General features: G+C 43.1%; 3 protein-coding genes across 11 annotated transcripts; all 3 read left to right on the top strand.

Annotated features, from left to right (window-relative positions):
- The first annotated feature begins 1,785 nt into the window (after nt 1-1,785).
- On the top strand, nt 1,786-9,346 carry tcp11l2 (t-complex 11, testis-specific-like 2). Of its 2 annotated transcripts, none has more exons than XM_034526445.1 (10): nt 1,786-1,921; nt 4,427-4,613; nt 4,894-5,026; nt 5,746-5,866; nt 6,044-6,267; nt 6,408-6,544; nt 6,699-6,883; nt 7,110-7,291; nt 7,786-7,958; nt 8,070-9,346. In XM_034526445.1, the coding sequence occupies exons 2-10, from the start codon at nt 4,445-4,447 to the stop codon at nt 8,330-8,332; spliced, it is 1,587 nt and encodes a 528-aa protein (XP_034382336.1). In that variant the 5' UTR covers nt 1,786-1,921; nt 4,427-4,444; the 3' UTR covers nt 8,333-9,346. The 2 variants fall into 2 exon arrangements, with proteins under 2 accessions (XP_034382336.1, XP_034382335.1); XM_034526444.1 differs by having other exon boundaries at nt 1,811-1,921; nt 4,362-4,613.
- A 16,297-nt stretch (nt 9,347-25,643) lies between these two features.
- Nucleotides 25,644-69,922, top strand: ppp1r12a (protein phosphatase 1, regulatory subunit 12A). 8 transcript variants are annotated; one of them, XM_034525811.1, is made up of 26 exons: nt 25,644-26,031; nt 43,357-43,487; nt 46,095-46,213; nt 49,691-49,850; nt 50,567-50,711; nt 50,796-50,870; nt 51,068-51,159; nt 51,335-51,492; nt 51,727-51,818; nt 54,171-54,395; nt 54,620-54,711; nt 54,973-55,086; nt 55,765-55,917; nt 56,710-56,889; nt 57,208-57,378; nt 58,675-58,765; nt 59,131-59,313; nt 59,414-59,585; nt 60,617-60,738; nt 60,875-60,940; nt 62,863-62,879; nt 63,016-63,133; nt 63,364-63,468; nt 63,559-63,606; nt 64,778-64,828; nt 66,289-68,036. In XM_034525811.1, the coding sequence occupies exons 1-26, from the start codon at nt 25,795-25,797 to the stop codon at nt 66,424-66,426; spliced, it is 3,255 nt and encodes a 1,084-aa protein (XP_034381702.1). In that variant the 5' UTR covers nt 25,644-25,794; the 3' UTR covers nt 66,427-68,036. The 8 variants fall into 8 exon arrangements, with proteins under 8 accessions (XP_034381702.1, XP_034381701.1, XP_034381700.1 ...); XM_034525810.1 differs by having other exon boundaries at nt 51,727-51,839; nt 66,289-68,035; XM_034525809.1 differs by having other exon boundaries at nt 51,727-51,848; nt 66,289-68,035.
- A 4,233-nt stretch (nt 69,923-74,155) lies between these two features.
- pawr (PRKC, apoptosis, WT1, regulator) lies at nt 74,156-125,114 on the top strand. The gene is given in 8 exon segments (XM_034526750.1): nt 74,156-74,217; nt 74,489-74,854; nt 74,857-75,171; nt 111,064-111,189; nt 116,402-116,436; nt 119,425-119,530; nt 122,373-122,477; nt 124,333-125,114. Coding segments are annotated over 7 exon segments (1,020 nt in total). The 5' UTR covers nt 74,156-74,217; nt 74,489-74,608; the 3' UTR covers nt 124,420-125,114.
- The last annotated feature ends 106,022 nt before the right edge of the window (nt 125,115-231,136 follow it).

The following is a 231,136-nucleotide window of genomic DNA, read 5'->3' as shown; positions in this document are numbered from 1 at the left end:
CTGAGGCAACGTGTTTGTATTCTATTCTTGTCAGGACCAATGAATGTCAGTTTTTTAACTGATGACCCCTCCTAGTGAAGGGGAGGGGTCATTCTGGGTTGATTCTGTGTATTTCAGGATGTTGTTTGTCAGTTGATGAGTTACACCTGAGCCTGGGGTTGTGGTCGAAAAGTAATTTTTTTAAAGCATGACCCTGGGAAAGCTGTTGTTCTGATGCATGCAGGCTATCAAACAGCTTCTTTTCACTCGTGCATTATCAATGAAACTGTTCACTACCAATATCTTCCTTTGTGCAATAATGTAGAATCAACGGTTTGATTGTATTTAGCTTTTTTAACAGTTTAATTATGTATGAAAGGCCTTGATTGTTTAGTTTTTAGTGATGTTTCTTGTTATGGAGAATGAGGCTTTGTTCTGTGACAATTTGCAATATTGACTGTTTATCTTGTTTTTTTCAACTTATTATTTACGTGTTCAAAGTAAATCAATACATATCAAATGTAACGAAAGGGTTGTCACTGTCTATTCATATTGATTAAAATTAATCCCAGTAGTTTATGACTGTATGATTATAATTGTTGTTCATTGGCAATTTGCAATATTTACTATTTATCTTATTTTTTTCAACTTATTTTTTTCAACTTATTATTTACGTGTTCGAAGTAAATCAATACATATCAAATGTAACAAAAGGGGTTGTCACTGTCTATTTATATTGATCAAAATGAATCCCAGTAGTTTATGACTGTATGATTATAATTCTTGTTCATTGGCAATTTTCAATATTTACTGTGATCTAACTGGAAAAATGCAATGCTGAGGTCAATGACCACTCAAGGTCACCAGAGTTCAGACACAAGTGTCTCCATGTCTGAAATAAAACCTTGGGTTTATGTAGATTAAATGTTCAAACTTTCATGCTTTAGTCTTTGAATGTACAATTGGGTGAGATTGTTTCTGTATTGCAATAGCAGGCCTCTTATGATGGAATATTTGCTTGTTTTGTTATATCTTACTATCTCCCACAAGTTGTTGTTTCTTGTTCTTAGCAAAATAATCCAAGCCAATGTTCCCACGGACCTTGCTGTGCCAGGGGTTGGACCTCACATTAGGGAAGTAACCACGTGGGAGAACGACGTTCGCCCAAAGGCAGAGACATAAGCCCACAATTACAACCGCCAAGGAAAAGAGGAGAGATGTATCTGTTGATCATGTTTCTACACGTAATAATAACAGTGCACACCACTCAATCCAACCATTAGCTCTGTATTAAGCATTGGCAAAATATGGCATACCGACTGTATCTATACTGGTACCTGTTCGTACTGTATGATCAAGGCAACTGTGCTGTATTATATGAAGCATGCCAAAGATTAAAGAAGTATGTCTACTTGATGAGTTGTGTTGTCTATAAAATAATCATGTTCATATTATTATTAAAAACAAGTCTTAACCCTAAATGGTAATGATATGCCTTCAAATGCGGGGTAATGTATGTCAGTCGTACACACACCGCAGTAAACAGACTGAGGTCACATCCGTAAACAGAGTCGTCCCACGTGAAACAGAGTGGAGCGTACCATTTTCCCCAAGGGCGATACAATGTAGAATATTAATATCAAGTGTATCTCCCCAAGCTCGACGTGTGCATTTAGTTAAACACGTGACAGTTTAAAACTTGTCTTTTAATTTTAAAAAAACACGTGAATCTTAAATCAAAAAACATTCCCTTCGCTTTTGACTGGCCGTCGATCGACCCTATGTTTTAAAATGGTTTCGCCCATATGTGCTCAGCGTCAGTTGGGGTAACCAAAGACCTTTAAACAGGGAGACGAGCCTCACAAAACAACGACAACGGATCTTCACTCTAGAGTTGAGCTATTTTGGTGTATCGGTCTCCTTTTCCGGAGACTTGAATGAGGTAAAGGTCGGATCAGTTTCCAATTAAAATGGTCACTCACTCGGCTTGTTTTTGTTCTGCAACTTTTTACGTTCATTTTGGCGTTGCGTTTGGCTTCGACGGTGGAGCGGAATCTTGGGTACAGTCGTCGAAGGTTGAAGCTAAGTTCCGCCTGACGTTACTTTAACAAATGACCATTATCCTGCTTTACGTTACACGCGGCTGTTGTGTTCGTGTCGTGTTACAAAGACCGTCGTGTAAAGCGTGATGTAATGTAGCCTCGACAGAGCTGACGAGCTTATCTTCGTATGTCGTAACGCATTTCGCCTGACTGCAGTTGTTGTTTGGCTTCTGACGTCGGTATGGAAATGTGATGAACTAACTTATATTAAATGTTGTTGTTGTTGTTTGCTGTTCAGATGACGTGTACCCACTTCTTACGCGTGTGTGGATATTATTATTACGTTTTTCCACTTGCAACCAAAGATTTTCCATGTCGGGGTGAGCGACAGGGAGCTGCAGCCAATAGCGAGACACCCCGTGTAGTTAGCCCCGCCTTCATGAGCCATTGCTTTTGTTTACAATATACTGCAAACAAATCTGGGCCCCAGAAGACTGTCTTGGTTTCTGCATAAAACATAATGTAGATTATTTTGATTTCGTTTTGCATTTATTCAAAACACATATTGACAGATGTATTACCAGCACATTGCATTCCAGTGCTGTATCTTACAGTCTACAATGAACCGACTACTTAAAACCAGTCAAACATTTAAATTGTTCATTTAAAAAGAATGTTAACTCGCATGTCCATACATGTGGCAAATGTTTAGGTTTTATCTTTATGTTATTGCGTACTGCATTTTAATGTACCTTCTGCTTAAAGAGGATTTATTATAATGAAGCAGCAGATGACCTAATCCGTAATCAGTTTTCTGGACTGCACTGCTCCCATCACTCTAGATAATCTCTGAAAATTGGCCTGCTGCGTTGCGGTGGCCTAGCTGTCAAGTCTTGCAGATGATGTAATGAATGAGCTGCGGACACAGCAGGGGTACATGGAAGTCGCACACCCACCCTCACCCCCTTTGAGCTATCTTTAAACCAAATGAGCAGCGAGGGAGTGTGCATTCATTTTTAGCAGCAGATAACTGAGGCCGGAGACAGGAAGGAACACCCAAGGGTCACCCTGCCAGCACAGATAATATTAGAAAAGGCAGAGGCCTTTCTAAATTAAAGGTGTTACAGTAATCCAAATGCATTTTATTGTTTCTTTTTTTTTTGTTGCCAAGTATGTGTGATAACACAACTTCCTCAGTAGTTAAAGTTTGATCTTCTGAATTTCCTCAGTTTGGATTTAGCTTGTGTGTGTTTTTATATTTCTTTGGATGACATGTCATTTGATTAGGGAAAGCTGTAACAGGATCTTGTTGGCAATTGACAAGCCAGGAGTCAGGACACACACACAAACACACACACACAGAATAACCTAGTTCCACAATTAGATTAAAACAAATAGGCCGGTTTAGATAAGAAACATATGTGTATCCATAACTAGGTTTAAACGCTCAATCCGCTTTTGTTCAAACCCCGTAATGGATAGGCCCTCTGTTGTCCCATGTTTCCTTGGAGACCCAAGGCCTGTTTGTTTAAACCTAGTTATGGAAAATAGGTTGTTCCATTTGTGTCTTGACTTTGGATAATCTTATCCAGTAAACACACACTGAAATGTTTTTCCAAATAATTACTTTATGCACCGTTAGTTGAGTTTAATAGGATGTTGATAATGACGTAATTAGTTTTCTTCTCAGTAAACTCATTTTGTAAAAAAAAATGTTGGAACGTTCTCAAGAATATAGCATCTGAGTTTCCTAATTGTCAGTGAATCCCACGAAAAAGACCCAAACCAACCAACAACCAACAATGCATTAGTTTTAGGTCGTCTCTCAGTACTTTCTAACATATTCCGCCTTTCGCTCTCAACCTCAAGCCATTTTTATCCCACTGAAGATGTCCATCTTGAAAATGACCAGATTGTAAATATGTAGTTTCAGTTTTTAAAGGCAAAGTAATGTTGGCGACCATTTACACCACCTGGACGGCGAATGTTTGATCAACTCGCTTCACTTCAGTGTCTGTGGTCACGAAAAAGGTCACTAAGTGCAACAGTGAGGCACATTTATTTGTTTTAATAGTTTTTATCAATATCTATGGCACTGGAAAAAAAAACACACAACACGGACGATACTTGTTTGTAGGATTAATTAATTGTTGTGGTTTTAGTTCTTTTCATGGGATTTGTTGCGAACCATACAAATACACAATATCACCAGACGTCAGATGTACTGTTCCTCCGTGTAGGAACTACTATATATATATAGATAGAACATCCAAATATAGAAGGAATGGTAAACTTTCCACTTCAATTCTAAACTCGTGCCCGGTGTTTCTGTTCAAGAAGAAATCCAATGTTCCTTCCTGCTGGAGCCATAGCCGACAAGCTAAGGGTTGTAACCGACTTCTCAGGTGCAGCTACAACCCGAGATGCCTCTAAATGACGAGCGACCGGCCTCCACGTCCAGCGGCGAGGAACAAGGCAGCGACGTGGAGTCGTCCTCGGAGCGCTGTGACAGCATGACGTCGACCAGCGACGCGGACTGTTCCCGTGAAAGCTTCACGAGCGACGGCTCCAGCAAACATTGCACGCCCTCCTGTGAGTTTTTCCACCTCCTCGTGTCATTTTTTTGTTGTTGTTTTGCGTCCATGATTTTCTCAGTCGGTGTGGTCAAAAAAAAGAAAAGAAAATTGCCCCTGCACAAGCCAGAGAAAGGGAAAGCCAAATGTATATATATATTTTTAATTAGGCCTGTATTTTACCAATTCTGTCATCATGCAATTTCAACGGTTGATTTTACGCTCCCACTTTTTTTTTTTTTTTTCCAGCTCTTTCATTCATCTTTTTTCAAAGCTTGTTCAATTTTTGGTTCCCACAGCAAGCCCACCCAAAACCTTAACCCTGGAGGAAGTCATGGAGTCCACCAGAGACCTGTCTAATCTCAGCATTGCCCACGAGATCATTGTGAACCGCGACTTCCATCTGGAACCGGACAGCCTCCCTCAGGACAGGTATACTACGAAAAAAACATCCTTCACACCCCCATCATGTTTTGTGGATTATCAGTCAATTTAAACATCAGTTGGTCAGGTACGTGCTGTACAAAAACATATTAAAGTAGGTGCACGAGTTGGATAACACAAGCTACATTACATCTACTTTACATCTCAAATCATTTAAACTCGCCGCTGCATCGCAGCATTCAGACTCCATTATTAGCTCCACTCCCAGAGATTTATCCTGAAATCAGGAATAAATTGGTGTTTAGCCAGAACTGCTTATTGTATCTATGCTTCCGATGGAATATAAAGTTTTACAGTATTGGCAACGGTATGTGTACACCTCCATGGAAGAAAGCTTTCAGCACCAAACTCAAATAGATGTAATGGATGTGAATCTGGATTACATTTTACAGTAAAGAGAACAGATATCTGCCTCTGTTTATCTTTTAGCATAACGCCGAACTGAAGAAGAGAGTGGCGAGGACAGATGAGGGGAAGCGTAAAGAAAGTTCTGACTTTAGTGAAGACAGGGACAGTAGCGGATAAGATACTGGCTGCAATACAACAAAAGTATGGATTAAAAATGTATTAATTTCTCTTTAGATGCTGTCAGTTGTGTGCACAATCGCTACCAAAGCCCAATTCATAAATGGTCAATTTTCCTGACGGATAAACAAACTCAGCTAAATTAAATCTTTCATTTCTTTTTTTTTCTTCTTTTTTTTTAGTTTATGGAAGCTAGTTAGAGATAATATCCACAAGGCCTTCTGGGACATCCTGGAGTCCGAGCTGAACGACGACCCGCCCGAGTATGGGGAAGCCATCAGATTATTGGAGGAGATCAGAGAGGTCAGCACGCACTCGGTGATCACACGGCTTCACTCGAATGACTTCCTCGCTCCCATTCTCAGGGTCCATCTCCATCACCTCCTTTGTGACTGCTGGGAAATCAGTAACAAATTAGGCAACATCACGGATTAATTGAGTTCTAACTAATGCTAGCTGTTACTCGTCTTATTTGGACAGGTTCTACTGTCATTCCTTAATCCGGGCGCCAATCGGATGCGGACTCAGATCACGGAGGTGCTGAACATGGACCTGATTCGTCAGCAGGCTGCCAACGATGCCGTCGACATCCAGGGGCTCGCCGCGTACATTATCGGCACCATGGGCAAGATGTGTGCACCGGTTAGGGATGAGGATATCAAGAAGCTCCGCGAAAGCCCAGAGAACATAGTGACGCTGTTTAGGTACGTACACCGATGGGATTTAAAGCCTTTTAAAAACATTTCTTTTGATTTGATTGTCCGTCTGAGAGAATCATCTTTGAGTTCAATTTTAAGTCCCGGTGGCTCTTTTTTAAATGTTGTATTCATTTTTGACACCCCAGGGAGATCTTCCGCGTGCTGGACCTGATGAAAGCTGACATAGTCAACTTTAAAATCTATAATCTGAGGCCTGTGCTGCAGAGGCAGGGTGTAGAATATGAGAGGGCAACGTTTCAGAGCATCCTGGACAAAACCCCCAGTGAGTGAACAAGGACAGAGTTTTCCCTTCAGCTTTTAATAACGTATACGTTTTATCGTTTCTGACGCCAGGTAGTACCAAAATGTGTATTCTTGTCAAAAAAAACAACATAGTATCGAGAACAAACTCCTCAATCGGTATTAAACTTCTTCAGGCGCTTTGGAGCACACCACCTCGTGGATCAAGTCAACACTTGAGGAGCTGTCGACCTCCATCACCAAACAACCGACTGGCGGTCAGGGAAAAGGACAGCGGCTGATGCCCGGACCCTTTCAGGTCCTGAACGTGGCCTTCCTCCGCATCCTTACATGGGACTACGATAAGAGCCCACTGCCCGAGGTGAGTGGGTCTTGAATTTGTGTATGTAACTGAGAGAAAGAGACTTTTTCTATTTCTATTTTTTCTATATCTTATTGTAATATACATATTGAAATATTATTCTTTAACTATTTCTTGTTGGAAGCGGTGAGTCTTAACATAAGTTAGTGAGCTTCAGAAGTGCTCCAGAAGACCAAGATTTCCCAAAAATGTGAAAACTATCCCCCCCGAATCTCTTCTTGTGCAGACGTGGATGACTGATGAGACACGTCTGCGGGAGATCCAATGGCGGCTCCAGCAGGACCAGGCGGTGAACGAGGTGCTGCTCATTATCTACAGCACCGTCGGAGGGCCCATCCAGGGTCTGCCCTTCTTGTCTGACCGCCTGAAGAGGATGATCAGTGTGTTGCTGGATGGGATGCACAGCCCGTCAGTTCACTTTAAAAACTATCTTTTTAAATCCATCTTTAAGAGATAGTCCCGGTGTTTTGAATGAGGTGCTTATCCATAGTCGGTGTATTAACTAAAAGATGGCGGTCAGCACACCCACAGCTTGGAGACCGGCATGGGACCAAAGTAATGGTGCCTACTGGGGTGGACGGGGGCTGCGTCCTGTGTTTTTAGACCCCTAAAAAAATGTTTTTAAAAAGCTCACCAACAAAATACATTTAACGTCATCCAGCTGGTAACTGAAAGTGAAACTTATCTATACTGCTGTCTGGGGGCTTGAAGAGAACATAGATAAATGTCAGTTCATTACCCCGTCAGAAAAGGGCTCAATGTATATTCTGTCGGCACCACATACAACCTCACTTCAAAGCACCAGAACTATCCCTTTACATCCACAGTCTGTATTCAAACAAGCGTCCGATCGTCACAGGTTCAGCTCTTAAACCGGGACTCTCCTCTCCTTCCATCTGCAGGGACTTCAACCTAGAAGAGGCACTCGAGAGCGTGAGTGCTCAGATCTGCTGTGAGCTCAACAAGTCTTTAACGGAGAGGAGCTACCCCGCCCTGAGCCCGGCACTGCAGGCCACCCTCACGGGCCAGATCCGCAGCATCACCCAGAAGGACAATCCCATCCGCACTCTCGTTGGTAAGATGGCGTGAGCTGGAGGGACGGTTTCCTTCCTCCACACGTGAGGATTTGTTTGGCATTTTCTAACCTTTTTCTCTTACTCCGTTTTTTGTTGTTGTTTCCGTGCAGAGGATCGGGTGCAGCAGTTCTTCATGGCACTCATCTCTGCTCCTAAACCCCAGGTCAAACTTGAACAAGTGCCAGCCGGCTTGACGGCCATCAAGCCGGAGCTAGCATCGGTGGGAGCAAAGTTCATCTCCCTGGTTAACTACAACAAGGTTGTGTATGGACCTTTCTACGCGGATATCATCAAGAAGCTGATGTTCACGAGCAGTCCACCAGCAGCAAACCCTCCGCAAGACTCCACTCGGGACTCGGTCCCCTCCAATTAAAACCAAAGGTTGTCTTGTGTAGTCTAAGGAGTCTTTTTGCTACTAAACACAGCTAAAGCTAAGGAGGCCCTACAATAGCGAGCCAGTGCGCTCCAATAGTTGGAGTTACCTTCATTGTATTGCGAATGTAGTTTTTTTCTCACTACATTGAGCAGTGAAGGCACTGCAGTGTAGGCGCCACGCAGTCGACATTTAATGTGACCTGCACCCTTTGTCATAAATGCTCTAAAATATGCTTTCGCTGTGAGTATTTTCCAGCTTCAAACCCGGAACCCCAGTGTTACAGCGATCCATTTCTGAACCTCGTGGTGACCCCTACACGGGGATGTGTCTAGTCAGACTTGTGTTGTGTTGAGGGAGTCCAGAGGGGGAACAGATCAATGTCCAAGACGGTAAGCTTTATAAAGTAGAGAGGAAAACACTGTTGTATTTAGAGAAGTAGCACATGAGATTCCTTATGGAGAACAAATTATTTATCACTGCTAAATTCTAAGGTAATTATGTATATATTATAGCGTTGAAAAACATAAGATGGCCCTTTTCCCACTGAATTCATTTTTTTGCTTCTTTATCATCCAGATAGTTTAACTTTCTGCATTCTTTTTTTTTTTTTAATCTACTTTTTTTTAATCCACTATTACTTTACAGCTTCAAAAAACAACTGGGATTTTAAAGTTGCAAAAAAAAAGAAAGAAAGAAAGAAATGTCTGCACGAGGAGCTTTGTGTTTGAGTTATATCGTAATGTTAGTATATGCTTTATACTTTTACTTATTGCCAGTGGAATACTTGTTATATTGATTTAGTGGCCATGTTTGTTCCATGTTGATGTATATTATTATTATATTACTGTTGTTACAGTATTGCTGTGTTGGCTGTTAGAACCTGTGGGAAAATGAAAGGTGCTGAACTCAAAAGTGAACGTGTGTCCAAAGATTTCCATTAGTCCCAATAATGCACAATGGAAAATGAGTGATATGTATTTTTGAAAAGGTTTACATAAAATGTGGTTGGTTTGTTGTTGTTGTTTTCTTCTGTACCACAGTAAATATAATACAACTTTTAAAAAGAAAATGGTCTTACTTTGTATCTAAAGTGCTGTAAATCTGCAGACTTGAGCTGGGTAATATCCCCTGAAATCAATAACACAATTGATTGTCTTCTTCTTCTTCTCCTTACGTAATTAAGGAAACAATATTGATTATCTGTCCTCACACTCGATCTGCATATATTAAGTTGAGACCATCCCTCGTAGAAATGTAAATAAAAATACGGTAATATACGGGTTAGTTTCTCGAAGGCCGAACTGGCATTTTAAAATAGCTTTTTTTTTATGATCAGCATCCAAAACATCACACAAATTATTAAGAATTAAGAATGAGACAAAGAAAAGCAGAACATCTTTACAAGATTTAGTTCATGTGTTGAACATTTTCGATTAGTTGACTGATCAACAGTGAAACTTTTTGCTGTTTCAAACTCACTAAATGAATAACTAAGTTATCTGACGTCAGTTGTCTTTAAAAAAAAAAATAAAAGGTAGAATGTTTGGCCTCATTAGAGAGGGCAGATTGAGAAAGAGATTGTGGAAAAGGGGACAACAGGGTCACGGGTGGGATTTGAACCTGGGCCTTGGATGCTTGCATCCACCAGGTGAGCTGGTGAAGCTCATGTTTCTGTATTATCTCAACTCAGAGCCAGCATGTGTTGCTGTCACACAGAAAGGAGCTGCTCATCTCTGCTTGAATCTCTGGGTTGCGAAAGATGAACGTCTGCCGCCCCCTGCTGATCAACATCTGGGTCTGCAGTAGGCCTGTGGAGGAGGGCTTCAGAGAGAAATCAGAGAGAGAGGAGTGGGAGGGATGCCGAAGAACATCTGTCCTCCTCTTGTCTTCTTTTGGTTTCTCGTAAAAGAATCAATGTTTTAGTCGGATTAGATAATTGATGATCAGTAAAACCAGTTCCTCTGTGCCTCTGGTCCAGGACCCGGCCTGTTGTGTGTGTGTGTGTGTGTGTGTGTGGGGAGCAGGTGGAGGGCTGTTGGAGTATCGATCAGCCCTGCTGGAGTCTCACATTTAGGCTTCTCTGGCGCTGGAATATTTCACCTCCGGTGCAGAATGCATGCTTTTATTTTTGGTGCTTTTAAGTCAATTCTGTTTAAATACTTAATATATTAATATTTTCTATTCATCACTTTTACGAAAAGGATTACTTTAAGACTAATTCTAGTTTTACTTTAGTAAAGCATCTAAGGCCACATACACATACAGATTTACATGAAACCGCCGATCACTTGACAAATTTGCCTCAACCTTATTGGAGCAAATTACTTTAATGAAATACATCTTTTAATAAAACATATTTTTTCACATCACAGTTATTTTTGGTCTTTGAGCTATGACTTCAGTAGGAATCTTAGTTTATTTACATGGATGCTTCTAGAAATTATGATGCACACAGCTCATGAACTATTTTGATAGGGACGGTAATATAATAACTCGTTTACTCAACAGGATCTGGTGGAGCCAAATATTAATTTTAGCTAGCTATATAAATGTAGATTTTTATTTCCAAGGATGTTTTTTTTTTTTTTAAATAATTCAATCCAGCCATTTTAGAAATCATATCAAATCATATAAACTGTGACGTTTGGTCCCAGTGGTTAATACGAGTCTCCTCCTCATCCACTTTTTTAGAATCTCTGCACAACACCGCCCTCTGGTGGGCACAATTACCGACACACTTTGAAGCGTGACATCATTGCCATCTCAGCTGGTGGCCCAGTTGTATAATCAACCAGATGGTGTCTGGCAGAAATCAGAGCATGGTCGTTAATTTCTCCTGCATTACAGGCCGACCACACAAACTCAATGCAACTTGGTGTTTAGAAAACTCCTTTTTTCTAGCCTGTGGCGAGCCAAACAGCAGAGGTCATGTTGTTCAGCGCCGCGTGGAGCTGAGGGGCTCCGGGTCGGGGTATGGGAATGGGACATGAGCATGGGAAAGAGGAAGTGGGGAGCTTTTTAAATATCAAACCGCAGTCATACACAAAGAGACCGCCTTTGATCCGACCACAATGTTGGACAATGTGGATCCGACCAAATTAAACCCTGCAGTTTGTGGGCGGTAAACCGGCGGCGAACAGTCCGCTCTGTGCTTTTCTCGAGATGCACCGTGGATGTGCAGTTGACAAACAAAACAAACAGTCTTTTGAGGCCAGATTGATTAACCAGATTGATAGGAGGGCGAAAGCCTTGAGAGGAACTCTCGTCGAGGATCTCGCGCACGCACACCCACACACACACACACACACACACACACACACACAGACACACACACCGACACCGGAGACGAGAGAAAAGTGTTGGCTTCGAGGCCTCCCCGTCTTACCCTTAAAGGAGGGAAGCAGCGAGTCAGAGAAGAACTCACAATAGATAGCATCTTGAGAACCTGTATACAGTGGCGTGAGTCATGTGTGCAGTGCCTCCTACCTATGCCTGACATTTACTACAACGGGACTGGTGTTTACAGTGTTGGCCACGGCTGAAATGGCACCTGGCTTCTTTTATTGTCAGAGGGAAAGTGAACGCGCTGAGCCGCTTGCCTGGACTCCCAAAACTCAAACCACATGCTGTGGGGTTGCACAGAGCATAACTTATATAACTTAATGTCGGACGTTCAAGACATTTTACAGCACGGGCCTGTAACTATTTTGAAAATAAAGCAAGTCAATTCATATTTTTGGGTCACTTGGGGGCAGTGGACCAAGCTAGAGACACAAGATTGATATACACTGTATATATAGAGCTAGTTAGCATTAGCATTCAGTCGTAGTCTTGTTTCCGGCCACCCGATGATTAGTCCAATATTCCCTCCGTCCACCAACAGCTGACTGCCGCAGTGGCAAACGAGGTCGAAGCGAGAACGAACCAAAACTCTACAACTCTAAGTGAGTCATTCGATCCGTCTTAAATATGAAAATATTGTGTCGCGCGGCATTAAAACCTCTGAACCCACAAAGGCTGCTTCCAGCAGAACGATGAGAAGAAGGTCTTGTGTGGAAGTGCAGTCGGTGTTTGGACCTTTTTCCCCCTCACGCTATCGTAGTGACACAATGGACGAGTCATGATGCGAAGGAGCCATTCCAACGCCCAATCAGCCCTTTTCTAGACAACACGCTCTCTTTTCCTTCGCTCTTCCCCTTTCAGTTCATGCGTGACAAAGTCTGAGGAGTTCATTAGCCAACAGATAAACGCAAAGGGAAGTAGCTGTGGACCAACCGGGGCCGATATCTCCACCAGGAGGAAGCGCAGTGTGTGGGACCCCGGGCCGGATGATAAGCTCTCAGATAAACCCGTGTTTGTGTTATGGGTCACCGTCTGCATAGGAAACATGTGAAGGACGCTGAATCGTCCCTGATTCCGTCGCTCTGTTTTTTCGGCAGCCCTCGAAAGCACACGATCCTTTGGTGTTCGCTAACTGTCAAGTTCATCTGACAACGTCCAGACGGCGCAAAACATTTCAAGTTAAAACGCTCTCAGGTTACAGATTTGGATAGTTTTCACCGCTGCTTCCGCGTGAAGGGCCGAAAGACCTTACGTAATCACAGCCGTGACTCTTATTCTAATGTTCTTAAAAGATCTGAGACGCTTAAATCCCACATTCTCTCAAAGTGGCGGACGCGGCGAGCCTCGGGTGCTTTAGAAGAGGTGCAGAGCTTACAGGAGGAGGAGAGTCTGCACTCATCCAGTGCGAGGAGCTGGCAATAAATAAAGACCACACCATATATGTGCATTTCCTCTCCGCGGCCTTATGGAAACACATCACCTGGAGGCGCGACCCCTCGACCTTGTCGAGTCACAGCACCGTGAGCAGGAGACAAACGCTCTCAGATTTACAGGGGAGGAGATGCCGTTGCAGGCCCGGCCACGGCGTCTTCAGGTTGACCATAATAGGCCTGGCGGCGCTTGAAAAAAAAAGTGTTGCCGGTTAATTGAAGTTTCCCTGAGCAGAAGGAGAATATCTGCTAAACCCGGGAGGCGGCCGAGTCGAGGGGGGGGGGGGTGCGAAAAAAAAAAGAAGGTTTTGTGAGGTATACAGAAGGGTGGTCGCCACGGCAACGGCAGGCGGAAAAGTGTCTTGTCCGAGGAAGAGAACGGCGATGGGCCGTGAATCTGCAAAGTCAAGAGAAATATGATTCAAGGCAACGGGCCTTACCTTTTATATCCATGTGCGAGGATCCATAAATAGCTCTCGCTACCCATTTCAAACATTCTCCATTTTATTCAATTCAGGCCACTTCAGGCCACAACAAGTGTGAAATAATATTTTCACCTTATACTTTTCTACTGTACATAATAGATTCAAAGTGAATACTGGAAGCACAATACCTTCATTGTTTTTTTGTCTAATACTATTTTTTTTACATACTTATATATGTATATATATATATATATATATATATTATATATATATATATATATATATATATATATATATATATACATGGCCGACTTTCCACAATCTGGTGACCATCACTCCCAGTATATCTGTCATCTTGCAAGCTCTTTCTAAGAACCATCAGTCCCAAGGTGGCGGACCGATGTGCCACTAAGCGGGTTGGGAGATTTCCCCAACCTGTCTGGCCATCATCCCTCTTGGAAATGAGAGGAACCAAAATGGCTGCCACCCCCTCTTTTTTCGTGCCTGTCGCTGTGCAGCAGTAAATATTGATGTCTGGCTGAGTGGGTGACAGCTCATACCACTAAAATGTAGCCCGGTTTTGAACCCCGGTTTGGACTTGAGCCCCTTCCATTAATTTGGCTATTTCAGCACACATTTACCACATAGCAATGGGCCTTGCAGCTGCCCCACGCTCTGTCAACACCCATCTAGCCTTGGAGCTGGGGCCACGGGATAAAGCCGAAGTGAGCGGGCTTAGGGGTGCAGTGGACACGTTGTCGCTACTCCCAGAATGCATTGCTCTGCTCAGATAGTTGAGCTGCGTCTAAATAGATTTTTGGACTAATATCATAGGAAGTCATAGGAAGATTCTCACTGATTTACAGCAATTATGCAAAATAACTTTCGATAATAGCTATAATTTCTTGGGGTACGATACACATTCAACATCTAGTCAAAGTAGTTAATTGAATGAAGGCAAATATTCTGTAAAAAAAAAAAATGTTACGTCCATGTCAGCCACCAGTGTGACGGGCAGTTGTTTTCATTTATTCAACTTCTGTGGGCTTTTTTTTTTTGTCCCCCATCGTTTTTGGTTTCAAGAAAACGAAACTATTCCGCCCACTTCCCTCATAAAGGCCTCATTCTGTACCTCGGCGACGCTCATTTGTTTGCGGGGCAGGTTGAGCGGCTCGAAGCTGCACTTGAAACGCTGAATTCACAAAGCTGATCTGGCAGCAGGAGCGCCGCCAAACTCGTCCAACACAACAGCCTTTTTCATTCGCCATTCGTCTGCGCTGTCACACATGCACCGGTACTTCCCCTCCATCAGGCTCACTCACTCGCACACTCGGCTCGCCCACACAATCTGCTTCATCACCCTCCTCGTTCTCTTGTTCCATCTCGCTCTTGATCCCCCCCCCCCCCCCACCCCCACTCCCCCCAACCCTCGTACTTTATTTTCCTCCTTCGTCCCACCCGTTCTGTGTGACCGTGTGCGGGGGTCGTACGGGGTTCATGCATGAGGCAGTGGCACTGGGTTGAGGACGGGGCCGTGTGGGGTCTGACTGACATCAGTGGGGGTAAAGCCAGAGAGGGTCACCATTTCACCAAAGCCTTCTTTAGCCCCCCCCCCCCCCCCCCCCCCCCCTCTGCTCCCTCCTATCTGATGGGCTCTAGAACACTGAGCCCTTGACAACATCTGGGAATACAAAGATGGATATGATGACCGCCAGGACCTAGCATCCCCTCATTTCTCTCCCTGTATTTGCTTGTGCCTGCACTCATATTAAAATGTCCAAAAGATGATGAAGTGTGACCTTGACAACAGGATAAGTATATGTTACAACTTGTGGTCCAGTTCTCCCAACAAGTGCACGCGAGAAACGATCGCACCCACTGACGCCGCTGTCTTTGTGTTTTTGTTTGTCCGTCTTCATCATCTTAGAGTGTTGTCAGTCCGTGTTGTTAAGAGTATCTGTGGTATGTTTTTAAAGTGTATTATATCCATATTGTGTGTTGTATGTGTGTGTGTGTCTGTCTGTAAGTCTGTGCTCACTCTGTGTTCCAGGATCCCAGAGGGAGAGGAGACAGGGCTGGGAAGCTCTGATGGGAAAGTGGGCCAGCTCTCTCTCAGCCCTTCACTGGAGAGCTCCTTAAAAGGCCTGGAGAGATGATGTCGTGGGCTCTCTCTCTCTCTCTCTCTCTCTCTCTCCCCCTCCTCTTATGTTCTTTTTCCTCCCTCATACAGCAGCGGAGAAGCCCAGTAGCTGAAGCAGAGCTTTGGCCGGACTCATCATGCGCATCAAAGAAACACACGACACTGATGACTTCATTGAGCTGAAATAAGGCTCCCATCCATCACAACCTGGAAAGGCTTGTTACAAATTCGGGAATTAGTCGGCCTCGATGCCCTATGGTGTTTTTTGTGTTGCTTTCATTTGCGGAACTGCAGCAAAGTTCCCTTTATTTGCAGGACAAAAAGCAGAAATGAGGAGGAAACGCAATATCACGACAGCAACAAGAGATGCAGAAGTAGTCTTTTGCAAGTTGTGTTTGGCTGAGAGTGAAACCCTTTTTTATTTAGCCACTTTTCGCACACATCCTGGCACTCTGACCAATCAGAAATATCCCAAACACATTAGATAGCGGATGTTTTCATACGCAGCTGCGGGCCTCTCCGTTTTAGCAAGCACGACTCATTTTTTCCATCACAGCCTCTTCGAAAGGGGTCAACAACCACTTCATGTACACAACGTGTGAGTCCAAAACAGATGCCCCCTTTAACCTCACACCCAATCATTTCAGAGCCTTTGCGTGGGCTTTTCCCAGGTGAGCTTCCACCAGGCGTGTGTGTGGGCGAGCTCCCCGACCTGTCCTCACGAGGCTCCAATCTGTGAGCCATCTGCAGTTATCGCGGGGAATGTTTTCCGTACACTTCATGGACATATATGTACCAGAGCTTTGACATCTTTGCTATTTTTAGCACCGGCCCGCCAATGGAGGTTGTTACGATGATGTCACGCAGGCTCTCAAAATACATCTGATTGTTTATCTTGGGTTACACTTACTGCCTGCTTTTCATGTTGTCTTTCAAGTAGTTGTGTGTATTTTTCTGGGAGGAGCTGGGCTGGTGTTGTATTCTCAAAATATCATCAGGGCCTCAAAAATTTGAATTACGTCTTCTTTACGAAAATCTGTCTAGACCTTCAACGTGATGATATTTAAAAGAATAGTTCGACACTCTGGGACATACACCTTTTAGCTTTCTTGGAGAGAGTTAGGCGAGATGACTGATAGCTTGAGCTAGCAGCGTGTTAGCTTAAATGTGAAGTTGGAGTTAGCGGCCGGTTTGATTAGCCGACTTTAAAAGTTAGTGTAGCCTATTACTCTCGTTAAAACCACAATCTGATCTTTTGTTTTTGTACAGATTATACAAAGCATATGCAACTTGTTAACTGTGGAGCTTTAAAAGGGTTTAAAAGTCTTACCCCCTTTTCCAGTCTGTGTACTAGGCTAGGCTAACCAGCTGCTGGCTCCAGCTATATACAGAATTTACTCTACAGATGTAAGGGTATCAATCCTCTTAATTAACACCAAAGACAATAAGCATACTTTACAAAACTTCAAACTATTTCCTTCAATGTTGTCAGTTTAGCGTTGGCCTGTGCTTAAGGTTGGGAGGAAGGTTACTTACGGAGCTAGGACATGAGGCTTCCTTTGGGGCACCAAAAGCCTTGAACTCTGAACATTTTGGTATGTTTCCAGTACAGCGGAGACCAAACCGGATTGCGCTGGCGTATGCTGATCCCATGTGACAGGTGAGTTGTGCTCTGTTCTCTCTGTGTTTGTGAAGCTCAGACATGGGAAAGGGGAAGTCACCCTTGAGGTGTTTTGAGACGGTAAAAGTAGACTCCAACAAACCCTCCTGCTTTCCTCCGCCATCCCCATCACTCTCAGCTCCCATATCATCCTCCTCTCCGGCTCAGGTAAGAGCTGTTGACAGGTTCCACATGTGATGAACAGCGTCAGTTGTCACCTTATCAGCTGCGACGCAGCCACACCTTGCTGTGGAGGCCCATGACAGTTTTTTTTACCTGAACACTAGACTCGGTGTGTCACGACAGGCGGCCGACGAGTTCGAAATGCACTTAAATGACATTCCTCCGGATGCAATTTGGACACCATGATTTTAATATTGCCACTAAAACTGACTTGACCCAGTGCACTCTAAATTGAATCTACACCACAGATGGCTGTTCACTAATTAGGCTCCCATCTCTGTAACAACATTTAAATAGTGACATTATTTACCCTCAGTATCTAAGGATCGTTCAGTCACTTCTGCACTTCATCAATTGTACAGAGTAGTGCAAGTATTTTAGGTATTGTGCGTGTTGGTTTTGAGTGAATAAAAAGATAGACGGTTATTTAAAACCAAAAAAATGGTAGCAGGTTTTGTGCAGGATGTCCTGTGATGCACACGATTCTCTTTCAACAATCACCGGTCAGCAATGTTTTAACTCCACCTTCTAGTATCTGCTCAGCTTGCATGGAACCTCGACCGAGGTGACACTAAAAAACAGACCGGGTACTGCCAAGAACCTTTGCTAATGGAAAAACCAGTTGAATAGATTGATATTGAAACAAGCTGTGGCGTACCATTCCATTCCATTATCCGAACCGCTTCTCCTTTTTAGAGGTCGCGAAGCGCTGGAGCCGATCCCAGGCAGGGTTCACCTTGAACAGGTCGCCAGTCCATCTCAGGGCAGAGACAGACAACCATTCACACCTATGGGCAATTTAGAGGCCAATTAACCTGCATGTCTTTGGACTGTATAATTGATTTTCTTCTTCTCTGTTTTCCTGCGATTCCACATCCAGCAAAACAAACAGTGCTGCTCTAAAGCTGCATTACCTGGTGATTTGCCTCATCCTTACAGTAATTGATTTGTTCCAATATGTGAGGTGGAGCAAATAATATTCTTGATATCTTTATGCCAGCAGGCTTTATTCTAGCTCATACAGTGTGCTGCAGAAGTTAGTGCTGATAGTACTGTCAGATGGCTGCATAAAGGGTGCTGATCATATGTGGGTGGCTTCACTGCAAGAGGGAGAGTAGCACAAGTAACACTTATCTATTTTTAAGCCGCAGCTTGAGGGCCTCCTTTGTGAAGTGTGTGGATGGAGCTTTCTGTGTGATAGGGGAGTTAAAAGCTGGATTTTCAATACTGGTCACAATTCTTGTTTAATTCCGGTCTGATATTGACTTGAATTGCTCGCTTTAAAGACAATTATTGCCAAACAGCCTTTCATGGGTTTTCTTGTACCCCTCAGAAAGGCAATCCATTGTATAACGAAGATATCCCTGGATCGCTGGCTGAAACAAAACTAAATATGTGAAACACTGTATCCATTGTAACTTGCAGTAGATTTTGGGATCACCAAGGTCGTGGGAGATGAGCACAGTTAGGAAATAAGATATTTGACACCTGTTAATTGAAACATGAACCTGTCCACATATGAAGCGCCCTGAAGTACTGCCCATGACAAATGAGATGGTCTGTGACCTCTGACCTCGGAGAATGCGCCCCCCTTGGGCTTGCACCCCCTGATCATCCACAGGGTTGAGTGCAGTTCACAATGTGTTAGTGGTATTTAAACCCGATAGGGCCGAAGGCTTTAAAGACTGAATGCGGCTCTGTTTTTCCGCTCATGCTTCTTTTCATCAAGGTGAATGGAAATAATGAGGGCAGAGGGTTTCAATGGCTAAATCAAGAACTCTAAAACAAGAGAACCAGAGCTTTACAATGATCTAAGAGATAAATAGTACTAATGGATGTATGAGAGTGTCCTTTTCAGTTTACGTGGAAATAATGTCGCTGAACCTCAGAAACTGCATCATAGTTTAATTGAATCCATCCCTCAGTATAACCAACTGTGATTTCTCAACCTCATGGCCATAATTTAATACAATTATCTTTTAAGAAAGCCCCCAAGGTCTCATCTGCTCTACGAAGCGTTTTAATATCTTTTAAGTCAATGTTTTGGTTCAGTCTCGAGGCTCTCATCAACCTCGTTTAGTAGGCACCTGTTTTCAGCTGATGAAGCTATTGTACGCTACCTGAAGCAACACGTTCAACACATCAGCTTCATCCGGTGATATTGGCTGTAAAGTGACCCAAACAAATAAATGAATGCAGGTTTAAAGGATAGGTTCACATTCATTAAAGCCTGTCTTAAAGGGCCAGCGTCGAGGATTTGGCGGTATTGCAGATTGCAATCACCTGAAACTTCTCCTGTGTGCAAAGCATGTGGTATGGTGGCCGAAGCTAAAAACGTGTAGTACTGTAGAAACATGGAGGTGCAACATGGCGGACTCCGTGAGCACTCAGTTACTGCTTTGTAGATTAAAACACCTCTTTCTAAGGTGACAAATGACAATGATTCTTATTTTCAGGTGATTTTACACGAAAGAAAACATATTTATTCATAATATTTTACATTTTTACCAATAGATACACCCTGAATGCTACACACTGGCCGTTTAATGTGTGATTATAATTAATAAAAATGTATGTTTTGTTTTGTTTGTCATGTGTTTTCTTGTGAATTTCGTTGTGCATGACTGCATTGAATAATGACAATAAATGATCCTTGAATCCTTGAATATACACAACAAATACTTATACAAGTCTTAATAAGACTTAACACTACCTTTACTGGAACGTACTAAATTTGACTAGCTTCACCTGATTAATCCTCATAGTTGCATTTGAGGGTTTTGACCTGTCTTCATGGCCAGTGCAGACAGGAGGAATGTCAGTGACCAATAACTCTCCTTCAGTGTAGATATGTACATATGTACTGTTTTATGTGAACATATCCTAACTTACGGTTCCTCTCTGGTAGTTTGTAATCTTGTAATCTGTTTCCTTACAGGCTCCTCCACAATTTTGGTCATCGTTTTAAAGACATAAATCATGCTAATCTTCATCCGACTGGAACAAATTGATGATTTCTTTTTTTTCTTTCTTTCCATAGCTTGTGCGGCTGGAATGATTCATCGTAGCGTTTAGCACTAACCTATAACAGCCTCCACCGCAGCTCCAGATTTTGTCCTATTATTAGCCTCTTTTCTCTAGGAAACAAGGTCACTCGAATAGCCTCGTCTTATTAGGCTGTCACGATTCATCCGGCCTTAAAGAAACACACATCCCTAGAATTAAATATGCGCGCATCACGCACTGACGCCAACGCATTTGAATTAAGTTTGCACAATCAAGCGTGCATCGTTGTCACGCCAACATATCAGACCTGAGATTGAACGAGCAGAATCAAGTGATGCTCCAGCTGCACAGCCCCTGCTAAGTGAAAGCGGCTGCCCTATTTCTGTCCGGGGGTTAGAGCTCAGCTGTTCGTCTGGTGGGGGGTAGGGTGGGGGGGGGGGCAGATCACCTCATGAACACTCCTCAACCCTGCCGTGCTTACTGAGACCTTGTGTTTTCTCACACAGGCCGTGGAGAGGCTGCAACAGCTCCCAAAAAATGCAACGTCGAGGTGCTGCCGCCACGCTTAACCTATTTGGTCTAAACGATGCAGGGACCGAGGGTGGATTTACAGCGCACAAGCACACAAAGAGGAACCCAAACACTAGTACAGCAAAAGCAGCATCCACAGCTGAGGAGAAAGAAAAAAACCAACACTTCATTCATCGAGTAAAGACAAATAATAATACCGTACCCCGCCTGTCTTTCAAGCCTCTTCGTTTTCTCTGTTTTCCCACTTCAATGCCGGACACCTGATTGGCCTCGGATGCGGCTCGTTCCACCTTCCCTCTGAACACGGTGACATTGGGCGATGAAATCTACACACAGTACACATGCGGACGCCCGCTCATCGGTGATGGACTTAACCCAGTGCAGCACGAGATGTCACCTTCGAGTCAATATAAATATTCCATGCAGTTAGTTCTGTAGACCCGCTAACTCTCGCCTGATACCACAAGCCATGGGAAGCTCCTCAATCCCCCGGCGACTAATTGAAAGTGTCTGAAGGGCTGAGCCGGCACTATCAGGGTATTTCTTCAACATCACTTTTTAGACGTCCTTTTAAAAACATCAAAGCGTGACTATTTCTATCCGCTCGATAGCGCTGGCGTCTGGACCCGTACATTGGGGGAAGGGGATGAGGCACTGGGTGACACGGGAGCATGGGAGCCGGGCGTCTGGCTTCTCTCAGATGGGCCCCGAGTTGTCCACACGTCACCAGTCACCTCTCTGCGAGTGCTGCTTGTCTGGGTCACCTGCACTGACACGCTGGTGGGTATGACGGGATTCAGTTACTGTACGGCAATTAATCATTAGGGTAGTTTCCCTGTCTGACCCCACTGTTGTGGCTTCTGCAGGGCGTCCTACTGACACCATTGATAGCTGTTCTGAAATGCAATATCTTCTTAAAACAGAACAACACAAGTACAAACCAAGAGACAACATTTTCCCTGGAATTTGTATTATTATTTAGTGCCTAAGCAGGACTCGCCTTTCTGTATGTAGTGAAAATACCATGGAGTTGATTCCTTCACAAACCACCTCTATTATTACACAACAATACATTCTGCTGAGAACTGCACTAATCATTTGTTTATAGCTCATACATACATATAAACAATTGCAAGGAAAGATGCTTTAGAGCATGTTTCAAAATAAAAAGTTAGAAAAGGCTTCGCAATTCAAGCAATTAGGCACAAAATACCCAACAGCAAAATCTGCAGAGACGTAAAGTTCAGCTATGAGAGCGGAATAGATTTTTCATCTCACTCTTGGTGTAAGCAAGTAAGCATATTTCCCAAAAACGTCAAACCAGTGCTATAAATACGTCAACCATTCACTGACAAAAAAAAACCCCTCAAACTCTGAAGTGGACTTGATAACACGACACAGACGGATACTTGAAGTCAGACAGTCACCTCCAAAATGCTGTGCCTTTGTGCCTTTCCAGAACACTTGGCATGAACACCTCATCTGGTTTCATAAACCACACCAGAGACCGGTCCCCTTCGGAAACACTCAATTAAAGCAGTAAACAAGAGCCTCCTCCGGGGGGACCATCATATAGGTGCCGAGGGATCTGACGGTGATGTCAGTGACACGACTTGCAGATCCGTCGGTGTTTTTTTTTTAATCACCTCTCAGCGACTGGAGAAGACAAACAGTCAGAGAGCGCCGGTGTGATTTTGTGGTACACAAGCACTCGAGTCACTCCCAGACACTTTTATCCTCTCAAGGAGCAGGAACAACGGCAAACAGTCATCTGGGATCAAAGCGAAGCGTAATGAAAGACAGGAGTTTGTCCTGAAGTCTCATGACTCGTGCACTGCAGGAGAGTCACGAAGGTTTGGTTAGAGGTGATGCTGATCAATTATTTTTCTCCCACGTTATAACAACAACAAAAAAATTCCTCCTGCATCTTCTGGCATCACGTCAATAACTGCAATTGTTGGGTGGGGTGGAGGACGCGTAAACAGGACGCTCTACTGCACATCCAAGATATTTGTTACGCTGTTAAGTGGAGTAAATGCGGATATACAGTACGTTGAAGAGTTTCCATGCAACAAGAGGCCCCTCTTATGTAACCGTGTTGACATTGTAGATTTTAAACAAACTGTAGGGGAGATTTGCATCGTTCAAAATGCACAACACCTATTGGAAATGTGCACTTTTTCTCATTTTACATGCTCGCATGTTAAATGTCTTCAAATTCAGACAACACAATATCATGGGACGGTGGTGGTGGTGTTTAAATTCAGCTTTAAAGGTCACTCATTTGTTTGGATATTTGCATACATGTATGACTTCCTGAAAGGTACATATGTCGTTACCGCACATGGTATTAGATTATTATATAGAACTAAACCAGAACTAAAGTCTAAGAGCACAATGTATCAGTTTTCTCTTTGCTTCAATATTGAAAATGTCAATGCTATCCCATATTCAGAGCATGCTATTTAAAGGTTATTCAAATTGAGAGTTATTTATTGAAAACAACCTTTTGAAAACACTCAACCTGAAAGATAAGCACAGGTTGTTCTCTTTTGGGCCTGCGAGTAATATAGTTCCACCATCTCTATGACTCAGCAGAACCATCGTAATCTCCCCTGAAATGTGTGTAACATCAGGGATCCGCATCAGCTGTGCCTCTCCGCGTATTTTTAAAAAATTTTTTTTTATCTGTCCGACTTCAGTGTCGGTGGTTGTGAAATGGGAGAATTGGTGGCGGTGTGGCTTCACACAATGGCTCATGGTCATGGACACAGTTGTATAAATGTTTTGGGTCAGCTTGTCATTCAGGATGTTAATTCCAAGTTTATTGGGCGGGTGGCATTTAATCACGCACAAGCAGCAGCATTTTCACTTTCTCAAATGTCTTTAAACCCCAAAATAACATCATTAGCATTTGTAATGACACTATGTATAAAAAAAAGAGCTGCATGCCTCATACCCGCAACTTGTGTATGAGGGGACTAACCCCCCCCCCCCCTGCAGTACACATGGGTGTCTGCCAACAATAACACATGGTGGGGCCAAAATGAAAAACACTTTATGCCTGGCCACCTTGTTTTTAGTCCAGCTCAACTGTGAGCTGGACCACCCCGGTGCTCGAGTCCACTAGACATTCCTAGCACTTCAAGTGTTACCCATCAAACCATTACAGGTACTTTGTGGTCAGGAGGCTTTTTTTTTCTCTTTTCTTTTTCCAACGAGCGAGCAATGTGTTTTTATTAGATGTTAACTAAACATGATACATATGACATCTTTGGAATGGCGATGTTCATGTGTGGACGAAGTTTTGTTAGCGCGCCCATTCCTGCAATGAAAAGAAAAAAAAGGACAAGTCACGTCTGTTTGAAAAAATAACAAGTATAAACTAAGAATAACAGTTATATTATGACCAGGAGGGACAGAAGTTCAACTGAAATACAACTAATGACGATAGTGACCTCATCTCTGTATACTTTAATAAGAAACAGACAGAATGGAAAAACAAAACTATGACACATCAGTAATACAACTATTTCTAATTGAGAGACACTGTCTTTGTCAATATATTCATAATGTTTGGTTTTCATTACCCACCTGTGGAAAATGCATACAGTATGATGAATGAATATGGTGCAATTCAGTCCATTAAAAAAAGTGCAGAAGCTTGGCCATGGCTGGATGCCATAGAGTTCTATTTTTCTATAGATTGTCATTGTCTTAAAACCCAGTATGCTTAACATTGTCACCTTTGGTGCTTTCAGTTAGTTATACCTGATTTTCTATTCTAGTTGTTTTGTCAACTGATGCACAACTAAGAACAAACTCACAAGACACTGCATGCACGTGAACATGACTTATTAGGTGCATCAAACATTATCATATTGATTTGTATTACGTAAAATGAATGACTGATTTTGATAGGATGAATGCTTGATCATCGAGGTTTAAAATAAACTCCATGATGATCACACAAAAAGAATAAACAAACAACAACAAAAACATCCACGGCTTTCAGCTCTTTAGTTTATCTAATTACATGAAATGTACAAAAACAGTATCAATAAATGGCACATTATTTGTGTATTGAGGTGAAAAAAATCTCCAAACATGGTCCAGCATCTCCTTATAACAACCGAACCATCTCCATGACAACTGAGAGCCTCCTCCGCTGAGAAATATGGTTAAAGGCTCAATTTGACCTTGTGTTTGTGAAGCTATTCATATATTTCAATAACGGTATTGTTTCATGATGCGTCACACATTTGAACTAAGGGTGACCTTTGACTGGTCCCCAGTAACATCACAATAAACTCACAATTGTCTTTATGTATTATAAAATGCAGCAGAGATGTTACACATATGTTCCACTCTATGTTAAAGTGCCTCTTTCTCTCTAAAATTGCTGGAAATATATCTGAATGTTATGTAATATTTTCAAGTATTTTGCGTTACAGTCTATAAGGAATTACCCAGCTCACTCTCCCCTCATAATCTGCTCATGATGACGTTATACTGCAGCTCCTGAGCTCCAGATCTCGCGAGATTATGAAAAACAATCCAGACGCCCCCTCTCTCTCGCTCTCTCTCTTCTCTCTCTCGCTCTTTCTCTCTCGCTCGCTCTCTCTCGGTTCCCCCCTCCTCCCCCAGCCCTCCCTTCCCACGCCCCAGTGCGCTGTGGGATAGTGGCACTATAAAGTATATCCTCTCTCGGAGAAAGATAAGAAGCCCGAGACAGGAGGGGGATGAAGATGGCGGACGCCAAGCAGAAGAGGAATGAGCAGTTAAAGCGGTGGCTGGGCTCGGAAACGGACCAGGAGCCTCCTGTTCTGAAAAAGAAGAAGACGAAGGTGAAGTTCGACGATGGCGCCGTGTTTCTGGCCGCCTGCTCAAGCGGCGATACCGAGGAGGTGCTCCGAATGCTTGACCGGGGCGCTGACATCAACTACGCCAATGTGGACGGTCTCACCGCCCTCCACCAGGTTCGTGTCCGCCCGCTTGTAACGCCAGTTCTTAATGTCAGCCCACCGGGAGCATCAACAGACACGAGTAGCGCTTTGCCCTGGAACACCTGTCAAATGGAAGCCATTCCCATCCCGTTGTTTACCTACCGAGCACAAGCTCCGATCCTTTTCAGACGTAACGATAGAGATCAACACACTGGCGTCTCTCTGTACTTGGTTATAAAGTACTTGCATTCAAAACTGTCCTGGCTGTGCGTGCAGTTTTCAGAGCGCAATCCGCAATACGCGAGAAAGTTAAACGCGTCGCTTTTGAGGACTACTTTTTGCAGCCAGTAACCTAGTCTATCATCAGTCAGTGGGCGCAGTCTAATTGCTGTACTGCTGCACTTCAAACTGTATCGTCGGGTCGTTTATATGTTGTCAGTCGCCTTCACGCACAGCTACCACTGCTGTTTGTATGGTTCATTCATGAAAAACTAATTCCGGGTGTTGTGCCAGGAGCGTAACTCCTATGTTGTAATTGATTTGAGACACGCATTCAGGCGAAACTAACTCCACAGCTATGGCTACGACCTGGCTGACAGTCAAAGTGGTTTTGTTGATAAAACCCTCCTCCTTCGTCTGCGGCTACTCTCTGGGGGGAAAAAGCAGAAGCTAGCTAGCTAACGTCATTCGATTATAGGCTGATATTACCCTCGCGAGGCCTTAACTGTACACGACATTTACGTAATACACGCGTTGTTGACAACACTGTTTTGTGTATTAGCTTAAATGTGACAAAGAGGTGAATTAGTTCACTGAACTATCAGCCAAGCGGAATGCATGCTAACAGTGCGTTAGCAGGATAAGCTAGCTGTCGTTAGCTGTTATTGGGGGTTTAAGATGACGTTAATTCATTCGTCAGCGAGCTGGAGATTTGACCAAATGTGACGTTTGGTGGCTGTTAATATGAACCAGGAACATGTGTGACACATACGTTGCTGTCTGGCTGGAATGCCAGCAGTGCTATGCTAAGTGTTTGCCCGCTAACCAGGGTAGCTACGTTGACTAGCTTATGTGCTTTCGTAGACAAATAATGAAAATGGCAGCTCGTTCTGATTGTTAGTCGGTAACGTCAGGTGCGACCCGTATACGAGGCTTTTTTTTTTTTTAACATACTCAGCTGGCAAAATGACAGATTGTAAGGTTGTTGAAACACCAGCACAGTGATCGTGGTGTTGTGGTAGCTAGTAGGTGCATTCAAAAGAAAGGGGAGTGCTGATGTGTACTGTACTGGACGTTACAGTAGATTAGCTGAACATGAAATTGATGCAACTACTTCAGTGTTATTTGTGAATACGTCAGGCTAGTTAGGGGTTCATTTGAATTGTCTACTACTTTGTTCCTTATCTGCCAAGTCCCAGATGTAACATCTCTCTACCCTTGACTATATACTACTTGGAACATACAAATAGTATTCTATATCAGCTATAAACTGTCATTGGATCTGGGGACATTTATTACAAATGGAAAACGATTATTGTATATTAACAATGTCAGCTGCTGTGCATTAACAACAGTTCATTTCAGAAAACGTACCTGGATGGATTTGTTACTAGGACATTGCGCTTGTGTCCTAATTAGACCTGTCGGGCAACAGGAAACCTTGTGTTCTTAATTATCAACTTCACAAATCAATGTTCCAGTTATTATTGTGGAAACAACCTATGCCTCAGTTTATTTCATTGCATCAGCATTTGTTTTGATGGCAAGTGCTTAAATTATGTAGTAATTAATGAAATTATTCGTACATTAAATGTTTAATCCTTGCATCAAGCTCCAGTGATGTCATGCCCACATGTGCCGTGTTTGTAAGCCCGAGTACTGCTTGTTGCACTACCATTCTACATTAACTTAGTTACACCTATTCAAAGTTATAAAAGTATGTTTTCTGAGATGGGACATTAGCTTTATCTTAAAATGATGATGAATTGATTTTATTTGTGTAAATATTTTCTCTGTGTATGTATATTAATGCAGTTGTTAAATCAGCCATTCGTTGTGCTTAAAATCTGCTGTCATGATTTCTGAAGTTAGCTTGGCCCCCTGTGAAAACTCATTCGGTGCAAGCGTTGCCTTTCTTTGGGCCGATGTCCAGGGATGAGCCAAAGTGAGAAAAAAATTTGCAGTGCCGCTCTTCAGACCTAACCATCTCTGGAGACGAGAAGCTGACATGTTGGTGTGTGTGATTGCTTCTGCGCACACTGTAGTCCAGCATGTGATCTGGGGTCATTGGGGGTCTTTTATAAAGAGTTTGGTGTTGTAGGGATTTCTGTTTAGAGTGCTAATCCGAAAATTGCACCACGGTCAAGATGATGATGATGATGAAGTGGAGAGGGACAATCCTATGATGTCAGAGAATAAATAACAGGATTTTGTATTTCACTAAACATTTTGATAATTTAATTTTGTGCTTAAAGTGCTGTGGAATTAATTCAGTAGAATGACTGACCTCTGGCTTTGTTGTGAAGTGTGTTATGGTGCATCGGGTGCAGTGATATCTCTCCCAATGCTGGTCACCAGTGCAAGGTTATAAATACCGCCACAAGTTCTCCTAACTGGGTTTCAGCAGATGATACTAAGTTTGGGTATGACTCAGAGTCTGTAGCTTTGCTTTGTAGTGCAGCCCTGGCATGATCTCACATCTATGTTCGAGGTTGTGTCGTTATGGGAGTCATCGGCCTTCTGTCTCTTAACAACAATTTGTTGCAGAAGGACACGTGAACATGGTGATCTGTTGTCTCTATAATTTGATTAATTATATCAGGCCCCCTTGTGCGTATGGATGTTGTTAGTGATTAGGTTTAGAGAATTAACAATACTCTGACGCCTTCAGTTGTTGATGTTCGCCAGGTTTAAGATTTCAGCTATTTAAAAAAAAAAAACCCTGACTGGTTCAGTTTTTCTGAATGGATTCTTTAGGTAGTATAAAGGATGCACAAGCGAACGAGGAGCTAAATTCGTCTCAGAGGGTAGCATTCCAAGTCCTGTCGTCCAAGCCCGTACATTCCTCACATGACAGTCGCTTGAAACCATGGCAAAGAGAGAGCAGAGCAGACATTCCTCAGCTGTCACCTAAACCCCTCCCCTCTAGTCATTCTCTCTCTGGCTCGCTACTCCCAATACAACGCCAAGGCCCAGCTGACTGTTGCCCACTGAGGTCCATCGAGGCAATTGGTGTGGAGGTAACCGGGGCTTGTCGCCTCACACAAGAAAATCTTCACACTGACCCACACCTGAACCTTTTGTCTTAAGTCTTCATAGCCTGTGTTGATCCAGAGTACCGAGGTGACAAGACTCGGGGCCAGCTTACCATGTCAGAGTAGGGTAGTTCAATGCTTCTGCTCTGTTGACATTACACACCCTCATTATGGGCCTGAAGTCTATGAACATTATCTTTCACTGTCTCCATGACAACGACTCAGGGAAGGTTGCGAGTCACTTGTTTTAGTGGATTTGCATGTACAGAGTGGGAGTTGCATAACAGGCTGAGCAGAGAAAGAGTCTCTGGCAGTGCTCGGCACTTTGAAATAACAATCAATTTTTTTTTTTTAATGGAACAATTTATGTGGTGGAACATGGTGAGGTGGCTGTGTCTTTTCATCCGGACCAGCATCGGCCATATTAACGTGTTACATAATTGCTGTGGATCTCTCACTACAGACCAGACCGGCCTTGAGATCCTCAGCTGTGCCTGAGGCTCGCGGTTGGCCCGCGAGAGGAGCAACAAAGCAATGCCTTTGACATGTCCCTGTCCTTCTGATAAAGGGATCAATCAAGGCATCCTCTTATGGACCCCAAGCCTCCTGTCTTTCTGCCTGAAGGAGAACATCCTTCTATCTCATGTGGAGAGGCCCTCTGGCTAAGTCAAGCAAAGCAGCACATTGCAATGCAGATCTCCCCTGGTATTCTCACCTGTTTTGCTTGCCTTTTACAACAGGTCCTTCACCCACAAACATCTGTCATGGCTCTAGCTGCTTGCAGAATAACTCCCAAGATGCATCATTTGAGGATGAAATGTAAAGCGCAGTGCTGTCGTCATCTTTTCAGCCACTTGTGGGGTTTTGAGGGGGTGTATAGCATGTGGCCTAAAGTGAGCCCAGATGACAATGCTCTTTTGCATTCAGGTTTAATTAGGAAGCCGACTGATATTTGGTGCTTTCCAATAAAGCATTTTAAATCGACTGCCTTTTTATGTGCATGATATAAATCAACATCCCTGGGGTCTTTTTGAATGGTAGGGACATTTCCTACTTTTTGTTTTGTTGTACAGACTTGCACAATGGAGTTCTTTTAAACAAAATTAACTTATTGTTGATCCGCACGGTCCAGGTAGTTCAGAAATCATTCAGCTCGACCACAGTGCAGCCTTTCAGTCGATCTTTTGTTCATCGTTAAAGTGCCATTGAGCCTTTTTGAGGCAGATTTTTGAATTGTAAAATTGGGCTATATAAATACGATTGACTCGATCACATGGCGGGGACAAGCTGCTATGTGTAGTGCCAGCATGCCCTTTTTCTTTTGTTGGATTCGTGCAGAGAACTTGTCTCTTAGCTGCTGCCTCCATGACATAACCAGCTGAAGAGTTATTGTCTGTTAATACGCTTTAAAGTCGACGTGATGGAAGTTAAACTACATTTAAAATGTTGGCTCAATAAAATGAAAAAGGTATCATTGGGTTTTTATTGTAAACTATTCCGGTATTTATACTGTAACAGGATCCCTGTGCCCAACGATTACTGCCCATGCCTCAGGCACTGTCTATTCAGAATAGGTCTTCTTTCAGCTTTTTGCTTCCATGTTCTTTGTTATGGTTTAAGGCCATCTTACAGTAGCAGCTAGTCACTCATGCATTTCTAACATATTGCAGAATACATTAAGATGCAACTTAATAATTCATGGTCTGGAATCTAGACAGTCTAGATGTTGTTGTTCTTTGTCTAGCACGAATGGTTAACAGCCAGTCCTCCTTGACTGGGATTAGCTATTATCCTGTTTTGGTGTACAGTTGTGGCTAATATATATATATATATATATATATATATATATATATATATATATATATATATTACTGCTTGCCGTATACGTTCTTATTGTGTATCATTGCGATTTGAGATCTCAATTATGGTTTCAAATCGGAAGCCAACATGGACTGGTGTATTTTGGTCCGGTTCAATGTATGCAAGAGAATAATCTTCATTTAATTTAATTATCCTTTAGCCTGTTGGTGCAAGTGCTTCATTCTGATGAATCATCAGCTTTTCAAACAACATCTCAGTCTTGATGGTACAGTAGAGAAAATGTTATTGCATCATGAATCTATTAACAGCATGCAACAAAACGCGTGCTTGATGATGTGAGAGCGATATTTTTCAGAATCCCAGTCCCGGATCATGTGTATATATTACCTGCGTATAATTGGCAGGTCTCTCCTTGTCAAGCTGGCCTCGCTCACGGTTTTCATTCAACCTTTTTACCAACCCCATAATCAACAGCAGGAAGTCATTGTGCTGTTTGTGCGCCAATGCTGTATAGCGTGCCAGATCATCGGCTGATTGTGACACGTCGGTTGTTGTTGTCTTACGCTCTTTGTTAACACGTCAACTTTGAAAATAGACAGCCACTGTGCAAGCGAAATGGGTTGGAAGGATTGTAAAATGTCTTGCCATGTAGTTGCTTTGTCGAGGTTGTTTTTTTCCTATTGAAATCAAATTCACATCGCTAGCTCGGAATGTGATGGAACCGTAACGCTGACAAGTAAAGAGTCCAAAACCGCTCTTTTTAAAAGTAGCTGAACACATCATGTCGGGGTAAATGGATGCATGTAAGGTTGTCTTCAGTGAGAGATATTGTGTGTTTTCTATTTCGTTGAGTTTGCGGAGAAGCCGTGAAGCCTTTTCTACAAAGGAAAGTATAGAAGAAAGATTTCCTCTGGAACAAAAGTCATGCACGGCTCAGCGGTGACCGCGTTGGACTTTCTGACGGTGTTGCAAAAATTCCGCCATAATCTATTTTTATTCTATTAAGACAAGAGGCTGAAAGTGTATTTAACGGTGGAGTCTGATTCTAATCCAGGAGTTTTCCCGTTCCTACAAGCACTCTCTTCAACAAGAGGAGGGGGCGGTGATCAATGATAGAGAATATTGACCCCGACCTATGGCTCAAGTTGATTCTGGTCTGCGTCAATCCTATGCATCCCAACTCTATGACACTGCTGTTTATAATAATGCATCGCGGATATTCCAGAGGATTTGAAATGGTGAGGGTTCTGTGAAGTATGTCAGGTGAGCTTTGCTGCAGGTTGAAACTAGTTTACCTGGGGTCGTAAGGAGAATTCCTCAGGAGAGTAAACCGGCTGCCACGTATATAATCTGCGCTGACTCGACAGCAAAGCTATGGAAACGGCACACTTGACCTCGCACATTTGATGTGGTCCAGGAGGTGGAATAACATTTTTTTTATTTTTTATTTCACACTTAACCTTTTTGCTAGATGTAATTATTAAATTAAAATTAATTGTTTTCAAACCAAAGGCTGTGATGTTTTGTTGCTTCCTTTCTGCTTGTGTGGGTTTGATGATGTCAGCGTGTGTCACTATTAGTCACCCATATACATGAAGTTGTAGCGCGGTGGTTCGAGAGGTGGATGAGAAAATAACATGCGCGCATAATTGCCTGTTGAGACTTTTGTGTAAAGGAACCTGCCAGGTGCTTCAACAGATTATCCCCCTCCCACTTACCCCCCACACACACACGCACACACACACACACACACACACACACACACACACACACACACACACACACACACTTTTCCAGGCCGTGCATAGTATCGAGCTGCTGTGAAATGTTTGTGGGATGACTTCAGCTTGTTTTTTTTCCCCCTCCCCGTGGCACATGGTGTCTGTCTTCTACTAAAGCCAGGTCTTCTTGAAGCCATCCTGCTGTTGTTTGCTTGGCGGCATTCACATGTCTCATGCTGAGTGTTTTTTATGAGCGATTTCTGAACTGAAAACACCTGGACCCAGAGACTGTGAATTCTTACAGAGCAGCGAGCACAATTAAGGCAAAGGGCGCATGTCCATTTATTGTCTGTGGAAGGATGAGGTTACATTCTTTCCATTTATTATCAAAATGGCTGCATCTTCAGCGTACGAAATGAGGGATAGAGGTGAACTTGCATTTGGCCATCCGCAATCTAGACTTTGTCTTGTTGGAGATACAGAACATGATACCTGTATGTTCTCGATTTATTAGACGTTATTCATTCGTTGTTGCTTCCTCCTCTTTTTAGTAGTTTTGAAAACGCATCTTGATCTGTTGCTAAATTGATTGTACAAATAAAGCAAAAACAATTGGGCTTATTCCCCAATCTTGCATAAATCACCAGTAAAATGTATATTGCACCGCTACAACATTGTCTAATATCAGCTGGTAGGCCATGCTAATATATTGCTGTATAGTCCAAGGCTCTTCCTTTTTATTTAATTGAGATCAATCTTTGCTAGCGCTAATCCATGAGTGGCCATCAGATGGAATGAACCTGCTCTTTGCTGTGACGCTACCCCCATTAGTGCGTTTGTGAATAAGTGCATTCGAGTGGTGCTCTTCCTGCAGATAAACAGCAGTGTCAGTAAATGGGCCTGGACCGTGACAGTCTGAGCACTTTGGCTTGTGATTCAAATGGACTTGCGTAAGCAGCATGGCCTCTGTGTTAGCTTGAAGGCAATGTTTTAGTTTTTCTTCTATTAGTAGATCTGTTTTTCATATTTTGAATAATCCCAAATGCTTTTAAACCTTGTTGCACGCTGTCCCTCACTGGACAATATAAAGATTCAATTGACGAGCTGGTGAAGAGTAGGCTTTTACTGACATAAGTGTTTCCTGCTGTCGCATATATATATTATTTATTATTTATTTAAAAAAAATCTCTTTTAATTAGAGTGGAATTGGTGATAGAAAATATTCATTAAAAAATTAATCAGTTCACAAATCATTTAATTTTAGCATCAGGATTTATTGCAAAAAAGGGATGCTAAAATTCATTAGTCGTCATGTTATATAGAGCATAAATGTCAGGTCACTGAGTCATATCAAGCTGAGATGTTAATTGACTGTTAAATGAATAATTAATGAACCACAACCACTCCTGCTTAGACACGGTTACGATCCTCGACGTCTAGGCCCCTGACTGTTTTATAGATCGCGTTGAGTAAAATCCTAGTCCACTGTGCAGGAATCTCATTCTGTGATCAATTGATGACAGGTTAATCATAGTTGTACGTTTACCATTAATCTGTGGCTTATCATCTGACAATGTGCACAGTTGGTGGACATTATTTGTTATCTCTGGGGCATCAGCTGCATGTTTTAAGCAGCTGACATTGATTATTAATGTGGCTTACCATCAAATAAGGAACTGGCTTTAAATTAGCATCATACCCCTTTGTCTTATTTAGGTTGTTGGAAGGACAGTAGTGTGTGTGTGTGTGTGTGTGTGTGTGTGTGTGGTCTTTCCATACTGATGGGGGGGTGGGGGGGGGATCAGGGTGTTGGAGATTTCAGGCCAGAGAGGAACAGGAAGTGGCTGTTTATTTTTCTCATTTCCTCTTTGAGGCTCCACTAGTGAGCCTGCTTCTTACACTCCCTCTGCTTTTATTTCCGACACCAGCCGAACTTGGACTCATGTTGTCACACACATGCAGGCATGCAGCTTTCTGTACGGCCTTGTCAAATGATTTACCCAAAACCAGCCAAACCAATATGTATTCTCACTTCTTTTTTTCTTTCTTCCATCTTGTGTTAGATTAAAAAAATGGATGGATATATAAAAATAAATACAAATTGTCGACCCCTTTCTCATATGGAGATGACTTAAGGTCTGCAATATATCAATACAGCATTTCATCTATACACAATGGTTGGAAGTCTTACAGTGGACTGCAGTTTTATATTTTCGTAGGGCTGCACAAGTTTGAATCTGTCTTGTCAAGATACATTTTCCCAATCTAATGATCGTGTACAGGTTGTATTGTTCCATTTGTGTAGGGTATTATTCTTAAAGTGTAGATTGCACTGTATTTATCTTATTTTAGTCTACTCAAAACAGTGGGGAATGATCTTGGGCTTTGAGTGGCAGCGGACTAGCAGTTGATCCTGCGTAGTAGTGATGTAGTGCCACTCTGGTGACAATCCATATTTTAGGTGGTAATGGCTAAAAAATGGCAGAATGTCTGCAGGGCTGACCCTGGCGCCCACACTCTCCATTTAACCTCTTGGGGTCAGCTTGTGGTGATGCTGCCAGTGGGGGGGGGAGGAGGAGGAGAAGAGGGGGGGTGCACTGTGGACCGTTCTCAATGCCTCTTTAGTAGACTGACTGTCAGTGAGCTATCTACTGTCCTCCGTATAGTAGCCTCCACATAACGGTTCTATTATATGGAAATATCAACGAAGGTTGTAATCAGCCATCTTTCCGTGGCTATCCGACCTCTCTCTCGCCTTTTGGACCCCTCACATGGAAACTAATTTGGCTCTCAAGTGGGGCTATTGTTTTGGCTGCTGAGCGAAAGCCCAAGTGAAACATACAGTGACAATCTCGCTGGCATTTTTTTTTTTTTCCAGTAGTAGTAGTAGTAGTAGTAGTAGTAGTAGTAGTAGTAGCACTGAAGGCTCAGGCCGTGTGTGTGCATGCAGTCTAGTTAAGGCTCCCAACAGGGCTCATCTAGTGGAGGGACCCAGCTGGTCGCCCTGCAGCACTCTAACCCTCCCCCTCGTACCCTCTGGCCCCATGAACCCTGCCAATAGCACAGGAGCTGTGAGCTCTTTGTCTCAGACACACACACACAGAGATGTACACTTTTCAGAATGAACATTCACAACAAAGTCTCTCACAATTATTGATTCACTGATCCTCGTTTAGTCCCCCCCCAGCCCCCTTTTTTATTTGATTTATTCTCCCTGTGGTTGTTCTGTTTCCAATACCATGTTCACGTTCTCTCCACATCTTTCATTGTCTGGGCTGATTTGTGTAACGCAGACACCTAACGCACTCATACTTACATGCAGGCGGTAAGAAGGAATTCCTTTTGTGGAAGTGGCTGCGCGCCTCTGAGCCGATGACGTCGTCCACGAGGAGTGGCCAAAGCGCTGATGCCTGAAGCCCCCAAGGCTAGGAGTATTACTTATCTGGGAATTTCTCCACTGGTATGCTTGTCCACGACCCTGCTGCTCGCTGGTTTAGGTGGTTGCAGATAGAAGTTTTACCTTTTATAGAGAGACGGAGTAAAGTAGGAGAGAGGCCAGAGGAAGCTGCTTTTTTTTTTTTTGTCAACACTGTTGCTTTATGCGAGAAAACTGGTCTTTCTTTTTTCTTTTTCTTTTTTTTAAATGTCCCCAAGCATAAGATCTGAAAGCCAACATTTTGTACATGCAATGTTTGAGTAACCTTATACCACGATACCCAGATAATCTTTAGGCTTGACTGACGGATACTCGAGGATTTCAGCCTTCATCCATCTCACTACAGACATTTTATGCAGACGTTTTACACCCCCTTCCTCCCCCCCCCCCAATGCAAAGAAGAAAACTGGCTTACTGAAAGCACCAGGTGATTGCAAGAGATGGCAAAAAAAATGTGCGTGTTTTAATATGTTTTCTTACAGAGAATGGTAGTGATATCAACCTTCTTTATTCATGCGCCATGTTTTTTAATTTATTTTAATTTATTTTTTTTAAAAGGTGCTTTGATCCCGGGCCTGATCGCAGTCAAAGTGAGTGGCTCAAGCCTTCTGCGGTTCGGACAGCTGTTCCCCCATCGCCGCGATAATCTCTTGGTTTGTTGCTGTTGTACTTTTACCTTTTTTTTTTTTAGTGAATGTCACGTAATCCACAGACATCTCTGTGGGGAGTTTTCATTGGGACTATTTATTCAGTAGAAGGTTCAGTTGACATTGAGGTCTGTGGATTACTCTGAGGAATCTGGACATTGTTTCTGAAAAGACACGTCTCTATTGAGTTGAGTGACGGCATTCAATGATTGAGCACCACGAACGAAATTCCATTCACCGCCATTGGCAAATAAAGGCTGGAACATCGGGTAAAACGGTGTGTTTTTTAAAAAGGTAATCTCAGGGCAAAACTCATGCGTGTATATTTCACATGTTCAATTGATGTGGTTGCTGAGGGGTTATTTTACATCTCCGTACCCTGCTTTCCTATAAGCAGAGACTTGTAGTTGTTCTCTGCTGAATTTGCCCATCTGTCAGACAATGAACCGTACTTAAAACAAATATCTAACATAATAAAGTAAAGAGCATAATTAATGCAGTGATAAATCTGACCAAAAGCTTCACATGAAATACTTTGGCCACTCAGAATAGGAGATGTTGACACGTTTGTAATGGTGCTGCCTCTTTTAGTTGTGTTCGTGTGCATTTCTTTGATGCAAATTTAGTTTGTGGGATTTTTTCTAACACTAAATTAGGTTTATTGGTGGTACCCAGGAGGGTTCTCATGACATTCCTTACCACACGGGCACATGGTTGTCCGTCAAGAGTGATATAGTGGTCATGCACCATCGTCATTAAATGTGGAATATCTGCCAGCACAATGGGTGTAGCTGGCTGCCTGTGCCACACTCGGCAGTAAAACATGCAGGAGCCACAACGGGAGCTTTCTGCAGCTCGAGTTGGCCATCTGAGGGTGCTACTAAAGGAAGTCAAGGAGGGGAGGGGTCTTCAAGTGTCTCCTTGATGTGGAGTGCTGCTAAATTAAGCTCGGAGCTCTCTGCACGATGGCCCAGAAGATAAAAAATCTACCCTTTTTATACACACCCAGTAGCTTTACCCCTTTTACTATACCGTGAAGAAGACTGCATCTTTTGGAAATGTTTTGTCTGTGGTGTCAGACCTGTCTATCTGAAGTCAGCCACTTCAGTTCCTGTTAACATAGAATGAAGCTCATGACCTTCGTTTGTGTGACGGAAGTTGAAGTAAATGTAAAGCACACCGGCAAAAAACGGACAGCATTATGGTGTGATGCGCTTGTTACAGTATATTTTGGTAAGCTGGCGTGGCTTCATCATTATGTCCTGGAGGCAAAGTAACTTTTTCTAGCCGTTATTGAAATAAAGATGGTCCATCCAAAAGTAGTTTTAAAGGGGTCATATAGTCTCTGCCTTTCTATGGCAAAAATGTGAATTCTGATGTGCCATCACAACTGCAGAAACGGAGTAAATAAACAAACTGTGGATTCACAAGACATTAGATACCGTTTTGGTTGAATGGTATCACCACTTTGGTTCTTGTATTTATGTCAACTATGCTGTGTTTTTATTGATTTATTTTTATTTTTAGATTAAAAGTAGCCGTGGGACTCGCATAATCGCTCAAGAGATCGTTCTTCTTTTGCCAGAAAAGGTCATGAGAATCGCGCCAATCACGGCTAAAAGTCATGCCTGCAAGAGTAAAGAAAAAAGAAAGATGGCACCTCGAGATGGTCCTTTCAACAGTATTGTTTTGTAATTTTTTTTTTTTTTTAATGTTTCACAGTAGTTTGCTTTTAGTGCTGCCTTCAGGGGCCATCCGAGCAACCCCTGTGTGCTTTAAAATGAAGCCCTTTCTCTATTTATTTATGTTTCTTACAAAAGCCTGACAAGGTCTGAACCCATGTTCTCTTTTTGGCTTTGTTGCCAAGACAACAGACTGGCCTCCTTACATTTTTTTTTTTTTTAGTTGGCCCGCTGCGAAAATGGCTTAGCCCATCTTCTTTGCGGCGCTAGCAGGGAGCAGGGATGGAATTCCTCCATATTATTTCAGGATTAGACGAGCGCATATGATGGACACTGTATTGGGTTCTGTCCTAATCTTCTCCATATTTATCCCCACTGGCTTCGAAATGGTTAATCTCATGATGGTGTCTATATTCATCCCCATGCGGCGGGTGCAGTTAATTGATGTCTGAAGCCGTATTTATAGTTTTGGCAGCGCTACTCTTTTGAAACTTTGTTTCAATACAAGTCAACATGACTGTTGAGGTATTTGCATTCATCCTGCATTCATGACTTCTGTTGAACTAAAGAGGTGAGGCCTGGTTGCATGTTGACCTTCTTCTTCTTCATCTTCATCATATCGTGCTCCTCCCAATCAGCTCATAAACACAGAAGACACATTTCGTGATTTTTAGAGTTCAAGTTTTTGAGAAGGTTCAAAAGGAACATGGTCGGAGCAGTTCTGTATTGTGAAATCCGATGCTAAGCAGCCCGTCAAAATCTCAAGGATCAAATGGGCTCCGTGGAAGCTTTGCAGTAGATCCCGCGACACTGTGAATTCCTGCAATATAAACTTTAGATGGCCTGTGGTGTTGTGTTTCCGCTTTACAGCACTGAAATAAAGTGAATCCAACAGGGGGAGAAAAAAAAACTATGAAGTCTGTTGAATGTGACATTTCTCTTTCAAGCCTCCAGGAAAATGTTTTAATGATGCCTACTTTATGTGGATTATGGATTTTCATCAGATTGGACCCTTTGACTCCATTGACCACAGTTCAGATTTTTCAACTTCAATTAATCTCGAATTGGAGGCGCTCCACAAAATCCTAATGGATAAACGGCTGTTTTCAGAAGCTCGACCACACAATGTACAATAAACTTTTGATGTGTCCATTGATTAGGTTAAAAGTTGTTCTTCCTGTTATGTACACTTCCCAGAAGCCCCAGTTTCCACTAGGGAGCTTCTTTTATCAGTCAATGCCTGGCAAATTGACGGCATGCATCAAGTGATATCGAACACGCTGCAGCCACAAGGTCTTTAGCAAGTCAGTATTACTGTCTCTTTCTCAATGCAGCAACCATGCATTTCTCAGGTTTACTACATGTGTAACTTTGTGACAAAGTATTAATTAAAATCCTCCGTGGACATTGGAAGCAGACATTGGTATCGTTAAGAATCAACCCAAATGTTTTTTCAAAAAGCCACCATTTTGTCTACGGTCCTCCATTCGTTGTAGCACCTGTTGAAGCTGTATGACGTGGTATTCAGGTTGTTCAGGCATTAAGGGTATTGTGTAGTTGTGCTCTTCTCTTTATTCCTCCGCGTTGCCAGAGAGTCGTTTTTAAGATGGTCCGTTCTCGTTATCTCAGGACCGCCTGGAGGGCCTTCAACATCCTCCTGGACTCGAGGATGAACTGATTTTAAAATTTGATGGTCAAGGTCAAAACGTTTTGGAGTCAAGTACTCGTTTGCCGAACATGGCAACGTTGCACAAATATCTACTAGGATAAAAATGATGACGTGGATGAGAACTGCAGCTTGACTGGTTGGTTGGCGAAGGCACGCAACCACAAGGCGGTAATTCTAGTTCATGCCGCGTAGTGCCGTCCATATTTTTGCCTTCGAGCTTTACGCGGCCTCCTCTCTTCTCCCCCTCTCGCGCACACTGGCCAAACGGGTTTAAATGGCAACATGTTTGCTTGAGCAGTGAGTCATAACATGTCTGAATGTTTCCCTCCGAGCACAGCTCCTACATGATTAAGTCCACAAATGTTGCATACTTAACATCACTTCAATTAATGGTCGGATCCCCCTCAGTCTGTGTAGATTTATATGAACCATGAATGTGGGGTTTGCAAAAGCCGTTGCAGCCTCCTTTTACATTACTGCTCTTTTGTTTGTAAAGCCGCACATGCAGAGAACGCCGCCGTGCTCCAGCAACACAAGCTAGAGGATGCGTGATACTTTCTCCTGACTCGTCTTTATCCTCTTCTTCTGGCCACTACGCTACACTATGCATGTTCCTAACGCCGGCTGTCACTCTGGCACCTGTCAGCCACACACAATTACAGCCATTAAGGGATTACCTTTGTTGGGCTCCGATAGCTGCTGGGAGGAGCCAGCGGAGGAAGGCCGGTGACGCACTGGAGAGGGAGGTCACATCCACCACGGTGTTTGCCTTAAGGGGCTTGTTTCCATTCTTGGAGAAGGAGAAGACTTTGAAGAGATAATAATAAGTGTGTGTGTGTGTGGGGGGGGGGGAGGGGGTGACCGAGGGGGAGGATTTAGATGAGGACACGGAGGACAGTTTTCAGATGAGAGGCAGAAATCTGCAAGAATCCATTTCTTTTTCCAGTCCGGTGTCGGCAGACAACAAGAAAGGAAAGTCGGTTTAAACGTAAAAGGCACCCGATGCCCTAACATATCGCCTGATGTCTTTTGTTAAAAGTTATACTGAACTTATCGTTACGATTAAAGCTGAGCAGAATTTCAAAGCAAAAAATGTCGAGCTTGTCAAAGGAGAAAACAAAAGGCAACGGTAAAAAAAAAAAATGAAGAGACCTTACTAAAAAAAAAAAAAAAAAAAGTATTGATGATTGACTTTGCTGGTCAGACGGCTCACTTGCACTTACTGATGTTCTAATTCAACACCCACCGGCAGACACGCGTCTTTATTTCAAATCCCTAAAGGAAGTATAATTAGTATCTGGAAGACAGACTTGGCAACACATGAACAAGACCAAAGCGTGGGAAATACGCCGTGGCGCTTTTCATGACACGATGGTGTTGAATGGATACGATGTAGCGGCCGGTCCTGTTTAGAAGTCTTGGGTGTCGCGTGACCCACAAGTCTGTGTTTGTTGACGTTTCCAAATTGCATCTTGGATGGGGGGGACCACTGGCTGCCATGTGTTGGCGCAGCATAGCTGCACCATTTGCACCTGATGGTGCCAACGAGCGGCAGACTGCAGCACTTTAAAAGTCACTGTCTCCTTCGCATTGAAGTCAGTTTGTTAACAAGTTCATCTGCACCTGGAGGAACTCTGTGCCTGAGCACACACACACACACACACCCTCACACACACACACGCGTTAGATAAGCTCAGTGAGGCCTTTGCAGGCGCTCCTCAGCTCTGGCCATGTACGGCGTTGTAAACGGCCCAAATTTGGACAAGGATTCCAGTCAGAAAGTCGTGTGCCCCGAACGTGAGGCCGCTGTGTGTTCATGTGTATCTGTTTCTCTTGTCAACGCGTTTGTTGTCATAGCAACCCTGGGGCCAGAGAGCGAGACAGTCCAGGCATGGTGTTCTAGTCATGATGGGGGGGGGGCAAAGTTCGGTTTTAATATAATAATGATAATAGTAATAATGACTTCTTCCTAAATTTAAAAGTGCTCTCCATTGCTGCTTTTTCTCTGTCTCGTTGTTCTGGATTTTGAGAATATATGTGACCTCCGTTTGCTCCCTCTCCCTCACTTGTAAAGCAAAGCTGCAATAGTCCTGGCTGCGTATGAATAACAATATATGCATTTTCAAAATAAATATTGTAGGTCAAATACAAATACGATCTTACAAAAATGTAGATTAGTCTACACTTAAACAGTCAAGTGCACAACAGAAACACAGTCCGCCCACCCCGGTGCAAATTCTGTTTCATAATGTTGGTAAAATCACAACATCGCCCACTTAATTCGTCAGCAAATCTTAAAATAGATCCCTCCCACTTGCATCTGCTATTTATTTCACTAGCTGCACAGAGGAAGTTTCAGAAAATGGTTAAACGACCTCGATGGTGTGAAGAAAATTCGACACTTTGTTGTCTGTGTGCTTCTGATCCACTTCGGTGACACTTTTACAAGTTTGTGGGCGGTCTTCAGTGTGTGACGTGAAATTACATTGAGGGAAATCTGGCAAAACAAATGTGGCGATCTTTTTCCACAGGCTGTTAGCCGCTGATCGTACCACCTTCTCCAGCAATCAATCTTAATGCGAACTGAGTCTTAATAGTTTTAGTGTTTCCTGTTATGGACATCCTCCTGTCGCTTGTCCCCAGCACCAGCGAATGGCACAGCTCCTCGTGATTTCAAATGTATTAAATAAAGAGGATGAACTCTGGGCCCAAAATGTGCCGTCAAATAAAGCCGTTTTTGTGGATTGAGTTAAGCGATTCGTCAGCTGCTCGTTGTGAGAAGAAAAGCGTGGCGTGTTTTCAAATGGAATTCGGTTAGTTTTCGCATAAATGCACAGCACCTCAGCGGCTCCATTGGCGGTGCTACGTGATGTGGTATTTCAAGCGCCCCTGCTATGTGCAGGCGTTTTGGGAGGCGCCGGCTGCCAAAATTCCCCAACAATTCTGGACGCAGTGGGCAATCTATCAGACTGTGCGATGCTCTTTCCATGCAAGCTGCTAACTATAGCACGGGCCAACACACTGACATAAGCTCATATGCATGTGTGCACAGGGCAGGTCACACTCCTTGCATCTGACTTACTCCTCTTCTATCTATTTCTCTCTCTCTCTCTCTCTCTCCTTCTCAGGCATGCATAGACGACAATGTTGACATGGTGACTTTCCTGGTGGAGCATGGAGCCGGCATCAACCAGCCGGACAATGAGGGCTGGATCCCCCTACACGCTGCAGCCTCCTGCGGATACCTAGACATAGCAGAGTGAGTATTCAGAGGCCTGTCAACAAGCCAGTTTAATCGGTTTCTAAGAAGCGGCAGTATCTGTTTCATCAGGTTAGATTTCTGCACACTCATCCCTGCATCCTGTTGTGTTTCTTCTCAGAAACGTGTAGCTGCAGCACTCACTCTGTTAACCCTTTCAGTTCAGATTGAGTGCTAAGTTCAGTAAGGTTCCTGTGTAAAGGTCCATCTGGTGACATGAGGTCTGCACTGTCTTGTCACCTCTCTGACGCCCCCCCCCCCCCCCCAATTAGTGACCGCTGTCTTTTATATTGGTGCTAGCAAGAGTGCATGTCTACACGGTACGGCTTCGCGCGATGCTAGAATCCAGTTTAGCGCAATAAAGTTAGAGTTTTGTCTAAGTCTACCGTTGCACAGCAGCACTCCGAACTGGTTTCGCTATTTTCCGTAATGAAATGAACATTGTTTTGACTAATTAAATTTTTGAAGTCCTCGCCATGCTCAACGACTGCCAATTGGCGCACGCTTACCATTTTTAAATTGCCCACGGTCGTTTCAGCTAGCGGCACGTCAAAATTCATCATTTTTAGTCACGCGCAGTTCTCGCCACATTTTGACGGGAGCAGGAGCTCATTTGGAGGCTCAGGCGCACCTTTTTGTTAGGGTTATGTAATCGAACACGGAGATATCGGACCACTACATCGGGAATCAAGCTCTAGAGTTGCACTGTAGTATTTTCTTGCCCCTGGTCCTTTTCAGGTAAGCCGACTGCTCACAGGGCACGAGCACCACACAGAGATGTTATCTGAGGTTTTTTTTTTTAAACTGGCTAAAAGGGGCTGAAGGAGCTCAGTTGTACTCATTGTTCAGCATATTGGGAGTGTGCTGTGACCTGCTTTACTTCTGTGTTACATTACAGGAACCGGGCTACAGATTTTTTGCCACTATTATTATCTTTTTGTTGTTTGTGCAACAGGATGTAAGGAGGTAAACATTGTAGTAGTAAAGCAATGAGTTGCAAGGCTGATTTCTGCATGGTATTTATGTTGTAATTAAATTATTTATTGGCCTTTTTCGTTAACTTTTAAAACCCAGCAATGTTGTGTCCAGTAGGCCTCTTGAACACAGCACAACACTGGGCTAGTATTGCGGGAAACAAGACGTTTTTTGTCTCCTAATGAATGAAAAGGTCAAGTGGTCGGCCCGATGTGGGTGACTAATGGAGAAATCGTGTCACAGAGAGAAAACCCGGCAAGCTGATGTGGGTGGTGAGCTCCCAGTTGACCATTTTTAATCCCAGCATCCTCAATCACAGTAACGGGAACTCCAGAGCAGGATTGTATCCCGAAGCCCACGGTGTCACTGCAGCCATCTAATGCTAGGGTTGGTTAAGGATCCCACAGTGGGACGACATGCCACAAAGCCACCAATCCAAGTGGAGTTGACCCGAAATAGGCCGAGTAGAAAGTCCAATCAAGGAGATGTAAACCGTTGAAACGTAGCTGCAGTCGGTCAGTTGCCGTTTGGGGCGGCGGGGGGGGGGGAGAGAGTCATAAGCAGTGAGCCCGTTTCAAGTGGTGTTGGTTTAATGAGAAGGGCCCGAGTCTCACCGCAGCTTTAACTAGAAGCAGCTGAAGTCAAGATGTTGAATGGGTATAAGGAAAAAAAAAAAAAAAGTCTTGAATCTCTGCTGGGGGCAGACGGTGATTTAACCCTTTTTATAGCTTTAAGTGTTAAATGTGTATTTTGGTGGTCTGCTGTAAGTTATAGAGGATATTATGGTTTAACTCCTGGTCTCTAAATGGTCATGCAGATGCATATGAAATTAAAAATTTCCGCCAACGTATCCCTTCATTCAATTTTGTTTGGAGACGACCTATTTGATGCTCAAAACATACTCCCCAATATTATTATTATTTTTTTTTTGACAGCAGATTTTAAGCGGCAACGATTTTGCAACGGATAATATTCCATTTTATATATTCTACTTAATCTGATTTACATCATCTGTGTTATTGGTGTGTTATCTGTGTCCTTCAACTGTTTCCTCATCTGCCTCCTTTCCTTTTCACCCAGTCAGAGGAGAGAATAACCTTTCAGTACAAAAAAACAACCTGACTGGGGAAGAATGATGTTCATATAAATACCTCCTCAGTTCAAACTTAAAACGTGTGTGTGTGTGTGTGTGTGTGTGTGTGTGTGTGTGTGTGTGTGTGTGTGTGTGTGTGTGTGTGTGTGTGTGTGTGTGTGTGTGTGTGTGTGTGTGTGTGTGTGTGTGTGTGTGTGTGTGTGTGTGTGTGTGTGTGTGTGTGTGTGTGTGTGTGTGTGTGTGTGTGTGTGTGTGTGTGTGTGTGTGTGTGTGTGTGTGTGTGTGTGTGTGTGTGTGTGTGTGTGTGTGTGTGTGTGTGTGTGTGTGTGTGTGTGTGTGTGTGTGTGTGTGTGTGTGTGTGTGTGTGTGTGTGTGTGTGTGTGTGTGTGTGTGTGTGTGTGTGTGTGTGTGTGTGTGTGTGTGTGTGTGTGTGTGTGTGTGTGTGTGTGTGTGTGTGTGTGTGTGTGTGTGTGTGTGTGTGTGTGTGTGTGTGTGTGTGTGTGTGTGTGTGTGTGTGTGTGTGTGTGTGTGTGTTGCAGGTATCTCATCGCCCAGGGTGCCAGTGTTGGAGTTGTGAACAGTGAAGGTGAGACGCCTCTGGACATCGCTGAAGAGGAGGCGATGGAGGAGCTCCTTCAGAATGAGATCAACAGACAAGGTACCGTATTAAAGACGTCATGAACTCCACCGTCCAGTTCGTAATAGACTTCTGGGTCGTCCTTCTCTCCCAACGCAAACATGCTTCCATTAAAAAGTGTCTCAAGTGATTTTAACATAATATATACGATCGCTAATGTGGTCAAACTGTATGCGTTTGTGCACAATGCTTTCTTTTAGTGAGTTATATAACGGAGACAGTGGTCATAAATGAACTTGGCTGTAGCTGCACCAGAGAGATGACCAGCCAATAGTAAAAATAGACTGTCATCATTTTATGCAGAAGCATCAAGTGTTACCCTGTGATCGAGCTTAAAAAATATCAATAAACGGTCGTGATGTGTTTAGCATGTAAACTGGTAGCCGTTTGGGGCCCGATGTGTATTTCATGCACGTATGAGCATGTTGTCAAATAGAATCTGATTTCTCGTTTTTTTTTTTCTTCTCCACTTGCTTGAATACAACTTACATAATATAGAAAAAGTCACCCAGCCAGGTTGTGAGCACTCATGTGATGATTCGAAACCGAGACGTCGAGTCTTTCTATTTTGGGCCAAGGCATTCTTAAAATGATGAAAGGCCCTCCCCTACGGTGAGAGGCCTCGCTCAGACGTGCAAACTGGCCCCGGGCCAGAGGGGTGCTCCTCAGCTCACTAATAAAGGTGGGCTGGCTTGCCCTTCTCCGTGGCACCAAGCTTTACATTCGCTCTCTTTTTACCACGCCGTGAAATGCTACATTTTATAACCACGGGCCGTTGATGGTTTACAGTAAGGTGTAAAATGCAATATCTAAACCAGTCCTGTAAGCCCCATTTAGTAGTAAATAACAGGCTCCAGGTAATATACAGGATAAGGCCTTCACTATATCCACACAGTTTTTAAGTGCATTGTGCTTTCGTGTTTGCAGACCAGTATCTAGAAAAACGCTTTCTGTGAGCTGTCGGCCACGTCACAGTTGTTTTCAAACCAAGTGTTTCTAAAAAGCGCATGACATCAGTGTTGCGCTCCGCTTCCCCATTACACAACGACGGCTAGACACACGCCCAGCCGAACCTCAAACATCTCGGCCAGAGGCGACTCTCGGCTTTCATTTGCCGGGGACAGAGGCGCGCTGCCTGGTCCGGAGCATCCGCACGCTTCCCCCCCCTCTTCAGATCCACCACTAACGAAGGCATAATAAACCCCACAAATATGCATCTTTTATTCACCATGCTGATATAATTATAATGTGTACTTTTTGCCTATTAAACTGCTTTCGAGATAAATACACTGAAGAGTGTGTTTGCGCTGCTCCTCTCGGGCCTCGGGGCAGCTGCAGACAATCCGCAGCTCAGTTCTCTGTGCGAGAGGCAACATTATGCAACGAGCTGTTGTGTAACGCTTCTGTATGATTGTAATGTGATTTTCTCCTCTCAAAGAGATACCAGTCATGAGGTTAAACTTGTTAGCAAGTGGCCATGGTTTCCCCTTGGCAGAGACAACCTCTAGATCCTCTCCTTGACCCTGATTAGGTAAAGTAGCTCCGACAGTAGTTTCCTCTTAGCGCAGAATAAAACTATTTGTTATGCATTTTTTTAAATTATCTTTTAAAGCCAGTATCCCTTACGTCTGAGGATCCTGGTGCTTTCTAGATGTATGTAGATATTCTATTGTGTCTTTACCAAACATTACTGTAGGTATATTGTCAGTCAGGGTAAAAGAAGAGGAGAGTTCTTTTCTCTTGGATTTTCTAATGTGGAAGATGTTCTCTTGTAAAAACTCGACAAGAGACTGCTGCCAACGCTTCCACTCGGCTCCTCTTCTGTAGTTCTACTTAGAGGCCATTAGGCTGGCTGCTTTTTATAGACCCAGTGTAGGCTACTTCCCAAGAGATCACGGGGACGTTGGCCTACCTGGCCAGCTCCCATTGCCGTCTTTAACTCCACTGCCTTCCAAGGAAGTCTGGGTTCATTTTCCTCCAGTTGCAGCATTTCTGTCTATCATACATACCAGGCACCGTATGCCCTTTTCAATATCTAAAAGTTAAGCATTTAATCATCAATCGAGGCTCTGTCACGTATGAGCATTTCTTGTCAAAAAGCTGTGAAGTCTTTTTAATTTACATCACATTTCTCACTCGTAGTTATTAGTACATTAATGTCAACAAGTATTGTAATTATTCAGTTGGATTTCTGTAACCTTTTTAAAATGAAACCATCTGACAATTTATTGGTGGCCATTACCAAGTTCCTGCTGCGTTGACCAGCCAACCATAGTGAGACACTGGTATGGTCACAGTCACTTGGTTTGAAATGTTTGAAAATGAAACTTTGAATCCAGTCAACCATAAACTCAGTCACCTTCTTCCCATTTGTTTTTGTTTATTTTAGACTTCAGCCCACTAATGAGCATGTCCAGTTTCAAACCAGCCAGACTACTACGATTACAGAGCTGGTTAAGTTAAAGTTAAGTCTGTGTTGCAAAGGGGATTTCTATTGATCTTTAAGAGCAAAAGAGTTCATAGCCGGTGTCTTAGTGACTTTGTTGGGGAACCGAGCGGCCTCTTCTTGCTTAACAGATCCCTGCTCCTCTCTAGATAGCAATGTCTGGACCTCCTGTGTAAAGATTCCCTCTGCCTGCACTTCTTCTTCTTCAGCCAAACGTGCAGCAGACGCAGATGTCCTCTTTCATTGGTTTCAAAGCTCGAGGCAACCTAAGAGCTTTCTCGAGTGTCAGGAAATAAGCGATGATGCATCCTTGGGGGTAGAACAAAAAACCTTTAAGATCAGCTGGAGTTTTGGCTCCGGCCCCAGAGCAATCCTTGGACCGCTGTTTATGTAGTTCAACACAGTTAACACTCAGCTGACGAGTCAGCGGCTCATGCAGCGGTGCTTTTCAGCCCCGTCTCATGTTCCAACCGGGTGTCAACAAGACGATACAGGCCTGTTGTCACTGCATGCAGCGCGAAGCGTCGACGTATTGACCCACTTAACGGGACGTGGCGTGCGTTTGGTTTTTATTTGCAGACATTATTTTATAGAAAAATTGACAGAAGGTTGACCAGACTTTTTTTTTTTTTTTTTTTTTTTTTTTGGTGAGGCAGAACAACGCCCTCTAGTGTTTTATAGAGGTTTTTAAAATGTCATTAAAGCACAAAGGTGCATGGGTTGAATCTTGTTTGAAAGAGACTTCGTAGCTAATATTATTGTCTCTATTATCAGCAGGGTGTAAATGGGCAAAGATCCATCTCATGGCTGTGTATTGAAATATAATAATCCATATTCACTCCTTTTTATATACCACATATTACAAACACTCCCATACCTATTTTTTTTTATTTTTTTTATCTGGATGAAAGTCATTATAAATAGCTCGATGTGATTCTGCCTCGCGCCGCCGTTCTCTGGGTTCAGTGTTACAGCTGGCAGCTTGTTCCTAAGTAGCGGGTAATCCTTTCAATGCCACTTTGACGGTGTCTGCCTCCGCCGTCTCTCACCAGGGGTGGACATCGAGGCGGCCCGGAAGGAGGAGGAGCGGATCATGCTGCGGGACGCCCGGCAGTGGCTCAACAGCGGCGAGATCCAGGACAGCCGGCACACCAAGTCCGGCGGGACGGCGCTCCACGTCGCTGCCGCGAAAGGATACGTCGAGGTTTTAAAGTAAGCAGCGGTCTTGAGTTCTCAAAACCCCGGTGTTTTTTCTCTGTTGGGACAACAAACTAATATTTAACAACCAACTCATTGTTTGCTTGCTGTTGCACAAAGCTTTTTCAGTTTGTTGTGTTATCTAAATACTATTTACCGACAGCGGTGAGGCCTAGCTGCGGGTGTTTTCTTTGCTAAAGCCAAACATATCTCGGTCTCTGCGTCTTGTCAACGCGTTCTTCCGACGTTGTCTCTGTTGATACAGATACGCTGCTCGAGGAAAGTAACCGCAGCCACCTGTTGATCTGGTCTGGGAAGGCGGCCAGCAAACTCCACTGCCATAGATAGCGCTAAGATTTCTGATGTTTAGCACCACGACAGTATACAAGACGGGGATCTAAATCTTCCCCCCACCTCCCCCCATCGTGGCAGGTTTATGTGCTGAAATATTAGTTTTCAAATTTTGCCAGAAATCCTCCTGCGCTCGCTCCGCAATGACTACGATTCTCAGATTATGCGTCCTAATGTTTAGCGGGGGGGGGGGAATGGACTCTGCATCTCATAAATCTGATCTGGGGTCACAGCGCTGACGCACTTCTTAAAGCCTGGACACTGTCGGCACCTTAAAAGATTAGTTTACAGAATCAAATCCATGAAGTCACGATTTGCATACTCTAACAAACTTTGTTCCCTCTCTCTCTCTCAAACTCCCCACTCCGTCGTTCTTGCAGGCTTTTAATCCAAACAGGGTATGATGTAAATATTAAGGACTTCGATGGCTGGACTCCTCTACATGCAGCCTCACACTGGGGCAAAGAGGAGGCCTGTAAGATACTGGTGGAGAGTCTATGCGACATGGACCTCATCAACAAAATGGTGAGGAACTGTCATGAGTCCCGTCACTAATTGCTGCGCAATCTCTATATTTTAGATAACTTTTGTTTTATTTCTTTCCCTCAGGGCCAGACAGCTTTTGATGTAGCAGACGAAGATGTTCTTGGAAACTTGGAAGAACTACAAAAGAAACAAAATCTGGTTAGTAGATGTATAAGAACTTATATCTGTACACAACAATGTATTGTTTTAATAGTGGAAGAAGTTGTTTTTGAAAGGCCCTGATTGGTAAAGAAGAATAAGATTCACGCGTTTTCACTCCGATTAATTATGTTTTAAGATTGTATGCCTTGCTGTGTTTTCCTCTGTTAGTATTGCTTTTTTTTTCTTTATTCCAGCTGATCGGTGACAAGAAAGAAGTTAAGAAATCTCCTTTGATTGAAACGACAACCACCGGGGACAACAACCAATCTCTGAAACCAGTCAAGAGGTAAATGGCTTGATGGTGAAAAATAATCAACGGAAATGGCCCCACTAAATTAGTTTTATGATTAGTAAAAGTTTGAATATTTTATATTGTATCTGGGACTTTGACTTGGTCCGAAAATACTGCGCTACACTGATGCTGTAGTCGTGTACTGATGGTGTTAAAATGTGTGTTGCAGCAAAGAAACTCTGCTTCTCGAGCCGGAGAAGATCGCCCCACGCATCGAGACCTTGGAGCCGGAGAAGGTGGATGAAGGCGAGGAGGGCAAGAAGGACGAATCGAGCTGCTCCAGTGAGGACGAGGACGACGAAGATTCAGAGTCGGAGACTGAAGCAGGTACTGTGTGTGTGTGTGTGTGTGTGTGTGTGTGTGTGTGTGTTTTTGATATTTATTTTAGACTGCAGGAAATCCGGTATAAAGACGAAGCATTTGCTGGTTGTCAGTTGTATTAATTGCATAATTCTCACAGAGCATGTTTTAACTCAACACGTTTCCTACTTGTTTTTCATTAATTGTCGTTTGACAACTCCTTTTTTTTTTTTCTTTCTCCTTTTTTCCTGATCCCTCCAGACAAGAGCAAGCCTTCAGCATCGGTGAGCAACAGCACGACGCCCGCCCCGAACAGCAACACCGCGTCACCTCCAACTAGCCCAACCAACCAGGTGACAACCCCCACTTCACCGGTAAAGAAGGTGCGACCTGGTGGACAAGTTTTCATCTTCCCACCCTGCGCAAACAGCTGTAGCAGAACTGGCCTAAAAAATAAAAAAAAAACTGGGTCTCACTCAAATTAGCAGCTGATTGTAAAAAGGAAATGAAATGCTGCAGCGAATCCGTGATGCAACCATGCCACCACTTCAAGTAGTAACTCGGCTGTGCTCTCCGGAGACATGTCAGTGCCTCATTCTGTACACAAATCGGTGAAATTCACCATCTATTTAGTTTATCCTACCTTTAAACACAAACCTAATTTCACAGTCGGCTGAAGTTGCGTAAATGAGTTTGCAGTTCATACTCCAGGCCATCGCAGAGATAGTTGTCCCTGCTTGTGATTTGCTCTCCGTGTCGCAGTACAATGAGCACACGCAGCTAACAAATGTCACGGAGGCCCTGGGAACGACATTTTACGACTAATCGTCGGTGGTGTTTAACAAACACGGCGACGGGCTGCACAGTTCATTGGTGGCGGAATGATGTTAACAGTTTAACCTGAAGGCTAGAGTGAAGTGAGAATGTTTTTGTTTTTGGGAAGAAAACGAGGGCTTGCATGGTAGTGAGTGAGTCTGCTGCCCTCTGCTGGCAAAATGAGGCCAAGCAGTGAACCCGGTGACCTTAGTCTGCTTCATAAGTCCACAGGTTTAAACAATACTAAATGGGACATAATGGGTATTAATAATAATAATAATACGCTTTACTTGTGTAGCACCTCATGGCATTAAATGCAGCTCAAAGAACTTCACAAGAGAAACAAATCAATAAAAATGGATTCAAAAAATGAGACACAAGTAGCAAAAGCAACTGGGGAAAGAAAAGAGCTAAGAAATAGGATAATACTAAGTTTGGGGCTTTTTCTTAAAACTATCAACAGAAGTTGTTTGCCATGTCTAGTTTGTTCCAAACCAAACAGAAGGCTGCTAAAAAAAAAAGCCAGTTTAACTGTTTGGAAAAATAGTTTCAAGTGTTTTGTGTGGCCAAAGTTGACATTTAGAACTAGAGGCTAAATCCCTGAATAAAAGCCCCGAGGCTCATTCCATTAAGTCTCACATATCAGGCAATTCAGACCGCATCATCATTTCACACTCTTGATTGCAGCCGACAGAGGAGCTTTCCTTTTTAAGAGCGTTCTGTCGCTCTGAATTTGCACCGTTTAGTCGACGTCCTGCAATCAGTGGGTCCACCAATCCAAGACTCTCTAGACGTAGTTTCTCTTTTTCTTTCTGCTTCTTTACTCGATCTCCTTGTCCCGATCCTGCTTTGAAGCCTCGTGCTCACGCGTCACAATGTCTTCTGTCTAACGAGTGAGAACAACATTAACAACATCCAGGTTTTGACACTACCAAATGTGTGTTGGATCTGTCACTTATTCCAACTGGTTTGACAGTAAGCATTGTGTGGTGTGACTACGCTTTAAAAAAAAAAAATAGAAGTAAAAAAAGAAAACTGTCCTTGGCGTAAAGTGTGTTTCTTTTGCTGCTGCTTCTGTCTTATTCTGGCTTTTTCTCTGTGTCAACCTCCTCCCTGCCCTCCCTTCTCTCTGCGTCTTTCCTCATCCTGGGCTCTTGTCTCGGTTGGCTTTAGTTTGATTGTATTACTCCCCTCATGCCTGTGGCGGAGCCAGGCTGTCCTGCATTGTGGCGTCAAGGCTTGCGCAAAACTGGCATTTCTCTAGTGCCCAAAAAACCTATGGTGAGGCATTGGTGTGCACCGGAGTTGTTCTCTCATCCTACATGCACCTGTGCACTGACAAAGTACTCACCACCCCCCTCTAACCGCCCCGGCCGCGATCCAAGGCGATGCTGACTTTCACTCATCCAACCCCACATGGTGTTGTTGCCACTTGTAATCAACAAAAAAAAAAAAAAAAAGGACTGTCCTGGTTGTGCTTTTCACAGTGTGTCTGTGTGTTGTCTACTCGCTCACGGGTATGTTTGCATCGATTCTTAAACATTTATAATTTGTTGCCAGACCTGAAAACTATCAATCAAACCTTTTTTTTTAAAAATGTATTTATTTTTTAACCCCAAGGGTTTTGATTGTGCTACATAATGATCATATTTTGAGAATTGCATTGACTCTGAAATAACTTTTAGTCCGGTAGTTGTGGCATTGGATGTGCTCTCATAACTGGCATGCCCCGACAGAAAAACGCCCTCCTAATGGTCTCATCTTTGCAGCCAGTTTTTGACCCGATTGACGTGTTACTCACCAATACGACTAATATAACATCTTCACGCTACTTTTAATGGTTACTTTGCACACTAAGCCTCTGTCCCTTCTCCCCCTTCCCCTCTCAGCCCACTCAGCCTGCTGGAAAGGTCTCGACTAAAGTGGAGGAGGAGAGGAAGGACGAGTCTCCAGCGTCGTGGCGGCTGGGTTTGAGGAAGACGGGCAGCTACGGGGCGCTCGCAGAGATCACCGCCACCAAGGAGGCTCAGCGGGAGAAGGACACGACCGGGGTGATGCGCTCGGCCTCGAGCCCTCGCCTCTCCTCCTCTCTGGACAACAAAGACAAAGAGAAGGTCAACTATTGTATAGACATTTTAATTGTAGTCACTGTTTTCTCCTTTTCTTTGCCATTTTATGAGCTTCTTTTGTTGTATTCCCCACATACCAGCTTGATACAGCCTGTATGCATTTAAAAAGGAGTAAATCATTCATTGTAGATACTTTTTAATAGTCAATAAATTGATGCAACAAATCGTCCATAACATAGGTCCTTTTGTTTATGTCCCGCTGTCTACAGGAGAAGGATAAAGGAACTCGCCTCGCCTACGTGGCTCCCACCATCCCCAGGAGACTCGCCAGCACTTCAGACATTGACGAGAAGGAAAACAGGTGAAAACCGGGAGCCGAGTGGCTCTGTGTAAACATGCGTTGCCACGAGCTTCCCCTGCTGCCCACTGCTATGTGTTGCAGGCAATAGGCCTCTGCATGTTGTGTGTGTGTGTGGCCGTTGGGCAGCGATGGTTTGGGTAGATGTCACAGTGGGTAGACTCGAGTTAAATGGGCGAAATAATTATTTCACACGGATCTAGTATCTGCGTCAGTATCTGTTTGGGGAAGCCTGAGGTACTATTGAAGCTTGTGGTTCCCCAGGGACTCTACTGCTCTGATACGTAGCGGCTCGTACACCCGGCGGCGCTGGGACGACGACCTGAAGAACAGCGAAGGAAGCGCCTCCACCAACCGAACCCCCAGCTACCAGCGCAGGTTAGCCTCTGCTGCGATACGAACCCTCCATCCCTCATCAGATCTCTGCTCCCTCCTAGTTTCCATCCACTGTGAGGTTGTCTCGCAATGCTGTGGAACTAAATCCACTGCGTAGACGGCATCGATAGCCGTTTTTCAATCATCTGCTTGCTGTACATTTCGCTTGACTGATGTCATTAGAGATGTGTACGCACATGCTTCCATGCACAGCAGCGGCTACTGAGGAAGCTTGTCTCTTTCACTGCCACAGAGTCTGTTGCATGACTGTACCTGTCCTGTCAGGTTGCTGTGCCACTGAGTTTGCGACGCATTACTCATTGCATTTTAACGAGCCTATATACCTGTCTGCCTTCCAGATAAATCAAATTCACAGTTGTTGTTTGTGGCACAAAACCTAGACATGGACTTATGCTGCATGCATGTCATATGGGGAAAAAACGCATCATCCGTAATAATTCTCTCTTTTAAATTACCGGAGAACTAAACAAAGATCTACAAACAACCTCTGTTGCTTTGATCCCCATATGACATGAATTCAGCAATAGTTTGTCAAAGCTTAATAGTCTTAAAATATCTATGTTTCTTGTACTATATATGTGTGTGTGTGTGTGTGTGTGTGTGTGCCTCCACCGTTAACATGCCTCTCTTCGCCCACCCACCCGCCTGCCAACACGCCAGCACGTCCCACACGCTAGCACTAGGGCGGAGCGGCAGCACGCGGGACGTGCCAGCCAAGTCTTCGTCCACCTCCAGCTTGGACCCTAACACCTGTAATACTAAACCCTGGCAGCCACCCTCCTCCCACTACCAGTCTTACAGCATTTACCGCAGGTACTCCAGCCTCGCCCGGGGCACCGCCGTCTCCACACCCATCTGTCCTCTCTGACCGTGTGTCCCTGCTCTGCTGAAGGCCCCCCCACAGCCCCCCCATGTGTACCGTGTTGCATTCAATGTCCAAATGAGTTGGTTGTTTTGACGTTAAGAACTAGTCTGGTGTACGGTTATTTTTGATTTGAAGTAAACTTGTTGATCTTGAATGAAACATTTCAGATTTGCAGTCAAAGTTTTGAATACTGATGTCATTGAGTAAAAACGTTGACATCTTCAGAGACGGCAAGATTTAAAATGTCCTTTTTCACAAAACTAACGGAACCTTTAGCCCCTCTTAGAATAATCAGAATAAAAATGCTTGAATTCATTCACAAAGACGGTTGGAGTTACAACCGTTTCCTGTAGAGGGTTTCACTATAAAGTGTGATGGTGAGTTAGGGCCACTGTAAATTAATACAATATATATATTTAACAAATTCGAGCCTGGGGGTGGGGAGTAATATTCCAAGAAAAAAAAGTGTGAATTTATTATACCTTCCCTCCCTCGGCTCTAACGTATTGTTTTGACAGACGATGGGTATATGTGGTATAGATTTTATACATATGGTTTTTTCCTAATCTCATGCAGGGACAGTGTAGTAAGCAATAAGGGGGATAATGTCTAATTCATCACCCAATTATCTCGAGCCTCTTAATGTTTTTTGCGATCGACGTTGGCTGTATTTGTGTCCAGCGCTGGCTTCCTGCTGACTCTGCATGTGTTTTTGTGTGTCTTGACGTTTTGTCCTCCAGCGGCTCTTTTGGCAGAAGACCCGAGGACCTGAGTTCCTCGACCACCTCCTCCTCTACGCCCACCACCACCACCACCACCACCACCACCTCATCTGTTACCTCGCCCACAGGCCACCGCGGCCTGCTCTCCAGCCTGGGCTCCTCCTCCGCTCGCACTGGCTCCACCAGTCTCACCAGCAGGTACACAGACATCAGCCGGACTTGAGCAAAGGGATGTACACCTTTTCATGCAGCGTGTAGATATTCCACTAGTTTTATAACTTTTCCTGAAAAGTTAAAAACACATCTCTGGGATATTTTGTCCATATTTGGAGCTAAAGGGGATAGACGCATAGCATATACCGTTGCATTTTTATATGGGTATAGGAATGCTACAATATCTGACCTTCAAAGAGGCTGCCAGCGGACATGTGGCTTCGCTTAAAAGTGATTGAAATGGAATAATCTGTCAGGCTGAGCATGTTTCTTTCTAAAATGCTTGTGTGTGTGTGTAAACAGGTACTGGTCAGAGGAGAGTGCAGAGAGGGAAAAGGAGAAGGAGAAGGAGTCTGCTGCAGTCATCCCCACTTTAAACACTGGCTCTACTACGACCAGCACGTCGACCACTACCACCTGCGCCATATCTACCACTACCACCACTGGCATTGTCACTGGCTCTGAAAGACGCAGGTAACGCAAGCACACTCCTGCTGTCAATACCATAATTATGACTTTATCTCGATACTGAAACGATACCAATCGACAACATTGAGAGGAGTACTGTAATAACGAAAGTGAATTGTTTTACCATAGTGTGTTCATACGTTTAAATATCCGACGGTGCCTCTTGTTGTTTTATTACCTTCAGGTTAATGTTATCTGGATTAGTGTTAAATTATTGTTTTTATGATGCTGGATAAGAAATCATTTTCTTATTGGCCTTAGATGAGACGGATTTGATGCATTTTGTTTTGTGTACAAGCTGTAGTTTTTGTTTATTTGCTATTTGGACTTTCATCCCATGGCATCATGTTTTTTTCTCTTTGAATGAGCACTTTAACATGTTGTTATTTGATAACTGTATTTATTTACTATATTCGCTTACTATGACTTTTTTTTTTTTAATTGGGTACCTTGGAGTTTGGAACATTTACTGTAAGCGGCTTCAAGAAATATTGGCATGAACTTTAGAAAGCTCCTGTCACTCAAACTGTAATCCGGATGCATTTCCTCTGTTTCAGAACAGGGTGTTGTGTGTGTGTTGTGTGTGTGTGTGTGTGTGTGTGTGTGAGAGAGAGAGAGAGCGAGAGATGTTCAACTCTGTACACACAGCAGGGAGGGGAGGGGAGGAGAGGAGAGAGTCTGCCTGTCTGCATGTAAGACAGAGAGAGTGTCACAGAAAGCATGTGTGTGCACGAGTGGGGTCAAGTGCATGTCTTCCTGTTGCAGTGCTAAAATAAGCCAGCTGTCATGGTGGGAGTGGGGCAGGGTGGGTTCAAAGCACAGACCGCTCCAGCGACGCTTCCTTTTAAGGAAAGTGTGCAGAAGCTGCACTTTTTTTTTCACCCTCAAGGCCGACGCTGCACTGAAGCTTCAGAGGCACACAGAGAAAGTTCTGGCATGTGTGCTGCCTGTTAGACCCGATGCTGAACTCTGTTTCCACCAGCATTTCATTACGTACACAAAACGCACGCCTAAAAGAAACGACCACTTAAAAATGTAAAAAAAAATCAACATCCATATTTATAGTGCAGATAGACACGGTCCTCTGACGGGGGAACTGAAGCCGTTATCGCTGCTCTTTTCAAAGACGAGACTCCATTGACAACAAATACACATTTCATCTGCAGAACAAAAGTATGCTGGTCTCCCGCTGCCTCCCTGTGTTAGTTTATTTGGGTTATTTCTCTCACCATTTTCAAAACACCAAAGTCACACAACAACACAAACTAACCGATCAAAGCAACTCCTGTGTGTGTGTTTTAGGTCATACCTGACGCCAGTGCGAGACGAGGAGTCAGAGTCCCAAAGGAAAGCTCGCTCCAGACAGGCTCGACAGTCAAGGAGGTCCACCCAGGTTAGTTGACCGATATTATCACCGCTGATGTGGAAATGTATTGCTCCATTACGCCTAAAACAAGTAAAATGGCCGCGTTCCACATCCCAGTGACTCGTCGGTGTCCCTGGTTTGCATTATGGTTTCATAGCCACAGACTGTTTAGAAGTAGATGTTCTCCTCCTGCTTGTTTACACGGGTAGCACTTAAAATCACGGCCTGAACAAAGAGCTGCTCGTTTTACGAGCTACATTTCTGACAATAAAAAATGTCACATTGTAAAGCACAAATCAGACTTTCTTTTTGGGGACTTACTCTCTTTCTAAAAAATCATCCCAAGTAGATAATTCAAACTCTAAAGATGACGCATTGCTCTCTCCTTGCAGGGTGTGACTCTGACTGACCTGCAAGAGGCCGAGAAAACATTCGACAAGAGTCGTACCCCAAAGACCCGAGAGGAGGAGAAGGAGGAGAAAGAGAAGCAGGACAAGGAGAAGCAGCAGGAGGAGAAGAAGGAGATGGAGGTCAAGGAAGACGATTACCGATCGAAGTACCGCAGCTTCGAAGAGGTACGTTTCTGCTCCGAGCTTTTGTAACAACCAATTACTGTATTGACACCTTGAATATCTGAATACCCCCCCACTCTCTCTCTCTCTCTCTCCTTACCAGCGCTACCGGCCTTCGTCTTCCTCCTCTACCTCCGCCATTTCCTCAGTCAGCACTGCCTCCACCCCGTACACTAGCACCGCTTTGTCCTCCAGTTCCAGCTCCCTCAACAGGCCAAACAGCCTGACGGGGATCACCTCCTCTTATAGCCGCTCCTCCAGAGACACGGAAAAAGGTCGGTGCCTTTCCCGTCCAAATGCATCTCCACAGTAGCTACATGGCCAATCAAGTTCCCCTTTTTTTTATTTAATCCATAATAACCTTTCAGCATATTGTAATTGCAGTGGTCTTGACAGGAGACTTTGACCAATCGCTGGTCATTTCAGAGAGGGGGGCGCTCCTATCGGCCGTTCTGCAAATGCAGATGTGCGTGCGCCTCCCTTCACATAGCGAAAGCACAATTTTAACAGTGGAATATCCTGCACAAAAAAGAGAGCGAATAAACCCAATAAAACACACATCGGTATCAGTGACGCATTTCAGAGATGGAGAGAAAACCGCGAGGTCCACATTCTCACGGGCAAACTGCCACACGCTGATTAAGGGCATCCAGACAGAAGGGGATTGGGTTGCGTTTAAAATTAAGTCACTCCTCTCTGAACAAATAAATCCATGAAGCATCTCTGGGAAAATAGAAGGCAGTTTTAGTCTTTTCAGCGGAAGGAAACACTGAGCTCTTTGTCCTCCAACGAACATAATAGCCTCCTTTTTTTGTTTTGTTTCCTTCTTCTCTGAACTCGAGCCAAGTCAAGTTGTTGTCCCCATCGTGTCTTTTTGAAGTCAAATCATTGGCTTGTTTAACCTGGACTTTTCTGTTTTTCACTTTGAATTCTTGTTCGTGTGCAAATGTCCATACAGTAATCCTGTTGATGTCAAAATAGTGAGCGTTAAATTGTGCTCTCGTGAAATACTCTCATGAATACAGAGGTCAAAAGCGGCTGGTTTAGAGATTTACAAAAGGTGCATTTATTTCCTGCTTTTTATACGCAAACTCTGTTAAATGCACAAGACTCCCGATCGTCTCCTTTTACTGAAGAGTTGACGAAAGATCGAATAATGTAGTACGTGCTGTTAACTGTAAGTTTACACAGGCTTTCATCATCACAAGCCTTCTTCTCTTTATTTTTTTATTTATTTTTTTGTCATTTTGGTATCGTGGCAGCAACATAAAACGTTAACCCGCTGTCGCTCTTCTCGATTTGACAGAAATGGACAAAAAGGAGGAGGAGAAGGAGGGCGAGGACAAGTCTCAGCCTCGCTCCATACGGGATCGCAGGCGGCCCCGCGAGAAGAGGCGCTCCACTGGCGTCTCCTTCTGGACCCAAGATGTAAGAGATTTTTACAGACCAACTTTTTTTTATTTTAAAGCGCCCTTGATGAGGCGGAGCAACAGTTCATAACGCATTTCTGCTCCTTCCATATCATTTGGATGGTCATCCTTTTTATCTGCCTCTTTAATTCCAGGGGGACGAAAATGACCCTGACCAGCTGTCGGACTCGGAGGAGGGTAGCGTCAAGGGAGAGCCACAGGTAACTTGTCACACACACACACACACACACACACACACACACACACACACACCGGGTAGATCAAACTGAGCCTTTCAGCCAAATCTATAAAGTCCTATTTCTTTTCTTGTGTGGCCCCGACCGTCTGATTCTTGCCCTTCTTCATTTATTCTTCAATTCTGGTCGTGTCTCGTGAAGTTTAGTAGTCTTTGATATTCAGTTCTCTTCCCTGTGCAGCTATGATTTCCTCCCCTCCCACTAATCTTTCCTATGCACCGTCTGCAGCCTTTGAATTTTGTATTGTTCCCCCGCTGCTTCCATCTTCTGGAGATTGTCTGGTTGCCGTGGTGACCTTGCAAAAGTGGCCTCAGCCATAGATCAGTGGGTTTTAAAAACATGCAGACATATAAAGGCAAGGAAGTCTGGGTCACTGGGGTCAGACCACACACACACACACACACACACACAAATGAGATGTCAGTTTTTCCATTTCTACCGTTTCTACCCTCTGTTTGTGCTCTTTATTTCTTCATATGTCGTCACCAAAAAAGAATAGGAACCGGCGATAGGCAAAATGAACTTTGTAAGACATGGACTAATCCAGTCCCAGAAAATATACAATAATAACTATCCATGAGGTTTTGCAACCAATTTTAAATGTGTTCATACTATCGCACGGAAGAGCAGAAAGCGGCAGTGTTGTGATATATTGCTGGCTGGATCAACATCCTGTCTGTGTTATTGCTGCAAAAGACATTCAGAGAGCAGACGTAGTTTACTTGAGTACAGTCAGCAGTGACACACACACACACACACGGCTTTCAGTAGGACAGAAGAAAGGGTGGAGCAGCAAACACGGAGCACTAAATGGGAAACGAGGAATTGGACGGCGTTCCTGCCTGGCACTCGCAATCAACATGTACGAATAAAGAGTTTGAGCAATAGGTGTGAGAAAGTTCACGTTGCAAAGTATCGAAACCGCATTTGGATGAAATCGAGAGGCGATTTATAAAACTCTGAACACAAAACCAGACTTTTTGTTATTCGCCCGTCCTGATCCGCCTGCGTGTCACATCTCTAGTCTCGGAGCGGAGCCACGCCGGCTGTTCATCTGATCAGACTCGTCCGTCGTTCATTTTCCCTCGGAGGCTTCGGGACTTCTTGACTCGGGTGGTAGTGTCGTTGTGTCACCGCCCTCCGTCTGCCTCGGGAAGCTGACGGCAATTTAAAAATAGCCGGCAGCCCGACCCTCCCCTTTCTGATGCCGGGCCCCCTTTTTCTCACGGCAGGCCTCGGGCACTTTGCTGGCCGGGCGCTGGTTCATCCAGAGACTCTACAGAATCTGAAAGTGGAGGTTTAGTTTAAAATGTTCCCCTTTCATCCTTCTGTTTTTGTACTTACACGCTTATTACAAAAGTATAAGCAGTCCTCTAGTTCATCCACCAGATGAAGACTTGTCTGTTTTCAGTTTTGTGAAAAGATGCACAGATTGTAGTTTTATTGGTAGATTATTTTTAAATGAGACCTGCCGCGTACATTTCCAATTTTCTTTCTTTCTAAGAACTGTTTTTGACAAAATAAAAAATAAAAAAACTGCACCAAGTATCAAGATCTTCTCGGACTGTCACTCAAACGAATTCCAAAATAAAAGCGCTCCAGGTTTTACTGGACGACTGAAATCCTACTGAAGATAAATCGCCATGTGTTCCACTTTATCCATCATGAACCAGAAGAAAACGGTCTAACATACCTAATATAAAAACACTCGCTTTATGTCTTCTTCTCTGAAGAACCGCCACACCGATAACATTGTGTGTGTGTGTGTGTGTGTGTGTGTTGGGGGGGGGCTGACAACCGGCTTCAATCAGTGCGTCGCTACTTTCATGAAGTCACTTTTATCTTTATCAACATTAACATCCGCTTTGATTTTTGCTTTCTTACAGAGCGACAGATTGTCCAGGTATGTTTCAACCCCCGTCATCTTATTTTGCTCTTTCTGATTATCATCATCCCTTGTGTGTGTGTGTGTGTGTGTGTTTGTGTGATATATATATATATCTGTATGTGTCAACGATCGCCTGTTATTTCTGTCGAAGGAACGATAGCACTTCATCCTTAGATCGCAACGACATCCTCTTCACCCGCGGCTACGGGGAGAGTCGGAGGACGTACTCGAGCCGCCTGGACCGAGACGACACCACAGACTATAAGAAGGTATGTGGCTCAGTTAAATCCTGCTGTTAAGCCCAGTGCTGGCAAATGATTAGAGCACATCAATCACGATAAGCTCTCTCTGACATATGCAACTATAATGCGCATATGAAAGATGTTCATGCTATAATCTATACAACAATATTTCATGCAGTGGCCTCTTTGTGCTTTGCCTGGGTGGTTTGCTTGTTCCACTTTATGACTGCGTGATTGGTCCGTCTCCCTCCCTGCAGCTCTACGAGCAGATCTTAGCTGAGAACGAGAAGTTGAAGGCCCAGTTACGCGACACAGACCTGGAGCTGGCAGACTTGAAGCTACAACTAGAGAAGGCCACACAGGTACCCGGAGCTCTCTCTGCTTCAGCTGATCAGTATTAATAAGACGATTAGGACATCCTGACAACTCTTTATCTCCCCCCCCCATTGCAGAGGCAGGAACGCTATGCTGACCGATCACAGCTTGAGATGGAGAAAAGGGTAACAACATATTATTAAGCTCTATAACAAATGTCCTTTTGTTTAGTAACACTATGAACGTAACAGACAATATGTGTAACTTCTGTCTCAAGTTTATCTCAAAGTAAATCTAGAACTCAGAAGTCCTCCTGTTGTTGTTGTTGTTTTTGATAAATCCGCCCTGCTTCAAACATGCTGGTAACACTACCGATGGGTTTATGTCTGAAGGTAACAAGCAGGCCCCAATATCATCTGGGTAGTGGTATGATCCTAACCTGACTCTCCCTATCAGTCTACTCTCTGCTGCTGGCTGTCGTGTCACACATGTAGTCGGGGGTCAAAGGGACTTCCTCCCTCCTCGCCACCCAGAACACCGCCCACTTCTCTCTCTCACCTGTTTTTTTTTTTTAAAACCTCAGAGGCAGCGTGTGGTCACCTCTTCTCAAGACTGCTTATTTTGTTGTTTTTTTAATGTGTGCGTGTGTGTGCGCGCGTGTGTTTATCTCAATGTATGCAGGAAGTAGAGCAATTGTAGACTGTTGAATTGCTTTTGAAGGAACCTTTGCATGTGTGTGTGTGTGTGTCCATGTTGTTTTTTTTTTGTCTCAATCCTTCAGTAATAATGCCGACGTCTTCAGCTGCAGAGCTGTGTAGCCATGAAACCATAACCTCTTAGATTTGTAAAATCCATCCATTATTTTTAGGCCACATTTTAAAGCTACTACAAGGAACGATACTCTGTCTTGATTTTTAAAAACCCGGTCTTATCGTCTCATATGTGGGTCGTACTGTTGCAACCAGTTAAAGGTTCCTTGCAGTAACTTTAAGACCATCCTCCATTTGTCATCACACCTTTTGTATAATACAAGAATGACATGAATGTCCATGAATCATTGGATTAAATTACCATTAACAACCTGTAAGCATCTACATCTCCCTGTCTTAAAATCTAAATGATGTTTTCACTGAATATGTAAGTCTGTTACTGAGTGTTGCTTGCAGACGCCTCACAAGACATGCGTGTGTTCAAGTGTGTGCCACCGCTACACCCTCGCCGTCTGCCCCACCTTATTTGATGCAGTGTGTAGAGCCTGCACTACAGTGTGCTTTCTGCTAATCGTCTCTCATTATGAAGTATGCCGAGTCCCGAGTTAATCCGCTCTCCTGTCACCCTTCTCCCCCCCCCCCGCAGGAAAGAAGAGCTCTAGAAAGGAAGATTTCTGAGATGGAGGAGGAACTTAAGGTACCAGCGCACACAGTCACACGTTGTATGCTCTCTTCATGTGCAGTGGGGTTCAGAAGATTCCCATTAATGGAGTCCAGATCGCAGCGAGTGTGTAGGTGGTACGTGTGAGTTCCAACATGGTGCTAACAGCTGCCCTCTTTCTTTTTTTTTAACATTTATTTTGAAAGGAGTTGTGCGTTGCTCGAGATATAATATTGATTTATTACAACTTGGGTCTTATTTTCACGGTTTAGCCGTCACTTCTGTGGGTTAGGATCATTGTCCTCGAGATGATTTCTAGAATCTAAGAAACACGAGCAGGGGAGTGCAATCATACTGCCGGCAGGAAGGATCAACTACAGAAAACGTTTGTGTGTACACGTGGTCTGTTTATTAAGGAGCTATTTAATGCTGGACAAATATGATATGGCTGATGAAGAAAACACAAATGCCACAGTCATCAAATACGTTGTTCTTCGGTTGAGTTTTGAACCCAAAATACCGTATTGGCCCAAAATATAAAACGGACTAATCCTCTTGGGGGAAAAGTAACCCAGAGAAACGAAGCTCGTAGAGCTCGTCAATCACACGTCAGGTTAAACAAGACTTTTTATTGCTACCTGATACAAATGCATATACGTAAAAAGAAATCTGCAGCGTCGTCAAAATATCCCTGCAGTCATAATCACAAATGTATTTTTACAAGTTACACAAACTCAGAAAACTCCTAAGCTAAACACTACTTTGATGGCCACAAAAAAAACAAGCAGAAAGCGTATCTATTTAATGTTGTAAATATGTAAATGTGTAGACCTTTTACATAATGCATATAATCCAGAATATAATACAAATGTGGATTTAAACCGGTTTACGTTCTGCCCGATCCGGTCCCCCCCCCTCCGCCCCCATGATGGCCTCCTGGTTCACCTCCTAAATGGGCATCTCAGCTCAGCTGTCGTAATTTATGTTGACGTAACATTTAAGCTCTTCTACCGAGGCGGCCGACTAAATGCTCCTTTTCTTGAATACTGATGTTGTTTCATTTTAGGAGGACCGATTAAATTCTAGTAAGCAAGTGTTGTTCCCACCGCTGTGATAACCAAGTGTTTATTTCCCGGCAGCTGGCTGATCTTATCAGTGTCACTTTTCCATTCTATCCACAAGCGTCAGGCTGAACCGGGAAATCTCTTAATCGTTCCGTCGGTTTCCAAAATCTGTCCCCATTTTCTAACAATCTTCCTCTTCTGTTTCCCCCCCTTCTCCTCCTCCTCGGCTCCCCTTCTCTATTAATTTATATTGTCCTGTCTTTCATTAAAACCTTTTTTCTCTCTCTATTTATGTTTAAACACGTTCCTCCTTTTTCCCTTTTCTGCCATTCTTCCTCTCCTCTCTGCCTCCTCCCCTCTCTCTCTCTCTCTCTCTCTTGTTTTCTTGTGTTGTGGTTGTTGTCTCCCCCCCCCCACCCCTCCTCCCTGCAGAACCTCCCCCAGGTAAAGCAGGTTCAGGCCCTGCGGCAGGTTAAGGAGCGGCTGCAGGCTGAGAACCGGGCCCTGTCCCGAGTGCTGGCAAAGCTCTCGCAGTCCGCCTGCAGCCAGCTGCCCACCGTCGATCTCTAAGCCACGTCCGTCTGTCCACCACCACCACCATCTCCTCCTCCTCCTTTTCCTCTTCCTCTTCCTTCCTCACCTTCTCCCCCCCCGCCCCCCCCCCCCCCAAACACCATTCTTCTCATGCTCCATCCGTGCTCTGCATAGACAGGCAGGTGCCCAGCCGCTCAACCATCACTGGTTTTGTAACCTTTCCGCCCCCCCTCTGCCTCCCCAGAGCTTTTGGTTTTCAGATTGGGGATGGTGTTTCTTTTGTTTAGTTCTTACAACAGGACACTCTCCTTCTACAGAACTCATCTGGCAGGTGATTTTTTTCCTACACATTTCAGTACATTAAAAAAAATAATTTAAAAAGCAAACTCAAAACGTCAATAAACCGCAAATGCTCAGGTGAGTATGATTTTATTTTAGAGCCGGAGTTGAATCAAAGTTAGCTGTAAAGGAAAGTGTCCTCTTTGTAGTTTGGAGTTGTGACGCTTCCATCCGAGGGAGCTCAGTGGTTCAGTTTGGCTTCTTCCGGCTTCTTTGCATGAACCGGCTTCCTTTTTTTTTTTTGGCCCAAAAATCTTCAGAGACTGAAACTCCTTTTCTTGACATAAACAAATATAAAAGTCAGCCTGCATGCACCGACGGCAGTGTCTGATCAACATCAAGTATAATAGAACTCGCTACACGTAGGAACATGAATATTTGAGCTTGTCATTTGTATTCAATAAATGTTTTTTTTGTTTCTAAGGGCACTGAAATCTCTTGAGTGTCAGTGTTGAACATGGTTGTCTACTTAAAGTTGTCATCATCAAAGCATCTGTACGTTTATCCTTTGAAGAAGAGTACAAACACCAGATTACTCAGTAATTAATATCTGTAATCCCCGAGTAGAATATAAAGACACACCGCTGCCCAAACATGGGAGGTTTTCCAGGAGCCATTCTGTTCAATATTTTCAGTGTACAGTTATTCAGTATCGTATAACTACAACTTAAATTAAAGTTGACCCAAATCTGATGTTTTGTGTCTGATCGGCTGCAGACCAAATATTTATTTTGCACCAAAGTGTAAACATGTTGGTTTCTGCTGTAGAGTTGTGGCTCTCTGGGGGTCGGCTCTGTTTTGGAGCCTCCGAAGCGGATACATATGCACAATAGCGTGTTGAAGGTCTGTAATAGAAGACGCCTGTAACTTAAACTAACGTGTGGCGGTGTTTCTGACCGCATTAGTTCCTTTTTTATTTGTACAAACGAATCAAAACCCGCTGTGCTCTGAGATCCTAAACGATGATCCAATAGGGACTCCTCTTTCAGATTCTGCATGGCTTCCTCCAGATCTTTGGCCTGTGGTGTGCCCGCTTTTACTCTGCTCTCTTTTTTTTTTTGACTTGGAACAAGGAAGTGTGTGTGTGTGTGTGTGTGTGTGTGTGTGTTATTCTTTAATTTATTTATTTTTAAAGAAGAAAAACAATATGAGAGATGCTGTGTGACTCCCACGATTGCAAGGCTGCAATTTAACAGTTTGTGAAACTGGTCTGACTGGTGTAACGACTCCATGTATCTGTGCAGACTTGTCTAAGCTCTCTCTCTCTCTCTCTCTCTCTCTCTCTCTCTCTCTCTCTCTCCTCCCTTTCCTCGTTTCCTTTTTATTTCCCTTTCAGATGCTCCCAGACTTGAAAGCAGACAACCAGAGACTAAAGGACGAGAACGGAGCACTCATCCGAGTCATTAGCAAGCTTTCCAAGTAGAACCACCTCCCCACCCCGCCACCCCGCCTTCTGCACCCCCCCTACCCCCCTTGTCCCCCATGGCAGTGACTAATGGAATTGCACATTTAGATATTAATTGCAACAGACATCAGAGACAAGACTTTTTTTTCTTCTTTTATCTCCTCTCAGCTCTTTACCTCCCTTTTGCTCCTCCACCACCACCAACACCACCACCACAGCATCATCCATCCATCCACCCACCCCTGCGCCACCTCTGACCATCACCCACTAGATTGTGTGGCTGCTGTCCCGATAGAACCACTGAGTTTACAGAGCAAAAGGAGAAAGGGTTGTGTGATCAGCATGTAAAAGCATTGTGGGCGGGGAAGCCTGAAAACTATTTAACCAATAAGCCTTAGTTGTACATAAAGAGAAAACGAAAAAAAACACTTGCAGCGATCTCTTCTCGTCTCTCTCGGCTATCACTGAAGAACAGATATTATCCAACACCTGATTTTATTTGTGCCACAATCTCTTTTTTTCCTTCTTTTTGTGTGTTTCGCCTCCCTGTGTTAGTGTTGTGTGCTGTGCAGTTTCCTCCCTCCCGCTAAACCCCTCAAAGTGCCACTTCTACCCTGATATCAAATCCTTGTGGCCCCTAATTTCTCCATTTATCTCCCCCCGCCCCCCCACCACTCCCTCCCACACATACACACACACACACCCACACACACACACCCTCTGTGTCTTCCTCCAAGAGGGAATGTTTTTTTTGTTTTGAAATCTCGCTTTAGCGAAACGAGGCGGACCTGGTGGAATTTAAGCTTTCACTGTATGTGCAATATGCATTTCTTTTCTTTCTTTTTTTTTTTTAAATGCTTTAATGAGTCCATCACATGTAGGATTTTTCACTCTTCCACCGCTTTCATCGCTCACCTTCCTCTTCTTTTTTTTTTAAGTTTGTAGTGTAGTCAGTTTATACTCTGTATTTCTCACTTTGTTTTAGCAGGTACTGAGTGATGCTGTATATACCTGTATGTATTTGTTTGAGACCAGCACATGGCATGCGTTTATGGTTCCCGTCTGTTACTATTAAAAGTATACAAATTCCAGAGGACAAAAAGGTGTGTTTTTAATTATTTTTTTCTGTTATAGTCTAAAGACATTGAATTCAGTACAGTTGGAGCCTCTCTCTCCGATACGGGACTGGCATTCAGTGCTACCTTCTTCTTTATTTTTTTTTCATTTATTTTTTTTTCAGTTTAAAATAAGTGTTCACATAATTGTGAGATAAAGAAAATAATGGCTTCACTACATTTCACTTTCGTTGTGTTCAGTAACTTGGAACAGTGCTGTTAAATTTGTTTCTCTTTTTTTATTTTATTTTTTTTAAAGCTGTAGTATTATAGCCAAGGTGTTAAAAAAAAAATAATAATATCTTAGGTATCGCTAACCCAGTCCTTTTTACAAACGTCTACATGCACTGTCAATGCCATGTGAGGAGTCTTTATGTCAGGTTGAAGCAAATCACCAACGTCAAATATTCCATGCATCTGAAAACATGTTATGCATTTCAGTGGCCTTTTTAAGGATATTTTAGTAAAAGAAGTTACAAAAACAAAAGAAAAGTCACTGTAGATGGCCTGATGACGATCTACTCTGGTTTAGACCTTTTTTTTGTTTTGTTTTTTCTTTATTTTATTTCCCGTCATCTTGTAAAATAGGTGTGTGGCTTAATACATGCAAGCTGTGCTGTGACTACCAACCACTGAAGAGTTCATTAAAAATAAACTTGTACATTGTAAAGTTCCCTCGTCTGATTATTCACGTGTGTTTTTACTATTATAGGCTCCTCTGCAATAATTTGATTCATATGAATGGATTTAGAGGGTAATGTCTCTGTATTGTTTTGGATTGGTCTTGGATGACATCTTTTACACGGTATCAGACTGTTTATTCAGGTGTTTAAAATAAGAACTTCAGAGCTTTTTCCATATGACCCAATACAACGCAGCTTTCCCATTGGGGAAGGAAATGCTTCTACATTAATTACCGACAAAATATCTTCATAAAACGATAGTATTATCATTATTGATGGAAAGTAGTTGTGTTTTAAAGTTATGTCTTTGGATTATTAAGAGTTAAAGGGGTGTAAAATAGTCTTTTTTTTTTATTTGGGTGAACTGACCTCTTTAATGTCATTATAATCAGTCATGAATGCCTTTTTGAAATTCTTTTAAAAGGTATGTTTACACTTATACAATGTATTATAATCACGGTTTTAATGTGATTATAAATTACTCTATCGAAATAATATGATCCTTGGAGCGGGGTTCTAACCAGAAATAGAAGTAGCATGCTTGACCTTACAATAAAATGCTTTATAATGATTATTGTATTTATGAGTGCCTGTAAATATAATTATACAGCGCAAAAAGCCGTCTTAATTGCATTTAAAGTCAAGAGGAGTTGACTGCTTTATACCAATCCTCATGTCTCGATATTGACAACACGATAATATCACAATATGAATAATAACTGGTGATAGTTTGCTCAAAGTGTGGGGCGGGAGGGGGGGTCAATATTGAGCCTCTCCCCCATCATACCAGTAGATGCACCATCACACCAGTAGATGGTGCACACTTTGCAGACTCAGTCAGATGGACTCTACATTGTTTTAATAAAGTGGAGGAACTTCTCTTATTAGACACCGAGTCTCAAACCCTTCACACTCATCAATCTGCTCCGTTGGGATCCCAGGGAGCAGCCGGTGTGAGAGCGACTCCCCCTTCATGTGCATTGCATGGCGGCGATAATGACTTTCTCTTCATGTCCGGGATGAAGGCCGCCGATCCTGCAGATGAGGCTCTGCAGAATCGGCTCCGGGATCTGCTCTGATTGCTCCGAGTCGTGCTTAAGGGTCTGGCCTCTCTATTTTTCCACTGCCTCAGCACGTTGTCGGGGAGTCTGCTTTGTGTCTGGACGCGCTTCCTCAACCACCGCGGGCGGAACAACTAAATAAGAACAACACTTAGAGAGATTTGTGGCTTTAAAAATCATGTTGTATGTCAACAATTGGTTTGATTGAATGCCTTTTTGTGACGTTTGGTTGGCTCAAGGGCCAAGAGGACATCATCAGGCCTCCTATTGGCTAAGAGAATATTAGAGGTCTGTGGAAGGTTTAGTTAAAACTGTAACTCCATAATTAGATTTATTATGTATGAAATGTAGAATTCCCCTTTGAGTAGACAACGCTAAATGTAATTAAAACCCACATTTTCTTAATAAATGTGTGAAAACAACACAGGATGGACAAATAGAAGTTGAGGCCATTTTGGAGAAGGAGTTTAAGTTAATTAAAAATGACTTTCTGGATAAAGGATGAAATAAAATGTCCTTGGAATTCCCGAGGAATTGATTGTGATTGATTTATAATTGTTCTAGGTTGTTAAAGAAGTACGTGGTTGTGAATTGAATGTGAGCCGTTTTGTTTTTGTGGCTAAGATGTGTGTGAGTTTGTTTGACTGCGTGTGTGTGTGTGTGGACCCCGGGGACAATAGCGAATGGGATTTTATGCGAATAAAGAAAAATAATATATATATATATTTTTTTTTTTGTCCAGCTACACCGTCAGCTGTGACAGTCGGCAGGTCCTTCCTTGTGTCCTCCTCATCAGCATGTGCGTATGAAACCTGTAGCAAACACCCCTGTGGCCCTTTAAGTGTCATAAGAAATGTGAGCATTAATATGTGTCAACAGGAGCGGCAGAGACCTGTAAAAAAAAAACAACAATAAAAACCGCTCCACCGTGAGACGGCGTGCTGTGCTTTTCTAGGTTGGAAATAATCCACAAAGAAGGAATTAAATCTTGGCAACTGCCATCACTCCTCCTCCTCCTCCTCCTCCTCCTCCTCCACTCAGTCTCTCCCGTCCAATGCAGCGGCCAACAAACAAACCTCGTCCTCAAGACTTAGACACACTGGATGAGCAAAACCCTCTTTCCATGCTGAGGGACTAACTCTCTCTCTCTCCCCCTCCCTCCCTCTCTCCCTTGACCTTCACTGGCTGATTGGCCAACGTGGCTAAAAACTTGACTCCCATCTCTCGCTCTCTCTCTCTCTCTGACCATTACACGCTGTTGTATTTAATAATATGAATTTCAGATTACTTGCCCACTGCTCATTTTACAGCAAGCAATGCATTTTTCTTCCTCTTTGCCTCTTTGAAAGTGTTGCACGATATGCCCAATTAGTTCATTCTTAAAGGGCCAGCAGAGGTCGTGGAGCGGCTTGAATACATCTTGGATGAAACCCTTAACGTGGAGTCGTTGGGAACACGTCACTGGGATGGGATGCAGTTTTAAGTCTGTGATGGCACGAGAGGAAAACGAGTCGACGGCAAAACCCTCGCTCTCCTTTTTCCTCCTCGAGAGCAGACGGAAATATGCTAAACATGCAGCACTGTGACCCGAGTCCACAGATCAGGGTTTATTCTGAGGGAGGAGGCGCCTCGCTCCCTCCCTTTGCTCCGCCCGAGTTTGTCCTCATTATCTGCACGACGGGGTCGGCACCGGCACAGATAACGGCCGAATGCCTCGTCTCCCACTCACCAGCGTGGGGAATGTGTGCCTCTTCTATCTCTTTGTATTATGCATGTTTCAAAATATAATAACAAAGTGTTGCACACACAAAAACACATTTAAAAAGTTTGGTAGAGTTCAAATACAAATTTGGGGTACTTTACTTGAGTATTTTTGCATTTCATGCTACTTGCTGTTGTTACAGTTAAAATATTTACATACAAATTGTATGATGAGCTTATAAACTACAACGTTAAAACGATGCTTCCACATTGGTGCCTCGGGAATAATAATCCAATAATATAAAGTATAATTGTACTGCAATCAAGGGGCACATTTTTTCTGAATGTGTACTTTTAATTTTGATACTTTAAGTACATTTTAGATCATACATCTTAGTAGAGTAGTATTGTGTTGCAGTAGAGCTGCATACTTCTTCCATAGAAACCAACATTTACTGAACAGAGAACAAATAAAAGACATTAGAATGGAAATAAATACATAATAATGATAATAAAGGCGCCACATTGTTGTCTTTGTGCCCTCTAAACATACAGAAAAGTATTGAGGTGTGGAGGAGATGTCTACCTTCTTCACTTTCTCTATTCACACATGCACCTCATCGCCTATCGAGCTTCACAAGAGCAAGCAACACACCTGTCAATCTTATTTTCAACCTTCCCTTCAGCCGTAAGGAAGCGTGTATGCATCGACGTGAGATGAACAAGGAGGTTCTCCTCGGATCAGAGCTGGTTGGACGAGTCGGCCGGAGCCTCAGGGAGTCGTTGTGTGAGATCTGAGTGGGAGACGATCTGCTCGTTGCACTCTAACTGTGCGACTGTCAAAGGCACGAGGACAGAGAGAGGAGAACATTCCTGACAACTACTATTATACTTTATAATAAATCACCTCTGGCCAGATCCTCCTTCAATTGAACAACATCGATAAACCTTGCACCGCTTTCACTTTATATACTTTATATGCACTTAGATACACTGTATACACTTTCATTTGTATTTTATTAAAACAAATATAATTTAAATTAAAATTATCTTTATTATTTAAATTCTTAAATGTATTATGTCCTGCCCTGCTATTTTATTTTATTGTATTGTATATATTGTAAACATGCTTGCTGCTGCTTCAAATCTATCTATCTATCTATCTATCTATCTATCTATCTATCTATCTATCTATCTATCTATCTATCTATCTATCTATCTATCTATATATCACTCTATAAAATACCGTCAACGCCTTTAACAAGTAAAGCACAAGCCCCTGTGGGAATATTAAAAAAAACACATTAAATGGTGACTTTATTTTCGGGCTGAGCTTTCTAGACGCTTCGGCTTCAGTCGGAAGCGTTCGGGTGTCGTCGGACTCGCCCGGTGCGCCAGAGGGCAGAGCGCCGAGCGCAGCGGTTTCACAGCGCTCGAGACAAGCGCCATTCATCAGAGAGCACCGCGGGCACACCTGGTCGGACCGAGGAGAGCAGTTCAGTGCCTGAAACGGCTCCACGCAGGTGAGTTTTGAGACTTCTGGGCAACTTTTGAGACACTTTTGTACTTTTTAGTCGAGAAAAAGAGCACCGGAGTTGCAACTTTCTTTTTTTTTCCCATTTTAAGCTCGCGGCGAACTTTTATGAAGATGTTGCCTGTTGACTTTAAACGTTTAACGACGTGTAATTTAAACGTCTCGTAGTTTTGACAAAGCACCATTAAAAAAAATAAAAAATAAAACGCGCACAGTTTTAAAGTGTTTCGTGACTTTTTATTTCCCTTCCTACCTGTCAGCAGCACTCGGTGTAATCACGTGAGGAATGCGGGGCCATTAATTAAGGACGAAACTTCACATCAACTTCAACTTTTACTTTCACCCAACTTATAAAACGAAAAAAAGGTGGGGGGTGGATAATGGCAACGGGCGGATTTAAGCCAAACGCCACGACGGACTTCTTGGAGGAGTGGAAGGCGAAACGGGAGAAAATGCGTATCAAAATGTTGGGGGACATAGCCGCGGCGACCGGCGCGCCTATGGGTGCCAGCAACCCAAACAACCACAACAGTAACCGCCACGCCGAGCTCACCAATAACGGCAGCCCGGACCGGAGCGCCTCCGCTGGGAACTGCCTCCCTCCCTCCTACTTGGTGGCTCGGTCCCTCCTCCGGGCACGGCTTTAAAGAGACCCGAGGAGGAGACGCACCACCCTGCCCGCCCTGCTTCCCCCACAGCCGTCACACCGCCGGGGAGCAACCCGAAGAAGGCCACGCCTCAGACGGAGCCGGCTCAGTGTGACTCCCCGGACTCCGGCCCCATGGCTTGCAACGACAGCGACAAGGGGAGCCCGTCGCCCAGTAAGGTCAAGGAGAAGAACAGCACTGGTCCCAGCGCGAAGAAGGGGAAAGGGCAGATCGAGAAGAGGAAGCTGAGAGAAAAGAGGAGATCAACAGGTGTTGTCAGCATACCATCCAATGAGGTGAGTCAGGCCTTTTTAAAAAAATAAAAAAATATCCCCCACCCTGCGGGGAAAGGCACTTTTTCTCCACAGGGAAGTTGAGTCTCCATCAGCCTGCTGTGGGATGAGGTGTGGGTCCTTGTTGGGATCAGGTGTGTTTTCTGTCTTTGCTGCACCTCGTGTTGCATCGAGATGGCTGATAATGAGTTTTACTGGAGCAATATCAATATTTGAGAACATAAAAACAACCTTAACTTAACCTACAATTATATGTTTTGATACAATCCCTTAAATGTAGTCCAAGAGTTTATGAAGTGTGTACCGAGTAGAACATTTATGCAGTTAGACAAAACAAACTATTTTCATCTTTTGATTAATACGTAGGTTGTTTAGTCAACCTATTGTCACAAACACACATTTCAAGAGCCTCTGGAAAATCTAAGCAACACAACTGAGCTATGAAAAACATTATAAGAAGTAAAGCTAAAACACAGTGATTAATGTGTCTTTATTCATTGATTTATCCTTAATTTACCAGCTCTCCCTTTGCATGTCTGACCTGTCATTTTATCCGGTGACGTAGATGCCGATACGTTTGTGTCGGCTGATCAAATCGGCCCACTTTTCTTTATTGATCAGGCCAACAAAAGATAATCATAGTCCATTTACTTGTCAACATCAAGGCAAATTCATATAAATCAAAGTCAATAAAATAGCGAGAAGCCAAACAGTGAACCAGCATTTTGTAAAATATAAAGTTGACTCCATACAGAGGGACTTCTCGGGATTAGGTCGGGGGTTATTGTTGCATTGTTGTCCTATATCTGATATGAATGTCAATACCAGGATTAGTTTGTCCTGCTTTACTAATTTGGATTGTGTTTTCTTTCTACTTCACGTCTTGGGACCAGGTTGGAAAAATGTTGTCACTGAACACGTTAGTTATTCCTCGGCTCATGCACGTGCGTGTCGGACGCCCATCAATAATTCAAACCAAAGAAAAGGTTTCCAAAAGTCTCAGAATTCCTCCCATGCACGTGTCTGTTTTAATCGAACTTTTGTGGCGAGAGAAATGTAAGCTGCTCTCAGATGTTGGGGGGGGGGGGGGTGAAACTGAGGGAGGGATTGTGGAGGTGTGTGTGTGTGTGTGTTTGTGTGTTGGAAGGAGGTGCTGCGGCGTTCTTGCATAGTAATTCAGAAACATGCAGGAACTCTGATATGAAGCCTTGGCCACCAACAAGGACTCCCGGTGGCCTGTTCTGTGATTATGTACACTCACTTTAAAAAATAGTTTGAATAAATGTTTTTTTCATTAAGGCGATGGTGGTGTTGCTCCATAACCACCCGGCTTCCCGTATCGCCTTCTCTTACAACTTGGAGTTTGACCAGCTTTTGCAGTTGGCGCTCCACATCCTGTTATTAGGTGCTCAGCAGTGCCGAGCGGAGCCGTTTGAGGACTGGTCCCAAGCCAGGCCTTAATGCTGGGCTTCAGCGCTCTGGGCTGTGCCAGATATGTTAGATCGAGCCCATGGGCAGCTGATTATGTAGTAAAGTGGGCGAGCAGACTGTTATTTCGGGGTGTAATATGATGAAGTGGTTGGCTGATTTGTGTGAGTGAGGTAGAGAAGAAGAACTGGAAGTCTCTGATCCCAACCGGAGGCCTGTGGTTTCAGTCTGAGTTTGCAAAAATGTCCCAGAGTCGGCTCCTTATCTGCGCGATACAGCGTGTACTTTAACATGGCCACTAGTATCCTGGCTGCGATTGGGCTTTTGGACTCTCATGTGACGCATTCCTATTGTTATGATGGGAAACTCAAATAAGCTAGTTGTTGGCATACTCTAATCATTAATGAACTTAAGTCAGTAAAACAAAGAATATGAGGAACAGAAAGAGTAAGACGGATCCGTTGTCATTTGTTTTTTAATTTTTCGTGAGCCAAGCAAGCAATAATTGTGAGTTGCAGTGCTAAAATATTCACGTGATTTACAAATAAATCTCTTGTTTTCTGCCTGATGAATGTCTTAATTGATGTTTTAGTAATAATGTTTATTGCCGTAGGGCTGCCCCCCTTTTAGTGGAGCAGTCGACTAGTCGGACGCTTTGGTTTCAGTTGACTAAGATTTCTTTAGTCAACTAATTGTTCTTTATGCTTTGTTCAAGCACATATTTGGTAAATATAACATTTAAAGCATAACTCTTTGTGGAGAAACTACATTTTCAAGCTCTGTCGCTCAACTAATCATCAAACTAGTCACCAAAGAGTGTTTGTCAGCTAAAAATGTCTTCCATTAAATTAATCTACTGCGTATTGTTTGGCAGCACAACTTTCTGCAAGCGTTGGAAATCAGAGACAAACATTAAATAAATGGAGAGAGAAAAAAAAAGAAGCTAAAACTGGCGGGACGGGAGATATGTATTCCTTTTTATCTGACGTTTCCCTTTCTGCTTCTGTCGCATATGAAGAGGACCAAACTATGCAAATGAGGCCTCCCTTCACACAGGCCCTCTTTGTGATGTGAACATGAGAGGACAGGTGTGAAAAGAGATGCCTGGGATTATCTCTCCGTTCGCTCTGTGCAGCATAATGGCTGTTGAGCGCGGTTTCAGAGCATCAGGGGAACCCAATCGTCTGCCTGTTGAGGCCGTTAATGGGCCTGATAAAAGCTCCCTGCCTTCCTGGAGAAAGGACAGTTCTGCACGGCATCAATCAATACCACCTCCCAGCGCTCCAGGAAGGTGTCTCCTTTCTCTCGCCTTTTGCCCGTCGCCTCAAACCAGAGGGCATTGTTGTTAGCACTGACCTTTGACCTTGCTCGCGACATGCTTACGCAACAGAGGAATGTGGAAACGACTTAGTGTGTGTGTGTGTGTTGGAGAGGTTAAGCATCGCCGCAACACTCGTCTGACAATGTTTTGGGTTGTGATGTCAGCATGTTTTTCCTGCCGCATGCGGTCCGATGGCTCATTGTGCCGCTTTCTTTTCTTCTTTTTTTTTTTACGAGCTCGTTGAGTTATGAGGCCGCGGGCGATCACACAATGGGGAGCGTGAACCTGTGTTTCATGTGGACGGCTGGATGTGCTGCTGCTGCTGATGCTGGGGAGCGTGGAGCACCCCGTCCCCCCCCCCCCCCCCTCAGCTATCTGTCTGCTGCGTCACCGAAGAGGTCAATAGGTTTAACATGCGATACTGCGCCGAGCGCTCGGGCAGCTAACGCTCTTGTGATAGGCGAACACGGCAGACAAGAGCGGTCCTTGTCCAACCTGATCCTTTGTTAATAAGTTTAATGTTATACAAATGTATCTCGACCTCTCAAACGCCGCTGACCCACTGCCAAACTCTGCTCAAACCCACTGACCTTTCATTTTAGGTTCTAGCTGAGAGCCCCACGTTTCTAGAGAAGCCAGATAACTCAACCTTTTTGGGGAAAGGTTTTTAAAATGATATGAATAGAATGTGAATGAGTACATTTTATGATGCAGCCATTAAAAACAAGCCGATATACGATGTGTTACTGTCAGGAAGCGTGAAAGATGATGACTTTAACAACCATAAAGCTGCTTCAGGGAGTCATAAAAAGGGGGGAGAAAAAAATAGAGTTGTTTTGCCAAGTTTATACTTCCTTTTAACTCGATTCAAGTGACTTTTAGAGCCACCATTTACATTTAAAAAGAATCAAAACGGGGATTTTTGTAAGATCATTCCTTGTAAAATTCTGATTCAAATGCTAAATTAAAGTACAATGTTCCCCTACTTCAGGGTATGCAAACGTATGTGTGTGTGTGTGTGTGTGTGTGTGTGTGTGTGTGTGTGTGTGTGTGTGTGTGTGTGTACAGGGCAACGTGTCTCCTATCAAATGAGGCTGGATGCATTCTGGCGTCAACTCTTTCATCTGCTCTCTTGGCTGCGCTGACATAAATCGCCAAATGCGCCTTGTTTGTACATAAATGTGGTTCTGCTCCATTTTATTCCTCGGTGGATATCAGTGGAGGGTGAAGTTGTGCGTTTGTAGGGAGGAGGCATGCTGGGAGCAGAGAGGGAAACATTAGATTCGGTGCAGTTGCAGAGACAGTGTGTTTTGACACTGGTTTAATAAAATGAGCACTGATGTGTGTGTTTTTGTTGCCTCCCACGGCGCTGTGCGATTTTATATGTCGGTGTCGTTGGCGGCCTCCACTGACTGCTGCTGATGCGTTTGAAGCTCCCACAAAATACTGCCTGAATATACAATAGATCAGCAACACATTTGCTCTTTTGTCCATATGTTAAAGTAGATTTCCTTCCTCTTCGAACGGCTTCCTGAACTGACGGTGGAAAACTAAAGGTGCATTCTTAATACTCCTTAACATTTTTTTTGTCACATCCCGAATAATGAATCCTGTGACTCGCTGCACTCCTAAAATCCTCACGGTTGTTTGTTTGTTTATTGAATAAAAAAAAAATAAAAAAAGCTCTCAATTCACAGCTGTGCAAAAGAATGCAATCATGTTAATTTGCGTGTGCTGGAGCTTGTTTCACTTGCTGTAAAAAGCCTCTCCAAACAAGGTCACATCATCACAGTAAATACCACAGCGGTTTTATCATGGACTTAGGTAAGCAAGGAGCTATTTAGGCAGGGTCTTGTGTTTCCCTTTTTTTCACTAGCCAAACTCTTTTTAATTAAAGCACATGTTTCTCAAACTGTTTCCCCAAAGCCAAGAAGAACAATTTAGTTTGGTCAACTTCCTGGAGTGAACTCTGGGTTGTTTATGAGGGCCACGTTTCAAAGCGGGGGGGGGGGGGGGAGTGTTGTCTGCTTCCGCGATGAAGTCGTTACCAGCTCGGGGCCCTTTTCCCAGAGAGGTACCTCGGGGGTCTCTCAGCATCTCGTCACGCAGCACCCTTGCAATGGGCCGTGGCACGTGGTTTTGTTCAGTTTGTCAGAATGTTCTGTAAACTTCAGCTCCCATTAAAGTGAACCCTGACTAGGTGAAGGGTCCATTATGCTGTCAGATGGCATTAGATCACTGGAATAGACCGGAAGGAGGCTGTGAGAAGGAAATATCACATATGATATATATATATATATATATACACACACACACACAAAAGGCTGCTCTGAATGTTACTTGTCTGGCTATCGCAATATTATTTGCTATTGTATTTGCAAACAAAGTTTAAAAGTCCCTTTTTAAAAAATAAAAAAAAAAGAATCCAGGTCACTGCTCTGAAATTATGGCTGTTCAAGAGCTTTGAGGAACAGACTGTAGATTATTTCTGAAGAAACAATGTACCCCCTGCACGGCATGCGCAAGAATGCACAGTCATGCCAAAACCTGCACTGCCTCCGAGCAGTGACGTTGCATTGCACACACACACACATCCAGTGAAGGAGGGAGAGATTAAAACAAGTCAACGTCAGCGCGGACGAGCACTGAGCCCTTGTTTTCCCAACCGAGCGGCGTCAGGACTCCTGTTTGTGTGAGACGTGACTCGCCTCGCTGCTCCTGCCCGAGTGACACGATCGCTGCCTTTTGTGGCTAATCTTTAACTGCCGAGTGTGTGTCCAAATCCCGCGCGCATGAGTTTGGTATCCATTAACTATTGTTGTGCAGGGATGTCAACTTGAAACTCTAAAGTAAACCCCATTGAGCAGACATGATTGATCCTCTGGAATTTACATCATGGAAAAAAAAAAAAGAGTCTGCGTTGAATAAACTGGTTGAACCCAGTGTGTGCTTCTTAACCCCACCCCCCCGTGTAAATATTTAACCCAATCCAACCCCAAACTGTCAGAGGGAATAGCCCCGTCGTTGGCTGACCCCCGGAGTCGGCCTGTTGTTTTTTGTCTAAGTTAATTTCCACATTTCGTTTCCCCTGTTATTCCCTTTCTCGTATGTTCCCACCTCATTACCGGCGTTCACGCTGAGAACATTAGAGATCCTGGGGGGGGGGGGGGGGGGGGGGGGGGGGGGTGTAGTGGTGACTGACAGGCAGTTTATAGAAATGTACTGTTTGGGATTTTAATCCTGGTAGTTTATTGGGAGGCATGCCGAGACGAGCGATAATCGCTTCCACGCGTCCAGTTTTCAGAAATAAGTGTGTGTGTGTGTTGTTGTTGTTGTTGGGGAACTTTCTCTACGTGGCTGCCGGCCGTCTTGCTAGTTTGACAGCGTGCAGACACACAAACAGCGGGGGTTTGTTAAGCAAGCGAGTTGCGGGTGAGTGTCTGTTGGGATTTTGTGCGTCTGTGATGTGGAACCTATTTGTCGGACATTCCTGTGTGTGTGTGTGTGTGTGTGTGTCCGTCTGTGGGGAATTCGTGAGTCGGTCCTAATCAGGCCACTCTGCATGATAAGGCATTTGGGAGCCCGTCTGTTTGTGTTCATTAAAGTACAATTGCTTTTCCCACTATTGTTCTATTTTAAATTCTTGGACTCGTTCGCCTGTTTTCACTCTTCTGAAAGCTGTGATCTGCAAGTCGGGGAGGAATTCAGATTTATAACGAGGATCGTTCAAAGCCAGATGTTGTAAAAAAGAAAGATGAATGAATCGTATTCTTGCAAATGACGTGAGAGACAAATGAGAGAGTAGCAGCCTGTTTTATAGTCATGATTTTTAAATGGAGCCGGGCGATATGTCCAAAGTCTTCCATCACGGTATATAGGTCATTTCATATCACGCTAATAACACACTGATATTATATATGTACGTGTCAAGATGTAGCATTTTTTTCTTGCTAGTTCAATAAATATATATTCTATATGAAATAACCACATGGTAAAATCTTTTGGAATCCTCGTGTGTGAGAATAATTTAAATAAAAAACATTCAAAGTATTTGAATTATGAACGTTCATGCAAAAAGTGAAAATTACAGAGATAAAATAAGATCAATATTTCCATCTGACTGTTTACATGCATGCACACAAATGCAGAGTAAGAGAATAAATAGTTTAATTTGGTTGGTATGCTTTTGTTATTATCAGTTCAGACGATATATGATTATATTTCAATGGAAAGAGGATAAATTACTTTAATTTTCAGTACACAAGTGGAGTTCCTGTTTGCAATGTTGAACCTCCACCAGGTCAGTCGTAAAAATGTAGCCTTGAGATGTGTCGCCCCACAGTTTCAGTCAAAACCTGACCAATTACGGGTCAACGGTCACTTTACGTGTAACACGTGTTGAGGTATATTGTGTGTGTATATAATTCAAAACCAAGTGGCGCCTGGGATTTCACATCTGAAGCAGGTCCTCTGCTCACTCTGCCGTTTTATCGCACAGGGGACAATAAGCCTCAGTTATATTTGTATGAGTGAATGCACACCAACAGACTGATTCTGTCTGCGGTTAACAGGTTTCACGCACCGCCTCGGTGTTATGTCACCATGGATCCTGCTCAAACGCTTTGCTCCTGGTGAGCATCGCTGTGATCCGACGGGGCTGATATTTATACACGTGTAACCATACCTGCTCCTGAGGAAGGATGAACACAGCGCGTCTGTCTTCTCCTGTGGGTTAAAGAGGGAAAGTGAAGGACTCTGAGGGAGTAATGATGGCTGGTTAGGATGAGGCTTTTTGAGTCTCGCCGGTTGTTTTGCGTCTTACTACTTATACCCTGCAGGGGACAAGCAAATTAATATTTTGACAAACTGAACTGCAAGAAAAAATGTCACTACTAAACTGCAATAGTGCTCTTAGCGCTTGTGTTGCCCTTGCATGAAAACTAAGAGGATTTATTAGAGCAAGACGTATGAAGATTTATCTGGCAACAAGAATTGATTTTGATTTTCCTCTTCGGGCAGACTTGAATATTAGATACATGGAGAGGATTTTTTTTTTTACCACAGAAAGTCCCCCTTCGAAAGAACACCGTATTGAAAGCACCGCTCGGTGAAAAGCAGCCCAGGAATTCAGCTGGAATGAATACGTGGACCTGAACCGCCAAGCGCACGGCGCCTTGATCTCTAAGCCGGTCTTCCCAACAAAGGAGCCTGCTTCGGTCGGGAGAAGGGCCTACCTATTACCAAGCTCATGCCTCGAAGCTCCTCTGTCTTTGTGCCGGTGCATGTACGTGTGCACGTGTCGTGTTTACCGAGGCTGTGTGCCACTTGACACACAACACTGCAGCGAGGGATCTTGTACCGACCAACAGAAGGCCTCGTTTGATCATCCCGGCACTCTTCTCTGTTGCCGGCAAATTACTCGTGGCACTTTTTGTTTCGAGGCTCTGTTGTATAACACAAGCGTGTAGCACGTGCACGCTCATTTCCTTCTGTTTCACTGCAGCTTTATTGACCCACATGCAAAGGGGCGAGGCGGCTCGCAGTTCTGTGAACCAGGAAACCAAAGCAAAAAGGCATTTTTAAAAGCTGTATTTGATGTTCCAGTGAGTAATGAAAAGATACGTTCAAGGTTTTTGTTATTTGTAATCAAATGTAAAGATTGCTTCCGCTGCCGTCAGTAATACACTTAATGAGGTAAAGGGAGACTTAGCAACCCGTTTAATGAATGAGGCTCCGGTTTAGACCGTCATCTCGTTAGCTAAATTGATCATTAAATGAGGAGACATCGGTAATTGATTGCTCACGGCGTACCTGTTTTGCTTTGTGGCATTTAATTAAAGAAGCACGTCATAATGTCGAGGAGAAAAGAAAAAAAAACACAGGTGTGTTTTTACTTGCATCAAACTCGCTAAACTATTTAATTTATACAATGTATAGGTTTTAAAGCATATAAAACATAACAAAAACCATAAAAGCATTGGACATTGAATTTACGTTTAAATGTACTTTTACATTGTTGGATTAAGTACCAGCAGCAAGTTCTAGAGACACCGCCTGCACTTTACAGTGTTACATCATTTATATGGAGAAAACCTGACAACCATTAAATGCACCTGTTACCTTCAGTTCTTATCAAGAGTTTGACCAACATGTCTCTTCTGTTGCGTTTAGAAAAGCCAAATTAAATGACCCAACTCCGTAGGAAGCATGTGACGTGATTTCTAATGTAGTACAATCCACCAATAGTTGTCAGACTATGCTAGAAGGAGTTTCCGTCCAAAATAATTTCATATGACAACAATATATGAACAATGTAGTTGGAACAAAAATGTAAAAAGCACACGACTCCTCACCATCTGCTCCTAAGAGCTCAAAGCCTCCTTTTTGAGCAATGACGCAAGCTGATGGTTTATAGGTGTCTGAATTCTTAACTTAATTAAGCGTTCACTAATCGAGTGGGTGAAAGATCACGAAGGCGTGAGTTCAGTCCCGGCTTATCGGCGACTTATTGTGTTCCCCGCTGACGCTGCGAGACCCGCAGTTCCTTTTGAGGTATGAAGATGCAGAGCAAACATGGTGCACCAGCAACGTGGCGACGTATACAACCTAAACCATCCGGTTGGCACGCCCTCTCTGTGGATACAGTCCAGTGCAAACAGAGGGTCCATTCCAGTCTCCGGGGATGTTCGTGGGGCGGCAAATACTACATACAATACTACATTTATTTATTTATTTAATTGTGTGTTAACTAAAGTAGTGCTGTAAGAAAAAAAAAAGGTCTGTAAGGAGAAAAAGAAGAAGAAATAAATCAACATTAACACCAATGTTGATGTTTTGTGATGAGTATCGCAATGTTGATTCTCAAAAACACTGTGTTGGTTTTTGATTAAAAGATGTGCCCTCTTAACGTAGTGCTATAATTAATGTCAATACTCTGCTGTAAACACCCTTCATTTAATGCTGAATGTCAGCACCTCCTCTCCAGCCCTTGTTTTTATTTACAATGTGTGAACACAAACAAAAACGTGTGCGGCTGTCCGGTAGCTTCAATGCGCCACACAGCGAGGATCTATGTGTTCTGACTCTTTGTCCGACAATAAACAGATCGGCATCACTTCCCGTCTTTCTCACTAGATGACGTCATCGTGGATCATCGGACCTTCACCGTGTTTTGGATTCTCTTTGACTCGTATTAATTGTTGCAGTGTTTTTTTCCTCTCTGATTGCTGCTGATGTGTTCGTGATGGCTTTGTGGGCGTTAACCTCACCGCTAATCAAGTCATCGGTGGTTATTGTGGTTGGCAACTCATTTTCAAACACACTGTACGGGTTAGACGTGCGCACGGAGCTGCAGACAGACTGATACTAAAGAATGCGTCTTGTTTGTTTTTCTTTTTCAAAGAGTAGTGCCACTGTCACGTAGCTCGGCCTCTCGGCCCTCAACACTGATAGCGTCGGACTGCAATAAATTCATTGAGGATGCCCGTCACGATCAGGATGGAAGGTCAAGGCAAAAGAGCAGGTACCTCGACACTTTAATGTGTGTTGACTCTGATCTCTGACCTTTTTTTTTTTTTATATCATGCTGATTATCATCTGGGACGATTTGAAGACTGGGGAATAGTCAAAGTTTGTAAAAACAACAAAGATATCCAGCGTTTACCTTTTATTTTTAGGGTGCTGTATTTAAACCACCTCAGTAATTGAGAGGTGACGCACACATGAGCAGCTCGTCAGATCTGCAATGTATCCTCATGTCATCTCCATGTGTTCCTCGGGGGGTCTAGTGACAATGGGTAGAACATATTTTTTTAAGGCCAATATCGATTATTAGCATGTATGTTTAATTAAATGTTGCAAAGGAGATTTGAATGAGAGAGAGAGAGACTTTCTTTGATCTTGAAGCTGAGTGTAGAAGTGTACAAGTGTATGAACTACGTGTCCTACGTGGGTTGAATATCATAAGGTCCATGTTATACACGTCTGGTGTGTGCAATCTTTGTGTCCCCACTGTGCAGCATTCTTATAAACCAGCAGAAACACTGGGTGCTTCTGTAACTTCAGCATAGAACGCCGCTTTACTCGCTCACCGGAGCAGCTCTGGCACAGACCACTACAACTGGTGACGTGTTATCAGTGTCAGGTAATGCTGTGGGCGGGACCTTGAGTGCTGACTCCTATCAAAGCAGAACAGCACATGTATTTGATGAATTGCACGTCTTCCACGCCAGATGCTGTAAACCGCCGACTGAGCAACGATCACAGCAGCTGTTTTTTTTCCTGCTCCCTCCCCTCACTTGATAGCAAACTGTTGCATGATTGATGCTGCTTCTAATTGTTTTTTTTGTTTGTTTTTAATCTGTTGCTCTCGCCCTGAAGTGAACGTTGAACGGACAGATGTAGAGACGTTTCTGTCATGCCTCTGTGGAAGAGAAGTCGAGCGGCCTCTCTCTCTGTGGCATTAACCTTTCGCCTGCGGCGCTGACGGCCTCCTAAAAGATTCATAGCCAATGAAACTCCTCAATTCAGCGTGACAGATTGGATTTTCGTCACAAGACGCCCTCGTCGTTTGTATGCTTTTTCTTTTTCGTTTGCATTTCTGTCTGGTCCCTTTCTCCATATTTCATCCGTCTTCTGGTATTTGGCCTGTGGATGCTTATGGTTTATTTTCCCTTTTCCCTTTTTTGTTCTCTCCTTTTTTTGATTCTCATCAAAAATAGCTCCTCAAACCGCTCGTCAGTAAATCAAACCTCAAGCCTGCATACGTCCATAGTCATTTGTTTGCGCTCAGTATAAGTAGACATGAGGTATAGCTGTGTGCGTGGCCTCTGTGCCCTCTCCTCTCTCTTTCTCCTCACCTCCTATCGGTATTCAAATGTGAGGCTGTCCAGGGCAGGATGAGCGGCCCGGTGCGACCGGCTCTGTCTGTCCCACGGAGCTGGATTTATCTTCCTCGTGTCAGCCCGAGAGGCCAGACGATCGAGTGCAAACAGACGTCGACCCGCCATCGCGTAGTGTTCTGCGTGTACTCCTGGGAGTGAGATGTCACTGAATGTAGACGGGGTGCTTCTGGAGGAAAGAAATGCACGACGGCTCTATAATATCTGACTTTCACGTCTCACTAGCCAGGCAGGAAGTTTACATCCACACACACACACCTGTAGTTGAGGCTTTGCAGATTGGGCCTATTCCAGTCTCTTTGGTGAGTTCTTGTTGTGCCTCAAAATAACTGAATTTGCAGCAGCAAGAAAAACCACAACTACGCTACAGATTGCTGTCTTTGTGCGAAAGAAAAGGGGATGGCCTATTTGTGGCCACACAATTGATTCATGATTATTTTCATGTGGAAAACTGCATCTTTAAGGGCCACCCAACCCCAAAAACTCTGAAATAAAGACAACCAAGTCAGTAGTTTGATGGCTGCCGGCATCAGGAAACATGACTCAACAAGTCATTCATATTTGGCTCGCCTCCATGTTTCTCATGCAGGCTCATTAGAATATATAGCCCGTCATCTCAGAAATTGAGTGAACAAATACTTTCCAAACATTAACCTACATATTTTGCTTCTAGTGCCTCATGTACACTATTATTCATCATGAGAGTAGTGTGTGCGTCTCCAGCTGCTTTCATATGTTGATTGCTTGTTGTCAAAGTAGATTGTGAAATAACCAATTGCTGGTTTTCTTTTATGGTATAACTTGTTCCTCCAGACAGTTCCACCGTCAGAAAGAAACCAACATGACAATCAGATGAATCGATTTCTCCCGTTTACAGGAGCGCAACCGTGGGATCCCGGAGTGACGAGGGAAATTTAATTTCCTGTTTGCCGCGCTCGTTCTCTTGCAGTTCCGCGGTCTTTGCAGGAGACAGTATTTACATACTGCCTGCTCTTCCACTGCAGACCGTTTTTTAAAATGATTTCCTTGCTCGTGTACTATCTTGTGCTTGTCACGATCAACCGGCCACCTTCCAAAAGTAGAACCGGGCCTGAATTTGAGACCCTGCGAGGTGAACAGGCGGTAACCTTTCCCAGCCCATGTTGTTAGCTGCTGGTGGGGGAGTTCAGGCTGTGCTTAGCATGACTCATGGTCTGGTTTGCTGTCTGCCAGCGGACCAACACAATGGCCTCTGTACACAATAGTCCAGCCTCTCTCCCGCTGGAATGCAAAACGTTCTTCAACAGTTTCCGATACTGAGTATCAGAGTATCGTGTTACTGGGCAAGCAGGCAAGGTGCCCTCCACAACGCACCCACCCGACCTACAAATGCACACAGTATCTTTTAAAAAAAATATACATATTAAATATGAGCCTAGCACAGAATAAATGAAAAAAGATTGTATCTGGAATCTTTTGTATCAGTTAGTTGACGTTAAAGAACTCCTATAATTAAGTGGGAATGTTTTTCTAAAACCAGTCATGGTTAATAAATAATTCACTAATGCTTTATAAAATAGTAGACTGTATATCACACGTTAGTTTGTAGACTGCTGGTTTGAAGTGTCGACTTTAGAAATATGTCCGTAGCCATCTTTGGGTTCTTTTTTAACCATTAGTGACACGAGAGGGCGGGGCTAAGAACAACCCAACGCTGAATAAGACATTTTCAGGCGACCCAAACAAACCATTAAAACTCCCAAGACCGGAAAACACAGTGGAAGCGGCCGAGGGGAAACGCAGTCAAAGAACAGTCAAAAGAACTAATGAAACAAACAACTAGAAATGTCACTTCTTTAAAAAAAAAAAAAATGTTGTTATACTTTTGGGAAGGAAACGGGAAGTGTTTCAAAGTGCAGTGCTTCTGAGCTCCTCCGGGACCTGCGGCACATTCATGAACATTCTTGATTTTAAAAAAACTGTGGGGGGGGTGTGGCCTAAAGACGCAGACAATCGCATGCCGAACGTCAGGCTTGTCCTCATGTGCTCCGGCCTTCCTGTTCTCAACATCTCTCTCGGGGAGCAAGAGGAAAACGTCTCGGTGTTCAAGTAACAAGCCGAGAAAACAAGCTGCTCTGAAATACCACGAGCCCTAATAACTCCCCTTTTTTGCGTTGTCGCACAGCACACTCGTTTACCAGCCGTCTTCATCGCCAGCCCACCCTCCTCCCACTCGCTCAGGGTTAATGGGAGGCCTGTCGCTTCTTGAGGAAAGTGTCCACCCTCCACTTTGAGTCCTTTTTGAGTGGAGGATTTAGCATGTCCTCCTGCACAGGAGGGAGGACGATGAAACTCTGAAGTGCCGTAACGCAGCGGTAGGCGTCCCTGTTGTTTGTCTATGATGCCGCCGTCATTAGGGATCGATTCGGTTACATAACGTTCCAGCGCATGTGCTGTTATGCAAGTGAATGTTGATACTACTCCTCAGAAGGAGGGTTTGGGATTCCGCAGACGAGTTATTTATGGTCTGGATTATCATTTCCAGTAGGGATGATATGACGTGTCTCACTGTGACACGTGTTGGTTCAGGACCTGCTGTGAGCGACGTGATTTCCAGTCGGCTTCCTCATATGCATGTAAAGCTCTGCACCCTCTCACTCTCTCTCACTTTAGGCTTAGAACTGCCCTTCTTTTTCCCAAGTGATCCTTCAGAGACCAGATGAAGAGCTTTTCGTCTTGAAGGAGATTGCAATCAGCCGTGTGTGGTTATGTATTTCTGTTCAGGCTGGTCTCATACAGCATTCGTAGCAAAACCTACCAAAGATAATGTGCTGTAATTTGTCGATGTCCCACAGATTGCTTCCTTATGTTATCCGAGTAATGATGAACGAGTGCATGTGTCCAACAAGCAGCGATCTTTCAGCCGCAGGTCGATCCCCGTGTGAAACGGGAGGTCAATCGTAAGCTTATTTTAACCCAAACAATCTATTACTAAACCTAACCAAGTGGTTTTGTTGCCTCAACATGACTGAGTTTCCTGTGAAGACAGAAGTTTATTTCAAATGTATGCACGTAACAAGAGTAGGAGTAAGGAGGAACTACCTTTTTAACTTCTCAGACGGAAGGTTCTGTGCAGAGTATCAAGGGCTCAGAGTAGATGGAAGAAATGAATAAATATCAATCATATTTAGGACATGCCTGAATGCACATTCTTTTGCTTTGCACTCTTTGTCTCCGTCCCTTTTCTCTTCCTCCCTACATAGTTTCCCTCCCCCCCTCATGCCCTGATAAGCGGTTGGGATGCTTCCAAGGATATCCATTAGCGAAATACTGAACTAATTCCCCCACTCAATCTCTTGCGTTCCCTCAGTCTCTCCCTCCTCCTCTCTCAGACTCACCAAATCCAACCCATTTGTTTGCTCTTCTCTTTCCTCTGCTGAGCAAGATAAGCCACAGCAGGGCGCAGGGTCGTGGTACACTGCGGCTTGACGGCAGCCATTCCTGCCCAGCGCCGAAGAAAAGCAGTTCATTCGTCCAGACCCACGGTCGAATGTTCTCACGAGGAGAGCCAGCGGTCTCATGAATAACAAACAGAGCTTTGCTCAGGGGAGTGAGTTCACACCGACTCTCTGCCTCGCCGCTTTCTCACCTTCGATCTTCAGGCTGAGTTTATTGCAAATGTCTGGGGGCGATCCTCTCTGCGGGCCAGACTTAAGGAAAGGGAGTAAACCCGCCTGCTGCAACAGAACAGCAAACGCAACAGCAAACGCAACAGCGACGCAGGCGAGTTCATGCAGCTCGCAGGAGGAAGCTGATAAGCCGATGAGGACATGCACAATCCCTCATTTAAAAGGCTGTCATCTCGCACCTTTATGTTTCGAGGCAGGCTGATATCTGTCCTCAGTCATATTTGTCACATCCTTTCTGTGTCTATCCCCATCTCCTGCTGTCTGCATGTCAAAGTGCCCTTGAGATGGACACTTAAGAGCACCCCACTGCTCCTTTATAGTTAGGATGTGTTATACACAGGGGTCAAAGTGTGTGTCTCGTGGGGGGGGGGGGGTGATATAACTATCCACATTCTCTCTTATTTGTATGTAAATACAGGGGTTGCAGCGATGTGTTGAATTAGCCCTGTAGAGAGAGCTAGAAGGGAGATGTTATTGTTGCGCTGTGTGTGTGTGTGTGTGTGTGTGTGTGTGTGTTGCATCGGGTGGGGTAGAGTGGTGAGGAATGCACTAATCACGCTACTGTGCTGCCCTGCCCTTGCCAGCCACATTGCCTTTTGTCTGCACTTGGCAACCGTTTCTCTCTCTCCATACAAGACATACAGATACAAAGCAGCGAGACATGTTTATGGTCTTTGGTCTTCCAGGAAGAGATGAAGCCCCCCCCCATTAAGATCCCAATCCTGCCTTCTTCTCTCGCTATGACGGGAATGTTGTGACACAATCAGTAATCCAGGCCGAACTGGACCAGAGACTACAATAGCTGGTATTCACTGTGTCTTCTCTCTACTCTCTCTCAGCCTCCACGACTCCCCACCTGTCTTACATGTTGTCGAACATCCTCAGATATCTGTAGCGATCAGCATTTATCACGTGTCATTTCACCCCGCAGTGCGCGACAGAAGCAGTGTGTCCTGTAAGTCCTTCATGTTGACTTAAAGATATTTAATGAGATATTAAACCCCAGTTAAACACAGCCAAAAACTGCCTGCACAGGAGCTGCATGCTTTGCATAGCAGAGCGATTTCCTCTGAGCTGAAGCATCAGACGTATTGTTTCCTACAAACATGCTGCGCTCTACTTCTCCTGCAGTCCAACTATATTACAGCTCTGCTCTATTTGATGGTAACCAGTTGCATTCCTACCAGTAAATAAAGCTTGGACTGCGGCACGCGGTTTGATCGTTTTGCCTGCAGCGCAGTGCATTTTTCATTCGGCTTATTTTAAACTTCCCCTCGAGTATCCTTCAGATTATTTTCCCTCTGGAAATGCATGGTCTTCAGCAGAAAATACAGATTTGAGATGCAGTGAAGTTTATGAATGTGTTGCTGATTGCACAGCCATCAAATGGACCTTTTGCAACCAATAATTAATTGTACATATTAAGTAAACAACTATTGTGACAAATGTGTCGGTATTTACCTCCTTTTCTGATTTTCCAACGCTGTGAAGGTATCAGAGTTTTGTTGCTCATGGAGAATAAAATTAGATAGAAAGGCACTATTTATTTTACTTATGAATGCACTCACTAACAATAGGACACAACTAAATCTAAGAATGTATTACTCATTTCTGATTCAAATGACGATCTGTGAACATCAGTATTGTGTGAAAACACAAACGCATGCTCTCACTCATCAGTATCTGATTGTGACACTGGTTGGGCTGTGGGTCTCTTCCCAACTTAACAACTCAGAAGGTTTTCTTTTCCCCCGGCGGTGTGACACGCTGCTCTGGTTAGTTACTCTGAAGCGAATGCACGAGGAGGTCGATCCATCAGTCCTGATGCATTTCATCTCATTATCGATGGAGTTAAATAGCGGTTAAAACACTCGTCCCTCGCTGTGTGACGTAAAACTGCTGCTCGTTTTCACTGAAGCGTAGTTCGCTTAATATTCTATTTCAAAAGAAGCGTTATTATTTCTGCTGACGTAAGCAAAGGATGGGCTCTTTATTTCAGGGGACGCAAGTTCCTCGACTGTTAAAAACACTGTAGGAACCGATCTTATTGTTGTGAACATTTATTATAATTGATTTATGATATGGATCGGCACTTTTTAGTTTCTCTCTCACACACTCTTTAACCAAGAGTCCCAATTGATTGAAATGCTTCCCTAACAGCTATTTTAATAATAATAATAATACTCCATTTAATTTATATAGCGCTTTTCAATGTTCTCAAAGACACTTTACATAACATGTTTAAAACATCCTAAAAGCTATACAATAAAAATAACTAAAATTACAATAAAAACAATAAATAAAATCAACGACTCATTTTGGTCAAACAACCGATTACTGCCGTCATAAAAGCACCAGCTCCTCTCTCTCCTCCTTCTGGCTTTGCCCCCTTTTAATGGTTTGTATCTAACTTTGAAATAAGCCAGTCGGTGTGTTGACTGGATACGGAGGAAACGCACAACACCCCAGATTGTTCCACATGTCAAAGCAAACTGACAGACGCTGAAAGCCCCGCGTGCATCGGGTCCACTTGGCGTTCCCCCCCCCCCCCCCCCGTCAGCAGATTGTTACCGAGGTGACAGTCGTCCTGATTGATGCACTGGGGGGGATTAAAGTACTTAAGCAGTACAGTTTTTAAAAGATTACTCAAGACTCTTTAAAGGGAGACTGCATGAAGCCATCTGTACCTTCACCATTTTATTGGAAAAGAAGTGATTGGCAGTATCGTCTACTTAAGGCCAGCGCTGCAAACGTAACTAACTAACTCCGTGTTAAAGCACACGGAGCTCCTCTGATTTTAAGCCGCTCGCCTCCACTATCGCTCTTAAATTGCCCACCAGTAGATTTAACCAGCATCTTCATTGCAAGCTCCAAATTGAAGTACTTATTTTAATTTTGGGTTAATGTTAAGTGGTTGGTGGTGCTTGAGCACAGCAAACAACAAGACGATGATCATGGTATTTAATTAAAAATAATAGCCATCTAAACACATTGAGAGGTAGATGGTCAGTACCCTTTTAGCTCCGATAACGATTGTTAAAAGTTAGAGTAACTGGGATATTGTGTATGGATTTGAATTTTTAAAATATTTTTCCATTTTAAAATGTCAATATTCAAAGCTTTGAGCAGCACAAACGCACGTCTGGGGACAACCTTGACAAAGTGACTAAATAAGTGACTTGTGATTTGTTTTATTAAGCACTTTTTCAAATAGAAGTGCTTTTAAAATGCAATGTGTAAGTGCGACATATGAAAACAGGCAGGATGTAGAAATGGATACGAGATAAAAATGAGTTTAATACAGTAATCCGGTCCAGTATCAGCAGCAGGTATTGACTCACATCTGCCACACCAAACCGTTCCTTGTCTCTTCAACACCACAAATGCAATGAAAGAAAGCCTCCAAAGACGACTGCAGTCGACTAAGTATTGTAAAAAGTTTTGCGCTGCCCGAATCCGAATGGGACCTGCAGTAAATGGATTTTAAATATAAGATATAAAAATAAATGCAGCATCCTCGTGGATGATTTCAGCGTGAATATTTTTGGGATTGTTTAAACGCCCAGTCCTAGTTTTCCATAACACCGGTTGTGACTGTTCTAATAGAAGCTTCTACCTTTCCTCTATTGTCATCTCAAAGTACATTATAGTCAGTTTTAAACTGACCAATCACTGGCTAAACGTCCGACAGGTAAAAGATCTGTGCCATCGAAGCCTACGGTTCTAATTATTAAAACCACAGCGACATTGAGACCAACCACCTATTTTCTGCACCAAGTTTGTGTACTTGCAGAGCAGCGAGTGACGCCGATGTAATTCTGGAAAGGTTGCGTCGTTGTTGACTTTGATTACGTGCGTTGCCGCGTGTGGACACACATTATCAGGTCGCTTTCTACGCCGCATGCGGAGGAATTTCATTTGAAGTTCCTGTAATCTGTTATTCTCTCCACATTTACTGCTCCGTTTGATTGTTGTTTTTTGCACCGAGCATGTCGGGATATGTAGTCGACTTAAACCATAACTCCAGGCTCGTTTGCGGCTTCTGCAGTGTCGATGGCTCCAGAGAGTTCGCCTTGAGGAGAGCAGATGGTGGCGTGAAGTTTTCAGGGAGGAGGGCTGCAACAGACCCCCAAGAAGATAACGGCCCCCCTTTGGCTGCATTAATGCCGAGGAGGGAGAGAGACTGCACACACACACACACTACACTACATATTGAAGGCTTCCCCCATCCAGCTTCTTCTGCCCTCATCAAATGCCCACTTGTTGTTGAAGAGCTTCCAGTGATGCTGTGCCACTTGTTTGTTTTGAGAAACTTCATCTGAATTCTGAGCACGTTTTGAGTTAATTAAATGTAATTCGCTCAAATATGTCGGTGTGCATACTAAAGTCACGATATTTTTATTGAAGAGGTGTAGCTGCTGCTGCTGGACAAGACTTCAAAAACTAGTTGTGGGCAGTTAGTTGTGAGACGTGTTCCAACTTTTATGTTTAATTGGAACCGGCTGTCCAAAGTTATTGCATAAAAATGAATAATAAAAAGAAGAAATGTATCCATGTGCTTATACGGCAATACATAGATCAGTGTGATAAACTAATAATAGCAATGACTGAAGCATAGCCACACAAACGAAATGTGATTATTGAATCCACATTTATTTATTACAGTTTTGAGTAAGAGCGTAATAAATGTTTAGGAACTAAAACTTAAAGATTCATCTAACTGAAAGATTTGATACTAAATCTAATTAAATGCATCACTTTTGTCTTATAACGAAATGAGAGTTTAATAATTCGGACTAGTTTATTAGTCGAGTATTACGTCAAGTTTATTGATGAATAAGAAAATTCCGAATGTGCTTTGCAGAGCTTTATCGGTTCCAACATACGACACCAACTTTCTTTAGACCATCTATTGGATCAAAGGAAAATCCTCACAAATTGAAACCGAGTAGACGGACATTTAAGTAATGAAGTCACAGTATTGAGAAAAATAATGACTATTAGTTAAGTAAAGTAGAAGATGAAGTTGTTATGAAACATCCTTTTTGGAACGTGATCCTGAAATCTCCATTAAACCAAAGAAGAAGAAAAAACGGCATTCCATGAAGATAACTATATAATGCATTTTGGATTTGTGCCACATATTTCTTTATGGAGTTGTGCCACAGATGTTTTTGGACTCCACACCACGGGACCTGCCGCAGGGCCACTTTATCGCCCCTTTTCTCATCCTTAACGAAGCATTAGCACTCAGAGCATGAGCGACACAAGCATGTTGTGTGTGTGTGTGTCCTCCGCCTGAGGCACAGCGAGCCCTCTAGCGCACGACGAAAGGAACTCACTTTCGTCTCTGCGGTATCTTTATTGTCTCGTGTTTTGATACGTGCCTGCCGAAGCAAGATAAGACTGTACCTGCCAGTGAAATGACACTGCCGTCTGAGTCAGTTTATTGTGAGGCCACAGATAATATCGCTTCACTTATTGAACACCGGCTCAGTTCACCGGCGGCCTGTCTTGTCGCATTGTTCTCGCTCCACAGCGTCGTCTATGTTTAAACCTCTTGTTTTTTATTCTACTCACACGGAACATCTGCAAGGGGGGGGGGGGGGGTGTAGGTAGCCAGTCCGGTTTGGCCCGAATGGCCAGTGGCCACACAGGTTTGATGGTTCCACCAGATGCCATTTTCATGTTCGGCAGCTGCACCTTGGTTGGGGGGGGGGGGGGGGGGGTATTTTCCTAAGTGTCTGCTACTCATCTCTGCTGGCGAGGAGAGACGACTCTGGAGAGAATGCGGCGCAACCTGCCAAAGCAAACCCGCGGAAAGTTGATGAGCGTCCCACTGCCGAGGCTCTGGGGATCAACTCGCAGTTCATTGAAATTCCTCTGATATTGGAACTTGGCTCGCCTGCTCGCTGATTATCCGCTCCTCCAGAAATAGAGACTCACACGCACCACCGCTACCGTGGCTCTTATTCATTTTCTTATTCATTTTCGTGGATAAAAAGCAAACTTCGGCCCGTCTCTTTGTTTCCCATTGTCTCCGGTGGGGAGGTCATCGTTGTATTGCTCCACTTAGTAATGCACTCAAGTAATCTGGTTATTGTCGGCTTTCTGCAAGAAACCCGGTTTCTTTAATCGGGGATGGGATTAAGATTAAAAACAGTTAAAATAGATTATTGTAGAGTCATGCAGAGGAACAACTGCTTATAAAAACTGCTCATGAAAGCTCATAAGTATTATAAAGACAAAGAAAAACAGTGGTGAAATAAGTAGGTCGGGCAAACTGTATAAGTTCTCTGTATGAAAAATGGCCCCTATTGAATGTGAATATTATGAGACGTGTGTATATATAATATTTATATTCTTAGCTCATTTAATCTGTAACAGTACCAGCTAAGGTTTTGTATATAAAATCTTAATCTGCAGTTACTTGTAAAAAGTACAATATTCCCATCTCAAAAGTATACAATGAAATAAGAAAGTACCTCAAATGTTTTAATTCTAAGTTGAATACTTGAGTGCCACAGGACACATCGTGACTCGTAGAGATCGAAGGCCTTACTTACCAATAATGTATTGAGACAGTTTATATAGAGATTATACTCTCAGTCTACACCTTCATTAAAGGCTTTTTTGTTGGTTCTTTTTTGTTGTTGTTTAGAGGCCATTAACGTCTCTTCTCGTTGCAGCTCATCTGCTGAACAGTCGAGTCATGTGTCACATTCCTGATCGGCTCAAATCAGACTTTATCCACCTGCCACCTGCCTCATGTTGACATATCCCTTTTACAACCCCGGTCTATTAGTCAAGTCCCCGTGAACACCCTGTAATGGTCTTGGTTTACAAAGGGAACACACTGTAAACGGTGCATACTTCTCATCTAAATGGTACCAAATGGTTTGAGAATGTGTTGTTGCAGTGACGTTATCGTGCTGCTTGCGGGCTCACAACATGGGTACAGCTGTCAAACATGGACGCTGAAGGTCGCATTCCTGTTTTTCCATCTCATTTCAACGCTCTTACCCATAACGATGAAGGAACTCTGTGGGTGTAACTACCTTTTTTACTTATGATTGTAAATGCTTCTTCGCTGTATCCAGCTTCCCTCCCTTTTCATGTGAAATAGCCTTTCCTCTCGACGGGAGCCATCATGAATAGAAATGAAAATGGGGGAATGGGATTGCATGGATAGCAGGCTGGCAGACGTGGGCTTTAAATAGGAGTGTTCCCTGTGCTTTCCACTTCCTTTTTGTTTTTCTTCCGAAGCCGTGTCAATCATAGCTACAGTAGCCTCCAGAGGCCTCTCTCCTGCTGCGGTGTGCGGTAGGTAGACGGTACTCAGTCCTCTGTTTGTTTGGAAGAGCTACCCCTTCGGGCCTTAACAGGGCTTAACTGTGGATTCCACATGTGGGTTCAGCCACGCAGGTTGTCGTGCAATATGAGGCACAAATGGGAGCTGATATTTAGAGGCACTTAAAATGTGGCTTTGTTTTTCATTCCACATTTTTATGCGATTATGTTATTGGGCAAATTTGGGGTTTGGCATGGGTTTGATGCACACATGCACGATTTGCTGTGTGCACGTGGGCTCATGGCTCTCGGGTACGGCGATTCCAAAGGCACCAGACATACAAGTGAGGTGTATTCGGCTCTTTTACACAGAAATAGTTCAGAGTGTCTATATTTTCTTGAGATTAAACTACAAATGTACAGAAAATAAACAGTGATGTACAGTGTGTTTCTCTGTGCCAGTACCAGCTGGCGGTTGCTAGGTAACTTTATCTCTCAAATAGCCCACTGTAGTCTTTAGATGTCAACATACTCATAGTAAACAAACTTGTTGAAAAAGTAGAAGTTTCACGGCCCAAAAACTAAAGCCGTCCGTCTTGTTTGGCCTGTCACATGCACTGCGTGTGCGCTGCATGTGTAGCCTTTCAAAAGGCCCATTCTGCTGCACGCATGTTTTGCAAACAAGTCCTCCAATGTAGCCAAAGTGCACTTTCTTTTAAACCCTGAATGTGAGCGTTTCAGCCAAAGTATTCAACCTTACTGTACCGCTATCGTGGCAAATACCTCCAAGGATCCAAGGAAATGTCATGTCCTGTGAATAATTGGGCTAACTTGATCCTCCAATAATAAAAGGTGTTTGAACAAATAACAGAGGGTACGATATGAAGTAGAACAGGTGGATTCATCACTTTTGTAGTGGAAGGGGCCTCACTTTAACAGTCAGAGTGGTCTGCCAGATGGTATGCATTATAAGGAAATTGTAAATTCCCAGACCAGTTTCTTCAGCATGTGTCTACAAACAGCCCTTTATGCTCGTCGCATTCTTCTGTTATAGTTATTACAGCAATGACAATTTCCATTCTTTGACATCAAGGGAAAATCTTTAAAAAAAAGACAAAAGAGCCAACACGACCAAGAAGACAATTTATTTCCTATAAAGCAGTTTAATCCCAGAGACGGCCCTTGCCGAGCGAGATGTATCGCCCAAAAACAATTGAATTGTGACCTGTTCCTAAGCTGCTTGCCAGAGGTATTTGTTATGTATCTACGAGACACAGTATCTTTAATTAGGCTGCGAATCCGGCTTAAAAATTGCTCCACAACAGGCGGGACCCTTTTTTTTTTTTTATATGACAAAAAGGAAACAATCTCAGGAGGAAATCGTTGCTTTTCAAGCCACTCTCCACTAATGACTGGATCAAGGCTCTGAGCAAACTGCAATACCCAAGCGCTGTGGCATCTTGAGCAGAACACATTGTTTTTATTTACCGGAAAATTTGTTTTTAAATTGGTGCCAGACGTTTCCTCGATCTGAAAGTTTGCTTTTAATACGAAGCTCGGACATGAAAACATCACAAACATGCTCGGGAAGTATCAGTTGACTGGACGTAACAATAAAAGCAGAGCGTTACAGACACTAATCCCTGGCACAGCTCAATCTTATTGTCTGTTAAACGGACTAATAAGTTAAATTATGGAGGTTATTTCTGGTTTGATCCGGTTTGGCAGTGCCGCAGAAAGTACCAGAAGCGTGAGCTCTCCGAAGGTCGCAGAGGTGAGTCGATTTTTACGGTGATGCAACAAACCTTCTGGCAATTTTACTGATTGTCTAAGCGGACTCTTTCCAAACTCTTTGCAAACAGATCTTCAAAGAGACGTCAGCCAAAGGCGGTTTGCGTCACATTGACTAAAGATCAAAGCAGGTCACATGACCGTACCACCTGTGGGACGGGACAACAACTGTTAACGAATGAAAGGGCAATAGATATAGATGGAAAAATAGATTTTGGCACAAAAAGAAATCTAACTTTAAAATGTTGCAGACCGGCACATGCCGAGAGGACCATTCGGCCACGCCCGGTGTTTTTCCAGGACAGTTATTGATCTTTCTCCGGTGAGACTCTGTGACTGCAGCACCTGTGTTTACCAGGAGATGTGAAACAAACCAGAAACCTTTTTATTGCCAGGTGTGTTGTTCAGGTGCCGGATGGTTAAGCACTGCCATCAGGTGCCCTCAGGCTGCTACTGCTCTCCAGCTGCATGCGCGCACACACACACATGCGCGCACACACACACGCTGAGGGCGAGGCTGACTTACCACTTCTGTTCTCACAGCAGCTGTCTTCATAATCCGTCACTCAGCAGGTAGAGGTCATCTCGGTTCTGGCCGTGTGTGCTGTGCAGAAGAGTCTATTATTCCACACAGGCATGTTGTAGGCGTCGTAGGGCTTTGCGTTTCCTTTTGGTATCGACAGAAGAGGATTATACCACATGGCACTTTGATTGTTTGTTGCTTTACACTCTTGACTTGGCGTTCGCTCATCCTGGTGCATAATGTGATAGTTGGGGGCATCAAAAGCAACGCATTCTGAAAGCAGCTGCAAGAAATTCTCGATAGCTCGAGGAGTTCTGCCACATGCGATATTTTTAGTGCAGTTTAATTGACGTGACAAAAATTTAAAATGTCAAACCACACATGACTTCAACACAAGTTAAATATTACGCAAAGTTCAGCATTCATTTCCATTAGAGTCTACGATGTTGAGAAGGCAACGATGCAAGAGACTGGGTGTTAATACCAATATAATTATAAATATAATGGTTCCAAAAAACCCTACAAGAAATTCTGGAGTGCATACTAAACCTTCTACATATGTAGACATAAGATCAGTGTTCAAATCTCAGTGTCAGGAATTATTAAGATGAAATGAAGAAAACCCTGAACAGTTCTGTTCATTTCTGGATAATTGGAAACAGACTCCCAACTGAGAACCTGACACAATATCCCCCAACACGGCGAGACGGCCGACATATCTAGATAATGAAATGTCCTGGTTTCCCAGGACGGCCACATTTGAAGTGTGTCCTTGTTGGTGCTCCTTACTCTGCATATCAAGTCAGAGTTAATAAATGATTAACTTTAAGATGAAAATGGAAGACTGAAATAGTGAACATCACTACAAACACTGGATCAAATCAGGTATTTAGCTTCTTTCTCCACTGTGGAGGATGTACGGCAGTTTTATCGTGGAGCAATCCAACAACGTGTTTGCACTGCGGTTCCCTAGCTTCCTAAATGCTGCAGACCTGGCGCTGCTCCTGCCCAGCATGTCTGCGGTTCTTTTTTTGAGGGGCTCTATGAAACCTGAATAGTCCCAGAGTTGTTGGAGCTCTGAATGAGCGCGAGCCCCTCGGCCAAGAAAACCCAGCGCCGGCAGCCAAAACACAGGATGACCGAGCAGCGAGGCGGCGTGCACTGAATGGCACTTAGCCCTCGTTCTCGTTAGATAAACCCAATCGACACAGAATTCTGCTGCTCAAGTGTCAGAGCGCCACAATGGCCACAAGACGTCTCTTCTCTTTGTGAGGCGTCCATGGCGAGGAGGGCCTGCGTACACAATGCCTCTCTGTCCAGGCGCTGGGCTTGTTTCTCCTCTTGCCAGTTCAGTCCATGCCAGGTTGCAAGGTAGACCAGTGCCCACACGGTCTTCTGGTTAAATAGAAGAATGCTCTGGGATACCAGATGCTAAACAACCCATTTGGCATCGCGCCGTAGGGGGGCAAGGATTCGGCTGTCCACGTGATGGGATACCAGACATTCCAAAGGGAGGGGGGGGGCGATTGTGGAGAATTGGAGGCCGCCGACCACAGCTCGGGGTCAGAGGTCACATTGTAGTCTGCTGATAACATATCCGCGAGATAAGAAGTTATTAACTCTGAGGTATAAGATTTCCTTCTTGTCCATGTCTTTCACAAGTGCAAACATGCATGCAGCCAGATGCACACGGAACATTTTAAAGAGATGCCCGAGGCTCACAGTTATCAGGTCCGAGATATCCGAACACCAGATCACAGGTCAGTTTAAATCGATTATAATACCAGTTTTTCTCTGCCCGTGTTCTCAAAAGGTGTTATGCTTCCTGCTGCAAGAAGACATCTCATTATACAGTACACGGTGTCCTCTAGCGATGAGAACAACTCCTCAAATGAGATGCTGGTTTATGCACCAGTCATTAGTCATCAGTTATTTGAGCATGATTGGCAAAAAACATCTTCATCAGCGGATGAAGTTTGCTCATCAAAATGCAGACTGCCGACATAAACCCTAAAATGCAGTTAAATTCTGGACATTGAACGAATACCTCTATTCCAACGTTTCAGAATTGGATGAACTTTCCTCGATCCCCACGCAGAGGAATACAATTATTCTCCTTTTATTAGACTTCAAGCAGTAGACGGATGCCAGGAGATGAGTGTAGAAGTGATTTAACACATAGGTCACCAGGATGTGACATTGGGATATTTCTTCTAAGATAAAAACCTAAATAGCCGGAATGCGGAGGAGCAGAAGACGATGGAGGCTGAAGTGTGACACGTGAACCCAGCGGGATGTCTAAACGCTGCTTCAGTGCCCTTTTACTTCCTGGCTTTTCATCCTCCCTTCTTTGTATTACTAGTTTTTATGAATCCTAGCTGTATTTGGACGATAAGCTGTAAGATAGAAAACGACCGGGTAAGTCAGCAGTGATCTAGAAACATTTATTTATTTATATATATATATAGTATTTAAAAACTGTCAAAATAAGCTAGAAATAAAATTTACATTACATGTCATTTAGTTGATGCTTTTATCCAAAGCGACTTACAATAAGTGAAGTGGCCGGGACACACAGATGGTAGAATAAAAGTTAAGAAATAAAATGCACTAGTGAGATGCACAAATAACATGCAATAAACGTGTTGCAAGACCACCATTGTGCAGCAGCTTGGTAGGAATGAAAACATCGGGACAGGAAGGAAGACGTGCGCATGCCAGCGCCGGGGCGAAAACGAGATTAGGGGGTTAGACAAAACACAGGACCGCTTCCCCCCTACGGCCTCCGTGCGACACGCAGCAGGCGCCCCGTCATTACTGCCGGTTTGCAGGAACAGGATTCATTACCGGGACGCGGGGCTCTGGAGGGGCTGCTGGGATAAACACTCCTGCAGCAGTCACCACCAGGCTGCCCCCGCTGTCTCGATCCGGCTTGAGTTACTGCCGCCCCGTTCTGTGGCCGGGACACACAGATGGTAGAACCATCCTGCTTCGCTCCGAGCAGCCCGAAGCCGGTGTCCGAACTGAGGGAGAGAGAGCGGTTATTACTCAGTGTCAAGTATTAGGAGGATGAGTGTCAGGACGGCTCTGCGGAAAGCAACCGTAGTCATCATATTTCACATATGTGCTGTATTCACGAACAGTTATATTTATTTAAACATCGTACGCTATTGAGTTTCCTCCTCAATACACCTTCATTTCATATTAAATCGAAAGTATTAATACCGTTTTAATGGACCTGGTTTAAATTTTTTTTTTAAAAGATCATATTATTCTAGGCTACCATTGATTTACATCCATTACTGTCAGAGTAGTTGCATAATCCTTCACAGTGAACATCAAGTCTGTATTCGCTTTCGGTCCGTGTCACATTATTGTCCCACGGTAATGCGGTTAAAGTGCAGATCATAAAAAATAAATAAAAAGAAGAATTCTGCACTGGGTCAACTCGTAATGATGTAGTTTTGACACGTTCACTGTGATGAATTGCGCAACTCAAGTTTCGGCTGTCGGCTGAAAGACTTTCATTCTGCACTCGCGGTAAGAAATCAAAGCCTTCGTATAGCTGGAGGAGCAGAGTGATGCATCCAGATTTCACTTAATTTAATCTACACGATTCCCTCTGAGGAAACATTACAGAACGGCTCGATGTCTCCTGCAACAGTTTGATGAACTGGAGCCACCATTCGAGTCTCAGTTTTAAGAGGCGAATAAAAATATATTTGTGCCTAGCATAAAAAGCTGAGCCTCTACCTGCTGCTCGGTGAACTTCTAAAAGACTCACTCAATGTAACGCCTTCATCTCCTCCACTGGGAAGCCAGTCAGCGGTGTTCATGAGGAGGAGGTTTGAGCAAATACACACAACAACAACAACAAAAGATGAAGACTTCCAGCACAACAGGAGAGAAGAGTTAAGCCTGCACTCAATTTCCAAGGATGGCAATGTTTATACCTGAAGGGGAACCGAATACAAAACAGAAACAGACTCTTCAGGTTTTATGAACCTCAGTTAGATGTCATGGATGCGTAACTAAGATTTAGCTACAGGTACGTTTTTAAATCCCTCTTTCCTTCTGGAATGGAGGTGATGTGTGTTTTTGTTTTTCATTTTTTGGTTTTTAATTCTTGAGAGGCCAAATATGGCATTTTAAGTCATTCAAACTGATTTGGCATTTTCCGTGATGCATAAACTCAACCTTTTTCGCTCAATATTTAACGGTGATCCAAGTCAAAACCACGTAATTACGCAATTTCTCCTTGATCCTGAATAATTTCTTGGCATTAAACATAATCAGGTAATGTCATCCACCGGCGGTGTTTTGCCGTTTCACACGTGCAGCTTCGAATTTCACCTGCCTTTTGATTTGGGAGCCCTCGATAAGCCCTCGAGAGCTCATCCACAGCTGGATCCTGGTTTGAATTGATAATCATTGTTTTGCACCCGAGGTCGGCACGCCGCTGTTTTTCCGATTGGTGATTCATTGGATTAACATTCAGCTCGGTGGAGCTCACACAGTGCCGGTGATGTCGGTAAGCGCTTAGTAAACTATACTCTTCTTAAAGCCCGTCAGTTTGTGCCTGCAGAGGTGCCACAGTCACGAGACTATTATGTTCTGCGGAGGGTCAGAGGCACAGCATGGGGCTGCAAGTAAGCCACTTTAAAGCAGCGAAGGGATTTATTTACGGTCTTCTATTGGCCCCTTTTACACTTCGCGGTGTTGCAGTCCATGTTGAAAAGGTCTCTCGGCCAGACAGCCTTCTGTTCCGTTTCAAGGCATTGGAAGGATGATTGACGGTTAGTTACTCTGGTATTTTGAGACGAGAACAAGTCCTACAAATGCTGCCGATAAAACCGCCGTTCGCTTCTTTTCTGCGACATGCTGGCGAACACCGATAGATAGCTCTGTGATATCGGCCTGCTGACGCATCGGGCAGCTCGAGTTGCCGACTTCTTGCCAAGCCAGACGTCTCTGAGTGGAGGACAGAGCAGGGGCTATGTGGTTGTTCTGTGGAGGTCTGCGGTGTTGTCTCATTTGAACAAGTTACCCCCTCCAGCAGCCAGACTCGAGCCCGGTCGAAAAACCGCTACTTTGTTCCAAACCTACTTTGGAGGTTTTTTAGAGCAGAGAACAAATTTGGCAAACTTAAAGTGTGCAAAGGGCCGTTTCCCCACAAACATATTAAACAGTTAAAGATCTCAGCCCAGCCCTGCTGAGTCTGACCGGCCTGCCCTCAGGGCCTCAGCTCCATCTGACGCATCCAGAGGAATGCTGATGCTGCTATCTCTGGGTCAACAAGCCGGACCCCTGTTGTTGTTTGTTTGCCGAAAGCTCCCCCCCCCCCCCCCCCCCACCCACACACACACACACCATGTAAAGCCAGCTCATGTTGAGGTCTGGCTGAGTGCTGATTAAAATATTAAAGTCTGACTTGGAGTGAATATGGGGGAATATAGGGTCAAGCAAACTTTAAGTTGAAAGCTTAAAAAAAAGTGGAAGGCAAACACTCAATTTTAAAGAAAGCGACCCGGGGCTTTGCGGCCATTACAAACTTTGATTCTTGAGAATGTTTTGACTTGTACGCCGTTTGACTCGACTCTGTCCCCAAACGACCTGATTTTGCATTAGATATTGGAAAGAGTGCATGAAAGCAGGCTGACTGTTGATGCATTTGTGGGGTGAGTGGGGTGGTGGTAAACCATGACAATTTGCAGCTTTACTTTTTGCTGACGAATTGTGTTTTTAATCTGCTTTAATGCCTTTTTATATTGTCCTTCCTTTCAGAACTCTTCTTCCTCGGTTCTGTGTCGGTCAGTGTGACATAATTACGCTGCCATTTTGACCTCAACTTTGACATTGTGATCCCTTCTGGTTAAATACAAGCTGAGAACAATTAGTTTGACAAAAGCAGAGCTTTTTTCTGAGTGCTCTAATATAATTGGGGTGCAGGCATGGGCCCCTCCAAACTTAATATATCTTGATTGAAGATTACGCAATTATTTGGGATAAAGGTCACAGCAGGTTTTCCATTACAGGATTAAAGGTAATATCTTTTCCGCTCATCAGCGCAGGTTCAGTCGCACCTTTTTGAGGCTGTCGGGTGATGTCTCACTCCGGCTCAGAGTTGGCGTACCCCTCCTTGACCTATCGCATGGCCCTGGCAGTCTGCGGTGTCGCAATAATCAGCCAGCAGCTCCGGGGTGGATGTCCTCTCTTTGATCTCTGCCATACCTGAGCGCAACGCTGTGCTGATGCCTGAGCTGACTGGCAGCCCGGACTAAAAGGACAGTGGGCGTCGGTGTGCCAGCCTCCCCTCTTCTCCAATACATCATCTTAATGAAGTCACCGTGCTGTGGCGAGTGGCAGGTGATTAATACACACAAGTCATTAAGCCTGCCGTATAAGAGTGCACCTCCAGCGGCGCCCTTTGCTTGTTTAGAGATGCATCTGAGGACCGGGGTCTGGCAGGCTGACGAAGATTTGTTCATACTGGAGCTCAAAGCGCTTCTCTGGGAAGAGGATTTGGGTTCGAGCTGGACCATAAACAAAATTCACCAAACTACCGACATTGAGTACATTTACGGCTGGTAAGAGATTCACATCCTCATGAAATACATCGTCTGAATTATTAAATACCGACAACCAGTGATGTTTACCTTCAACCAACCAGTCGGCCTAAAGTTCAGTCTTTTTTTTTAACTTGTCAAGCTATAATGAATCCAGAAAAAACACCAATGTAAGATAGTACAAGTAGAATATACTGGTATTAAAATATACTTATCATTATGCACATTTTAGATCATATTGCCTAGGTACGGTGTGTATTAATGTACTATAGGTAAAGCTTTTCCAATACAATATGTGGTAATTTTTGCACATTATTAATGACCAAAGTGCTAAATTGTCCCGCTGTCAATAACCTTTTGGTTAATTTCTAAACAAATGAAATTCTAAATGGACTGAAACTTGTCATTTCATGATGAACCCAGGATATAAATGTTATAAACAGACTTGTGCATTGCTGCGTTAGTGGTTGCCATGGATGCCTCTGTAGCTATAACTGCCTCTATTATTTGAGGTTGTTTTGAAACGTTGCCGTGTCTTTGTTCAGTATGAATGCTATAAGTGGGTGAAAGCATAGTTTTACTCTTGAGATTTTATTTTTGGGCTTACACAGGTTATAGACCCTGGCTTGTAAAATGTTTTGGAAGATTATTGCAAAATGAACCCCTTCACTGCTATTATGAACTCTATGTATTATATTTACCTTGAAATGGTATGGACCCCTCGCCTCTTACGTCAAGCACCTGTTTGTTGGATTTATGGGGGATTTATAATAATATATATTCATTATTATGTTTTCACAAGTTGATGATCACCTGAAACTAAAAGGTTTTCCTTACCTTTAGAATGAGGCCTTCACATCTGCTTAGGCAGCAGTTCTTCTTCAAGGAGTCCGCCGTGTTGCACCGCCATGTTTCTATAGTAGCCCAGAACAGACAAACCAATTATTTTTGAAAAGGACGGGTGGGTGGAGGGGTATCCAGCTGGTTGCAATCTGCAACTTCTCCACGAGATGCCACTTAATCCCTCACACTGTCCCTTTTTTTAATGCTTAATTTAGAGTTCCATCTTTATTTCAAACGTCCGCTGTGAAATGGATTTGTTCGCCTAAATTGCAAAAAGTTTACATTCGGGTGACGATTTCTTACTTTTTCACATCGCTTTGTCACAATGTTGCACCGAAGGCAAATGTCAGAGGAGCAGAGCTTAAAGAACGCTGCCTTTTTGTTGTGCAGACAAAGAATCAAACTGCATTCGGCTTTGGAATAGGTGGCTAAATATGTTCCTCTCCAGAGAAATAGTTTCCAACTACAACAGACGTTCCAGTAGACAGAGGAGCGCCACTCAAGCGTCTTTAATTCTTCCCGTGCGGAGTGACGGACAGGGGTCACCAGGCTGGAGCGGACCAGGATACGTGTTTTACTTGTTTGGAGTAAACACTCTCGCGAGGCCCCGACTCGTCATTCCTGCTGTAAACAGGAAGCAGAGAGGATTCTGGAGAATTTGGCTGCTGCTTTTCAGACTCGCGCTCGTCTTTCTAATCTCTTTGATTTTTGCCGCGTATCATCATCATCATAGGAATCCGTGTGCATCGACTTGGGGCTGCATTTTACAGTATTAACCTGAATTATGGTTCATTCGAGGTCAGTTCATCAGAGATGAATGTATATTGACTCTATTTACAGGAGTAATAATCATGTAATTTAGCAGTTTTGGTGATTTTTGAATTATTCATCAATCTGAACGTCACCAAAAGTGTTATTGAGATTGACAGTAGCCGACTTTACAATGACCCTTTTTGGAGAGAAGGAAACTGGTGCAAAAATGTTCCCATAAATATGGGATACACAAAAAATGTGTTCTTTCAGAAAAATGCAGGACCCAAAAAGGCTTTTCAAAAAAAGTTGATTTCTCTTTTACTTTCTTCAAGGCAACACTCTCTGCTGTACACTTGGTCGCTTTTCAGAATCGGCCATATCAGTACAAAGTGTGCGTTCATGCACAAACTAAAGCAGAGCGATCCGTTATAAGAGACAAGTCTGCAACCACGAACGCCGTGCTCCGTAGCTTTGTCACCGCTTGTGTTCAAAATGACCCCATTTTGAGTAACTCTTCGTTTCGGACACGTTGCGGCCATTAAATGTGAACACGTTCCTCAAAGCATTCAAAGTCAAAGCACGGCTCATTCATCCCTCCACACCTTCGCCGCTTCTTTCCACGGTCCAAGGTAAGAAATTGGCCAGAAAATTACACTGAATTCAGGGGCAAAAACATCCCTTATATGGTTGCACACAGATCCCCCTTTCCCCTTCTTTCTTTTCTTTTAAATAGAAGAAAAGGCACATCAATTTGGAATACTAGAGGGCAGAACGGGCTGCATCTCTATCCAAAGTAAACTTTGAGATTCCAAATTCCACATTTCAAGCAAGTTTGTGCATAGCGGGGTGGTGAGTCAGTGCACAATTCCCTTTTGTGTTGACACAGACAAACTGCTGTTTACTTTGAGCTTTTAATCTCCAGAACCTCTGCCCTCTATTTCCCACATGGAGTCGACTCCTAAGCTTTAAATGGTGCCCTGTCGAGTTGGCAACCAGTAAACTGCTGCAAGAAAAAGTTTCACGTTTCAGTGCAAACCGGTGCGTTCCAATGCAAGAACAGCACAAAATCTCTCTTGACACAAGATTGGCTTGTGCACATGCATGCTAGAGATGGAGAGAAGGCTGGTTGGCACCGAGTTACGGGAGGATGAGGAGATGGAGAGGTTGCACCCACAGTTGGAGTCAAAAAGAAAGGCGCTGCCCCTCCCACCACCCCCCTCTCTCCAAGGACAACTGATAAACCGTTTGACAGGAAAGGCCTTGCAAATGACTGCATTCCTTGTTGACCTTGTAAGGCTATTTTTACTGCTAAAAGGCCCTTTTGAGCGGGCACCTTTTGTTCTCCCCTGCAGCTCGAAACGGGAAAGACTGGTGTGCATTGTGACCCTCTGGGAGTTTGGCCCCGGCCTCGTCGCCATCCAACCATCCATCCTAGCGTCGAGGCCCCGTTTACGCAATGAATCGTCGCCGCTCCCGACAGATGAACTCTGCCGCACGGTCGACCGCAGAGTAACGCAAATAGGAAGCCGAAGGCTGTGCACATATTTCATGATGAAGCTCGGATTACTAAGGAGCGAGAGTTGGAGGTTTCTGCCAGGCAATGTGCAAAGATATCTGCCTCGATAATAAAAGCTAACCCCCACACTCGTCTGTTAGAGGGATGTTTGCTCTCTGTGTGTTTGTACATGTCTCTTGTTGGGTTTTCAAGGACATTCCAACGGTCCAAAATCCCCTCTGACTGTCCCCAGGAGGTGAAAGGCCGTCTGGCGAGCCGCCTTCCTGTTGCCTGACTGGTCCATCTAGCGTTCGGTGGTGTTTGAGCTGCAGCTCCTCTGGGAATTCCTGGAAGTGAATGTGATTGTGTCTTAAGAGGATTAAGAGGAGACCCCGGCTGTGTTGAGCCAGAGGTCAACGTTGCTGTTATGGTGGGAATGACCTCGCCTGTCGGTGTGTCAACGTGCACTGAAGCGGACGAGTTACCGTTGTCTCTGCAGGGGCCTGAACTTCATGAACGCGGAGCGTTGGGGATTAGAGAAACCTGATTGTCTGTTGCAGAAAGCTGATTTCTATGTGGTGCGAGCACGTTTCTAACACGTGTCTGTCTTCTTACAAGAGACCGTGTGCTTCAAACACATAGCTGAGGCAGGATTTGTCGTGGGATTAAAGAGGCCTTCAACACACACACAGCTCTTCGTCTTTGTATCCAAAATGATAAACTCCAATATTGGAGGGCAAATTCACAAATGGATTTCACAGCATTTGCGACCCCAAAATCTGCACAAATGGGAACAGGCAGATAGCATCTCAGTGCATCTGCGCTATTTGCACACATTTAAATGACTTAATATGCATATATTAAGTGCTATTGGAACCTTTTTGGTCGTTTTTTTTGCGCAGTTGTATCTTTATTAGCATTTGTTAATCAGGAGTGGTACGCAATTCATGACGGTATCAGTGGCCGTAATCCATCCTTTTTCAATTTCTTTTGAAAAATAACAGTTTGCAATACGAGGCGAGGAAAGAAAGCAATCTTAAATCCATTATGCACTAGTTCGTAGGGAAATTAGATTACTGACAAGCCGTACCTATGTGCGTGTTTCATACGAGGGATTTTCCTGCACAACAAATATTGGCTTTGTCCCATTTCACAAACGATTGCCGACGATTGTTTTGATCATTGAATTGTGTCAAAGAGTCTCCCCGTAACCCGATTTCTTGTTCACGTAATCGCATCCTTTGCGGCGGCTCTCGCTCCACCCCCCGAGGCCGATCCGAGCTGATCTGATCTATCGTTGTCTTCCTCTTCTCGCAGAGCCTGGATGAGCTGGACGACGACGACGCGGTGGAGAAGGACCGGAAGGAGGAGGAGGAGCTGGTGCAGGCCAACACTTTCCAGAACGAGGCCATGACAGCTGACCCCGCCATCGGCCACTTCGTGGTAAGACACAACATGACGGGAGGAGGAAGGAGGCGCACATTTCCTTACTACATATTGGTTGTTTCTCTTGATATTTCAGCCTCCACTTCAATTCAGTGAAGATTCAATATACACATACGTGTTATAAGAGGTCATTCATAGCCCCAAAAAGAAACAGGCTGCCAGCATCCAAAAAAGACTGGATGTGTCTGTGTCCCATCCACTCGTGTGATGCTCTGCTTTTCGAGCAGAATATGATTCAGATTGATACATCGGTGCTGCCAAACAGAGGCACTGTTGCTCAGGGAGACACCCAGAGAGCTCAGGAGCCGAGTTTGCTTTAAAAAAAAAAAAGAAAAAAAAAAGCTGCAGTGACTCAAAACCCAAAAGGTGTTTCGGCATTTCGTCATCACTGCGAAATCGGTTATAAGGAGTAAGAATCGCTCTGAAATCCTGTGAAAGCTACTTGGAGACACGGTTTCTCACAGGTCTTTTTTAAAAACTTTTTTCTTTGGCGGTGTAATTTTCTTCTACGTCAAGCTGGTTGAACGTACAAATGTTCCTGTGACTTTACAGATATGTATTTTGTTTGTATCAAGATGAGCGTTATATCAATTAAAGTATAGATTCTGTGCAGCACGAGGTTCAAAGCCACGTTCATCAAACTTCGTTTGAAAGCCGGGGCTTTGGATCTGCTTTGTGTACAAGGTGTGAGTCAGGTACTGTTAACTTCAAAATAAGTCTTTTAATCTTAACGCGCAACATTGTGCTCATTTGATAAAAGTTAATCTGTGCACAGGCAGTCTGCTCTTCCTCCAGGTAACTGACATAAATCATAAAACGGGAAATCAAATCAGAAATGACAAGCTCGTAATTTGAGTCTTTTTATTATGTCTAGTCGTTCACATTCAGTAGTGCAGCAGTGTTTACATCAAATACACAGAGGGATTTTCAATGAGAAATGAAGCACACGCAGGATATGAAAAACATCCATCTGTGTAATGACGGAAAGCGCTCCGATTGTATTTCTGTAAAACATCATCTGATTTACATGAAAATTGCTATTTGAAAGAAATAATAAATAAATACAAATCTCACATGGCTGCCCCACAGAGTGACAACCCTTGTGGATGTGGCTGAGAGCTGCGTTCCAGATGGGTCGGCTGTAATGCATCAGCAGGCTTATTTGTTTTTTGGGCTGGACCCGTCTGAGGCTGTTTACACGAAAGGAGTTGTGTATGAGATATGTACACAAACACCACACTAACAAGAAGATTGAGACAGCACCTGCTGAAACGTAGCCCCCGTGGTAATGAAAAGCAGGAGTATTTTCCCTATTTACATGAGGTAGACTACACGTAAACAACAAGCCTTTCAAGACAATCCGTGTGCTGCAGCTTCTACCGGTTCATCTATAACGAGCGATTCCCATCCTTTAAAACCGACCGTGTCTTCATGCCTGCTGAATCTATTCTTGCTAAAGTTCACAGCACGAGGCCTAACGGGGACCAGATGTGTTGATGCAGAAACTAACCATTAGATGTCTCTCTGTTACTCGTACGAAACTGACATTCATATATTCCGCTGTGCCAGCCTGCTCAGGAAGAGGCGTACTGGGGGAAATAAAGAGTCGGAGGACTCCAGTGTGGTCAGTGGATTTACTGCGGAGCTGTCAGTAAGACATCTGTAAAGATGGAGCATCCCCAAAAAAATGTGCCGCTCCCCTCGGGCCTCATTTATCAACGGGAGACAAGCAATTGCCACGTCAGGCCCGTTATGATATATAGCGTCCAGCCAGGTTGAGCTGGTATCAAGATATCTGGACTAAAAGCTTATTTTTAATTTTAAAAAACTTTGTGAACAGCCTCCCGCTGGTCTCGGAGGATGTTAACAGGACTTGATGGAAACTCCTGGAAGGATCTTGGATTATTTTCCTTTTTCCATATTTCTTTTTTTTCTGGGGACCTGTGCTCCATTTAGATCTGCTTCTAGATAGAGTGTGTGTGTGTGTGTGTGTGTGTGTGTGTGTGCTCTCTGTCTCCGATATGTGCCGGTGTGAGAGGCCCTCTGCAGGCATGTGGTCCTTGTTACCAGCCCTCTTAAGTCCTACAAGAAAACCTGTTCCAGTGATCCAGCCGTCAGAACCATCTGGAACATTCCTCGGGATCATCTGCATTTAAAATATGACGCCAGGTCCACAACAGAGCACATGTTCTGCCTCTCTCTCTCAAATGGGAAACACTTACGGCATCCAGCGCTATTTGAGGAGCCTAATTTGCACCTTTCAGACCAGAGCGTCATGCGCGAGCGGGGCGGAAGCTGTTCGCTCCCCATCGCATGGCGTTTCCAACCTGGAGCCTCTGTGCAAAAAGCGCATTTCATCTCGTTGCCTGAAACAATATTTGATCACACTCACACTTCTGTTGATTCAAGATTTTAAAGGATTGCTGTCGTATAAGCCAACTGAACCGCACCAATATTTATCCTCGACGGGACTTCTAGCTGCAAAAATAGTTTAGGTAGTTGGTGAGGAACCGAAAAACATTTTCACAGCGAACCAGATCTAATCAAACTTTATTCAGATACTATTTGAAACAGTCTGTTGCACATTAGGCAGCCTGTTTTTTTATTTTTTATATTACAGGCATGACAACAGCTGTAGCAGTCAAAACAGGGCGAGTGTTTCTGCAGCTGTTTACAGCGTTCGCAGGTTAGGGCTGTTTTTCATCTTCAGCCCTGGATGGATGTTGATATTTTGACATCTATTTCTCTAGCCGACATCAAAGACTGAGACAGGTGGGGTTAGCATCTAAATTTAAAAAAAAAACTGCAATAGAGTGACACGTCAAATAGTCTCCCTCTCCTTGCCAGTGATCTCTCCCAGGGTAGGTACTTTCCAGTAGCCTAGTTTTCCTGGTCTGCTTATTATAAATTATCATTACGTCAATCATGTGTGCTTATTTAAAGAGCATCTCTCTCACCCTTACTGGACGCCTCCTGTAAAATCGGGATCTTCATCGGCTTTGTACAGAGAAATGCTCTGAGCGCTGCATGCGCTGTCAAGGCAAATATCATATTCAATGGCTTTCCTCTACCGAGTTCTGCATAAAATCATAGTTCACGTCGAGCCATAAATGTCCGCGAGACATTCGAATGCGTTCGATCCCCTCGTACACAAAGAAATGCACATTAGGTCGCATTCTTCTCGGGTTCAAGTGATGAAGTACTTGTTTTATTGTTGATATTTGTCTGTGTTCTTAGTAGCGCTGCAGTCGGGCTTATGGGAGCTGTCGGCGCAGCTCAAGCGTGATAAAGAAAGTTGCTCGTGCGGAGTGACGAAGCCGCACATGAATTACGCTGACCTTGTCTCGCAGATTCACGTTCCAGACAGAGAGATGCCGGTGTTGAGCCTTTAGTAGTTCCTCACTGATGGAAGGAATGATGGCCCGCAAGCTGCCGCATACAATTACAATGAGTTTGACACTGCGAGCTTAAACCTTCAGTTTCACTCGATAAGTTCTCATGCTCAGGTGCAGCGGGTGAAAGCCTTCTGCTTTCGCTGTAAAGTATAATTTAAAGAACTCCTCAGAAGACAAACGGACTCTGAATATGGAACTTGCTCATTCTGGATCTTATAAAACGGATGTATTAACGTTTTTTTGGGAAATGTGAAACCAAACGGTAGTTTCCTACGTAGTCAGGAAGCGGACCGTGTTCTTGACCAGCAGACTGGCTTTCCAGGTCAATTGTATATTCAAGTTACACTTGACTGTCGAGGCCAGAGCGTAAACACACATTTACATATAGACAGCATTTTCTGTTACTACACTGGGATCTGTATTGACTGGACGCTCTGAGGTTTACAGCTGCTGTATCCATCACATATCGACCAATATATAGTCTTTCTTCCTCCTTTTCTGTCTCGTCTTTAGACGACTGATTTGGTATCCCGTTAATTCATCATTTACTCTGGGACGGGGGATGTGGGAGTACTGAAACGCAGACTGGATCAACAGAATTATCAATCAACGTGAAATCAGGATCTTCTCAAATCAGACAAAACAAGCAATCTTAATAAAACGACGGGAAATTTAAACGGACGTTTAATAAACTAAGTATTTCCAAATCCATCCATCTTTGATCCCAGTGTGCACAGTCTGGTTCTTCTTCTCCAACAACACCAACTCGGCACACATGACGAGTAGCACCATCTGTCCGCCTTCGACTGAATTCCTGATTAAAAAAAACCATTTTGTCAAATATATTTTAACGTCTACACAACTGGCTTTTCAAGTCCGGCTGTGGCAGCTGTTGGATTACACCAAATCCTCAAATGTCAGTCTCGAGAACAAATTTCATCAAAGCGCTCCTAAAACCAGGTGTTTCTTGAACCGGGTCTTGTGCGCAGATGATGTATTATTTAGTGTCTTGACCTGCTGCTGCAGCAGACTGCCCTCTCACTGTCCTCCATCTTACTAAATCCATCCCGGCTTGAGCCTGAGAGGTTTGACGGTTGGGATTTCATCCCCGGGTAATGGATGACATGTCACCCGAGACGGAGAGAGGCCAGTGCGGGCTGAGAGTCGGGCACGCCGTGTCCCCACCCCTCACCATACTAAAGCCACGTTGTGCCTGACGGATTGCAGCAGAGCCACGGCTCCTCAATGAAACCCGGGAGCCTTCACTGCACAAGACCTTAGGAAGGAGGTGATGCACATTCATCTGACACGCCTCATTTTTCCAGGGGAAACGCTTTCTTTACCGAAGGCGGTTTTATTGGAGCATCACTGCTGTATAGATCTAAACAACCTTCAGATCATACAATAATGGGGAAAAAAAGAAGATGAACATGCACCTCCACATGTTGCAAAACAAGATTGCCTTCTTCGTTCTTCGTCTTGGGGCTACCGAGCTCCTGCTGAACTATTAAATGGAACAGAGCTCATCTATACATCAGCTCACAAACGTTCACACACAACCTAAAGGCTTTTTATAAATGTTGCTCCTGATGAATTTCTCTTGTCCTGTAGATGGTTTTGTGTTGTTTTTTTCCTTCTCCTTTTTATGGTGAACCAACACCACCCAGGGCAGCTGAACACAACAAAGGATACCTCAAAATTAATTCCGATATCTACTGCTTTTTCTGAAATTGAACGGCACTTTTCCATTAAAAACATTCTGTTATTGTTTGTGGACTGAAGATGATCTCTTCCTTTTTTTTGGTTTGTTTCAGGAAACCCCCAGATCTGGGAGCGGCCGCCACAAGAGGTGAGAATCGTTTTATTATCCTGACCCCGAGAGGGGAGTTCACCTGCAAAGTGTCGAGAGAAGGGCCAGCGGCCGGGATTGAGAAACGGCACTTTGAGTCATTAACTACGAGAGCAGGTTCCCTCTGAGATGATCCTCACTGCTGCTCTTTTCCTGCTTTTTGACGGCTCAAGAAAGATGACTGTTGATGACACTGCTGTGTTGAAAGTAAATAGTTTGCTTTGAAACGTTTATAAAATGCGTGGTTCACTTCGGTCGAGATTGCTCTGCGAGATTGCGTTTGATGAGGGGTTTTCAAACTTTTCTTCTTCTTCTCAAACAACCTCCAAAAGAGATTGATGTTTGTGCCGACACCTCCCGGGCACAAGGTTTTTCTTTTCATTTCATTAAATTTATGGTCGATAGTTTTTTTCTTCTTCTTTTTTTTTTTGGCGGAGATCAATAACATTTTGGTAAAAATAACTCTTCTTTCATCTGCTTCCATCGCATTACAATATTTATAAAATAATAGTCAATTGTGTAGCTCTTGAAGAAAACTGTACTTATTGACCAGATTCAGCATCACGAGTGCAGCCTGGAACACAGTCAACATCTGTGTGTGGGGTCCACTGTGTGTTTTTTATTTTTGCTTTTTTATTTGCAACCAAATTGCGACGTTGTTGCCAATCCCAACCGCCAAGTTCACCAGCTGACATTCAATCTGGCCATGTAATCATGGCTGCTGCTCTCATCAGCTGGCTCGGCCACACAGTTCTGCAACCCGCCAGGTGGGCTGGGCAGCAACTTTATAGATGCACGTCTCCCTATAAATTACTCTCTCTCTCTCTCTCTCTCTCTCTGTCAGCCATTCATCTCCTGCTCAGTTCGGTGGCGCTCTCCACAAATACTCATTGCGTAACGTTGAAAAGTTTGCTTTTACGCAGCCCAGACGCACGATGTTTCACGTTTTATATAACGAGTCTCACATTCAAAGACGAGTATCGAGCGTCGCTAGAAGTCATGAGTTTATGAAAAGGTATTTAATTGGGATTATTTTTGACTAATATTGCAATTGCGGAGTGAGATCATTATTATGTAAATGATCTTCGCGTCATTATTTTCTTTGTCAATGAAAAACACTTTTTAAATGATTATGGCTGTTAGCTCTATCGCCACAGTTGCCGTAGTTTGCACTGTGAGCGAGGTTAGCTACGAGGCATCGCCATGTTGAGAGCCGTTAGGAGGCAATCACAATGCTCCCTAGCTTGTTTTAAACTTCGAGCTCAAAAGGACTCTGAATGTCTTGACGTTTTCGTGCTATTTCGGGGAATTGCGGCGCTTTAATCAGATGGTTGATTACAGTGTGTTGTGGTTTCCAGTGTAGTTTATTTTTTTGACAGACGTGGTTATACTTGTTTGAGGCTCTCCTGCCTGTGCTCCCGCCTTCCCCCCCTGCCGAGGCCTCCCGAGAGCGCGTGATTGGCTCAGCCTCTCTCCCCCAGACCTCGAGCTGCAGGGTGCTAATGGGCCACGGTGTGATATTTAGTATCGAGGCCATGGATGTTTAGGCTTAGCGTCAACACCCGCTGTGTGTGTGTGTGTGTGTGTGTGTGTGTGTGTGTGTGTGTGTGTGTGTGTGTGTGTGTGTGTGTGTGTGTGTGTGTGTGTGTGTGTGTGTGTGTGTGTGTGTGTGTGTGTGTGTGTGTGTGTGTGTGTGTGTGTGTGTGTGTGTGTGTGTGTGTGTGTGTGTGTGTGTGTGTGTGTGTGTGTGTGTGTGTGTGTGTGTGTGTGTGTGTGTGTGTGTGTGTGTGTGTGAGATCTCTTTCTTCGGCCACGTGTTCGTTGTCACGCTTTGTAATGACGACAATGAGAGAGACAAACGAAATGCACTTTATTTTGCCGTACACGGGTAACGAGGACTCCCGATTGATCAAAGGCAATGGTTTGCTTTCTGGAATAATTAACTTTAAATGAATAATAAAGCTATGCAGCACTTGCCAAAGACACAATTTCTTATTTGGAAATATTTCCATAGCACATAAATTGTTGTTTTTTTTTTTTCTTTCTATATAGGACATTCAGAGCATTCATATAGTAGCCAACAAATGTTTGACTCGTGAGATAAAAGTACTTTTGTAAAGTGCTGGAAACATTACATTTGGCAGACCCTAAACACAGTGCAGATGGTACAAACAGTTCTATTTGTCTTTTGTCTTGCCAGCAGCTTTCCTGTCTGTTTCAGCTGTAGAAATATGCAGACAGCCCATTTCAGACAGTTCAGTGAAGCCTGCAGTCGTACGCAGAATAATTTGATTCCCAGGGAGATTTTGTACAAACCTGGCACAATCTGTTCCTGCCGGGGATACGTTGTAGTCGGGTTGGGGTGGGGGGTGCAGAGCCAGCAACTCGTTCCAAGTTTCCTCGTCGATAATTATCGAAACGAGGTCAGTAAGAAAATAAAGTGCACGTGAATATTGTTCCCCGGATTTCCCGGAATCTGTCTCTAAGCAACAAGAAGATGAAGAGGAGATGAGGTTAATGTTTTGCTGGAGCTGCATGCAAACCCATTTCTTTTTTCCCTCATCAGCTTAAGGACAGTGACGCACATGTTCCCACTGCCATTCTTGAGCCTATAATATGTAAATGTTATCTTAATCGGAATCCTTTTTGCACCAAAGTTGCAAAACCTCGACGGCCTTTTCTCCATTAATGGAATAAAAGGCGGAGGGGTTGTTAATAATGCACGGCTAATTGAAAGGGCAAACGCAGAAGATATTCTCACCTGTCCTTTTGATGATGGATGTTTCATCCCATTGAAGTTTAATACTGTGTGTGTGTGTGTGTGTGTGTGAGTGTGATTCATACCTTCAAGCAGCCCCAGTGTGAACACACTGTTGGACACTTTGAACAGTGGAAATTTGCGCAAAATCCTTCTTTTTTATGTGTAGAAAACTTGAGTGTTAGAGTTGTATTCTGTATTGTATTCATGTTTTTGTGTGTTTGTTACAGCTCCGCAGGATCTGAGGAAGAGGTGGGTGGCAACAGCAGACAGCGACACAACCGTCACGGCAGAGATGAAGGGAGTTTGGAGAAAAGGATGGAGGAGCTGGAGAGGGTACGTCTTCCGACCCGGTCGTTCGTATTACCGTTGGTTACAGTCACTGCTAATATGAATCAATACTCCGCCAGTGGAAACACAAGCCAGTTAAATAGTGCTTTAAAGGAATAGTTCGACATTTTCTTGCTAAGAGTTGGATCAATACCATTTGTCACTACGGAGCTGATGCCAAGAAGAGATTAGATTATCTTATCATGAAGCCTGGAAGCGGTGAGAAACAGCTTACTTCATAATTAATTCTTACCAGGACCTCTTAAATCTCAACTTTAAACGGCGAAAATGTATTGGGTAAATAATACATGCTATAACCATCTCTTGCTGATCGGCAGCAAAGTAGTAAAACGTGCGTGTGTGTGTGTGTGTGTGTGTGAATCTAAATCAACCCCAACCGCCATGATAAATGTAACGTCCTCTCAACGTTCTCAGTGCTCTCCGAGTTGTGGAAGCTTCCATCTACAACTCTTTAGCTGCACTCTGGTCAGATGCGTTTGCACTTGGAGTCCTTTTTGGGCGGCCGCCCGTGTTCTGACATTCTGGCTGGAAACTTCGGCTCGGCGCCGGCATAAATCCTCCTCGGTGCAGCGATGACCTTTTACAGTGCAGATCCGTCTTTTCCTCCCACACCGTCCCTATCAGACACTCAACACTTCCACGCCGCCACTGTGGAAACTCAACTCGGAATCAAATGTCACTCGGGCAGCTTTTTGGATTAAAAGGTTTTTAAAGTAAGTACTGCTTTGACCTCTCGGTTGAATGACTAGTAGCACTTACACAATCCCATTTCACACACTTATTTGTGTGCACCGTCTCTAAAGGAGGAGGCGTGTATGTCAAAAGTCTGTTCACATGACATTTCTGGCAGGTAAAACTCTGAGTCTGCAACAAATATCACTTGAAAGCCTCACAAATACAGAGATGTATATGTTGGATCTCAATAAATATATATCCATTTATATATCTCACAGAAATACATGTTCTCCAAAGCCAAGTAGTGTCTAAACAATGACACCTTTCTCCACTTATGGGGGCTTGGCCTGCATTACAATATCTGTGAAAAAAAGAGTACGAGACATCGGTGAGTTAATGCTTCTTCTACTGTACCTGCCTGATTGGTTTCTATGGAAACCATTTCCATGCTTTTCTGGGAAGTGGAAATTCTGGTGTGATCTTCATTTCGGTCATAAGGACAAACAGCAGTTTCAACTTGTGAGCTTGTTAAAACCTACAAAGACTCTGTGTGTCTGTGTCTGTGTGTGTGTGTGTGTGTGTGTGTGTGTGTGTGTGTGTGTGTGTGTGTGTGTGTGTGTGTGTGTGTGTGTGTGTGTGTGTGTGTGTGTGTGTGTGTGTGTGTGTGTGTGTGTGTGTGTGTGTGTGTGTGTGTGTGTGTGTGTGTGTGTGTGTGTGTGTGTGTGTGTGTGTGTGTGTGTGTGAAACAATATCTGTATTTAACTGTAGTTGTTGCAACTGGCCGGTAACCAAGTAACGTATGAAAGAAACACAAAAGCCCAAGTTAAAAAAAAAGGAACTATTGATGTATTGTTCACCGACAATCTGTTATGTTGATTATGACAGAAGAATATGTTGAAATCGGAAAAATTATATATTTGATTCAAACTGTCATGCCACAAATGTTTTAACGCCTTATAAAACTTCATGCTTTTGGAAGTAAAAGGTTTAATGGAAGCTTAACGTGCCAACAGATTAATACGCAGGCCTGAATATTGTCAAATCTTGGATACAGCTTGCAGTTGTAGCGTTGGCACAGTAGTATGGTTACTTTTATTGTCTCCCTTAGGATACAATTATCTTTGATTTAGGGATAAATCCCATTCAATAAAACAACCAAACAGTAAAGTTGTTTCTACTTTCTGTTGTTCCTCCAGGCTTTCTCTGGCCAGATGGGATACACAGTTTAATCCATACAGGATATTTCATAACGCCACAGTCAAGCGTTGAAGAGGTCATCCGAATCAAATGGCCAAACCACCTCTACTGGGTCTTCTTGATGCGAAGGAGCAGCAATTACACTCTTTTAAAGCAGTTGTATAGATCAAACTTGAGAATTTAGACTTTTAATTTAACTTCAGAGCTGTGTCTGCCAATAATGTGTTACTTTCAGATACTGACACCATTGAGTGTGGCCATTTGGAAAATATATTCACAAGATATTCTCTTGCCTTTAGGCGTGCACAATCGACACTTTCGAACCACGAAAAAAACCCCAGCTTTCATCTGCAATCATATCTTTTCAATGATCACCCGAAGCTCGTGGGTGATGGTTAGAACCATAGACTGTATGTAAGGGGGAGATGGCCGTCGTGACGTCACTCATTGGTTTTTATACTGAAGTCTTAAGGCCTTGAAGTTTGGCATTTTGGTCGTCAACCATCTTGGATTTTGACTGTCGCCATCGATTTCTTTGCAACCAGTGAACATATGTTACCATAGTTGGTCTGCGGAGGAGTGATTACATATTAGAGAGGCTGTCTACGACTCTGGTAGGCCCGCCCTAAAGCATGGCCATCGTCTATTTGACTCTTCATGAACTTCATGCTGTATTGAAGAAGACTTGAAACTAGCGTTTGAGACCATACAATGATGTTTTCAATGTTTACTTGGGGAATAAAACAATTAAGAAGTAGAGTGATTTTCCCATAGACTTGTATACAATAAGTCAGTCACCCCGATAGAAGATACAATGCAAATGTAAGAAACTTCCGCATTGGCTTTACTTTTCAGAACGGGAGGTTGCTGCTGGGTGAGAACAAAGATCATCAGATAAATTGTGAGCTTTGCCTTCATGTGGCTAATGTGTGTGTGTGTGTGTGTGTGTTTTCAGGAGCTGGCCAGAGAGCGTCAAGAGAACGACCGGTTGCTGAAATCCAACGAGGACAAAGACGACCTCATCGGGAAGCTGAGGGAGGAAATTGACTTGCTGAACAGAGTGAGTCCAGCCTACGTGATTTTCTACTCTGATGTCTGATATTTTGAGCGTTCCTTTGTGTTTTCATGTGTGGGTGGCTTGTGTGGGTTGTAAATCATCATGGTTTTTTTAAAACTATTTTCTTGCAGCCCATTAGGATTTTACTTATTTATGGATGCATCCACAGATGACAAATATTGTATTCAGAAGTGTTGCATGTGAGATTTTCATTTAAAAAAAAAAAAAAACTCCCCAGTGGTTCGATGACATTTAAACCTCAAAGCTGGTGTTGCATGTGACAATAATGTCTTATTGATTTATCCATTATTGATCTTCTCTCGGGCGACGGGTAACAGTGGAGTTCACTTATTGTGTCATTTCCCATTCAGTAGGGTGGAGCCACAAGCCAAACTAAAAGATCACCACATTACAACATCGCCACCTTCAACCAATCAGCGTGGATTTGTCAATCTGCCTCTGATGTAAAAACATAGATTACGATCAGACAAATTAATGTTGTAAACACATGTTGTATTGAGGCATCACATGTTACGCAATTGCTGCCTGCGCAGAGAGGGTCTGAACTGCGGGCCTTGCAGGACAGCGTTGCAGTGATTGGCTCAGAGCAGCCGTCAATCACAGCTGTCTATCAGATTTTGACTACAGAAGAGAGGAGGTCCATTCTTGGACGACCAGACGTTAGCAGGGACCGTCGGGCGATACTCATGTAAGCTGAAGTCTCTTTATATTCAGCCGCCGGAGTGAAACCTCCCCGAACCCTTTGAACCCTCTGAACCCTCATCGCCCTCCCAGCCCAGACTGTCAATAATTCCTCCTCGACTCGCAGTTTTTTGCCGTGTTTCTGGGTCACAGATTAATCAAATTAATCTAGTTTTTTTTTGCTGTCTCTGAAGTGTTACATAGCGGGAGGGGATAGACCTCAAAGACTTTCACGTCTCAAATGCTCAGAGGACAGAGATCTTAGCTCTGCCCTTGCGGAGCCAATCAAATGAAAACAAGCGATCAAGCTCTACACGCATGCGTACATATTCAGCCACTAGCGGAACGAATGTTGCTTAGTTATTATCCTGATCCTCAAATCGTCACGATGCATACCACGCAACCCATCTGCAACCACTGAGGGGACAATCCTCAAAAGGATTGCGTGGCTTACATCTGGTGCTCGGCAGCGAAAACTGTATGTGCATGTTTAAGCCGTAATGTCATGAGCGCAATTCGGACCAAGAGACGGTGCAGATCGTGGTTGCAAGCGATGTGCGGTTCACGGTGCCGTCCATTCTTTTGTGAATTCTCCCCTCGGAGTGCAATATTGCAGGAGGCTTCAGGCCGATAGCAACAGGAAGCTGGTCATAAGAGAAGGCCCCTTATTGTCACGACGGTCGTCGTGGCGATAGCCATCAGAAATGTCCCCGAGAGAGGCTCCCGCAAGGCCTGATGGGAAAGCAGCAGATAACAGCTGAACCAGTCTGCCGTCACTGCGCAGAGGAAGACTGAACCCTCGATGACTAGAAGTTTATTTAGGAGAGAAAGAAAAGCTTGAGATCAGCCGCTGAACTTTTGATCTCCCTCTTAATATACGCTTTGAAGAGAGAACCCCTGTCCGAGAGCTCACGGCCCTGTAAGCACATGCAGCTTTATTATTCATTTGAAGCGGTGTTTCTGGCCACCTGATGAATGTAAGTCCACTCTCTTTCAGGAAAATGTCTGGCAAGCGACGCTTTAACTCTCCGTCTTTCAGACACTCCAACCTGACTGGGTACTCAAAGGCATCGCAGCAGTCTTAATGCGTCCAGACGGTTCTAACCCCGGAGCGGTTCTGTTCTGCCCTCTTTTTTTTTTTTGTTTCTCGCCCCAGGACCTGGACGACATCGAAGATGAGAACGAGCAACTCAAACAGGAGAACAAGACCCTGCTGAAGGTGGTGGGTCAGCTGACGAGGTAGAACAACGTGACGCTTCTGCCGACATCCTGCCCCGGGTCACGTCCAGCATCTCGGCCTTTAATCTGTTTGATCGTGTCTCTTTCCGTGTTAGAGGTAAAAACCGTAAACTAGTCGTTCAGAGCCTCTCTGCCTTTAATACATTCCACCGAGGAGGATTTATTCCATTTGTTGGGGAAAGCTGAGCGAACTAGGCACCCGACAGTCTCTCGGGGGACTGTCCGTCGTCGTACATATTTAATGTAAATTTATTGTATATAGGCCATTTAGATTTTTGGGTGGGATTTTTGATAAGGTTTTAAAAAGCAAAAAAAAGTGAAATGAATGTATGTGCTGCACAAAATGAATTTAAAAAAACTTGTTTAGAGGTTTAAAAAAACACCCAGGTAAAATCTATAAAGCGATCTCCAGTGTTTGAAGTGTGTCCGAGTGCAGTTTCATCGGAGAACTTGAAGCTTCTGTCGACAAACTCTTGGACCAGATCCAACGTGAACATGCAACAGCACCATCAGCCAAAGTGGGCCGAAGTGCCTTGCAAAACATGCAAGGCACTCTTCTTGATAAGAAGTAGTGAGAGCCTGGTGCTTTGTTGATGATTATTAGTGCCAGATTTACTTCCCTCAAATTTAAAAGAGACTTTATATGAATTATATGCTTTGTGCATTTCAATGTTAACATCTGAGTATTATACTTGTCTTAGGGTGAAACAATTGCATATATATATATATATATATATATATATATATATATATATATATATATATATATATATATATATATATATATATTGGATGTGGATTATTTTGTATCCCTGTAATTCGTTTACAAGTTAATGTCTTTGCAATATTTGATAGATGTTCAGCTGCTCTGTTTATGGCATCTAGGATGTGTGGAGTGAGCTACAGTGCATTTTATTTTCTATATGATGACCAAATGAACTTGAGGAACATACTGTTTTGAAATGCATCTCTTTGGTTTACTCGAGGGAGGAACAGGCTTGGCTGGTAGTGGCGTTCTAATTTCTGTATTTAGATCATTTTATTGCACACGAAATGCGGCAAAATCATCTGTAGGTGGTTGTCGGCCGATGGATAACTCTGCTGCCACATACATCCACACGTTCCGGGGGGAGGGGGGCAGATCATCCCCGTCGCAGGCAGACATCTCACACACACACACACACACACACACACACACACACCCATCTCTCTCTTTCCATGACATTATGCATGTACAGAAGATGAAGTCATTTAATAAAAGTTTGATTATCTCTCTACTCAGTCGACTCGCTTGTGTTCATTAAGACTAATTTGATGTGATGATACCGTGCCACTGAGTCGGTAATGCGATGTGACGGTGGCGGGGGGTTCAGTTCCTCCGCCTAGCTCCCAACACACACACACACACACACACACACACACACTCATGATGATTCAACATGCCAATCACCAACCTGACTGCATAAAAGTCTCCATCCTGGGACAAGAAACGCTACTGAAGCGCATTAAATCGCTCACCGTATCAGGACTAAATCTCCACATAATGGCCTCTTTCAGCTGCAGTTCTCTCCCCATAATCCCTATTAGCATTTTTATGAAAAGTTGTGGGTTCCGTCATTTGGAAACGTAGGGCAAAGACGATTCATACCTGCCTCTCGCTCGTCACCACGGGTTCATTTTTCTGGGGTTGTCACGGCATCGGATCAAATTGTGAATTATAGGTTTCACTGCGCGTGAACGTCGGTTGTCCTCAAACATCTTTGTTGATCTTGGTCTTTTATGTTTTGATGGTTTGCAATAAAATGCCATCACGTCGACGACCTTTCGAGATAAGTGGCGGTCCGTGTTGTTATCTTGTATAGTGTGTGTGTGTGTGTGTGGGGGGGGGCAGGGGAACACCAAGGTCATAGTTGTTTATGTTCTATTCAATTTGACTACTTTGAGGTCATTAAAAATAAATGAATTTGTAGCTTTGAAAGAGCATTTTATACCTTCAAGCTGGGAAATTAGTTAAATAGAAAATATAGACAGTTATAATTATTTTAATTTAATATAGGCTGTATTTTTTTTTTTTTTTAATTACCTAGACTTTATTTGCTCCATTGAAATCAGACAAACTTTAATTGCAGATAAATTTAATTAGATTAATCTAAATTGGACCTTTTTAAAAGAACACGGCACCCACAAAATGGCCTTTTTGTTTATCACCTACTCTCTCCGCGTTGCCTTGAATTCACATGCTTCCACGGTTGTTTTTTTTTAATTCTCCATTCGCTGTTTTCACAAGTTGTTTTTTTTGTAAGGAGGAAACGTAACATTGGGTGAAGTATTCCTAAAATCCTGCCTTTGGGCCCTGAATGTTGGATGTGTTTTCAGTGTCCGAGGACCACATCTGCTACGACCCTCCTGTCCAACACCACGTGGCAAAACAAACCTCCTGGCTGCAACAACATGCAAAATCATCTTATTTGACATTGAATCGTTTCCCCGACACATTTATATACCTTTTTTTTTTTTTTTTTTTATTAGACCAGGTTTACTCTCCATAGACACATAAAACAGTTTAAAGGTCAAAAGATGTTACTGCCAGATGTAACATACCTGAGAAGAAACAGCATATCAACATTTCAACACCATACTGACATTTCTTTTCTGCCAAATTGCCTTGAAATATTTGCTTATTTTACCTTCAGCCCAGTGCAAACGTATGCGCCTGTGTTCCTCCTAAACCTCTCCGTGCTGTAGGTTGAACAGCAGCTCCTTTCTCTCCCCCCCCATCAGCCCCATTTAAATTCATCTGTTGCTAAAACATCCATGGTTTGTTTGTGCGTACGCCTTTCTCCACAAAGTGCGTTAGATCCTGAGAGGCCGATAGCCGGGACAGAGATGAGAGGCAGGCCTTATCTTGTTCTTGAAGAAACCCAGCCATATTTCATTATCGTGCTCCTGGTTCTCCAGCCAAATCTCCTCAATCTCCCGGGTCCCTTGTGCAGGGAAGCACTCATCCGCACAGAGGATGGCAGGGGTCAGGATGCCAGAAAGAGTGAGAGCGGATGGGTGGAAAAAAGATACTTGACATATTTGTGCAATTTCCTCTGCCTACTCCTTCTGGTCCACTTTATAACAGCAGCTCATTTTCTCAACCACTAGCCTGAAAATGACTGGCTCATTATCTCAACAAAAAAACAAAAAAAACTCAGTGACATCTGAGGTGACATTTTAAAGCCCGGTATTCAAATTCAAGTGTCCTCGCTGATGGGAAATGACTGCGTTCAGAAACCGCTTTTCCCAACTTAATGTCACACTGTACTTCCAACAGAAGGCAAACACAATCCTCTCGCTGTCGGAGCAGAAAACCGCAAGAACAACAAGACTTCCGACTCTTCCCTCAACACCTGGACCGCATGTGGAGCTGCCCTTTGTCGAAGTGCCCCGCGAAAGTCAACGGGGTACTAAACCCAGCTCACGAACGGAGAGGACTCTACTAATGCCATTCCAAATGCGTGACATTTACCGAATGGCATAGTTTAGCTCGCCAGGAGGAAATATTGAAGACCATCGAGGAGTCGCCACACAAGATGCAGGGAGGGGGAGGGGCCTCGGAGGTGAGATTTCAACTGGATGATGCAACAGCTTGTCCAAAATGTGGTAACATACACCTTTTTAAAGTAGCAAAAAAATGATGCTAAATGATAATGCTATATTATTAGCTGGGAATTAATAGATTAAAAGGCTTCCTTCGATTTTTAAAACCCATTTAAAAGACTTTTTCGATTTCCTTTTGACAAGTGATTATTACTTTTATCCAGCAGCTATTACATTATCAGCTGCTGTAAAGCATATCCGAACACTTCACCATCTGGCCCATTTCATCACCGCGGCTGTCATGGAAATCACTCTCTCGGCAAAATGGCTTCTGTGTACCCCTCCAGCCCTCCTCATGACCCATTATCCTAAAGAAAAAAAAGAAAGAAAAAGAGATCTATTTGAGATTGCACTACGAATCCATATTCTGCTCTGTCCTTTGGCCTGTCGGCTGCTGTTTCCATCGGTCAGGCCGCGATAACTATAGGATCGCAGAAGCGCACTTTGATTTGGACTTCAATATTTATGAGGAATGCTCGGTTCCTATTAGTTTTGGTTTTAACACAAATTAATTGAGGAATTGTATTGAGGAGAATGCACCTTGAATGTTTTGACATCTTCATTTCATCATAAAATCACTGATGTCATGAAGGGGCCCGGTGGGTCATCGGGCCCTGGATGACAGTTCTGCATGTACATTTTCCTGTCATCATTTTCTTTACCACATATTTCCATTTACTATTTGTTCATATTAAAGAAGTTATTTGTCCAAAAGTAATACTTCTGATTATACTTCATAATCAAACATGCATTAGCACATAAACAAGTGCAATCAACGCTCATGCATGTGATTAAGAACTTAGTTAAAAGTTAAAAGTATCCGCTTTGTTATTGTTTTAAATAACCCTAGCATTAAGATTTTGTCAGAAATGTGCTTCAGTGGAGAGTTTTTGTGTCCTAGAATGGGCAGAATAATAAATAAATATTGATCTTGGTACTCTTGGAAGTGGGTGGATTCCTTCAGTGCCAGAGGTAATTTTCCACCATCGTCTCCAATGTCTCACCTCTGAAGGACGACAACGACGAAAATCTACATGCAGAAGCAACCACAGCAGCACAACAGACCTGTTCGACACACACACACACACACACATACACACACACACACACTTCTATACAGCAGAGGATGACAGACTTGAGTGGCTTGTTTCTCCTTTGGGAATTAAGTCGTCTGTTCCGAAGATCTCTTTTTCCCGGCCCCCTGGGGGTTGCCATGGCAACGGGATACGACATGTGTGTATGTGTGTGTGTGCGTGTATATCCCAATCAATCTTTAAAAAAGAACTGTGTGTCTGGTTGTCCAATCACATCCATCTAAAAATATCTTTGTGAGGACACCCCCCCCCCCCCCTCTTCCATTTCAAACACACACACACACACACACACACAATTTATATAAAACCATCACACTGTGCACAGAATGTCAACGTATTGACTGGCAGAATGATGACTCAGACTCACTATACATGAGATGACAAAGTGCCGCTCTACATTTGCCACCCACAGACTCTTAATGGTTGCTGGAGACATTATCGATGCTTTATCTCATTTGTTCAAACTGCTCGATGATAAACAATCATTTGTGCCCCCCCCCACACCCCACACACACACACACACACACACACACAACACACACACACACACACACACACACACACACACACACACACACACACACACACACACACACACACACACAGCCATGCCCCACTTTCTGCTCTCCTCCAGTGGGTGGCAGTGTTCCCAGCCTGGAGCCCGTCAGTGTGATACCAAGAGGTAGCCCGTCATGGTGGAAACACCCTCATAGTATTATAAGTAAGTATAGAGGTTTCAATGGGTATCCAACTCCAAATCCTCCTGATGCAACGTGTTATTTCATATTCCAGCTGTGCTTTCTTAAGTGGAGCTTCCTCTTAATGGGAGTGGAAGCACTTCCTCTATACAATCATGAATTACTGTTACACAACGCCCTTTGATCCTGCATGTCCTATTATCAGAATCTCATTTATGACCAATCTTGTTTATGCTAGATTTGTCACTGGCACAAGCTGAAATATGTTGTTCGTCCAGTTCGGTTGTTGCTATTTCCACAGTTTTTTTGTTATCAGTTTCCATTCGCTAATCCGTTTTCATAAGCCCAAACCTCCAGAGAAGGGGGCATGTGAATCTGAAGCGTTGTTGATGACTCACAAAGTCCATGCCAAGCAGAATAGGAGGCGGCTCCGGGGAGCATCAACAGCCCTCTGAAGGTCACTCTACGGCGCTGTTACCATGACAGCGCCGGGGCCTCCCCTCCAAGAAGTAGTTGCCGCTTGGTTTTGTGTTGTTGCGCGTTGCATGTACGCACTGGCAAACGTGAGCATCCCCTGCATCCCACCTCCTCCTCCTCCTCCTCGTCATCATCAGCAATGCCAAGTCAGCAGGGGAGAGGCACAGGTGCGTGTTCAGACCCGAGCAGAGTCTCATTATGATCTCTCTCTTCCCCCCCCCCCTCCCCCAGGGGAACACAAACACACACAAGCAGGCTGCCCGAGAGTCCAAAATAATCTTTTTCTCGGTGTGTAGAAGCCAAAAGTGGCCGGAGTTTCACCTCTCTCTGCCATCCTGGAATGTGTGTGAAACGAAGTGTGAAAAGACACTAATCATCCATCTGTCACCTACACTTGCTCTAAAAAAAAATAATAAAAAATGTCTGTCAACCACTAAAACGTAGCCGTCTCCTTCCTCTTCGTCCTTGAATTCATCCGTCGGCCACCACCAACCCGCAGCGATACGTCTGTAATCCATGCATTTAGCTCACAGGTGGGTTACCAGCTGAGAAGGAGAAGTGCGGGTTCATCCATATATGCATGACCATTTCCATGGCAGCTCACGGGGGAGCTGCCTCCATAGGAAATCCTAACACGGTAATTATCTCGCTTCCATTGGAAGGTGCGCTCTCCTGGAGGGTTTTGAAAAACCTTCCCTCAGGACCTGTTGTTCAGAGATAAGTTACTAAATTAATATTTGTGGTTTTTGGACGTCTTGGGCCATTTAGCTGCATGGGTTCTTTTTATTACATACTGCTTAGCATTTTCTAAAGTCATTGTCTTATGTACATTTTCTATGAGACTTCGACCTCGCCCGAGGTAGACGATCCATCCGACTGACGGGTTTGTTGTGTGTGGTCACATACACATGGGAAATCACTTTTTTGGGAACATTTCTGTTTTTGAAAAATCACGTTTGGTGCTCCGGGGCGTACACAATTAGATTATCACCAGCAGTTAATAACTGAAAAGGTTCTTGCACACCAGAAAGTCTTATGAACTAATGCTCTGGATCAAAATCTCTGACCGTGAGAGGAAAAAAGTATCATGCACACTTTTAACATTTAACATTTAGCCAGATAGACCACCGGACTACAAGAGCTCAAGGTCTCTGGGTTGAATCTCTTCAGGAAGTGAATGAGAACATTAGATTAATGGTTAAAAAAAATGTCTAAACGTGGCCCCGATGATCAAACTCAGAAGGCAAACAATACAAAAACACGCTGATGCTTTAAAAAAGGAAAATGTGAATTTTGTTTCCTGTTTTCTTAATACCACCTGCTTGCACCTGCTTATGGATTATTCTTTTCACATGAAGCTGGACTCCACAACGTTCAGCCTGTATTGACCATGTGTTGTCCACATGAACTGTAGTTTGTTTTAGTTGTAACAACTCTTTTTATTGCAGAACAATGTTGCCTTGTGCCACTTTAAAACCAACTGTCTAAAAGCCTTTTTTTATTTTTATTAAACTAAACACTTGCCAGCTGCGGCTGGATAAAACATTAAACAAGTGTGGATCTGGGACTCTCTACGTGTGTGTGCTTGAGTCCAGTACTTTGCTGTGATCCTCTTTCATATATATATATATATATATATATACACACACACACACACACACACAGCAGAGGAAATCAGTATTTGATTCCTTGTCGATTTTGCCCACTGACAAAAAAATAATCGGTCTATAATTTTAATGGTATTTGAACAGTGAGAGACAGAATATAAATAAAAAAATCCAGAAAAACACATCATATAAAAGTTATGAATTGTACTTGTTGGAGCACAGCGGTCAGATGTTTCTTGTAGTTGGTCACCAGGTCCTCAGGAGGGATTGTGATCCACTCCTCTCCACATCCTCAAGGTTTCGAGGCTGTCGCTTGGCAACGTGAAGCTTCAGCGCCGTCCACAGATGTTCCATGGGGATTCAGGTCCGGAGACTGGCTCGGCCACTCCATGACCTTAATGTGCTTCTTCTCGAGCCACTCCTGTGTTGCCTTGGCCGTATGTTTTGGGTCATTGTCGTAATGGAAGACTCATCCACGACCCATTTTCAGTGATATTCTGTATCTCACTAGTCAAATAAACCTACCATTAACATTAACATTATAGACCGTTCATTTCTTTGTCAGTGGGCAAACTTACAAAATCGGCAAGGGATCAAATACTTATTTCCTCCACTGAATATACTTGTACTCACCGGAGCATTCCACACACACACTCAGACACGTCACATTGAGAGAGCCACCCTAGAGGATCATGGGCAGGTGACACGTGGCTGAAAAGGTCATTCTCCATGTGACGCTACCCATGGTGCCATGCTGGGCAGGAATCATCCACTGGGTGCACAATGGTTCTGTATAGATCCAGGAAAAAGCTCTACCTGGCTGGTATGGAGTGGCCTTCAGGAAGACATGTGAAATATTGACCTTTCCCACAAAGAACAGGAAAGACAGTCGGCTTCTATAGTCTGTCTTATTGTATGACAGCCTGCACATTAAGATTGTTTTTCTCAGATACCGGGGGTCACCTTGAAAGGATCGAGATGTACTCCGGGTGATCTGAAAATCCGCCTGTCACATCACATGTTCAAATTTCCGCCAGTGCACAAGAGACCACTGTAATTTTGGCATCCATCGCTATGAAAAAGGTCATCTCGATTGTATGGCATATGGAACGAGAGAGACAGAGAGGGCCTTGCAAGGAGGTGACTGGAACAGCACATTTTCCAGTCTAGTTTGCATAATGGCTGGCTGCAAGGGGGATGTTGTGGGAAACGTGGTGAAACAGCAGCGTTGATGGTTTTTTGAAAACTCCTCTCCAAAGCCATTAGTGATTAGCTAAAGAGTGTAGATGGACTTGTAATAACGCTCTCTCGCATGTTCTCTCTCTTTATCTCTCACCTCACCCAGATGAAAGACAGCGAGAGCCTCACAGGGCTTTTGTTGTGGACATTATTTTACCCTGGAGGGTTCTGTATGGCCACTCCACCACCTGCAATTGCACCTGTCTGCTTTGATCACGGATTAATGTTAAAAAATAGGAACTTGAATAATGTAAAGGCTGAAATAGAGTGATGCCATATAGCTAGTTTGGGCTCTTGTCATGTTGCCAGATTAGTATGACAAGTAGCCCAATCAGAGCCTTAAATGTTTTTTTTATTTTGGATGTCAAATGTCTTTGGTGTTCTTTTTTATAACATTACATTAAATGTAAATCAATCTTCACTAGTGGAGGCAGTTCTAAGGTTTTATAATCCTTTCATCACTGACCAAAAAATTAATTTGGTTACAAAAAGTAGTTTGCAATAAACTTTAATGTAATTAAAAAGTAACTAAGTAAGTGAATTACAATTCTAATGCACCGTTCCTGCTGAGGCGACCGTGACGAGCTGGCTTCTTTCCTCCGCCATGTTTGTTTTTCGGTTGATTGATCAAACGCCGTTGGTTACGTGGCATTTAACAAGCAAGTTTGTCAAGTCTGAACGCGTTGCTTTTCTACAGGAAGTAACCGTGTTTGAGCCTCTCTCCTTAAACGGTTAGCTTCACCGCTCCACTCGTTAGCTAACGTTAAGCTAGCTGGCTAACAAGCTAACTAGCTGAGCTAACTGTCAATGAACTCCCCTTAAAGCCACGCCGTCCTGCTTTTACCAATTCTTGCCAACTGATTAATTAAGTGAGTCACCCGCTACACAACACCAAGTTAAGAATATTATCATCAAATGAATGAGTATAAAAGTTTTTGCTGAAGTCTCATTTTGGTGGATTTTCTTTTGGCTTTCTGTAAACTTTGATTAGGCATTTCCTGTAAAACTGGACATGCCCCCCCTCCCCCCTCATGCTGTATACAATATATAGTTTAATTCACATAATCCGCCTATCATTCAGACTTAATGCAGGTTTAATTAAGAGAAATGTGTTGTCAAGTCACGGCTTTATGTATAATTGATGTAGCTACTGTTGAAGCTACTGTTTACACTGCTGCTACTCTCAAACCTCAAGCATACATGCATTGAACTGATGGTCATCTCCTCCTCAATCCACATGACATTTTATCGGAAACATCTGTTCCAAGCATACATTTCTTAGTGCACGTCAAAGTGTCTCAATCTCATTCTTTTCTTCTGCATTTGTGAAACTGTTTACACCAATTTTACTGGTCATATAACATTTTACAAGTCCTATCTCTAGCTCAGAATCCACCTGTCGGCTCGATCCCCTTTGGGAGTTTATGTTTATTATCACACCTTCACATCTGTGCTGTACTTGATTCTCGCTTGTTGGAAGTGATGAGTTCAAAGCCTTGACGCTTACTATAACCTTAATGCATTAAATAATCATCTCCCTCATGAATTGGTGAGCTGTGAGTGTGTAGTTTGAATTGCTGCAGTTATTAATGTAGGACCACGGAGTGATCTTCTGTGCTTTCGCTTTCCTTTCCTCAATTGTTATTCCCTCCGAAGTAAATCTCGCCAACCACTTCTCATCGGAATCACTGCTCTTCGAATAAATGCATTTAAAATATTGGCATCAGGAGTTTTGGTATGCACTTATGTGGGAGGCAGTCTGCTCCAGCTGCTATTTCTTTAGCCAATGAGACAAACAAATGGTAAACATTTGGTATTATTGATGCGTATCTGCGCATACTCAAAACACATTTACTGTATCTAATTAAAACGTCTGTAATTGAGAGTCATAATGGGATATTTGCTGCTAATTCGGAGATTTGATTTGCAACAGGAGCAATTGACTCACTATTCTAGCTCCCAGTGAACCGCCTTAGGAGCACTGAATATATTATGTTATTGTTATTGGAAATGTAGAACAGCTAATACTAAATGGCATTTTTACCAAAACTACAAAACCCACATACATTAGCATTCGTAAAAAAACGTTCAAATGCGCTTAGTACACAGAGTGGCATTTTATTTCTGGGCTGTTTTATGTCGCTAATTGACTTTTTCAGGCAGTTCTCTAAATGTACTCTGCATGTAACGTCCGTTCTTTGCTGCTGGTGCTGCCTGCATCAGTCACTGTATCACGAGGAAAGTGATAACAGTTTTACGGAGGCTGCAAATTCAGCATGGGCACTTCCATTACTTTTAAATCGTGTTAAGCAGCCAGGGGATTGCAGTGCATGCTGGGAGACGTCTGTATAGGATCCAAGGACTTCACAGAAGTGAAATCTGTAGGATAAGCTCCGCTTGGAGTGGAGGAGACTCATCTATAATGGCATTGCGCAACGTCACCTGGCTGCAGGCGCAGGGATAGCGAGAGCAGCCGGTCACGTGGCCTGTCACGGTGGGTCCTCATCTGCTTTTCAAATGATAAGCCTCTCTGGCCACGTGTGAATGGAAGCTATAAACAGCCTATTTAAGAGCCTAATCAACCTTCTTTCATATTTTCCTACAACTTAACTGATCTTAAGGCTAAAACAACAGACGTTTGAGTTGCACTCAAGTGAGGCAAATGTGACAGCGGGGAAAGCCACTCGACCATGGGCTCCATTCAGTATGCACTTCCAGCTGACAGGCTGATGAGCCGCAATCAGCCCTCCTACTCTGACTGGTCCATGCTGTGGCAATGATTGGTGAGTTATAGTGGAGGAACAGTCAGCACGGGCTGCTTAAAGCTAAATATGAGAATGTGGTTTTTGCTGTTTATTTAAAACACCGAAAACAGGTCGAGATAATTGTACAATGATACTAATATTGAAGAGTACATATAGTATCGTATGTAGCCTGGCTGGGTGAGCTGATATTTATAGTCACCATCCTACTCTTTATTACAAAAGGTCACACATATCACACAGACAGTAGCAAAACAGAGTAATACATAATGGTCAGGAACGTTTGCTGACTTCTTGGCCTTTAGCTGCTCGCCATATTTTTCATCGGGTGATGTCATAGTTTCTTTGCACTCTAACATTGCGTGTCAAGATGGCCATTGTCATTGCGGCCAACACATGCTTGAATGGCAGCACTTGAAAGCTCGTCCTAATGTTAGTCTTCGTTTAAAAAAGACGGCCAGCATCGCACAACTGTTAATGGCATTTTATAACCTGGACAGATTTTTACAGCAATTTTTTTCCGTTCACCTCTTAGCTGTACCAAATTTAATTTCCTTTATATATATATAAATAAAAAAAGGTCTGAGAGCCTCTGTGTTGGAAATGGGCTTAAATGAGTAATGCCTGTAATTTCAGTAGAAAAGCACCAGAGCCGAGGCTGTTGTTCTCCTAAAAGCTAACAAGGCTCTGGTAATGGCCCCACTCATCTAGAGCATAAGGAGAGGAAGATAGTTTATAGCTAACAGAAAAGGCAGTTTCATGAGATTTAGGAATGGAGCACTTCTCTTAACATAAATCAACCAGTGATGCTATATATATACAAACAGTACAGGAAGTCGACAACATGACAAGTGCACCGTACAACCTAATGCAGCCATCCAATATGTGCTATATTTGTGAACACCCCTGTATCTCCGTTCTTCAAAGATGGCTTCTTTCACTCCTTGAAGTTTCCACTGAAAAAGTAACTGACGTATTAAAAAAAAACAGAAACCTCCGGAAAACTAATTCTCTTCAATGGCGCCGCTCCTCCGAAGTCAAACTATAGTCACTTCCGTTCACTGATCGCACAAATCCAAGACGACAACGGCCAAAAGGTCCACGATGACGGCGATTAAAATGCTGAACTCAGAAGCTTCGAAACTGTAGTCTACAAACCAATGAGTGATGTCACAGCAACCACGCCCACTTCTTATATACAGTCAATGATTGGCCGATTAGCTAGTTTAACCCTCTGGGGTCTGGGGTCATTTTCTCGATTTTACACAATTTCTTAAATTCACCTTTTAAAGGCACTTGCATATGACACATACCCGTGTGTTTTACATCAAAAATTGCAGAACAATCTCAGCTCTCTATATAATGAGACACAATTGTCCTAAGGTACAAATGCAAAAGAGATAATGTGGCCCTAAAGCTAAAAATTGAAGTTCGATTATTAAAAATTCTTCATATTTCTTGGACAAACTGTTTTTGGTGTTTGAAATTGGTTTACCAAAGGTCTTGGGTTCACAAAAGCAGTGACATATATGAATGAAATGGTAAATGCAAATAAATGTCTAAAACCGAATTTTCACATCATCCTCAGCGTCGTTATTATTCGCTCAAGATCATGTTTTTTTTTTTTTTTCCTTAAAGAATGTGCATGAGTGTGTACACATCCTGAGTGGTGCTGAAGCCAGCTAGTGACGTTAAAACCTTTCAGGAAGCTTTTGGCTGACATGACTCCCGACCTCCCATTTTCTCTGCTCCTGCTGTTGTGACACTCCGTCAAATACTCTGAGGAAGAGGACATTTTAGGTGATGCCTTTTTTTTTCGACAGAATGAATGGCTTTTCATCTTAGTCAAACTTTTGTTTCCGGGGGCCACCTTTTTTCTTTTTTCCATTTTCCTCCGCTCTGTGAAACCGTCATGGCCAAACAATGTTCCTCTCAGGTGGGGGGAGTTGGGATGAGTGGGTCCTTTGAACCATGATTGATAACCATGGATGATCTGAGATGGAAATTACAGTGCAGCCCCACCAGTCGTATCAAGCAAGAAGGCATGAAAAACCTTCCCTTCTTCAGAAAGTTGGGGAAAAAGGAGCACAAAATGAGCACATTTCAGGAATAATAGAAGTCTGTGTGTTATGTAATGAGCTAAATTATAGATAATACTGCCGAGGAAAATTATAGGCTGTCAGTCGCTCCTGTCCCCATCTCTACTTAACCATCCTGTGATCAAATGTTCTGGCCTTGAGAACAGATCTGCTCCCTTACAGGTGTGGATGGATCTCACAGCTCTTTGTTCTGGAGGATAACTTTCAATTCAAAAACACTAACTGCAGAGTGATACTTCATAATTACACTTCCTCCTTTGGACTCGTGGTGCCTCAACATGTGCATCAAATAGTGTTTCTTTGTTTTTCGAAAGCGTGCTTAACTTTCTGAATGCATCAAAAGTAGAATCCTGCAATAATAGTGAAGTGAAGAATAGTGACCATTAAATAAGACGTTTTCAGTGCACCCTTCACATGCTTCACTGTGGCCGTACATTTGGTACTTAAACAGCGTCATGCATAAATTATTATTATTATTCACCTTGAGTCAGCATACAAACTGTTCTAATTCATAATTTACCGAGGGGATAGTTTCCTCCATCCTTGAGAATTAGCAATTACATCAATATTTATTTCTTTGTCATAGTTTGTGAATGACTCTCAATCGAGAGTGTGGGTTCTCGTTCACACGTTATAAATTACAGAGCAAGGACGGAGTCAGTGGACGTTGTTAACAGATTGAACCCTTTTAACGCAAAGTAATGAAATCAAATCTTTTTAGCAGTGAATGCTGATTGTCGTCATTTGACACGGTGCAATTACGCGTCTAAAAAGACTGCCGGGACAAAGAAAATATGACTTGAACGAGCCATTGTGTGACTGCGTTTGGAGAACACTGCGAGTTTTTCCACAGAAAATCTAGCAAAATGAAGTCGATATGTGTTGAAAAAGATCTGTTTTCGTCTCCATCAGCGACCATGCAGCAGGAATTCCTCAGAGGCTTATTTTTGAGTGTAGTAAAAATGTACATGTGGATGAATACGTCCAACATATTGGGGAGACGTTACTGAATGCATCCTGAGATCCACAAGATGCTAGTTCAACATACCAGTAGCCTCCAGCCGCTGACAACACGTGACATGCCCGACTAAAAATAACCCTCTCGCCAACACATGATGAGGATGATACCGGGACTAAGAATAGGCCCACTGGAGGCAAAACGACATGATAGTAAATCATCAGCGTTTGGAGTGCGACAGAGAGAGGGTTTAATCATTTTTGCCTTGAAAACAATATGATATCAGCGAAGCCCGTGACAGGATGAATTGCTCGGTACAGATATTGCTCGCTATCTGTCAGGTGTGCATGCTGCTAATTGACTCGAGGACGCAGATCGGTCGCAAATTAACTCGCTGTAACCTGTAAACAAAGTCAGTTTTGGGCATCTTCTGGTGTTTAACTATTAAGATGCAAATACACCTGTTACCTCTGTGGATCAGCAACAACTAGAATCTACCAACACGATAGAGATCGGCGAGTCCAGAGGAGTGCATTTAAACTACGCATTTAAACTACGTCTATGCCAGAGAATGTGTCATCTGTGGTGGAAATATAAGACCTAAAAGCCAAGCAGAGAGAATCGAGGAATTGTTGGTCCCAGTTGAGTATCGGGCAGAAGACAGATGCTTGGATATGTAGGGCGGCACCTTGAGGGATAGAGCCGTTTGTGTCTTTGATGCCAGCAACAGTGCCGTGAATGCTTTTGCGTCGGGCATACCGATGATGACGTGGAGGGGAGAAACAAGGGGGTTTGTGGGGCTTTTTAAAAGAGGTTTTGCCATGGTCAGCGTTAAGATGATGCCAAGTTACTGGACCCAAATGAGGAATAAGTGTGTTTTTGCATCATCAACACAGTTTCGTGAACTTACTAAACCCCTTATTAACTTTTTTAATCATACTTCTATTCTATTCTATTAGAATCTAATGATGAGTTTCATTATCTAATAATCTGCTGATTGATTTCTGAAGTTATTATTACCCTCTGAAACACTTACTTCACATTACTTATTTTATCCAACCAGTAATCCAAAACCCAAATATATTGACTTCTACTATTATTTATGACAAAAGGAGAGTAGCAAATTCTCACAGCTGAGAGGCTGGAAATATCCATTGTTTTGCTGTTCACGGTTGAAATCCTCACCGAAGCTACCGCTTGTGATGCTGAAGCTGTGGTCATATTTTTTATGGCTGCATCGTGTCATCAGACACGGTGTATGCCTACATCTACACCATTTTAAGGACAACACTGTGCAGCAGAGATAAACTGACTGCTTTCTCTTCATGCATTCACAATACCGTCTTATGATGTGTGAGATTGCATCTTTTTAAGACTTAAGGACCTCCATTTTTCTTCTGAAACATGTCATAGGATATGGACTCTACACGCATTGCTTCAGTTCATATACGGCATGATTTGATGCCCTTGGGTGAGCAGAGAAAAGAGCTCATGTAGCACGGGCTGTTTCACACAGGGGTTGAACAACAACCAGGCTATATATTACCTTTGGGTGTAGAGTTGGCTGCCTTGTCACTGGGGGGGGGGGGGCCGACAGCCCGCCCGCCGTCGGGGCTCCTATAAGTAGCCGAACACGCTACCCCCCATTTATGAAGCACCTGACGATGACCGTGCTGCCGGACGGGTCGATGTATGATCGTAGGTGTTATCGCGTGTCGGGCGTGGAGGCGTCGGTGCATAACTGGCCCAAACATCTCCGGGGCAAGTTGGGGCGATAAGGCTTGTTGGAGGTCTGGATGCACAGATAAGAGGAAGTGGTTCGCCGTTTCTTTAAATGACCCCAGAGAAGATTCAGGAGCGGCTGCGGGGAAGGACGACGTGAAGGACGCGTGAAGCTGATTTTGTTCTGACATACGAGAAGACTGCACACGAGAAAATATCGCCACCACTAAGGATACGTGCACCTCTCTGTGTGTGTACGTGACAGACTGGATGTTATTGCAGTCAGTGATGCGCTCAGTGTATTTAGAGAATTACCTCACCATGTCTCAGCTTTAAACTAATCTCCAGAACTCAATTTTGCCATAACAATAGAAACCATTAGCAAGCTCAGTGGTGGGAAAAACATCACAGGATTTTTACCCCCTCGGGATTCTTGGATTAGTTTAGGGCCACAACTGTTGTCTCAGTCAGTTAATAAACACTGTATAACTTCAAATGTTTTTTCTCCCAAACTAAATGTAATAATTGCATATAAGAATCCTAGACTTCAAGACATATAGAATAAAAATTCAGTGAGAGCCCTGCATTTCTTTTCTTTTGTCTGTCAATAAGATGTTCCCAGTGTGGCTAAAAACAATACAATGCAGACAGCTGTGGTGGGAGAGGAGAGACTTGTGAAGAGGTGGATGAGCCACGAAGCTGCTGGGCACTGCCGCCTCATTGACCTACATTATTGCAGCGCAGAGGCTACTTTTACTGCGGAGGCAGAGAGAAGATGACGAATTCCACCGGGGCTCCTGCCAAGACACATCTGGTTGCCTTCAAGAAACAGAGCTTAATTTACTGGGAAACAGGCAACTAATGTCCTCTGACAGTAATCATTCACAGGTGAGGAACTGAATGGTGGCAAAGGCAGTAAGGAGCCTTTCTATTGATTTCCTTTTCGCCTCAAATAATTGCCGTCCCTTCAAACGGCGTTGTGAGGTAAAAAAAAATAAAAAAATAAAAACAGGCTACGAGTATTCGTCTTTCAACAGACAGATCTCTTTTTTTCTGCAAATGCAAAAGAATAATAATACTTTCACAAAGTAGCAGGTCCGTATTTTATCCCCCTTGTTGCCGTGGACACAGGGTGTGATTGAAAACGTTGCATTAGACACCTTTGTCATTCGATACTCAATCCGAGCCCAATGGCCCTCTAATTGCTGATGGCGGCGGGTTAGGTAAAATCAATATGAGAAGATTAGTCCATCAAACAGCATTCAAAATATGACTTAGAGCTGTTTACTCTCACTTTACAGACTGCCTCGTCAGAAAGTCCATTGATTATGTTCAGTTTTTATCTACGTCACTTAATTGCAAAAGCCAAATTCTAATTAAATATCATTATTGACATTATGGAAAAATGAGTCGACGACCGTTAGTTATGCGTGACATTTTCTCCAGAGTGTGAGTACAGTCAGTGATCTCTCAGGCACCGTCCTTTAGCTGACCGTGGAGCTAATTTTGTTTTTTTTAATCCAGCCCCGATGGGCAATATCGTCTTATCTTTGCAATGACATCTTGAGATGTGTAATTTTTTTGCTCATTTCTATGCAGATTCGTTTGACACCCTTGTCACCTCTATTTGTCACCCATCGCGTCTGCCTCCCCCTCGCTCCTGAGCATCATCATCATCATCCGCGACGGGGTCTAGCCTTGTCACCTAGCCGCGAACAATCAAGCGAGCTGACAGCCGCCCACCATTTACCCGTCAGGCTTTCCTCCTCATACACATGCACGACTCGGAAGAGCGGTGCAACTTTGAGCTTGATGTACGCGCCTTACCACATGCACTCCTCCATCCTCACCGCGGGGGGCGGAGAGTGTGAGTGGGTGAGGGGTGATTGGGGGAAGTGGGCTTGCAGGGGGGGTGACACACGAGTGTCACATCATCCATCAGTCTGTCACAGGCTGTCGCCCAGCTTCTCCCAGAGATGCACTCGATCTGTAAACAAGAGAGAGAAACACCAGGATTCCCGGGGGCTCCATATGCGTAAAGACAGTCGGGGCAGGGCGAGCCTTTTCTTTCTAGGAATGACACACTGGAAGAGGGCTGCTTGGACCAGAGCGGGGGTTTGATCTACACAGCCAGGTGTGGATGACTAATGCCTCTGAAGAATACTGCTTATGAGCATCCGGCCATGTCAAAGGACACAAAAACAATCAATGGCCTTTGTGGCATTTTCTAATGAGGGAATTCCGCTTCAACACCTTGAAAAGATGTCCGATTGATTTGTTGGACAAAACGAAGCCGTGAATCCACTGATGTTGATTATTAGTCTGGTTACTTTAAATACACTTTAAGTGGTGGACAGTAAATTCTACAACGTGTGTCCTTAAGATACATAATTATCACTCCGGAAGAAAGGTTTGTATGTGTTAAAGTGAAAATTAAGAGGCCAGATCCATGAAGAACTTTGCTCTCTTGTAAATCAGTTTGTGATCTTGTTCAAGCAGCAGTCAAATGTAACTAAGTACATTTATGCTACGAGTATTTCCATTGTATGTACTTTTATACTGCTGCATCTCAGAGGGAAATATTGTTCTTTTAACTTCACTACATTTATTTGACAATACTGGTACTACTAGTGTAATACTGTTACTACTAGGCTTGGCTACTTTGCAGATTATAAATACAAAATACAAATCAACTAATGAACTATGATTCCTTTTACTCAAGAAACGGATTACTATTTTTACACTGTCTCCCTGCAGGGGGGATGGGCGACAAGGCCGGATCCATGAAGCACTCTCCCTTTCTGAGGTCTAGAGGTCAGAAAGTGGTCACTGTGCACCACCAGCCAGCCCACCTGTTGAGATGTGTAAAATTAAAATTGCCTTTTTAAACGGTGGTGGTACAAATTAGACGTTGGCGCGCCGCCACAGTCGAGGTAAACAATGGGAAACATAAAAGTGATGACACTAGTGAGACACATTGAATCGGTTGACACCTATGCTGTAACTGCTGCCAGATCTCAGTCTGTGAAGTCGTTGACTGCAGATGGCCACATTCAAAACCATCGCGGCACCCTTTGATCACTCATTGAGCCGAGCAGTAATCAGTTATCTGCTGTATGTTGGGAGATGGCACTGGGGACTCAGTCCTTTATTGCCCCTCTAATTATTCCCCCCCCCCCCCCCCCCCCATCACATGATTAATAATGTCACTTTGATTTTGCTCTGAGCCCATTACATGAGAGACTCTGTGACAGAGGACACGGCTTGTACAGCAAAGGGTCAGCGATGTTCGCTACCCGGCCGTTTCCAGGCCTCGGAGACACCTCTGTCCTCGAGGACGGGTGGACTCTGAGCGAGGCCTGTGGAGCTGGGCCTGCTGCCTGCCAGGTGGGGGCTGTTGGCTGGGGCCAGGGCCAGGGCCACGACTGGGGCCAAGCTATTTCTGAACATGACCACGGGAGGATGCAGCTGGTGTTCCTGTTGTTGACAGTGTCAGTGTGCCAGTAGAGCCAATGAGCTCTTTCATATCTAGACAAACTGCCATTAAGGCCAGTAATCACTGTACAACCCATGGAGCCTTGGCTGGGGACACACTAGGACACACCATTTTGGTTTATGGTAGACTGATACGTTGAGCCAATATCGGGCTTTACAGCAGAGTACACGTTGCTCCGTCAATACCGTCGTCTACTGAGAGGACCTCTGTCTGAGTCAGTCAATTCCAGCTCAGAGTTCATTCTTGACTTTGCCAAAATCTTGAGAAATCCACCTAACTGTGAGGTCCATTTAGTAGCTAATTTGGAGCTTTCAGTCATATCCCATGATCTTCATCAGCATACTTGTGTGCCCAATTGTCACAGAATTGTCGATGCTCAAATTTCCATTTACAATTTTTCTTCATCTATTGCATTATTGACTGGATTAATCTTTAATTAATCTCAGTTATCAGTCAAGTCGTTATTCGATCAGCCCCAGATGAGGCTCCCATTGTTGTGACTGAAAATGTTTTGCTACTTTAAACGGACTATTGATTATTTGATTCTCGTAATAGAAAACCAAGCCATGCCGGAGCGGAGGGTGACCTTTAAAGGCGGTCTAAAGAGGGATCACCACAGGGTGCTTCAGCATGTGACTCACCAGTGGACACAGTCAGGCTGTCTGTTATTGGCTTTGACCAGACGAATATAATAATGTTATGACAAGAAAGAAATACATTCCTGTTGCATTAACATTGATGCGCACAAAGTCATATTCAGTGGATATTTTAAGGTCTGCAACGTACAGCTTTTTTTGTATTATCGATTAATCTATCAGTAATTACTTTGAATAAGTCATCGTTAATCAGATAAAAAGAAAAAAGAAAATACAATTTCCGGCGTTTCATTTAAAAAATAAATGTACTCCTTATCTACTAACATCTCGCCTCATCAAGAGTGCACATAGCAGGTATTTTGTTTACATTGTTTTCTCAAATCCAAAACCTGTAAATAATAACAAAGAAAAACATTCAATATCGTTATTCATAAAGTGCACTGAGGAGATAATTTGTTCTCAAAACAAAAACCTGTTCCACGTTTAAAAAGAGAGCCGAACAACGGTAAATAAAAACACATAAAACATGCAGGAACGGTTGCAGGGAACACACTCACTCACACTTATTCACAAGGATCTTTGCATTGCAAATGATTTCCAGCGCGTCCACATGCTCTGGGCTGAGGCCGGCTCTCTTCTTGTAAGGGCCAAAGTGGGATATCTATTCGGCTTAGCCTTCCACCAATGTAATGGATTTTCTTCTTGCTCCCTTGGCCGTTTACATCCTCCCCTTCCTCCTCTCCATGCTCTTCCTCACAGGAATGAGTCGCGTAAACGAAGACTCGCTCAGGTGTCAGAAGCTTCCCATTTTTTCAGGAGGGCAGAGCGATGGATCACTGTCATGTTCTGATTGTTCGGTGTCGTGTCTGAGAAAGTAGTCCCCACCTTCCATGGCTGTTGCTCCAAAAGCAGTGACTTGGAAAGCGATTGAAAGGCAGCACTCTGGGTGCTCTTCACTCGCCCCTTCACAAGGGGAGGTACTGTAGAGGTGGTGATATGGTTCTTCCAGCTCAAACACAGTGGCACGTTCGAAAAAGGGTTTAAGGGGCCGTGCAAAGCTCTTCAAGCGGTTGAATGGGACAGCGATGAAGTCACAGGCCACGTGCAGCCCCAAAAGCTTTTTCAATACTTGAGTGCCTAAATAAAGAAATTGATTACCAGTTGAAAGGTGTGGCCAGTGCATTGGACAGAGGGCCACCAACGCATCTCCTGATTATGCTAGGGGGTAGATTACAGAACTTACTGCTACCTCCTCCAACCAACCTGCGATGGTGGATGCCTTTTGTCCTCCAGTAGCATGGCGCTAAGGCAGATTGACAACGTAATGTTTCAATCGTCTCCAACGCAATTCCATTTAATGCCGGGGGAGGCTTTAGTATCTCCACTTTTGCTGTTGGTTGGCTTCGATGGCACTCTTCACACGTGTCTCCTTGTGCCTCTTCTCTGAAAATAGTCCTTGAGGGAAGAGTGTGACAAAGGTTGAGTGTGAACGTGAATAATTATTTCTGAGTCCTTCGTCCTCCGTCGGTTACGAGCGTATTCAGGGTATAGTCAGAACCACTGCTTGAAGATCTTCCTCAGAACATGGTCACTTGTTGGGTTGTTCCTTTCTAAAGCGAGAGAGAGAGAGACAGTGTGGGCGAGCAGAAGCACAATTTACATTTTGTTCTAAAGGCTTTCATGTAAAGTGCTCCCGTACCTTTCACGACTTCGCCGCTGTAAAATGACCCTGTGCCTTTGCTCTGTTTTTTCACAATATATTTTCATCAATTAGTTGTTGCACACCTGTAAGTTCATATTCATATCATAATATATATCCATGTATTACCTAGCTGTTACCATACCATGACATAATGTAATAACACCAAGTGAAGCCATGGAAACAGGGTCATTTTGAAGCAACCTATCAGTGGGCTTCACTCACACTCACGTTCACACCTTCAGGTCATTTACAATCGCATGCATGTCCTTAGACTATGGGACCAAACTGGAGCACCCGGAGGAAATATGCAAACCCCATATATACATGCCTTTCACAATAAATGACATACACATACAAAAAAAAGAGAAAAAACTACCACTCACTATGACAAAGGGCTCTAATCCCCTTTATGCATAATTACAGTTAAATTTAAGTCCATTCTGAGCTGTTGTGATTACAGTTTTTATGTGCTTAAAAACCATATGGACAGTTTTCAAGGGGAATTCATCCATTCATTGGTTTCTGCCTGACCTCTGAATGCCGCTGGTCGCTGCTTTTATTCAGCTCTCCTGTGCAGCCAATAAAAAACCTTGTTTGCTACCTGAGGCAGCCGAAAATGGCATTATCGGCCACTTTCCATATTCATGATTCTGAGTCACACGATCACTTTGCTGGCCAGCTCAGCTGGTTCATTTCCTCTTTTTGAATTTGAGGACTTTTAATTTATTAAGATTGAGGGTTTAATGACAGTTGTGTTTAAATTGAATGGCGAAAGCGACATGGCAACCGGCTACAGGTCATTTGCATTCGAAAACTGTTGACATGAATAAAAGTGATGAAGCAATAACCAATCGTGTGTTTTCCTTTCACCCTGTTTGGTCTAAAAAAAAAAACTGGCATTAGGCAGTTTAACAATTTAAACAGAGGTTCTGAAAGTAGCTGAAATTATTAAACAGAATGTATGAACCCATCTACTCAGTCAAGATTGTAGGTAGTGTTTTAATATGGTATGGTTCTAACACAATCAATTCATTCCATGTTGCATTTTACTTATTTTTTAACTACATTTTGTGTGCGTTCTCTCTTCATCTTATCTCTGCATGTCTTGTTTTCCTTGTGCAAGTCATTTGTAAATAGCTCTTGACTCGCGACAATGTAGCTGGCCGCACTCTCCCGGTTTTGTTGCTTTTGTCTCTTGAAGTGTGAAACAATAATTTGTTTATTTAAATGACAGATCGGATGTGGTCTCTCCTTTGGTTTTGAGGTCAGTTTGACAACATATTCAATCACCGATCTTCTAAGGCAGCTGAGAATATACCACACCTTCTTCTGGGGAAATCATCTTCCCTTCAAGGACATGTTCTTGTATGCTATGTGTGTGTCTGTGCATGTGCAAGGAGGAGGTCATGGCTTACCATGAAATGACCAACACACGCTCACACACACACACACACCCACAGACATGCACGGGAGGGGATTTCTTGCGGAAGGGTCGTTGAAGGTGACGCGTATCCAGAGGGGCTGCGACTCACAAACATGGCATGATACTATGTGCAGAAAGGGTCAACTTGGGTTACACACTGTTGCCCAACATCCTTGGCATCCCCCCCACCCCACTACCCAGCCAATCACAGCCAAGGACTTAGTGATGCAGTGCCCTTCTTACTGGAGGGATTCCTAGGAACTGCCGTGTGACGATTCTGGCTCAAACAGCCCAGAGTCTCTCCCACACCTCCTCCTCCTCCTCCTCCTCCTCCTGCTCCTCCCTCCTCCTGCTCCTCCTCCTCCTCCCTCCTCCTGCTCCTCCTGCTCCTCCTCCCACTCTCTGCTCCCCGAGTTTCTTCCTCGTAGCCTTTTCACGAGTTGCGTCCGCCGCTTGTGTTTGAACAGGAGGTGATCTAGCGCCATCCTTACTGCTCCCACAAGACTGGCTACACAGACAGCAGACAGGGTCATCATCCAGCCCTCTTTCTCTCCTCCTCCCGCTCTCCTCCATACAAAGCTCCACCTCTCACTCTCTCTCCCTCCCTTTCTCTCTCTCTCCCTCTCCTTTCTCTCCCAGCGTCACACTCACAACACACACACACACACTCACACTCACACACACTCACTCACTCACTCGCATACTCTCTCTCTCCTCAAGACTCCCTTCTCCTACTCCAGATGAGCGAGCCTCCTTGTCAGGGCGAGCAGATTTGGAGCTGAAGGTGGTCTCTTGTTGCCAGGTAAGAGTGCACCTTTCCTTATTGGGCTACCCCCAGAAGTTACAGAGCAACGGGGTGTCCCTTGTTGGTGTGTTTTTGTGGCGGGCTGGATGTGTGTTTATGCATCGGTGTCTAGGTGACTTAATCCGGATTAGTGGGTGCTTTGAGGGTGCCACAGGGGAAGTACACTTTTGTTACAACTCCCAACCCCCGCTCCGTGACATCAACATTTTTGGCGCCCGATTTTTTGCCGCGCCTTTCCAGCGCCATGTGCACCGCGAAAGGCTGTTTTGTGTTGGCTTCTTTTGCTGGGAAACTGCCGGGAGGTATAGAGGGTGGAGCGCAGTCGGCGATATCACCTCGCCGACAACATATAGAGCATGTCTCCAGTTGCGAGGGGAGACCACGGTGTGGATGTGTGGGCGGACGGAGAGACGAGGAGAGGAGGGGAGGGGAGGGTTAAGGGGAATGGAGATGGAAGACGAGCAGCTGCTTTCATCCCATGGAAGCTAATCCCTCCGTTTGTTCACCGCTCTCCATCAGATAAAACCGTCCGTCCGCTGCTCCGGTGCCCTGTCTTTTTCCTGCTTCTTTTCTCTCTCCGCTCTCCTCCATCCTTCAATTGTGATGGGTTTATCTTGGGCAGGGAAGGAAAGAGGCACACTATTGATTCGGGAAATGAGCCGTAATGCCATTTTATAGGGCAACAAGACATCCCTCTCTGCCTGTGACTTTTCATCCTACATGCTTTTGTTCCTTTCGGTGCCGATAATCTATTCTACAAACTCAACAGTGATAAGGAACTCCTCCTCATAGTCACAATCTTGTAAGCTTATGAATATACACAGTGAACCGATACAATTGAAAAGCCACTTGAGTTGCATGAGGTGCCCAATATCTCTGCTTTACACACACACACACACTCCCCTTGCTGTAAAGAGGGCTTATCACCTACCACAGGTTCGCTGATAGATTGCCGAATGGCTACTGCACAGTGCACAAGGAACGGATGGCTCCTGGCTCTCGGCAAACACGTCAAGCATATCCACGGCGATTGTACCGCAGCTACGCTGACAAATAAGGTATCGTGGGGGAGACGGGCGGCCTATCACCTCTCGCCCGCTCCCGGATTACCTAATATCTCAGGAGGGCAGGATCAGCCGATGCAACAGGCGAGGCAGAAAGAGGGGAGAGGAGGGGTGGGAGGTCCGGGGTTGCTCAGGTGTTGCTGTTTAGCCCAGCGCTTGGAATACATTAGCCATGAAGCCTCCCGTGTGTCAAAACTGTTACCAGGTGACGGAGAGAGCGAATCTCAAATCTTAATGACCCCCTCAGCCCATTTCCCAAGGCAGAGCTTATGTTTACATACTCTCTGGGAGCTTCTGCAGATGCTCCATTTCATAAGCACTAACTGAATCAGACTGATGGATGCAGCGTGGACTGTTGGCTGGGAATGGCTTTTTGAAACACGTTAGAGGGTGATTTTTTTTTTCATTCAGCTTGAGTTTCAGGGAGTCTTAGTGTTAGCGTCGCCCGGGAAATGTGTGATACGAGTTTTGGACACAATAGAGCTCGAGAGAGACATTATCGATTGGTCTTTTTTTGACGTAAAACACAACATCAACATGATCTTATTTATACCACGCTTGAGAGGGCGGTTGCAGATGTTCACTCCCAAACGGTTTCAAGTCGCCAGAGGTGTAGTCATGTTTCATCGGGCTTGTTTTACAGAGCTATTAATAATAGTACAGGCCTAGTGATGTGATGTCCAAGCAACGCTAACCTTTTGTTGAGTGAACTTTAAAAAAAACAAAGGCCAGGATAGAAAGACGTCTGCCAGGCTTCCGTTGCGTTTTGGCTGAAGCCTCTCACTTATGAGCGGTCGATTAAAAGATGGAGGGGAAACGAGCGGAGCGCAAGTGTAACAGAAGCAGCAGGACAGAGAAATAATAAGTCGGGTGTTTGTTTTCTGCCCTGGATAGCAAAACAAAATGGGCGCTATAAATAACATCTCTCCCATGAGTTAACCTTGGGTGGCCATTTGGTAGCGAGGAGGGATGAGGCCAGATCAGTGCCACTGTCGCCACAGAGACGACTCATGACGATGGTTATGGATGCCTCTGGACTGGTTTCCCTGCTTGTTCTCCACTTCCAAGAGTGATCTTCATCTCCTCCCCCTTCCCCTCCCCCTCCCCCTCCTCCTCCTCCTCCTCCTCCTCCTCCTCCTCCTCCTCCTCCTCCTCCTCCTCCACGTACCATCATAATCAATGGCTGTATAGATAAATAATGTGCTGAGGAATGATTATACTTTTTTTTAAAGTAGCTCAGTCTTGCATAATGAGGTCCTTTTGGAGTTGATTATTGATTGACTATTAATTAATGTCCACTGCTACAGTAGGTCAAATACATTGTAAATAAAACCGAATGCTTCTCAAGCTAATGTAGTATGCAAGCCGACTGGCTTTGAATTGAGAACGAGCAAAAGACATGGCAGTAAAAGGAAAGGACACGAATGTACTTCTTCAATCATTCAAGTATGACATCTATAGCTATATGAACTTGCTCAGTGTTTCGGTTCCTCAAAATAAACATGACTGCACACAGTTTTCTATTAACTGTGTTTGTTTTCCTCATGGAAATTAAATATTGGACACCGTTAGCGAGCCGGCGTGCGATCACCTGCTAACCATGTCTTCAGTGCATGTACATTGGATATAGATCTTCTACTAAATCTTGTACGCAAATCTGTTTATAATCCGTCTTTTCTGTTGAAGGCTCAAAATGTGAGTTTTGAGTTGACTTGGATTCCTTCACAGGTTAAAAACCGAGGATGTTGTTGTGAATATTTCACACTCTGACTGGTTTGACCGGGCGAACTCAATTAAATAAACCAAATGAAAGAAAGCAAAACCATTTACATGAATTGATTTTCCTGACAATGACAGCATATTATGTTCATCCTGAACCCAGGCATTTCAATCATACTGATCATTTCTGGCCTAAATCGTATTAAGTGCTTCATGGCGAAGCTACTCCAAACACTCTTTGGGGAGAATTTAGATCGATTTTTCTTTTCTTTTCTTTTTGCAGTTTCATTTGGCACTTTGGTCAGAATCAACATGGTGGAAACAAATCTCAATTTAAAAGTCTAAAATGGCTCGAATTATACAGCAGGACTCAGGGGAAAATGGAGAAGGATCCCTCGTTATCACTTCAGTCTAAAAAACAGTAAAAATAGACTAATTAGAGAAGGTCCTACTCATAACTTTTATTGTGTGGGCTAACTGGTACCCGTGTTGCTTTAAAGGCCCGACACTGATGAGTGAAGTTGAAGCTCAGTGTTTGACAGGGTGTATAGAACTCAGGACTGCTTGATCTCTGTAGACCCACCGAGATAAGACTCAGATTACATGATCAATGCACACGCACATGCGCTCACAAATGCACACATACACACATCCTCTCGCCAGGGCTTTTTTTCTCTCAAAATGATGCCATCAAAAGTAGCCAGTGTCATGGCTTTTGTACTTTATGAGCTTGCAGCAACATCGGCTACGCAGAGAAATGAAGGCCACATGCAAACTTGAACGTAGCCGTATTATAATTCCAGAAATTCCCATGTGGCACCCTTAATACATCACATGTGTAATGCACTGCAGAAGGAGTTCTGTTTAGTTCTTGTAATGTTTATGTACAGAGGTGGCTCACACAGATGGTTTTAGAAAGCAATTTCTAAAGAAAAAAACAAGTTAAAAGGAATCCGACCACTTGTATTAATTGATGAAAACAATGTAGCCATGTGCACCGATATAGAAAATTGAACACTTCACAATCAAATGATCGTAATCGCCACTAAAATGTGAGGTTTAGTGAGGATTCTCAACGACAGCAACACACGGATGTCACAGCAACAATCACTTGGAGCCAAAGATGTCAACAAAACATCAAAAAGCAGTTCAGAAATGACACTCAAAGCTCTGTCAACTGGAAACGCTGTTGAATTTAACAAAAGCACGAGTGGGACCTTTTCCTCACAATACAGCGACGCTTATAAGGCTGTTTTCATTTGTGCAGAAGAACCAAAAGCATTGTTGGGTCTCACAACAAAAAGCCCCATTCTTCCACTTGTATGCGACTGCATTTAAATTCATATTTATCAGCTGCAACTGTTCCCGTTAAGACGCAGTGGTTTAGGAAAGGATCATCGCCACAGCCGGAACAATGTTTAATGAATCCAGTCAAAAACAAGTCTGTGTCAGATATGTCTGCAGTTTGCTTTTTTTTTAAAACACACATAAGAGAATGCCTTCGGACCATATTAATGTCAAAATGTCGTTTCAGGTTTGCCTTCCCAAAGGCCCTTTTTTACTGCCTCATAAATGTACAAAATGTATTTAAGGAAGCTTAATTTTCATGGCTTTGTCATGACTGTCCGTCAGAGAGTTTTTAATTTGGAGAAGTTATCATGCGTGGTCATGTATATGGCAATGGGGAGGTGTTTCATTGTGAGACCGTATAGGTATAAAGACGAAAAAAATTATTTTATGGCAAAACTTCCAGTCTGAGAGCTGTAATTTTAAAATCTCTTTTAGGGGGAAATTGCTTTTGCCCTCGTACGATTTTTTAATATCCTGAGTCGTACTCCGGGCTGCTAAAAACGCATCATCTACCCGTAGTATTTCTGCTGCAGATGCCCGAAGGTGCTTTGTGGGGAAGTTATTAGAGATTAATACCTGGGTGTGTGGGTTTGCTGAGGGACACAAGCCTTGGCCTGTGTGCTCCCCATCTGTCCTCCAGTCTCGCCTCTACATAGTGGGCGAAACATCCCCTTTGCCTAATGAATGATTAATTATTACTGAAGGGCACGCAGCATAAAAGAAAATGTTTCATGAATGTAATGAGGCATTGAGGCATCTTCCTGTGCTTACCTGAAACACTCATGCACATCCACCCGGCTCTAAAGACACATCCCATGATGCACCTGCTCCACGTGCTGATAACAAGGCAGTGTCTAAATGTAAAAGAAAATAGAGGAGGACGTGCCACCTCACCTCCAGGGTAATGTTAGTCGTAACCTAACCAACTGTTCCTCTTTGTGTCTTGTTTTGTTTTTGTCTGAAATGATCCGATTAGAGGCGCTCCACCACGGCCCCCTGTTGATTAAACTACTTTGTATTGGCAGTGTAATCGTCAGCATAGAGATGAGCCTGGAATCTAAATTATTAGTATCCATTCTTCACCTTATCTTCCCATTCGCGAGTTTGTAAGAGTAAAATAGCTCGTCGTTCTTTGCTGGAAATGAATCTGGACCGAGCACAATGACACATTCACAACTCGAAGCGTCACACTGTGTTTTATCTCCTCCGGCGAAATTCCGTCGGTGTCCCCAGAATACGTCAAGAATACGTCCATGTAAGTTGGCTCTCGGGTCTGCCGGAGTTCACTCCTCGGCGCCGCTTGTAGGACGCGTGAGTCAGAACGCAACACGACACCCAGCAGCGTGTGTGAGATACAGCTGCATGATGGGATAAGAAGAGGAAGAAAGAAAAAAAAAAAGAAAAAGCAATTAGAATCATTGTTCACCCTGCACCGCCCGGTTCGTGTCACACATGACCTTGGTGGATTTAAAAATGTGTCGCGATGATTTCATGTGCCCGCGAAGGGTGCATACTTTTTCCACAGACAACATATGTCGTTTTATGATACGTGCATTTTGGACTGAGGAGAGTAGCTTTGAGTTTTGTTTTTAGTGCTGTTGTATCTTTCAAGCGGCAGTGATGTTGAAGAATGAGGATGAAGGAATCTCCGCGGACACTGTTCTTTCTGGTATAATAAAGTTTGATACAGGAATCACAGGTCAGGAACGGGCGACTAGTAAGCCCGGAGACTTCTCAGCCAATGCGAAGATCTACTGGACACTCCAAAGCCGACCAGTTATATAGGCCGTTTGTTTTGACCAAAACTTAAGAACGTCACTCAGGAACCCCAAAATCTAAACACTTACCTTCCAGACACAGGAAGGAGTATCATATAACAAGATTTGGACATAACAGGCCCCTAACACATACCCTCCGGGCACAGGAACAGACCCCCCCTCCAACAGATCAAAGGGCATTCTTTGACCCACTGAAGGGGCACCCCAGATGGGACCATATGTGGAACGATATGTTGGAAGCCGATCTTCTGAGGAAGCGCGGGATACACAACAGTGCCAATCAAGGTCATCGGATGCTCATTAAATCCCCAGTGGATGGATTAAACTGAGTAAATGTATAGGCACTTTGGAGGTGATTTAATTATTCTCTCTAATAAAGCAAGGTAAGGGGTAAACCTGTTCCCGTGATGGACAGGAACCCCCCCCCCCTCCGACAGAGATTGCGAGGGCATTCCTCCTATTCGACCGACCTTTTCTCATCTCTGTTCAAGACGGCATGCGTGCCCGCCGAGATTTGCCCGCCGAGATTTGCCCGCCGAGATTTGCCGCTGATGCAAACATCCGTGTGCGTCGCCATGGCAACCGAGTCTCCAGCCTGCTGTAGGTTGTCATGCCAGCCGCATCCCCCCACACCCCCCCGTGCTCTCCCCCACTCATTAGCGCCGTACTGTAGATGGCACGTGCGAGCGCTGTACATCGGTCTAGTAATCTTCACGAGCGGCTCTCGTGACGTCGCTCCTCCTCGAGGTGGTCCCCCATTTTTTCCCGGTGGAAACTCAAAAAGGCCATTTTACACCCTCATTCGACTGAGGGAATGCTTTTTCAATTGAGAGAACTGCCAAGCGGCACAGCCAGAGTCGATTGCTCGGATAATGGGCACGACCAGCAAAAATCCCACGGCACAAAAGACGAAGGGACAAAACAGCAAGTGGCCTCAGCTTCCCCACTCCTCTTGTTTACTCTACAAACCAATTCAGCCTTGAAAAATGGAGCAGCCGGACATGTTTGGGACTCCCATGAAGGATGACGATGCAAATGTGGAGGCATATAGGTCTGTGCTGTTTCAGAGTTCATTCTCAAAAGCCACGCTTTTTAAAAAGGCAGACGGGGGGGTGGGGGGGCTTTCTTCCAAAACATGTCCACCCAGTCAGAGGAAAAACCACTCATTACCACCGCGCCGCGGGGCCAACCCGGCCCACTTGGGGATAATAACTAGGCATCTGCTTAAATTTGATATAATGCTGGCGTACTGGGTAGTCTGGGGTCTGCGATGGTGGCAGAAATTATTGTAGTTGTTTAAGCTGTTAAACTCCTGCACTTTGCTCGTCAAGCTAAAGCATTGGAAGGAACCCCGCTCTCTTATTCACACCAGAGGGTTTAATAGCATCTTTACAATGAAACCTCAGGGTAAACTTACCAATATTCTTGAGAGGATGATTGTCCATATTTACTGCTCCGTGGAGAGACCACGGCTAAAACTATCACGATGATGAGTGACTTTTCTCCCCTCTATTTGATTGGTTTGGGCTCGACGCTCGAGGAGCCATTTTGCTGCTGGTGAAAATTTCAGAGATTACATTCGCCGTTCCTTATCTCCTAAATTAACTCATTACCTTGACATCCTGCTTCCCCCTCCCTGGATACAGATTGGCCTTGAATTTCTAATGAAACATGGCTGTCCCCTCACATCCCATATGCACGGCGAGAGATTCAACACAGCCCTTTAACTCTCGGGCCGTTCGTGCCATTGATTTTGACTCCACAGCCAGATGATTAACCTTGGTGGTGGTGGGGGGGGAGAAAATGTGAAAGAAACGAAGACCTTAGGTAAAAATAGAGTGCCTCCAATATCTGTCTGTGTCTCCTCTCTAAAAAAGTTCTATCAAACTGCCGGCATGATTTTTAGTTTCTTAGTTAAATCATTGAAGCTACCCGTGCCGAACATTCCTGATTGTCCGAGTGTATTGTTGCCGTGTTGCTGTGAGCTTGTCAAGGTGAAACAGTGCTGTCGGACAAAGAATTGGTGCACATATGTTGTTTCTCGGACATATAATGTCTGCAATATACTGTAGATCTATCTGCTGTGATGTCTGAAAATGGCTTGAGAGATGCAATGTGCAAAAACACTGCCCATAAAGTCCACCACGGTTACTCTCTCAATGACGTTAAATCAGCCCGACTAGGCTTAAAAACCTTTCCGTCCTGTCAATCACATCCCTTCCTTGAAGCTTACACTAATTGCGTATGCAAATTGCCTTAGATTATGAGTGTGCACCCGCTGTAGGGTTTGGTGATTGCGACTTGCGATAATCACGGATTTCCTCACATTCATTTCTTACACGTTGTTAATGAAGAGGCAGCCACTCACAAATGTGGATTATGCATGCATTGTGCATTGCAAAACAAACTCTGCAAGTCAGTTTTCCATTAACGACAAGTATTCCAATTAAAAGTAGTACCCAGGCTGAATACGGAAACTTTTTGACTCACCGACCATTGAAAAAACAGTCTAAACTTTATGCACCGAGGACAGGAGCTGCGTGCCTGTGATTTACACAGTAAAGACTCTGAAACCGGGCATAGTACTATTTCAGTACAAACGTCTGACACCCGCCAGTGTTGCAAAATCACGAAATGTAATTATAATATATATTATATAATCATTTAATATAATAATAAATTGTTGTTTGTGATTGGGGTGAACTGGCCCTTTAATGCCGCAATCTCTTTTTTTCCTGCGTGGCACCTGCTACTGGTTGGTTTTAGATTACTTCAGTTTGGTGTCCAGTGGACAGAAATCCCCAGTGACCACGGATGCCAGTGAGAATCTTTTTGTTATTTCTACTCAACGCCGGTGGGGGAGAGTGGATATTAAGGAGTTAACTACAATGCAGGAAAACCAAGAAAAAGGGTACAACAAAAACATCAGTTGTTGAGGAAAATTAGGATTTAGGATCCGTGTGATCAGTCGTGAGGTTCAGAGATCGTTTAACGAGCTCAGCAAGCCGACTTGCTTTGAAAAGAGCCGACAACAACAACAACAACATCATGTGAGCACTGGGATGGCAACAGAGAGCCACAAAGCCAAAAGCCAAAAGCTTCGCCAGGAGGCAACAAAACCGATAACAACAATTACGCTGCAGTCCAAAATCAATGACGCTCTTTGTTTGATCCTCATTTTTGTTGTCGAAGTGTGTGCCTGCAGAGAGTAGAATTTACTCTCCAAAAACCGTAAATCCATTTGATTTAGAAGAGTTTCGGGGCCCCGTTTCACAGTGCAACTTAACGAGCCGTTTTCTGGCAGGAGCACAAGGCACCTTTGGCTCTTCAGAGAAAGGTGCTGATCCTATTCAGTGGCAGATACAAACGTCCTCGCCTCGCTCAACGCTGCAGCACTTCTGGACCTGCTCACAGATTACGAGACGCTTCAAATCAGTAACTCCGGAGCCCATCCGACCTCCCAACCCGCTGAAGGCCCCATCGTGGGGGGCCGGAGCAGCAGACCAGCGCAGACGGATATCTCTGCACCGGCTGCGGACCCCGTTACTAACTCGTGTGGTAGTTTTAACTCGAGAGACAAAACCATCGGGGATCATTACGATCTACCGGGGGACCGTTTGCCGAGGAGCAATGAGGCATCACAACCACTAGGTACCGCTGCAACCTGAAATTTGCATTGGCGGACATTGAGAGCCATGGCAGAGTTGCATCCGCCTCTAAGCATCATCATCTGTTCATCTGTAAATACCCAGGAGACTTCACGACTTCACGAACCGTTTCATTCTTATGTTGTTTTGAGAGAAAAGGGCAATTTCGACGTGCAGAACATCGGCACTAATTAAATATCTCTTAATTTGTTTTGTTTTTTAATAACTTGTGGACAAGCTGCCGAGCATCACTGTTGACACATTAGTTCCCGAAGAGCTGAAGGCATCTCTTAATTGGCCTCCGTTCCACATTTGCGGACAGAGATTTAAATTTTGAGAAACACAAATTGCGTTATAATTTGAAAAAAAGGGCCAAAATCGAGATACTCTACCTTTTAATCAGCAATTCCCTCCAGTTCAACGGTAATGAATTAATTAATCAGATATGTTCCGTCTGTCTCAGAAAAGTGTCCCGTCAGGCTATTATGTTCCTGTTTGGCCTAATTTGCCAGCCCGTTGTTGATATTTGCAGTTCATGTTATTGAACTGTATATATATACACATACAGTTCAATAACATGTCCTTTGCTCAGAAAACACACTATTCTTGCATCCTTTACTGAAGATCAGCAGTTGCTGATTGCCCCCGTATCTCAGAGGTTTGCCAGAGAATGATGTTGTCCCTCTGTGTTGTGACACTGTCTCTCTCTGTGTACAGTAAACACAGTCAGTGACTCACGACTCCATCTCAAGCTTCGGGGGTCACTCCATGCTAACGGGCGCTCTGTTTACCCTCAGTCTACCTCCCATCTCCTGCACTCCTCTTTGCTATCTCTCCCCGTCTCACTCCCATCCACCAGTCTCTCTCTCTCTCTGGGTGTAATCCTTTTTCTCCGCATGCATATGTAAAGTGATTCAGTGGAAAGCACACGCGGCCACAGGGCAGTGTCCGTTTCCTTGAATTTGACGGATGTGCTCCAAATGGATGTGTTTAGAGAAGGGAAATAAAGACTCACACCATCTTCCACTGGGGCATAACATCATTCATGTAATGTCTGCTTAAATTGTTCTTCACCAACCAGCCTTTGATGTTTATTTGACACTTTGAGCTTCAGGCATCAGACATCTTTGAATGAGGCCAGAACCGTGCTACAATAACAGACATAATACTTATCTCAACATGACCTGGACTCTTCAACATCATTTGGATAATCACAATGACTGAAGAGTGAGTGTTTCAAATCCCTCACATAAACCAAGCACTTAAGCCCAGTTTCTGCCTATAATCGTATTCAAAAACAGGACTTGGTGTTGCTCAACGGCTTAAAGGGGCCAGCAGCTCCCGTAATCTGATACAGCCGGTAAACTAGTCTTTTAAATGTTGAATCGATATGTAGCTAAATACGCTGGGTCTTGGTGGTGAGCCAGAATGTGGATCCAAATGACTCCTCGCCCGTTGATACAAATAACTCGATGCTCAGTTTGTCTGCGCGTGGCTGCGTTTTGTCCCATTTTCAACCTTGTGGAAACTGCACTGCTTTCTCACTTCCTATGAGGTCGAGCTCCACAGGCTCGGACACGCCGTCTGTCACGAACGCAACGTGTGTTACTGACGTGGGTGGGAGGATGTCACCGAGGATGACAAGCACCTGCTTTAAAATGCCCTCAAACACCAATTTATTGTCTGCTTTTCATATAATATAATATTTGCATACAGATGGGTCGCTCGTTAGGGGAGAATCTGAATGAATGTGCGTGGAGATATAATGAATGCAGATGAATCTATACGGGGCACAAGGGCTCAGTTTATGGTTTGATGAGTAGGAAAATTAATGTGATCTTAACAGCTGAATATATATGGGAGATTTCGGTCTGACGTGTTAGCCAGTACTCTCCCCCACCGTCATCAAAACACCAAAGGAGGAAATATCTTTCCGGAAAAAGCCATAAAACCCTAGTGGACATTATTTATTTTTAAAGGGCCATAATAGGTCATGAAGCACAGACTGTGATGCTATTTGTGTGTACTATAACTATCTAGCGAGCTCAACTGCAAAGGCTACAACTTTTAAAAGGTGCATACATCTGTGTGACAAGCAGTTTAAAACACATCGTCTCTGATGTTTGTGCCCTTTAGCAAAAAAAAAAAGATACTTCCCCGCTCACGCAATGCAGCTCACACTGTTGCACAGCGTAGGCTAAATGCCTGAATAACCGGAGAGAGTCAGATTCAGCTCCCGCCCTCATCCGCAGCAGCTGTGGAAGCCGAGCCTCCTCGCAGCACCCGACTTCACAGAAACTTTCACATTAGCTCGTGTCATGAGTGGAGCGCTTAGATGCAGTCTAACATCTAAGTCCCTACCCCCCACCACCTTCAGAGACGGAGGGGGGAGGGCTACTTGTGTCCCTCCATCAGTCAGTGTGTCAGATGTTTTATATTCAACACAGCTGCATGCATTTTTGGCACCTGGCTGCCTCATCAGAAAAGAGAGAGAAGGGGGGGGGGGGGTTGTGGGTCTCCAGAATGGGGGGTCACGACTGCTTCATGTTTGCAAACCTACCGGACCACCGCAGGCCAACATCAAACCAGCAGAACACCTGTTCCCAGACAGAGTTCCTCGCACAGCCGCTGCTCACATGAAAGGACCGGAAAGTTTTTGACTAGTGGTGGGGAGGGGGGTGGGGGGGGCAGCAAAGATCAAAGCCGTGGTGTTGTGTTTAAATGGCGGAACAGAATGGTTTTCATTTGATGAATGTTTTGTGGTCTGTGTGTGTGCGATGAAGACAGCTCAGTCTGTGATGTTGGGGACATATGGCCCTGATTAGGCATCGCAAACCTGCATTTGGAGCACATTTTGAGATGTAACTAACAAATCGTATGGTCAAAATATTTCCAAAGCAGTCTTTTGAGTTGGAAAAGTATGGATTTTTTTCCCTTCCATAGAGGCTCAGTCTCAAAGCCTCATGCTGAATTTTAAAGCAATTGAAATGTCAAAATTTCCATGTTGTCACTTACAGAGAGAGACGGACACTGGCTGAATTTCAGGGGCTTGTGTTTGAAGTTTATCCCCCCAGAGAAAGATGGCCCTCACGCTGTCTTTCATTTCCTTTTTTCCACTTTGTGAGAAAATCAGCAAAGTGAAGAGAACCGAGGACAATACACACACTGGATTACCACTTCAGAATATCTCCAGCCTGCATATGTGACGGCCCAAACAAATGTAAATGCTAATATTTGCATTGTATCCTCTCCAATGAAAAGGGAATAAAAAACTGAATACTGAGTGTGTGTGCATATTACTGCATATGGACCTTATCAGCATAAATGGTTGCTACGAGTGCACTCTAAGAGGCTATAAAGGAAGCTGTAGATTAAAGTGACTTGCTCTAACCGCCTTTCAATTATCACACCTCATGTTAATAATTTGAAAATTAAATTAAATGTCAAAAACAGGATGCAATAAAGAGAGATGCCTCGTGGAAATGCTCTCCTTTATTTCATATCTAGAGGATAGAACTGAAAAACAAAAGACAGATATTTCTTTTCTCCCAGTGATGAGTTCTTCTGAGAGGATTTTTTAAAATTGAGCAAAGACAACACACCATGAAATGCCCCCGCATCAGGCAAGCCCATCTGCAACGGCCAAAACATAAAATGTCCCGCCGTCCTTCTAACTTACCATAAAATTATTGTCCTCCCCCTTTTGGTAGTCTCCACTGAGGTTAGCAGCCGTGGTTCCGCAAATATTCATTAGGCGTAAATACCAAAAATCTGAGCGATTCACTGGCACCGGCCACCTTTCGCCCATATCAATTTGAATACGCAACATATCTGTAATTCATTCAGTTAAAGTAATAGGATGGCACCACTGTTGCAGTGGCAACCTTCAATAACTACAACTCCAATAATAGACCGAGCCCCTTTTATTATGAGCATGCCCTCCACCTATATCAGCGGTAATGATTTTTACCACATCAAAGTGTGGAAATGCTGTCGGCCGCCCAGTTTTCTCTTCGCGCTCATCAAGTCTGCCGTTAACCAACCGAAGATCTTCTTTGTACTCTTGCCTCACATATTTTTGATTATTAAAAAGCACACGAGATGTATCCACAAAAGATTGAGGATGATTGCAAGATTGTATTTTAAATTTGGCTCCTGTTGCACAATTCAGTTAGTACAAAAAAGGAGAAAAAAAACTAGAAAATATTATGATTTTATGATTTTTCAGCAGTAAAATGTACTTTATATATTGGTTACACAAACTCAAGAGACCCTTAAAGAAGAAAATATAAATAATCATGTTTTAGGAGCATTCTGAATCTATTCATCAAAGTCTGCACATAATAAGGAATATTGACTTTTCTGGAAAGGAGAAAAAAAACACGTAATATTTTGTGCATGTAGTCAATGTTGCTAACATTCGATCAATTGTGTATCCTCCTGTGTGGCATTTCTTTTTATCTGTCATCAGAGTTTCCCACTATAAATAGACAACGTCTGACTTTATAGATAATTTGCGTATTCAAATCGCTGCATGGTGTTGTACAACACACAACTTTAAACTTACATTCAGTTGATCTCCAGATAAAAAACAAAAAACATATTTTTTTCCAAAGGGAAGTCACTACAGTGTTTTTGAAGAAAAATGGTGAAGATGTAATTCGGCAGATTGTTGAAAGGCTCACTAAAGTGGGACAGACCTCGTGGGAATGTGAGCTCAGAACTCATGAAACATTGTATCACATGTTATTGTACATGGAAATGTAACTATGATAGTGGCAGCAAGGCCTTAATGCTTACTATCCATTGATATCAAAATACTCAATACATGTTTAATAATACGATAGAGTATCAATACCCTAATGGAATCAATAACGACTTTACTGGGTAGCGGTGCATTGATTGGTTAGCATGTCAGCACCACTACGCCTCGGTTGTCTGAGAAATGGCGGTGCTGCCAAAAAGGCACGGAATGGAAGACAGTGTCCATGAGCAGCCGATGATGAATTACATGGCGGAGGTTTTGATTAGCTTTTTATCTGCTCACGGGACTCTTGGAGGGGGGGGGGAACTGAGATTGATGGGCTGCACAGAGCTCACATGGTGTTGTTTATTTGGATGCTGCATACTTGGCTGGAATGCAGAAAGATGAGCAGCAAAGGCCACTTTCAACACGCTCTGGTAGACTCGCTTGCCGTAGTTCTTTTAAGGGAGAGCCCGAACAAAGAGCAAAGAAGCGGGCAGATCATTCCTTTTGCGAAATAAAAGCTCCGTCTGTGAGAAAAAAACAATTATTCCAGATCTATTTCGAGTTTGCTGACCTCGAGAGGGCATGGGAGTGTCTTAGTGATGTACATTCATGAAGTAGTAATCCCAAAATCGATGCATGAGAACAGTATTGATCTCCTGCATTTAGCCCCCCCCCCACATGTTCAGGTGTTATCTTTGCTGCCATGAAGAGAAGCACTCACACTATGCCATTGATTTTTTTCGGGTTTAAGGTCACCTTGAGGAATACTGGCTTTAATGATACTTAGCTAAGATTAGCTAAGGTTAGAGTATACACATGTAATATTAGCGTTTTGGAACTCCCGAAGCTTATTTACAGTGTGCCAGAAATAACTCACATTTACCTAGAAAGAGAATCCCTTGGGAATGAAAAACTCTGAGACACTTTTGAATGTTAAAGGATAAAGTGACAATGCTGTTGTACATGCATAAATTGTAATTAGTACTGTACCTTTAAAACATATACCTAATCATTAGTGACATACATGGCCCATGCATACAAACACATGTGGTTGCACGAATGAATAAAACACGAGAACATTTTCAGCACCGTTTTGAGTAAACAAAAAAAGAAGCTTTGTTAACTTAGATTTTTGTTTTTTAGATGCCGAGTTGTTCAGTAACTCTGCAAGTTAAAGGTAGTAATTACATTCCTTTAGAGGAAATCCTTGAAGATAACAGTTTAAAAAGAATTGCAACCATAAATTATTTTTTTTTCCTCTTTTTTTCCCGTGTTGAGTACACCCCGAGTGGAAAGTGGGAGCAGGAATGGAGGTGTGGTGTTTACATGTTTCTGCAGCAGGTGATTTGTGCATTTGTTGCCCCTGTTTGTGCAACGCCGACGAGCTAAAATCATTCTTTAAATGTATCAATATGGCAGCACCACACTCCACCTTGTGTGTGCGCACTCTGTCAACATCCATTTCCTTCACTTAGAGCTAATGGCCTGTATTGAGCAACAAGCAGGCGTGCTCCAAACAAAAGCCAAAGCTAAACAACCATGCCTAATAAAACCCATTTCCAAAACGGGAATCGGTGCATCCAGAGTGTCTGAAACTGTTGGAGCTAATCGGCCTTGATGAAAGTCAGTGTGCAGGCCTCATCTCTCCTCATACATTTATGGGATGGGAAACCAAAAGGGCCCATATGCTGGTAAAGTGGATATGGATTGATGCCATCGCAGACGCACAGATGACGAGCGAGTATCAACCGCTGACCGTTTTAACAATGAACAGCCATTGTAAATCAAGTTTCCTGTCGACTTAAAGGCATCCTGCAGAGACAAGTCCGATGTGACCGCGTTTCGTTCACATGCACGCAAAATGTTGACGTGCATCTAGTCTTTAAACGTTATCATGAAAAGTAATCCTTGAATTAAAGTACAAAAAAAACAAAAAGTGCAATATTTTGACCGAGCTGACTGCGGAGAGGCATTTTAAACTGTGCGAGCGTTTCCAACAGCTAAATTGGCGGCAACAGCAGCATCTTCCCCCGGAGTCTGTGGCCTTCGGGTGCAATTCATTTATTGAAGCGGTGAATCTGGACACCCATCGTTGCTGTTGATTCATGTTCAAGTCGGTCATGTTTATCGTGCCCTCGTTGTGGCCCTCGACAATGCCTGCAGCTTCATCGTCGGCGATGAGTTTCAGCCGCGTTGGGAGGCGTGTGCCCAGCCCTGCCTCACATACGGCCAAACCAGTATTCGTGCCAATTGGAAAAAAATCTGCTTTTGGATTGGATACAGGATTGACTATTTGACTTCACCATCATCACAGATGGAGCTGTGCACCTGGAGCCTGTTTTTAATTTACAGGTACTGCTGAAAGTCAGTTTTGACAATGCTAAATCTCACTTTAATGAAACAAGATACAATCCGGGCCATATAATTGACATTAGCTGACTTGTTTCTCAGCTTGTGCATTCACTCCCCTTCCCAGAGAGGGTTTCTGTAATGCATCCAGACGAGTATATTTACCATCTTAGTCTAGACAGCAGCTGTGTTTGGCGAGCTGAAGTCAATGGCTAACACCTAAGCTGTGGAATCTGCCGTACCCACAGGCAGCCTTTGAACGGCTCCAAAAGTCCTCCCGGAACTCGCTTTTATACATTTTCAACATCACAGCCTTGCATTTATAAACAAATGTGTATTAGTCAAGTGTCAGCCTTAAATAAGCTTGACGTGATCCTGCACTTTTTCCACCTCCCCTTCATCTCATCCGCAACAGTGTTATATTACGCATCACTTTTTGGTTTCCATCACATACAGACAAGCGATGCTGCTCTTAATCGAGTGACACCGAGTGAGAATCTGCAGCTTTTTGCTTTAAAAAAATGACTTATTTTTCATTCCGTTGAAAGCTTCCCAGAAATGTCGTACTTTAACATTTTTTTGGAAAATCCTGAATAAGAAAGCTATGCAGGGCACAATTAAGACCACTAGCATGTTGCTGTAACCCAATGTATATAGCAAAATGGAAAGATTTGGAAACTTCAGAGCTAGAAATACCGTTACAACCCATATTAGGCAGCAACATCTTGTATGAGCAGCATGCTGAAAGTTTAAATCAATGGACTAGAGTCCCTCTTAAAATCTGGTTTAAGGAATGTAGATCACCACTATTTGAAAGACGGTCTAGACTGTTGAGATGGGTCGCTTTTGATCCGGACTTTAAGCCGGCAAGGATTGATGGGAGGTTTAAACATTGACACAGAATTGGCATCACTTCTTACTGTTCAATTTCACCAAAGGGAGAACTGGATAGTTTTCAGAAAATTTCAGAGATGTATGGTTTAGAAAAATTGGATTTTTTTAGGTACTTACAAACCAGGACCTACTTTAATAAGGAGATTGAAACAAAGGAGAAATGTGATGCCAATTTAATTGATATATTTATTGACATATATAAAACTATGGACAACAGGAAACTTATTTCAAAACTATACTCAAGTATTCAATCCAGTAGAAAACACTCAACAGATAAAATTAGATTAAAATGGGAGAAAGAATCTGGACTTGTCATTTCAGAGGAGGACTGGTCAAATATGTGCTCTTCCACCGGCTCGGGTCTCTGGAGGGAATTCTGTTGGCGGAATCTGATTAGATATTTCATAACCCCCAAATTAAAATGTACACAAACAGGGGAGGCAGGAAGGGGTCTATGCTGGAGGAAATGTGGAGAACAGCTGGCAGATCATTTCCATATATTTTGGAGCTGCCCAGCCATTCAGCCATACTGGCAGGCGGTAATGCAAGTAATACAAACTGTTTTTGGAGATGGAGTTGATTGTTCCTTTTCTACAGTGTATTTGGGCAACATCGCAGATCACCTATTGGTGCAAGACAAATATTTGTTAAAGATATTACTAGCAGCCAGCAAGAAAGCTGTAGCACGAAAATGGCTGCAGTCCGTGCCACCAACAGAGACTGACTGGACAGATATTGTAACTGATGTTCAGAATATGGAGAGAATGACTTTCTCGCTGAATCTACGGTTCGATACATTTTTGAAGTATTGGGAAAAATGGATTGTGTTTGTGACCTCACAGGATCATCACTGATCTGTTATTGGGTGAATTGACATTTATTTCCATCAGTATACCATTGGCATAACTGTATAGGTGACCAACCTTTTGTTCATGTATGTATGTTTGTCACATTGTACTCTTTAAAAAAACAAAGTATAAAAAAAGAAAAAAAGAAAGCTATGCAGTCTCTTAGCGCGATCTTTTAGCAGAAGATATGAAAACATTATTATTCTAGTTTTCGAGTCTGTTTGATGAGCGTTCCCACAACCTTAATGAGCACCACAGAGAGCCACGTTTACCTTCGGATTTTCTAAGACCAAACACCAGGAAATGAAAAGAAGGTTAACGTGGAATATGAGGCCACCCTCAAAGTCCTAAGTGGTGGGGTTTGACGTGGAGCACAACCCACGTTCAGATCTAATCAGCAAAAGATGCTTTCATGGTTTGTTTATTGTGCTATAGCTGAAATCCCTCGACAGATAATATAATAGCATAATATAATTTTCATCAAACAGCATGTTGACAAACTCTTGGATAACCACACTATTAATAACTGAAAAGGGCACAGGTTTTGATGCAACCATAACAGCAGGCCGGGTTAGAAGCATCGGCTAGTAACATGTCAGATTATGGGTTTTTCACCACCTGTAGAACATGAAAAAAAAAAAAAGGAGTCTGTCCGATTCTTCAAAGAGTGGTCAAACACTTAACCGGTCTCTGGTAATTTCTTATGACGGCTGCCCAGACCTGTCAGCATCTATAACCCCTTGCGCTCCTCCGTGACGTCCATTCGACTCCTGGGAGGAGGTTTGGCAGAGGGGGGGGGGGGGTCGGAGGTGCTTCCAGTTCACCACAGGCAAGAGCTTCCTCCACCCAGCCCCCTGCTCTTCTTTTGGTTCCAAAACCAGCAGTAAAAAAAAAAAAGGTCAAAGCATCCTCTGCTGCCTGCCACGTTATTTGCCCTTTCTGCTCGCCAAGATCCCCCACTGACCTCCAGTCAGATTACCCTCCCTCTCGGCTGAACTCTGGTGGCCCTCCTGCAAAACAAGATTCCTTGCTTTGTTCGCTAGACCTTTTAAACAGCTATGAACCACACAAGGTTGATTTTATTATTTTTGTTCCATTTCAAAACAGTCATTATGTCCCTCTGGCTTCTATTGAGGTTATTGACTGTATTGCTGGACCACAGAAAATAGATTAATTACTTCTGATGTAGTCCTCTTACTGCGTGCTGTTTTCATTAGCCATGCCACCCTGCTCTCTTTATCCCGTATCTCTGTTCCATTCTCTTGTGTGCTGTATTTTCCAGGCTATGATATTTATACAGGGACCTGAACAATGACTGTATGAAACCAATGCTGTCCAGTGAGAACCACGTATCTCCAAAATGTCATCTTTTCATGAGCTAAGAAAAAACAACCCTGTTTTTTTTCTTTCAATAAAGGAACACTTTACCATTCAGTTTATTTACGTAAATCACCACATTTGGAGAAATAGGTTTAGTCTTGAGGCAAATCCAGGTAAAAGACATCGTCCCTTTTGTATCCTCCTTTACTATATGCATATGTAATTTAATTATATAGTATAAATAATATTTATATGACATTTAAATAGAAGCAGCCAAGTTCTAAATGTATTTTAAAGCGGCTTTTGTGCATCAACAAAAAGACAACTAAACTATATAAGCATATCCCTATTTTTGGTACTTTCAGTGTACTTACTTTGCAGATTAAATTTTTAATTTAAAAAGTAGGCTTAGGCGATATACCATCCAACCAATATGGAACAAAAGATAGCTGTGATTGATAATATACTGCCACCTGTTAGTAGGCTATTTGAACTTGGTCAAGTTGAATACTATATATATATATATATTCAATGATGACCGAGATACTGTAGCCCCACCTGCTGTACAGGAGCATACAATGTCCGAGCCATGTTTAAGAGACACACAGCGGGGAGCGAGAGGGACCACATCATGACTTATTAATTTTTAAGCTGCATGTTTCTGCTCCTTTGCTCTGTAATTATGCATGCAACTGTCACACGGCAAGTTATTTATACTGTGGAGTGTGTTGCCCAACTGCCATGAATCCTCTGATTGGTGCAACTGCTTTTCTAGGTCAGACAGTGGATCTAAAATGTATGTATGTGTATATATATGTATATATATATATATATATATATACATACATACACACACATATATTTATACACACACATACATATTTATATATATATATATATATATATATATATATATACATGTACACATATATATATATGTACATGTATGTATGTGTATATATATGTATATATATATATATATATATATATATATATATATATATATATATACACACACACACACACACATATATATTTACATATATATATACACACATACATATATATTTACATATATATATATATATTTACATATATACACACACATACATATATACATATATATACACACATACATACATATATATCCTCCAGGCAGCTGAATGTCTCCAGCCGCCTGGAGGAACTAAACCTTTTAAGCGCTCTCTGTCACTTTGTTTTAACATTGCAAGCTGCAGAGCAAAAGGACACTGGAGAACATTAGCTGCTACTTGAAGCCTTCAGGCTACAACTCTGTTCATAGTGCGGACCACCAGCTCCACAACCTGGAAAAGTTATGTCCAATGAAAGATTCTTGCTGCATATTTTACGAGACCTTGATCACCGCACACACAATATTTACAGAGTTACACTTCTCATGTTTATGTCCCTTTTCTCAACCGTGTGTTGATTGTCTTCTTGAAAGAAAAAAAAGGATGTTGAGTGATAATTAAAACCCTCAATTATTTTTTTTATTCGGGAAGATAAACATTGCGAAAGGACCAGATGTCCTCTGGGCTTGGTTGTCATGTGATACACGATGAAGAGGCTTCTATGAAGTTTCCAATCAATGGACCTCAGATCATTTTCCTTCTCATCCTCACGTTCTCTTACAAAAACACTGTGGTGTCTCTGTGTGTGTGTGTGTGTGTGAGTGTGTGTAGCCACAGGCATTATTTAGGCTAAGCGAGTCCAAGGCAAGACTAAGCTAGACATCGAGCTGACGTGCATGCGCCGATGTATTCTGCACTCGGTGGTTTCGTGGTGTCCCGCAAGCTTTCCGGAAAAAACAAACTGATGAATATGAATTTATTTCGGGTACATAGTACCGCTCCTTCACGTTGCTCCCCTCCCCTCCAACACTCGACATCCACACATCTCCTCCCTCCACCTTCTCACTGGGTGTCGCAGTGCAATCTTCTCATGCAAATATCCCGGGGAGGTGGGTGGGCAGTCGCTGTGGCCAACTTGGGAACATAAATTACATTTGCATGTGATTTGAGGGGAACTCGGGGCTCAGTGATAGCCGCTTTGCAGGAATAACAAGTCAGAAGACAGGCTTGATTGCGCTCCTCTCTTTGTTGACTTTAAGGTTTCTCTTAAATTGGTCACATATTTACACTCAGTTGCCATATATGCTATAATAATATTGAATACAATAGGGCAATATATTCTATCTTGTGTGATTATGTTGCTTTTCTTGTAAAGAAATGCGGATTTCACTTGATAGTAATTTTTGGAGGCTGTGGCTTTTAGAGCAGTTGACATTATAGCCTTTAAGAAGGAAGAATGTATGCATTTAATGCCAGTTATTTAAGACGGCATTCATTTGAACTAGTAGATCAATAAAAGTTGTCTTTTTAATATTACATGAATGGCTATCTGAAAAGCCTAAAATATAAGGATATCATTTTTTATTCATACAATACATAAACATTTGATTGTAATGCCATAGATGAGACAAGTCCTTACTTTATTAAATATACAGATGTGGTAAATTTCAGTAGAAAACGATATTGCCTATTGATTGAGTTTATTTTGTCCAATATTACCATATTCTCAGGGAGACTCGGTTTAAAGAGTATTTTTTATTTATTCAATCTCTGAGACAGTTGTGGATTGTGTGCATCAACATGAGGAAAATCTTCCCAATATTTTACACCGCCACTTTAAATCTCATTCAGTGGTACATTATTAATTTGCCCAGACATGCCACAGCAGCAGTTCTGTCCAGCAGGGACGAGTTCACATGATGCAACAGGCCACTTTATGTAACACCCATCTCTACTGGAACTGGAGCAGAAAACCAGACCAGCCAATCATAGGACTCCCTCCGCCCATTCCCTGATAGCTCATCCCCCCTTTTCATTTAAATAAGATCGTCTATGCAGAAAGCATAATCAGAAGAGTAATTGAACTTTCCGAGAAGTGGCTGGTTAGGTTTTCATTAGTCCCTAATTAGTAATCAATATGTGATTCTCCTGGAGAGGAGTTTGTTATAGCGCTGGTAATTGCTTCTTATAATATGCAGAAATGCAAATGGCAAAAGGATCAGTTCAGAAGTTGCATGCCACGACCGAGCAGGGCGACAATGGACGTTTTTGTTCCCCAAGCCTTGATAATGACTGCAGTGTGGCGCTGGGAAATCACAGTCCTCATTTTGGCATTTCTAACGGACATTAAAGTTCCAATTAAAAGAGGAAATGGAGCATCCTGAAATCAGAGGATTGACGGACATTGATCATATGCACGATATATTGCCAAAGCTGAACCAATTTAATAGCCCACTTCTAGCCACGGTAATCAAAACAGTTTTGCATACTAATCTGTTGTCGTGTGCTAATTTCCATTAGACGTAGGCTCTATTAAATACATTTAAGTATAAAGCAGTGTGAACTTTGTAGCATTTTTTTTTTTCTGCTTTTACCTGCTTTCTTAGACGGCTAGATTTTACTCTATGTCTTCACTTGGCAAACAGCTGTTTCCTGCTTTAATAATGCTCCGAATTTATGCATGTTTAAGTTTAAATAACGAATGGTTTGATGATGCCTCGGGGGTCAGGGAGTCAAACTACAAGTGCTCTTTCGCAATACTTTTCACTGTTGAATAGGTTGCTGATTGGAAAGTCGACAGAGGCTGCACTTAACCACGCTGGGTGCTCATTTTCTCATTTTAGCAGGTTTGATTAGCGGTTATATTGTTCTGTGAAGGTCTGAATCACTTGTTTTCAATGAGGCGATATAATGCGATGAGAAATGCCAAAAAAATCAATAGGTCAAATTAGCATGTCATTTTCCGCAAAAAGCAGCGCAACGCTCTTTATTCACGAACTCCCTCGAACATGTTGCCGAGTGAGAGAAAGCTGAAAGATGTCAAGGACGGAGGATCTCCTCTAATGGAGCCCACGCTTCGGTCGCCACACTGAGCCTCATCTGCAGCCCACTGCTCAGGTAATTAAGGATAATGGACGTGAGCCGTGGAGGTTTTGTGTCCCTTCTGACAGAACGAAAAAAAAAGCACTACTGATTAACCGGAGCATACTGCGTCACAAAGAGACGATGACGGTGGGGTGGCCAATCAGACCGACTGGACTTTTCCTCTTGCATCATAACTCCCTGATTTTAATCTGCAAAATAACCCGTATACAGCCCTGCAAGGAGGTACTATTGTCTTTTCAACCTCAGGATTGCGGGCTCACACAATTTGGCCTTTTCATACATAGAAACACGTTCACAGAGACTATGCTAACTTTGATTGCATCCCATTAACCTATAACTGCGGCTACCACCTGCTTCATTATTTCAAAGCTCTGTTCTTTTCAAAAGAAGGAGATGTTTGACAAATCACGGTTGAGACCTTGCACATTTTCCTTTTCTTTTCATGTCGACATGCTGGAAGCTGTGCTCCGAATTCTTAATAAAACATAAAAGGTCTTTAAAAAAAGTTTGAAATCGCATGACTCATAGAATACTGAAAATGCCATTGTCACAGCCGGAACCTGCATGCACCCTGCTGGGTTCCCCGCTGTCGTAGACCGGAGGTGGAAATGGGCCTGTGCCTTGCAACTGGCCATTAGGCCACGACGCACACTTACCTCCGGCGTTCGCGAATTACAAAGCGCTGCTTTTGATATGAAGTTTTCCGGGTTCACAGTCTCCCATCAACAGCTGATGCGTGGCTCGATTGGCCCGTTTCACAGCAGCCGTTTCGGGCACGTCGTAGAAAGGTTAACACGCAACAACTAATCGAATACATTATTGTCCCATTCTATTCAGCATATACAACACCAGGGCCCGTAATCAGCGTTATTAATTACACCTGTGTACCCTGCTATGACAGAGGGTGAAGAGGGCCTGGAGGGCAGTGCTTAAAGTGTGTGTGTGGAGAGAGAGAGAGAGAGAGAGAGAGAGAGAGAGAGAGAGAGAGAGAGAGAGAGAGAGAGAGAGAGAGAGAGAGAGAGAGAGAGAGAGAGAGAGAGAGAGAGAGAGAGAGAGAGAGAGAGAGAGAGAGAGAGAGAGAGAGAGAGAGAGAGAGAGAGCATCACGATACAATCATTTTGTTGTCAATACCAAAATTCTAGATATCACAAACATATAGAGCTGGTGTTAAGAAGCTAAACAGGTGATGACATCTCTTTCAAACGACCGTTTTTATTACAGGATTACATTTGAACACATCATAACGTTAACTAGCTTTCCTCCTTTTTTAAATTTCTCTATTATAAGAAATATGGGTACAATTTGTGCCAACATTTTATTTAAAAAAAAAAAAAATCTTTTTTTTGTGTTGAATCTGTTAAAAACCAAACATAAACTTTTAAATTAGCCACACTCATGCTATACTCAAGACAACTCTTTTAATTCTCATCTGCAATGCTTAAGATTTTTGTTCTGAATTCTATGGAAACAAATGGTGAGCGCTCACTCTCCAGAGGTTTACTGTATCGTCTGACTAATTCAATTCGCTTCCAGCTTCATGTCCCAGTCAAACCATGCCCTCAAACAAACTTGATTAAAACAGTATAATATATGTGGCTGCTAGATGATGCAGTTTGTGTGTGCGTTTGTGTCCTGATGTCCTGACGTACAAGCGATCCATTTAAATACTGACAGCGGGCCAAACATAAGCATGTAGGGCACTCAGGGCCACAGACCTCGATGACAACACCCTTGTTGTTTTTAGCTTGGAAAACATGCTGCTAAGGTCTGTTTGCGTTATGCACTTCACTTCCAACTCATCGGCTGACCTACTTGTGTTAGGAACCTGACATTTATTTGGCCTTTTTAATCAAAACATCACAATGATCTGTACCGAACCAGAAGCAAGTGGTAGATTGACCTAACCCTATTATATCAACCTCAACCATAGTTTAGTTGCCATAAAAAAATATCTTTAATTATAAACAGATATTTGAGAAAGTGATGACATCATTTTTGTCATTGGTAATTGAATGTATTCTGGGTTTAGTCCGATATCGACATTCTTGCCTGGCGATAATATCAAGAACCTTTTAATACAACTTTTATTTGTTTATTTGTATCCATTTTGCTGCAAAAGGATTGTAGATTGTGTCTTATTTCTTATAAGAAAGCCTTGTCACAAAGTTTTATGGCCAGAATGGAGAAGAAGAACGATTTACAGGGACCAATAACTCCTTAACCGTTCATACGGCAAGACATGAGCCAATTGGTCTGTGTGACTGACCCTCATTGAGTATCGCACTTAACTTTAGTAGCTAAAGGCCCATTCTGCTCTTCTCAAGGGTCGTATCAAATTGACTGTTAGGCTATGTCTAACAGCTTACACTTGGCAGCTTCCTCAAATTCAAGCTGCCTCATTTGTGAAGTGTGTATGTGCGAGCACCTGCATGTGCTAAGGGGTGGAGAGGAGAGGAATAAATGTTGGCCGGACACAATGAGGTTTTATTGTCTGGTGTGCGGGAGCTCATTAGACGGGCCTCCTCAAAGATTACAAAAGAAAGAATTGGCGAGTAGGATGAGCCCAACAATTTGATTTTCTCTACTCATTTAACTGCAAAATACCCAGCACTCAATCTGAAACTGATGAACTGGGTCTTGATGTGATATGTGGTTGAGATCAAATGAAAAGACGGCAACAAAAGGCAAATGTACCTTTTTTTTAAAAAGAGTATTGGTTATTTTCTCCCGTCTTGAAATGAAAAGAATAAATGAAGCACTATTTGGGACTATATCTAAACAAGGTCTAGTGTGTGTGCATGTAATTCAGGTGATTTGTGCTTATCGGGTTTTCCTGCAAAAGTGCTTCAATTCTCAATTCAATTTAATTTTAATCCTTAATATTCTTTTGGATGATGGTAAATTGCTTTTTCCTCCTTTTTAATAAGCCCACAAAGTCAGTGGATACATGTCCCTTTTTAAACCAGTCTACAATTGGGAGGTCATTGTTTGTATTGCACTTGGAAAGTAAAAGCTAGTTAGCTTAGTTTGCTAACGTTGTCATTCCGCGTGTCGGTCATGGCGTATCGGCAGCTGTATTTGTCCCAGGGTTACTAAATATCTTTGTTTCATTGTGGTGATATGACCATCAAGACTCACAGCAAATGGGTAAATGGGTACACACAATAAAACTTACATTTCCACCGTTTTTTTTTTAGCCAAACGGGAATACAAATTTCAGTTTAATTTGTGAATATTCCTCATAACATCCAAACAATGGTAAATGGATCTGTACTTTTAAAGCGCTTTGTAGTCTTTCGACCACTCAAAGCACTTTAACACTACATTCACCCCCATTCATACACTGATGGGAGGGGCTAAGGTTCAGCAGTAACTAACATTCACACACAGCTCCGGGAGCTTGCCCAAGGACACATCGACATGGGCTACCGGAGCCGGGGATCAAACCGCTGACCCTCTGATTGAAGGACGACCCTGCTCACCACTGAGCCACAGTGGCAAAAGTGATGTAATGCAAAATGTACTTCAAAAGAAAATAAATCTCCAAGGCTGACATTATAAGTACTGCTAAAGCTCACAAATAGGTGAACACTGTGTTGGCGTTCCTCTCCAAACTGTCCCTGAAGAGATTGAATTATTAGCGGAGGTCTAACTTCAGGTTCATGCATCCCATCTCTCCGACTCTCATCAGTGGAGCACACTAATGAGTGTTGCCTAGCAACCATAAAAACAAGGCTGGTAAAGTCAGCTTTGGCAAAAAAAGACTCCCGCTCAGCGAGATCTTTTTTCTTTTCTTCTCAACTTGCGATTCATGTGCCATCTGCACGCAGTAACAATGTCCGTTTTCACTTTGACATCAGAGAGGTAGTTCACATTCTGCAAAGACATAATTGCATTCTTAAGTAGCTCCTATTATGAAGCCCCCAACGCCACGTCTTTAATGCATTAACATGGATGATTTGGAGAGAGACTACTGGATGTGAAGCTGGTAACTTATAAACTACAAATAAATGGTTGACAGATATCTGTATGCATTTCGAAATCTGCCTCGCTCTCTGCTCAAATACGATACTGAAGAATATCCTTCAAAGAGACAGGCGTGAGGGCTGGACAGAGTGTATGCGTTTTGTAAATGAGCAATGCAATGTGGCACTTAAGTCGTTCACAGAATCGCTCTCACTGAAATTGTGGTGTGTAGCGTCCCAATTACCGAGCATTCAAATATCAAGGAAACCCTCTCATCACGGGGCAAAAATGATTTCCGCAGATATCCGTCTAGACGAATGAGAAAAATGACGCTCAATTTAGCCTCCAAATTCGCTTTGCACCTGTGGAAGCCAAATAATGCAATTTGATTGCATGATTATCCAGAGTGCAGACTCTCGAGTGCCGCCATTCAGTTTGATTGTGTTACATGAGGGGATCGAGTCTTGATCAAACATAAGCAGACAGGAGGGAGAGGTCAAACAGTCTCTCATCCACTTTCTAGATTGGCTCATATTCTGCGTGAATTTATAAAATATCTCATCAGCAACCGGGTTCGTTGAGCCGTCCAAAAAAGGTACAGTAGTGTCTTTAAACAAAAGACATTGTCTCTCATGGGATTGTGCTACGGATCTAGGTTTAACCCCAAGGGCATTGCCTTCAACAGCTTACGCAGACTGTCTGAAGCTCAATATGCTCCATTTCAAATTAAACAGCGTTTGATTGATATGAGTCCCGAAGTGGGTCATCCTGACCAGGGGTGAGCCTGGCAGTACGTCGCACATGGTCATGGTTGTCTCCTTCGATAAACAATGTGAGGCTTCAACTTATGCAAAGTCTGCTTACCTTTCAACTGCCGCATTAAAAAAGGAGGGAGTCGTGTGTCTCAGGCCACTGGACGCCAGGACAACACTAGCTGTTTTTCCCTCTTCTGCAGATACTGAGCAAGAGGTGTGTAAATGTGAAAAAAAAGGGTAAATAAAGGCTTTTTCCATTCAAGGGCAAAGTGCAGGAGAGCGCCAGTGCTGTGTCATCGTCACGCAGGGAGACCATCTGAATGTTGTTATGCCGTCGGGTTTGAGTGCCAGCTTCAAGGGCATTTTGTTCCACACAGACAGTTATTGAAGTTCTTTGTAGCGCTCATTGAGACCCAAAGCACCTTTCATTTACAGAGGAAAGAGCTCTTCACTTTATTTACGTAATCCTTGATAGGTTTACTTCATTTACTTAATGCTCGAATTCGCTCCATTCAGCTGGGCTGCAGCAACGCTTCGTGATGAGGACGCCTGTGGCTCCAAGGTAGTCGCTGTTTTCCAGGCCCCAGAGGAAAACATCTAAAACGTCCTGCCTTAGTACTGCTCAGTAAATATGGGCCCTTGTGACCAAAGATACTCTACAAAAAAACACACGTTCCCGATTCGAGTAAAAATGTTTTCAGGGGTTCAGATTGGATTTGAGTTTTGTTTAATTGACTGTGTTCCACCTCCACGCCGAGCTGGCAAAGCCTGTAGCGGCTTGAGATGTAAACATATGTCTGCCAGAGAAACCTATCTCCATAATAATCAAACTGACAAGTGTTACACCATCTTAACCTCTCCTCCTGAACAACGAAAGCCATAGATGCGCCCCAGTGGATACGCCTGTTTTCGTATACATATTCATTTTTCATCCGCATGCATTCAGTTCCGATTGTTCCTCTTGTACATTCATCTAAGTAAATGAGAAGAAAAAAAAGCAATTTATTGTTAAATGTCATGCAGTTTAGTCAGATGACAAAGAGACATGTCAGGCAGCATAATTAGTAGGCACCGCGTACGTTCTCCTCTTCTTTTCTTTTTTTTTCACCCTTTCCAGCATCTGTAGCGGCTCGATTATCCAGTGTTTTGATGTCAAGAGAGAGAAATGTTGACGGACAGGCCCGGCCAGGCTGGAGCAACAGATCATATAGTAACAGACAGCAGAGACCCATTCTTTCTCATTTGGGCAAAAAACAACAACAACCCACAAAGCATTTCATTATTCTACCAACTGATGTGTAGAAATGAGTTTGGCCGGCCGGTCGATGAGGAGACGGAGTTTGAGCACTAATACCTTCAAAGGAATGCCCCAAATAACTAAATGATAAGGTTCTAAAAAAGGTTATTTATCAGAAATGTCTCTTAAATAAGAAAAAAAAAGAAAAGGCAATTCTCTTCACAACAAAAGGAGAAAATAAAGTTGTAAGCATACATCTTTAAGTGCTTCACCGGGAGCTCCTCTTGTTAATCATTACCCCTGTGTTTCTGTTTACAAGCAGCAGGAGACCTCCTGGGTCCGCTGGTTTTACATAAACGTTCATGTAGCCCGGGAGGGATTCAAGACGTCTTGTCTCTCGGTGCTGATTGGGTCTCTCTCTGCTAAAGTTGATGTACAATATCTTCTTTTAATTAGGTGCCAGTTCTGATGCATCACAGCCTAACTGCCTCTGCTTTGACCAGATGGTGTTTTTGAATAATGAAAAAAACGTGCTCGACCTTCATTGACCACATCTTGCTTATGATTGTGAAGTTTTAGGCTGTCCTTTTGTCGTTTCTCGAAGCTGGAGTACATTTCTGTTGGATGGATCCGTCAGTGTCTGTTGTGAGTGCTTTCAGATTGTCAGTAGCAATATGCTGGTTTTTTTTCTCCCCAATGGTAGATTGATTTATATCGCCCCTTTCTAGTCTTAAGACCATGCGATCCACTCCACAGCAGCATTCATACACTGATGGCAGGTGCTGCCATGCATAATGCCAGCTGCAATCAGGATCTAATATAAACAACATTACTTTTCTATTACATTGTAAACAGTTTGCTGCAAAATGTAACTTGTCATTTGTCATCTGCGTGATTAATAAAAATACTGAGCAGTAAACATGTTCTGTAACTCTCCAATTAATTGAGTGAGACCATAAAATGAGACTAGCACCGTAAAGCTACAGTTGTTCATTAACTTGATGCCTTTATTTTGTTTTTCACAAGGCTGGATTTTGCAAGAAATATGCAGGACTTTTTTGGTCTACTTGTTTTTAGATGTTGACCTTCATAAGAATCAACAGACAACATTGTATAATAAATTCAATGTATGATTCCTGACTACTCCTTTTTCCTTGCACTTTGCAAGTAAACAACGTTGTGCCTGAAAACCGAGTAAAAGGACGAGCATGGAATCGCTTGTTCAAGTTATCACTTATTTTTATGTACCTCTATGCTACGTCAGCAGAAACAAAACATGATCTCGTCTCCACAATGACTTCTTCTGGAGAAGAGAGAAGAGGCGTTAACTCCAGATGTCACTCAAGCCGTCAGTCCTGTATGATATGTAAATCGTCCAAAACTGGGAGGATACCAGACGGTCTCATATGGCAATCTCATCGCATCCCACTAAAATACAAGTGCGCTCGTGCAAAGGTTTGGCAGAATGAAGGTTTATTCATCGTTTGGCTGTTTGCTAACAGCCTGGTTTGCATTTCCTACTGCCAAATTTTTTTTAGCCAAATTCAAGTGCGCCATGGACCTGACTGTTGTCAAGGCTGCCTTGTCTGGTGGGCAGGAAGTAACCAGCATCAGGGAAAACAATGGCAGTGGCTCCATCCAGCCTTCAAAACGCCACGGAGAGGATGACACGAGATTTACACAATGATGGAGGCTCTGCCTCCCAGGGGTAATATCTCAGTACCGGATATTGGCTTTGTGTCCCCGCCACTAAACAGAAGGGCTACCATTGTTCCTTAAACATCGGTCCCCTCAGCTTCTTATTAAACAGATGTTGAGATCTAAACAACAATACAAGCTTCATATTGTGCGTTTTGTTTTTTTCACGAGGCTGTCCTTCCTAATCCATCTGAGCTTTGCAGTGTTATGTCCACATGAGAACATTTGTTGTTCAGAGGAGCTGGGATGGTCAGTTGTTTATCTCAGTTGCAGATATATTTGAATCTAGGAAGAATGCGAACAGTCAGACCATTCGTCACGCTGACGTAATGCAAATATGCATTAGTAAAATGTTTGGTCTCCGAATAAAATAACTGAAAAGTCTTAATTTTGTGGTTCCAGCGTCATGTTTTTATGCACATTTCAATTTGTGCATAACACAAATTGGAGACCAAACATGAAATCAAACTTAGATCACTCTTTGAATATAAATGGTCATGTACATAAAACATGTGACTATTGCAGCTCCGGCTACAAAGAATGGTGGTCAACCAAAACATCCAATCATTGTTTAGTGATGAGCAGGCCGTAACCGTCCTCAAACTAACACATACATTTTGCATAACAGTAGTGACTGGAAACATGCCTAATTCTTTTGCAGATTTCCTTTAACATTTGTTAACATTATTATCGTGCCACATGTTGGCACGATAATAATGTTTGAGCTCACCTCCAGCAGGCTCGCATGATGAATGTTTGCTTGGGATATTACTGTGAAGGCAGGACTGCACAACATGGCATTCTCTGCATGTGATTTGAGTGCAAAGACATCTAATTTTCAGGGCTCTCTCACAGCGAAGATTATCTGAGGAGTCCCCAGTCCCCGTCACTCGATGTAAATGGTCTATTCTTCACCACTCTACTGTAAAAATAGTCATGTCTTAAGAATCTTTCCGCCTCGCTTATTGGGTGTCAATGTCTGGTGTCCCCGGGTACTTGAAGCCTATTTTTTGACTATACAGCCCCTCCCAATGGGTAGACGGTGAGGTGTTTTTTTTTTTTTTTAAACCCTCATGACTGTTGCACATTCATGAAACACCTCTTCAATGAAAAGCACAGAGTTGGCTTTCAAAGCCCTCCTGCTGTCGACTGGTATATCAGCCTCTAATTAGCGGCGGTTTCTATCTTTTGGATGACGCTGTACCAGAGCTGGCCTGCCATTATTAATCAATAGAAAAGCCTAAAGCTTCCTCCGTCCTCTCTCTCTCTCTTCCAACTATCCAGAGAAGAAGTCATCAGTAAATATTGGGAAATGTTGCTTCTATCCACATGTTGGCAGGATATAAATTGTGACTCGTGCTGACGTTTCCCCTCATTACATCACAGTTCTCAGTCCTGCTCCTGCCGAGCAAATGATACACCCTCTAACGTGATGAGATATTGGTCACCCCACTTACCTCTAATTCAGGAAGGTAGCACCTCACCTCCCCGAAGGGCTGGCTTCCTCACATCCAATGATATTCCCAGATTTATCTTTAACAGTAGTATATATTATACCTGCCAGGGCCAATTAAGAAACACCGTGGAGCCAGTGTACATGAGACAGCTCTGGCAGTGTTGGAGTTGGACATGTTAAGATTCATGACCTTTCTCCAAGATTAGATTAAATATGGATTTAAGTCTACAAATTGGGTCTACACATCTTACAAATACAGAGAGTCCTGTCATAACTTGATAGATGTGTCGGGAGAGTTATAAATAGTTGTTGTGACTTTCTTCTGATTCATATATCTTGTCTGTCTTTTGATCCCATTAAAGTGGCCCGACATACAGTATGTCTGCTTCATGGCGTGCCATCTGCTGCCTGCAAATAAGACCACCAATTTCTGTCACCAATTATTGTAAGACTTATTAACATTTTGAAATAGGAGGATGGAGGTTGGGTTAGAGACATTTCTTTCATAATAGATTGTGCGCTTTGTAATTATTTCCTCCCGGTTTGACACCAACTGTGCTCAATAGGTACTGTGGGCGAAAAAAAAAAAAAAAAGTTTTGTCAGGCATCTGAGCAGAATTGATTTTTTGGAAAGTGAAATAACGCATGATGAGAGAACAAGAAAGCTAATCGTCATCTACAAAGTGTCCCATCTGTCTATTATGAATGAGATTATGCTGGTATTTGATTGATGAGATCACCTCTGTTCTCTCTGCCCCAGTTCTTTTTTGAATGAATGAACCCAGAGACTTTGGCTTTATTAAATCAAATAATTTCTATACAAAATCTACGAGGTGTCTCTGACTCATAACATGAGTCAGAGACACATGTTATGATCTATAATATCAATGTGGTGTGGAAAAAAAAAAGATTTCAGCATGAGGCGTGTTTTTTCTATATTAATAATGTCACAATTAAAAATGATGAAAAGAGTCCTTTGTACAACATAAATGATGGATTTAATAATGAATGGTTTAATTACAGCGTTATCTGCTATCATGTCACCTCTCTGGAGAATCAGCCTACTTCTTTTCACTTAATAGTGGACATTAGGAAATTTGATTTGCTCTGAACTCTTAATTAATAGCTACTTGTTATCCACAGTAAAAGTCCTGCCTTCAGGTGCAAGTTGTTGATAATAATAATAATAATATCATAATTAGAGACTAAGACTGGACATCTTTGTAAAAAAAATGTTTTTCATGGACTCATTTGACACATTTAATTACATGATACCAAAACACTGTCTTGAATATACTGGTTGAATTGTTTGCATGCTTATATCCTGGTGTAATTAATGTCTTTAAATCAGATGTTTTTAATGCTCATGGATGCTGACGCCATCATATTTATTTTTTCAGAGAACTGCCAGTTTGGAAAGGAAGACAAGAAAGGACGAAACCCCTCTAACTGAAGATATTGTAGGTATCATATGACCCGTGTATGTATTTGGACAGTACAATGTTGGCCATTTACAGCATGCTACACACTCCCAAATTGAAATTTACCCCCAATTGTGTAATTTGTAAAAGAAGCCTAATTATATTTACTGAAAAGGACATCTTACCCTCCTGTTGCCCCCCGCCACACACACACATACACCCACACACACACACCCACACACACATACACACACATCAATCAAATTAGTAAATCCAACTGGGAGACAGGATGCATGATGGCCTCTGGTCTCATTTGAGATGCAGACATTGTCCTGTTGCTTCCTTTAATGAGATCTGGAGGCGTGCAATCTAATATTCACCACTGAGGCTCCAACATGGCCCCCGAGCCTGTAGCCCAGAAGGCTGTGAGCTAATTCAATGGAGTGAATCAGCTGTGATCAGAAGGACTGGAGTGGACATTCAGTGAAGAGGATGAGAGGCATTAGCCTATTTCTACACATGATGTACCAAGAGTCCACATTTGTGTTCATTCTATTTTTGGTAGACTGGACCAAAAATCAACACAGGTTGGGCAACAAAAGGGATATAAAGCCTGCATATAAATAACATAATACACCAGTGTTGGTTTCCCCAGAACACACTGAAGTACCTGGAGTACTGTGAGCCAGGGAAGCTCATGAGTTGCTAGAGGTCAGAAGATAATGTCATGTGGGAATTTGCAAATGCATATATTTGCTACAGTGCCTGGTTTTGATGAAAAGATGGCATCAAGGTATGCAGGTAGCCATAAATCTGCATTAGAGGTGATGGTACTTAAACTGCAGTGACTGCTTCTCAGAAAAGTCTTCAAGGTGGTCCAAAATCAACAATGTGGCAACAGTTAATTGACTCCACGTATCACCTTAACCAATGAGATTATTCTGCCTTCAGAACTGCCCGCTTACTCCAATTCATCTTTTATTTTGTTACTTTTATGGCGTACACCTTTAGATTTGGGGCAGGTTGGTTCCTGGTTACAGGCATAGATTTGCAAAAGTTACTACACTGTCTGGTTTGACGTAGTGGGGCACCCACTCCTCTCGATGATGAAGCTCCCTACGTCTGTCCCAGCTGTCACCAGTGATTGATGCGCTGTGCACTTCCCACCTTCACTTGCCAGTGCTCACTGTTGTTTACGCCTCATACCTGATCTCACACCCAGAGATGTCCCAGCCTTCCCCATTAGCAGGCGTATCAATCATCCTTCATGCCATTTGATTGGGTTAACATCTCAGGTGTACTATGGCTCCACATTTAGCCCCGGGGAAGTCATTGCCTAGAGCCTTTGTAACTCCTTTAAACTGGCTTCATGTTCAGCAACCACTGATAACCCCCAAAAAGAATGGGGTTCCCTGTGGTCCACAATAAAAAACAAAACAGACTAGAAATGCTTTGACTAAAATATTCATGTGGATAGAAGAAGTCAATCCTTAAGTGCTCCCAGAATCACAATTTTATTGTTTTGCGAATCAAATGCGTCATTGCTTATAGTAAACATAATTATGGGGACATTTAAAAAAGGTCCATTCAGTAATTCGTCAGTATTGTGGCAGCAGTTTTTTAGTAAGTGTCTGCTAATTTGCGAGTGTTTCATAGAGTTTGCCCCAGAAAGCTCTGTAACCTCGTGACATTAACAGTGTGCAGAAAGGTTGTTCGCTGAATCACTTTGAAATTCACATAAAAAACTAACAAATGGATGCAGTAAGTGTGCGGCGTTAGTCATTGTCATGTATGAATGGCTGAGGTGAAGAATGGATACGTTATATCGTTCTAGTTTTGCTGTTTGCTATAGTGGCTGTATTTGTTTATTGTCTGATTTTAATTTACCAGCTCGTACTTAACTTAAACTTAAAAATGGGCCGAACTAAGTACAATATAGATGAAAGTATCAAGCCTGTGTCCTGGAGTTTAAGTTGAGTTAAAGCAGTTATCTATAACCATTTATCACCATTACTAGCTTCATAAGATCAATAATATTACACAGAACCTACTTGATCTCTGTCTTTTGACTTCTCCACGGCCGAGGTTTGTCTTCAGCCATGTTTCCTGTTCAGGAGCCCTTCATGTTCCCTATTTTAAGCTAGCTGTGCTGCTATTTAATTTCCTGCCTTGCTCATTGAATCAATGTGAGCATGCTATTCAATCATCGTGGGGTGACACCAGGCAGACACCTGTAGTAATTGACGTGTCATAATTCACAAATATTTATTAATTCATCCATGTTTTCTACAGGAAACTGGTCCTGGGATACATAATCCAGGGAAACTGAAAATCAGCTAGTGAAGTTAATTTAGCAAGGTTCAAACATTGGGTTTGTTTTGAAAAAATTGAAAAGATGGGATGAATTTAAATCAGCATAACTGTGCAAGGTTGATAATTGTATTTAAATGAATTGAGAACAAATAGTCTGAAAGGGAAAGAAATGCAAGCAAGTTAAAGCTGGTGAATTCAAAAGAGCATTAATATCGCAAACAACTTGCTATGTAAATATATAGTGGAGTAATATATACACGAGCAGAGAATGAAGTCACACTGTGTGTTGTAACCTGAGCTTCTCGGCACGTTTCCCATCCAGCATTGTTTGCATTTTGTTTATGCGAGTGCAGTCATCAAAGAAAAGAGTGACGCATACTTTGATGTATACCATAATGGATGGAACCAATGATTGGAGCAACACAAATAAAACTAAAGTTGTGATAAACTGTAATGTCACTTTTAAGAAGACCTTCATGGATTTCAAAACTTCGAGGATCCAATGTTCTGGCCTAATACCCCATCCATACCCTGCAAATACACTAACATGTGGTTGTGTGCTATGTAGCTCTACAGTGTTACATTAATGTATGTAAAATACATGTAAATGTATAGTGAGCAACTAAAATAGGCCACGAATTGCATACAGAATGTATTTCCTTGCGCTTGGCATGTGCAGAACATTGCTCAGTGACTCTGGCTTGTGCTCGAGGCTGCCATGCAGTGTTTAGTAACCTAACCATCAGACGGGGTGGCTAGTCTCCGGCAGTGCAGCTCTATGATCCTTACATGGTGAGAGAGAGAAATAGATAAAAAAATAAAAAAATAGTCCCCTCCGGATAAGCTTAAAGAGAAGACAACGCATGGGGGAAGATGTACCGGCATGTTCAAAATGGCCACAGGGAAGCCATTTCCCACATTGTTCCAATTCCCCTGGCTCCGTGGTGTCGATCTGTCCTTTTGTGAGTCAAAGCGTCCGAGACACATTGCGGTCACCACGGGCTGGAGGAGATATGACAAACACAAAAAGACAGACCCCCGTTTTGCTCCTCTCCCATGGGAGAGGAATGTGTGGCTCATTGCTAATGTATGAGCTTAGCTCTCGAAGACACTCCTGGTCTCTTTGGGTGAGCCGTCAAACTCATTAGTTACACAAAATTAGCAGACCTCTAATTCAACTGTATTTGCAGTGCAGCAAGTCTTGCATTGATAATAAGGAACAGTGAATCAGATTATCAGCTGTCCATAATGAACAGCAGGCTAAATTCATTTAAATGTCAGTTTATTTAGATTAATATGTCAACCTTAAAATAAGACTTTAACTCGCGCACTGTAACAAAACCTGAGGCCTTCATGTATATTTCAAAACATAAAGACACGCGATTAATTAGAGACGTCTTACCTCAATCCACTCTGGCTCTAACATCTTTTGTTGTTAAAGCAGCGTGTCCTCGTATGGTATCAATGTGCCTGAGTGATGACTGAGCTTCATTTCTCCCTCTCAATGTCTCCCAATTGAGATCGTGCATTGGTACATTTACAGGTCACGTTTCACCAGCAGAGATCATTCCATTGTCCAAAGGAAGAGTGTGTTTTTGGAAATGCAATGTCTCATAAACGCCAATCGGAGCAGAGACATGTACCCTTCAATCGTTCTCCTGAACGCTGCACGCTTCACCCGGACCAAACTAGATAAAAAGGTTTGATATATCGGTAAATATATGGATCCTATGATCAACGATTCAATATCATCGATGCACAAAAACAAAACAGCGATCATCTAAGCATCCAAGCTCCTACAGAGCCCTTTACAAAAATCATCATATCACATTTTAGTTATTCTTTGGTGAGTTTTGTGATGAAACTTGTGATTTACATGCACACCTCTACTAACTCCCAGTCAGACATGACTGCCTTTAAGAAATGTGTCATCATCTCCGCCAAAGAAGATGTTTTTTGGTTTTGTTTGTTAGCATGACATCTTAAAAACATGTGCACAGATGTTTATTGAAAAGTTAGGCAGTGAGCCAAAAGGTTTTGGTGTGGATCCAGGGATTTTCAGCAATTTGAGATAAGACCCTTGTAAATGTTTGATAATCCACTGCACTGCATGAAAAAGACCTGGCACACACACACACCAATGGTTGTCACTGTGTGGAATATCCTGATGGAAATTACTCTTTTCTTTTTAGGCTTTAGTTCACATTAAAACTAGCAAATGTCCCGGAACTGTGCAGCATTTCTGGATGTGGGCTGCTTTCCAGATATTGTTGAAGAATGTCAGTTTTACAGTTGAAGCTATGTGAAAGTTAATAATAATCCATTTAATTTATATAGTGCTTTTCAAGATACTCAAAGACACTTTACATTATACACCGTAGACACAGCTACGGGGAGCAATGCAGGGTTAAGTGTCTTGCTCAAGGACACATTGACTAGGGCAGGGATTGAACTGCCAACCTCTTGATTGAAAGACGGGCATGCTAACCACTGACCCATAGTCGCCCCACGAAAGTTGACGGGTGATCATGTTTTTTCACAATATGAATCTTGGCATTCATCGAAATGACAAAACATCAAATAATACCACGTCGTTTTGCATTTCTCATGGAAGTTGGCAGTGAAATACAGCAACCAATCTTTAAAATTGGTTGTTTAGCCATGCGGTTATAAAGAAATAACATTCCAGGGGGGTCAAAAATATAATCCAAATCAAATACAGAAAACACCAGAAACGATTGTCATGTGATACCCAGCAGCTCATTGTATTAAAAAGAAATAAAAACAAGCTCCAACAAGAAACTGAAGCAACACGGACCAATGTTCATATTCAGCTATTTCCTATCTGAAAAAAACAAAAGTCTGTCCACTTAACGGGCGTCTTGTGAGTGATTGTACGAACTCTGAATTGCTTGAAAATGAACAGCACACGGGGGACTTTACATGAGGCTACTACTTGATGATTGAGAGACATATAACTTGTGAGAAGAGGAAAACAAAGAGATCCACAGCCCTCCAACCCACTCCGCCGTTTGCTGGCAAAAAGTGACAGAAAAAGATGGTCGGCATCATATTAACAGGATCAAAGCTGCCTCGTCGTAATATATATTCCTCGACTTGCAATATCTGGGTCAGGCGAGCTTCTGAAACTGCTCGTAGAACAGCTTCTGGTGACTCATTGCGTTTGCTTGAGCCCAAAGCACTTTCAAACCGAGTCAATGTCAATACCAAGCAACATTTGTTTGGTGTAGCACCGCGGGTATAACATCTGAGTTTGGGGAAATGTAATACTGTTTGAGTGGGCGTCTGTGGTTTCGTGTAGGTAAAAGCTCCGGGTTTAATCCCCATGTCCACTCTTCAGGGAGTGTGGCTGGTGCTTTTATTTCCCTTTTGGGGGATTAAGCCAAGGCTTGGTAAATATTCAAAGACAAGAAGAAGGCCTCTCTTACTACCTGAAGAACAAATAGAGCATGTTCAGAACAGATGAGCACAAACAAAACACTCTTCTTCTTTGGTGGTATAGTTTTCCATTTTAAACATGATGTGTTTCCCATTTTCTTCTTCACCTAATCCAATGAGAAGCTTATCCTTGATATTCAAACGTGAGCTCAAATACAAATGGATATTGTCTCATACAGCATTCAGAGCTAACAAAAATGATTGCGCATGACGTAGATATCCCACAAAATCCACTATGAACAAGAAATTATTAAAAAAAGGTTGCATAAAAACAATGTTTTCAAAATGTATTTTTAATGACACGTATTTAAAGCAACGCAACAGTTATTTCAACCAAAATGTCAATCTTTTCCTAAACCTAAAAGTAGTGCATCCAAAGTTTAAGCAAGGCAGACGCTTGGCCTTCTCCTGCCCCCAGGTTGCTTTTAAATTGGACCACTCGTGGCTCGATGGGCTGACTGGAGCGATTTAGCGGCCTCTCATCGTTACTGCGCTCCATGCCCGTCGCTCTTCCTCAGCGATATCATGACAGACGCCGAGGCTTGCGTAATTGCGCTGAATTGTGTGTTTAGCAAACTTAATCTGGCAGGGAAATATTTGAACAGACCACAGGGGTGAACTCAATCACACTGATGATGTCTGTTCAGCTCGTGACTTTGCATACGAGAGCTTGTGTGGACAAAAAACTCTTAGTAAGACTAGTAAATATCATTATCAGTTTTGGGCATGGGTTTTCTGATTTGACCGCTTTTCTCTCTCCGTCTGAATTTTATTCATGATGAACTCCTCTCAGCTGTTTGCATCCCATGACGGCTGTTTCTTTTCACGCAGATGTTTAATTACTTTGATATTTTGCTGATTTAATGGATTATTTACTTAACATTATTTCATTATTTTTTAATTATTGCTCTAAGTGCACCAGATTGATGCATTACATTTATGGAATTTGAGCTACAAAATATTAAATCAAATTGAATAAACAGATTATGTGAGTGAGGGGTAGAATGGCACGAGAGAAGGGAAGCTATTTCAAGTTCTTTTTTTTCTTCTTTTTTTTAAACGTGCAGTTTGGCACAAATTGGTGACTTAGATTTATTAACAATCAATTAATCTAAAATAGCAGAATTCTGAGTCCATCTAACATACAAAAACATTTGGTTAGAAGCTAGCATAAAAATTTAACTTTTACTAATTATTTTATTTTCCTTTTAAAAAGTAGCAGGATAGAGCTGTGTTCATTATTAAGAACTCACACATACACAGCAAACAATTGAAAACGTTTCTAATCATCTTCTGACCTTTTCATATTTCATTTTGTGGCTGTTGGGAACTTTAATATTCGGATGTGAAATATTTTTTTATTAAAAGACATAATCTTAATATCATTATAGTCAATTCCTCCTTGTCTAATACTGAATGTCTCTTTATAGTTCCACAATAGGCACTTTAATGATTATAAACTATCACAGCACTGATTAAGGTTATGAAGTTGTCACCCAGAAAAGAATAAAAAAGTTTGATTTGCTCAGAAAGGAAAATGGATTTCTCTGCTTAGCTGTTGGAAGCCTGAGCCAAAACACCCAGATGCTTATTTAATGCTGCTCTGGCGCACAGTCGGTCGTAAATTGAACATGCAAGTATAATTCTAGGGGTCTGTTTGTTGTGTTCAAACACCGGTGAACCTTCCTGCGTGTCTTCATCAACGCTCCCCCACTTCCGAGAGCATTTGTAATTCCTCCATTCTGTGCCTCGACGCAATCATTCCCATAAAGGATGTTGTGTCGCTCTCTCTCTCTCTGTTGGGACTGTGTTACAAACTCTATTTGGTTAATGAGTAACTTCACCGTCAGCACTGGAGTTGCTAGGTAACGGAACGCCTTCCCAAGACCGTGCTGTTATTTCTGAAAACCACGTCAGGTTTTTCCGCTCCAAGAATAAACGCTGCGTTCGTGAGCTACTTTTTGTCAGACAGATAATATGACGGATGTAAAGCAAAAATATCTTCACCTCCAAGTTATACAGGAAAGCAGAATAACTTTTATTAATCCTCAAACATGCTGAAGAATCTGTCAGTCTAGAAACAAGACATTTTCTGTAGATTTCAGCAACAAAATGCATATCAAACTCTGAAAGTGAACCATCAGGTACACATATCTCTCTCCTGCAGCCCTGTGAGCATAATAAAAGCCTGCAAGATGCTAACACCCTAACCCAAAGACAAAATTATACGTGCACCGTCATTTCTGTACAGCACAGACCGGTAAGTGATGTGAATGATGCACGCATGTGATGTGAGCATCTCAGGTAGAGTCTAAACAAATTCTAGAGTCCTTTTTGCCACCACAGCATAAAAGCACCAAAGCCGTGTCCAACTACAGTAATCGCCACAGTGGGGGTCAACGTGACACAAGTCTTTATCCTTTCAAGACTCGCTCTTTCTGCCGATAGCAAAACTTTCTCCACCTAAGTAATCTTTAAAAAAAAAAAAAGAAGAATAAATTACCGCATTTACAGATTTTTTTCCCGTTGTAAGCTTCCAAGCCCAACATGTCCGCCGTGCACTTAAAGATGAAAAAGCAGCAGGCGCCTTTCAGTGTATCTACTTTTGGTAATAGCAGTGAGGCAGCAGGAGCAAATGAAAGCCCAGTTGGGTCCTGAAAGGTATGGGAGAGTAGCCGGAGTCAATGGACCCTTTGCCCCTATGAGTCTGGCTTTTTATAGGCCGAGACCCGCTTTGATCATCTACTGGAAAGTCCACGCTGGAGAGGTGAATTATAAGGCACTGTGGTGGCAATCTTTTCATGATTCTGAAGCATTCTGCTTCATTTTGTGGCCTCAGTGCATTAAAAAAAAGATGAATACATGAATGGAGTCCAGAGGCAACAGAGAGACCTCTTTTTGATATTTGAAGAAGCTGCTTTGAACTCTGTGACATCTAACAGTCAAAAAACACTTAGGCTACTGTGATTTGTCTCTGGGATCATTTAATGAAACTATTCTCGCGGGTTTTGTTATATTAACATCCATTTTAAATACTGACACACTGAAACTGAAAGATGCTGTTATGACTGCTGTTTTTTTTTTCGGTGCAAGATTACAACCCTTCACATGAAAGAATGAATGTCAGAAAGGGAAGACGAAGGGATAGACACCATTTCTATGAGTCAGCGTATGGGTTTAACCACCTCCGCTCCCATAATACTCCCAACCCCCAAAAAATAAAAAAAACACTACAAGTAGCTCAGTTGCATCCGGCTCTTTGGCTGCTGTCACCATGGAGACGACCCCCCCCCCCCCCCCCCTGTCCTAGTTTAGTTAGCCTGCCCGTCCGAGCACATAAGCATGAATGCAGTTCATACAGCGCTCCACAGAGGGCCGACACACCTGCTAACACATTAGCATGCTGCTGCGATAAAGCGGAGGAAGGTAGAATACATTATTAAAGTCCTCGTGGGCTGTAAAGGGACTCTCACTGCACGGTGGTTCAGACACGATGTACAGCGTGAAGGTCAGTCGAGCTTTATTTATGTGGCGCCTTTCATGCAATTGCAATGTAGAAGGCTTAATATTGAAAGAAATTGTACACGCAATATTATTATACTATGAAAATGTACTGTTTAATCACATTACCAAACGTTTCTAGTACACATTGCATCAACAAATGTATTTTTGATAGAAATAGTTAGGTTTTGTTTTGCTTGTTTAACATAAATGGCTCTTGAATCATAAGCATCTCCAAAATGTGTGTTTTTCACAATATATATATATATATATATATAATTATACAAATGGTCTGAGAGATCAGCCTAATACCGGGGGGTATAATATAAGTACACATCGTTTTGGTAAGGATGAGAGTCATGGATTTCTAACATGCTTTTGAGTGACTTCCATTGGCAGCAAATGGTACAAAAAAAGGAACAATTATGTAACCAAATTTAAGAAGAAACAACCAAACTCACTTTTTTTTTGTGCGGCGCGCTAAACACAAAACGACAATATTGCTGTGGCGATAAATGGCTTTTTGAACGTTTTTATTTTCCAGTTTAATCTCCGGATGTTTGATGTGGAGTTTCTCTGTATTCTTGTGACGTCTCTGCATATCTTGAGTGCAGTGGTAGAGGTCCAGTTTATCCTAGATCTAATCCAGGATCTGTCTTATTTTACATCCAGGTCTCCACTCAATGCATGATTAACAATCATCTTACCTCCGGTAGCTATACGAGTATCGCCTCCAGTGGATGGATAAACCATTGTGGGAAATTACAGAGATTGAGATAGGAATCAGCCGTCCTCAGTCAAGATGGAGCCCGCTTTCAAATGGCAGTCTGCCAACCAAATGCACGCTATCTCTCTTTTGTTCCAGCGGTTACACAGCTGACCGGACGCATGTCAACATCCATCGTGATCATACGTGACCTCAACTGGTCCGGTCGGTGGCCGATGCTTATTTAAAGCGAGCAGTGCAGTGACACTGTAAACATTGCTTGAGCGAGCATTGGCACGTATGGTGGCATGTACGTGGGAATATTCACTGGTTTGAGAAACAAGATTATTTGGAGTTTATATTATCGTACCATCAGACGGAAACCTTTGATGTTGTTGTATTGAGGATTACAAAATCTTCAGTTGTTAAAAAGACACGTATTGTCTATTTGGTAGACACTATTGCCGTGCATTCTTAAACTACAACTCTTTCGCATCAAGATAAGGACCCATGTATCGTTCATTTATACCATATCTTTCAATCATTTTTACTACAATTTAGGCTCCTGAAACATTGCTCTTATTGTATGGTTACTGCTAGGCAAGAACATAGTTTGAGTCAATCCCACACAGGGTTCCCACGGTCATAAAATCTCTGGAAGTTATGAATTAAAGTTTTTTGGGGTTTTCCAAAATTCCCCCCCCAAAAAAACGTTATGCAAACAATATCTTTCATGTAAAATACACAACGTGTAATACACAATGTGTATCACGTGTCACGTAATACACATTGGCGCATGGAATGTGCATGAACGAGCAAGTGAAGTTAGCACGCCTTAGCGGTTTGATTATCTGCAAATGCCTGTGAAGCGTTAACATTTTTTTTTTTAATACATATGCTGAAATATTCCTTTGGCCTTGGATTTACTTGGAAAAACAACAAGAGCTTTAATTGCGGTCTTGTTTTTGTTCAGCGCCTGTCAACGTCTTTTTTAAGTGCGCAACCATTACTTCTCTATGACTGAAGTTAGTCCAAAACAAAGGCACTATTTCCAGTAATTTGAAAACTGGGTGTACACAAACTTTGAATCAGTTTTCTTTTTCTTTCTTTTTTAGCGTCTCACATACCGTACGTGAACGCCAAAGTTTCTCGTCCTCGCTGACAGTGAGTCACCCCTAAAGTACCTTGACACAAGGAGTAAACAAGCCTGCCTCTGTTCATCAGCGTAATCTTGTTTGCTCAGAGGGCAGCGTCTGTGCAGGACAGCACACTGCCACAGGAATAAAGACACACGCTGGAGATATTGTGATCCATGTTCTCATGTCCTTTTAAAGGAGATGATGGAGGGGGGGGGGGGGGGGGGGGGGGGGGGGGGGGGGGGGGGGGGGGGGGGGGGGGCGGGTGGAGTGGGCCCTGCTGCTGGGCACGTGTGCACACAAATCTGTGTAACATCACTGGAGATGAAGGATGACCTGGAAAGATGCATCACAGCAAAACGGCATTAGACTGACGCTAGAAAAGAGCTATTTTTTTAATGTTTTCCTTTTTAAAGAGTCTACAAATTTATTCTTTAAAGTGCGGACTTGCCTTTTTGTCTAAACTAACCCCTGACTGATGTAATTTGAAACGACTGCCTCCACATGTGGGGGGGGGGTTGCTCTCTGGGGTTCATAATTACTCTCCCAGTGAGCAGCCATCCAAAGCAGAAGGATTGCAATTGTGTCACGACAGAATAACTCATCCACCAACGCCGCAGCTGCTACAGTGTGCCTTTTTGTTACCCAGGTGCAGCATTTTCTCCCCCAAAAAGATTTAATGTCAAACTCTTCGGTCTGAAGAACAGGCAGATGGGGTGTCTTGATGGTAGATAGTGGGGTATACGAGTCACGCGGAGCTTGAAAAGATAGAACTGTGAGCATGATTGGCTAATAAAAAGTTCTGATTCTGATTCTGATGATTAAAACACAAGTTTCAGTGTCAGGTTACAGCTTTACTCGGTGTCATGTGTTTTCATTTCTTATTTCGCTCTTCATGTCGGCACCGCGTAACATTCATAGTTCACCGTCTCCTCAGCAAACCGAGCTATGGACGATAAAACAATGTTTCTGGGCGACGGCAAAGGGTGAAAGGCCGCATAGGACGAAAAGACAGGAGGAAGATCTCAAGACGGGAGTGAAATGAAAAAACGGCATGCACGGGTGTTGGTGTCAGACGTCTCATTTCACAACATTGTATTCCTCCCCACCTGCAAACTTCAGTCTGTCACTGGGTTTTTGTTACAATTTCACTTTAGGAGAGAATAAGGATGCAGCAGTGATGATACCTAGAGACATACTGTGCACCAGCAGTGTAGTTCAAGTTTGTAGATATCGTCACTGCTTGACCAGTGGAAGTTTCTTCCTTGGAGTAGATTGTAGTCCTGGTGGAGATTGATGCACAAAGAGCTTTGCCCTCTGTAGATGTACAGTGCAGCGTTGCCGTTGTGAGGCATGAAGTTGCTAAGCATTTTAGTGGCATTACGTTTGTCGAAGGAGAAACATGGGCGGTATGTCAAAGCTCAAAGGATTCAGCTTTACCCGCCTTGTTCATGAATAAGAGTTTCTAATACGCAATATGCTTTTAGTTATTTAACCTCGAGGATTTTCATGCTGCAATGTTTTCCGTCAAGCAAAAACAAATATATTTTAAGGGATACTGGACTTTTGTTTGGTAGCTTTTAAAGAGTGCTGCTTTGACAGTTAGCTTGTCTTTGCCTAGTTGCTACAATGTATCACATTCAGACTACGTGCACAATACGTTTTAAAAAGTATAACCGTTGCCACGTTTAACACCCGAAAACGATGCCTGAGATTGCACTGTAGCCTCTTGTCATTTCTGAAACGGTGCCAGAACGCTTGTGTGCACAGAGATGATTTCGTTTAAGAATCGTATTAGTGTGGATGTCGCCTCAGTCATAGACGCCATTAGACTTTAATGGCCTTGCACAGGCGGCTATTAATACTGCAATACTTTTAAAGTAACTTATATCACAGTATGCATCTTCTGCCCTATAGCACAGGCATATGAGACAGTATTGAGCAATTCACATCTTAATCTAATTTATTATCTGATTTAGGAAACAGACACAACATATTAAAAATAGTCAACATATGTATATATAAATTTAATAAAGTTTTATGATATCAGTTTTTAGGAAACCCATGCATCTCCTTATAAGTAGCGTCACCTTTCAAGTCTGTTACTGCTGTTTGGCCATGCTAGCGTGTATTTGTGTATTTTAAGTTTTTGTATAACGGATTAATGTATTTAAAAGCTGATCAAATGCAAATAAACTGCACTACTGTTTGTTGTACTCACAGACAGGATTGTACAACACAGTGGCTACTATTGTATTTGCTCATGAGATTTGGCATCACAGCCACCTGCCATCAAACCACAGGCTGGTGCAAAGCATGCATACGCATTGTGCAAAGCACATGTTGGTGTTCAAAATCTCGCAGAGTTCAGTGTGGAAAGTGGCGCACATATTTTTGTGTCTCCACATCACGACCCAGCTGACATATCTGGGGCTTTGCTTTCTGCCCCTCTGCCTGTCAGAGAGGAGAAACACTCTTTTGATTGGCAGGTTAAACTCTTCAAGGTCAGCTTGCTTCACCGCTCACCCTGTGATTGTAGATTACTGTGGTAATATCTCTTCTGTGGAGTGTCTCCAACCCCCCCCCCCCCCCCCCCCCCCCCCCCCCAATCTCTACTGCCCAGGTTGTGAGCAGAGATTGTGTTGAGATGTTGCATTTACCATTTCTGGAATGCTGTGAGATAAATTAATGTCATTTCTGCGAGTGATATGGGTTGGGGGGAAGGGGAATGAGATGTGGTTGCATGAATGCAACCGGCCCAACATTTGGTTAGGATTAATATTCTTCACTTGAAATACATCTTTTTAAGTTGTTCTCGACACCCAAAATCTATTTGAATAATTCATGCTTGAAGCCAATAAATGATTGAAACTACGTCTACTACTATGTCAGCTTCTTGTTTGGGGGATTGAGACGAGAGCTACAGTCTTATGTATCCAGGTAAATGTAGAGGTGGATTAATACCTTCCAAACAGGGAGATATTACCATCGTGAGTCCCAGTGTTTTGTGGTGAAAAGCGATGAGCAGAAGGATCGGAGGAGAAAATGTGAAAACACAGCAGGAAACGGGAACTGTGTTCTATGAAGCCTCACAAAAGGACTTGTACAGATGGCTGCTTAAAGCCACAAAGGCAAATACTGAGTTGCTAGCGACTAATATCACGACGACGTGCTCATTGTGTTCCGATCATGCTCTTTGTTATGCATGCATATTTAGCAGCTCACTTCAAATGATCGTAATGGGACTTGCCATCTCCGCAAGCAATTTACATGTGAGAACAGCTGGAAAGTGTGAGAGTGTGGAGAGCAGTCCACCAGTGCCCCATGGGACCCAATATACAAATAATATATGACGTTATTAAGAAAAATTGACTCCTGTGCTTTGCGTCTCAGAATCAAGGACATTATTCCGAGTTATTCCTATGTATAACACTTGAATGCTAATGTATGCAACTGGAAAAATGCAACATATCCTAAACTACCGCATATTTCATAATAATGGGAATTATTTAAAACTAATATTATAATGTGTCTGAATGCATGAAAAACACTGAAATGAATGTGCCTAGTGCTATATTAAATGTAATGTATTAACCTTTTCACTTTCAATCATAATTTGTATATTCTTATAAGGTATGAAGTGGACTGAAATAAGAAACGAATGCGCTCTCACTTTTTCTTTTAAACTCCTGCCAAGTAGCGTTAATTGCGATCCATCTTTGCCTCGGTTGGCAGGTAAATGCACTTTTCGCAGTATAAGGGGAAGAATGAATGGCAAAGATCAGCCGTCGTACCACATTCACACAACTTCACTGCAGACTCCTGTGCTGCCAGAATATATCAGAATATAGTTGTGGGTCCTTAGAACAGGGTTGTTGATAGATTTGGTTGAACAATTATGTTCCCCAGAGGACGATTCAGAATGATTATGTAACGTATTTACCTTTTATCCCAAGCCACTAGTATAGGAAACACACATTTCTATTATATATTTGTGGGGGTTATTCATAGATCCAAGATGATGATGATATATGGATTTTGGTATATTTTGTAGAGCAATGGCATCGGGTCATAATTTATAATAAATGTGCCGAGGAAATTCATTGTCTACAGAGGATGGTTCATACAAATGTGGGTCACTTACTAACCTTTCTTACTCCACAATCAGTTCCACTTTAACCAAAGACATCTAATGGACAGATTGCTATGAAATGTATTTTGCTAACACCGCCATGCTCATTTCCTCAGATCAAACTGTCCAATTTGTAGACAAACTAATGGCTGCATAAGCAATAGACTTTCAGAAGATGCCGTTCACTCACACTTTCATTGTGTTTCTAGACACAGAGCTGATTCTGTGCTATTGTTGCTGCCCCTGAGATGGGAAGTAATTGTCCCAGGTGTATTCATGTTATGTTTAAATCCATTTAATTGCGTACAAGCTAATGCAAATCCTCACATTTGAGATACTGTCAGTCAACTAATCACTGACAATTCATTTCAGCTCTAAACCTGTGCAATTTTACCCCATTTAAAAAAGTCTTATACATCAGCCTTGTGAAAGCAATGGACAGCAGGGGGTAGTGAGTGTAGACGGCACCCAGACCCCCAGCATTACTCACCAGGGCCGTACTGGAAATCGTCCCACACCTCCACAACAGGAAGCATCTGTTGGGAGGAGATCCCCAGCTGCTCTCCGCACTGGTTTTCCAACACACGGCTGGTCTCTCCTGGCAGTCCTTTGAATATGGCCAATTGTCTGTGAAAACAGTCCATTGATAATGGATATCTGCCACCACTCACATGCACAGATTACTGAGCTGATGGAACAATCAACAGGGGCCAAAGTTGTTGCCGTATTTTTCTCTGCCCAGATACAGCTGTTGAAGCCCATTGTGCACTCTGAATACTCAAAGAATTTCGAATGAAAAGGAGGGTGTATTGTCTTAGTGTATGTATGCAAGATGTTTTTCTAAGGAAACCCTGGAAGTATCACAGGCACAGCGGGAGCTTGCAGTGAGAGCTGGTATGAGATAGGTTGTTGTTTTTTATTCATTCGTACAAACATTTTTCATTCTCTAGATCGGAGTGACTGCCGGTGAGAGCGGAGGAAGCATTTAAAGAGACAGTGCAGCAGGCGTTGTAGAGTTAAAGGTTAGTCTCTGTTCCTTCTAACAATCAGAAACTCAAATACAGTGGTAGGATTCCCATTGAGTGTCATTGTCAACCTAAACAAAAGATCCCTTGTACTGCGCTCATGCATAGTTTCTTTTATTTTCCGCATCTCTTTAAATTTCTTGTCTATTTTGTGATAAAAGTTGAGTTATAGTAATGTATTGTGCTATGCTTTTAAATGTATTTGATATGTTTCTATATTTCCTACCATTTCTTGCTGTTACACACTAGTTTAAAGTTACTTCATTGTTGTGTTTCAGGATATTATGTTCATGTTTTATATTTCATTGAGAATGTTAATGTACTGTAAACACCACCTGACATCTTGTTGGGTGCACTTTTACAGAGCAACTAAAATTACATATTTGTGGTTGCATTAGAACATTATATTGTATGTATAATAAGGATATATACTTCAGATGGTTGCCATAATAACTCACTCACATTCCACTCGGATACAAATGGAACATCATGTGTTTGTGTGGACTTACTAAAGTTGCTTACTTGCATATTTTGCTGGTTTGATTAAAGCTTACTTGACTGGAACATCCTCGGCCCAAACTCAGAAGTGTACAGAAGGAGGCTGACACTGTGAATATGTGAATATATGAATAGAAAATTAGCAAGTCTGCTTTGACCCTCGAGGACAATACTACTGCTTGGTGGACCAATTATGGACGTGCCCACTGTTTAGATGCAGCGTGCGGAAATCCAGCGAGCTGTCAGTTATGAAGATTACTCTCAGGCACACATAACTGTGTCGATGGATTACTAATGGGTCCAATACTTTTGTTGAATAATATCTTATTGATTTTACCTCATCTCGGGGGGGGGGGGGGGGAATCAGAAGCAGACTGTACACTCCCATCCACCTGTCATCGGACGAGACGTTTTATCAGAATATATGGAAAAACAGAAAGAATCATTTGTCGTCAGGGAATCTGATGCCAACTGTTTCTCAGACTGAATACGAAGTACAGAGGAAGACTTGGGGCTTTGTTTGTCAGATCTGCACATGCCCACATTAATATTAATATGAAAATGTGTTGAAGTCACATGTAAAGTGTTGGAACAAGTGGCCCTCTTCCTACCCTGCATTTCTGGCCAATGGGTTGTATTACTGAGTAAAACACGTTTTTCATTATTTCCCAAAATCATACAGTACAGAACCATTTAATAATATATACAATTGAGAGATTTGGGCTTTTCTTTTTGTGGCTTAAACTGGCATTCTCGCCAATGTCCATCAGTGCACGACTCCTCTAGGTGCAAAAAAAAGTCTGATTGCATAGAAGTCTATGAAAAAATGACCATACTTCTCATTTTATTGATTACCTCAATTATTACCACATTGTAAACATGAGTTTAAATTCTTAATCGCTGGCTTCAAGTCTCCCTAAATACAGCATGACGGTCATTTGGTAAATGATGGTCCCCTTTGGAGTCCGACAGACAGTACAACCAAGATGGCTATGGCCAGAATGCCGAACTCAAGGCTTCAAAAGGGCAGTCCACAAACAAATGGGTGACATCACGGTCCCTAATACACTCTAGGATTTGGTCCGACTAGCTATCTTAAATGTCTTAAATCACCAGATCCCATTCATTCTATAAAAGTTGCGTAGAAATTGTACTGGCAGCTATTGTAATTTAAAAAATTGTCTTTTGGGTTTCTCGGTTCATAAATGGCAAGAAGATTGCTGTTGTTGCTTCTCAGGCGTATATCTTTGTGTTTTTAACAGTTTGAATAGGTCAACACAAGAAAATAATAAGATTCATCAATAATGAAAATAGTAGCTTCCAAAATCCCGTAGTTGAAATTAAGTAGGCTGGTACACTAAACGGATGCACACAATACTCATCACATGTGTAAAACTAAAACTGTACTAACTGATTTAGCTAGATATTAATTACACCTTGCTTAGAATCATTAATTAAATCAACAAGTTTACACAACAAGAGCTGAATTTAAAATGCAGGAACACATAAAACTAACATTGTACATGACTATTCATGCTGACTTTGGCCTTTGGGTTTGTGTGACACCTGGTTGGTTCAGTTCTATTTGATAGAAGATTCAAACCCCATCCTCTCACACCACTTGTTGTCTGTATCCAACCGCCGATGCTGGTTCAGGCAGGGTTCAGTGGCTATTTACTGAAGCATTGTGGCTGATTCTGGCCTTGTTAAATCCTATTTTGTTTCGTGACCGTGGAGCTCAGCCTCCGCCAGGGCCTGTGAAGGTGGAGGACGAAGCCGGGCGTGCCGACTGGGGACCCAAAGAACAGGCCAATTTTTCATCCTTATTGCCAGTGACATATCCAAAGTGGCGGAGTGCCGTCCACGGAGAGACAGAGGAAAGGAGAGAGAGAGAGAGAGAGAGGTAGAAAAAGTGAGAGGCACACTCAGATGGACTGGGAGGAGTGTATCTCCACTTCCGCCTTCTGTAGTCCTGAGCAGGGCCCCAATTTTCTTTGCTTAAACAATGCAATTCGCCAGCGTTCACCAGGGCAGACGAGGTTAAACTATCGAGTCCCAGGGTTCTTGTGTCTCTCTCTCTCTCCTCCGCCTTCAGGCTTGTTAGTTTAGCCAGAGAACAAATGAGAACAAAGGGTGTATTAGTGTCTGACTTCCTCCGTGACACGGACTAAATCAAGACTTTAAACACACCTTCTACCCCCGTCTTTCACCGTGGGCTAATTATTCTTGGAGATGTCATGTTTGTTGAAACCATCATTTTAAAATCACATGTGAAACATTTGTCTTGACAGTACAAGTGCAATTTAAAAAAATTCCGGTGCAAATTGTATTTTGATGAAGAAAATTCGTGCCAATCAAGTGTCGTACATTTTAGCTTGATTTCTGTTTTTTTTGGAGTGATTACTTCTTCTTCCACTCGCCCAATTTCATGTCCTAAATCACATCCTGTGTGGATGTGGATCAGGCAAAATCATGATTTACATAGTCCATTTAATTTTTAAAAAACGCTAAAGAGTGTATTTTCTTGCTGTGATTCTGCATTAATTAAACAGGACTGTGAGATCTCTTCTGGCAGTGTGCCGATGGAGCGCCGTGAAGGACACTGTCAAGGTGACTTCTGGGTTTTTTTTCGAATAGGGGGTGGGGTCCATCTTAGAGAGCCTATCTAACTGGTACATTTTTATCACAGAGATCCCCCCCCCCCCCCCCTCCTTCCAGCCCCTCCTTTCCTTTCATTCTCACAGGTTGAGATTAGGATCTCTTGTTGTAATTATTGCTGTGTGAAGCGGCCTAATTCTGCAACGTCGATAGCATCGCAACCCTGTCGGGTGCCGGAGGAGGTATCTGGCAGCAGCTTCTCATGTCCTCTACATGTTCCAGTGGGCTGCAGGGGACGGTAATGGCAATGATATGTGATACGTATGTGGACTTGCTTCTGGAGAGCTGCCAATCCCCCCCCCCCAGTAATCTCAGGAAGTGGAAAAGATGATGGAATGTTTAAAAAAAAAAAAAGCAGAACCCTAGGGTGTCTGTGATTTTTAACACCTGATGTACAATAAGGGCATCAATCATCCTCTGCAGTCCCAGGAAACGTATGGCTGGCCGCCTTTCCCCACCCCAAACACAGGTGCTTGACAGGCAGCGTCAATTCTGCTTAGTGAGCAATTGTGCTGCCGTGTACTATAATATCTGTTGGGCACAGCAAGGCGGGTAACCCCCAGACTGCGTTCAGCATGCAGACAGAGTACATATCCAGCAAAATAACAAATTTCTCAAAAGAAAAGTTTAACAAAAAGACAGAGACAAGAGATTATATGAAAAATCTATACATTAAATATTGGGTCTTGCTTCTCAAATGTGATTTGTTGCTTTTCTTTAACACAACACTACACGTTAATACCTTTTCTGATTTTGCCTCAATGATAGCGACACGACGAGGTCGTTTTCAAGGTTGCGGTAAAAGATGGGTGTGTTTCGACCAAGGGCGCCAAAAGTGAGGCGCCCTTGTGCCTCAGTGAGGCTGCTATCCCTGGCTAAGAATGTCGGTCTGTGTTTGAGGATGATGTGATTTGGTCCAGTGTGTGTCGGAGTGCATTTGCGTTTGCACGGACGCTTTTGGAATGTAATATTCCCGCTGCAGCACTCACAGCGATGCAACTTAATAAATTGGCACTCTGAGATTCCTGAATGAAGAGTGCCTTACAAATAGAATGCGTTATTATTATTATTAATAATAATGGGGGACTGTCGCACTGCACAAGTTGAGAAATAAATCAATTTAAAATATCACTAAGCTTTAGTGGTACCAAAATGCATTTAATGCAGAGCTTTCTGGGTATTGTAATGCATGATTTGTATTTAAGTATCATGTCGGACATTGTTTATTCTTCATACAGTAGCTCGGAACTAAGACTGTCCATGTGCAATGAAGGTGAGAGTCCATCTGGGAGTTGTTGTTGTTGTTGTTGGGGTGTTTATATGTCAGTTTGAGCAGAAGAGTGCTGTTCCATGGCGGGTCGTGACTTCCCTGCCTGCGTGGGAGCTGCTGCTGCTCCCACGCATCGCGCTCTCTCTCTCTCTGTGCCTCTTATTTCTCTCCCTCCCAAATCGGCTGGTTCTTAACCTCAACGCATTTCTCACTTAACCACAAATCGACTCAGAGTCACAACTTCGATCCGCAAAATAAAATGTACGTTAGCCGCGTGATTGATCGCTAACGGAAGGTTCCACGTCAGGAGCGTTCAATCACACCGCTTAGAAACTGTGCTGCTGTACACATTTCTAGGATGGCGTGATGCTGACAACATGCTGTGACATAATGTACACCTTCTCCCCCCCCCCCCCCCCCCCCCCCCCCAAGTACAACACAGTCATGACACTATCTAAATGCGTGATAAGAATCCCATGTCCAAAATATGTCGTCTGATGATGCCGTGTGACATAAATCATACAGAAAATAAAATCACATTTTGAACATGATGTATAATGTGTGTGGTATACCCGCCCGGGTGTTTAATACACGTGCCAAAATTCTGCATATTCTGAAATGACATTCTCGTTGACCTTGGAGGCTCTGTGCGGCCGGCCAGTAACGGGGTTACGAAGGTAATTTAATTACCACACCCTCCACGGGCATCGGTGATTACTGCTCTCTAAATCCCCACTAATCCTCCTTCTGAGTCGCCTACAGAGACTGTGATCCCGGGCGTCTCTAAAAGGCAGCGCTTGGTCCTCCATCCCGTCCCAAACTGCGCCTTTTAAAATAGAACACACGCTTTTCCCATTCTGCACAAATAGATGCTCCTTGGTGGTGATTTGCGTAAGATGTGTACTCTCAATACTGTGCTGTGAGTGTCTCTCTCAGAGCAAAAGGGCTCTAGTCATCAGTCCCACTGAATTCCTTTCACGTTGCTTTCCCCTCCGCATGTGTGGAAGTCAAGAGGACTCTCGGGTCAAAAAGGCCACTCATCTCTCCATAAGACTGTCGTAATTATCGCTGCTGGGATGAGTGAGATGTGACCTCTGGGAGCAGCGGCGCCTGGTGACTGCAGTTTAAAGAGAAGGAGATAAAGGATGATGGACTTTCTCCACTAAACAACCGGAGTGACCAGAAGACCGTCTGGCTGGGTTTATTTGTTCAGATGAAAGTAATAATAATTAAACAGACAAATAAAGTAACTTGTTGCAATTTGCCACTTACTTTGCCAAGTGTGTCCCATGCTTTTTAAATGCTCATTATAGGGCTGTGTATCATTTAACAACATCACAATACCAGAACCATAAAAGTAACACCGATACCAATAGAAGACTTCATCCAATAGCAATCATGTGAATGACGGCAGTGATTTTTTTTACACTAAATGTCCATTGTCAGAGCATCATTTAACACACCAGCAAGATTTGCCATGACATCAAAAGCCCAGTCTGATCATTTAAATGATGAGATGATAATAAAGCATTTAATGAAAAACATATAAAAAGGGATAAATGATAGTCTGGAAGTTTGTAAATCAATCAAAAACATGTATGTTGTACGAATGAAGAGTTTTGAACATTCAAAACCTCAGTTATGGTCCTTTTTTAAAGTAACATTATAACCCACAGCAGTTTAAAAATGTGAAAAACAAGCCGCTACTCTCTCTTCCTCTGCCCTTCTCGTAACCTAAGAGACCAGTTAGACATGTGTGTGACATCAGTCACATTGGCAAGCGTTAGTGAACCCAGCAGGTGTTGTGTGTTTAACTGTGTGTACTGCACGTCTGTGTGTGTGCGTGTCTGTGTGGGAGTTTGTGTACAGTATCTGCAGCATGCATGTGAGTGAGAGAAGCCGGGTGTTGGTGAAAGGAGCACCTGTGTGTATTGAAAAGAGTGCTCTGAATAGCTCCATATTTGAAGAGCCACTTACCCACTGATAAAGCTGTAAGTGATTCGTGGCAGCTTCCTGCCTGCAGTAGAGAGAGAGAGAGAGAGAGAGAGAGAGAGAGGGAGAGATTAAATGAGAGCATCAGATGTAATTAGGGCTACTTTCCTTACGTTTGGAAGTGCATGTCTCTTGTCTTAGAGAGAATTAGCACTGGGATGCCCTGGGTGGGCCGAAGTGATGCAACATGAATGAATTCAAGTTTGATTTTCATACAACCCAATGCCACCAAAAGGCAGGAGCATTATCTGCAGGGGTTGATGTGGAGGACCACGGGTGCTAATTTTGTTTTAATCAAAGTACTGCCAAGCGTGCTGTTTGCAGAGGGGTGGCTGTATTTTCACCGGGACTACACGTGAAAAAGGATCAACGAGTCCTCATACAACAGTTTGCATGATATCTTACCCAAAAGTAACTTTTTTCCGTGCGTTGTCCTGCGAAGGTCACTAACTCATTCGCACATCCACCTTCTCTCCCACCAGCCCCGTGTGGTATTTTCCTGTCTTTATACTCCCTCGTACATGATCACATAGATTACATATACGAAATGATTTCATGGGATATCTACAAATTAAGGCGCATTATATTTCAGAGGCATAGCTACGAATGCTGGATTAGATCATAACTGCACCTATAACCCATGCTAGTACTTAATTTACAGTTTGAATGCACTCATTGGTCGTAGGTTTGGACAATTTTAGACAATTCTGCAGCAAATCCCTGTGTAGCATTTCCGGCGGTTTGCAGGATCCTGGAGTTTCCGTCCATCACAGACATGCAATTAAAGTTTAAAGCGTTTTTATTAACTCCAACCACACTCTTTTCCTCATCTTAACCAAGTATTTTAGTTGCCTTATACCTAAACTATGCCTTAACCAAAGTGTATTTGCCACACAAACCATTCTTCCTGATCCATTACTTAGTTAAGGTACTTTAATAGCACGTCTAACACTCACGACCAATCGCATCACCTCATTTTAATAACTTTAAAAGCAAATAAGTTCAGTTTCCCACAAAGGGTTTCGTTACATAGAAGAGTTTCAAAAACTTCCTCTCTCTTAGTGTTTGAATAAGACCCATTATGTGGAGTGTGGAAAGGTGACCATTCAAATGCTCCTGACATTTGCGAAATTGTCCCTTTTTGTTCACCTGTCCCTTTTTTTTTCTAATTTCACCGCTTTCTTTCTTCTAAATGCCATTTCGCCCTTTGCGTTCCTCTCTCACCCCGTTGATCCCTCTTCCTCCTTCTTCCTCTCTCGTTCCATGTAGGTCCACCTCTGACAGCCTCCAGGTTTGAAAGATTTGCCTTTTTAAGCTCTTTTGTTGAGTCTACGTGGGCGTTAAAGTAGATACTGTACGTGGAATGAAATGAAAAAAGGCTTTGACAGCAAGTGCTGATGTGTTAAAACTGCTTTTTGCTCATTGTGTCCAGTTTCAACGTTCCTTTCTCAATGAATTGATCCATAATGTGTTGGGCCCTGTCTCTATATTATGCAATACATTTCTTAGAAGTCACTTTTCAACCAAAGCGCAAAGCAATTTTTTAAGTCCTTGTGGGACTTTTTACTTTGCTTTTAAAGGCACAATTTCTATTTGAACTAAAGCAAACCCAGTTCTTCTTTGTATTGCAAATAAACTGCCAACACCAATATCCAGCATGTGTTCCACAAAATACCAGAGATACCACATATTTATATATACAGTACATCCAATATATATATATATATATATATATACAAATTTAATTGGAGGTTAAACTGGAGGTTTTACACAGAATAAATCTTCTTCTGTAGTTCTTTCAACACACACAGATAAATAATTCAAGTTCAGTCATTAGCATTAAGTAGGTGCTTATGTTTTCCTGTTCAGAGAGCTATCCATCTACAAATCAACACATACTTACTACAGTGTTTATGCTCTCAGAAAAATAGTTTGGCCAAAACTTTTATATACTGTATCTTCTTGCCAGTGTTGGAGGTGTACACTTTTCATCCTCTAGCTGTGATAGCAGATGTCTTCTGCAGAGCTGGGTTTGTGTGTGTGTGTGTGTGTGTGTGTGTGTGTGTGTGTAGCCAGCTTTGTTTGGATAGACCGCTGATATTTGTCGTAGCCGGGCAGCACTGTCGCGACTTTTTCCTCCTGCTCGTTAAGGGTGAACTATAAGAACGTGGGCCACAAATCTGCACCGGCCACATTGCCTCAGCTGGCATCGATCCCCCCCCCCCCCCTCGCAGACACACAGCCCAGAGACACACATACATAGCACACACACGGCCAGTGAAGCGAAGCGTATAAACAGAGGAGCAAGCTGTGCAGTGTCCAGGCAGGGTGTCAGTTGGTAATCATTAACACAGACTCCATGTTTGCTTTGCCTCTGTCCCAGATGTATGTTAGCTTTAATGCATGTGTGTGTGTGCGTGTATGTGTGTGTGTGTGTGTGTGTGTTGTCAACAAGGCCGTGTGTCTCACCCGTGCACTTTATTTACACACTCGATCTCTCCATTGATGATGTTTGCTGCAGACTTCCTGTTCTCCAGCAGCTGACAAATGAGTGTAGAAGAAATATGTATTGCAGAGTAGAACAATTTGCTACTGACCTTTGACTTTGCTCATAATTAATACACGGGACAAAACAAAGGTAAATCCAAGGTCTTCCCGAGAAGAGGATTGATTGGATGTCCGAAATGTGTGTGTGTGTGTGTGTGGCTGGAATGTAGAGAGTAGAGAGGACAAACATCCAGTACAAGCACCAATTTAAATGCATACCTTTTTTTCTTTAGGCTTTTATAATGGGAAAGGTTTAATGTTGCAGGTGCCATATGTCTCAGGATTCATCCCTCCATCAGCCGAGTATCATCAGATGTGTTCCTGACTAAAACCTTTCAACTCTGCCTCCACACGTCCAGTGTTTTAAGTCCCTGAAATGTAGCTTCCCTCATAATGAAGCAGATACATGATGTGCATCTTGCATGCCACAATACATTTATCAGAGTAGTGGCTGTGAGACAAATAACTTAATGTGTATTGACCAAAGAACAAATACTGGACAGCTATACAAAGAAAGTATTTATTTTGAATCAATATTTGCCTAAAATGATGCTTTTATCACAAACTCAAAGTTATTAGAAGTCTACATCTAGAGGCTGAAATAGATTCTAGTGTAACATTCTAGTGTAAAAGAAGATCATTTAAATAGGTTGACTGTACATTTACAATGATAAAAAGGAGAAGCGTTCAGAGGAGAATTGAAAAAAAGATTGCAATTGCCAAGACCGTCACCGTTATTTATTTGAAAAACAATGATTTACTGCAGTACAGATAAATAACTAGATACACACCAACAAAGATGCACAGCCTCAAATAGCTGGTAGTACAAATCAATTTTTATTCTCCAATCACTATGAATTACATCTGTTTGATTGTGAGCTTTTGATTGACTATAATGAATAAACACCCTGCCTACAAAAATGTGTCATGCCAATAAAGCACCATTTAACAAATTATTAATATTTGTTTGCTGCTCCACTTTTGCCTTTGCATCTGTCGCCCCCCCCCCCCCCCCCCCCCCCCACTGGGATATCCGAGCATCCACATGTGGTCGGGCCAAGCGTCGGATGGGACGGCAGGCAGCTCCTCGAGGCGGAGTGTTAGCACACGCCCGATCCGGGAATGCCTTTGACTTGCCGTCTGAGGAATGGCAAATGGAAAAAGGTGGAGAGAGACAGAAAGATGCAGGGAGAGAGAAGGGGATGAATACGGAGGAATAAGTGAGAATGAACGGCGCTTTTGGCTTTAAAGAAAGGGGGAGTCAGAACTGTACACACATTCAGCATCAATGCCTCATTATTCATCCATCACACCATCCGATGTTACCACGACGATGCGCTTTGTCTTATACTCCAAGGGAAGATGAAACGCTCCACGAAACAGAGAACAAGTTTGTTGGTGGTGTGTGGAAATGCACGTCTCATGGTACCTCCAGCTGATTATTTGTTTTCACGCAGCAGAAGGTGCGAGTGGGTGGCCGGGGGGGGGGGGGGGGAGATAGAGAGAGGGACGGGTGTGTGCTTTATTTGTCTGACAGAAGGAAGAGCAAGCGAAGGGAGAGACGGAGAGCGAGAGAAGAGGGGAGGGGGCTGGAGGAGGAGGAGGTGGGCGGGAGGAGAGAGGAGAGGAGGTGACTGTGTCACAGACAGAGAGAGAGAGAGAGAAACAGAGAGAGGGGAGGCATAGCGAGCTGCTCGCTTGCCGGAGCTGTTGACTTGGTATTGGAGTGTGTGATCGAGAGTGCTTCTAGAGCCGCTGTGTGTGAGAAAGTGCAGCATCGAGCTCCCTCAGCGAACGCAGAACTTGTGTCTGGACTCCCCCCCCCCCACACACACACCCTCCCACCACCACCACCACTTCCTTCCTGGGATTGTAAAGAGGACCCAGTGACAGCGTGCTGCCAGGTAAGAGGCAAACACACGATAAATGTGAAGGCAATGTGGGGATGGCGATAGCATGGTTTTACATGGTTGTGTTTTTGGATTGAATACATGCTGGTATTGATGTGTAAACGTGTGTGTGTGTGTGTGTGTGTGTGTGTAAGAGAGAGCATGTCAACCGACACGACTCGCCGGAGGCTGTACTGTAATTGTGACTGGAAGAGTCAGGTTATATAGAGCAGGAGGATGAGGAGATGTATCATTTGGACTTCGGTTCATCCAGGATGACACATGTCAGGGCATGTCATATCTGGAATGACAGGGATTCATAAGGTATTATTTTTACAAGATTAGATGATACGTGGAGAAAACTGGAGAGACTTTTCCTTCTGTCTCACTTTCTTTGTTTTGCCACAGTTCCTTTCGCCCTCGCGTTCTAATACTCCGACTGGAGATTGGAGATGACATCTCTACACATATATTCCATTTATTTTCTTCCTGATTTATTCTGTTTGTGGCTTCATGTTTTGTCAGCGCTTGAAAACTGGTCCCAGTAGTGGTTTGCGATCCGTGGCAGTGGTGACAGGCAGGGATGAGCAGACTGCCTGGGGAGACCTAGACTCAGCCTGACATCGTGGCCGGCGTCCTTTATAGTACTAGAGGAGGCAGCTGTTCCCTCACGGAAAGGAGAACCCTGCCGTGTTCTTCGCAGTTGTATGCATATCACGATAGCATGGCATCCTCACCCGGGTCATTTAATGAGAAGTTACACTGTAATCTATCACTGCACTGCCTTTCCTGCTGTTTGTCATGCTGTTTGCCGTTTGTCATCATGGTTTCCTATATCGCTCTCTCTCTCTCTCTCTCTCTCTACTCTCTCTTCTCTCATTATTCCAGATTTTAACTGCACTTTACTTGTCGATCTCCCTTCCTTCCGAACCTTTCCTCCATCCATGCTTGCTGATGTACAGTATGACTATTAAACAAAGCCATGAGGCCGAACAAAAGCGCCACCTTTCTTAATACAAATTGCACTATTATAGGTATTTTTTTCCTTCATCTCTCCTTTAAAAAAACACAAAGAGGCTCCTGTCTATCGGATTCCATTGTCTCGAGCTAAAGCAATCCATTAAAGCCAACACGCGGATCCAGTCTTTACAAACCAACAAAAAACTAATTCACTTGGATTTCAGTTCTATTTTGACTTCATTTCCCCACCACCTTCCAAGTCCTTTATTCTCCTGCAAGGTCCATTAAACTCCATTCACATCCACTGCCGATTATTTTTTGTAATGCTCTGTAGAAAAAAGGATTTGCACATCCCACATTGGACCCGAACAATCTGCTCACCTTTCATAGTGTTGCCATTGTCACCTGCAGATTTATGTTCTCTTCTCTCTTGAAATGAACAATTAAATCCTTCTCTCGTGACATATTGCACCCACTGGCATCGTCATGTGGTTCAACAACTACTGAGTGTGTGTCCGTGGCGTCTGATGTGTATCCAGCTGTGAGATCTCCCATTGCATCAATACGTAATGAGCAGCACTAGCATTCATTCACACGGCCCATCCGCACAATGTTTTTGTTTATCTAGCGGCTGTAAAGCCTCGAATAACACACACTGGACTTAAAGTCTGAACGCAGCTCGGCCTGTGTTGGATTTAAATCGAGGCAAGGTGTTGACCTTCACACAACCTTGTAGTGTTACAGTGAATGTTTAGTTAGTTTTTAAGGAGGTTGTGACATTTAGAGAGCACTGACTTGTCTCATGGAAGAGAGCGAGAGAGAGCGAAAACATTACAAGTGTGATAGAGAAGAGGAAAATGTATGTAAAAAAAAATTCATAAAGAATTCAAAAACATGCTTCTCCTGTACGTGTGTGTTGCTGTGTGCAAAGGCTTCTCACCGGATCACTCCCTCCGTGGACGTTACAGTTCGCCTGCCCAGAGCGGCGGGCGGCTCCTTTCGGTCCACTGGATGCGGTCCACTCCCTCCGTGATTCATTGCTCCCTCCCCTCTGATTGGCTGGCTTTTCTACTCTAGGGGAAGTCAGGACCAGGAGAGGGGCGACGGCCTCTCCTGAGCAGGGATCAGACGTTCTTCTCACACAACATCCCACCGGATGCACTTTCACAATGCGTTAGAGATAGAGAGGACAGGGGATGTTTTTGCAAAAGTAAAAAAACACGCAATACTCCAACCAGCCCGTAGCCCTCTCATGTTTTTATTTCCATCAATGCCTCCCATCCCTTTTATAGATGACGCTGTCACATGTGACAGCTCTGAAGCAAACAGGGCGTGGAGCTCCCTGCCTGCTGAGACTCTGGCTTGTTTGCCTCGTTCAGACGGACCCGGCTGTGACGAAGTCCAATCTGCTCCACCCAGTAACCCAGCCAGCGACAAAAAAAAAAATCCTATTTCTTTTCCCCCCTCTGTGGGCAAAGAGCTTCTGTGCTCAGGTCGTGCAGCACTGATTCAGAACCATGGACAGCGACTCGCAGTCAGGGGGAGAGAGAGGTGGACACGGGCAGAGGAGGGTGACATTTCAGCACCCCCTCTCGTGGACAGCAGACCATGAAAAGCCAGCGTCAGACAGGAATGGAGACTTCAGGAATGACAGCAAATATAATGAGACTTACGGCTCGCGTTGTCAAGGCACGAGCTGGAGGATATTGCCTTGTTTGTAAAGATTATTCATATGGTGATTAAATACACTGTGGGGACCGGCAGGTTTTACATTCTGGTTGCTGAAAGGGCGGTCGCAGACGAGATTTAATATTCATTAGCTTTAATCGATTTGCGTTTACGAACCAACACTAAACTGTGTGTTTAGTTGGGTTTGTTGGGTTCGGCCAATATTCTAATATACATCTGTTATAATAACATATCAGACTTTAATGAGTGGCCGAACAATAAGAACAACATGTCCGACTGTGCCACAGGTGTGTGCAAATCAGCCATCCATCCATCCATTTTCAATACCGCTTATCCTCATTAGGGTCGCGGGGGTGCTGGAGCCTATCCCAGCTGACATAGGGCGAAGGCAGGGGACACCCTGGACAGGCCGCCAGTCCATCGAGGGCACATGTAGGGACATACAACCATTCACTCTCACATTCACACCTAGTTTCACAAATTAATTATAACAGTTAAAACACAGTAAGTGGGTGCGAAATCAAAACGTGAAGAAAAGAGTCATTTGGATGAAAGCTCACTGTAGTTTGCTCTCTGAGCTTTAACGGCGCTCACGGGAAATGTTGGATGCAGCCTCTCAGTACACTAAGAGAAGTTGGAAAGATAAGAGCCGCTTCTGTTCATGCAATTCTGTTCACTCGCACACACACACACACACACACACACACACACACACACAAATATGCAAATGAAGGCTCGGCATGACATTCATTTTGTGCCTCGTTGCATGTCGTCCTCCAAGTACAGAGGCTCTCCAGCCCGCTGACAGAAACAGTACAAGTCTGGCCCTTAAAGCTTCTGTTATCACCAGTGGTCAGTAAACCACCTGTCACTCTTTCTCTCTCTCTCTCTCTCGACCAAACCCCCATACGCATGTCCCCCTAATTGAGACGGCTAATAACTAAGCCGGGTCATTTGTATATGTATGCATTAGCATAATTGAATAGTCACGAGTTAAGTGTTTTCCGCTGGTGCGTTAATAACACGGTCAGGAAAAAGAGGCGAACACGTGCGCGGCTGTTCTTGCTGTTCTTCGTGAACTTGGGGGCATCATCCTCTCTGCCCTTCGCCAACCGTCGGCACCATAAAAGCTAAGATGGGGTCAGCTGAGACGTCCTTGTCTCTTTAGGCTGTGTGTTAAACTGGAGCTAATAAACTGGGGGAGAGTCCCCCAGTGATGACACAGTCACATGTGTGGCAGGTCGGAGAGAATTCAGACTGCCGGTCAAGTTAATTTACCTGCGTCAAACCGGTGGTGCTGGTGAGAGGTCACACATGTGCTTTCTGCCCTACCCAACCCCCCACCCCCCGCTCCATCAATAATACCCAGCTTCTAAGCAGAGGAGCCGTGATGTCGGGCTACACAAACACTGATGGCAGGAGGTGCGGCGCATGAAGAGAGAGTTGACGTGAATTGAGCTTAAAGTGACGAAAGAGGGACGAGGATGGAGCGAGGATATATATTTTTTCCATCACGGGACGCTGCTGCTGTCGTCCTCGTCGCTGCGCCGTGTAAATCGGCGTTGCTGTCTGCCGCGGAAAAAGGTATAAGCTGCTTTTTATCGCTACATCTCTAACCCCACAGACGGCTGCAGATTCACCAGAGACCTGTATTCACACAGTGGAAAGGGGGGGGGGGGGGGGGGGGGGGGGGGGGGGGGGCAGCGTTCACACATTAAAAAAGTGCAAATTCGAGAGGTAAAAGGAAACCTGAGTGTAGCACACCTCAAACATATATAATTGTTGCATAGCAACAACCTTCTGGTTTTCAGTAATTGAAGCACTAAGCAAAGAGAAAAGAGAATAGATATGAAAGAAAATATCCTTCTTTTTTTTTTAGAACTGTGCCATGGTCAGAATATATGAAATTATCCGATCTCTTGCACCTGGATTGATGTTCGTCAGCTTCGAAAAGAGTTTTGGTCTTCAACCCTATTGAAGCTCAAGTTAAGAGAGAGAGAGAGAAATATGATGATCAGAAAAGATCGTGAATGTTTTATACGATCAGAGAAAAGTGCACATTTACATAAAAGCATGTTAAGATAAATTAATGACAATATGACATTAATGAATTAATGTCATATTGTGGTCAATCTTAAAAGAAAGCAGCAAGGGAAATATACACCCATTACCACTTTTTACAGACAAGTACAATACAAGGTTACACAAACATGTAATATACGTATAGTATGTATTGGTGTGTAGCCTATGCCGATTGTTTGTACTTTTTTAGATCTTTTTATTTAAAGTTAAACTTGAATATAAACTAGTATATAAACATAAGGATTGACCTGAATAAATCCATTATTCTCCATTATGTTGCGTCATAATGCGTCAGGAAGGATATCCGCATAACACCACATATGGCAAATGAAATATGTGGAACATGAAAGAAATAAAACGTCAAGTTCCAGTAACCAACGAGATGGAATCAGATGATAATAACCACAATAACAAGTAAGTTCATTATGTAACAAGACACTTAAATTAATAATGTATTTGATAACTGCCTATTTGGTGAACTTATCCCACCTTCAACCTGTTGGTTGTTGTTGATCAAAAGCCTCAAATTTCCACACACCATCCATTAAGATTAGATCAGATTAGATTAGATTATACTTTATTCATCCCATGGGGGAATTTCTTTCTTAAACAACTACGTAGTCCAAAAAATTGGATTTCCAGCGGTTCCCTTTTCCCATTCCTCAGGGTCAGTGGCTGTAACCTTCCAGTCAATCCCAGTTTACTGCAATTAGGCGTTCACAGGTTATCTTCAAAATCAGGCATTTTCACCGAACTCTGTCCTTTTGATGCATCGACATGTCTTAAAGGAGAGCAGGCTGCAGTAGAAGGAGCGTAATCATACATTATCAGGTATACCACACAGGAGGTCCACTATGGGGGGGGGACACAGATCCCATTACTGTGTGTCTCACGCTGCATTAATGTGCAGAATTGCACAGCCTTGGTTCTCCCTCTTCCTGCTGAGTGCAGAGGAGGAGCATCGAGAGGCAAGTGAAGGTCACCGCTAAGGGCGTCCTGTGTTAACGTAAATTCACCTTTCCACAGCGTTCCTTTGGTAAAAATGTTCCCAGAAAGGTGTGAAAAGCCTCAAAATACAATTAGTGCATTTGCATTTCCCTCCTTAGTCAGTACAGTAGTACTTACTTTTCACTTATTTCCTTCTTCACTTCGTCTATTAACATCTCCACACAGTTTCACATCCTCCTGCTCTCAGATCAGAGGAGAAAAAAGGTGGAGGTGCGTTGGGTGTAAACATAGCGATGTGTGACAGTCCTGACTGAATTTTTTGGGAGGGAACGAGTTCCTGGAACTTTGAAGCCGAATGAACAAAATCCGCTCTTCCACACACTCCAGTCGGTTACCTGAAGGCGTCGTGGCATGAACGCCTTGCTGACATATCGTGTTTAAACAGCCGCTGTCGTCTCTCACGAGGCTGCCGGCTAATGAAAGGGAAGGAAAGTTGAGATCGAGGGAAGTTTAGAGGCCAAGTTGAGGGAGGCTTTGTAAACAAGGTTTCTGTTGAAGTAAAAATGATGTTTATAAAGTATGAATCACCTCGCTGACAGAGAGAGAGAGAGAGAGAGAGAGTTTCCATCAATAGTCATTGCATGGTCCAAGTTTAGCCTTTGGACTGAAGTGTCTTTAGGGAGTGATTGCCAACATAAACTGTTTCACGTGTACCTTCAGAGGGGAAATCTCACTAATAAATTGCTTTCTGTCTGGAACGGCTGGTGTTTTGCATTTTGTTCCATACCATTCAATGAGAGAAACGTTTCTATTCATGCCCGTGCTGTGCCGATTAACTGTCACGGCGACTTCATTTTATACACCGATCCTGAGTATTCTTTACATCGTTCATCTCTCGAATGCTCATTCAGGATTTAATTCTGTGCTCACCCATTTGAACTCAAACGCAATGTATTTGAAATGGTTTTTGTAAACATTTGGCTGCTTCCAGAGTCTCAAATGTGACGGGTTTTTTTCTTCGGTTTTCTATGATTTTCAATTTGAATTTCATCGGGTCGTACAAAAACAATTGATTTGTCACCTTGAACTCTGGACTGGACATTTGATTGACCATCTATGAATACCGAGTGACATTTTCCTTCAAGATGAACATGGGCCCCGTAGTTTAAACACCTTCCTGCTGCCACAAAACCTTTTCGGAGTGTGTGTGTATTAATCCAATGAAAATAGTCCCCATGAGTAAAAAAAACAACATCCAGTGCCCAGCGGTTGGAGATAACTACTGAGCCTTTGTTCTAAAATGAAAGTCTATATCTTTTGTGATCGGTTTTGAAAGATGTCATCAGGAGGAAGGAGCGGGCTTCAGACTGAGAGCCCCAGACAGGGTAGGGAAGTCAAAAAGTGGGTCAAAGAGAGTGTGACAAACACATTGTTGGATTTTGGTCTTTTCATGGGATTTGTTGACAGGAAGAAAAAGTATTGCTCCCAGAGTCAGTCTTAAGAAGTCGCTGTTGCACATCAAATTCTTCCTATTCACAGATGATTTCCTTTTAGTTGTCATTCATCACTACAGCACAAATTGTTCTTATGGCCAATGTGTCCAGTCCAGTAGATGGAAATCGCTACGCTGCGTCCTGATTTTAAAGTAATTACATTCTTCAAATCTGTTTTGCTAACAATCGCGTGACAAAAATTAAGGGGAAAAAAAAGGTGGTGGAGGTCAGTGTTAACAACGGCTCGTGTAATTGGAAACAAAATGTGATGTCAGTCATATTATTCTTTCCGTGTTCCCTTCCCGTCTTGACAAGAAGGTGTGTTGCTTGTGCTGGAGCTGAAGGTTTAAGAGCTTTTAGTGAGCTGAAACACACCTCTTTTTTTTTCCCTTCTCTCCCCTGAATGCACCAGTCAGATCGGTGACAGCGTCTTACCTCGGGTTCTCTCCTGTGTACTTCCTCTTACCCCACCTGCCTTTTCCCCCTCTCCTCCCATCAATCAATCCAACCCGCATCACGCTCTAGTAAGCTTGACTGGCACTCAGGAGGGAGTCTAACCTTGGGAGCGCAGTGTGTGTGGTGCCAGCCAGTTCATATACATATACATATATATAAATAAAATTAAAAAAAATATATAAAATATATTTATATTTATATTTATATAAGAAATAATATATATATATTATTATTTTTTAAATATATTTTATATATATATATATAAAATATATTTAAAAAATATTATATATATATATATATATATTTAAAAAATATTATATATATATATATATCCTCACATTTCAGCTCTCAACTAAGAAATGTCGCTCTAACTGGTCAGAATCACACACCGAGATGCTGCCTGGTCTGTGGTTCTAAGAGATTAATTACTTCCCTCTATCATCTCTAGCTCCTTCACAATTAAGGCCATGAGGCCACTGAAGGACCTTCTCCTGTCAGGTAATTTGGCTTTCTAAACGGCCACCTGTTCTGTGCCTTCAATGCTCGTCAGGCACCCCTGTATTGATCCCCGCATCGATCACACTCACCCGGGCCCTATATCTGTTTGTCCCTGAGCATCCAGAGAATATCCTATCATGTCTTTGTGCACATTATTATACCACTCGCGCCGTGTCTGAGCCGCATCCTCTGTTGTGTCAGCGTGACGAGCGGTGACAGCACTCAGGCTCGTGTCTTTTGTTGTGCGCGCCGTGTTTACCAGAGTGAGTTGGGAGCTTGTTTGTGGCCCCCGAGGCGGCGCCGTGCAGGACGGATTCAAGGTCGAGGGTTCGGGGTCGACCCCGAAGCCGCATTTGCCCGAATGACCGACCTGGACATTAATTTTTTGTGATTACTGTAACTCCTCATATTAGATGGCTGTGCTTTGAAACCCAGTGGTGTTTTTCTTTTTTAAATACCAGCAACAGTGGAAATAAAAACTAGATGGTTCCCAGGCATAGTCTGTAAGTTGTATTGTATGAATGAACCAGTCTTGAGAGGGTAAAGAACAGGATGGCCATCCACATACATAAACTGCCATAATTTAGAGCTGCGACAGGCTCTAATTAAGTCTCAAGCCACACCGGTTTAAAATTACACCTGCTTTGTGAAGAAAATGGCACAGAAAGGAGGAGTGGATGACGCGTGACAGGAAGAAGACAAAGAGCGAGACGGAGCGGTGTGAAACCAACTTTTCAGGATGGGCGGTGGTAAGAGAAGCTTTGTGCGGCGCCAGCTGGCAGATGGCTGTCCTCTCCTGGTCCTCTGGCTTCTCCTCTTTACAGCAATGTTCATGTATTGTTCCTTCATCTCAGCCCTCAACTGCTTATACAATATATCATTTATTTCACTTAACAAAACTTCTGATGGGTTTTTTTTACTACTTTCCGAAAATTTGGGTTTTCCTTCCACGGTTTTTAATCTCTAGGCAGTATGAATGAAGAAAAAATATATACATATACATATGTATATATACATATGTATATGTATATACACATTAATGAACAATACAATTATTTATATATATATATAATTTTATTGTTCATTAAAACTAATAGTTTTGATTGTTATGTTACATTCAGCTAGAGCTGCAACCAACAACTTTTTCTATTGTGGATTAATCTAGAAATTATTTTCATTAATTCCAAAAGTCAAATGTATTAAAAAAAATACTCTCAAAGAAGACTGAGGAAAACCAGCAAATGATTACATTTGAGAAGTTAGAAGAAGGGGCACTTTCACTTAAAAGATGTCGTAAATCATTAACGGACGATCAATTTAATAATCGACTCATTCTACACGAGGCTTACAACGCCTTTTGTAACTACAGAAACATGTGCTTGTAATTTGTAATAATGTGCGCACTTTTGCAAAAGGATGAGCCGATAAACGTCGACAGATGATACAGAGCTGTTACCCAGCTCTACAGCGTCTATATCTACAAGTCATTAATCCTAAATGATGAGGCAATAAGAAATAGAAATTCCATATAATTGGAAAATAAATAGCCTTTGTTCTCACATGTTGTCATAGCCATGCTGCGTTTGCAGATGTCCATATTTTCACTAATTTGGCCAACATCGGCTTAATTGTAAGCAGATTCTCTCCGTTTTGTGTTTTAAGGAACATGTGGCATGAATTGGTGATAAGAGCTTCACAAAAGGTTCCCGTCCCACATGAATCCGGTTGGAGTCTGTCCCACAGTGGGTCCTCTGCGACAGCTGTTACTGCCTGTTCTTTCCCAAATGTTCCAAAGATATTAATAGGCATAGAGCAATGCACAAAGAAATGATCAGAAAATGTCTGGCAAGCCGTTACTTCCACCTCCAGGCTGCTCGAAACTGATCAGAATTTAAATTGTATCAACATGTTTGGATAGGAGCTTAGTTATTTATATTATTTATGGTACCTGAACCCATCACTCAATCACTTGTAAAACTCTTTAATATGGATTAATCCTCAGTGTGTGAGTAGCCACCTTTCAATGAGATCAATTTGAGGCTTTGTGTAAAGATATTTATACATTGTGAGACATGTGACAAAGTACTGTTTTAAAAAAAAAAAAAAAAAAGAAAGGTTGCATATCACACGAGAAGGCTATGAAAACAAAACATGGTCAGATGCTTGAGAATGTGTCCGATACGAAAGACGGCAAAAAAATTGTAGTCACGTCTTTATTTTTAAGGGAGCTGAAATTTCACACTAATTCCCAATGTTCTAGGATGTGTAAGGGGTGGCTTAACACCACGCGCCATCCTCGGTTTCCATGACGACTGTGATCCCTGTATGATAATCGGATTCCCACTATAGCTGTGAAAACACTCATTCCTGCCCGATCCAAGAAAATTATCACACTGAAACCCGCAGCGAGGAATTCGCCTGCGTGACGATAAACTGCAGAGTGAAGAAATGCCTCGTGGCGGACCAACGGTGAGTCGAGTCATAACTATTACAGCAGCAAGGTATGAAAGTTATGGTATGGCGGAGGAGCTGAGCAACTGGTGGAGGAGGTGTTAGCAGCAGCGGCGGAACAACCCATTTTGTTTTTAACATTTAGCACTTTGGTGTTAGAGGAAGAAGAGCATTAAGAAGAAGCGCAATAAGCCATTTGTTGTGTGGTTTTGTGTGGACAGCATGCATTTCTTTCATTTTTAATGCCTATATTTAATAGTGAAAAAAGAGAGACAGAAAGGAAATGTTTTAAAAGAGAGAAGGGCAGTGACATGCACGGGAATCGAACCGGAGACCCTGCATTTTTCTGTTGGCCTGTTCGCAGATAACCTTTTTAGTCCAAAAAGTACGTTCCCAAATGAAAACTGCCTTTATTATATTTTGAGAGGGAAACATATTTTCTCCCAGATTACGTTTCGTTTCTGACCCATCATAAATACATTTCTTATCAAAGTCAGCTGAAGTCCATTCATGGAGGTCGGGGCGGATGGGAATTTTCACTTTGGAGACCCAGGACGGACGTGGCCTCGTTGTTTAGGTCCACATCAGAGTTTTGATTGACAGCTTTAAAACCAGCATGAACTGCATAAATGCATAAAAAAAGCAGCGTTATGAAAGCGAATACACCACAGACGATATAAAGAGGGCTGGATTACGCTTAACAAAAAGAGCATACAGCAAAATCTGATTGTATTTTTTTCCATGAGCATTGTTCCCCAGACGATCAATAAGTAACAGGCGGCTTTCAATTCTGCGGTTTTAATTGCACCCTTTTTTGTTTCCAGACGCTGAATTTTTCTTTTTTCTTCTTTTTTTTTTTTTTTTTACACTGCAGCTGAGAGAGGGGGAAGTTTGACTGCATAAATTCTTTTCACCGGCACAGTCTTATTCCTTTCACATTTATCTCCAGCTCAGAGTATGACAAGTATAGATCCCCTCTCCTTTGCACAAGACAAATGACCTTATTACCGCGGAGGACCATTCAAAATAGGATCATGTCAGCGGCGGAGAAAACGCTTCCGAGAAAATACAGGCCGCCGGTTTCTCGGGGGAAACCATCAAAAGCACATTTTAGAGACCGAACGAGTGTTGGAGCTTGTTTGGGGCTTTCAACACACATCAAGAGGCTCATCCAGAACCACCGGTGGACTAAGCAGCAGTGTCAGTTTCAGTGTAATTTAATACTATCCAGACGTTTTTAGAGGAGCACCTTCTGCTGGGCCTGATCGGCTGCTGAGGACACATTTGTTTCGCCATAATGAAGTTTTTCTGTGTACTGACGGAGATGTGCCTGGAGGGCAGCACTCCTGTGGTTTACAGTGTGTGTGTGTGTGTGTGTGTGTGTGTGTGTGTTGCACAAAGCGGGCAACAGAGATAGCCCAAGCACGCAATGTTCTCCGTTGTGGGAAATTAGTATCCGCATGCATAATTACAGGATGGTACAGGAGTCATTCTTCTCGGGTCCGAGGCCCTCTGCGTTATCTACGGATCGCTATAAATTGCCTCGTTATTAAATAATTCACGTGGGCGAGCGGCAACGATTCGATGCCGACGAGCCAAACCGTTTGATGCCAGGTGAAGCAGCCGCCGCGGCTCTGTTAGCCGATCAATCCTGAGTTCATTTTAAGAGGAAAGTTGGCGTCACGTTGACCTCGCTGCTTCCAAAAGGTCACAGCTGTTACAGTCCTTTTTTTTTTTTTTTTTTTAAATGAGAAGCTCATTGATTTGGACCCGCTGAGAACCGTCTGGGCTAATGAGCCCCAATATGCTTTAGTGTCCAATCACAAACCATCAAGCCTGATTCATAATGGCAGACCTTAATAGCATGACTGATAGGCTAATAGACCAATCACATTTGTGTCAGTCATCCAAAATAAGCTCGTCCTTTACATTGGATTCAATTGATTTGCATAAGTCATAACGCAGTCACTCTGTTGTTGTATTGTTGCAAACTGGATCAAATGTGTTTTTGTATTTATACATTTTCTACAAAGAAAACTCAAACGGGATATTTTAAGTTTCACTAGATAAAAGGTAAAATAAAATTTTTATCAAATGAAATCACAACATGAATTTCCTACAAAGGAATAAGCAACAGTAATTGATAATTGAGTCACGAGATACAAGATAAGTAGGAAGAAGGAGAAAACTATCTCTGTAACCTGGATTACCTCAAATAAAACAGGGTCAAAATCACATTTTGTGATTAATGGATGACTGAAGTGCATCATTTCTTGTGACACTGAAATCAAGGAGGAGCCACACGGCTTTCCCTTTTTTAAAATGGCCGAGGCAGCATCGTTCATCATCCACATCCCTCTCTAATTCAGGTGCCTAGCTTAGCATTACAACAAAGCAAGCTAACACCTTGGTGTTCACAGCTGTCTAATACAAAACATCTGGTAGATTCTATTAAAAAAAATGTTTAAAACAGGGAGTAAACGACCACTTTCAGATTACAGATTCAGCCCGGGTAACGAGTGACTCTTCAACAAAATAACTCACGCTGGATTTTGTCCCTCAGGTGAGCCGCGCTTCTCACTCGATGTTTATGCAGGTTGTCAACACCTGACGGCCGACGAAGTCGAGCTGGCAGTTGGTTTGCCTTTGCCTGATCAGTCTGGACTGTTGGCCCACAGCTGAAGGTCAGACCAGGACAGCCTACACACACACACACACACACACACACACACACACACACACACACACACACACACACGCACACATTCACATGAAAAATCAGGTCAATTTAGGGGGAGATTGATGAAGCAACCAGCAGACATCTGGAGGGAGCTGGAGGGTGCTCTGGGTAGTCCAATTAGATATAAATTAAGGAAATTTGAGTTTGTGTAAAACTTATCATGAAGCTCATCCTAAAATCTGAAGATGAAAGCTTCCGATGATCCTATATGTATTTTGCGTGCCTCCAAGCCGCCGTCCAGCCGGCTGTCGAGTTCAGGAAAGCCTTCAGGGAATTTCTTCAAAACCTCCACTGTGACTCTAAATAGGATAAAAATGATGAAGCGGTGACATTTTGGACAGACGTGGACGTAAACTGATATTTAACTAGTTGGTGGAGGCATGCAACTGAGTTATTGTAGATATTAAATAACATGTATTCAGTATCGTAATTATTTCTGGTTGAGCGCCAGTGTGTAGGAACGCCTGGATGGAATTTTTAACAAATTTGGAAGGATGTACTGATCATATTTTTGGAGGTCAAAGGTGAAGTCTGCTGTGACCTCACGTCCATCCCATTTTCGTGACATCTCGTTAGCTCCTTGAGCAAGTTTCATCAGATTTGTCTGATGAAACTTGAACTCAAAGGCGAACTGATTAGATTTTGGTGGTCAAAGGTCAAACCCGTGACTCAAGAATATCCATATGCTCATAACGACATGGGTGTAAGTTGAAACCTGCCTGGTCGGCGGAGGCAGAGGGCCGCGAAGTAAAGCCATGCATTCCTTTTAGCGATACTTAAAAACATTTTTTTTTAAATCCAAGCATCATTTCTAAAAGCCACGGCAGCTTGTATGTGTACATCTGACGTAGATGAGGCAAGAAGGCTAAAACGAGCCCACAGTCATGGCAACACCTTTTGAAAAATTTCCGCCCGGCAAGCTGTGCACTCAAGTGCCACATAAACGAGCAAAGATTTTCCTTTTGTGTGCTTTTCAAAGCTCACGTGAGAGCAATACGAAATTGTGTCTCGGCCGAGCTCTTTAACAGAGACAAAGCGGTTGTCATTTTTTCCTAACACCACCTAATTCCTTTAAATGTCACACGAAACCCATTCAGATGGTGCTGAATGGAAGCGACCTGCTGCTGCTTCCTTTATGAGGATTCCCCTTTTTAAGATTGATCCCTTCGGCTTGGCTTCCGTATATTTTTTTTCCCCCCACGTGATGAAATCGGAAAGGTTAGATTCAGTTGCACAAGTTCATAAATGGACTATTTTTTTTTTTTCTTCCTTTGTCGGTATGTGTTTGCTGGTTTCGTCTGAAGCAGAGCAACAGGGGGGGGGGGGGGGGGGGGGGGGGGGGCCTCGGGAGCAACGTCACCTCACAAGCTGCTCTTACTTCTAATTTAAATGAAATGTAAAAAATGTTTTTGAATGTTTCTCACCCTCTGTTTTGTTTTACGGAGTCGCGCCTTCTCACAGGAAAGTGCGTATATATTTCTCCCTCATGGGATAACTAACAGCTTGTTCAGTCGAGGGTTATCAGCTGCAGATGGCCGAAGACAATAAACATGATCAAACACGGGGGTGGGTATTTTGAGGCAGCATGTCTTAAACCAAGTCATAATATGATGCAACGCTGCCCTTTTTGCCATATTTCCTTGTTTTCGCTCCAAAAGATCTGTTCTATTTTTGTATCAGTTTGACCCATTTCAACACTTATGATTGAATATCCTCGTTCGTAGTGGCGGAGGCACAGCTTCTCTACAAACTATAAACAATCTAACTTGTGTAATGAGATGTGTGGGCTGCCTCTCACTATTAATGGCTCCTATAAATCACCTATTTATCTGCCGAGTACCAGCCTTTTTTCTTTTCGAGCCAACCGCAAGCGACGCCGTTCGGTAATCTTGATTAATACTGTTTACCCCGGGGCAGTCATTATCGAGAAGGACCCCCTATAATTTCGGCAGACAATTTCTTGGAGTCGAGAGCTCGACCTTCGATCTCACTCTTTTCTTCTCAAGGTTACTGGCGTTTTTTTTTGTTTTTGTGAGAGAGCCTTCTGGCTTGTTTAATACCCCGGGAAAAACTGGTTTCCACATGTATTTAGGAGGATTACAATGAGTCATTATCTGCGTTGTTGTCATTCAAAGGAGGAGCGAAAACTCTTTGCATTTCATACATGATTACACCGCGGCAAAGATAGGATAGCGTGTCACTTTTTCTGAACCTGTGGAAGACAAATCACGGTGAAAAGCACTGCGGGGCTTCCCGACGCTGCACGTGCATTTGCCTGGTGATCGTGCAGGAGAGGGTCCCACTCCAGCTACAATGCTGCCTGATTACACGGTCCTCAGCATTACCAGATATAGCTAGTACCGGGCTTTACTTCTGATGAAAGTCTTTTGTCCATAGATAATAACGCAGCATTTATTCGTATATAATCGTCCTCTTCCCTAAGTCCACTTGTGTCGAGGGATTAGCTAAAGGTCGTTTGATGTCTCTGATTAGGCATTCTGGTGGTTTTCTCTGTTGTGGATGTGTGTGTAAAAAAATAAACCTGTGCTTTTATACATCAGCTGCAAAGCGTTGAGTGCAGTAATAAAATACTTTTTTTTGCTTGATTATAAGAGGTGATTCATCTCTATAACCACGGCCAGTCAGAACTAAATGCAGCATGCTGGTCATACTCGCTCCGTTCCTATTTTCTACTGAAGATATCAAAATGAATCAGAATAAAACTGATTAAAAGGGATATGTTCCAATATGGTAGAATGAAAGTCGTTATGAGTCCCGAGTCCTTAAAGAGGCTATTCTATGAACTATGTAATATACAAGAGTTAAATCTCTCCTTATTCAACAGCTAGAAATGTTTCATAATTGTACTTTTCAAACCTGAAGGTCACAATGTTTTTTTTCTACCCAAACTACAAAGGAAAGAGGACGAAGTATGCAGGAAAAAAAGAAGAAAACTTTCAAATCTCAAATGGAGCACAGTAATAGAGCAATTTCAGCTCTGCCTGGAGCTCTTTATTCATGTACTCTGGTCTCCTCCTCTTTGGCCAGATTGCACAGGGAGAGAGATCCCCCCCCCCCCGATAAAATGAAAGAAGATAGCCGAGGTTTCTGGATAGGCACGGCACAGAAAGCCCGCATTATGGCTGGTAATGGACTGTTTGTGTGCCTGGCTCCCTCCCTGCTCATTCGGCGGGTTCCGAGGTAGCCGCACCTCACTCCAAGGTCACGGGGGGGGGGGGGGGGCATAGTAGGGGAAGGCCAGGGCACCCGCTTACAGTATTTGGGTCCCTCTGGTGGGGCAGGGCCGGTCCAATCACGGGGAGATCTGAGATAATAAGCGCCGCTCCATCCGGCTGCACACATTGAGAGTTGAGAGTATGGAGGACAAAAGAGGAGCGGTAGCCTGGGATTCAGAGCGTGGCCGGGGAATACATCATGTGTTGGGAGAAATACCTGTAATGAGTCAGAGAAATAAAATATATATTCATGCTGCGGTATCTACGTGTAACCAAAGATAAAAGGTTTTTATTCCAACAACCACTGATGTGTAAGTTAGCAACCAATGTTAGTGTTGCTACCTGTCAGTGACAACATTTGATAATTATTATTACCATTACGTGATTTAATAACTCCTCTGCATGGTTTCTGGGCAGCGAGAGTGCTCGTTATAAAAGTCCTCTTGTTGCTTCATGCTGTTGTATGCCTTAGTTCCTGCAAAGACGCATTTTTGATGTCTCGCCCATTTCAAAGCATGTAGTCAAACTCTCCTATTAATTCCTTCTTGATTAAAATCAACGAAACGTATCAGAGGACACGGGATCAGTTTTTTTCATAATTTGTTATTTGTTCGTTTTTTTGGGGCAACTCAAACAAAGGTTTATAGACTGAAAAATACAACAAAAACGGTAAGAAATATGAAATACACAATATGCAGAAGGCAAGAGATGCCGTGGGCAAGTATGGTCACAAAGAAAACTGGAGCAGGATGAGCTGTTGTGGTGGAAATCGATTAACACAGCAACGTGCAGCAGGTAGAAGCAGCGCTGCTGAGTCCGAATGTGTTTATTGATTTGATCTTTATTTAACCAGGAACTCTCTTTAGAGTCTAAAAACATGGCCCTAACAAAAGTGCCAGATAGCCAACATACACACAAAGGACCTGAATAATAGTAAATACATTATATCCTCGCTTATTTAAAACAATTACAGTTAAAGATGACGTTATGAATGCAGTGTTTGAAGCGCGGTTCAATGAAGTCTGTCTTGTGGATTATTCCAAGATGCGGGTGTTTTATATTAAAGAATAGACCCTGGGGACATTAAAATAGACTATGGGGACTAATTAAAAACGCCTCACTGTCTTCATTAAATGACAAGATGCTTGTCTAAGTCTGGTAAAGTTAAAGAATGATTTATTTCAAGTGTAGAAATATGTGTGTGTGAAAGAACTGCCACATGAGTCCTGTTAGTTGAGGGAGCAGCCGTGAGGTTTTGGACAGCGTGCCTTCACCTCCACTGGGCCCCTCGGAGTTTGGCTCCGCGTGGCAATCGGTCCGCCGGCCTCTTCTCTGTCTGATCGGATTGGGCCGCAATTGAATGACACGACTGTCTGCCGGTGCCCAGTGGAGGCCGACTGGCATTAAGCTGGTGCCAAACTGGCACTCTGCTGAGATGTCTCACTGGGAAAATGTCCCTCCAATCCAACCCCACCTCTCAAATCTCCTGCTGTTTACCAAGAAAAATAAGAATTATCACAGCAGCACCATCTTGCCTCGAAGCTGTCACATCTCATAATTTGAATTATCTAATGGCACTCATGCTTAGTTAATTAAATTTTAATTTCCAACACTTGATTTTAATAAGACATTTAGAATAAAATCAGGCCCAAACTGACAGGGTGGTTAACAGCTAAACCCGTTTGACTGCTTTTTGCTTACACTTCATTTGCTCACAACGGCATTAGTGGAGTTGCGGCCCCTCTGGACCTCCTCTTTGTGTTGTTGTTTATGTGAGTTTGTTTTCCCTTCTGGCCAGCTGCAGCGCTTTCCAAACCAGAATTTGTGAAATGAAGAGCATCAGTGTCGGCTGTTGCTGGGGACGGATGTCAGGGGTGTGTGGGGGGGGGGGTGGGGGGTTGCACACTGGAGCTGGCAAGCCCTGACATGCCATCCTCTATAAGAAGAAAGTAATTGGCCTCCTAATTGCTCTCGGAGGCATGTTTCACCGAGCGAGCCAGTTCCCCGGCCTGCCTTCAGCTTCGGTACAAGTCCAGTGTCAGCCCTGTGTGATCTGACCTGAACACGAGACAGACAAGAGAAGAAGAAGAAGAAGAAACAGCTCCCCCCCCCCCCTGCAGCTCTGTTTATCTCCCTCAGGGGGCGCTCTCTTCTCCAGCCAACCCCCCCCCCCCCCCCCCCCCCCCCCCCCCCCCCCCCCCCCAGTTAGTGAGCTTCTAAATCTGACTCCAATCAATAGGAGTTCAATTCCTTCTGACGTTTTAAGCATCGCCACTGAAGACACGCCTTCAGGAGCTTGTCTTCAGCCTTCCTGTCTCTTTAAGCTGAACAAAATACATTAAATGATCACTGATTAAATACTTTTTTAAAAAGGACTCGTCTTATCATATTCCCGGCTAATTAGAGCTGAAATCCAACAGAAACATGACAATATGTCATGCAGAGCACTGTCATGGTGATATATCCTGAATATCTTTGGATTTAAGGGTAATAGGTGGTTAGGAAGATAACGTTTCAGAAATGGGAATGAGTGGAGTTTCGCTTCAGAGCATAAAAAAAAAGGTACAAAAACCGCCCGTTGCCTTTTACAATGGGGTTGATAATTGTGTTCTGGATTTTGGAAATGTCGACAAAAGGCTTAAGTGTTTGCAGCATCTGTTCGTCATCTCATAGCTGTAGTCCTCGTCATCTGTGAAAGCCTTTGCGCTGCATCTGAATGAGCGAACCTCTCATTTGAATCCAATGTGGAATCTTCATGCTTGTTCCTTCGTGAAAAGAAGAAGAAGAAAAGAAGTGTTGATGGAGTGGCTATAAATGGGGGATCGGTGAAGTCGGAGAGGCTCAGTGACTCATGAGAAGCCATGAGGGAGAGCTTTATACGGGCGGAGAGGGATTTCAACAGCACCCCCAACTTGGAATCAAGACACGCAGTGAAATTGGATGTGTTTGGGGGGTTTTGGTTCCTGGACCTGATCCACTCTGACAGGGTGGTGTGTCAGATGCAGTTATCTTTACTTACTCACAAATTATGTGTCCATGCTTATCTGGAGGCAGGAATAATTTCAAGTGTTGTGTAACTGAGCTCGCAGAGTCAACAAAAACAATAAATCACAACTTCGAGGAAGATGGCAGATGAAACGTCCCCCCTTCTAATGTTCGTTAATTGTGTCCAAGAATGACTTGAAAACTGGACTGCTCATATATAATTAGATAATGAATACATTTATTGAAGGATAGTGTGGGTGATTTGGATTTTGCGGAATGCTAAGCTATAGCGGATAATGTAGATTACTTGTCAATAACAGTGAAAATAGAACTGTGTATGCAAGGGTCTTGGCAACAGTGAGGCAAAACAGTAAAGACTAATGCAGATTAATGCAAATAAACTGATGATGGTTAGTTCAGTACATTTACCACACCTCCTTACTGCTCACTGTGTGTGCAGTGAAAATGTAGCTGGAAATAAATTAAATGGTAATTCAGTTCCAGTCTGTTTTAGTTCACCCATTAGTAGCTATTCCTGTTTCATATAACTTCATTGCAGCCCACTGCTCCTTAATGACTAAGGAGGGGTCAAATGCAGAGAAGAATTTCCCCACGGGGATAAATAAAAGTGGACATTTCTTTTCTTTCTTTCTAAAGTACTATACGTGCCTCTTCAGCACCACGGACAGCTCCCATCACGGTGCTCATAGTGTCTCTACACAGTATACAAACATGTTCATAATACTGAATGAAAATAGGTTTACTTCAAATAAAATACATCCCCCGCAGACCTCATTAATTTTAATCACAGGACCATAAAGTACCCAAAACTCACTGGAGCGTTGAATGGACATGGCAGCGTGAGTGCCTTGGCCACAGCCAGCAGTGATAATTATCATGTGGGCTGTGGGAAGAGTTGGAGGTGTGGAGGGTTTCTCCGTTGTTGCCCGGAGGTACGACTACAGCAGATGTTTTGGTTCCAAGCCGTGTCTGCCAATATTGGGATCATCACGATTATGAATATGTCTCTATAAGTGTCGAGACCAGTGAGTTGGTTGTAGAGGGAGCGATACATTACCTTCTAATGTATTTTTGATATGCCGCCGTCTGTCCATCCGTCCCATTATTGTAAACGCGACGCAACAGGAACACCTTCAGGAGTTTTCTGCAAATTTGGCACAATTAGGCCAATGTGACCTCAAAAAACACCTTTTTGGCCATAACTCAATAATTCACATGTTAATTGTGATGAAGTGACAACATGTTGGACAGGCGTGGATGTAAACTTCAACAGAAAAGAATGTAAAATCACGGGCAATTGATCGACTGATTGATCAACAACATGTTTTAATGGTCGCTCAGCCGTAAGTCATTTCTGAAGCAAAAATTCTAAACGTTTGAGCTTTTAAAACGTCAGGATTTTCTGACGTTTTATTGGCTTCGCTGGTTCAAAACAACCTATTTATTATTTTACTAGTTATTAAAAAAATAATCATTGGCGCCAG

Source organism: Cyclopterus lumpus, chromosome 23 (genome assembly GCF_009769545.1).
Source record: "Cyclopterus lumpus isolate fCycLum1 chromosome 23, fCycLum1.pri, whole genome shotgun sequence".
NCBI lineage: Eukaryota > Metazoa > Chordata > Actinopteri > Perciformes > Cyclopteridae > Cyclopterus > Cyclopterus lumpus.
Note: the sequence above shows the minus strand (reverse complement) of the source record. Positions and strands in the feature narration are given on the sequence as shown.

Excerpts from the sequence above, each read along its gene's own strand:
- tcp11l2 (XM_034526445.1), top strand. The coding sequence starts at position 4,445 with ATGCCTCTAAATGACGAGCGACCGGCCTCCACGTCCAGCGGCGAGGAA. Across the intron at positions 6,545-6,698 it reads CATCCTGGACAAAACCCCCA|GCGCTTTGGAGCACACCACC; the intron begins GTGAGTGAACAA and ends AAACTTCTTCAG. Across the intron at positions 7,959-8,069 it reads TCCCATCCGCACTCTCGTTG|AGGATCGGGTGCAGCAGTTC; the intron begins GTAAGATGGCGT and ends GTTTCCGTGCAG.
- ppp1r12a (XM_034525809.1), top strand. The coding sequence starts at position 25,795 with ATGAAGATGGCGGACGCCAAGCAGAAGAGGAATGAGCAGTTAAAGCGG. Across the intron at positions 63,469-63,558 it reads AACTAGAGAAGGCCACACAG|AGGCAGGAACGCTATGCTGA; the intron begins GTACCCGGAGCT and ends CCCCCATTGCAG. Across the intron at positions 64,829-66,288 it reads AGATGGAGGAGGAACTTAAG|AACCTCCCCCAGGTAAAGCA; the intron begins GTACCAGCGCAC and ends TCCTCCCTGCAG.